Source organism: Pongo abelii, chromosome 8, assembly GCF_028885655.2.
Source record: "Pongo abelii isolate AG06213 chromosome 8, NHGRI_mPonAbe1-v2.0_pri, whole genome shotgun sequence".
NCBI classification, from domain to species: Eukaryota; Metazoa; Chordata; class Mammalia; order Primates; family Hominidae; genus Pongo; species Pongo abelii.
The window spans coordinates 59,654,661-59,912,291 of NC_071993.2; the positions used below are offsets into that span (position 1 = coordinate 59,654,661).

A 257,631-nucleotide genomic window follows, 5' to 3' on the forward strand; every position below is an offset into this window, starting at 1 on the left:
AAACAAGAGACTGTGGAAGCCTGAATCCACTCAAGAACTGGTTGCTGGGGGGGGAAAGAACCTGATTGAGAATCAAATTCAGTGGCATCACCCTACATGGCTGGGTCTAATGTTTACGATGTTTGCAAGCTGATATATGCTGAGCACTTTCCATGCACAAGCACCACCCTAAGTGCTTGCATCTTACCTTACCTGAAGGTAAGTACTATTATTATCATCCCCACAAGACAGATGAGAAAACCAAAGAACAGAGAAGTGAAGCAGCTGACTCAATGTCACACAGCTAATGCATGGTGGAACCAGCACTTAAATCTGGAGCTCAAGACACATTTGTTCTCTGATGGTAGTCAAAGCTTGGTCTCAGCTCAGATGGAGGGCTGAGAACCATGGCATCAGGGGTCACAGTCCAACAGTGTGGAACAAAGCCATAGCCCAGGAGTAGGAATAGGAGACCAGAAGGGAAAACGAGTGGAGAGAACAGAAAATCAAAGGTACTGAGCTCCAGCTCTGTGCTAAAAATTGAGGTCACCGCTTTCTTCCCATTAGTCCTAATACTTAGGCAAGATTCCTGTTGCAGAAAGGGGAAACCGAAGCCCAGAGTCAGGGCCCACAGCTAGAAAATGGTGGAGCCAGGTTTAGCATTCAAATAGGCTTGACTGTGAAGGCTAGAGAAAGTGGGCTGAAATGTGGGGCTGCACAGACTGAGAAGAGAAGACAGGTGATGGGAAGATGAAGGTATTGGGCATTGAAGGTAAGCGAGGCCAGGCTCCCTGAGAAGGGTGACTTCTTTTCCCAGAAGCAACGAGGAGAAGTCAATCACTTGACCCTGGAAGTATTTCCCAAGGAGTAGCAGGATGGTCTAGAGAGAGCCCCAGCCATCTGGAGGATGCCAGGCACTTGCAGCCGTTTAATAAACCACCTCCCAGCTGTCAGACACAGCCCACTGAGGCATTTAATTTGGCAGAGCAAACATTGGTTATCAGTTAGAATGCTTATCAAATGTCAATTAGCATTCTGTCATAATTGATGTCTAATTAACATACCATCATATGTTGTTGGGTGCCAATTAAATGCCTAAACAGTCCTTTCTGTTTTATTGCATCAACACGTCAGTAATTGTACATTTCTCAGTTCAGTAACTTTGGAGTTAATTTTATTCTAAGCCTTTTGGAATGCAGAAACCCAGAGAGAATTCTCAGGCAGATATTTAATCGATGTGCTGCTTTGATATTGCTAAAGCTTACCTTATGTTCACTACTTTCCTGAGAAATCAAATTATTCATTTCTAGAAAGGACAAACTCCACGAGGTGTCGGTGCCACGCTCAGGCAAACACGTATGACAGGAATGAGCTAGACAAGCTGGGGAGGGAAGGGACAGAAGTGTGGCCTCAGCTGTCCTCCCTCCCTGCCAGCCCAAGTGTCTCTGGGAAAGGGCTTGCTAAATGCCTGGGACTTACAGTTACTAGAATATGGACTCCAAGGTACCCAGGGTGGGGATGTGTACATGGCTGAGTCTCAGGCCCTGCATGCAGAGGACATAATAGGTATGTACATTTCTCAGTTCTGTCTGGAGAGGGACCCTGGCACTCTGCCATCTGTACCCCATGGAAGAGGAATAGTAACTATGTGGGAATTGGAAGCAGAGCTCCCCAAAAGCTTAGCAGAGAGGAAATGGTTGAGGCGCATATCCTGAAGTCTAAGAGACAAGGCTTCAACCTTGGCCACAGAAAGGTGTACTACTTATTAAGTAATTGTCTCTCAGCTCCAAACCCACCCTTCTATCTCAGCTCAGTGACGCTGGGGCTAGGATGCTGCAAACCACATTTCTGCTTTGCCAGCTGCTCCCTGTTGGACTTTACCAGTAGGGGGCACTTCAGGGAGACTGGGGAGCTGGAGGATGGAGCAGAACTTGCTCCTTCCCATTGGCTTCTGCTCCTATCAGCATCACCCTAGCAATGCCTCTTCGCCCCAGCAAAGGCAGTTCCTTCCTGTAGCAGCAGCTGGATTCATTCTGCAGTTTTTTTCGTCCCATCTACCCTCCCACCCATTGCAGAAACCCAAGCACCGGCCATCACTCCCTACTCAATCTGAGTTCCAGTTCCAGGGGCTTTGCCCAAGCCTTGAGTTTTAATAATTCCATTCTCTTCCCTTATTCCTCCAGCCCCAGGTGTGAGTGCTGCTTCCTGTAGTCACCACGTCTGTGATAGTTTAGAGTCTTTTTTATGTCCTTTCAGTTATGGAGTTCACAACTTTATGCCTAGTAAACAATTCTTTATATTAGATACTCTCTGCTCAAGTAACTGCTGTGGTCCCGTCTCCCAGGGGGACCCTGACTGATATGGAAGGAAGGACTAGAACCAGAAGGAGGCCTTGCAGAGGGCTACAAGAAACACACTTGTACCAAAAGGAGGAGAACAAACTAGGGGTGAGGGATGGAGGGAAGTGGAGGTGTGCAGGTGAGGAAGCCCACCTGCATTGGGCACCGGGGGAGAGTTAGCCTGCAGGGTCAGAACCCAGCTCTGCTCTGTGCTGTCTGTGAAACCTAGGGCAAGTTGCTCAGCCCCTCTCTGCCCACTTTCCTCATTTGTAGAATGGAGATGATACATAAATTTGCTACCTCATAAATTTGCTTTGTGTATTTGATGATGGTTTCCATAAAAGCGTCTGACCGAGTGCCTGGCAAAAAAATGCTCAGATGTTGCCTGTTGTCATGACCATCATGAGAGGCTGATGGGAAAAAGGAGGGGAGGAAAACGCACAGAAAGGGAAGTTGCTTGCTCACCTTGGACTCTCACTGGGAAGCATCATGGAGTCCCTTTATACACAGCTCCTCTGGAGAGCGGGGAGGTGATCCCACCAGCTGTAGCTGCTGAAGTCGCCAACAGGGACTTGTTTTATAAATGAGCCAAAGATGGCCTCTGTACATTAGCCCATGGATTGCTTATTTCTGCACTGCAGGCTGAGATCTGTTAGCTCAAAAGCCTGCCAGCACCCAGCTAAAATTTTTACACATCCAATTATTTTTAAAATAGCTCAAACAAGCAATTTTTTATCCATTTAGAGACTGCTAGCTTTGCAAACTCCCCCCATCTCACCCAACAGCTGTCACCTCTTGATAAGATAGGGTCTTGCAATTATAAGACGCCAAACTGCTAAGGCCCTTCAGAGCTCCGAGCTCAGAGACTCCCCGCTTTGAGGCTGGATAATCATTTTCTACCCTTTTGAAACACCATGTTTACTATAAACTAAATTATTGCATTACTTGGGTATATTTCAGCAATTTAGTATTGTCCACTGATATATCCACTTCTATACCAGTACCACATTCTTTCAATTATTGTCCCTTTATGATAGGTTTCAATATCTGAAGCAAGGTTTAATATCTGAAAATTTTTCATATCAAGATTTCAGTGGCTATTCTTCTATGTTCATTATTTTAGATAAATTTTTTAAATGATTAGATTAAATGTTTAAAAAAAGATGATTTTATCTCATAATATTTTACTTGAATGAATGCTATTTCTATATAAACTCAAAGAGAACTGCCAGCTTGATAATGTCAATTGTTCTGGTCCCTTCATCTATTTCTTAGATAAATCACTATTGAGGCTGGGCACGGTGGCTCACGCCTGTAATCCCAGAACTTTGGGAGGCCAAGGCAGGTGGATCACCTGAAGTCAGGAGTTCAAGACCAGCCTGGCCAACATGGTGAAACCTCATCTCTACTAAAAATGCAAAAATTAGCTGGGTGGGGTGGCGGGCACCTGTAGTCCCAGCTACTCAGGAGGCTGAGGCAGGAGAATCGCTTGAACTCAGGAGGCGGAGGGTGCAGTGAGCCGAGAGCATGCCATTATACTCCAGCCTGGGCAACAGAGCAAGACTCCGTCTCCAAAATAAATAAATAAATAAATCACTATTGAGGCCTCCTAAGTGCCAGGTACATTGTAGGTGCTGGGACACTGGGCAACATCAGCTATGATTCCTGTCCTCTCAAAGCTTTTTGTAAACTATATTTATTTAAAGAATCATTCACAGGCAGGTAAGAGTTGAATTCTCGCCACAGCGTGGCTGCAAGTGGTGTTTGGAAATTAAGGATGTGATGAGGCCTGGATTGGGCTCCACACTTCTCCCAGGCAGTGCTTGAAGGGGAGCTGTTAGCGTATGTTCCCTGCAGAGCACCCAGGGCTGCCTCAACCAAGTGCATGTTCAAATGGAGACAGCCTGGGAGCCTGTTTAATGACTCAGAACAGGAGCAAGATTTGGAGAAATTGGAAATTAAATGTCTAACTGAGTCCTGAGGATTGTGGCTAATGGGCTCACCTTGGGAAGGGGATTGGGATCCTGGCATTTTGTAGAAGTGACCAGATTTCTTGCTGCCTTCCAGAGATCTCAGGGTGGCCTCTTGAAGAACTGTTGGCAACAAAGTCAGCAAGGCTTAGAGACTCTTCATGGAGGATGGAGCTCAGAAAGGGTCCACTGGACTCAGCAGCCCCCTCCCCATCGGCCATCTCCCTGCCCTGCCTGGCTGTCACTGCTCTCTATCTGCTCAGACCTAGTGCCTAGTTCCCGGGCAGACCCATCTCCTAAACAGGCCTATACTCATGCAGGTCACTCCCAGGGGACAGTCAGAACAGCTTTGCAGGTTCCAGAGGGCTTGTCTTCTTCATTTCTCCCTTTTCCAGTAAAAATTTATCAACAGCTGGCCCCGTGTCTGGCACTGAGAAAGATGCAGGGATGTACTGATGGATAAGACAAGGTTGTATATAACAAACAAAGGAGTTGGCTCCAGGGCACAGAGAGACCGACAACCCATTAATTAGAAAAACAAGCAATTTGTGGAAGAGGAAACTTGAATGACCAACAAGCATATGAAAAAAGGCTTGGCCCCATCAGTCATTGGGCAAATACAAATTAACCAAAATATGACTTCATTTTCTTATAGTCAGATTGAACTTGGAGAAAACTCAAATAATGTTTATTCGTGTTTTGTTGTTGATTTTGAGACAGGGTCTCACTATGTTGCCCAGGCTGAAATGCAGTGGTGCAATCATGGCTCACCGCAGTCTCAACCTCCTGGGCTCCAGAAATCCTCCCGGCTCTAATTCTCGAGTAGCTGGGAAGGCACTTGGGAAGGCACCTGGCCTTGACAATGTTTTTTAAAGCTGAGGATGCACACACCCTACGTAAAGCCAACAATTCCACTAGTATACCTGCTGATAGATTCTTGCTTTGGCAACAGGAGATACAGGCAAGAACATTCACTGCAGAAGGTTTACAATGTTGAAAAGTCAGAAACAAATGTACTCCCCAGGAGGGAAAAGGATAAGTAACCATGGTTTATTCTTACAATCAAAAGCACTCCACTGTGGTACAAATGAACAAAACATATTTACAAATTAACACGAATAATTCTCAAGAGCGTAAAATTGAATAGAGATTTAACTCAACTTCAGAAGCCTGGGAATAAAGGGGAAGGGAATGGGAGTATTGGGGCTTTAGTTGTATTGTTTTAATATTTTATTTCTTCAAAGAGAGAGACAAAGGTAAAACAAATGTGACAAGCTGTTATCATCTATTAGATCTGGGTGGTGAACACATATTTACATTTTTTGTTTTTCTTAATGTTTGAAAAAGTTTCATAATAAAAAAAAAACTGAAAAGAATATTTTGGCTGGGCACAGTGGCTCATCCCTGTAATCCCAACACTTTGAGAGGCCAAGGTGGGAAGATTGCTTGAGGCCAGGAGTTTGAGACCGGCCTGGGAAACATAGCAAGATCCCACCTCTACAAAAATCCTTTTTTTTTTTTTTTTTTTTTGAGACAGAGTCTCGCTCTGTCGCCCAGGCTGGAGTGCAGTGGCGTGATTTTGGTTCACTGTAACCTCCGCCTTCTGGGTTCAAGCAATTATCTGCTTTAGACTCCTGAGTAGCTGGGACTACAGGTGTCTGCCACCATGCCCGGCTAATTTTTTTGTATTTTTTAGTAGAGCCAGGGTTTCGCCATGTTGGCCAGGCTGGTCTTGAACTCCTGACCTCAGATGATCCGCCCGCCTTGGCCTCCCAAAGTGCTGAGATTACAGACATGAGCCACTGCACCCAGCCAAAAATAATTTTTTTTAAAAGTAGCTGGGCGTGGTAGCACACCCCTATAGTCCTAGCTACTCAAGAGGCTGAGGCAGGAGGATCACTTGAGCCCAAGAGGTCAAGGCTGCAGTAAGCCATGATCGCACCACTGCACTCCAGCCTGGGTGACAGAGTGAGATCCTGTCTCTAAAAAAAAAAAATAAAGAATACTTTAAAACACAGTCTTCCAGGAGCTCCCAGCCTCCTAGGGTCATGAGCCAACAATGTGATAAAGAGTTTTACAGGGAGTCAGATCGTAGACAAATGCTTGGAAGAACTTGGGGAAAGCATCACAGAAGGGGTGCGGCAATTTGGGTCCTGAGGGATCCATAGGAGTCTTTTGGTTGGAGAAGGAAAGTCTGGGCCCCTTGGGCAGATGCTCATGTAAAAGCACAAGGATGGAAAAGCACGCTGTTTGGGGGACCGGGATGGGTCGGAGAGGCAGCTGGGGTGGGAGGGTAGAGGCCTAACCAGGAAGGCCCTGGGCCACATTAAAGACCTCTTCCTATGGGACAGGGAGAGGAGCAGTATGTGCAGTTTCTCTGTTCCTTGCTTCTCAGACAACAATGATTCAAGAAGGAAAAACAAATAAAAAAAAATGTGAGCCCAAAAGAAGCTGAGTATGATTCACTGGACTTCTGGCAATGGCTTACAAAAGACCATCGCCTGCAGACCACGTGACTCAGGTAGAATCCATGGCCCAGGCCTGGCCAGTCAGAGTATTGCTTCTCAACTGATGCAGTTTTAGAGATGAACACATGGCCCAATCTAAGTCACAGGTAGGGAGTGACACCTTTACTGGGTTTCCTAGAAAGGGACTCTCCCTCTCCCCCTAGAGCCTAACAGATTGTGACTGTCCTGCCAGGGATGGGAGCCTGAGACCAGACCTGACATGGAGGAGACGGGAGCGTAAAGAAGGACGGAAAGAAACAGCATCCGTACGCCTTCTGTCAAACCCAAATCAGCCACACCTGAACTCCTCCCACTTAAGCAAGTTTGGATCTGGTTCTCCATCATCTACTTCAGTTAATCTCATGACTTTATCCCTTGTCCAGCTTAGAGTCAGTTTCCCTATCTTCAACTTTGGGCCCCTTAAAGTATGGTCGGCCTCCTCCCAGGCTGATGACCTGAGCTTTGTATCTGTCTCAAAGACCCTCCTTGGATAACCCTGGGAGGCTGGCCCGTAGGCAGAGAGGGTCAAATGCCTGACAAGAGAAGGTGAGAGAGACGGCTTCAAAGATTGTGGGAGCAGGGCAAGGAGGGTTCAGAGAGGGGCACAAACACCCCCTTCTCTACAAAGCATACAAGTCACCCACCGTTTGTTCAGCCCACGTATTGAATGGGGCCTTCCACGGTGGCTGCATTGCAGCAGGCGTATTTAACATCACCCTTGTCAATCTGTGACAGCCATTTCTGCATTCTCTTCTCATCGCCATTAACATAGAAATAGCTCCGTAATGACACCAGGCCTTCCCGAGCACCGCTCTCTGCTTATCTCATTATAAATGAAACTATCTTGTTATGTGGGTAAACTGGAAACAGGAACATTCTGTATCAGATGTCACGGGGCAATTCTCCCTCGTTATTTCATCACGCCGAGAGAAATTGGAGCAGCTGCTGAAATCTGCTCCTGTTTTTGAGCTTTAGGAGCAACATTTTAGAAGAGAAGCAGCTCAGATGTCAGCTGCAGTGAGTCCTAGGGGGTCTGTGAGGGGCATATTTCCTGACAACTCCCTGGTATTATTTGTCTTTGCACAAAGCAATGCCCCAGAAAGACACAGGGCAGTAAAGGCTGGGGAGGAGTAGAGAGGGGGAGGGGTCCAGGCCTAGCCAGAAATCCCTGCCAGTCAACCACTGGGTTCAGCTTTGCAGCAAGGGAGGCAGAGGGGCCCGCAGTAGCCAAAGCCCAGCTGTAACACCCCGTGACCTGCGGAGGGCTGCTAATGGGTAAAAGTAGAGGCAGAGGCTTGCCAATCTGTCTGTTCGCTCCTTTTCCAGAGTTCTAATCGGGAATCTTCATGGAATGCGACCTGTCCATCACAACTCAGCCCACTGTTCATATAATGGCTTTTCCTGGCTGATGACTAATTGCTTTAGAATACCTGTGCTGGGCCCCCAGGTCACAGTCCACTGTGTTTTATGGCTCTTGCAAAGGAAACCACTTATCAGGTGTGTAAACTCGAGGCAAATCAGGATCCTTAGAACATGCTGTTGTACTTGAGCTACAAGGAAGGAAAGCTATGACGCTTGGAAACACCAATGTAACCGGCGGTGGCGTCTTCCATGGCTTTGAGTGAGACAAGACAGCTGCTCTAGCCCCACCCAACAGAGAAAAGGAAAGAAAATCACAATCTATGCGGTGTCAATTGTTCCATAAGTGGAGGCTACAAGATTTGGAGACAATTAACAAGAACATTGTTGTATCAAGTTGGGCCCCTCTACCAAGTCTTTGCAGAATTCCATCCCAGGGTGACGCTGGGTAGAAGCCTGGCCCCTCACCTTGTCCTGGTGGTGCAGGGCATTTGTCTGAACTCTGACTGAAGATAGTGTCCTCCCCTGTCTACACACATACACCACACACACACACACACACACACACACAAGCATATACATCATACACACCATACAAGCTCTTAGGAAGACAGACAGCTCTGTGGCTTGCACAATTTTCAAATATCATTGTCTCAGTGATACCATTTGTATCATGGAATTGGGCTATGAGTCATTCAGGCCTGACAGAGAAAAGGACATTGGTCAGTCAGCTTTGCTGGACAACCTCCACAAGCTCTCAGTGGCATATGACAATAAGCACTAATTCCCATGCTTGTTTAAGCGTGGCCCACTGAAGACCACTGGATGCTTGTCAAGGCTGGGCTCAACAGGGCGGCTCTGCTTCGGGCAGGGGGACTGCAGGGCTCGGCTTCCCACTGCAGGTTGGGCTCAGGCCTGCTCTATGTGTGCTTATTATGGGATCCAGGATGAAAGGGCAGCAGCTACCAGGAGGAAACGCTTCTCATTTAGGTTCAATCAGTGAACTGCGGGAATGCAAAGCCAATCTCTCAAGCACATTGCAAAGCCTCTGCTAACCCTATGACTGCTAATATTCCATTAGCCAAAGTCAAGGACCTGGAAGCATGCACTGCACAGCCTGAGGCCGTGGTGAGGGTGAGTGTGGGATCCTATTCCCCCTATGCCCATCCAGATGTGCAGCCTGCCTGGGGGTGCTGAGCGGTGTTTGGGGACCATGGCCTGTGGAAAGGAGGCCAAGCCCTTCTGCCTGAGCAGGGACAGCAGATTCTGCACTCTGTCGGCCAATGCCCAGCTAAAGACAGGAAATTCGAGGTGAGTGACACCCAGAGGTTCGGAGAGGAAATGACACCTGGAAAGCCTGGCCCTTAAGTCCAGCCTTTGCCCTGAGGGGTGGGAGCCCATAGTCCTTCCAGCTGGGTCCCCGCGGGAGAGGCCTGGAAAATGGAGGGGAGAGCACTTCGTAGTCATCTGGATCTGCCTGCAGCCCCGGTCACCTGGCTGAACCTGGGCCAGGCCCTCCTTGGACAGGTGCCCTGCACCACGTGGATAGGACCGAGGCTCGAGAATCCTTGCTTCCCACGGCAACTTTTTCCTCTGGAAAACGGGAGAGACAGAAACGTGTTGCACGGAAGCACCGGGAACGCGGCGCGCCCACGCTTCTGGCCCTGGCTGGGGGCGCCGTCGGGAGCCCCATCCCTCATTCCGAGGGAGCCCCCCAGGACCTCCGCGTCCTCCCTCTCCCCTGCGCTTGAGAAGGACTTGGTGCCGCCAGGTCGCGGGGATCTTCATCACCTCTGCAGCCCTGGAGGGGGGCGCCGTTTCCACCCCTCACCATAGGCTGCAGCCGCAGGCCAGGACGCTCAGCTGGCCCCGCTGGGGCGTCCTGGCAGACAAAGTCGTCAAGGGGATCTCCAAGCCCAGCGAAGTTGCCCCTCAGATGATCAGGCAGGGTCGGGGGACCCGGGCCGCGGAGCTAGCCTGACCCAGGCCCGGAGAGGCGGATCCGGAGCGGGAGCCGCGCGCACTCGTGTGGCCATGCCTGGATACGCAGGTCTGGGAAATGGGCTGCCGGGAGCTCAGGATCAGCTGCCAAGACCCCAGGGAAGGAAACATCATCCGGAGGCAGGAAGCGAAGGGAGGGAGGCCCCGGGATCCCCTCGACAGACCTCACTCACGCTCTGCATGTTGGAAGGCCCTTGACAGAACTGAATCTTTTATGATGGCCAGAGATGCATCCCCTTTGAAAGGAGGGCTGCCAGGTAGCACAGCCCTGCATCCTGTTCCCCAAGTTTCCCTTTCCCCTGGGGACTCACTGAGCACCTAGTCACCCCACGGCTTTGCTCTCCCTTGGGAGCTCTAGCCTGAGCCCGGTGCGAGGCTCCTCCAAGGCTGCCCTGAAGATTTGGAGGCAGCCTAAGAGACATAGCCCAGGGTAACAGGAAACAAGACAGTAACAGACAACTAAGTCCTGTGGAATCCATTCATTCCACATGGTGGGGCGTGCCCACCGTGAGCCAGCCACCCCGGAAGGCTCTGAAGCTGTGTCCTTTGCACGCTACAGGAGGCTTTTGAATTCGACCACCAAAATTCAGACTTACCAAACGGCAAACCCCACAGTGAGTCCTCTGCTCAGCAGGGGGCTTCTGGGTTCCTTCCCTGCTTTAAGCCCAGAAAGAGACCTCACATACTTCTGGCTCCCCAGCCCTATGCACCTCTGACGTGAGAACTCACATTTAATGGGGAGTTACTGTGTGTGAGGCACACACACCCTTCTGATCATTTGGGTGGGCACTGGTCCTACCCAGTTTCATTCAAGAATTGGAGTGTGACTGATGTGGTTTGGCCATGTCACCACCCAAATTTCATCCTGAATTCTCAGTTATTGTGGGAGAGACCGGGTGGGAGGTAATTGAATCATGGGGGCAGGTCTTTCTCATGCTGTTCTTGTGATAGTGAATAAGTCTCACGAGATCTGATGGGTTTAAAAAACAGAGTCTCCCTGCACAAGCTCTCTTCTCTTGTCTGCCACCATGTGAGACCTGCCTTTCACCTCCTGCCGTGATTGTGAGGCCTCCCCAGCCATGTGGAACTGTAAATCCATTAAATCTCTTTCTTTTGTAAATTGCCCAGTCTCAGGTATCTCTTTATCAGCAGCATGAAAACGGACTGATACAGTGACCTTAGATGTGCTAAGAGTAAACTGGAAACTTTGAAGAAGTTTATCCAGGCAGGTTGCCTTCACATTTTGGCCAGCTGCCTGGGAGCTTGATGCCATCTTTTGGATTTAGCCCAAGATTCTCAAACTTGTGATCAGTTATACTCCAAGGAATCCATAAAGGAATTTTGCTTTATTTAGTCATTATATGGAGCATGGTGCACTGGGATATGTTGACAGTCATTTGATGTGATTGAGTTTGTTATTGATATAATTAGTGCAGCCAGAGAAAAGCAGCTAAAACTTCTGGGAAATTGACTCATAATATTGTAACACATAATATAGGGGAAAAAGCAGAACCACAATAATGATTGGGGACTTGTGGTTCCCGTGTGCTTGAAGATGTGTGTGCTTGGGATTTTGATAATTTACAAAGCTTTATGCCCTCATCTCTCTGCTTTCCAGCCTTTTTAAGATCTGAAAGGAAATTTGCAAATTGGCTTCTGAAAGCTATAACTGATACGTCAGCAAATCAGAGCTGGCCTTGGCGAGTGAAGTCCAAATCCTGGGGCCCAGACCTGAACCCCAGTGATGGAAGGAGCACTGTATACCTGGATACCAAAGAATCCCTTTCAAAAGAGACACCCACTTCAGCTGCAGGGGTGGTTCATTCTACTTCTGAAAAACAAACTTGCCTTCCCCCTGCCCCTCCTTTCCCATTGTTGACAACACCCCCACCCCAATCCCTGGCTTGCTGACACAGAGAGAACGTGTCCCAAATGGCAGAGCAAAGTTGTTTGGAGCCACTGAACACTTTAGCCAAATTCTTCAACTCTAAGCTAGCCTGCATCTAGAAGACAAAGACAACTGTTCTCCCACAATAACACAAAAGGTTCTTAGAGTTTTGGGGCATGACCCATGGTGACCAGAGTGCCTAGTCCACCTCTCTGGAGCTAGGAAAAGAGAGAAATACCCTCTCTAGCGTATTTCTTCTATCTCTAGACTTGAAAGAAATACAGTGCCAGCTACATATGCAATTTTAAATTTTTTAAAAGTCACATTTTATAATGTGAAAAGAAATAAGTAAAATTAATTTTAATAACTTATTTTTTATTAATCCAGCATGAAATAATTTATTTCAAGATATAATGAGTATAACAATTATTAATGAGATGTTTTACCTTTTTTATATGAAATCTGCTGTGGATTTTATATTTCCAGGGCATCTCAGTTCAGACCAGCTGCAATTTAAGTGCTCAGGAGCCACATGTAACCTGTGACTGCCTTATTGGACAGCGCAGGTCAAGAGTACATCTCTGGAGCTCGTGGAACAACAGAGCCCCATCACTGCCACCACCCAAAGTCCAAACCAAGGGGCCAGGCCCTCAGCGCTGCCTTCGAAACATAACTGAACCAAAACTACCATAAATGTGGGTGGTGCCTGGGCCCGAAAGACCTAGTGGATAGCATTTGCTGAAGCCTTCATGGGGCATTCTCATCCCAGGAATGACTGCTTGGGGAAAGGCTGAGCCAGGGCCCCTATATAAACAGGCATACTTGTTCCATCAGGACCCTTGGTTGGCTTTTCCAGGTAAATGAATGTCTACAGGAGGGCACCTACAACATCTTTAGTGCCATTGTTGTTGAATTAAAAATGAAGTCCAAGGCTGGTCTTGTGATGGATTAATCGACTTTTTATTGTGCGATAAACAATGGAACACACGTGTCCTTCTTAGCCTTTGCTGCCAGGAAACTCGGAGCCAAGTCGGCTCTCAGTTAAAAACTCTTGCCTCAGCTATTCCTCCATTATGATATAGTTGTTTTCCTTTCACTTTTATTTTAATACTTTGAGGATTTGACAGGGTTTCCATCTTCTGAAACTTTAAGCAACTGTAAATCATTTTTAGAAATGGGCGGGGTATGTATAAGGAAGGTTTCAGATTTTACCACTAGATGGCAGCATTGTACAATAGACTACCGCCTTCAGCCTCCCGCCGGCCCTCCCCACTATCGCTCCGGCTTATTCCACTCCTTTAATAGCTCTATGACTTTCGGCCATTGACCTTTAACACTCTGAGCCTCTCCTCTGTTTTATCATGTGAAAAAGGAAATGCTATTGTGAAAATGAACTGAAATGAAATATAGCTGGAGATGTAGTAGTAGCCTTGTGATTAAGTGCATGGATTCTGATGCAGATGACCTGGTTTCAAATTCTATTTCGCCATTTAATAGCTGTAAGTGCAGGCAAGGTATCTAACTTCAAGCCTTAGCTTCTCCTCTGTAAAATAGTGAGGCTAGTGCCTGCTTCTTAGGAATGTTGCAGGAATTTGAGGGCAGGGTATAAAGCGCTTAGAACAATGCCTGGCCCTGCAGAACATCAAGGGTTAGAAGCTACTATCATTATCATCATCAACACATAAAGCACCCAGCACAGCACATGGACTCACGCTTCTAGACCCCAGTGTGACACTCATGTGCCTGTTGGTCTACGAGATGTTGGAAATGAGGCCTCCGCGTGGGCTCTTCTTTGTGCCAAGGTGGGAGAACTGACTTCTGGCCCTGCTGTTCTTTGGGGTCAGAAACTGGATGAGGAGGGAGGGATGTGGTAGGTGCACTGGGAAGAAAGATATCTCGGAGCAGTTTGTGCTGTGGGAAAGGCTTGCGGGAAGCGGGCTGCAGAGGTGAACAAATCTCTTTACGAATGTCATTGTGCAGTGTATTTGGATCCCGTCACCATTTTTGACAAAGCAAGTAAAGAGTTGACACTATTGTGAACTTTTGGCTCCCAGACTGTTTTAGTTTTTCCACTGCACCCTCTGTCAACACTAAACAAGAGTGGTCCTTCATTTATAATGGTTGCATTTATAAAGCACTCAACAAACATTAACTATTATTGTTGAGTGTGAGAGAACACTCAATAAACATCATGTATTATTATGCGACCAGGCTTCTGCATTCCACACCCCCGTGGGTGTATAACGCTGGGTTTTCTCCACCGCAGTCTCCACCTGCAGGACCATAGAAACCCCCAAACTCCCTGTTGTTTCCTTTGAGACTCGCTGTATTTTCTGTTTCCAAGAACAAAAATGATTTTGTTGAATTTAATTTTCAAGTTTATATTACAGCAAAAGAAACTCAGATTTGGAAAACAAAATTAAAATTATAGTATTGAATATTCTTTCTTTAAACTCCACCCCCTCAGATATTCTAATTAACCCTCTGAAGGCAGCTTAACCTTCCCTGAAGCTCCTTGGTTCCATGAGAAGTGATTCCCCCTCAACCTCCCTCTCTAAATCTCTTCCTGTGTTAAAAAATCAATATTAGACATGAGGCCCTGCCTCAGTTTGGGGGAGCATATATCTAAACACCACAGGCCCTACGGTCTGGGATACTCAGCTTCCCAAACCCTCTGTGCTATATTCCTAAGATTCCCACTGCTTCACTCACTGATAAGGAATAATGTAAGACTAACTTTATTAAAACAATTTGGGGTCACCATGTGGCGCCCAGACAGTCATCTCTTGCTACACAGTGTGTTTGGAGGAATAAGGTAGGAATCAGACGCAAAATCTTCAGTGGGGCTCTCAGAACTAGGGGTCCCAAATTAGACGGTCCAGAGACCTGGGGCCGTGCCCCATGGCCACATGGGCCTGTGATGAACATCTGACAGTGAGCACAGGCTTTGCCTTCCCACCCCGCAAAGTTGGAAGGCAGCTGTGGCTCATTGCTGCTATCCTCCTGGGCCACCAAAGGTCACAGCATAGGTCTATGGCCACAGGGAGTCAATCTCTCTTTGGGGTTTCCAGCTTCAGCAGCATCAGCCTTGAGAGAAAAGGGGGCTGTGCAATCAGGCAAGTACAAGGTGGGGAACAAAGGCATCCACATTGGGAAAGAAAAAGTAATACTGTCTACTGTAGATGACAAGCTCCTGTGTGCAGAAAATCCCATGGAACCCATAAAAGCACTATCAGAACTAATACAAAGATCTATTAGTCTGCTTTAATCCTGCTGATAGAGATATACCAAAGACTGGGTAATTTATAAAGGAAAAGAAGTTTAATGGACTCACAGTTTCATGTGGCTGGGATGGCCTCACAATCATGGTGGAAAATGAAAGGCATTTCTTTCTTTCTTTATTTTTTTTTGAGACGGAGTCTCGCTCTGTCGCCCAGGCTGGAGTGCAGTGGCGCAATCTCGGCTCACTGCAAGCTCCGCCTCCCGGGTTCATGCCATTCTCCTGCCTCAGCCTCCGGAGTAGCTGGGACTACAGGCGCCTGCCACCAAGCCTGGCTGATTTTTTGTATTTTTTAGTAGAGACGGGGTTTCACCATGTTAGCCAGGATGGTCTCGATCTCCTGACCTCGTGATCCACCCGCCTCAGCCTCCCAAAGTGCTGGGATTACAGGCGTGCGCCACCACCCCCAGCTGAAAGGCATTTCTTATGTGGAGGCCGGCAAGAGAGAGAATGAGCAGGGGAACTCCCCTTTTTAAAACCGTCAGATCTCGTGAGACTTAATCACTACAAAAACAACAGCACAGGAAAGACCCACCCCCATGATTCAATTACCTCCCACTGGGTCCTTCCCATAACATGTGGGAATTACCAGAGCTACAATTCAAACTGAGATTTGGGTTAGGATACAGCCTAACCATATTATTCCACCCCAGCCCCTCCCAAATCTCATGTCCTCACATTTCAAAACATACCATGCCTTCCCAACAGTCCCCCAAAGTCTTCTTTCAGCAAAGTCTCATGTGAGACAAGGCAAGTCCCTTCCATCTTATAAGCCTATAAAATCAAAAGCAAGTTAGATACTTCCTAGATACAATGGGGTTACAGGCACTGGGCAAATAAACCCACTCCAAATGGGAGAAATTGGCCAAAACAAAGGGGCCACAGGCCCCATGCAAGTCCAAAACCCAGTAGGGAAGTCATTAAATCTTAAAGTTACAAAATGATCTCCTTTGACTCCATGTCTCACATTCAGGTCATGCTGACACAAGAGGTGGGCTCCCATGGCCTTGGGCAGCTCCACCCCTGAGGCTTTGCTGGATACAGCACCTCTCCTGGCTGCTTTCACAGGCTGGCATTGAGTGTCTGAGGCTTTACCAGTTGCGTGGTGCAAGTTGTTGGTGGATCTACCATTCTGGGGTCTGGATGAGGGTGGTCCTCTTCCTACAGCTCCACTAGGTGGTGCCCCAGTAGGGACTCTGTGTGAGAGCTTGACCCCACATTTCCCTTCTGCACTGCCCTCACAGAGGTTCTCCATGAGGGCCCCACCCCTGCAGCAAACTTTTGCCTGGAGATCCAGGTGTTTCCATACATCCTCTGAAATCTACACAGAAGTTCACAAACCTCAATTCTTGACTTCTGTGCACCTGCAGGCTCAACACCACATGGAAGCTGCCAAGGCTTGGGGCTTGCACCATTTGGAGTCACAGCCTAAGCTGTACCTTGGCACCTTTTAGCCACAGCTGGAGCAACTGGGACGCAGGGCACCAAGTCCCTGAGTTGTACACAGCACAGAGACCCTGGACCCAGCCCAGGAAACATCTCTGGCCTGTGATGGGAGGGGTTGCCTTGAAGTTCTCTGACATGCCTTGGAGACATTTTCCCCATTTTCTTGGTGATTAACATTGGACTCCTTGTTACTTATCCAAATTTCTGCTGCCGGCTTGAATTTCTCCCCAGAAAATGGGTTTTTCTTTTCTATCACATCATCAGGCTGCAAATTTTCCAAGTGTTTGTGCTCTGCTTCCTCTTGAACACTTTCCTGCTTCAAAATTTCTTCCACTATGGCTGGGCGTGGTGGCTCATGCCTGTAATCCCAGCACTTTGGGAGGCTGAGGCAGGCGGATCACCTGAGGTTGGGAGTTCGAGACCAGCCTGACCAACGTGGAGACATCCCATCTCTACTAAAAATACAAAATTAGCCAGGCGTGGTGATGCACGCCTGTAATCCCAGCTACTCGGGAGGCTGAGGCAGGAGAATCGCTTGTACCCAAGAGGCGGAGGTTGTGGTGAGCCGAGATTGCCCCATTGCACTCCAGCCTGGGCAACAGGAGTGAAACTCCGTCTCAAAAAAAAAAAAAAAAAAAAGAAAAGAAAAGAAAAGAAATTTCTTCCACCAGATACCCTAAATCATCTCTCTCAAATTCAAAGTTCCACAGATCTCTAGGGCAGGGGCAAAATGCTGCCAATCTCTTTGCATAGCAAGAGTGACCCTTACTCCGGTTCCCAACAAGTTCCTCGTCTCCATCTGAGACCACCTCAGCCTGGACCTTATTGTGCATATCACTGTAAACAATTTGGTCAAAGCCATTCAACAAGTCTCTAGGAAGTTCCAAACTTCCCCCACATCTTCCTGTCTTCTGAGCCCTCCAAGTCTCTAGGAAGTTCCAAACTTTCCCACATTTTCCTGTCTTCTTCTGAGCCCTCCAAACTGTTCCAAGTTCTGCCTGTTACTCAGTTCCAAAGTCACTTCCACATTTTCAGACATCTTTACGGCAGCATCCCACTCTCAGTACCAATTTACTGTATTAATCTGTTTTCATGCTGCTGATCAAGACATACCCAAAACTCCATAATTTATATTAATGGACTCACAGTTCCACATGCCTGAGGAAGCCTCACAATCGTGGCAGAAAGTGAAAGGCACATCTTACATGGTGGCAGACAAGAGAGAGAATGATCAGGGAAACTCCCCTTTATAAAACCATAGATCACATGAGACTTATTCACTACCATGAAAACAGCACAGGAAAGACCTGCTCCCACGATTCAATTATCTCCCATTGGGTCCCTCCCAGAACACATGGGAATTATGGGAGCTAAAATTCAAGATGAGATTTGGGTGGGGACACAGCCAAACCATATCATAAGCACAGTAAGTCTCAGGATACAGGATCAATATACAAAAATCAATTGCAATTCTATGTAAAAACAATGAACAATCTGAAAAAGATATTAAGGATACAATTCCTTGCACAACAGCAACAAAAAATAAAATACTTAGGAATAAATTTAACAAAACAAGTATAAGATTTTTACACTGAAAATTATAAAACATTGCTGAGGGAAATTTAAAAAATCTATATAATTTTAGAGACATTTCATGTTCATGGATTGGAAAATTCAGTGTTGACAGGATGACTATTCTTCCCAAACTGAATAGATTCCATGCAATTCCTATCAAAATTCCAGCATGCATTTTTGCAGAACTTAACAATATGATCCTAAAATTTATATGGAATTATGAAAGACCATAAATAGCCAAATAAATTTTGAAAAAGAAGAGCAAATTTGGAGGACTTTAATTTCCTAACTTCAAAACTTACTGTAAAGCTATGATACAATTATGATGACAGTGTGGTCTGGCATGAGAACAGATGTATGGATCCACAGAACAGAGCTGACCATCCAGAAAATAAATTCTTCTATTTACAGTCAATTTACTTTCAACAAAAGTGCCAAGAGAGCACCTTGGGTAAAGGATAGCCCTATTAACCAATGGTGGTGAGACAATTTGGTATCCACATGCAAGAAGATGAGCTTTAACCCCCACCTCATTCCATACACAAAAATTAACTCAAAGTGGATCACAGACTTACATGTAAGAGCTAAAACAATATGACTTTTAGAAGATGACATAGGAGAAAACCCTCAAGGCCTTGGGCAAGGCAAAAATTTCTTAGATATAACACCAAATGCAAAAAACAAAAGAAAATATTGATAAATTTGACTTCATCAAAATCAAAAAACTCTTATGCCCTAAAAGACATAGACAAACAACAGACTGAGAAAATATCTGCACAACACATATCTGATAGTGACTTGTATCTAGAATATACAAAGAATGCTCATACTTGATAAGCAAGCCCATGAAAAACCATGGACAAAGATTTAAATGGATATTTCACCAAAGAAGGTGTATAAATGGCTAATAAGCAAAGCACATGAAAAGATGCTCATTGTATTAGTCATTAGGAAAACACAAAACAAAAGCACAATGAGACACCATTTCACATGCAACACAATGGCTATAATAAAATATACAGTAACAAATGTCAAGAATGTGGAGAAATGAGAACACTTATACATCACTACTAGGGACATAAAATGGTGAAGCCAACTTGAAAAACAGTTTGGCAGTTTCTTAACAAGTTATACATCAGTTTTTCATATGATCCAGCAAATTCCACTCTTAGGTATCTACCCAAGAGAAACGAAAATATATTGAAATGGACTCATTTTCTGGGGTGCCACCTGAAGTTCTTTGTCTCACAGCCGAGGAAATCAAGGACACATACATGCCAAGGGTGAGGTTAGAGCAGAAGTTTAATAAGGGAAAGAAAGAGAGAAAGCTCTGCACCACAGAGAGGGGTCCTAAAAAAGGGTTGCTGTTTCACAGCTGAATACAGAGGCTTTTAAAAGAAACAAATGAGAGCTGCATGTCTCATTTGCATAAGGCATGTATTTCTGGTAGCTCCACCCCATTCTCCTGAGAGACAGGACTACCTGGATTTCCTAGGCCGATTAAGAATCCCTAAGCCTAGCTGGGAAGGTGACCGCATCCGCCTTTAAACAAGGGGCTTGCAACTTAGTTCACACTCGACCAATCAGGTAGTAAAGAGAGCTCACTAAAATGCTAATTAGGCAAAAACAGAAGGTAAAGAAATAGCCAATCATCTATCACCTGAGAGCACAGTGGGAGGGACAATGATTGGGATATAAACCAGGCATTCGAGCCAGCAATGGCTACCCCCTTTGGGTCCCATCCCTTTGTATGGGAGCTCTGTTTTCACCCTATTAAATCTTGCAACTGCAAGCTGTTTTGGTCCATGTTTGTTACGGCTCGAGCTGAGCTTTCACTTGCCATCCACAACTGCCATTTGCCGCCATTGCAGACCCGCCGCTGACTTCCATCCCTCCGGATCTGGCAGGGTGTCCGCTGTGCTCCTGATCCAGTGAGGCACCCATTGCTGCTCCCGATCGGGCTAAAGACTTGCCATTGTTCCTGCATGGCTAAGTGCCCGGGTTTGTCCTAATCGAGCTGAACACTAGTCGCTGGATTCCACGGTTCTCTTCCATGACCCATGGCTTCTAATAGAGCTATAACATTCACCGCATGGCCCAAGATTCCATTCCTTGGAATCCGTGAGGCCAAGAACCCCAGGTCAGAGAATAAGAGGCTTGCTGCCATCTTGGAAGTGGCCTGCCACCATCTTGGGAGCTCTGGGAGTAAGGATCCCCCCAGTAACATTTTGACAACCATTTAAGCACCTCCAAAGCAGTGAGTAATATTGGACCACTTTCGCTTGCTATTCTGTACTATCCTTCCTTAGAACTGGAGGAAAATACCAGGCAGCCGTCAGCCGGTTAAAAACGATTAGCGTGGCCGTGGGACTTAAGACTTAGGTGTGAGGCTGTCTGGGGAAGGGCTTTCTAACAACCCCCAACCCTTCTGGGTTGGGAGTGTTGGTCTGACTAGAACCAGCTTCCACTTTCAATTTTCCTGGGGAAGCCAAGGGCCGACTAGAGGCAGAAAGCTGTCGTTCCGAACTCCCGGCATTAACCGGTTGAGATCATGGTGCAGCCAGAAGTCTCTATTCAACAGTCGCCCATGTGTGCGCCCCTACCTTTCCTTCTGACCCATACCTCCTGGGTCCCAACCACGACTTTCTTGAAGGTGTAGCCCCAAAATTCTCCTTACCTCTGAATCTACTTCCTCCAATCCCTGCCTCCTAGGCACTAATGGTTCAGACTTTCATTTCCTCTAGCAAGTTGTATTTCCAAAGGGATCTAAGGAAGCTCTACTCTGCATCCGTGCCCCTACCTTTCCTTCTGACCCATACCTCCTGGGTCCCAACCACGACTTTCTTGAAAGTGTAGCCCCAAAATTCTCCTTAGCTCTGAATCTACTTCCTCCAATCCCTGCCTCCTAGGTACTAATGGTTCAGACTTTCATTTCCTCTAGCAAGTTGTATTTCCAAAGGGATCTAAGGAAGCTCTACTCTGCATCCATAGGCCCCTAGGCTATGAACCCAGAGAGTCTTGTCCCTGGTGTCCCTCCCAATTTAGGCATACAGCTCATGACATGGGCAGTTATATGGGACCCGTTCCCCACCACCCTTGCCAGGGCCCCATGTTTGTAAAGGGCTAGGAGAAAAGAGAGAGAAAGAGAGAGAGAGACAGAGGGGACAGAAAGAGAGAGAGAGACAAAGAGGGAGTCAAAAAGAGAAAGAAAGAGAAAGATAGAAGTAGTAAAGAAAAAAGTGTGCCCTATTCCTTTAAAAGCCAGGGTAAATTTAAAACTTATAATTGATAATTGAAGGTCTTCTCCATGACCCTATAACACTCCAATACTACCTTGTTGTCAGTGAAAACAAGGGCATAGCCTGAAAACACTGAGACCACTGACAACCCGTAGGCTTCCTATCAAAAATCCTTAACCCAGTAACCCGTGGATTACCCAAATGCATTCAGTCTGTAGCAGCAACCACTTTGCTAACAGAAGAAAGTAGAAAAATAACTTTTAGAGGAAACCTCATTGTGAGCACACCTCACCAGTTCAGAATTATCCTTAGTCAAAAAAGCAAAAAGGTAGCTTACTAACTCAAGTCTTAAAGTATGGGGCTATTCTGTTAGAAAAAGGTGATTTAACATTAACCACTGAAAATTCCCTTAACCCAGCAGGTTTCCTAACAGGAGATTTAAATATTAATTACTATACAAAGGTCTGACCAGACCTAGGAGGAACTCCCTTCAGGACAAGGATAGATAGTTCCTCCCAGGTGATTGAGAAAAACAAAAACCACAATGGGTATTCAGTAATTGATAGGGAGACTCTTGTGGAAGCAGAGTTAGGAGAATTGCCTAATAATTGGTCTCCTCAAATGTTAGAGCTGTTTGCACTCAGCCAAGCCTTAAAGTACTTACAGAATCAAAAAACTCTATCTCAATCCTGACTCAAAAGGTTACCTACACCCTCTCTGAAATGAATTTGCACAAGAACTGTTGTTTATGGGAATGCATCCTGATGGGGCAACTGGGTTGTTATGAAATACTCAGGAACCCAGCCCTGCTCTAGGACTCACCCCTGAGCACAAAGGCAATGTTGGGCACGCTGGTAAAGGACCATTCGAATCCAGCAGCCCAGACCCCTTTCTTTGTGGTCAAGAAAGGCGGGAAAAAGGATGCAGGACTGCTACATCGGTGAGCGTAACTAATCCAATAAGCAGAGGTCCATGGATGATTATGCACACTGGAAAAGAATAAGCATTAGGACCATAGAGAACGCTCTAGGACTAATGCTCATCAGGAAATGACTAGGGGTGCTGGCCTCCCTATGTTTTTTTTTTTTTTTTTTCAGATGGGAAACTTTCCCCCCAAGGCAAAAATGTCCCTAAGATGTATTCTGGAGAATTCGGCCCGGTCAGAGAGTATGTACCTTTTTCCCTGTCAGACTTGAAGCAAATTAAAATAGACCTAGGTAAATTCTCAGATAACTCTGATGGCTATATTGATGTTTTATAAGGGTTAGGACAATCATCCTTTAATCTGACATGGAGAGATATAATGTTACTGCTAGATCAGACACTAACCCCAAATGAGAGAAGTGCCACCATAACTGCAGCCCGAGAGTTCCGCGATCTCTGGTATCTCAGTCAGGTCAATGATAGAATGACAACGGAGGAAAGAGAACAATTCCCCACAGGCCAGCAGGCAGTTCCCAGTGTAGACCCTCATTGGGATGCAGAATCAGAACATGGAGATTGGTGCTGCAGACATTTACTAACTTGCGTGCTAGAAGGACTAAAGAAAACTAAGAAGCAGTCTATAAATTATTCACTGATGTCCACTATAACACAGGGAAAAGAAGAAAATCCTACTGCCTTTCTGGAGAGACTAAGGGAGGCATTGAGGAAGCATACCTCTTTGTCACCTGACTCTATTGAAGGCCAACTAATCTTAAACGATAAATTTATCACTCAGTCAGCTGCAGACATTAAAAAAAAAAACTTCAAAAGTCTACCTTAGGCCTGGAGCAAAACTTAGAAACCCTATTGAACTTGGCAACCTCGGTTTTTTATAATAGAGATCAGGAGGAACAGGTGGAACTGGACAAATGAGATAAGAAAAAGGCCACCGCTTTAGTCATGGCCCTCAGGCAAGCAGACTTTGGAGGCTCTGGAACATGGAAAGTCTGGGCAAATCGAATGCCTAATAGGGCTTGCTTCCAGTGCGGTCTACAAGGACACTAAAAAAGATTGTCTGAATAGAAATAAGCCGCCCCCTCGTCCATGCCCCTTATGTCAAGGGAATCACTGGAAGGCCCACTGCCCCAGGGGACAAAGGTCCTCTGAGTCAGAAGCCACTAACCAGATGATCCAGCAGCAGGACTGAGGGTGCCGGGGGCAAGTGCCAGCCCATGCCATCACCCTCACAGAGCCCTGGGGTATGCTTGACTATTAAGGGCCAGGAGGTTAACTGTCTCCTGGACACTGGAGTGGCCTTCTCAGTCTTTCTCTCCTGTCCTGGACAACTGTCCTCCAGATCTCTCACTATCCGAGGGGTCCTAGGACAGGCAGTCACTAGATACTTCTCCCAGCCACTAAGTTGCAACTGGGGAACTTTACTCTTTTCACATGCCTTTCTAATTATGCCTGAAAGCCCCACTCCTTTGTTAGGGAGAGACATCCTAGCAAAAGCAGGGGCCATTATACACTAGAATTAGGAGAAGGAAAAAGGGTAAATATATATACAGACTTTAAGTATGCTTACCTAGTCCTCCATGCCCACGCAGCAATATGGAGAGAAAGGGAATTCCTAACTTCCAAGGGAACACCTATCAAACATCAGGAAGCCATTAGGAGATTATTATTGGCTGTACAGAAACCTATAGAGGTGGCAGTCTTACACTACCAGGGTCATCGGAAAGGAAAGGGAAATAGAAGGGAACCGCCAAGCGGATATTGAAGCCAAAGGAGCCTCAAGGCAGGACCCTCCATTAGAAATGCTTATAGAAGGACCACTAGTATGGGGTAATCCCCTCTGAGAAACCAAGCCCCAGTACTCAGCAGAAGAAATAGAATGGGGAACCTCACAAGGACATAGTTTCCTCCCCTTAGGATGGCTAGCCACCAAAGAAGGAAAAAATACTTTTGCTTGTAGTTAACCAATGGAAATTACTTAAAATCCTTCACCCAACCTTTCACTTAGGCATTGATAGCACCCATCAGAGGGCCAAATCATTATTTACTGGACCAGGCCTTTTCAAATCTATCAAGTAGACAGTCAGGGCCTGTGAAGCATGCCAAAGAAATAATCCCCTGCACTTCAGGCCATACACTTCAATCCCTGTATCTTTAACCTCCTTGTTAAGTTTGTCTCGTCCAGAATGGAAGCTGTAAAACTATAAATGGTTCGTTCTTCAAATGGAACCCCAGATGCAGTCCATAACTAAGATCTACTGCAGGCCCCTGGACTGGCCTGCTAGCCCATGCTCCAATGTTAATGACATCGAAGGCACCCCTCCTGAGGAAATCTCAACTACACAACTCCTACTATGCCCCAATTCAGCAGGAAGCAGTTAGAGTAGTCATCAGCCAACCTCCCCAACAGCACTTGGGTTTTCTTGTTGAGAGGGCGTACTGAGAGACAGGACTAGCTGGATTTCCTAGGCCAACTAAGAATCCCTAAGCCTAGCTGGGAAGGTGACTGCATCCACCTTTAAACAAGGGGCTTGCAACTTAACTCACACTTGACCAATCATGTAGTAAAGAGAGCTCACTAAAATGCTAATTAGGCAAAAACAGAAGGTAAAGAAATAGCCAATCATCTATCGCCTCAGAGCACAGTGGGAGGGACAATGATCAGGATATAAACCCAGGCATTCGAGCTGGCAATGGCTACCCCATTTGGGTCCCCTCCCTTTGTATGGGAGCTCTGTTTTCACTCTTAAATCTTGCAACTGCACACTGTTTTGGTCCATGTTTGTTACGGCTCAAGCTGAGCTTTTGCTCGCCATCCACCACTGCTGTTTGCTGCCCTCGCATACCCGCCGCTGACTTCCACCCCTCCTGATCTGGCAGGGTGTCCGCTGTGCTCCTGATCCAGTGAGGCGCCCATTGCCACTCCCGATCAGGCTAAAGGCTTGCCATTGTTCCTCCACGGCTAAGTGCCCGGGTTTGTCCTAATCGAGCTCAACCCTAGTCGCTGGGTTCCACGGTTCTCTTCCGTGACCCACGGCTTCTAATAGAGCTATAACACTCACCGCATGGCCCAAGATTCCATTCCTTGGAATCCGTGAGGACAAGAACCCCAGGTCAGAGAACAAAAGGCTTGCCGCCATCTTGGAAGCGGCCTGCCACCGTCTTGAGAGCTCTGGGAGCAAGGACCCCCTGGTAACACTCCTAATGTGCATGTGGGTCCTTAGCTTGAGTTACTCCACATTGTTTTGTTCCCCTTACTGTGCATGTGTCAGGGGACAGAATTTTCCATTGCAGGCATGTCTAGACAAATCTCCTGTATAGCCGCTCTTATCTGTGAGGCTGTGGGCATGTCTCAGGCAAGCCCCACTGTGCAAGGTCTCTTATCTGTGCCTGCAGGCTGTTCTTTTGTCTGGAAGAACTCAACCCAGGACCCCCCTTAATTGCCTGCCTGACAGGTTTCTTCCTTCCTCCTCTCTCAATATGTCCAAAGACTTACACATAAATGTCGCTAGCAGTAGTATTCATAATTGCCAAAAATTAGAAACAATGTAAATGTCTACAAACCGGTGAATGAATAGACAAAATAAAGTATGCTCATATAATGGAATATTATTCAACAATAAAAAATGACGTGATTCATGCTATGATTTTTGGTGAACTTCAAAATTGTTATGCTAAGTGGAAGAAAGCAGACACAGAGAATACATCTGATATGATTTTATTTATGTGAAAGGTCCAGAAAAAGCAAATAAATAGAGACAAAAAGTAGATGATGCTTGGCTTAATCAAGAGGGGGCAGAGATTAATAGTTGGGGTAATGGAAATATTCTAATATTCTAAATGGCAAAGGTTGCACACCTGGTAAACTTACTAAAAAATCTTTTTTTTTTTTTTTTTTGAGACAGGGTCTCACTTTGTCACCCAGGTTAGAGTGCAGTGGTGTAATCACGGCTCACTGCAGCCTTGACCTCCTGGGCTCAAGTGATCCTCCCACCTCAGGCTCTCAAGTAGCTGAGACCACAGGTGCATGTTACCCCAGGCTCAGCTAATTTTTTTATTATAAAAAAATCTCTTAATTGTATACTTGGAATAAATTATATATGTAAAATGTGCTTCAATAAAGTAATGACTCTTCAAACAAACAAACAAAAAACAGTAAAATGAGACCACACAGCTTTTGAAAACCAACCCACTTGAAAAAAAAAATGGTTTGGCAAGCACAGTGGCTCATGCTGTAATCTCAGCATTTTGGGAGGCCAAAGTGGGTGGATCACCTGAGGTCAGGAGTACAAAACCAGCCTGGCCAACATGATAAAAGCCCAGTCTCTACAAAAAAAAAAAAAAAAAATTAGCCAGGAGTGGTGGCAGGCGCCTGTAATCCCAGCTACTCAGGAGGCTGAGGCAGGAGAATCGCTTGAACCCGGGAGGTGGAGGTTGCGGTGAGCCAAGATCGCACCACTGTACTCAAGCCTGGGTGATAGAGTGAGACTCCATCTCAAAAAAAAATAAAATAAACATTTTAAAAATGGCTTATCTTCTCACCAGTGAGTGTTGAGTGGGGATGGGGATGGGGTGGCTTACAGGGCCTGATGCCTTATGCAAAGATACGTCTTCAAATGTAATTTATAATGTGTATTGCAAAGGACTGAGGGAAACTGGGCAAAATTCTTTTGACTATTGGGAATACTCAGAAGCGGGAGTGACAGAGCACAGACAACATGGATTAAGAGATGCTAAGAAGAGTGTTCCCATCTTGCCTGCCCTAAGGCAGAAGAGGATAAAGAGCAGCTTCCCCCGCAGCCCAAATCCCTGTGCACAGAGCCTGACCTGGCCAGCACAAGTCTCTGCTCTCCCCTCCAGCCTGGCAGAGAGCCAGACAGTGAATGTACACGGTGCATAAAACACTTGCCTTTGATGTTCTGAGCTTGTCACAGGGCGGGGGGTTGGGAGGGGGTGCGGGGAGGGCAGTATTCAGAAGAAAGGAAAAAAAATCCCATTTTCTCAGGCAGAGAAAAATGGTCACATAACTTTGTTTGCAGTTAAAAGTTATTAGAAAAGTGGTGAAGTGTGGTTACAGAAAATTAAATATTGATAAAAAGAGAAAAGTAGTTGTTGTGGGAAAAATTTTACTTCTTTGTACAAAAGAAGTCAATACCTGCTTGGATTTTAACACAGTTGCTTGCTTTAGGATTCCTTTTCCTGTCCTATTTCTTTCATGCAGTCTTGTGTGTTTGTTCCTTAAGGAAGGAAGCTCTGACCAGGCCTTGTGCTGCTGAGAGCTGGGCAACTGGACTCTAGTAGGCTTTCCCCACTCACCCCAAACCAGAGTAGCATTGGCTTAGCTTTAAGGAAACCATAAGTAAATGTTATAATTAAAGGTTAGGATCTCCTTCCGTGGCTCAAAACCAGTGAGCAGAATTAGATGGCCTGTTCTTTAGCTCATCTCAGCCTGCGAGGCAGGAGGCAGCAGAGCAGTGGCTGAACAAACCAGAGGAATTCTCAATCCTGTAACTAGTGTGTGGGGCAAAGCCCTGGGATCTGTCTTTTCTGGTTTCCAGCACCATCGAGCCATGCTATAAAAATGTGTCCAATGCAATTTGCATTCCGTCACACTATGCACTAAGGTCCAGTTAATATACTGAGTTGACATCCGACAGCAAACAGCCCTCATGCAGCAGGACGCTGGAAAGGACTTGTCAATCTATAAAGATTTTGTTTAGGGCACTCCTATTTGGGATGGTGTAGACGGAACTGATGACTAATAAGAAAATACTACACAAAGAACACAGAGAAGGGTTGACATAAGTAAGGATGAATCTCTCCAAGCTTCCATGCTAAGGGAACAAACTATTCAAGTTTGGGAGAAATAGATTTTGTCACTGACAGTGGATGGATCCTGATTCATAAGGTAATGTGTTCCCAACCCCAATTACCAGAACAAAAAAAGGAGTAAAACAATGATGCAGTCTTACTAGTTTTGAGGTCAGGGAGATAGGCCGTTTGCTATGTCTTTGAATAAGTGACTTAACATTTTCTGAAACATCATCCCTTGATGACAAAGACCACTCATTAAATCTGTGGCAAGGGAGATTAATTATTGGATGCCTATATGCCAGGTGCTTTACAAATGTTGCCCGGGCAACAGAAATGACCCTGTTATTAAACACACAGAGATACACATGCAATTTTGATTATAAGAGCATAGTCTCACCATTTTTAAAAAACAGAAAATGTATAAAAAGATTTAAAAAATGGCCAATAATTCAGCCACCATTAAGAAGTTATTCTTTTATATAGGTATTTATAAGCATATATGTATTAATATTGTACTACATTCATGGGTTTGTAAATTTGCTTTTGTCCCCAGTTGTAATATGAATATTTTGAATAAATATTGTTATACATATTTTGAGTAAATATTCCCCAAGAGCATTAGCTGACTGTGGCATCATCTCGCCGTATAAATAATGTAATCATTCTCCTACTGTCAGACTTTTTTTTTCCAATGCTCCACTCTTTTAAACAGTTCTTTGCATATAAAGGTATGTAAGTAGCATGCCATTCTGTTTTGCATCTCTTTGACTAATAGCAAAAATCATTAATTTGTTCTGTTATATTGGCCCTTTGTACTTCTGTGGTTTGTTCTGTGACTTCAGTAATGCTTCTTGTAATATTCACGAACAGTTCTAAGTCCATGGTCTCCTTTGCTTCCCCCTTGAATTCTTTAGGAGCTCTAAAAGGCAGGAAAGCACTGTGTGCTCTGCTTCCCTTCCCTTAGTTGAAATTCTTCTTAGAATGAGAGTAGTCAGACCAAGGACCAGGGTTCTGAGTGCCCAGGTCTGGCCCAAACCCTTTCCCAAACACCTCCTGTGAGCTCTGTCTAGTCCTGAATCTTTGAACCTGGTGGAGGCAGCCCCTGGCAGCAGAGAGTTTAGAGCATCTGTGTTTGCATCTCAGCAAAACTCTGGAACACAATTTAAGAAACCATTTGCATTAACAATCCATCACAGGTCCTATTACTTTTGTTTTTCATTGCAATTCACATTTGCATTTGACCTACTATAAATGCAAAACCTCAGCTAAAACTTGTGAAAATTTTTTAAATTCCTGATAATTCAGAAGTATTTTGAACTGATACATGCTTAAAAAGGTCTCAGGTTCATGGAATGTATCGTTACTACTACAGGTTATGTGATAGTGGCCTAATTTTTATTTAGCTGTAATTAAAAAGAAATCCTAACACACATGCACATTTGTCAAGGATTAATGGTTTTGGAAGCGAGTTCACCTGTGGTCCCAAAAGTCTCCTTCCTGCCCACTGGCTCTCTTACAGTGCTTTGTTTGGGATCCCTCTTGTCATGTTGCAATTTGATCTCTTCAATCGCAGGGTCTCCGTCTCATCCACCTCCTGCCACTAGACCAAAACGAGGGCTGTGCACAAAACAAGCATTTCAACAATGTTTCTTGTGGGGAATAGTTACCTTTCACTTTAGTAGACTGACATTTCAGGTATACTTTTGCTGCAGAAAGCATTTGTTCTGTAATCACTTAAAATATTACCAAAGAAGGATTATTCATACTCAAAATGGGTGCCTGAATGAATTCATGTGAGGATTAAGGAGTGGGTTGTTTTGAGATCTGGAAAGTAGCAATACCATGTTTCAGGTTGAGAAACCAGAGAAGTGCCTGCGAGGAACTGTTTCTTCCTCTCTGATTTTTGCACAGAAAAGATGCTAATTTGAGGGTTGTGTGCATGGGTGGGTGGGTGGGAGAATTCATCAGTGAGGAAAAGGCTTCTCTGGATGACCTAAATTCCTCCTTAGAGACTCCATGGCAAGAAATGGTAGGAAACCAGCAACAACATGAATGAAACTGAAGGTCATTATGTGAAATAAGCCACACACAGGAAGACAAATGTTGCACATTCTCACTCGTGTGGAAAATAAAAACGAAATGATCTAACAGAGGTAGAGAGTAGAATAGTGATACCAAAGGCTGGAAAGGGTGGTGGGGAGGTGGGATAAAGAGGGGATGGTTAATGGGTACAAAAATACAGTTAGAAGGAATAAGACCTAGTGTTCAGTAGCACAGTACAGTGACTATAGTTAACAATAATTTATTGTATATTTCAAAATAACCAGACGAGTAGAATTGAAATATTCCTAGCACAAAGAAATAAATGAGGCAATGGATATCCCAATTACACAGATTATAGTGTATGCTTGTAGTGAAATAACAGGTATTTCATAAATATGTATAATTATTATATATCCATAAAAATTAAAAATTAAAATAGAAACTGAAAACATCAAGTAGACCATATTATATTTGATCTATCCAAGAGAATGGGATGGAAGGAAAAGCCTGGACATGAATTTGAAAGTTAAAGGTAGACTTCAGAAAGCAACATCTTATGGGTTGAGGTTCTAAAAGGGACAGTGGCCTTAGGATAGTTGAGAAGTCTTAAAATCAAATTCTAAGAACCTAAGGTAGAAAGCAGAGTATTTAATAGTGGCTAAAGAGGAAGTTCTTTCTTGGATAAAATAATAAAAGGCCAGGTTTTCTAGGGAAATGAAGGCATGCAACCAAACAAGAATAAACATAATATAGAATCCAAGAGGAGAATAGTGCAAGCGAGTTGAAGCCCAGAATGAAATGAAACTGAAGAGGAAACATCAAAGGAGACTGGTAGGTTCAAAGGAAGATAATAAACAGGGAATGCAAGGGAAGGGCTCAGTGCTGCAATGGATTGGATGATGTTAAAAATCCCCTAGGGTTCCTAAGCTCCATGAGGCAGAACCTGTATCATCGTTACCTTTGTACACTGCAGCCAGCACAGCAAGTGACACAGGTAAGACATCCCATCAAACTTACTTAAACCAAGTTAACAGAGGAAGAAGTCAATTCTTTAACTCATGCTTGTCTTTTCTGTAGGGATAAAATATTTTCACAATGGAAAACGCGCAATCAACAGCATAAATAAAGAAACTGAAATGACTACACTTAATGACGAAATTAAAAGGGAAAATTTTAAGTATAAGAAAGTACTTGCTAATGATAGATGCAGAAGGCCGATAAGGGGGAGGGTCCCCAGAGAATCTCCAACCAACCTGTGCGCTGGAAGAACTGGGTGGAGCCATGGGAAGTTCCAGCCTTGGGCAGGAGGGAACAGCCTGAGCTCTTCAGCTCACATGTGTGGTGGCCTGGAACTAATCTGTGAGGTGGGGGCCTGTTAGCAGGATTCCCCCCTCACTTTGCTGAGAGTTTTTTTTCCTTTTTGCCCAATGAATTCCATTCCCCACACACTTCAATGTGTCCATGTGTCTACATTTTCCTGGTCCTGACACAAGAACCCCGATTTAGCTGACCTAAGGAGCAAAATTCTGCAACACTAAGAACTCAGATGGCCTTAAAGTTCATACAGGTGTCTTAAGAGGTAATAAATGCTATTATCAAACTTACTATTAATAAAATTTCCCGCCTTTCCCAGAATTCACGTAAACATTTTGGATTAATAACATATCACTGTGTCAACTTTTTTGTCTCTTATTACATGACTCTCTGACTAAACTGTAAAACTGAAAAAATATATATTCCTTATTCCTTTTGTTCCTAAAAATTATGTAAAATTTCACTAAACACCTTTCTTGCCTCAAGCTATTTTGTATACTGCTTAAAAACAATAAGACAAAATGATGAGAATTACAAGTGTTTTCTTCCTTGTACAGCATTCTAAATCCAAGGTGCTAATGTTTCTTGAAATGTCCATTAAGCATTATCCCAATATTCTAAGATAAAGCAGATATTTTATTACAATGGAAACGAAAGTACTAGATCACTTACAGAATTTGTGAAGACACAACAACAGAATACTGATCAACTCCTACTCAATCAGGGCTTGGGGTGTGAAGACGTGTTTGAAGGCAGCATGTAAAATAAAGTATCAGAGTTGGGAAAAACATAAGCCAATGAACAGTATCTTAGATCTTTGTGGGAAAAAAGATATCAAAGGAAAAGTAAACTATGGGAGTCAATGTTGAGAAAGACAAGAGAACTTTTATAATTATGAACTTTATTTTTATTTACTATGCCAACATTTTCAGGAGAGACTTTACATCTGTTTTTTAGAATTCATTTTACAGGCAAATTCTAATATACAGTTTGTACTCTAAACTGACTTTTAAAATCAATGGGAAAAACAATACTGCAGATATTATTTTTGCTCTTTGTTAGTAATGACTTAGAGACCTTACATTCTCCGGTATTATTTTGTTAAGTAAATGCTTTACCAAGGAGAAAGTGGGTAAGCTTATTCCCAACAAGATTAAAACATGTATCTTCAGTTAATGACATAGTTGTAGATTGGTGCCCACCATCAGAATCATTTAATCAAAAGTACTCTCTCAAATTGCTGCAGCAAAAACTTAAAGGGAGATGTGAAAAATCATTAGAAAATAGAATTCAAGCATCAGAATTTAAAAAGGAACAAGGCCATCATCCCCAAGGAAAAACATCGGGTAGTACAGCTATAATTAATTTTCAAATGTGTGCTTAAGCATGCAAACATAACCACCCAAACGAATTTAAAAACACAAAAACTACTGGGTAAGATGGAAAGTAAATTGAAATGGTGCTGCAGCCTTATTGATCTTAATTCCAAGCCTGTTCGGTGATTTCAAACTACATCCCCAGTGCCCTAGAGACCAGGAAACCAGTATGACAACTCTGCTCAGAAACCAAGAGTGCACCCCAGTGTCTGTAACACCATTTATGCTACAGGAACATTTGGAAGTGACAGCTGTAGGGGGATCACGCTCTCTCTGATGTACTGAGAAAAAAGTAAAATACTTATCGGGACAATGGAACATTCAAAGAAAACTTAGTGCTTTAATGGGAAAAGTGACATGCTGGGAATATATTTCTGTGAACAGCTGTACTGATAACTTCAAACAGCAACAATTACAAATTTATTTCAACAAAGCCACACCCCATAGGAGGCATTTCGATATTTCAGGCACAATTTCAAGCAATTAAGCTCATTTAAAGTGCAAATCTGATATTTTCTTTCATATTCAGATTTTTACTTGTTAAAGTACTTAGTAAATTCTAATATATATATAAATACAATGAACAGTAGCCTATATGCCTGAAAATATTGCACAAATAAAAATGAGACTCCAAAAGAAAAATGTTAGATGGTCTCAGTTATTAGAAACAGTCTAAATGACATAACTCTATAATCCTTTAATGCCTTAAAATCATCTGCACCTGTACCAATAAACTCCTTAGGCCAAGCTTTCTTTTAAAAATTTGATATGCATCCCATTAACAGCCAAATATCGAAGTCTGAATACTTTACTAATTTCCTCTTTCACAAATATGAAACTTAACAAACCCCATAAAATTTCTTCCTCAGGACTTAGAATTCATATACTGTGACTATCTATCTTCATTGATACCACTAGAACTAAGACAATAAATGGTTTGTGTTCCAGTGGAGGAGGATTTGGCACAGAGTTGATTTACATTAATAGAAGCAATAAACACAGATCAAGCCCAATCTAAGATGATCTTTGATTATTCAGTAGAGTTACATCCTCACTTCCATTTCAGACTTAACATTTACTAAGAAGCAGACAAGCATGATATTCTTGCAGTTTTTAATGAAAACTGCAGGCAAATACTTTGTCATGCAAGCATCCTAGATTTGTTTTCTTTTAATATATTATGCTTCATAAATATACGATGAGCCTATCTTCTAAAAGATTAAGACTCAACAAAGGTAGAGAAAAGTTGAGCTAATTGGTTAACATTTCTGCAAATCCATCAGGGAAGAAAAAAATAGAGAAAAATTGAGTAAATGCATGGAGGAAAAAATGGAGAAAAATAAATTACTGGAGTCAACATTTTTATGTAATGGACAATAAAGACATTTCCCTCAGACTAGGGAATAAAAAATAAATTAAAAAATTTAGAACTTTTCCCTTAACGATAAGGCCAACTCGTAAATAATGTTTCCTAAGGGCCTAAACCAACTTCTAAATAAACCAAAAACCACTAAGTCACTGGTTTTACTTTAGGGAAATATAGTATGATTCACATATTTGCAACATGTGAGAACGGTTTTCTTTCTCCTTCAAAATGATAGAATACGTATGCCCACTTACAACTGCAGCCATCACGGGTCATCTCCATAAACAAATAAGTGCTTTGCTGATTTGCCTGACTCTAACAGTATCTGGACTATATGAAGAACGTTCTGAACTTCACTGCTTCTCCATCAGAAGTGCTGGTACATAAGAGTATGGTACAAGATTTGTCTTGCTCACCTCTTACCAAATCCAAGAATGGTTTCTATCCAGTGAATGGCAAATTCATCTGATAGGTAAAGGAATAATGGGTCAAAATGGTAGCAAACACTTCTTTCAAATTTCTACTAAAAGACTTGCTGTTGTTTTTCTTATAAAGGGGCAATTTCATCAACATACATCTTTTAAAGGAACCTCTAGAAATTTGAGTGACTTTTTGGCAATAATCCTGTTTGATATATTTTTGGTCAGCTGCTCAAAACAAACATTCTCTTTGTAAGGTTATCTATCTGAAAGATACTAATTCATTTAAAGCAGCTGCAGGTGAACAACCTAAAGATGACATGATTTGGGAGAAGAGGAAGGCAGATTTACTGAACTGACAAGTGGCCCAAAGCATAATTAGGTTCGTGCACATGGTAGCATGGAGGTTCCACGCCTACCTTCTACAGCGTATTAAAATAAGAATACTGTCTTTGAAATACCTTCTAGCACCTTTTTAATAAAACAAAATTTCCCATCTTCAATTCTATTTTTTTCCCCAAATCTACCTTTAAAAAATTGTCTTTCAAAAATACACCATAGACGAGGTGGATGGATCACTTGAGGTCAGGAGTTTGAGACCAGCCTGACCAACAAGGTGAAACCTCATCTCTACTAAAAATACAAAAAAATTAGCCAGGCATGGTGGCACATGCCTGTAGTCCCAGCTACTCAGGAGGCTGAGGCAGGAGAATCGCTTCAACCCAGGAGGCAGAGGTTGCAGTGAGCCGAGATTGCGCCACTGCAATCCAGCCTGGGCAATGGGGCAAGACTCTGTCTCAAAAAACAAACAGAAAAAAACAAAAAACACAGAAAACGGAAACCTAGGAGACCGGAGGTGGGGGAAGGGGAGAATATTATGAACTCCAGCTTTCTCAAGATAGTCTTATTTAAATTTGTTATTTTTCTCAAAATATTTTAACTTGTTTTGCTATAGAAAATAGTTTACAATCCCTATATATGGTATATTTATACCCCACATCAAGGTTTTGTGCAAATGTTTCAAGTTCATTATTTCAGTCTTCAGGTATTAGCATAAAATCAATAAATATAAATATTACAATTAAAGACATAATGCTGTGGAACCTTAAAATGGCTATCATGGATCCATAAGCCTAAGGGTTCAAAACTGAATTACCAGCAAAACTCTAGCACCAACATATGTTACAAATGAATACATGTTTAGGTACAGGTTTCAAGGTGTATCTCAAGCTCTCCAAAATTTACCCAGTAACAAATACAAACATAAATGGTTATGTGTGTGTATATGTGTGTGTGCACGCACATGTGTTTGTAAAACAAGATGTAAAGGAATATATAACTGATTTATATGTAATAAGAAACATTTTCAGCCTGGGGAATTTGGGAAATAAATCAATAGTAACATTAGCTGACTGACCCTGGCAAGGAAAAATAAAACTTACATAGACTTTCCATTAAAACCCTAATCTCCTTTATTCATCACAAAGCTTTTGCATAGACCTTTTAAATATACAAAACACTGGCCAGAACTCTGCTTACAGACTACCATCTTCCATTACCACCATATCTTTAGTTAAAATAGTAGCCATATTCACAGGAGAGACAAGTGAAAACGGGTGAGGTTCTAACAACCACAATAAATACAGACCTTAACAGGACTAAACCAGCAAAGCACACTTCTTGCCTGCTCAGTAAAATATTATGAATTTTCTGACGTGGAGAGGGATGGATAACATGATTTGGGCCTTTGGCAGGCCTCTGAAATGGGTAAGCAAACTTTCGTGTTTACCTGAGATAATTACGCTAAAATGGCATGTACTTCAACCAGGATATAAAATGAAGGAGCCAAACTAGTAGAAGCTTCCACATTTTAATTTAAGATTTGCAGGCTTTCAATGGAACCTCCACCACGGTAGCAAGCTGCAAGCTACACATAAAGCTATTACAGAAGAGATTGTTTTTAAGAAACAAATTGGCAGGTGATGGCTATGTACTTAATGTATCTTTGGTTTAGGAAGACGAGAATATCGATTAGAGGCCAAACAATCCCCAGAATGCAAATTGCCATTTGGATTCTGCATGATTTCTTTTCGTTGTGTTAGTGGCCTTGGGATGCTTGTCTTGGCCTGGAAGCTTTGAGGCTCTAGTTGGGGGCTGTTTGTTTGTTTTTGTTTGAAAGAGCCTGAGGGGGGGCGGAGCTTAGATGCTTTCAGATTCTGATTATTTGCAAGATTTGTTTGACTAGATGTTGGCTGAAGTTTTGCTGAATTACATGTTGTGATTATTGGTGACTTTTTACAAGTGGGAGTCCTACTTGGAGATGATTCAGAAACTGGAGGCGGTACCAAAGAACTCAATATGGATGGCTTTAAAAGCTGCAAGGACTTGGGCTGAGACGTATAACCCACTGGCGGAGACTGATTTCTTCCAACTCTCTTAGCCTGGTCTACTGTACTTGACTCGGGAGGTGTCTGAAGAGAAGTGGGTATAAACTGCATGTCACTAATTTGATTGTTTGCCAAATGATAAGGCTCTTGAGCATTTACAGTAATGTTTAAGTTTGCTTCAGAAGGTGTACTCTTAGCCACATCCATTGTTAATTGTGGGCCTGATGAAAAAGGCTGCTCTTCCAAACCATAGTTGCTTTCTTGTTGCAAGACGTGTGTAAAGCTTTCTTCTGGATGTGCAATGCCCTGATGCATGTCTTGGATTGCGCATTCACTGCGGGCCTCGATACGTTGTGGCTTTATTAGTTTTCCCTGGGTGTGGTCTGTGGGTCTGGGAAGGCTGCTGGAAGGCTGTAGTACTTGAGGCTGTTAAAATTAAAAACAACATTAGCAACAAGTTCTTAGAAATTCCACCCAGATTTAATATAAATACCAATTAGGCTGTGTCGGTACTTATTATGGCTTTAATGTGGAAAATATGTGGAGTTTCTTTTAATTAAAAAATGAACTGCAATATTCAAGCAAATTAGACACATACAAGAGTGATAATGCAAACAAAAAATGATACAGGCAGTAAACACTGAACAAGATCCAAAATTAAATGAAAAAAAGAAAACATTGAAGTACTAATTTATTATAGAAAAAATTCCTGCCATAATAGATTCATTAGGTATTTTAAACCTTAGAGCTTGACAGAACGATTCTACAGCTTTTGGTTTAACCTCCACAAAGCATTCAAGTGTTAACTGTGACCTTCGGAATACCACTTACATTAAAGTTAAAAAAAAAAAAAGTTGTACACCACGTTAACAAGTGTTGTTCTTCTGTCAAGAATGAAAAGCACCAGCAGATAAACAAGATTTACAGTAAATTACTATATTCTCAGTTTATGTGAAATTCTATTTATTTAACAAATATAGGTTGAGACATTTAGCTAATGCTAACCATTTTTAATATTCTTATTGAAAAGTTTCCAAATAAAATGTTTCAAAGTTTATTTGTTCTGTCTCACTCCTATTATGGCTGACATGTGAAAAACAGATCTACCCTAACGAAAAGTAAACATTCATTTACTTAAATTTAGAATAATCAGCCTTTTGAATGATGGCTCAGAGTAAAACAAATGTGAAGTTGCCTCTAACTGCAACTAAAGAATAGAAGCCTACGACAAGGTTCTTAGGGTCTGTGTGCCTCACATGTACTTCCCTGAAGCTCATTGTGTAGTTATGTTTAAAAAAAAAATGAGAGGAACTATGCAATTTCCATGATTTGGGGGTATCCAGTAAAAAATACAAATCTTAAAGCTATCTTTCAATGGCCCAAATAGTTAAAATATATGGGGCAGGGCCAACTGGGCCTGTCCTGATACAGGGGTATTTGCTACAAATGCATTATCTCTCTCCTCTCTCTCTCTCTCACACACACACACACACACACACACACACACACACACACATACACATTCTTTAAATAATGTGGGCTAAAATGTCAAAGACTTTGGCAAAGGGCTTTACAATGTGAAACTCAAAGGGCCATTTCTCACTAATAAGTTTTTTTTGCTATGCTAATCCACAAATAAATCTACATAGTAGCTCTAATTTCTCCAACAGAAGGGGCGGATCTATTTATACTGCATCATTTGTGTTTTTTCAGTTCTTCCGCCTCCCTGATCAGCACTGGACAATGGCTGCCCAGGATCAGCAGCCAGGGATTAGATTATGGCTGGATTGGGAGTGACTGAGGGCAAGGCTTATCAACTCATGGAGGATGGTTGGCTATGATGGCATACGGCTGACTTGCATTAAAAAAAAAAAATCAAGACAGTGACTACTCAAAATTAATCTGTACAGAAATGTCACATCAAATCATATTGCACAATGTTTGAAATAAACAAGTCAGCTCAATTGCTGCCTCAAGCTAAATATCCCAGACTTTAAAGTCACTGGGTATTTTCACGGCACATCAACACAAAAATGAATGAACTGTCCCGCAAAACAGAAGATACTAAAATCACCACATAATTAAATCAACAGATTCTCCCTGGGGTTCCCTAGATAAAAATGACCGTGCCAAAGTGATCAAAAACCTTGAAAGATTAGTGAAAAACTAGAGCAGGACCATATTAAACAAACCAAAATCTACCAAAGGGAATAAAAAGTAATCAGGAAGGAGGCACCATCAATTGGTTGGTTGAATGGGGATGTTTTTCCTTTTCACCCTCAAACATGGTAAGATATTCTAGTTCCAAGTTAAAACTCTTAAAGCAATTTAAGACTTCTGAAAATATCAGTGACAATTTAAAAATGGACTTTATTGTAATATGTCTATTGCCAACAAGAAAAAAGGTATAAACATGTGCTATCGGTGAAAAGCATAAAAAGATGATTTTTCAATTAAGACAGGTAATAAACTGATTATTAAGACAACCAACCTCCAGAAACGCCCAGGAAAGGGCCACTGTGAACTATAAATTTGTACTGTTCTGTACTCACAACTTGTACTGTTTTGATTATTCACAGTACCCAACTGACCACTGCTTATCAGAGAAATAAACGGAAATACAGCAGCCAGAAAGACAAGCTACTTGTATTAAATGCAATAAAGCTTCATATCAAATATTAATGAATTAGAAAACATTCAGTTTTTAAAGAATAACAAAATGTTGAGTCAACTGAGAGGAATTTAACAGTTTTATAAATAAATGTCTAAACTACAAGTTAGACATCTATACTATTAGTGAATTACATTAACTAAATCAGTGGTTTCCATATGCTAAATAAAATTTTATATTTTTATTAAAAATTAATTTTGGTGGCATGATATAATTTCCCTATCCCCAACAATGTCTTGCTTTATTATTTATTTGGTAACTATATTTGGAAAATCAATTCCACTACTGTAAAAACAAAGTCTCTTTCACAAGGAATAAGAAACACCTATAATGTGAGGAACAAGGAAACAACTTGCTCCTGATACGTGGAAGACTACATGGAAGTGGTTACCCACTAAGGACTGGATTGCCGCTAACTACCCCTGCTAGCAAGCTGAACAACAAGCTACCTCTTAACCTCTAGCAAGCAAGGCAGAGATGTGTTCTGATGGCTTGTTGCTACAATTTCCCCAAATTCTAAACATTAAACTGTGTTCATATAAATGCCAGATGTTAATTCATCCTGCCCACATCCACTGCTGCTTCTATGGTCATTAAAAGGATGCCCTCAGACATTTTTAGAATGTAAATATAAAAAGATCCCATATCCTCATGGCTAAGACAAATAGGAATGAATATCAAAAACTATACACTTTTTAAATGTTTATTATGTATCATGTACTGTATTAGGAGTGAGAAAATCTGGAGCTGAACATAACTTTGTTCCTATGCTTGAGGAGCTTAGTGAGGGAGACAATAAGGTAAAGGAATGATGAGATTATGTCTTAAGCGTAACAACATATGGGAACAAAAAGAAAACATGCCTGCCTGGAGAGGTCGCAGGAGGCATTCCAGAATCGCAAACAATCTGCCCTGAGTTTTAACAGGGTGAATAGGAGTTTATCAAGTAAACAAGAAGGGAAGAATATTCTGTGTAATGAGCTAGTACATGCCAAACACAGAGGCAAAAAAAGAACATGCCATGTTCTGGTCACTTCAAATTTTAGACTGAATTTGAAAGGATAGTGCAAAAGCATAGCTAAGGGCCAGCTCCTAGGACTCACGTCAGGCTAAGTAGCTATGACTTTATGCTGTAGATGATGGGAGATGTGGATGAATTTTAAGAAGAGGAATCAGAATATCTAATGTGTGTGTTTTAGAATGATCACTCCAGTGGAACCAGTGAGGAATGTAACTAGTGGGGACAAAATTGTCAGAAAAACCATATCACAAGCTATTTGGCATAAAATCTGGAGAGGACTGAAAAAGATTTGAAGGTGGGACAGGCAAGATGAGGTATTGGCTTGTATCCAAAAAAGGCCTTTGGGAAGGCTGTCCACTAATCCATGGATTTCATAGCCTCGGAAGCCCACAAAACCTAGAGGGCAAAAGGAATGCCCCCACTACTGGGGGGACTTCAGGAAAGATCTCATATCTTAACTACTCCCTATAGTCACAAATGAGTAAAACTTTAATTCTGAAACTTGTGGAGGGGTTGGTTACTGAAGCATCAAAATGAGGACCTATCCCCAGACTTACAGAGCTAAGTGCCTCTAACTGAACTCAGCAACTTCAAGTCTTACTTTAGTTAGATATGTAAACTTCAGCACACTATCCTGATAATTCTCAGATTAAAGAGTTCCATGCGTCAAGTTCAATAATGTCAGCAATAGGCACTACAGGGGGGTTGTGCAAAGGCTTGGTAGACATCTTTAATGATAATTGTAAATGTCTATTTTAGGCTGCTTTACAAAGATAACCAAAGACTTGGAGCTCCTTTCAGGCATGTACCATGCTTTGTTCATTTTTCGTTATAGTTGGTATTTCTAGTATTTGGCACAAAGTAGGGATTAAATATACATTTGCTAGATAAATGAATAAGTGAATAAATAAATATTAGTGGTATATTCAAGAATTACTTATTTGGCCAAGAATTACCAAAGTGATTTAGGTCAATGATGAAGCATTAATGATTAAATAAAAACTAGTTTCAAAAAATAAACACTGATGAAAAATAATCTAATAGGAAAAACCCATTGTTCCCTCCAAATAAGTCTGTGATTAGCTTAATGATTCATGTTTAGAAGGATAGCAGGAAATACTGACTGCATGTTATACACAAGCATGTTATACATAAGTACCTCTCATAATGACCTTTTAAAATCTTAGCCACCAAATGTTTTTTATCTGAAGACTAGAAATAGGTTGGGAAAAGTGTCTTAACAAGCATTCAGCTACTAGAAAATTCTAATAATTAAATATGATTACATATGTAAAACATTTAGCATAGGACTTCCTAGCACATAGTATGTGCTCAATAATTTCTTCTATGATTATTAAAACATATAAGAATGATGAGTTCAAGCCATAGCTATTTTGTAACGGGGTCTTCAAAACAAAAGCAAGTTCTTTAGCAATATAATAATAAACTAGAATATGAGGTTTCTAGGCTTCAAATACATAGTTCAATAATGTCAACACTATCTATATGTTTTGAATCCACATCAAGCATATTTGATATGACACAGAAGTCAAGGATCTTTAACTGCCTTCCTGGAGATAAGAACCAGAGCAAAGACATGCAAGTTTAGAGAGAACTTTCCAATGGCTCTACAAAGGAGGTAGTACAACACAATATTGAGTCACTTAGCTTTTAGAATCAGGCTGATCTGAGTTTGAATCCTGGATCTATCACTTATAGATCTATCACTGAGGCAAGATTATTGGGTAAAAATAATCCCACTACCCTGAAATGGAATTTCATAATTTACAAAATGAGGGTAATACCAGTAAATATACTTCATGGAATTGTTGCAAATAATAACCAGTAACAGTACAATGCCTTACACACAAACACCTGAGAAATGTCATACTCTGGGCTCTTAGAGAACAGTGTTCCCTTCTTTCCAAGGGTATAGATTCAAACTCTTGAGTCTGCATGCATGATCTCTAGTTATCATGAGACCCCTAGGTGAAACATATTGTTCTTTTCTTTCTATAAATGAGTAAACTGGGGTTAAAAAATGTTAACGTGTTCAAATTCAAACATTTTGGCAAGTGGCAAAGCCAGAATTTAAACCATCAGATAATTTCTTAAAATACAGCACTAAAATTTAATATTCTGTGCAATTTGGTTAGTTCTGATGAATTCACAGGCTTTCAGAATATACAATACAACCAGATGAGTATTTTAATATATTTTAAAACACTACAGGCAGATATAATACCAATATTAAGGAACTAACTTTCCTGGATAATGTCCTATTTCCTTCTCAGATGATCTAGCCTACCCAGGATAACTTTCAGATACTAAACTCAAGCCATGGTGTGGAGCAGTATTTCTGCAAAGAGGTGATTCCACAGTGACCCATTGGGGGAAACATAATGAACATGAAAAAAGGCAAAGTAGTACCCACCAATGAGCAAAACAGTTCACCTTTACTGTTTTATGACACTTCAAAGATCTACAGCATTAGCATACGGAAAAGCACTCATGCCAGTTTTCATAAGCATTCTTGTTCTAGGGTTATTAGCAAAAGATGGCAGCTAAAACGTCAAGTCCTGATGGAGTAAAAATATGTCAAAGTGTACCAAATAGAAAGCAGGAAATGTTCTAAAGTGTAATAATGCTACTGCATAACAGACATAGAATTTAGCTAATTTTTTTCCTGGGTACATACAAGTTTATTGTTATTATTAAATACATATTAATCATAAAAAGGAAGGTGGAAATAGAGCCATCTGTAACATGCCTGTACTTTCATGCAGGCTCTGACATGCATCATGCAAACTGGGAAAAAAAAAACCAAAAAAGTGATTATGAGGAAGGTGGTAGGAAAAAATCCAAAATTGTACTGTACCACGCTTTGTCAGAGAAGTAATGGACTAACTTCTCAACTCCTTGCCAATGGCATAATGGGAGAGCAGAGACAAGAAAAAGACAGGACAATGGCATCAGAGACCACACACAACACCAAGGATTGCCATGACTGAGTGGCAGCCACAAGTATTTGCTTTGCTATTGTTGTGTTTTCCTAGGCATTATTCATTATTTCATTTAATATATTTGTACATAACAAAAACATTAAATAGATTTATACTTTCTTACTAAAGTAATTTGTGAGTTAGTACAAATACTCATAACCTCAGAAAGGCATGTGTAAAACTTCTCACACACACTTAAGAGGAATCACTTGAAGAAGACTCTTACCAAACAAAATATTGAAAATAATTCTGATAAAATTTAATATTCATACTCCAAATACCTACAAAGTTTTAGTCCCAAGTAACCTCTTATGAAGGAGGTAGAAATTAATTTTTAAGTAATTTCAGAGGCTTCTGCATATTATAAGATTAAATAAGTATGTGTTAGATTTATTTACTTATTTATTTGTTTATTTATTTATTTTTGAGATGGAGTCTTGCACTATCACCTGGGCTGGAGTGCAGTAGTGCGATCTTGGCTCACTGCAATCTCCACCTCCCAGGTTCAAGCGATTCTCCCTGCCTCAGCCTCCCAAGTAGATGGGATTACAGGCGCCTGCTGCCACGCTCGGCTAATTTTTTTGTATTTTTAGTAGAGACGGGGTTTCACTATGTTGGCCAGACTGGTCTCGAACTCCTGACCTTGTGATCCACCCACTGTGGCCTCCCAAAGTGCTGGGATCACAGGCGTGAGCCACCACGCTCGGCCAGTTTAATTATTGCCATTGAAGACCACTAAAGGTATAATCTGATCTTAACCTGAATATGATGCAAATTATAAGTGAGGCTCTGCACATCAGTATAGAAAGACTTAACTTGTATCCCTAATACTGTATTACAACTAGATTTAAAGACTTTTGCTTTAGAGATCACATGAAGCCAATCACAGCTTCCAGTGCTTTTTGGGAAAAAGGAATGCTCTTATTCCTCTGTATCTCAAAATGGTGCCTCTAGACCTCAGAAAATTTAGAGGATAACAGATTGATAATATAAACTGTTTAAAAATAATTTCTGAAATAAAGAGTTCAATAGCTTTTCTAAGTTGATGACTAGTTAACGGGTTTGTTTGTTTTTTTTTTTTATAAGTATCAAAGTGATTAAGAGGGACTTAAGTAAGCATTTACTACAGAGGCACAATCACTCTTAGATGATTAATTTCGTGGGTCTATATCTCAAAGACACAGAATCCATTAACATCTACCTCTCAGATGATGTAGAGTAGTTCAGGAAAAAAAACCTAAATGGCATCATAATAGTACAGTTCCATTGATGTGATCAATAGACACAGTATATTTATCCAGAGTACAAGAATACTGTAAGCATTATGGTACAGGAAAAGAGACTGGCTAAAAAAATAAATCCCACAAGCTGCAAAGCAGATTGTAATAAAAGGCTTTATACAGAAACCACTAACGCTGCATTTCTCATAATTTCAAGAAACTAACCCATGCCTACGTTTGTGGAAGGCCTATTGGACCATGAGTTAGATGCACATTTCTAGTCAATTAACCAATGACTATACTAGATAGTCCTTGAAATTGGCTGCAAAAAGGTACAAAATACCATATTTGATGTTAACCATATTTAAATTAAAAATGAGCATACACAAAATTGAATTAGTAAAGTTTTTTTACTGAGTTACTCTAGTTTGCATTTCATTCAAAAATATTTTATTTTTATGAAAAGTCACTCCCAGAGTTAATTTCTAAGGAAGCTGAAGCTATTCTTATGTATAAAATTGATTATAGTCACACATTAGAGTCAATCAGATTGAGCCTTGTTAATTTGTACATTATGAGCATGTTTGACAATTCAACAATTGTCAAATACACATTTGACACATCAAGTGGCCTTAGAAAGTGTATACCCTTTAATTAAATGATATCCTTCCAGGAAATCTATCTAAGAAAAGAGACACTGACACTGATTTATACACAAAGATAAACTGCTTACCAATATTCCTCTCTGTAACTAGAAATGACATTAATGCCCAATAAAAAAAAAATTAATTTAGAATATATCCACATAATGCATTATCAAGTGGCCATGAAAATGTTAATTTCAAGAAGTATTTACCATATAAAAATGTGTATATATATAAAATGATACTATGTGAAAAAAGCAGAACGACTGAAAATACATAAATTCAACTTTATAACATAATACTTAAAAGACTGAAAGGAAATATACCAAAATGTTTCTTCTAATTCCTCCATAATGAGTCACTACATTACTATTATAAATAGGACAAATGTACATTTTGAAGGAAGAGTCACTGTATTTACAAAAAATTTTTAAGGTTCAAGACTCTGGAAGTAGAACAGAATTTAATTATGGTTTGTTCACTTACCCTGAGCAAATTACTACATCATTTATTGATTTATTTATGATTTATTTGCATCTTCCTTATTATAAAATTGGAATAATAGCTCTGACTCTGAGTTGTTGTGAGAATCAAATAATTTACATGAAATGCCCAGAAAAGTACTTAAGACATTAAAAAACATAATAGGTATTCAATTAATATTAGTCTTTTCCCCTTTCTTAAAATGTATGGCTAAATTTTTAAAAATATACATAAGAGTTTCCTACAGGAATACTTGTGAAAGTGTAATTTTTAAGTAGCTCTTAGAAAGATTATCCAACTGTATGAATTTCAAGAGAACAATTCTCCAGCCAAAAGGACTAAAAGAATAAGGATAGTGAATTACTAAAGTGAGACAGTGCAGTCAAGGATAAGTAGGCAAATGGCAAAGGTGGGCATTCAGTAAGATCAACATTTTGGCTAAACTGAGGAAAAGCTGGCTCTTACAAAGGGCTCATCAGCCATTTAAGCCACTCTATTAATATTCAACAATAAACATTTTTTCCTGCCATAGACAATTCTTAGGAGGCACCACTTAAAAACAGTATTTCTGCAAAAAAAAAAAAAAAAGCTTTACTTTGATTATACTCACAAAATCTATGCACATTAAATTATCTACACTTCTTAGACTTCATATTTAAAGTCAGTATATTAAAACCTAAATGCTCTTATTTATATGGGCAAAATAGACCAATGTTTTTTTAACTGCAGGTTGCTAGCAACATTTAAAAAAACAGAATAGAGAGAAAAAATATGAGAGGATCAAATATTTTAAGAGAAAGTACTGTCCCATGAATCTTTTATCAGAATTTTAAATATACATACACAGTGAATCGGGTTGTTGTAAATACATACTTTCTCTCAGTAAATACATACTGGGCTGTCATGTAAAATAAATTTATAATCACTGCATGTCAAAAATGTTTGTGAAACACCCCCTGAAATTTGTAAGAGAAAGAAGATGTAAGACAATATAAATTTGTCATTCTTAATATAATTATGGTGGACACAACACTACATCAAGAAACTGTCAGGCTATTATGACAAATATAGATGCATTTATGTAATTTTTATTGTTTTAAAATAACTTTTTCCCTTTGCATTAAGTCACTGCACATGGAAGGTAAAAATAAATAGGATTTCTAAATTTATCAACCAAGGTACTAAAGAGCAAGTTTTAAAAGCTTAGTTAGACACAGTAAGAGATAGGTATTATTTTGAAACATACTTTTTGAAAAGTCAAGTATTCCTGTAAGTACATGCTCTGGCAAGAAATGCTATTTGGAATTACCAGGAAGGCTTTCTATTTGCCAAAAACAATTATTTTTATTAAATTTTCCTACTCTGAGGTAGGTTATTTATTATTCCCAATTTTACACAGTTGGAAATTAGAGTAGAAAGACTACACCAATGCCAGTTAAGTGAATTTGTACAAAAGCTCAAATCCCTACTAACAGCAGGAAAGACCTAAAGGTAGATATTTTCTGCTAACCTAGAGAAAATTTAATTTGAAATAAAAAAGTATCATGAAGTAGAGACTAGTAATATACTTAAGAAATGTATTTCTTTCTTCCTGAGAAAGAAAAATAATAAAGGCCAGAACCTTCCATTTATCTCTATTTTCCTATATTCTTTTTTTTGAGACAAGAGTCTCACTCTGTTGCCCAGGCCGGAGTGCAGTGGTACGATCTGGCTCACGGCAAGCTCCGCCTCCTGGGTTCACGCCATTCTCCTGCCTCAGCCTCCAGAGTAGCTGGGACTACAGGCGCCCGCCACCACGCCCCGCTAATTTTTCGTATTTTTAGTAGAGATGCGGTTTCACCGTGTTAACCAGGATGGTCTCGATCTCCTGACCTCGTGATCCGCCTGCCTTGGCCCCACAAAGTGCTGGGATTACAGGCGTGAGCCACCGCGCCTCGCCTATTTTCCTATATTCTTAAAGGCAGTTTGAACACTGCTGGCCATTACAGCTTTCTAGAGTGAGGGCTAAATACTCCCTGTAAACATTATCTCACTCTGCATGTTTAGAACGGACTATCTTCATACTATAAGGTCTACTATACTTCTGTAACTTAAAAAACAACAAATTGCTGTTACTGAAGGCTCACAGCCAAGCTTTACCTGGCCTCCCCATTTAGAAGATAAAGGCAGTTCCCTCAAGTTGATGTTCAAGAAGTCATCAAAGAGGCCGAGCGCGGTGGCTCACGCCTGTAATCCCAGCACTTTGGGAGGCCCAGCCGGGTAGATAACAAGGTCAGAAGTTTGAAACCACCCTGGCTAACACGGTGAAACCTCGTCTCTACTACAAATACAAAAAATTAGCTGGGTGTGGTGGCAGGCGCCTGTAGTCCCAGCTACTTGGGAGGCTGAGGCAGGAGAATGGCGTGAACCTGGGAGGCGGAGCTTGCCGTGAGCTGAGATCTGGCCACTGCACTCCAGCCTGGGCAACACAGCAAGACTCTTGTCTCAAAAAAAAAAAAAAAAAAGAAGTCATCAAAGAACTTTTTAATGAAACATTATACTGGAGAAATCTCTCAACTATCTTCTTAAGCACAATCAACCTCTCCAAACATGAGTACTAGGACCCACATATTGACTAAATGTGGAGACAAGTATCATCTGACTGTAAGTTTAGTATAGGAAAAGAAGAGATCTGTTTCAAAACCCTCTGGAAAACCACTAGATTTATTCTAATAATTTCATACCTTTCTTTTCTATATTTTATAACTAAAAAAAATCTCTTTATTAGTAAACTGCTTTAGCTGTTCTCAGGGTGAATTCAAAAGAGAGTAGTAGTTTAGAGCATATTTCCCCTCTAAAGGAAACTTTCAAGCTCATTAATAGTTATTAAAAGGCTGTGAACAGGCCCTCTGGTCATTACTTCGCACAAACAGGGTCCTACAAGTCTCAAAGATCAAATCCTAGGGCCAGTGCTTTTAGATGCACAGGCCATGAGAACTTACTCAGGAAAAGACTCATATATATATATATATATATATATATATATATATATATTTTTTTTTTTTTTTTTTTCCTAGATGACTAATACATCCAAACTCTGGAGAACCAAAACTTTCTTTTTGTTAATCTGAAGATGCAGAGAAAGAAGGTTTGATCTAGAAAGGTTAAAAAAAAAAAAAAAAAAGCAGGTCTTACTAGTATTATAAGAATTGTAGGATAGTGCTGCTTCACAGTTGGAAACAAAAAGGAAAGCTCTGAACCCAAGAAGGAAGAAGAAGCACTTGAAAATGGAGAGCCACTGACTCAAGGAAAAGACAAGAAAATTCTAATGCTATACAAATAAACCAATGAAATAGGTATTTCTGATAAACATGTCTTTAAAAGTAAAGCTGAAACTCTATTTGTAATACAGAATAATTAACCCCAAACTTCAATTCCATATTACAGCTAGCTGAGGGGAAGGAGAAAGGGGGAGGAACATGGTGACAAAAAAGGATACAGGCTAAAAGGGGGCTTGAGTAAGTACACAGGTTGGTGTGCTAATCTGAGGGGAAATCTCAAACCTTGCTGTTTACTGGCCACAAGCCTAAGAACATATTATAATTTGTTGTATCTGCCCTTTGAAATTTCAGATGACTTGACTAGCATTTTAGTATGATTCTTTTTGTGCTGGGATTATTTAAACAGAGGAGAAAAGAAAGCAACTTACTTGACGACAAGAGAAGTGAAAAGGAGGAGTTACCAAGGTGGTGGGAGACAGAAAAGGAGGAGGACAAAAAAACTCCTTTTCTCATTGCTTCCAGTAAACAAATGAACTTGCTACTAAAGAACATCATATAAAAGCCTACAGAAATGATTTTTCTTTAAAACAAAAAGTACAGAAGGGAAGGAGAGGTGTAGCAGCCAAAAAATAAACTTCATGCCTTCTCTGGAATTCATGTCGATACCTCATAATTTTGGCTAATTCAAGAAATAAAATTTTCTTTAAATAAATCACATTCCTAATTACTTAAAATTTCCTCCTTTGACACCTTTGATACTTCACATGGAAATGGATAATGAAAAAATTGAATGAATCACAAATCAGGATAAATCCTTGGAGAAGGCATAAAAATATCTCTGATTGACTGTATTTATATTTCATTTTCATTAATAATAGCTTTTTATGGGTGACTTTTCAAAAAAGATAAAATATAACCAACTTACCAGGCATACTTAAGTACATAAAACAAAATAACCCATACTGTTTTGGAAAAGAGATTTAACATAAACAAAAATTTTAAGGTTAAACAGTAACTAAATCATTAGAAATGTTAGTAAACCATGCATATTCAAAAGCCATTTCTTCTGTGCTGTAAAGCTGACAAATTACAAAAACATCTTAGTTGTTTTAAACCACTTTTAGAAAAAACAATTAGAAATATCTTTATTTTAGATGACAGTGAAATGCAATCCAAGCCCTTAATTAGGAAATATTATTTAAAGAAATGTGCAATGGTCTAGTAAGCCTGCTCCCTACACATTATGCATCTGTCCATCATACCATTGTAGATCGCATGTACACTTTTTAAAACAATTAGATAACACAACAATTTTTATTCACATATTTCAAGGTTTTGAAAATGCATTAAAGACAGATGCATGTCAGTAGGTCTAGGGTCACTGGCAATAGGTTTAAACAGTATTAGAATGAAATTAACCTCAGACAGCTTCCATAAGGCTCTAAGTAGAGGTCTGTTTACATGCAGTAAAAGAAGTGTTAAGAGAGGAGACCACAGAGAGTGCTGCTTTAGCAGATGCCTGCAGAGCACTCAGGATAGAAAAGGAGGTGCTGGGGAGGAACAGGTCATGCAGAAGGGAAATACCATGAAGGGGAAGCCAGAGCAGGATAGGAGTGAGAGACACAGACTCACTCTGTCTGCGGTGCGGTGGAACAGTCCGTGGGATCCCCTGGAAGGAGCCCTGCCAAGGAGAGAAGGAGGGAGCAGAATACCCACCCTGTGCAGAGAGAGATGGGGTAGGGAGGTATAATAAAAAAGGGAACCAAAAAATAGAGAAACCAAGTCATACTTTGTTTTACTTGTAAATAACACAGAGCAATAGTGTTAACGAGAAGACAGATTTCATTTTTTTAAAATACAGGCAGCTCAAATTACTAAAAATACATCATAATCCAAACCTAGTCATTTTTAATATTTTTTTAAAAAATTATTTTCCTCTAATATTTGTAGTACAATGTACAAGAAATAATATATTCTTTCTGGTATACATTACATTTATCATCATATATCTCTTGTTAAAGTAGCAGATTCCAGTCTTTTGCAGAAAAGGAAGGAATTTAAAGGGGGAGATAGACTTTAGGTGTTAAACACACTGAAAATGCACCAATTTGTGAATCAGGCAATACAAAAAAATTATCATCTAAAAATTTTTATTTTGGCTGGGTGCAGTGGGCTCACGCATGTAATCCCAGCACTTTGGGAGGACGAGGCGGGTGGATCATGAGGTCAGGAGTTGAAGACCAGCCCGGCCAAAATGGTGAAACCCCGTCTTAACTAAAAATACAAAAATTAGCCAGGTGTGGTGGCAGCCACCTGTAATCCCAGTTACTCGGGAGGCTAAGGTAGGAGAATTGCTTGAACCTGGGAGGTGGAGGTTGCAGTGAGCCGAGATCGCGCCACTGCATTCCAGCCTGGGCGACAGAGCAAGACTCCGTCTGAAAAAAAAATAAAATTTCTTCTTAAATCACAGGTTTTCAGAGGATTAGCAGGTAAAAATAAAGAACATTAGCTAAAGTTAGCAAAACCAACACAGCATTAAAAAAGATTCAGGATGTTGTAATGTGATATGTAGGCCACCGGTTACGTGGACATGCTTTTTAATTTCAATAACTTGTGGCTTTTTAGCTTTACTTATTTTAATCACAGATTATCAGAACTACGATACTCTTGAAATGTCATTTACTTCAATGTCCTCACTTTACAGAAAAAAGTTTTTTCAAGAAAGTAACTGTTCAATGTTATACAAAGGGAACCATATCAGGTCTTATGTCCCTAGCCTCCTCACTGACTGAAACATATGCACAAAAAAAACTACTGAAACACTCTTAAAATATCATCAAGGAAAATCAGCCTATAAATCATCATCATACCCAGTTAAATCTGCAAAAGAAATTATGTATATTTTTTCAGACCAATTAATCTGACTTAAAAATAGTACTGTATTAAAAATTATGATAATAGTTTATCAGTGTTTACAGATCTTATGAACGGTCTGAAATGAAAAAAATTTTTCTCATTTTCCGTATCAACATTCTTTGACTCAGGTATAATCAAATACTTCTTTAAATTTAAGGGTGATCCCACATTGTTCAATATAAAACAGAAACATAAAAGATCCATTTTCTATGTTGATGAAGGGAAAAAAACAGCCACAAAAATTAAATTAACAATCTTTAGGATATCCTAGTAAATAAAATCTTAGCTTTTGAAATTATTATACTTTTTTCTTTTGCTAATTTGGCAAAAACAGCTTAGAAAACATTGAGTAAGGTGATGACCCCAGATGCTCTCCATAGATACTACCTGCTGTTATGCTGTTTGTGAAATGTTTTGGTTCAAAGGCTGTATTTATACTAAACAAATTCTCAACCAAATCCTCCTTATGCGTTTTGCAGAACCAAGCTTCTACCCACTGTACTACTAAGTAAAGAAACTTTCAGATGGGAACTTCATAGACATGTTTAAGAAAAGAGTCATAGATTCCTTCATCAAAGAGGTATGTTTACCTTTGCAGGTCTGTGGAAATAGCACTGACCTTGGAATCAGGGAAACTTTTTTTCCTTGGATCTTTCCCAAGCCTTGTAACCTTGAGAAAATTACTGATTTTTGAGCCTCAGTTTCCTTATTTGTCAGATGCAGAGGCTGGACTGGTTCATCTTGAAGAACCCTCTTACTTTTAGTTCCTATAATTTAGTTACTCATATCTGTCCCCATCTCCACTCCAGTAATTTTATAACTCTATTTTTAATTTCATAACTCTATTTATATAGCATTTAAAACAATCGATTTTGTATTAAATTGTCTCTCCTGCTAGATCATTAATTCCTGAAATAATTTAGGTGAAAGTATCTGTCACAGTACCTATAACTTGGCAGGAGTTTTAAAAGATATTAGATGTCCCACCTTCTATAGCCTAAAACTCCCCTAGCATGTAGCAGACACTAAGTAACTATTTACTGATTTAAACAAAATTAAATTAATTTACTGTGTTTATCTAGAGATGCAGCTGTAGCATCTGTCAATCCTGGCCACACACCCACCTAAGAAATTTTAAAAACAGAAACAATGATATCTGTCTTCATTTCCCCAAGACCAACAAATCATAATCTCTGGCATAGGTCTGAGTATAAGGGAAAGACAACCTTGTGAAATAAATAAACAGCGCTGCCTGCCACTGCCAAGGGGCACCCATCTATTAGCCTATCAAACAGTTGTATGCCATCTGAACTTATGCCCAGAAAGACAAAGAATGTTACTCATTTTATTTCTGCCACCTACAATGTGTCTTCCACTTCTCTACCCATCTGTCAAAATCCTATCCAGCCCCCTTAGGCTCTTTCAAACCCATTTCCTAAAAGCTTTTCCTGATCCTGCCTAAATTAATTATGATCATTCTTGTTTATAAACACCCACAGCAATTGGTGGAATATTTCTTCCTCTTTTCATTACTTTGATTTGAGTATCTTAAAAATTCTTCTACTAAATATAACCACCCTGAGAATAACAGCTCTCTTACTTTCCTTGGTGTCAACTACTTAGCTTCTTGTCAATTTACTTATAGAGAGTAGAAATAACATACTCTGATCAGCATTTAATAGAAGAGGGAATTCCAGTTTCAGGAAAAGATGGAGTAGACATACTTCTCCCTCTTCCTGCTGTCAAATACAGCTAAAACCCCTGGGCACTATATATAAAACACAATACTCTGAAAGGTAGAGAGAAAAAGTGAGACCAGCTTGGGACCCAAGGAAAAATATGGTGATTTTCTTTTTGCCTAATGTATCCTAAAATGAGTGATAGAGAAGCCAGCCCCTGGAAATGACAAGGAACACACAAAAAAATTTAAGAAAGCCTGCACTCTCTAGCCAAAGGATCAGGAAAGAGGAAGACTAGCAATGCAGAAAACTCGTATCCAGTAATCTACCTAACACCACAGAAAAACCTGTGGCCCCAGCCCCCATTCCCATCAGAAAGGGAGGACTGGGAAGGCTGGGCGCGGTGGCTCATGCCTGTAATCCCAGCACTTTGGGAGGCCAAGGTGGGCAGATCATGAGGTCAGGAGATCCAGACCATCCTGGCTAACATGGTGAAACCCCGTCTCTACTAAAAATACAAAAAATTAGCTGGGTGTGGTGGCAGGTGCCTGTAGTCCCAGCTACTTGGGAGGCTGAGGCAGGAGAATGGTGTGAACCCAGGAGATGGAGCTTGCTATGAGCCAAGATCACCCCACTGCACTCCAGCCTGGGCGACAGAGCGAGACTCCGTCTCAAAAAAGAAAAAAGAAAGAGAGGACTGGGGAGTGTAGGCCTCCACCCTTGCATGGCTGTGACATTTTCTTATGTACTTCTTAAAATACGCATAGAAAATATTTAAGAAACTTATAAATCAGGGAGGAAAAGGGACTTAAAGGGACATAAGGTTTCTACATGTAGTAGACTATATATAGTTAAATATATGTGTGTGTGTGTGAAATATAATGCCTAGAGCAACAACTAAAACATTATTATAAAGACATAAACTCAAAACACTATATATAAATAAAAATGGAATTATTAAAAAACTAATATACAGAAAAGAAAAAACAGAAATAAAGAAAAAAGAAAAAAAATAAAATGGCAGACTTACATAGCAAAAATTACATTAAATATAAAGGGCTGAAATATACCCATTAAAAGACAGATTGGTAGATTCATGGCCTAACTATATGCAGATTACAGGAAATTCATGTTATGTATCAAAATATATATATTTTAAAATAAAAGATGAAAAAGATATACCACACCAAAAAAAAAAAAGAAATTTGATGTGCTTGTATTATTATCAAATAGACTTCAGAGCAAAAAGAATACCCACATATAGAAAGAGACCTCACAAAATGATAAAAAGGTCAATCTACCAAGAAGACACAGTGATCCTAACAGTACACCAAACTGCAGAAATGTATAGTAGCTGAAGCATAATCTCGTAAAACTGAGAGAATCGCCAAATCTACAATTACAGGTGGAGAGCTCAACACCCCATCCCAACAACTGATAAAAATAACTAGACAAGAAAATCAGCAATGATATAAAACTCAAGGACACCACTAACAACAGCACCTAGTCAATGCTTACAGAATATTCTATCCAACAATAGCAAAAAGCAATCTTTTCAAGCATCCACAGAACATTTACCAAGACAGACCATAGTTTGGGCCACAAGACAAACCACAACAAAGTTAAAATATTGAAATTATACAGAATGTGTTCTCTGACCACAATGGGATCAAATTAGAAATCAATAACAGAAAGATGACACGAATACGTCCAAACACTTGGATACTAACATTCATACCCCTACGTTATCCATGGGTCAGTCAGAGAGGAACTCTCAAGAGAAAAAACAAAAAAAACATATCAAACTGAATGCAAAAGAAAATACATAATGTATAGGAAACAGCTGAAAAAATATATAATATGTAGGAAACAGCTGAAGTAGAGACAGAAAAGAGAAAAAAAGCCCATCAATAAGCTAAACTGATGTCTTAAGAAACTAGAGAAAATAAGACCAAAATAAACCCAAAGTAAGATGAAAGAAAAAAAAAAAAAGATAGCAGACATCAGCAGTTCTGTGGTGTAACCATTCTTTTGTTTCTTTACTTCTCTAATAAACTCATTTTCACTTTACTCTGTGGACTCACCCAAGATTTCCTGTGTGAGATCCAAGAACCCTCTCTTTCCGGTAATATATTCCATAACGAACCATGAACAGATAATACTTTGGTCTCCCAAATATCACTTTTGTCAGGACTTAGAGTTATGAATGCCTTTCTCCACATAGCCGCTTTATGACTGCGCTTCACTCTACCTTGAATACAAGAGACCCTACAAGTTAGGAAGGAATATTATCACCCCTATTAAGCCAAAAGACACTACAGAAGATGGATCTTGGTCCCTCTACAACCTTTAGGATTAAGGGTCCCCTTGTAAAGGGGAGGGGGAAATAGAAGCATTTGAATCAGAGCAATTCCATCTTGAACAGGGGCTGGGTAAAATGAGGATAAGACCAGCTGGACTACATTCCCAGGAGTTCAGGCATTCTCAGTCACCAGATGAGTCACTGGATGAGGAGGTTGGCATTAAGATAACAGTTCACAAAGACCATGCCGATAAAATATGATGCAGTAAAGAAGCTGGCCAAAACCCACCACAACCAAGACGGCAATGAAAGTGACCTCTGGTCATCCTTACTGCTCATTATATGCTAATTATAATACATTAGCTTGCCAAAAGACACTCCCACCAGCACCTGACAGTTCACAAATGCCATTGGAATGTCTGGAAGTTACCCTACATCATGGGTCTCCAATCCCTGGGCCACGGACCAGTACCAATCCATGGGCTATTAGCAACCTGACAACACAGCAGGAGGTGAGCAGCAGGCGAGTGAGTTGAAGCTTCATCTGTATTTACAGCTACTGCCCATTGCTTGCATTATCACCTGAACTCTGCCTCCAGTAAGATCAGCAGCAGCATTAGATTCTCACAGAAGCAGGAACTTTATTGTGAACTGCACATGCGAGAAATCTAGGTTGCTTGCTCCTTATGATAATCTAATGCCTGATAATCTGTCACTGTTTCCCATCACCCCCAGATAGGACCATCTAGCTGCATAAAAATAAGCTCAGGGCTCCCACTGATTCCACATTATGGTGAGTTGTATAATTATATATTACAATGTAATCATAATAGAAATAAAGTGCACAATAAATGTGATGCACTTGAATCATCCTGAAACCATCCACACCGCTCCCACAACCCTCTTCCCCATCTGTGGAAAAGTTGTCTTCCATGAAACCAGTCCCTGATGTCAAAAAGGTTGGGGACTGCTGCCCTATGTAGTTTAAAAGGAAGAGAAACCCAAAGTTTTGGGAAATTCTCGTTCCTTTCTCGGAAAACTCATGAATAATCCACCCCTTGCTTAGCATATGATTGAGAAATAACCATTAAAAATAGCCAACTAGCAGCCCTCAGGGCTCTGTCTATGGAGTAACAATTCTTTTGTTTCTTTACTTCTCTAATAAACTCACTTTCACTATAAAAAGAGCAGGATCCTTGAAATTGAACATAGAAAAATAGAGAAAATCAAGAAAACAAAATGTTGGTTCTTTGAAAAGATCTGTAAAATTGACAAACCACTAGCAAGACTGACAAAGAAAAAGAGAGAAGGTTATTTACCAAAATCAGAATGAAATAAGGAATATCACTACAGACCCTCCAGCCATTAAGGTAATAAAGGAATATTATGAACAACTTTACAGTCATAAATTTGACAACTGAGAAAAAGGGCCAATTCCTCAAAACCACAAACTATCAAAATTCATCCAAGATGAAAGAAGTCATTTGAATAGGTCAATAACTATTAAAGACATTGAATTTATAACTTTAAAACTCCCAAAAAAGAAATCTCCAGGCCCAGATAATTTTACTGCTAAATTCTACTAAATGTTTAAAGAAGAATTAACCATTAATTCTACACTATCTCTTCCATAAAGCAGACGAGAAAACACCTTCCAAAGTATTTATGAGGCCAGATTTAACTTAATACAAAAGCAGACAAAGACAGTACAACAAAAGAAAAATAAAGAATAAAAAGCATTAACCCCCAGAATACAGATGTAAAAATCTTTAACAAAATACTACTAACTAGAATTCAGGAATATATAAAAAGAACTACATACCATGACTAAAGGGGGTTTATTTCAGGCCTGTGAGATTAGTTTACTATTAGAAAATCAATCAGTGCGCAATCAACAGGCTAAAGAAGAAAACTCATAGGTTCGTAGCAATTACCGAAACAAAAGTAACAAAATCTAACTCATATTCATGATAAAAACTCTTAGCAATCTAGGAATAGAGGGAAACTACTTCAACTTGATAAAAACCATCTCCCAAATATCGATAGCTAACATCTACCTAAAGGTGAAAGACTGAATGCTTTTTCCCCTTAGATTAGGAAAAAGGCAAGAATGCCCATTCTCATAATTCTTATGCAACACAGTAATGAAAATCCAAGCTGGTGACATAATGCAAAGAAGGGAAATAAAAGACATCAGATCAAAAAGTGAGAACACTGTTACTATTTACAGATGACATAATGGTCAACATAGAAAACCTCAAACTACAGAAAAACTCTCCAAACTTATAAGTGAGTTTACTAAGCTCACAAAATAAAAGGTCAATATACAGAAATCAATTTTATTTCTTTCTTTTTTATTTTTGGAGACAGAGTCTCGTTCTGCCGCCCAGGCTGCAGTGCAGTGGCGCAATCTCTGCTCACTGCAAGCTCCACCTCCCGAGATAATGCCATCCTCCTGCCTCAGCCTCCTGAGTAGCTGGGACTACAGGCGCCTGCCACCATGCCTGGATAATATTTTGTATTTTTAGTAGAGACAGAGTTTCATTGTGTTAGCCAGGATGGTCTCGATCTCCTGACCTCGTGATCCGCCCACTTCAGCCTCCCAAAGTGGTGGGATTACAGGCGTGAGCCACCGCACTCGGCCCAGAAATCAATTTTACTTCTAAGTATCAGCAATCAGCACAGGGAAAGTGAAATTTAACAAACAGTATCACTTATAACTACCCCAGAAAGAAATCTAAGAAAGCATGTAGATTACACCAAAGAAGATGGCCGAATAGGAACAGCTCCAGCCTATAGCTCCCAGCGTGAGCAACGCAGAAGACGGGTGATTTCTGCATTTCCAACTGAGGTACTGGGTTCATCTCACTGGGGCTCGTTGGACAGTGGGGACAGGACAGTGGGTGCAGCCCACAGAGTGTGAGCCGAAGCAGGGCGAGGCATCCCCTCACCTGGGAAGCAGAAAGGGTCAAGGAATTCCCTTTCTTAGCCAAGGGAAGGGATGACAGATGGCTCCTGGAAAATCGGGTCACTCCCACCCTAATACTGCGCTTTTCCAACGGTCTCAGCAAACGGCACACCAGGAGATTATATCCTGCACCTGGCTCGGAGGGTCCCACGCCCATGGAGCCTCGCTCATTGCTAGCACAGCAGTCTGAGATCGAACTGCAAGGCGGCAGTGAGGCTGGGGGAGGGGTGCCCACCATTGCTGAGGCTTGTGTTGGTAAAGAAAGTGGCCGGGAAGCTCAAACTGGGTGGAGCCCACCTCAGCTCAAGGAGGCCTGCCTGCCTCTGTAGACTCCACCTCTGAGGGCAGGGCATAGCCGAACAAAAGGCAGCAGAAACCTCTGCAGACTTAAATGTCCCTGTCTGACAGCTTTGAAGAGAGTAATGGTTCTCCCAGCATGGAGTTTGAGATCTGAGAACGGACAGACTGCCTCCTCAAGTGGGTCCCTGACTTCCAAGTAGCCTAACTGGGAGGCACCCCCCAGTAGGGGCAGACTGACACCTCACACAGCCGGGTACCCATCTGAGACAAAGCTTCCAGAGGAATGATCAGGCAGAAACACTTGCTGTTCAGCAATATTCGCTGTTCTGCAGCCTCCGCTGCTGCTACTCAGGCAAACAGGGTCTTGAGTGGACCTCCAGCAAACTCCACCAGACCTGCAGCTGAGGGTCCTGACTATTAGAAGGAAAACTAACAAACAGAAAGGACATCCACGCCAAAATCCCATCTGTCAGTCACCATCATCAAAGACTAAAGGTAGATAAAACCACAAAGATGGGGAAAAAACAGAGCAGAAAAGCTGAAAATTCTAAAAATCGAGAACCTCTCCCCCTCCAAAGGAACGCAGCTCCTCGCCAGCAACAGAACAAAGCTGGAGGGAGAATGACTTTGACAAGTTGAGAGAAGAAGGCTTGAGAAGATCAAACTTCTCCAAGCTAAAGGAGGAAGTTCGAACCCAATGCAAAGAAGTTAACAACCTTGAGAAAAGATTAGACAAATGGCTAACTAGAAGAACCAGTGTAGAGAAGTCCTTAAATGACCTGATGGAGCTGAAAACCATGGCACGAGAACTACGTGACGAATGCACAAGCTTCAGTAGCTGATTTGATCAACTGGAAGAAAGGGTATCAGTGACTGAAGATCAAATGAATGAAATGAAGTGAGAACAGAAATTTAGAGAAAAAAGAGTAAAAAGAAACGAACAAAGCCTCCAAGAAATATGGGACTATTTGAAAAGACCAAATCTACGTCTGATTGGTGTACCTGAAAGTGACGGGGAGAATGGAACCAAGTTGGAAAACGCTCTGCAGGATATTATCCAGGAGAACTTCCCCAACCTAGCAAGGCAGGCCAACATTCAAATTCAGGAAATACAGAGAACGCCACAAAGATAATCCTCGAGAAGAGCAACTCCAAGACACATAATTGTCAGATTCACCAAAGTTGAAATGAGGGAAAAAATGTTAAGGGCAGCCAGAGAGAAAGGTCGGGTTACCCACAAAGGGAAGCCCATCAGACTAACAGCAGATCTCTTGGCAGAAACTCTACAAGCCAGAAGAGAGTGGGGGCCAATATTCAACATTCTTAAAGAAAAGAATTTTCAACCCAGAATTTCATATCTAGCCAAACTAAGCTTCATAAGTGAAGGAGAAATAAAATCCTTTACAGACAAGCAAATGCTGAGAGACTTTGTCACCACCAGGCCTGCCCTACAAGAGCTCCTGAAGGAAGCACTAAACATGGAAAGGAACAACTGGTACCAGCCACTGCAAAAACATGCCAAATTGTAAAGATCAACGATGCTAGGAAGAAACTGCATCAACTAACGAGCAAAATAACCAGCTAACATCATAATGACAGGATCAAATTCACACATAACAATATTAACCTTAAATGTAAATGGGCTAAATGCTCCAATTAAAAGACACAGACTGGCAAATTGGATAAAGAGTCAAGACCCATCAGTGTGCTGTATTCAGGAGACCCATCTCATGTGCAGAGACACACATAGGCTCAAAATAAAGGGATGGAGGAAGATCTAACAAGCAAATGGAAAACAAAAAAAAGGCAGGGGTTGCAATCCTAGTCTCTGATAAAACAGACTTTAAACCAACAAAGATCAAAAGAGACAAAAGAGGCCATTACATAATGGTAAAGGGATCAATTCAACAAGAGCTAACTATCTTAAATATATATGCACCCAATACAGGAGCACCCAGATTCATAAAGCAAATCCTTAGAGACCTAGAAAGAGACTTAGACTCCCACACAATAATAATGAGAGACTTTAACACCCCACTGTCAACATTAGACAGATCAACGAGACAGAAAGTTAACAACGATATCCAGGAATTGAACTCAGCAGCTCTGCACCAAGCGGACCTAACAGACATCTACAGAACTCTCCACCTCAAATCAACAGACTATACATTCTTCTCAGCACCACATCACACTTACTCCAAAATTGGCCACATAGTTGAAGTAAAGCACTCCTCAGCAAATGTAAAAGAACAGAAACTATAACAAACTGTCTCTCAGACCACAGTGCAATCAAACTAGAACTCAGGATTAAGAAACTCACTCAAAACTGTGCAACTACATGGAAACTGAACAACCTGCTCCTGAATGACTACTGGGTACATAAGGAAATGAAGGCAGAAATAAAGATGTTCTTTGAAACCAATGAGAACAAAGACACAACATACCAGAATCTCTGGGACACATTTAAAGCAGTGTGTAGAGGGAAATTTATAGCACTAAATGCCCACAAGAGAAAGCAGGAAAGATCTAAAATTGACACCCTAACATCACAATTAAAAGAACTAGAGAAGCAAGAGCAAACACATTCAAAAGCTAGCAGAAGGCAAGAAATAACTAAGATCAGAGCAGAACTGAAGGAAATAGAGACACAAAAAACCCTTCAAAAGAATCAATGAATCTAGGAGCTGGTTTTTTGAAAGGATCAAAAAAATTGATAGACCGCTAGCAAGACTAATAAAGAAGAAAAGAGAGAAGAATAAAATAGATGCAATAAAAAATGATACAGGGGATATCACCACTAATCCCACAGAAATACAAACTACCATCAGAGAATACCATAAACACCTCTACGCAAATAAACTAGAAAATCTAAAAGAAATGGATAAATTCCTTGACACATATACCCTCCCAAGACTAAACCAGGAAGAAATTGAATCCCTGAATAGACCAAAAACAGGCTCTGAAACTGAGGCAATAATTAAGAGCCTACCAACCAAAAAAAGTCCAGGACCAGATGGATTCACAGCCGAATTCTACCAGAGGTACAAGGAGGAGCTGGTACCACTCCTTCTGAAACTATTCCAATCAACAGAAAAAGAGGGAACCCTCCCTAACTCATTTTATGAGGCCAGCATCATCCTGATACCAAAGCCTGGCAGAGACACAACAAAAAAAGAGAATTTTAGACCAATATCCGTGATGAATATCGATGCAAAAATCCTTAATAAAATACTGGCAAACCAAATCCAGCAGCACATCAAAATGCTTATCCACCATGATCAAGTGGGCTTCATCCCTGGGATGCAAGGCTGGTTCAACATACACAAATCAATAAATGTAATCCAGCATATAAACAGAACCAAAGACAAAAATCACATGATGATCTCAATACATGCAGAAAAGGCCTTTGACAAAATTCAACAGCCCTTCATGCTAAAAACTCTCAATAAATTAGGTATTGATGGGACGTATCTCAAAATAATCAGAACTATTTATGACAAACCCACAGCCCATATCATACTCAATGGACAAAAACTGGAAGCATTCCCTTTGAAAACTGGCACAAGACAGGGATGCCCTTTCTCACCATTCCTATTCAACATAGTGTTGGAAGTTCTGGCCAGGATAATTAGGCAGGAGAAAGAAATAAAGGGTATTCAATTAGGAAAAGAGGAAGTCAAATTGTCCCTGTTTGCAGATGACATAATTGTATATCTAGAAAACCCCATCGTCTCAGCCCAAAATCTTAAGCTGATAAGCAACTTCAGCAAAGTCTCAGGATACAAAATCAATGTGCAAAAATCACAAGCATTCTTACACACCAATAACAGACAAAGAGCCAAATCATGACAGAACTCCCATTCACAATTGCTTCAAAGACAATAAAATACATAGGAATCCAACTTACAACGGATGTGAAGAACCTCTTCAAGGAGAACTACAAACCACTGCTCAACGAAATAAAAGAGGACACAAACAAATGGAAGAACATTCCATGCTCATGAGTAGGAAGAATCAATATCATCAAAATGGTCATACTGCCCAAGGTAATTTATAGATTCGATGCCATCCCCATCAAGCTACCAATGACTTTCTTCACAGAATTGGAAAAAACTACTTTAAAGTTCATATGGAACCAAAAAAGAGCCCGCATTTTCAAGACAATCCTAAGCCAAAAGAACAAAGATGGAGGCATCGCACTACCTGACTTCAAACTATACTACAAGGCTACAGTAACCAAAACAGCATGGTACTGGTACCAAAACAGAGATATAGACCAATGGAACAGAACAGAGCCCTCAGAAATAATACCACACATCTACAACCATCTGATCTTTGACAAACCTGAGAAAAACAAGCAATGGGGAAAGGATTCCCTATTTAATAAATGGTGCTGGGAAAACTGGCTAGCCATATGTAGAAAGGTGAAACCAGATCCCTTCCTTACACCTTATACAAAAATTAATTCAAGATGAATGAAAGACTTAAATGTTAGACCTAAAACCATAAAAACCCTAGAAGAAAACCTAGGCAATACCATTCAGGACATAGGCATGGGCAAGGACTTCATGTCCAAAACACCAAAAGCAATGGCAAGAAAAGCCAAAATAGACAAATGGGATCTAATTAAACTAAGGAGCTTCTGCACAGCAAAATAAACTATCATCAGAGTGAACAGGCAACCTACAGAAGGGGAGAAAATTTTTGCAATCTACTCATCTGACAAAGGGCTAATATCCAGAATCTACGAAGAACTCAAACAAATTTACAAGAAAAAAACAAACAACCCCATCAAAAAGTGGGTGAAGGATATGAACAGACACTTCTCAAAAGAAGACATTTATGCAGCCAAAAAACACATGAAAAAATGCTCATCATCACTGGCCATCAGAGAAATGCAAATCAAAACCACAATGAGATACCATCTCACACCAGTTAGAATGGCGATCATTAAAAAGTCAGGAAACAACAGATGCTGGAGTAGATGTGGAGAAATAGGAACACTTTTACACTGTTGGTGGGACTGTAAACTAGTTCAACCATTGTGGAAGACAGTGTAGTGATTCCTCAAGGATCTAGAACTAGAAATACCATTTGACCCAGCCATCCCATTACTGGATATATGCCCAAAGGATTATAAATCATGCTGCTATAAAGGCACATGCACACGTATGTTTACTGCAGCACTATTCACAATAGCAAAGACTTGGAACCAACTCAAAGGTCCATCAGTGATAGACTGGATTAAGAAAATGTGGCACATATACACCATGGAATACTATGCAGCCATAAAAAAGGATGAGTTCACGTCCTTTGTAGGGACATGGATGAAGCTGGAAACCATCATTCTCAGCAACTATCGCAAGAACAAAAAAACAAACACCGCATGTTCTCACTCATAGGTGGGAATTGAACGATGAGAACATTTGGACACAGGAAGGGGAACATCACACACCGGGGCCTGTTGTGGGGTTGGGGGGAGAGAGGAGGGATAGCATTAGGAGATACACCTAATGTAAACGACGAGTTAATAGGTGCAGCACACCAACACGGCACATGTATACATATGTAACAAACCTGCACGTTGTGCACATGTACCCTAGAACTTAAAGTATAATAATAATAAAAAAAAGAAAGCATGTAGTGAACAGTGTTCTGAAAACTGAAAAATGCTGATTAAAGAAATCAAAAAGGTTTAAATTAATGGAGAGACATACCATATTCATAAATTGGGAGAATCAACATCTTTACTATTTATTTAAACAGTTTATTTAAACTGTGGTACATCCATATCATGGAACAGTACTCAGCAATAAAAAGAAACAAACTACTGATGTACACAACTACTGGAATGGATCTCCAGGGTGTTATGCTAGTTTTAAAAAGCCAAGCTCCAAAGCTCAACACTGTAAGATACTATTTATATAAAATCTGAAAATAACAAAATTATAAAGATGTAAAACAGATTTAGTGGTTGCCAGAGGCTAGGAATGGTGAGAGAAAGTGAGAATGGTTATGAATGTAAAGAGGTACCACACAAGGGAAAACGCTGTGGTGGTAAAATAGTTCTATACCTTAAATATGATGATCCTTACTACACAAGTTATAAAATGGCACAGTTACTACACAAGTTATAAAATGGCACAGAAACGTGCACACACACCATCACTAATGTCAATTTCCTGGTTTTGATATTGTACTACAATTATGTAAAATGTAACTAATGTGGAAAATTGGTTGAAAAATAAAACAGATCTCTACATTTTTTGCAACTTCTTATCACTCTTTTTAATTACACTACAGGCAAACTTTGCTTCTTCCAATGGATACTTTAAACAAAGTTTCAAAAATGCCTTCTATAGTTCTAGTATCTGGTATTGAAAAATACAGATTTAGATAACTGTAAACTTACAACCAATAAACCACTCAACTGCTATAATATCCATATTTAATTTGTTCGTATCCTTAAGAAACAATTCTGTTTTTTTGGTTATTGGTTTAACCTGTACACATGAAAGAAAGTCACAGCACTAATGTTTAAAAAAAAAAATAGAAGAAATGACAAACATAAAAGAATTCTTGTGTTGTCATAAATTCTGCATGCCGCACAATGTCTCAGCAACACAGATGGCTCCTGTCAACATTCAGGTCATCAAAACACAGGCTGTATTCTATGGCCAATGTCTAATATTGAGTAAAACACTGAATAATTTAAAAATAACTGTATGACCAGATCATAAATATTACTTATTTAAACACCAATGTATATGTGATTTTCTCTAAAAATACTTTCAGTGGCATTTAAAAATATAAGTAATAGTGAATACAAATAAAAGGACTTAGCAAAGAAGTAATTCCCTTTGGAACACACACACACACACACACACACACACACACACACACACACACACACGTGCATGCACACATGCATGCAACGACACACACACACACACACACACACGTGCATGCACACATGCATGCAACGTCTCTCCAGAGAAATAAATGGGCTCATTTAAATTTAAAATCAGGACATTTGGCTGGGCATGGTGGATGGCTCACGCCTGTGGTCCCAGCACTTTGGGAGGCTGAGGCGGACAGATTACCTGAGGTCAGGAGTTCAAGACCAGCCTGGTCAATATGGTGAAACCCCATCTCTACTAAAAATATAGAAATTAGGGCTGGGTGTGGTGGCTCACGCCTGTAATCGCAGCACTTTGGGAGGCAGAGGCAGGTGGATCACGAGGTCAGGAGATCAAGACCATCCTGGCTAACATGGTGAAACCCCGTCTCTACTAAAAAAAATACAAAAAATTAGCCAGGCGTAGTGGCGGGCACCTGTAGTCCCAGCTACTCGGGAGGCTGAGGCAGGAGAATGGTGTGAACCTGGGAGGCGGAGCTTGCAGTGAGCTGGGATCGCGACAGAGCGAGACTCTGTCTCAAAAAAAATAAAAATAAATAATAAATAAATAAATATATATATATATATATATAAAAATTAGCCAGGTGTGGTGGGATGCACCTGTGGTATCAGCTACTTGGGAGGCTGAGATGGGAGAATCTCTTCAACAGAGAGGCGGATGTTGCAGTGAGCCGAGATCATGCCACTGACTTGAGCCTGGGCAACAGAGAGATTCCATCTCAAAAAAAAAAAAATAAAAGAAAAGAAAAAAAATGGACATTTTTCCCACATAAAAATTAACCAACAATTTTGCCCATTTCCAAATCAGGAAAGAATATGGTCTAAGAAAATGGATTTGGGGGAGATTATTCATAAGATAAATCTTTTGCCTGCACTGTCTTTTGGTTAGCATTCCATCCCATTTCTCAGGCAAGAAAAAATAGAGCTGAGTTCTTTGCTGATAAATTTCCATGGTTGCTAGAAACTAGGTAAAATCTGTCTCCTTTGGAAATTATAAACATTTGATGTGATTTTTGTGATGTAACTGTGATAGTTTTCTGCTTTTACCTTTTCTATTTTATAAATATTTATGATGGGAAAATACTTGACTCAGTATATCTGAGGTAAAAACCTAATTCTTTTTTTTTTTTTTGAGACAGAGTTTCATTCTTGCTGCCCAGGCTGGAGTGCAATGGTGCAATCTCAGCTCACCGTAACCTCCACCTCCCAGGTTCAAGTGATTCTCCTGCCTCAGCCCCCCGAGTAGCTGGGATTATTGGCATGCACCACCACGCCTGACTAATTTTTGTATTTTTAGTAGAGACGGGGTTTCTCCATGTTGGTCAGGCTGGTCTCAAACTCCCAACCTCCGGTGATCCACCTGCCTCAGCCTCCCAAAGTGCTGTGACCAAAAACCTAATTCTAAGCACAAAAAGGGTGGTTGACAATGCTGACCATATTCCAATTGCTGAACTTACATAAATTACATATGCATATCTTTTATATATACCGTAACATGGATTAATCTTTAATTCAGTACTATAATTCCAACAGATCATTTTTAATGTATATAAAATCATCTTTTCTTGCCTCTTTGCTATATATAACAGAGTTAGTTCTTAAAAATATGAGAGAAAATTAGCATTAGATCAAATTGTGCCCATTCAGAATTTTAACTAGTAGGCACCTTTTCACACTGATACCGATACAACAGTCTGTGTATTCATCTACTCAATTTTCACAGTAATCCAGGACAGGTCATTACATGACAGGCCAGGTAGATCCTTTGGGTCTATCCTGTTCTCCTTGCGTAGAGATTCAAGGGGATAAGTAATAAGGCATTTGAAGGTATGAGTCCAGAAATGTTTTTTTTTCTAATATTTTGGCTTCTCTGGTTAACTTGAGGTGTTCAAACAAATGGACTACAAAAGGTACATATCATAAGATTTTACAATTTACTTAATGTGCAAAATATTCATATTTTTAAATACTGATGTTAAATGCTTTTAAAACAGTATTGGAAATACATAAATTCAGTCCAAGATAATGCTAATTTTTAAGAATATGCTTGTACATGGATCTGTACACTATGTTTAAAAATAGTTTCATAAGTTTTTATGTTTAAAATGAATCTTGATTTCTCCCATAACCAACAACCTCCAGCAGTATTCACAGTAATATCAACTATTTTCATGTGAATGATTAGGCACCTTCCATATTGTTATTCTTCCTTTCACGTTACTCATTTCACCATTGAATCTGGGTATTTTGCCCCTCAGATGAGGAAAAATAATTGCCCCACTTTCCTCTGGAAGTATCATTTTCTGCTCTTACAGCTCATTCTTATCTCTTTTCCCTCTTTTTTCTCCACCTAAATCTGAACTCCATCTTTTTTATTTTCCTTCATTTCTTCTGAAAACTGGTTTTACTGACTTGCCCTTTACTTATTGTTCTAGGCAGCTTTCCATATCCATGTAAGTAGGTATCATTAGGTCTAGGGCTGCTTTGTCCAAAATGATGTCAATTAGCTACATGTGACTATTTATATTTAAATTAGTTACAACTAAACAAAATTTAAAATTCTCTTCCTTCATTTTCAAGTGCTCAACAGTCACATGTAGCTACAGGCTACTACAATGGACAGCACAGAAAGTTGTATAGGACTGTGTCACTCTAGAGTAGGGCATTCTCAATTCTGGAATACGGTCCTATGGCTGCCCTCTTTTTATAATGCAAGGCTCAGGGGAGTTTATAACACCATATTATTGCTTTCCCAAGCAGAAGATAGACCCCTTACTCCAGTAAGAAGTGCTTCACACTCTGATCCTCAATGCTGAAAACACTATTCTTAAAAACTTATTCTTAAAAACATCCTGTACTATGCCTACAGCATGGCTTAGGCAGCTCCCTATGGTAGTAGAAACCTTTGTCTTGCCCTAAATGAAGAGCACCCACCAGGTGACTAGCCACTATTCCCTTGCTGGGTTCAGTCTCACAAGTAATAACCAAACCAAACCCAAATAGTTTTGATCTTTATCAGTACAGCTCTAACACCAAAAGCACCTGTAGCATGAAAGCCAAATTTTACTACAGGCAGAAAAAAACTCCTAAAATTCTGAGGATCAATATATATAAAATCAATACACAAAAGCTGAGGTTGAATATATGCAGAAAATAGCATGATAAAATGGTTTTTAGGCCAGGAGGAAGAAAGAATTTAAAAGGTAAGAAAACATTACATAACAGGAATGGTCATAACATAAATAGTTGGGAGTGGCTTCCCAGTACCACCTGAAATGATGGTGTGGGGCACAAGGGGTAACCCTCCTGCCCTTGTATTTCCTCTTTTGTGGAGGGAAATATCAGGGGCTTTTTTTAATAAACTAATGACATCAAACACTTGAATCACACAACCTAACATCACGGCCACCAAGCCACTGTCTGGTCATACTTAGTTGGTGGTAGTATAAGCCTGTATAAACTTTTCAGAAAAAAAACTGTAGTAATTTATTTCAAGAACCTTACAAAGACCATCCAGTAAAGGAATTAATTCCTTAACTTGATTAAAGGTAATGCATTTCTTCATTTTGGTTTAGCAAAAAAATCAAACCAAATAATAATAGCAACCACCATCACCACTACCTATGTATGTTAAAATGCCACATATACAACATAATCCCATCTAAATAGATATGACAGATGGCACATACACATATACACACATCACCAAAAAAGGCTGAAAGACCATATATGAAATGTTAACAATGACTGTCATTGGCTTGTACGATTTAAGTACTTTAAATTTTTCTTAGGTTGTTTTGCTTCTCTATTTTCTATATTTGCTATAGAATAAATATATCGTTATCTCTCAATAAAAATAGAAAAGGAAAAATCCACTTTAGAGTACTTCTCTTTTAAACGTACATTTTTTGGCCTCATGTTACTCATAAAGTATTCTTAGTATTCTATTTTTTCATTCTTTTAATGAGAGGTATTGAATTTTATTATTTCTATTGAGAAAATGACTTACATAATTTAATATGTCAAAAGATTTCTTTGTACTCACATTAGATTGAACCTAACTTGGTTGTAGAGGAGTTTTCTTATTACACTCTTACTGAAACTATGCCTTTTCAACCAAAAATACTTTTTTCTCAGTAATTTAAAATACAAGTATGTGGTCAAGCATGGTGGCTCATGTCTGTAATCCCAGCATTTGGGGGGGGCTGAGGCAAAATGATTACCTGAGCCCAGGAGTGTGAGACCCCTGTCTCTACAAAAAATAAAAAAATTAGCCAGGCATGGTGGTGCACACCTGTGGTCCCAGCTAGTTGGGAGGCTGAGGCAGGAGGATCACTTGAGCCCAGGAGGTCAAGGCTATAGTGGACCATAATTGCACCATTGTACTCTAGCCTGGGTGACAGAGCAAGACCCTGTCTCAAAATAAATTAAATAATTTTTAAAATACAAGTATGTTTCTATGGATTATCACAGTATACTGCTAAGTCTTCTACCATGCAGTGCAAACCTGGGCACCTGTTTTTTTTTTCCCTCTCAGGGAAGTAAGTCCTTATTATGATCTCTCACTAAGATTAAGCCTCTGTCCTCCCTTCCCAGAGCTATGATCCTTTTCTCTTCTTTATTCCTTCTAGCCCCCTCACCCTCCTGCAACCACTCAAAAGAAAAGCAACTAAAATAAGACTGCTGTATACAAGTTGTGTAAACACTTGCATAAGTCACTTCTTAGTCTTAGCTTCTTCACATGCAGAAAAAGAGTGAGCTTACTATCATTTAAGCACACTGGAGGTTTCTACAAGCATCTTGAGGGATGGAACTTTATATTTACACATATATTTTTATATTCTTCTTTATATTTACACATCCAAATTAATACAGTGCCTGGCATGAAGTAGGCACATAAATATCTGCTGAATGAGCAAGTGAATATCTGCTTTTCCTCCTTTCCCCTGTTCTACTATTATATTGCTTCCTCTTATTTCCTGTTGATTCTCTACTTCAGAGATCTTATTTGTAGCCATTAAGTGATACCAAAATCCCCTTGGACAAATCTCAATACAAATTTTTGCTCTGCTGCTGTTGGCAGCAAACCACTCTCCTTCAAAGGCTCTTCAATGTGCTTTTGGGGAAAAGAACCTAGAACTAGCAGTCAAGAGTCCTAAGTTATAGTACTAGCTCAGCCACTTATTAATTATGGAAACTTGGCTACGCCAGTTAATCTCCCTAGCTTTTGCTACCTTATCTACAAAACAAAGGTATTTGGCCAGATGATTCCTATAGTAACTTTTATAGTTACCTTTTTTTATAGTTACTTTTGTCTGATGAGGAGGAAGACTAACATCCAGTTTCCAGAACAGTGAGGTTGAAGGAGCCAGAGGTGGTATAAAGACTTCCATGAGGATGGCAAAATGGAACTTATCAAGCTTAATGGAATCACCAGTCTTCTTAGTAGCACAATTATAAGGCATAACATCCCTATAGGGTAAATAGAGACACCTGGAAAGCCCAAACTTCCATCTAGAAGCAAGGGGCATGGTCTTCTATTAAACAACTGTCTGCAAACAGATGAGCTTCCACCACCTTTGACATTAAATAATATTACATCATCTTTTTCTGTCGGTATATTTTGCTTTCTACGATTCAAACACAACCTTCATTTTCTTCACCAAGCTCCTTGATTCTTTCAACTAGACTTTCCCACATCCTTTGAACCTTATAGACTTACTCAGCACTTTAACTACATCAATGCATTCCCAATTTCTTAAGAAGTACTTATAAACAGAGGAATCCTTATTTGTCTGTATTTCCTTCCCTAATTCCCCACTTCTAGTTTGAAAGCCAAATACCTGGGATGAAAGAGGATCATCAAACTTTTGTTGAATAAATTAATTCCTACCATTGTATCTTATACAGAGCACAAAAAAAATACTTGTTAGATGAAAAGAAACAAAACTCTTGTATAAACTTTAAAGGCTTATGGCTAAGCTTTATAAACTGAATTGCTGATTATATTAGCCATTATATTTCTCTGTTCCTTTGTGTTACTAGGATTCCACTCCTAAATATAAGGCAAAAGAGTCAAGGCTGACTTATTAGGCAATCTCTAAACAAGAAATGTCTACTACCTGGCCCCAAACAATAGGAGAATGACTAATATCCATATGATAATTCTCTGGCTCACACACATCCTGAACTAAGTTCTGAAGAACTCAGATTAAATGATAGAGTATTTTTAGCACTAAACATGTTTTGAGATACAACATTTTTAAAAAACAAATAAGCATGGAATACATAGTTACTTCCTATTTAAAATAAACCATTCCCTAGTTCTGCCTAAAACATAACTTTTATTGTCTGTATCTTCATGCGTTGATATTTCCTAACACCCTCAACATTTGAGTAAGTATAATAAACATATTTGAAAAGTTTTAACAAAAAAGGAATATGCTACATCATACATTTTCAAAGTGTCATATGCTGCTGAAGTGGGATGACTGCATACAGGACTGCTATTTCCTTTAAGGCATGTGGAACTACTCTCATAAATACATGCAATAAGAGGAGAGTAGACACGCAAATAAAATGAACTATAGCGTGCAGAATGAAAAAGCTATTAAATGCACATTCACTTACATAAGACACACAACAGAAGCTTTAGGAAAACACATAAACACCTAAGAGAAAAGCAAAAATAAATTACCTACAAAAAAAAATTAACAGCCATGACAGATTCAAAATTATTAGAGATTGCTGTAAAAAGAATGAAATAAAACATCAAAATAGCAAATGATGGAGAGGAGGCTAAGAGCAAATGTTACTTACAGGAATTCGTCTCCAGGGTGTTTGGGTATATTTATCAGCATAAGTGCATTTTTCCTCTTTACATTTTTGGTGGCAGATATGCTGAGTTGCCTAAACAAAAACACAAATTTTTACATTGGTTTAATTCTGCATATACACACCAAGACACACCAGAGAAGCTTTAGGAAAACACATAAACACCTAAGAGACAAGCAAAACTAAATTACCTACAAAAAAATTAACAGCCATGACAGGAGGTAATCAGGGCTCTTTTAGGGGGTATGTAACCAAATCAACAAAAAAGTCACACTGGCAAAATAGTTCTGGCTACTTTTTTGGAGAAAAAATGTTATCACAGCCAACATTAACGTCTATTCAGTGGTGTCTCATCTTATTCAGGGAGTGGGTTTCAGAGTCAGCCTGTAAGGTTAGAATTTTGAATAATCTAAATTACCCTTGGCAATCTCTTATATTGTCCATAAAACATACAATATATGATTTTATGTATATCAATATAAAGAGTTAAGTACATGGATGTAGAATATATAGGGATATTCAGTATATAAAGAATACAACTGCAGAATTTACAGTATTTCCCTAAACTGTCATGGTACTACAGTCACTAAAGCTCAGTTTCTTAAATGCATTTTTTATGGGACTCTGCTGGACATTGAATACCACCAGTCCACTTGTCAGGATGTCTGTTCTCATGTGCAGTGTGATGAAGCCTCTTTCATGATGTATTGACTTTAATGGACTGAAATATGTTGAAGAGTGTCAGCCCTTTGACAAGATCCATCTGACCATTTCTGTTCACAAATGATTTCTCCACATGATTCCACTCAAAGCACACTTATTTATATAACACAAAGTAACTTTCCCAAATAATCATCACTTTCAAAAAAGATCATGAAAATATTGATAAAGAGAATTCTCCTGGCCAGGCGCGGTGGCTCACGCCTGTAATCCCAGAACTTTGGGAGACCGAGGCGGGCGGATCACGAGGTCAGGAGATTCAGACCATCCTGGCTAACACAGTGAAACCTCGTCTCTACTAAAAATACAAACAATTTGCCGGATGTGGTGGCGGGCGCCTGTAGTCCCAGCTACTCGGGAGGCTGAGGCAGGAGAATGGCATGAACCCGGAAGCGGAGCTTGCAGTGAGCACAGATTGCACCACTGCACTCCAGCCTGGGTGACAGAGGGAGACACCGTTTAAAAAAAAAAAAAAGAGAGAGAGAGAGAGAGAATTCACCCTTAGTGAAAAGCTAGAAAATAACCACATTATTTGTTAAACAACCTCACTGGAGGTAGACATACTTTCTCACAGGAAACTAAAAAATTCTTGATTATTCCATCAGGTTAAAATGATACATTTCTACTTTAATAATATTTACCCATATTCAAATTTTTCTTAACTGCAATCAGATCATTCCAATTTCCTTATACAAAATAAAATCTAAAAACAAAAATGTCTATCATAGAGACATATTTCCCATTCATAAGAAATGAGACAGTCACTGAAACAAAATTCAATATAGGCTGGGTGCAGTAGCTCACACCTGTACTCCCAGTACTTTGGGAGGCTGTGGCTGGCGGACTGCTTGGGCCCAGGGGTTCCAGACCAGCCTGGGCAATAAGGCAAAACCCTGTATCTACAAAAAACACACAACAAAAACAGCCAGGCATGGTAAGCATGTGCCTGTAGTCCCAGCTACCTGGGAGGTTGAGTGAGAGGATCACCTGAGCTCGGGAGGTTGAGGCCACAGTGTGCTGAGATTGCACCACCGCACTCCATCCTGGGTGACAGAGTGAGACTCTAACTCCAAAATAACCCCCCAAATTCAATATATAATCAAGTATTTAGAGTCTCTTGGAATTCACTGTAATAGGATCAACTTTTAACATATATGATGGGTATATGAGGAACAGAAAAGATAATTTAAAAACACTATCATAATGAAAACACTTTACTTATTCCATCCTATTGCAATTCCAGAAATTCAGGTGCTCTTTGATTTATAATGGGGTCACACCTGGATAAACTCATAATATTGCTAAAAACACACTTTTGATTTGGGATTATTTTCAACCTATGATGGGTTTATCAGGACATAATTCCGTCATAAGTTGAGGAGCTTACTGAATGAGTATCACTTTTGTACCATCATATAATCAAAAAATCCTAAGTAGCGGACTATGATTTATTTTCTGTGGTCTATACGCTAACACATGAAAAATAATATTTGGCAAATATATGAGTTTTCCAAAATTTGGAAAATCTAGTTTCTAGGGACATGTCAACATATATAAAATGACTAACCAAATCATTTTCTCACCATCTGCCTTCTTTATTGCTGACAGACTGTACAGATGCTCACCTTCTATTTGGTCCCACATTTGGGGAAATGTGTCCTAATCTTTTACCCCAAGGAGATAGAACTTAATTAGTCTGAACCAATGTGATTAATCCCATTCCTCTATGCTTAGGAAGGGACAAGTAACTAAAATCTAGCCAATCAAACAGGAAAGTCTAGGGTATCTGAGAAAGGGTTTGTTGATTTTAAAAACAGACACTGGAGATAATAGGCCCTTAACCTATCCTTGGGTATTACTGTGTGAGAATGTGACACACAGAGCAACAGACACCTTGTGACCATGAATGGACAGCCAACAGGATTCCAAAAAAGCCGATCTGGAACCTAATCAATCAGCCAAATGACCAACAAGAAACCACTGAAATGGATGGGACCTATATAATTTCTTGTTGAGTTTACAACTGTTTTTATTTTTAAAATCACTTTTAGTTAGGGACTTTTACTTGGAACTTAAAACATCATAAGATATGCACTGATTTACACTGGGTGATTTAGGGCTTATATAAGAGTTGCTATTCATCATGTATCCATGGACCAGGCATTAAGTAGTTTACATATGTAGTTCTATCACAACATAACTATCATAACCCTATATGGTCAGTACTACTTTTTTTTTTTTTTTTTTTGAGATGGAGTCTTGCTCTGTTGCCCAGGCTGGAGTGCAGTGGCATGCGATCTTGGCTCACTGCAACCTCGGCCTCACGGGTTCAAGTGATTCTCCTGTCTCAGCCTCCCGAGTAGCTGGGACTACAGGCATGTGCCACCATGCCCAGCTAATTTTTGTATTTTTAGCAGAGACAGGGTTTCACCATGTTGGCCAGGCTGGTCTGGAACTCCTGACCTCAGGTGATCTGCCTGCCTCAGCCTCCCAAAGTGCTGGGATTATAGGTATGAGCCACCGTGCCCGGCCCAGTACTTTTATTATCCTCTAACAGAAGGGGCTTAGGAGAGATTATAGAACTCCCTTCAGAGAACATGGCTATTAAGTTTCAAAGTCAGGATCTGAACTCAGGTCTGTCTTGGTTTTTCAAATATACTATACTGCTAGCCCACTTAACCTGAGTTCCACTGTCTATGTGTCTCCATAAAGGAAATTCTAAACTAGCAATTTCCCAAGATTATTCTGAAGAGTCAATGAGAAATGTATCTGAACTATTACTTAACTATGGTATTGTAGTAAAGATAAACAGGCATTCTTAGCATTTTTTAATAAGGTTTGAATAAACTTCTATGCCTTTCAGTTAATTCTCAGAGCGCTGCAATCTGATTTTGAATCAGCATATTTTGAATTCAACACTTTATACTGTCAACGTGTTTTTATGAAGGTTTGCATGCAAACATAGGTTGGAATTGAATGTATATTTTTTAAAAAGATAAAAAGGCATAGAAGGCTGTAACTCAAAGGGAAATTGGAAATCACCTAGAAAAACCTGCACATTTTGGATAAAGAAAGCACTAGAGAGAGATGATAGAAACTGTCAGTGCCATTTAGCTAATTAAATTAGAAACAAGTCCTTTAATTCCTAGTCTATGATTCTTCTGATTTTTTTCCTATATTAAGAAGAATAGAGATGTAAAAAAAATTTAAATAGGTGATTTTAATTTGATAATGTGAAAAATACTGTTACTTATCTTTGTTTTCAAATGGTTTGTATCTGTTAAAACTCTCTTGGTTTGAACAAGTGACTTTCTCGAGTTCTATAACTAAACTTTATACTGTTAAAATCTTCGAGTGATTTCTAATTTTCTACTATAAAAGGGATACTTGGCCACCTAAAACTAAGGCATTCACTTTACAGAGATCATTGCTTGCAATGAGAAGCAGTGAATCTTTTCTAACCCTCTAAATTTATGTTGAGAAAACCACACTAACATTAGTCTTTACATGAACCGTAAAGAAAATATCACGAAGTTCTCCTGGTACGGGGCCACAGCTCCTCTGCAATTTGTAAACACGCTAATGAGATTCTAATGTGTTTACAGAGGGAATTTATAGCTGAATACACCACAGCTTCCCAAGCAATCCATAGGAAAACTAGGCACACCACCTAGAAAAACAGGTGGCAGGCTCTTTTATGACAAATATGATTACTAGGTTTAATATATCGAGTACAGAGAATTTCAAGGTACCTACTGATAAAGATTAATGCTTTCACTTTTCTTTCTTTAGGATGCTCTTCAATATTTCTTAAATCTTTCTAAAAATTATTTTCAAGGTGAGATATTATTCAGGACAACTGGTGCAGTCTCTTCAACAAATCAATACAAAAAGAAAAAAAAAGAATAGTTCTAAATTAAAAGAGACGTAAGGGATATAACCAGTTGCGCGTAGCCCTAGACTGACTTTTAGTTTAGGGACATCAAGGTACAGGATGTTTTTGGAACAACTGAGAAAATCTTAGTATGGACTAGATATTAGAAGATGTTAAGGAATTACTATTAATTTCTTAGAGATAATAATATAATTTGAGCTATGAAGAGATCTGTTCTTATTTTTTTAAAGATACAGTCTGAGGTTAAAAGAAACAATATCAAAACTTCACAGCATAAAAAGATTCATCTTTCATTATTTATCATATGTCCATATAAAGTGACCTTTTTCATAAATCTTTGTCTTAAATTTACTTTTCTAATTTTACTATTGCAATCCTAATATTTTTGATGGGAATAATTTTATTCTGTCTCCCCCAATCTTCTATTTTATTTTTTAAGACAGAGTCTCACTCTCTCACCCAGGCTGAAGTGCAGTGGCATGATCTTGGCTCACTGCAACCTCTGCCTCCTGGGTTCAAGAGATTGTTCTGCCTCAGCATCTCGAGTAGCTGGGGACTACAGGTGTGAACCACCACAACCACCTAATTTTTTTGTATTTTTAGTAGAGACAGGGTTTCACCATGTTGGCCAGGCTGCTCTCGAACTCCTGACCTCAAGCAATCCACCCACCTAGGCCTCCCAAAGTGCTGGGATTACAGGAGTGAGCTACCATGCCCAGCCTCCCCCAATCTTTTATGTTCAGCCTTATTGTGCCATTTTCCTTTAGCTAATTTTTTTTTATACAAAGCAAGTTACTGGATTTTGCTTTAGATCCTCAAGGAAAGTCTCTCCAAGACATAAGACTATTTGCAACTACTATTATATTTGTTATATTTGGTCTAATTTCTATTACTTTAGTTTTGTGCTGTTTTTAAGTTTTCCTTATTTTTCTACTTTGTCTTTATTTTTAACTTTTAACTTTTGCAAGTTACTTTATTCCAACCTACTAATTACTTTAAAGCATTTCATAAACATTACTATAATTTATCTAAGTATATTTTTAAAAATTAAGAATTAGAATATTCATTTGTAGAGGATAAAAAATTCAGTACTTCCAACTTCCTTCAGCATATTCCTTATGTTCTTCCTCAAACTTATTTAATCTGAATATTTTCCAAAATTAATAGCAACTTAAAATTTTAAAATTAAAAATAATTTTTAATTTCAGAAAAATTAAGGTTTTATAAATGCAAACAAATCCCAACATTAGAATGATATGTAATTTACATTAGGCAAAATGGGCAGTAAGTTTTCTCCAACTAGTGGCTCAGAAGTTTATACCACTTAGTTTCCATTTCACCGCTCATTCATTTTAATCTTTATCTCCTTATTCTTGAGTTATTTTTCAATTTACCTCTCAAATATCTGAAATGTATGGGTCTGTCAAGACATTAAAGGTCAGAATTTACCTTTGTATATAAATAAAAACTTGCTTGGATATAAAATATGAGGTTCATAACCTCTTTTCTGAATTGCACAAGACACAATATCTTGTGCTCTGTAATATATTTTTGTAAAAATCGAAGCTTACATAATTTCCTTTGTTGTCTTTTTTCTTCTCCCTGAAAGTTGATTGGGTTCTTGTCTTTGGCTTTGAACACAAACACTAGGCCTTATTATTTTCCTTTTTAATTTTGTATGTGACAGGACCTCAATTTGCAATATTATGCTACTTTTTATTCAGATTCATGAATTTTCTTTGTTCCTTTAATCATAATATTTGATTTATCTGCTCTATTTATTCATGAAATGGATCTCCGTGAGCTGACCCCAGTCGCTCAGAGCTCAGTATATGATATCCTTTATATTTTCAGTGAGATTAATATTTCACCAAATTGCTTTGTTAGACCAAAATGTGCTCTTGACTCACAACAAAGATTTCCTTTTGACTGCTGTGATTTTTAGGCCATTATTTTCTTTTTATCATGGTCTTTTATATACAAACTAAGTAATAATTAAATTCAAGACACCATACATATTGTTTTCATATGAGACTAATATTTGAAATTGCATAATTATTAGATTATGAAGATTCAAACATGACTCTGATGGATCATTCAATAGCATCCATAGGAAATAAACATTTTCTTGGAGTACCCTTCAATCTGATAGTGATGCAGCTACCTAAATCTGAACACCCAGGCTAATTCTGCTCACAGAGAGAGAAAATACCCTGTTCTCAACTCACAAGTACTTGTTTCTTTAAATATATCTGAAGAAAAGCCATTTACCCTTGTATCAACAAAATGAATGTAAATTGGTGAATCTTAAATACCCAAAACTGAGGTCGCTGAATCAATGAAGAATTTTCCAAACCAAATACTTAATATTTAGATTAAAAGTTAAGTCACATACTTTTATTACAGTGTATATAATCTAAAAATAATATAAAAGTGCAACTTTGAGAGCCAAAAATAAAGCTAAACTCTACTTCTGGCTCAGAGTTTTATGAAAAACACATTTCACCCAGTTTGAAAAGTCTCTACACATTATACTACAATACTTACAAGCTGAAGTTCTAATAGTTGGATCTTTTCATCTTTTTTCTTTATTTCCTCTTTAAGTTGTTTTATTTCATTTAATAAATCTTCATTCTGAAATATTAAAAAATTTTTAGACGAGGTATTTAAAATACCATAATGAGACGGATGAAATCAATGATGAAGACACAGTAATGAACAAACTATCTGGTCATTTAGGGGGGAAATCCTCTATTAAAAAAAAATCTAAGATTTCATCCAGTAATGAAGTCTGACATGTTGACAATGAGCAATAGTAGCAGCAACAGTTAGCATTCATTGAGAACTTATTAGATGTTAAAAACTAAGCACTTGCACTTATTTAAGCATCTGATTCTACCCACACTCCTGAGGTAGGTACTGTAATCCTTTTTTACATATAAGAAAACTGGGACATAGGCCACAGAGTAAAAAAAAAAAAAAAAAAAAAAATCACATACAAAAAAGCAACTTCAGCTAGACTTCAAGGGATACATAAGAGTAGCTTGTGAAAGAAAACAAAGGGCATGAGAAGCAGAGGCAATAGAATAATTAAAGGCACAGAGGCATTTCATGGCTGGTTTACAAATCAGCAGAAAAGATAAATGTGCCTGAAGGGTAACAAGGAAGATTCTTTGACCATGAGCCACTTTTTGAGGAGTACCTCCTGAATCAAAGAGAGAACACCTTCTCAATTGGATCTATAAGAAATGCCTAATACTATTAAATGGAAACCTACTGTCAAGTTAAGCAGGAATCCAGTTACATTTCCAAAGTGTTAATCATTACCCTATAGTTAGCCCATGTTGTTTGTGTTTCATTATTCAGTTATCCAAAAGAGAAAGTAATATAAGCAAGGAAATTCAAATATAGATGTGAATAATATCTTTCCAGAGAGAAAAACAAGTAAGCAAATAATTAGGATGTGTTGTAACTAAGCAAAGAATGTCATCCCCTTTAGATACATCGGGAACAAAAACATATATTCTCTTTAACAAAGAGATCAGAAATAGACATTTTACAAAGCCTTGAACATATCACATAGGCATCCCAAACAATGTGGAAGATTTTTAAAATGCTATTTTGTATACTATAATTGAAAAAGACTTTATTACATACAAAAGATAATCTCCACTTGAATTTTAAGTTTAGGAATTATAAAAATTCATAAAGACAAAAAAGATGGATTGCAGATCATGAAAGATACATTTCTAAGAATACATTTAGAAGGACACATTTCTAAGTTATGTAGCAAATATAGCTATTCAAATATAGCTATTCAAAAGAAATGATTTATATTTAATTATATAACATTTTAAGGCACCTTAACAATTAACATTAGTTAAAAGCTATTGATAATCTATGCAAATATGACAGAGGATTTATATCTCAAGTATATTAACAGCCTGTCTAAACATTTAAGATCATTTTTAAAGCCTCAACAGACAAGTAGCCAGTTCTCACAAATATACATATAACTGGTAAAATGTTGTATTTAACTTGTTGAATAAAGTATTGTTTTATAAATATTAAGTTAGTGGTGAAATACCCAATGTAGTTAACCAGACTGCAGGAAAAAATGGCACACCATCAGACATAGCAGTTAATCTTTTTGGACAAATATACATCTGTATGTTTAAGAGCCATCAAAATACCTGTGCTCTGATTGAGTTATCCTACTCCTAGGAATCTATGTGAAAGAAATGATCCTAAGAAAGAGAAAACCTATAACAAGGTGTTATCTGAAAGTTAACAAGTTTACAATTGTCCTGTAAGAGGACAACCGGAATAAAATGTAGCAACTTGATGGAACACTATGTAGCCATCATTCATGCAGTCACCAGTAGGTTCGGACAGTGTTACACAGGAAATGGACCCAAAAATGAAATCAACAAATAATGTGCTAAGAACATTAATAGCCAGCATGTATATAGCACTTGCTGTATGGCAGGCACTGCTCTAAGGATTTTTTTTCCCCACCAAAACCATTTCACTGTTTTAATTTTACTTTTAATTAACAGATAACATTGTACATATTCATGGTTTACACAGTAATGTTTTGATACATATAATGTATAGTGATTAGATCAGGGCAATTAGCATTTCCATCATCTCCAACATTTATCATCTCTTTGCATTGGGAACACTGATTTTATATATATAAAGATAGGCAAAGAAGTGATATCACACATCAGGAATGAGGGACTACAGTGGAGTTCCAAAGGATAAGCACAAGATTCAGAAGATAGACGAGTGTGGTAGGCTTGTAATTTTAGTTAAAGGATTCTAAGTGTCATACAATATAATACAAAAGTGAGGGAAAGCATAGCATGTCTGGAGAAGTATAAGCAGTGTCGCTGTTGCACATAGGTTCTGATGAATGTTGAGGAGCAATTGGCTAGTAAACTATGTAAGGGCCAGATCACAGAGAGCCATGACTATCACGCATGGCCTTAGCTAGGGAGTGACAGATTTGCATTTGAGATGGCTTTGACAGGTGTTTAGAGGACGAATTTTAACAACAGCAAGAAAACTGAGCTAAGCACTTATGAAAATATTATAATAATCTAGATAAGAGTAGGAGCCTGACCCAAGAGAGTGATAATATAGATGAAAAAGGAGAGAAGAAATCAAAATTTTGAGATTTTTGGCAATTCACTGCATGTGAGAAAAGAACAGAGGAGCATTCAAGGGTGACACTGTATTTCTAGCTTGAGTGACATGGTGAATAGCTGCGCCAACAAAAGAAATGGTAAATACGGAAGAACAACAAGTATGTCCAAAGAGGAATATATGTGAGTTTGAAATACATTGTTACACAGGCAGGTGGGAGGTAGCGGGGAGGTGGGGACATGGTGGAGCCAGAAGAGATCTTGAGGTTTCTTCAGTTCAGTATGTCAAAGCACTGTATGTTGGGGTATTGGTTTCTGAGTTCAACAGTTATCAGTTTTTTCATTAAATAAATAAAATGTTTAAGACATTTCACATACAAATACACACACACACACACACACACACACACACACACGTGGGGGGTGAGAGAGAGAGAGAGAGAGTCTGTGTTAGAGATACTTATGGGTGGGACATACAATAGAAGTGTGTCCAGTGGGCAACTGGATTACCAAGCATGAAATAAAGGAGTTTTACATGTTAGCCATATATGTCATATTTGAAATTATGAGAGTAAGATGTTCAAAGAGGACTGGACTAAAGATATAAATCTAACATTTAAAGAAGAGGAGAAACCTACAGGAAAAAATGTTGAAAGGTATGAGGGATTCCAGAGAGAAGTGACACAAAAGCCAAAGGAGAAAGCTTTTAAAACAAAGGTCATGTCAAACGTCTACAGCATTGAAAATGGTAGCTATTTTCATTGTTCCAAGTTTTCACACTAACTGGAAAGGAGTTTAAAGGGAGTCAAGGAAAAGTGTATTTGATTTACTGAAATTACGTGAGATATACACATTTACAAATGAATAATGACAAGAAAGTAGAGGAGGCACACTCAAGACAGATGAGAGAGGAGGAAGAGATGCAGTTAGGTCCTTAAGCAGCAGCAGAAGACAAGAGTTAAGAACACAGAAGAGCTGATCTTCCATAGCACAGTGGACACTTTTTCCCTGTAACTGGAACAAAGGAGTAAGAATGAGACAAATATAGATAAGTTAGAAGGCAAGAAGGAGGCCGGGCGCGGTGGCTCACACCTGTAATCCCAGCACTTTGGGAAGCCGAGGCGGACGGATCACGAGGTCAGGAGATCGAGACCATCCTGGCTAACACGGTGAAACCCCGTCCCTACTAAAAATACAAAAAAAAAAAAAAAAAATTAGCCGGGCGTGGCGGCGGGTGCCTGTAGTCCCAGCCACTCAGGAGGCTGAGGCAGGAGAATGGCATGAACCCAGGAAGTGGAGCTTGCAGTGAGCCAAGATCGTGCCATTGCACTCCAACCTGGGCAACAGAGTGAGACTCCGTCTCAAAAAAAAAAACAAAAACAAAAAAAACAAACAAACCAAAAAAAAACCAAAAAAAGAAAGCAAGAAGGCAGGAAGCATAAGATATTTACTGGATGAACAAACATAAGGCTACCTGCAGAGGTTGAGAAGTATAGCTGAGCATGGAGCTTGGAGAGAGCTATTTGGAAGAGATCATTAAGGGAATGGGAGAGGGATCTGTCCTGAGATTAAATAAAAGGATAGATTAGAGGCATGGTAGGTCCAATGGAGATTTTAGATCCTAAAATTTTAATGGCACAAGATGCAGTGTTTGTGTCATTTGAAACTGCACTGCTAAACCATTTTGGATGAAAGGTGACACAGTTGGGGATTTGCTGATTAAAATGCAAAACAGACCAGAATACTGAAGAAAAGAGACAGTATGACCTATTGCATCTCAGCTTAAGTAATAAGAAAGACTAGGAATAATCTGCCTGGAAGGAAATGGAGCAGGGACAAGAAATAAATACTGTGTAACAAAATGTCTATCATATGGCCGGGCACAGTGGCTCACGCCTGTAATCCCAGCACTGGGAGGAAGAGGCGGGCAGATCGCGAGGTCAGGAGATCGAGACCACGGTGAAACCCCATCTCTACTAAAAGTACAAAAAATTAGCTGGGCGCGGTGGCGGGCACCTGTTAGTCCCAGCTACTCGGGAGGCTGAGGCAGAAGAATGGCGTGAAGCCGGGAGGCAGAGCTTGCAGTGAGCCGAGATCGTGCCACTGCACTCTAGCCTAGGCAACAGAACGAGACTCCAACTCAAAAAAGAAAAAAAAAGCAAAAAATGTCTATCATATAGCATTAAATATTTAGATGAACTAGAAAGGAACACTGAAAAAGAGTAAAGATGCCAATTGCATAAAAATGTTGGAATTAATTTTTTTTCTTTAAAATATAATTTCTTGTCCGGGTGCGATGGCTCATGCCTGCAATCCCAACACTTTGGGAGGCCGAGGTGGGTGGATTACCTGAGGTCAGGAGTTTGAGACCAGCCTAGACAACATGATGAAACCCCATCTCTACTAAAAATACAAAAAATTAGCCGAGCATGATGGCAGATGCCTGTAATCCCAGCTACTTGGGAAATCAAGGCAGCAGAATCGCTTGAACCCGGGAGGCCGAGGCTGCAGTGAGCCGAGATTGCGCCACTGCATTCCAGCCTGGGTGACAGAGCAAGACTCCGTCTTTAAAAAAAAAAAAAATTTATATGTAAAAAACTTTTTCACACGCACACACAAAAAAAAATCAGGAAAGAGGTCAACTTTGCTTTTAAAATGTCAGTCACAAATTCACAATTTTTTTTTTCTAAACTGGGAGGTCATCAGAGATTACCTAAGTCAATGGTTCTCAACTGAGTGTTAAGAGATGGCCTGCTATGAACCTGCTGACTTAATGTATTATACTGAGAGCAGGATGAAAGCTCAGGGTTGGGAAGCAATTTGGGCAAGGAAAGGTAGTCAACAAGTTGAAAAGCCAAGATGAGAGAATGAGACTGACTACTGTACTATACTCTTGTGATTTTGATTGCTTTATATGCAATCTTCTTCCCAATAAATCACTCTGCAACCTATGAGAAAATAATGCTTTTCTGACCCACTAATTCCAGGCCTGGCCCCTTGAATTGTTTTGAAAGTGATATGTGCCACATCCAAACAGAATTCACGTGTGATCCTATCAAAGTTCTCTTCCCACTGGCACAATAACATGTCCCACAATAGGGGCTGATCCTTCTCAGTATGGATCCCAGAATGAAGAAGACACATGAAGCAGAGTCCCAGCTGATCTACAGCCAATATGTAAGGGAAATATAAATTTCATTATTATAAGCCACCACTCCTTTCAGGTTGTTACTGTAGATGACTAGCAAACACTAATAAGTGTACCCTGAAAATGGGATGTAAAAGCTAACTATAACTTGACTTGGAAGCATTAAATTAACCAAGAATCTCTGTGTGTGCTTAAGAAATAAATATGTGCTTAAATAGTTGCAAAATAAAAGAGTTTTCTTCAACTAAAAATAGACATAAATAAGAATTATAAAAAAACACTTTCACTCACAAAAATACATCTGTATTCTGTATTTTAAACATGAAAAAAGATAAATTAATCTCATTTTCAGTATACTTCTTCAATTTTGGGATTTATATATGAGAAGCACCTATAACCATTTTAATTTCTATTCCTACTCATATTTTAAAAACTCAATTATTTATCATTATGAGCAATATATTTTCTTTTTAAATCTTGCAACAGTAGTAATACAAGGAGAGGTCATTATCCAACTGATAAATTCAAATTAAAGCACCACAGAGATATCATTTCAACTTAACAAAGTAGCAAAAGTTAAGAACAAACCTGATGCTTTAGGTATTAATACATTTATTATTGTTTTCATTGTCATTGTATCATTATTTTAGTATTTAAAAAGAATTTTGAAAAATCCAGCATGACTACATAGTCATACCTTATATACTTTATCACCATCTTCTGGTTCCGGACTGGATGGCAACGACAGTTGAATATCATGCAATGAACCACTTCCATCATGCTGTCAGAAAGAAGGGAAGAAAAACACTAGATTAATATAGTAATTGTGGACATTCAGTTCAACCTGAATTTACCCAGACCAAATGCTAGCATGGTGAAGAACAAATGGGAGATAAAATTTTAGAAATCTTCATTTCCCCTATATATACTGTTAGAAGGAAATGTGGAAGAAGAAAAAAGGGAGCTACGGCAAGAATAATCTGTGGAAGTAAATAACGGATACTATATAAGCGGTTGAAATACAGAACCATTAAGCATTATGAGAAATTTCCTAAAGAATTTTAAGACTGTTTCACCTAAGAAAAGTGTAAAACAAAGGTCAACTGAATCTGCTTTGGTTTAGACATGTTTTGAGTACAAAGGAGCCATAAACAATAATATTAAATAACTCAATAAGGTTTAGCAGCAAAAATAACTGAACTAAAAATACTAGCTACATGAGGATATATATTGCATAACTCCATTTATATGAAGTCTGAGAAAAGGCAAAACTAATGTAAGGCGTTAGAAATCAGAAGAATGATGGTAGACTAAAGGGAAGGGGGTTACTGACTAAGAAGGAACATTAGGGAACCTAGTAGGAAGCCGGAAATGTTCTATGTCCTGAGTGTATGGTAGTTAAACATACGTATGAAAAGCTTGAGCTGTACACTTAAGACTGGTACACCTTAACCACTTTACTGGATGTATATCATGCCTCAAAAAAGGGTGAAATAAAGATTTTTGTTCCAAAACATTATAAAGAAAATAAGATGACAATATTAAGTTCCACCCTTTGCTGAATTGGTTTAGTAATAAGAAACCACATACTCAATGGTTCAGAAAGACAGCCTCAAGAAAAATGAACCAGTGAAGAATATAACTGGATGACGTGCTACCTTGATCAGGACTGAGCCCCTGACCAAGGCAGCACAACTGAGGTTCAACACCTTATTTGTTCATGATTCCTGGCTGCCTCAGTAAACCCAGTGACTGAACCAGCAACTTCAAGGAATGTAACATCGCAGTCTTCCTCAGATATATCTTTTCTGGTTCTCCCATACCATGGATAATGTCTACAATAGGGGAGGTGAGCATGTAGGTTATTTTCTTCTTAATTTATTGTACTGTATACCCACTGACACAGAATCTCTAGGGATGGGGCCCAGAATTTCTAAATGTGTATTTAGGGAAGTTCAAAAGGTAATGCTGATTGACAGTCAAGAGAGTAAGTGTTTGCCAAATTTCCAGCATAGATAAATTACTTTTCTATGGTGGTGCCAAATGGACATTAAGACTTTGATCTAAGAACATAGGCAACATTCTAATGAATAGCAATATTCTCAGAACACATTTTTAAAAATTAAGAAATAAAGAAAGTAAAGCGAGTTTTATAGGACTCATCTCAGTAAAAAGTTCATCTCCATTATTACTGCCTAGACATATAAAAGCATCGCCAGTCCTACCTACAAGTATATTTGAGAAGAGAGACAGACTGTAAAATCTGAATTATTTCCAAATATCTAAATGTCTTCTTCCCAACTGTAATGCAGGAACCCCAAGGAATATGAGACAACACAAGCACATACTGCTTTGCATTAGATACAGGTGCACTTGTGGGAAGTGTACAGCAGAATAGAAAAAATAAAACAACAGCATTTAGGATAGAGGAAAAAAGAGAAGTCCAGCAAAACAGAAAATACCAGAGAGGTCACAAAATACCAGGAACTGAGTAAAGTAGCTCCGTAAAGCTGTTGTAAATTCATCGGTTCATCCCTAAGCAGCACTTGCTTGGATCTGATCCTAAACAGCATAGCAAAGACTTTGAAAAATAACCTAAGATTACTTCCCAGGTCCCAGACTAGCCTCTGGAAGATGTATACTCAGAACAGATCTGGAAAGCATGGCAAAAGCTTTGAAAACAGAGCTGGCATTAAAACCACAATCAAGACAGCTAGCTGTACCTTGTAGCCTAAACTCAACCACATTGTTTGCCTGTTTAAAAACAAAATAAAATAAAGATTTAAAGAAGATCAGGAATCTCATTATACAACGTTCAAATATCTAATATATAATCCAAAATTACTCAACATCTAAACAAAGGAGAAAATGTCAACTCACAAAGGAAAAGACAATAAAAAAACGCCAACACCAAAATGACACAGAAGGTAGAATTGGAAGAGATTTTAACAGAGCTGTTATTAAAATTCTCCAAAAGAATAAACTCTTGAAGGGACTACAAAGAGAAAATCTCAGGAAAAAAAAAAAACAGAATATAAAAAGTAGAAACAAATGGAGAGTTTAGACCTGAAAAGAGTCAAAAACCAAAATTTTAAAATGTACTATTGATGGGCTATAAATACTAGCATTTCAGATTACACAATAAACTTAAAGAGTGATCAACAAAAATTATCCAATCTGAATGATGAAGAGCAACAAGACTGGTCAAAAAAAATTGACAGAGCCTGCTCAGGAACATATGTGGACAGTAATAAAAGAGCTAACACTCCTGTCATTGAAGTCACAGAAGGATACGGGTGGGCAGAAAAAATATTTCAAGAAATAATGGATAAACACACCCCAAATTTGGTGAAAGACACAAACCTACAGATTTGAGAAGCCAAATTTAAAAGAACTAAAAATACACCAAACATACACTCTCTGAACATAAGAGAATTTAACTAGAAACTAATAACAGAAAGATAATCTCCATACACTTGAAAAGTAGACAACCTTCTAAATCATCCTTGGGTCAAAGAAGAAGTCTCAAGAAAAACAAGAAAATATTGTGTACTGAAGGAAAATAACAGACACCACATACCAAAATTTGTGGAATGCAACTAAAGCAGAGTGATAAGGGAAAATTATAGAATGAAATACTTTTATTAAAACAAATTTGACAAATGTCAAATCAATAACTGGAGCAAAATAAATATACAACAAGCAGAAAGAAGAAAATGATCAAGAGCAGAAATTAATTAAACTGAAAATTAAAAAACACAAATAAATCAATGAAACTAAAAACATATTCTTTGAAAATTTCTAGACATCTAGCAAAACTGCCAAAACGCAACAAAGAAAGCACAAATCAAAACATTATCAGGAATGAAAGCAGAAATGTTATTACAGACATCTCAAATGCTAGGAGTAAATAAAGCAATAATAGTATAAATGACTCTATACACACAAATTTGACAACTTATGTGAAGTGGCAAAATTCTTCAAAAGCAACAAACTCTTGAAACTCACCTAAGATGAAACAGATAACCTGTGTAAACATATGACTATTAATAAAAATGAATTCATGGTTTAAAGCCTCTCACTAAAAAAAAAAAAAATCTGAGGCCAGATGTTTTACTGGCAAATTGTTCCAAAATTTAAGAGAATAACATCAATTCTATACAACCACTTAGAGAAAAATCAAATTAAATTAATAAAATCAATTAATGAGGCCATTAATTGCACTTCCCTGATACTAAAACAAAGACAGTATAAGAAGACTACAGATCAATATTCTTCATGTATAAGGATGCAGAAGTCTTTTTAAAAATCTCACACGTGTAATCCCAGCACTTTGGGAGGCCAAGACAGGGGGATCACCTGAGGTCAGGAGTTTGAGATGAGCCTGGCCAACATGGTGAAACCCCATTTCTACTAAAAATACGAAAAAAAAAAATTAGCCGGGCATGGTGGTGTACAGCCATAGTTCCAGCTACTCAGGAGGCCGAGGCAGGAGAATTGCTTGAACCTGGGAGGCGGAAGTTGCAGTGAGCCAAGACTGCACCCCCGCACTCCAGCCTGGGCAACAGAGTGAGACTCCATCTCAAAAAAAAAAAAAAAAAATCGAAGAATCAAAACCAACAATATGTAAAAAGGGAAATACATCATGAGCAACTGAGGTTGATCCCATGAATGCAAAGCTGGTTCAATAGTCAGAAAGCAATGTAATTCACCAAATTGAGAAATAAAAGGTCTGCACAATTATCTCAATGGACACAGATAAATTTCCTGGCAAAATTCAATATCCAATCAGGATTTTAAAAAACTCAGAAAGCTAGGAATAAAAGAACTTGCTCAACCTGATAAAGTTCATCCAAAAAACCCACCAGGCATGGTGGCTCATGCCTGTAACCCCAGTACTTTGGGTGGCCAAGAGGGGCAGATCACTTGAGCCCAAGAGTTCCAGACCAGTCTGGGCAGCATGGTAAAACTCTGTCTCTACCAAAAATACAAAAAATTAGCCAGGTGTGGTGGGATGCACCTGTAGTCCCAGCAAATTGACAGAATGAGGTGGGAGAATCACCTGAGCCTGGGAAGTCAAGGCTGCGATCAGTCATGACTATGCCACTGCACTCCAGCCTGGGTAACCGAAGGAGACCCTGTCTCTGATTCCCCCCCAAAACCAAAACAAAACAAAACACCCTACCAGTAACATCATATTTAATGGTGAAAGATGGAATATTCTACCCCAAGACCAGGAACAAGGCACTCCTATTCAATATCATAGTGGAGTTTCTATCCAGTGCAATAAGGCAAGAAAAAGAAATAAAAGGTGAACAAATAGGAAAGAAAAAAAAACCCTCATTTAGACACAGAATGTATGGTGTAGAAAGTCCCTTAAGTATCCATAATAAAAGTATTAGAAATTTGGGAGGCTGAGGCAGGCAGACCACATGAGGTCAGGAATTCAAGAACACCCTGGCCAACATGGCAAAACTCCATCTCTACTAAAAATACAAAAATTAACCAGGTGTGGTGGCACACGCCTGTAATTCCAGCTACTCAGGAGGCTGAGGCAGGAGAATCGCTTGAATCCAGGAAGCGGGGGTTGCAGTGAGCTGAGATCGTGCCACTGCATTCCAGTCTGGGCAACAGAGCGAGAACGTCTCAAAGACAAAAACAAAAACTACTAGAACTAGTACATGAATTTAGCAAAATCACAGGATACAAGGTCAATATATGAAAATCAACTGTGTATGGCAAACAACTGAAAATTGAATTTAAAAAAAAATACCATTTATGATAAAGCAAAATCCAAAAGACAAGGGAAAAAATCCAAAATAACAAAAGAGAAATACTTAGGTACAAATCCAACAAAACACAGACTAACTCTGTATACTAAATATATAGGTTGATTTCTTTCACATATATGTATATACATATATGTGTATATGTGAAGGAATATATATGTGTGTGTATATGTGAAAGAAATCAGAGAGAACTAAATAAATGGAGACATCCTCTGTTCATGAATGGAAAGATTAAATATTGTTGAGATATCAATTCTCTTCCAAATTCAACTGGAGATTCAGTATTCTCCCTATCAAAATCCCAGCAGAATTTATTTTTTGTAGAAATAGAAACGCTGCTTCTAAAATTTACATGAAAAGGCAAAAGAACTAAAATAGTCAAACAATTCTGAAAAGAGAAAGTTGGAAGAGTCACACTACTTCAAGACTTACTATAAAGCTCCAGTAACCAAGAGAATGTGATAATAGCAAAAAGATAAACATACATCAAAGGAAAGAAAAGAGTCCAGAAACAGACACACACATTTATGGTCAAAGGCATTTCTGACAAAAATACAAAGGCAAAACACTACAGAAACAATATTCTTTCCAACCAATGGCACTAGAACAACTGAACATACACATGTGATAAAAATAATCTTGGCCCATAACTCATACCACATACGAAAACTCTTAAAACAGATTATACACCTAAATTTCAAACTTAAAACTATAAAACTTACCCACATAAACATAGAAAATCTTTGCAATCTTGTGTTGAGCAAAGATTTCTTAGACCAAAAACATGATCTATGGAAACAATGATGGCAAAAAAATGATAAATTTTACTTCAAGAGCAGAACTTCTGCTCTCACGCCTGTAATCCCAGCCTTTTGGGAAGCCGAAGCAGGTGGATCACTTGAGGTCAGGAGTTCCGAGACCAGCCTGGCCAACATGGTAAAACCCCGTCACTACGGAACAAAATACAAAAAATTAGCTGGGCGTGGTGGCATTCACCTGTAATCCCAGCTACTCCAGAGGCTGAGACAGGAGAATCACTTGAACCAGGGAGGTGGAAGTTGCAGTGAGCCTAGATCATGCCACTGCACTCTAGCCTGGGCAACAGAGCAAAACTCTGTCTCCAAAAACAAAAACAAAAACAAACAAACAAAATTATATAAATTATATATATATATATAATTTATATAATTATAACTAAAATTAAAAATAATACAATTATATATAATATATAATATATAGCATATTATACATATAAATATATGATTGCAGATATTTTCTTCCAGTCCATGTCTTTTTATATATATATTATATGATATTTTATAATATATATTTATATATAATATATATTTATATATAAATATAATTTTAAATATATATTTATTTTAAATATATATGTAAAATAAATATATATTATATATAATATATATTTATATATAATATAATTATATATTATATAATATATATTATATATAATTATATATTATATAATATATATTGCAGATATATACGTATATACGTATATATAGACACATATATGTATATATATACGTATATACGTATATACATATACATATATACGTATATATACATATATGTGTCTATATATACATATATGTCTATATATACATACACATATATATGTGTGTATATATATATATGATTGCAGATATTCTCTTCCAGTCCATGTCTTCTTTTATATATATTATATTATATTTTATAATATATATTTATTTTAAATATATATTTAAAATATATATTATATATTTATATATAATACATATAATATATACATATATTTTTATATATAATTATTATATATTATTTATATATAATTACATATAATTATTTATGTATAATATATAATTATATATATTTATATATATTTAGCATATATATATAAAAGAAGACATGGACTGGAAGAAAATATCTGCAATCATTCAAGTAAATACTGAGCATAATGGGTAACTCATAGAAAGCCTTTTTAAAGTGTTAGCTCATTTTAAAACAATAGTAACAAAATAATGAGAATGTGAAGGTGCAGGGTTATTAACTCACAATTGTACATAGTTGCCCAAAAAGCTAGTCCCATTTTTAAAAATATCCATTTGTTTCATCACTTACATACCTAATAAAGGAGCTATATCTAAAATATATAAAGAACTCTCAAAAATCAGTAAGAAAAGACATTTGTGTTAATAGGCAAAAAAGACACTTCACCAAAAAAGATATACAAATGGCAGTCACATGAAAATATGCTCAATATCATTAATCTTTACACAAATGCGAATTAAATCAACAATGAGATACCACTAAACACCTATTCAGTGGCTTTTATAATACACTGATAATACCAAGTGCCAGCAAGAATGCAGAACAATAGTTACATTCTTACATTGCTGGCGGCAATACAAAATGATATAGTTACCAAGGAAAACACTTTGGTAGTTTCTTAAAAAGTTAAGTTTACACTTACCATACAACCCAGCAATCCTACTCCCAAGTATTTACCCGAGAGAAATAAAAACACATGCTCACATGAAAATCTGTAAACAAATATTTACAGCAGCTTTATTTGTAACTGCAAAAAAATTAGCAAGCAACATAAATACCCTTCAGCTGGTAAATGAATAAGCAAACTGGTAGCATTAAAATAGAACACTAACTCTGCAATATATAGAAAGAAATTCCTAATACACGGTACAGCATAAATGAATATTTCAAGTTGCATTACGTTAAGTAAAAAAAGCCAGACTCAAAGGCTATATATTATACTCAAAAGGCTATATCATATCCATTTATGTGATAATCTTTTCATATCAGTGGTTGCCAGGAGCTAGCAGTGGATGTAGAAATTGACTTTAAAAGAAAATAAGGAATTCTGGGAGGTGATTGTAATAGCTGCAAAACTGTCAATTAAAGCTCATAAAACTGTACACTGAATTCATGCAGGTGGGGGTCTGTGTTTGATTTGAGGGCTCAGCATGGCGTTTCCTGTTCTCTCCCCTGTGTGGCTGCAGCTCGGGCCTTTGGCCTGACCCAGCCCGATATAGGCTTTGGAAGAGCTACAGAAACATCTAGAAGAAGCAAAGGTGTTGCTGGTGAAGGCTACTAGGAAAGGAGTACGCGATGCCCTTACAGGTGAAAAAAATCCAAAATTGAGATGGAAATCCAGAACAAGATGCAACAGCAATCATAGAAGAAAGCAGAACTTCTTGATAATGAAAAGCCAGATGCTGTGATTGCTCCCGTTACAATGGGATATACAGTGAAAACCAGTAATTATGGATGGGATCAGTCAGATAAGTCTGTGAAAATCTACATTACCTTAACTGGAGTTCATCAAGTTCCCACTGAGAATGTGCAGGTGCATTTCACAGAGAGGTCATTTGATCTTCTGGTAAAGAATCTAAGTGGGAGGAGTTACTCCATGACTGTGAACAATCTCCTGAAACCCATTTCTGTGGAAGGCAGTTCAGAAAAGGTCAAGACTGATACAGTTCTTATTTTATGCAGAAAGAAAGTGGAAAAGGCTGGGCGCGGTGGCTCACGCCTGTAATCCCAGCACTTTGGGAGGCCGAGGCAGGCAGATCACCTGAGGTCAGGAGTTTGAGACAAGCCTGGCCAACATGGCAAAACCTCGTCTCTACTAAAAGTACAAAAATTAGCCACGTGTGGTGGCAGGCACCTATAATCCCAGCTACTCAGGAAGCTGAGGCAGGAGAATCACTTGAACCCTGGAGGTGGAGGTTGCAGTGAGCCGAGATTGCGCCACTGTACCCCAACCTGGGCGACAGAGTAAGATTCTTTCTCAAAAAAAAAAAAAAAAGAAAAAAAGAAAAAAGAAAAAGAAAAAAAGAAAGAGAAAGAAAGTGGAAACCACAAGGTGGGAGGGATTACCTGGCTCAGGTTGAAAAAGATTGCTGTTCTTACACTGCTAATAAAGACACCTGAGACTGGGTAATTTATAAAGAAAAAGAGGTTTAATGGACTCACATTTGCCATGTGGCTGGGAAGCCTCATAATCATGGCGGAAGGAGAAGCACAGGCATGTCTTACATGGTGGCAGGCAAGACAGCATGTGCAGGGGAACTGCCCCTCATAAAACCATCAGATCTCATGAGACTTATTCACTACCATGAGAACAGCATGGGAAAAACCCTTTCCCCCATGATTCAATTACCTCTCACCAGGTCCATCCCACAACACGTGGGGATTATGGGAGCTACAATTCAAGAAGAGATTTGGGTTGGGACACAGCCAAACCAAATCAAGTGCAAAGAAAAAGAGAAACCCTCCTATGATACTGAAACAGATGCTAGTGAGGGATTGATGAATATTCTAAAGAAAATATATGAAGAAGGAGATAATGATATGAAGCAAACCATTAATAAAGCCTGGGTGTAATCAAGAGAGAAGCACATCAAAGGAGACAGAATTTTGAGACTTAGAAGTCCTTTTGGGAACTGTATTGTGGAAATACGGATGTTGCCAATAAGGAAATATTGGTGAGCTGCATATATAAATTTGACATCTATTTAACAGCCTTCTTCTAAGTAAAAGCAATGAATTCTTCATTTCCTACGAGGATTTATTTAAATAAAATATGCTTATTAAACACTCAAAAAAAACTGTACACCAAAAGGCTGAATTTTACTGTGTATATTGCATCTCAATAGAACTGCACTAGCTTGAATGATGTCCCCCCTAGAAATTCATGTCCATCCAGAACCTGTGAACGTGACATTACTTGAAAATAGGCCTTTACAATATAATCAAGTTGAGTTCACACTGGATTAGGGTGGGTCATAAATCCAATTAGCTGATATCCTTATAAGAAGGGAGAAATTTGGACCCACAGACACACAAGGGAGAAGGTCATGTGAAGATGGAAGTAGAGACTGGAGAGATGCATCTACAAACCAAGGAACCCAAGGATTGCTGGTAACCACTAGAAGGTAGAAGAAACGCAAGTTTCTCTTACAGAGCCTTCAGACAGATCAAAGCCCTGATGACAACGCCTTGGTTTTGGATTTCTAGCCTCCAGAACTATGACAGAATAAACTTCTATTGATGTAAGCCTCCAAGGTGTGGTAATCTGTTATGGCAGCTCCAAAAAACTAATATAAGATTTGATCAAAAAACAGCTAAAAGCAAGCAAAAAGGAGAGAGAAACACCAAATAAATCTCAACAATCACACCTACAAAAAGCTGAAATAGCAATATTATTGTAACATGAGAAGCAGGGTAGCATTAAAGAAGGAAAGTATTAATAAACAAAGAATTCTAATTAGTAATCAGAGGACCAATCTGCCAAGAAGATGTACCAATCATAAACATGTATACACCTGATAGAATAGCCTGAAAATACTACAACAAAAATGGAAAGCATTAAAAGGAGAAACTGAGACATCTGTAATTATAGCAGGAGATTAACACTACTCTCAGAAATTCACACATCAAAGGCAAAAATTTAGTAAGGATAAGCAAGATATAAATAGTACAATTAACAAGCCTGATATAATAGACATACTGCTACCTAAGATACAGAAAATATATATTCTATTCAAACGAACAGAGCCATCATAAAAACTGACCATGCTGTTGGCTAGAGATCAACAAACTATGGTTCACAGGACAAATCTGGCCAGCTGCCTCTTTTTACTACAGTTAAGAATGCTTTCACATTTTTAAATGGTCGCATTTGAAATGTTTTATCTACATAATAGCCTCAATTTTGTGTCTTGCCCAAAATGGCTAAAATATTTACTATGTGATCTTCTAAAGAAAAGTTTTCCAAACTCTTTTCTAGCCCACAAAGAAAATATTAACACCTTCCAAAGAACTTATATTATAGAAATATATTGTTCTGATCAATTTAAAAATTAGAAATTAGAAATAAATTAAGTGAAAGCCCCATATACCAAGTCATTATTTTTGAAAACTGAAAAAAAAAAAGAAATAAAATAAATGCATAGGACAGCCCAAGAAAACTAGGAGTTACTAGTGTTTAAGTTATTAATATGCTACAAAAAATTCTGCTCCTTTTTATTAAACAGTCTAGCAGTCCAGATTTTAGGAGATCAAAAAGACAAAAAAGCTATTATTTCCATTAAAGCACAAGAGCCTTAAAGATTAGGAATATAACAACAACTGAATCAAATAATAACCACCCCCCTAATAACTCTGACACTAACCAATGGTTAGTACTCTCTATCAATCCTTGACTAAAAGGAAAGTGCCCAGGCCAAAATTAGGAAACATTTGGTTGCGGGGGGGTGGGGGGTGGGAGGGGATCATAAAATAGAACACACACTCTTTCTAAAAAATACTGAAGAAATAACTTCATGCATTCAATTTTCATGTTTCACATTATACATACTAAAGAGCTAACATTTATTGACCAGTGCTGGGTACTGTTCCAAGTGTTTTGCATAAACATATTTAATAAATGCATAGGAGCAAAAATAGTACAAAAAATCCATAGCAACTGAACAAAAAATAAGTAATTCATAGTTAACCGACTGTCTAGGAATTCTGGGCTGCTTTACTAGGTGAAATGTTTTAGCAGTTACTACAGGTTCTAGTTAGAATTTCTGAACTCTGAATGCAATTAGGATGCTAATACATTATCAGCATTTTATTAAAGATGGATAAACCTTCCTCTATTCTAAAAGCATTAGAGGACTATTGTCAGCAAACCATCTTCCACTCTTCTTTTTTGACACATCACAATGGTAAACTTTTGTTCTAATACTATAATTCTTCCACATGTTAACTTGCTGAAAACCCTGTAACAAACTCCATCTTACCCAGGTGATTCTTCCATGAGTTTGCAAAAACTGAGATCTTCCTATGAGTTCCCGAGCAGCTGCAATGGACATAGATACTTGAAATGACTAACAAAAATGTTTAGCAGCACTGACAAGTCCCTACTAACAAGCATCATCAGTGATGTCAACAAAGCTGCCTTGTGTTTCAGATATGCTACAACACAATCACAAGAGGCATCCTAGGAAAGGGAGCAGAGGAAGAGGACAGAGACATTTTCTTTCTTTTCTTTTTGTAAGTTTTTTTTTTCTTTTTTAAATATTAAGGTATATAGATAAACAATCACATCACATCACACAGTCCAGAATGTGCACTACAAATAATTTTTGAGTAATACTGTAAAATTCAACAGTGGGATTTAAAATCTACTAATTCAAGCGACATTTGAGAGGATTTTAAAAACACTGACTTATAAAATCTGATTTTAATAAGCGCTTTAGAGGTGAAGTGATCCTCACAGATGGTCAGGGCAAAGACACTTTGAAATAAAAAACATATCTATCTGGCATCCAAGTTAACTGGAATGTTGTTATATATAAATAGAACCTTTATAATATTCTAAGCAAATAGTATTTACAAATTTTTTCTGTTTAAATTTTTTATTGAATCTACACATTTACGTATCTGTTACGTCTGTACATATCTGAACCCAGATATCCCTTCCTGTAGGTTTGTTTTGGCACTTAAAGATATTCCTAATTTCTACTAATTTTTCTAGATTTTGATTTTTAAAAAATATCCAACTCCTCAAGCCATCTGTGTTCTGCTACAGTATAAGAAACTAAGTTTTCCTAAACTAATAAATTTTCCTCAGTAACTTTTGCATAAAATGTTTTTATATGCAGGTGGACGCAATGGCACATGCTTGTAGTCCCAGCTACTTGGGAGGCCAAAGCAGGAGGATCATTCGAAGCCAGAAGTTTGAGGTTGCAGTACTTTATGATCACACCCGTGAATAGTCACTGCACTCCAGCATAGGCAACACAGCAAGACCCTGTTCTTTAAAAAAAAAAACAAAAAAAACAAAAACAAACCAAAAAAAACCTTTCTATATCCAATTATTTTTTACTAAATACTTCAGCACATATTTCTACGTTTCCTATTCTCTTTCATTGCTCTATGTGTTGTGTCTATTTGTGTCAGTATTATATCCTGCTCTAAAGGGTTTTTTCCCCTTTCTCCTTTTCAATGTACACAAATCTTATCCTTTGGTGTTTCCAATTTTGGAGTCATTTTGATAAATTCCGAAAACAAAGCTGTTATGATTTTGGCTGAAATTGTATTAAATCTGTAAATCGTACTGAGACAAACTGTAGATACACACCATACACTCAAATTATATTTTGTACAATCTTTACACAACACACAATTTATTATACACTCAGAATGTATCTTACACAATCTTTTTATAATACCTAATTTGTTACCCTTTGCAACACATCATTCTTGTAATTATTTAATTTAATACATGTATATTCCCCTAGACTATAAGCTAGCTATCTTGATTACTACTTTAATATCTGTAGCATTTATAATATTTAGTCTTCCCATAGAACATAAATGGTTCCTACAAAGTTTCTCAGGTTTTTAAAAACAAAACATCACAAATGTCTCTCAGTAAATTTACTGATAATTTAATGTTTTATTGATGCAGTGATAGCTGCCTTATTTACTACTGAAGTCCCAGCTCTATGATTTATTGGCCTTGGAGTCTTGAGCATAGTATTGTTTATCTACTAGAACAGAGTTTTCTATTTTGGGGGGTGGGGACACTGATCCACAATAAAAATACATTTTATAACACAACCAAGTACATATATACATGAATAGGTATGTATTTACATGTGTATGCACATATCCATGTGTGTAATATAGGGAGATATACATATATTTCTCTCACTAAAAACAAATTTCATGAAAAAGTATTTGTCCTTATTACATGTGATGTCCTCTTGATAGTTTTATACTGTTTTACTTCATTACCAAAAATTCTAGTCATGATGAAAATTCATTTTAAGACCCACTAACCGGTTTTAACCTATAGTTTTCGAACAATGTACTGGGTACAGGTTAAAAACTGTGTCCTCTTTATTTTTATCTTCATTACTACCATGATCCTTGGTACTGACAGAATACTAATAAACAAACGCAGGTATTGAAGTAAATAAAATTAGCTTTCTGGGCAGCTACATAAAATTGTGAGCAATTAAAAACCCTTGACTTTCATGTTACTATGAAACATGTTGCTATTATTAACTGCTAACATGCATTAACTGCATTACATTTATCAGGTTATGCTGAAACATCAGCATATTATGCTTAGCATTTTAGAATACTATCAGCATAGTATGCTTAGCATTTTAAGATACTATGGATGATACTATGTTAGCATTTTAATGTGTTTTTTGTTTGTTTGTTTTGTTTTTGAGACAGAGTTTTGCTCTTGTTGCCCAGGCTGGAGTGCAATGGCGCGATCTCAGCTCACCGCAACCTCTGCCTCCTGGGTTCAAGCAATTCTCCTGTCTCAGCCTCCCGATCATTACAGGCATGCGCCACCACACTCGGCTAATTTTGTATTTTAAGTAGAGACGGGGTTTCTCCATGTTGATCAGGCTGGTCTCGAACTCCCAACCACAGGTGATCTGCCCACCTGGGCCTCCCAAAGTGCTGGGATTATACAGGCATAAGCCACCGCCCCCGGCCCCACGTTAGCATTTTATGGGAATTACCTCATGCATTCTTCACAACAGTCCTGAAGTAAGAGCTATTATAATCTCTATTATCTTTTCTAGGAAACTGCAGCACAGAGAGTTTAAGCAACTTTTCCAAGATCGTACAAGTAGGAAAATTTGCCTGAACCCAAAACTCCACCTTGGAATTGTCTACTCTGATTTTTTTCTTGAGACAGACTCTTACTCTGTTGCCCAGGCTGGAGTGCACTGGTATGATCTCGGCTCACTGCAACCTCTGCCTCCTGTGTTCAAGTGATCCTCCCACCTCAGCCTCCCAGGTAGCTGGGACTACAGGCACACGACACCATGCCTGGCTAATTTTTGTATTTTTAGTAGAAATGGGGTTTCGCCATTTTGGCCAGGCTGGTCTTGAACTCCTGACCCCAGGTGATCCACCTGCCTCGGTCTCCCAAAGTGCTGGGATTACAGGCATGGGCCATCGCGCCTGGCCTGATTTTGCTTAATTACATTTATTCCTATTAACTTTCATCACTGAAATGTAGAGATTCAGCATTATCCCAATTATCCCACAACTAAGAACAACCTGAATGTCTACCAACAGATAAATTGATAAAAGTCAAATTGTGGTACATATATGTAGAATGGAGTCTACTCAGCAATAAAAAGAAATGAACTACTGATACTAGCAAAACACAGATGAGTATCAAAATCATTAAGGTGAGTAAAAAAATTCAGAAACAAAAAGAATACATATTAAATGGTTCCATTTTGATGAAATTCTAAGAAAGATAAAACTTTAGAACCAAAAGCAGAATAGTGGTTGCCTGGGGCGGGTTTGAGAAAGAACTGACTGCAAAGGGAAATGAAGGAACTTTATCAGTACAGAAATGGTCTATATCTTGAATGTGGTGGTAATTACACAATTGCATACATTCATCAAAACAAACTGTACACTTAAAATGGGTGCAGTTTATTTGAATGTACATTCTGTCTCAATAAAGTTGATACTTTTTTTTAATTCTCCTCTTCACCTTCCGATTCCTTTCTTAACAAGCCATTAGGTAAGTCAGAGCAAAATAGGTTTCCACCCCAAAAGCCAAGCAGGAAGTTTCAGAGCCTAAGTAGGTTGAAAGAGCATGTCTCCGTAGGGAGGCAGTTTACCAATATATGCCATATCCCAAAAGGAATGAAAACAGTATCCATGAGGGGTGGGGAAATAGCTTGATATTAGAGTCAAACTTAAGTGGAAAGAATAGAGTGTATGTGCATAATCAGCAGCCTGGCATGGGCTATCAGAGTCAAAGCAGAGTGAGGTGGATATCCACACACAGGATGGCCTGGCAAAGACTGCCAGAGCTCAGGCATGATAATGAGTAAAGGGCTCAATGCCAGGTTTCAGACCCAAAATGGGTAAGAAGGGCATCCATGTGTAGACTCAACTGACGTGCAGTGTCAGAGGCCAAGCAGAGTGAGAAGGCGTCCATCTGGAGATGGGGATTGGTGTGGAGTATCAGAGCCCAATGGGCTGACAAGGAGTCAGAGCTGGAGTAGTATGAGAAAAGGGTACACGAAGAGTGGGAGCAGCCATGCATGAGGATTCAGAATCTTAGCAGGATAACAAAAATAGCCGGGTGTGGTGGGGCATACCTATAGTCCCAGCTACTTGGGAGGATCGGTTGAGCCCAGGAGGTCGAGGCTGCAGTAAGCCAAGACTGCACCACTGCCCAGCCTGGGTGACAAAGCAACACTCTGTCGCAAAAAACAAAACAAAACAAAAGAAACGAACGCTTCACACTTTAAGCCCTGAATCCACTGATCACCCACAGATAAAAACAAATAAAAGTGGACCTCTACCTCATACCTTAAATGCACCAAAATCAATTCCAAGTTATTTGAGATTTAATTGTGAAGGTCAAAATTCTTAATTTTTTAGAAAAGAATAGAATATTTTTATGACCTCAGAGCAAGAAAGGATTTTCAAACAAGGATTTCTAAAAGTGTAAACCACAAAGAAAAAAGTCTGATAAATTCACTATATTAAAACTAAGAACTTTTTTTCATCAAAGGATATCAGAGAGTGAAAAAGCACTCTACACAATGGAAGATAATATTTGCAACACATATAACCAACAAAGTACTTGCATCTAGAATATACAAAAATCTCTCTCATACACACAAAAGACATGATCGGGCAACAAACATTCCTTAAACATACAAAAAGGTTCAACTTTATTAGCAGTCAGGGAAATGTAAATTAAAACCACAATTAAATGTCACTATATTCTATCCATATGATAAAAATTCCTAAGTTGGATAATATCAAGTTTGCATACATGTGAAACAATGAAAAACAACATCTACTACTTGAGGGGAGTAAAAAAGACTGAACTACTTTGGAAAACAGTTTGGTTTTTCTAGGGTAAAATATTTCCATGCTTCAGGACTCAGAAATTCCAATTCTGATTAGATACTTCAGAGGAACTTTCTCACGGTTGTACCAGGAAAATGTTCATAGGAATATTATTTGTCAGAGTCAAAAAAAAAAAAACTGGAAACAAACAAAATGGACATCAAGAGTAAAACAGACAAAGACAGTATGTTTTGTTCATAGACTGGAGCACCAACAGAGAAATGAAAATTAATGAAGTAGAGCCAAACATGAATGAACCTTAAAAAAATGTTGAATGAAAGAAGCCATAGGGGAATACTCACATTATAATTTCACTTATATAAAGTTCAAAAAGAGGCAAACCTTATATTCACGGAAATACAAACACAGATGGTAAAAATGAGAGGAAAAACAAGGGAAAACTCTAGGTTCTGGAAAGGAAAGGTACTGCAATCAGGAACGAGCATACAGGGAGCTTATTAATGTCTTATTTCTTAATCTGGGTGGTTAAGAGTACAAGCTCCTTCACATTCTAAGTTAAACTGAACCCTTATGTTGTATATATTCTTATTATGAATATTTCATAAACTCCTTTTTTTCCTGGAGTGATGAGAAATATGGGGATAGGGAAACAGGCATGCTCTGGCTCTTCTTTGGTTCTTTGCGACCAAGTGGCAATCATTCAGTAGCCTCTTAGCTCTTGGTGAACCCCACTTAGGATGATGCCACTAATATTCCATCACCTACCACTGCCACTACATCCACTGCCCCCACACACAGTGAATCGGAGAATTATGTGAGGGAAAAATTATGGGGTTTATTCTCAACGTTGGAGGGGAGGGAATAATGAAACTAAACATTTGTATATCACATTTGACAGTTCATAAAATACTATTATATACTCCTTTATTTTTATCCCCAAAACAAGCATCCTGAAGTAGACATAACATAAATCACAGGAATCAAATATTTTGCAATGCAAATAACATGTTAGGAAGAGGTATCATCGTGCCTTTCCATTACTCCATCTTAAATTCTTCATTTCTTATTGCAAGGTCAAAACAGATGATGACTGTGATAATATGATAAGAGCAAACAAAAAATAATGAAAAGAAATGAGAAGGGGAAAGAGTGGGTGGGTATAACTACTTTAGAAAACCTTTGTAGTATCTACTAAAGCTGAATATTTACCCAACTTATAATTAACCCAGCAATCCCACTTATAGGTATAAATACAATAAAAATGCATATATATGTTCACCAAAAGACACATACTAGAATACAGCAGCAAAACTGTTCATAATAAACAACAAAAAAGGAAACCTGTCCAAATATCTATTATAGAACAAATGAAATAAACTGCGCTATATTAACACAATGGAATACTCTACAGCAATGAGAATGATGCAGAAAATGGATGACTCATGAATATAATATTAAGCAAAAGAAACCAGATATAAAACAAGTATATCCTATATTATTTCATTTCATTTCAAAGTTCAAATACAGACAAACTCATCTATATTTTCAGAAATCCATTGGCCACCATAAGAATGGGCAAGCAGAGGATTCTATTCTGGTAATGTTTCATTTCTTGCTAGATGCTGGCTACACAGGTATTTTCAGTTTCTGACAATTCATTAAGATAAATACTTATTAATTATACCCTTTTCTGTATGTATATTATGCTTTGATAAGAAGTTTTTGAAACAGGGTATAGAGACTTAAAGAGACAAGATACCGGCCAGGTGAGGTGGCTCACGCCTGTAATCCCAGCACTTTGGGAGGCCAAGGCAGGCGGATCACGAGGTCAGGAGATCGAGTTCATCCTGGCTAACATGGTGAAACCCTGTCTCTTCTAAAAATACAAAAAATTAGCTGGGCGTGGTGGCAGGCGCCTGTAGTCCCAGCTACTCAGGAGGCGGAGCTTGCAGTGAGCCGAGATTGCACCACTGCACTCCAGCCTGGGCGACAGAGCAAGACTCCATCTCAAAAAAAAAAAAAAAAAAAGAGACAAGATACCACAAAAAACTATCTTTTTCATCATGTCCCCATGTTCTTCATGTCAGGGTCAAAATTCTTATTCAAAATTTCTAAATCAGGCAATAAACTATACAGAGGTATTAAGCTAAAATAATTAAAAAGCCCTGAGTTTAAAATGCATTCTATATTAATATGCACAACTGGGTGATCTTGCAAAACACAATTAAATTTCAGTCTTAGTTTTCTGACCATTAAAATGGAATTACTACTCTTGTCATTCTTATCCCATAATGATGTTGTGATGAGTAGAATGAGGTACACAAAAGAGATGTTTAAGCTATAAAGTAATCTTAATTTGAGTAAAACCACAAATAAAAAATAGATCAAAGGCCAAATATAATGGTTTACAATTTTTTAAAATTTTGTGTGCAGTGAGGACTTTTTTCAAGTGAACTCTTAAACAGTACTATTTAATAAAACAAAGATTCCTTTGCTTGGGTTTGGCTAAGGAGACACAGAATGATGGTAGAATTAGTGCTGTATGTTTCCTTCACACTCTCTTCTCCCTTCTGTCCCTCAAGGTATCTTCTAGAACACCACTGTGTGCAACAGGCCTTGGAGTCATATAGATTAGGGTAAAAAAAAAATCCTGGTTATATCACTAATTAGTTTTCTGAGCCTCACCCTTTCCAACTATGAGGGTGAAGCCAATATCACCTACTTTCCAGACTAGAGATAATGTATATCGGAGAACCCAGAAGAATGTCCAAATAAATTTAACGACTTTAGCCTAAAATTTGAATGGATGCAAACAGCCTCCTAAATATTATGACTTAAGTCACTCCCTCTGCTATTCATTTTCTACCTATCCCTTACAGTAATTTTTTTTAAAAAATAACAATTTGGCCAAGTCACTTGTCTGGCTTACTACTACCAACAGAACAATGCCCCAGCTACCTTTATGGCACACAAGGTCCTTGACAACCTGCCCTAAATCTATCTCTTCTGCCTCTTCTCTAGCATCCTACCTTTTTTTTATTATTATTATACTTTAACTTCTGGGATACATGTGCAGAGCGTGCAGGTTTGTTACACTGGTATACATGTGCCATAGCAGTTTGCTACACCCATTGACCTGTCGTCTATGTTAGGTATTTCTCCCAACGCTATCCTCCACCAGCCCCCTACCCCCGACAGGCCCTGGTGTGTGATGTTCCCCTCCCTGTGTCCACGTGTTCTCATTGATCAACACCCACTTATGAGTAAGAACATGCAGTGTTTGGTTTTCTGTTCCAGTATTAGCTTGCTAAGAATGATGGTTTCCAGCTTCATCCATGTCCCTGCAAAGGACATGAACTCATCCTTTTTTGTGGCTGCACAGTATTTCATGGTGTATATATGCCACATTTTCTTTATCTAGTCTATCATTGATGGGCATGTGGGTTGGTTCCAAGTCTTTGCTATTGTGAACAGTGCTGCAATAAACATATGTGTGCATGTGTCTTTACAGTAAAATGATTTATAATCCTTTGGGTATATAACCAGTAATGGGATTGCTGGGTCAAATGGTATTTCTGGTTCTAGATCCTTGAGGAATTGCCACACTGTCTTCCACAATGGTTGAACTAATTTACACTCCCACCAACAGTGTAAAAGCGTTCCTATTTCTCCACATCCTCTCCAGCACCTGTTGTCTCCTGACTTTCAATGATCGGCATTTTAACTGGCGTGAGATGGTATCTCACTGTGGTTTTAATTTGCATTTCTTTAATGACCAGTGATGATGAGCTTTTTTTCATATGTTTGTTGGCTGCATAATTGTCTTGTTTCGAGAAGTGTCTGTTCATATCCTTTGCCCACTTTTTGATGGGGTTGGTTTTTTTCTTGTAAATCTGTTTAAGTTCCTGGTAGATTCTGGATATTAGACCTTTGTCAGATGGATAGACTGCAAAAATTTTCTCCCATTCTGTAGGTTGCCTCTTCACTCTGATGGTAGTTTCTTTTGCTGTGCAGAAGTTCTTTATTAGATCCCATTTGTCAATTTTGGCTTTTGCTGCCATCGTTTTTGGTGTTTTAGTCATGAAGTCTTTGCCCATGTCTATGTCCTGAATGGTATTTCCTAGGTTTTCTTCTAGATTTTTTAAGGTTTTAGGTCTCATAATTAAGTCTTTAATCCATCTTGAGTTAATTTTTGTATAAGGTGTAAGGAAGGAGTCCAGTTTCAGTTTTCTGCATATGGCTAGCCAGTTTTCCCAACACCATTTATTAAATAGGGAATCCTTTCCCCATTGCTTGTTTTCGTCAGGTTTGTCAAAGGTCAGATGGTTGTAAATGTGTGTAAATGTAAATGTGTGGCATTATTTCTGTTCTGTTCCATTGGTCTATGTATCTGTTTTGGTACCAGCACTATGCTGTTTTGGTTACTGTAGCCTTGTAATATAGTTTGGAGTCAGGCAGCGTGAGCATCCTACATTTTTAACATAGCCAGTTAATTAACTGATCACTGGATAAGACACATACCTTTTAAAAAACCTTTCTTCCCCCCAGAAACAATAATGCGTGGAGAATTAGAAATGAGAAAACAGATTTTTTAAAAAACACACAAAAAAGAAATTACATTCTCACCATCCAGGAATCATCACTAGTAACATCTTAGAGCATATCCCTCTGGAGAAATATACAGATGTAGATATACATAGATAAATGATCATAATGTACACACAGCCTTATAACCTACTTTTTGCAGTCAACAATCTCCCCTTTCCATTTTAGTAAATTTCCATCTCATCTAATATACAGGCTATATTCAAATTTCCCCAACTAATTCAAGATGTCCTTTATAGCTGATCTGTCCAAATCAATATACAATTCAAACTTTCACACTGTATATACTTGTCCTTTACATTTCTTTTAATGTAGTACCATCACCTTCCCCCACCATCTTTTTAGGACACTAAGAAGCCAAAGAGATCTCACTACTTCTCCTACTGAACGTCCAACCTTCTGAATTTGTCTTCTTCTCATTCCTTTATCACCCATTTTGCCAGAAAGAGAAAAACATACATTTATGACCCCTTAAGGTTAAAAATGTGGGAATGAATTGAAAGTCTGTGTAAGAAACGAACATTTGGCTAGGCGTGGTAGTTCACGCCTGTAATCCCAGCACTTTGGGAGGCTGAGGTGGGCAGATCACAAGGTCAGGAGATCGAGACCATCGTGGCTAACACGGTGAAACTCTGTCTCTACTAAAAATACAAAAAATTAGCCAGGCGTGGTGGTGGGCACCTGTAGTCCCAGCTACTAGGGAGGCTGAGGCAGGAGAATGATGTGAACCCAGGAGGCGGAGTTTGCAGTGAGCCGAGATCGTGCCACTGCACTCCAGCCTGGGAGACAGCGAGACTTCATCTCAAAAAAAAAAAGAAACAAACATTTTCCCAGTCTTCTACTTTATTCCCAGCATAAAATCAGGTTTCTTCTTTGGATAAATTACAACCACCTCAGAAGGAAAAACCCTTCACTCAGTAGATGCTGAGGGTCCACTGATATCCATACAACGCCATAAAGTAAAACCAGCCAGTTGACAAGCCTGGCCCATGTACAAAGTCCTGAATAAACAACAAAGAATCATTATAAATTTGAAGAAATATTCCAGAAGAAAGAGAAATCAAAATAAGCATAAAGAACAAAATGACCATTTAAAAAGAGAATACAGAGAACCAAAGAATTCTCAATAAAATGAAACAAAACAAACAGAAATTCTCTACTTACCATAGTTCCTGAAAAAACAGCTGAATGATATGAATAAGGAATAGTATACACAAAAGTTCTTGGAAATTGAAAATATGATTGCCAAGATAAACAGTTAAATAAAAATAGACAGCTGGAATATCAAGTCGAGAAAATATACCAGGAAACATAACCAAACCCAAAGAAAAAGAAAAACGTATAACAAAAAATAAAAAGGTGAGGAGATTCAATTCAGAAATTCTAGTTTCTGATTACTAAAGATTCCAGAAAGATAACAGATAAAATAAAGGAAAGAGAATAATCATAGAAATAACAAGAACATTTCACACTACATTAATCTCCAAAGAGCCTACTAACTGCCAAAACATCAAGTGGAAAACAACCAACTACAACAAAACTCAAGTCCAAGGACATTATTGTGAAACTGCAGAATGCTAGAAATAAAAGATTAAAAATATTCCAGAGATAAAAACAGGCAAAACACAATGTACAATGGATCAGAATGTAGTAGACCGTTCAATGGCTAAATAAGATCCTAGAAAAGCAATGCCCTCAAATTTCTAAGGGAAAACTCTCTTCTATTACAACGAAACTATTTCATACCAACCAAACTTATTAATATCAATCAAATGTGAGACCAGGATAAAGAGATTTTCAGTAATGAAGTAACTAAAACAGTGTGCCATTCAATAATCCTCTCTTAGGAAGTAAATTAAAAATATATTCCAGCAAAGTGAGAGAATAAACTAGGAAGAAAGAAGACATGCTATCCAAAGAATGGATCCAGTCCCAGATTATGGCAAAAGTAAGTCCCTGCATGATGGCTCTAGAGAAGCTTTGGACAGTAACCTGTTCAGATGAGAACAGGTTGACTGAGGTGGGGAGGGGGCCAGACATACTGTTTTTTCATTAAGCCTTTGAATAGTGTATGAATTTTTTTGAAAACTATGTATACGTATCACATTGATTTTTTTTAATTCAGTCACATTAGAAACAAATTTAAAGAGGCAATGACATGAAATTTTGAACTCAGTCATCTTTTAACTTCTATTAGCATTTGGGAAACTTTAAAGATGACCTAAAAAGATTTTGCAATTTTCTTCTCATAATTTTGCTGTCATCACATAAACAAAAAATAAAGTCAATTTTACCCGTGTATAGTACCTAAGATTTCAGAGGCCATAATGACAGAAAAGAACCATTAAGAGATTTACAACTTTACACAAAGAACCTTAAAAAACACTTTTTTATTTTTATGGTACCAATCATTGGTTACCAATTCACCTACTACTACCTGAATTATGCTACTTCTTTCATTATTAGAGGTGGCCTGGTCTTATTAGCTGCTATTTAGTCATGCTTCATGATTCAGGGCAAAACACCCAAACACAAAAGATGGTACGTAGTATAGCTAGTACAATGACTGGCTCACAGTCGATATTTGACATATTTTACCTATTTCCCACCATTCCCTACCACCTCTTCCTTTTGACACTAAAACTCTTAATCAAAAAATCATCTCCCCAGACCAGCCAACAGAAAAACACTATATATCAATGCCTATTTTCTAGTTACAGCTGAACTAGGCTGTAAGCTCAATGTCTGGATAATTCAATCATATAATTTATTTCTGCCTCAAGAGAAGTTGAACAATCCCATATCCAAAAACGATTCTCCACTCTTTTGTTCCCTAGCTCAGAAAAGTTTCTTTTCAAAACAGTAGTCAAATATCCACAAGAATGGAGAGGAGTAGTACCGAAGATCCCTAACTGAGTAACAGAAAACAATTTACCTGACTTTAACAGAATATTTACATTAACCATCATTTCTAACACAGCAGCCAAATTTCACTTCAACTAGCCTTTCGTGTGCATATACCGCATGTTTTGTTTTGATGGCCATCAGGAATTCTAAGACAGAAAGCAAACCGAGCAGCAGAGAGAAGTCAGGCTGTTCTTTCTTAACTGTAGTTTTAAACTAAAGTTGGCTACTCTACAAAGTAGAAATACAGAGTTAAAACCAAACGAAAGGTATCTATGACTTGAAATTAGTATTTTATTCCTTATTTTCTGCTATACATCTGACCTTGTCTGTAAGTGCTAAAACAAAGTAAATACTACTGAATCAGATGCCAGGATCCAACATCAGGTTATCCTGTGACTTTGGACAAGTGACATCACTGCTATGAGTCTAGATTTTCTCAAAAAAAAAAAAAAAAAAGAAAAAAAGAAAAGAAAAAAAAAAAAAACAGGAGAAGATTAAACTTGAAGATCCCAAACAAAAACTGAATTATACGACTATCATTATGTAAAGCAAAAATTGTTTCTTATTTGTCACTTAGCTCAAATCATAGTAGCAGCCACTGAATACTGAATGCCTATGTTTCAGGCATTGGATTAGCCAATTTACAACTATTATTTCTAATTCTCTCAACAACCTTATAATGTAGGTATTACGAAAATGAAGAAACAGAAGCAGAGATTGGCTTACCAAATATCACACAACTCATAAATACCAGAGACTGTGTAATGAGACCCTCATGCAATATCCCACAGGTTTTTTCCACAAAACTTTCTACTATATACTATTTACAAGCATTATTCTACAGAAATCTAAAAAGACATGAGAAACCCCAGTAACAATTTTTTTTAAAAAACTAAAGTCAATCCATTTTGCAATTCAAAATATCAGAGCTGGAAATGTTCATTATGTACTCACCTGATGCAGGAGACGTTTCAGTTTGAGTAACTGAGTTTTTACAGCAGTGCAATCCTGAACCATGTGCCGAAGGGTCATCTCATCCAGTATCACTGTATTTTCTGGTACATCAACAAACATCTTCTGAGCCTGGAAAAAGGGCATCCCTCCATAGCTTTCAAAATGACCCAAAGGAGATTCTCTATAGGGAGAGCCTCTGGAAGGGCAGGGAAGAAGGTGGAGGGAAAAGATATACAATACAATTTCAGAAAGAAATAAAGATAATGAAATTATTGCAGTGATTATTACAAATCACTTATCATAATCACCATGGCTCTGACTTGCACTCACCTCAGTCACTGATGTGTTTCCACAAAAGGCGCAATCAGCTCTAGTTTATTAAAACAATTATCTTCTGTATCCCCCATCTTTTGTGTATTTTACATACTGGAAGAATAAACCTTCTTTGGGCACCGGAATAGAAACAATACTCTGGAAAGACTTTATCTGAAAAAGTTAAACTCATTCTTCCTTTTCTGCACTGACTGTTGTTCATTAGTTTTTAACTTTGTTTAACTTCTTAAATTGCACGCCTTTTTTAGCCCCATAACGATGCTACCAATATTAACTCTCAGTTTCTATACATCCCTGGACTCCCATTTCTTGAAAGTCCCAACAGGCAGTTAAGACGAATTTTTTGTTTTTATATTACTAATAAAGCATGTTTTCCAATAAAGGTTACTTAAGCTTTTGTAAAAGTTTTATATATACCGCATATTTCCTAATCTTACAGTGCATTAACAAAATCTACTCTCGGTGAAACCTCGTCCCTACTAAAAATACAAAAAATTACCCAGGCGTGGTGGCACGCACCTGTAATCCTAGTTACTTGGGAGGCTAATGCAGGAGAATCCCTTGAACCCGGTAGGCGGAGGTTGCAGTGAGCCAAGATCATGCCACTACACTCCAAGCTGGGCAACAGAGCGAGACTCCGTCTCAAAAAAAAAAAAAAAAAAAAAAATCTACTCTAAAATTTTTTACATTTCCCTTCAGTTTCATACAATAACATACATGCTGAATAAGGAAAAATATAAAAGTAATGTGTTTCATGGGAGTAAAAAGCAAAATATTTTAACCAGAAGTCATAGTTATAGCAATTTAAAAATTGCTAGCTTAATTCCAGTTGGTTCTTAAATTGTGACGAGAACGTTTTTTTTTGAGACAGAGTCTCGCTCAGTCACCCAGGCTGGAGTGCAATGGTACGATCTTGGCTCACTGTAACCTCTGCCTCCGGAGTTCAAGCGATTCTCCTGCCTCAACCTCCCGAGTAGCTGGGATTACAGGCACCCACCACCATGCCTAATTTTTGTATTTTTGTAGAGAGGGGGTTTCACCATGTTGGCCAGGCTGGTCTTGAACTTCTGACCTCAGGTGATCCACCTGCCTTAGACTGCCAAAGTTCTGGGATTACAGGTGTGAGCCACCATGCCCGGCCGAGAACTTCTAATATATGTGAAATCGCACTTGCTGACTCTCTCTCTCTCTCTCTCTCTGTGTGTGTGTGTGTGTGTGTGTGTGTGTGTGTGTATTTGGTTGGCTAGTTAGTGAGTAGAGACAGGGGTTGCTCAGGCTGGTCTTAAACTTCTAGCAAAATTTCAATAAATAAGACATTGAAAAAATATTATCTCCAATATAATGGCTATTTTAAAATCAGGATTAAAGTTAAATTCATAATGCATTAAATGTGCAAAAATTCCAACGCATTAAATTTCAACCATATTGAAAATGTGGAAATATGGTTTCTACCAAATTTTCTAGCTTTTAACAAATATTCCCAAATCTCTGAATTCTCAAATATTCAGTATGAGGTCGATTTTTACAAGATTATTTTTCTCTGAAACGACTTCTCATTAAGTACTTCAGGCCCAACTTGCTTTTAACTCAAGAAAAAAGATTTTTAGAAATTTTCAAACTGTTGATCTTATGATGCCACAGACAGCCTGAATCCTATTTATTCTTCAACTTCTTCCCTCACCACACCTGCCTCCCGCAGAGTGACGACTTCTTTTTTTTTTTTTTTTTGAGACGGAGTCTCGCTCTGTCCCCCAGGCTAGAGTGCAGTGGCGCGATCTCGGCTCACTGCAAGCTCCGCCTCGGGGATTCACGCCATTCCTCTGCCTCAGCCTCCCAAGTAGCTGGGACTACAGGCACCCGCCAGCACGCCTGGCTAATTTTTTGTATTTTTAGTAGAGACGGGGTTTCACCGTGTTAGCCAGGATGGTCTTTATCTCCTGACCTCGTGATCCGCCCGCCTCGGCCTCCCAAAGTGCTGGGATGACAGGCTTGAGCCACCGCGCCCGGCTTTTTTTTTTTTTTTTTGAGACGGAGTCTCGCTCTGTCGCCCGGGCTGGAGTGCAGTGGCGCCATCTCGGCTCACTGCAAGCTCCGCCTCCTGGGTTCACGCCATTCTCCTGCCTCAGCCTCCCGAGTAGCTGAGACTACAGGTAAGGCCATCACACTCGGCTAATTTTTTGTATTTTTAGTAGAGACGGGGGTTTCACCATTCACAGGATGGTCTCGATCTCCTGACCTCGTGATTCGCCCGCCTCGGCCTCCCAAAGTGCTGGGATTACAGGCGTCATCCACTGCGCTGGGCCCAGAGTGACTTCTTAATTAATACCTAATTACCTGAGATTCCCAAAGCATCCTACAATCTCATCTCCAAACCCACAACCTCTGAGTAGTCTTTTCCAGTCTCTCCATTCTGCCCTCCACCGTGCACACTTGATCTAGATAATTCCTCTTCATCTTAAATCAGCTGACACTACTTCAGAGAACACTTCCTTAAATCCCCTAAGGCAGGACTTGGCACTTCCACAGGTGTTTTCATAGAGACCTGTACTGTGTCCCATTATAGTATTTATTACAGTATACTTTGTTTGCAATTCAGGCCAAATTATAAACTCCATGAAGGAATGAACTGTGTACTCTTTTCCTTTGCATCTGAGTTTTTGGTTTTTTAGTTTATTTTTTTCTTTGTTTTTTTGTGTTTTTTTTTTTTTTTTGCACTGAATGGGTAAGGAACATGTATTTTAACCACTAGAATTTTTTTTAAAAGCTTATATCTCCAAGATTCTAAAATTCTGTAGCTGTCACATGACAAAAGCACTGCTTTAGAACTATAATCTGAATAGCCAATAATCAAATTAAAAGGTACTTCTTATTTTGCCAAGTGAGAGAGCATTAGAAAGGGAATATACTGAAGGAGACTGGTCTGCAGGCTACACCATGAGACAAGTCAACAAGTCTTGTTCACTAACTGAAACAAAGAACTGACATCTAGAAAAGCCACAATAGCCACCTCTCACCTCAGATTTAGGTTTAAATCCTATCTGACAGTAACTAGCTGTTGAAAATATTTATTATCTTTCGGCCATAGTTTCGTTAACTCTCAATGTTCTCTACTGCTCATTGAACAAAGTTTATATGCCTTAGGTTGCATTTCAAATACCTCCACCATGAGATTCAAAATTAACCCTGTATATTCTCTTAGTGCTGAAATGCTAGTTTCTTCAGAAGCCCTTCCTAATCCCCTCAACTAGATAAAACTATCATTTTATGATCCTTAATTTGTTTCACAGCATAAACTAAAGAAACCTATATACTTTTCAACTCTAATTGGATTGTAAGCCCTTTGAAAACAGAGCCATATCTTATTCATTTTAATATTATCTGCATAGATCATTTGAGTCCAAATTCAGCTGCCACTTAATAGCTACACAACACACAGGGCAAGTTACCAAATCCCTCTATGCTTCATTTCCTAATCTATAAACTGGGCAAAATAACAATACTTGTCTCCTTAGGTTAGTATAAGACTTAAATGAGGTAATATATGTTAAAGTGCTTGGACTAATACATAATATATAGTAAATATTAAATAAAAATGACTATCATATTATTATTAAGTTTCCAACCTCTTTATCTTGAAACATTTCTTCAAATGGAAGTATCAAAAGAATACTACAATGAACAACAATATACCCTTCACCTATATTTACCAACTGTCAAAATATTGACACATTTGCTTTGCATCTATGTATTTGTTGCTAAACCATCTGACAATAAATTAAAAGTGACATAAAATCCCACTGGGAGAAACACATGAAGTTTTCTGGGGAAAAAAATCAATATAACAGAGAAATCTAAGAGACAGAAAGAGGGAAAGATGGAACAGAAAGCAAATATATAACAGGGATTATTTTCAGAAAATAAAAGGAGACTATGAAGATAGGAGGGAGTGGGAACACAGGACAGAAAGATAATGAAGATTTTAATCTCAGAGTTTGAGATTTCAGATTCTGAGAAGATGATGCAGTTTCCACATTAAAAAATAAATCTCAGAATGGGAGGTAAAATCACTTTCTAAGACTAAAGACACAAATCCAGGGGCAAATGTCTAAGAAGGGTAATAAAAAATAAGAGATGAAGAGGGAATTACTGGCCATAATCCCCCACATTAAGTTGATAAATTTGTACTTCCATATAAATTTTAACATTCATGAATTTCCAACAGAAACTCCGGTAGTGAAAGCAACACGAAGACTGCAAAGCTGCTGTGGCATGAACACACTAGAATGCTAGTAGCCGTGTGTTAGTGAAGTGAGATCTTACGTGGCTGATCATAGCCCAGGCAGGCAGGTAAATATGAAGAAATGAACCATTAGAGATATGGGTGAAGGCAAAAATGAGTTCAGTGGTTTCAAAGGCATGAGAAATGAAAGCCCACTGTCTCCAATATTATCTAACCTTGCTCTTTAAGTCCTGCCAATAAAATCAACAAGATAAAAAAAGATGCAAACTAGAGAAAAGAATCTTGAAGAGATAACCTTCTTTACCCACTTAAACTGAATTCACATACAGTAGCAGAACCTGATATTAAACCCACAAGCATACAAATCATTGTTGCATAATTATTTAATGCAGTTTTAAAGAAATTTCTCCAAATTCTATGGCTATATCCATATACTTACAAATAACTTTATTCTTCCCACTCCCAACAGAACTTCTTGATTACTAAGATGTGTCATTTCGTGCTAATCTCAAAGTTTGTGATTCATAGGTTAGACTGGCAAGTGCAGATGTTTGTATATCTGTGTGTGTGTACGTGTGTGTGTGTGTGTGTGTATGTGTGTGGGGTGGGGAGATTTTTCTTCTTCATTTCTTATGTAACCTGAGTCACAGTTTTGATTTCATAAAACCATTAGTGTTTCATCACCATTAATAAAAACTTTATACTAAAAGTTAAATGTATGTATTTTTATGTTTGTGGTAACATTTTAACACAATCCCAATCAAAATTTCAGCAAGTTATTTTGAGGATATTGGCAAGGTGATTCTAAATTTTTTATTAGAACAGGCAAAAGACCCAAAACATCCGAAACAATATTGAAGAAGAAGAAAGTCGAAGGCCTAACACTACTCAACTTCAAGATTTACTATACAAAGCTACAGTCATCAAAATGGCATGTGTGGTATTGGCAAAAGAACCGACATATCAACTGAATACAATAGAGAGCTCAGAAATAGACCCACATATACATAGTCAATTGATCTTTGACAAAGGAGCAAAGGCAATTCAAAACAGAGTATAAAAGATAGTCTTTTCAACAAAGGAGACTAGAACTGGACATCTACAAACAAAAAGAATGACTTCAAATCTTTCACAAAAATTAAGTCGAAATGGATCAAAGGCCTAAATGCAAAACGCGAAACTATAAAATTCCTATAATATGAAAAGGGAGAAAATCTAGGTGACCTCGGATTTGGCAATGAGTTTTTTGGATATAATATGAAAAGTGCAACCCAAGAAAGAAAAAATGGATGTTGGAAATGTTAAAAATTTTTGAAAATTTGTCCTGCAAAAAGTACTATCAAGAGAATAAGCCACAGACTGGAAGAAATTATTTGCAAAACATATATCTGATAAAGGACTGGTATCTAAAATATACAAAGAACTCTTAAAACTCAACAGAGAATAAATAACCCAATTTTAAAATGGGCAAATAGCTAGAGGCCATTATTCTAAGCGAATTAACGCTGGAAGAGAAGACCAAATACCACATGTTCTCACTTATAAGTGGGAGCTAAACATTGTACTCACAGACATAACAATGGTAACACAGACACTGGGGACTACTAGACAGGGGAGGAAAAGAGGAGCAAGGGCTGAAAAATTGTTGGGTACTATGCTCACTACCTGGGTGATGGGATCATCTGTATCCCAAACCTCAGTATCACACAATATATCCATGTATATGTGACACAAACCTGCATATGTACCCACTGAATCTAAAGTAAAAGTTGAAATTATAAAAAATAAAATAAAAATGAGCAAAGATCTGAACAGACACATCACCAAAGAAGATATACAGATGGCAAATAAGCATGTGAGAAAATGTTCAACATCATTTATCATTAGGGAACTACAAATTAAAACAACACTGAAATACCACTACATACCTAATAGTTAATGTCCAAAGCATAGTACCAAATGCTGATAAGGATATGGAGCAGCAACAGAAGCTCTCATTCATTGCTGGTGGAAACGCAAAAGGGTAAAGCAACTTTGGAAGACAATTTGGCAGTTTCCTACCAAATTAAACATATGCTTCCCATATGACCCAGCAATAGTGCTCCTTGATATTTACCAAAATGAGGTGAAAAATGTACGCCCATGCAAAAATCTGTATATAAATGTTTATAGCAGTTTTATTAATAATTGTTAAAACTTGGAAGCAACCAAGATGTTTTTCAGTAAGTAAATGAATAAACAAACTGTAGTACAGCCATACAACGAAATATTATTCAGTAATTTTTTTGAGACAGGGTCTCTCTCTGTTGTCCAGGCTGGAGAGTGGGGTGATCTTGGCTCACTGCAGCCTCAACCTCCTGGGCTCAAGTGATCCCCCCACCGCAGCCTCCCGAGTAGATGGGACTATAGACACGTGCCACCACACCCAGCTAATTTTTTTGATTTTTTTGTCGAGACGAGGACTGAATATGTGCCCAGGCTGTTCCTGAACTCCTGAACTCAAGCTATCCTCCTGTCTTGGCCTCTCAGACTGCAGGCATGAGCCACTGCACCTGGTTAATTTTTTTTTTTAATGAGATATCAAGCCACAAAAATATGTAGAGGAACCTTACATGTATTTTGGTAAGTGAAAGAAGCCAATCTGAAAAGACTATCTACTATCTGATTATAGCTCTCTGGCATTCTGGAAAAGGCAAAACTGTAGAAACAGCAAAAAGATCAGTATTTACCAGGAGTTCAGGAAAAGAAGGGAGGGATGAATAAGTGGAACACACAGAATTTGAAGGGTAGTGAAACTATTCTGTATGATACTGTAATGGTATGGCATTATACATTTGTCAAGGCCCATAGGATATACAAAACAGAGTGAACCCTAATATAAACTATGAATTTTAGTTAATAATAAAATATCAATATTGACTCATCAATTATAATACAGTCATGCAAGATGTTAATCATAGGAGAAACTGTATCTAACGGAAGGTGAGAAAGCATATGAGAACTCTATTTTTGCTCAATTTTTCTGTAAGCCCAAAGCTGCTCTAAAAAATAAAATCTATTAGTTAAAAAAAAAGAAAGAAAAATAAAGCATGACAAATGAAGAGAAACACTGCCAGAATAACAGAGATTTCTAAAACTCCATTCCTCCATTAAAGCACTAAGAACACTGGCAAATTTGTCAAAATCAACTTTTTCAGAACTCTAGAAATCAGCCAAATGCTTACAACAACTAAGGAGCATTTAATCAATAAAAACTGCTGAATCTCAGAGAAACAGCAAGCTCTGTGGCATTTTAATTTATCCAATAGCCACGCCCATCTCCCTACCTTTGTGGTAGCTTGAGAACCAAAAGCATTACAACAAGCATGGCAGCCGTGAAATCCAGCAGTCACTAGAGATTGGGGGACAATATGGGTTTAGAACTCTCCAAAAAGCACCACTCCCAAAGAACTGCTATGATTTGATCTCTCTGGCTGCTCCCTAGAAAAAGCCCATTCTCAGGAGTTGGTTTGAGCTGATTCAAAGCTTGTTCGGTAATTCCCTTATCCCTAGTGCACTGCTTAAAATCTCAGCTGCCTGAAATGGCAATATCAATTGGGACAAACAAGAAGCTGACCAAAAATCATAAAAGGAAAACCCGAGGAAAGAAATGTCCACAAGAGGCTTTGAAATGCTCCAATATAGTCTTGGGAATAGAGAAGAACATATACATGTATAGGCTGTGTATGTACATGCCAAGGAAATACCAGAGAATTCCCTAATCTTCCACCTTTGGCTGACTTTGAAACTCTGAACAAGCAGGAAGTGAAGGCCAAGGCAGAGCTGCAAACTACTTACGGGACCACAGGTGTACCTAAACTGCAAACTACTTACAGGGGCTGCAGGTGTGCCTAAGCAAACACACAGAGCCCCCTGGTGGAGGCTGGGAGACTTACTAGTTGAAGGCATTCAATGAAATCTCCATCCAACCTTTAGCTGACCACTAATCAAACCAAGCAAAGACGTCAAATATTTTTTTTAAATACAGACTTTTTACAGAATCTGTCTAGAAAAGTCAGTAAACAACCACAAAAAAATACAACAACAAATCCTGGCCAGGGAGAAATCTGATTTAAGTAGTTTTCACATTATTTGTATTTTTTTTTCAAATTTTTTGTGACAAGCAAGGAATGATGCTCATACATTCCCTTAGTTAAGTGGCCAGAGCGAAGTGGGGAGGGGCAGAAAGAACGTAACTAATAACCAAACATGTCCCAAATTTGATGAAAAACATTAATCTGCATATCTAGGAGGCTCAACAAACTACAGATATGATAAACTGAAAGAGAGGTGCATTATAATTGAAAGCCAAAGAAAAAATGAAAATCCTTAATGCAGAAAAAAAGCTGGGGGGAGGGAGGGGGCGGGGCAGGGGGGACTCATCATGTGGAAGACACGCTCAGTAACATTAACAGCTGATTCCTCATCAGAAAGCATGGGGGTTGAAATATTACAAGGAACACTGCCAACCAAGAAGTCTGCATCTGGCAAAACTATCCTTCAAAATAAAAGAGAAATTAAGACATTCCCAGATAAACAAAAACAGATAATTTATTGCTAACATACCTTCCCTACAAGATATAGTGAAGTTGGAGACTTGAACACCTCACTTTCAATAATGGACAGAACAATTAGAGATATATGAGAAAGCAGAATATTTAAGCAACATTATAAACCAACAAGACCAAAAAGACACCTACAGAATGAATATCCATCAAAATTAAATTAGCAATCAAAAAAACTGCCACAAAGAAAAGCCCAGGCCCAAATAACTTCACTGGTCAATACTACAAAACATTCAAAGAAGAATTCACAAAAAATCCTTCACAAACTCTTCCCAAAAGTAGAAGTGAAAGGAATACTTCCCAATTCAATCTGTGTGGTCCTGATATCAAAACAAGACAAGGATATCTCAAGAAGAAAAACAAAACAAAACTACAGACCAATATTTCTTAAATATATATATATATATATATACACATATATACACAAAAAAAATCTTCAACAAAATACTAACAAACTGAATCACACAACATACCAACACAACACACAACATACCAAAGAATTATATAGCATGACCAAGTGGACGTTTGCCAAGAAATGCAAGGTTGGTTTAACATCTGAAAAACAGTCAATGTATTACTCCACATTAGTAGAATGAAAGCGGAAAAAAAAGATTATCTCCATAGACACAGAAAGAGTAACTGACAAAATCCAACACCCTTTCATGATAAAAACACTCAACTATCCATGAATGGAAGGGAACTTCAAACTGATAGAAAGTCTCTTTTAAAATCCACAGCTAACATCACATTAACAGTAAAATATTTAAAATATTTATTTTCCCCCTAATATCAGAAACAAGACACACCTATTGGCTTTCACCACTTCTACTCAACAGAGGTTGTAGCCATAGCAATTATGCAAAAGATAAAAAGAAATTTTTATCCAAAATGGAAAGGAAAAGGTAAAAACTATTTGCAGATAACATATCTTGTATATAGAAAATCCCACAGCTGGGGTCCCCAAGCCCCTAGCCAGGGACCAGTACCAGTCTGTGGTCTGTTAGGCATCAGGCCGCACAGCAGGAGGTAAGCAGAGGGCATGCATGTAAGCATTACTGCTTATCTGACAGGAGCTCCACCTCCTGTCGTACCAGCGGCAGCATTAGATTCTCATAGGAGCACGAACCCTATTGTGAGCTGCGCATGCAAGGGATCTAGGTTGAACACCCCTTATGAGAATCTAACTAATGCCTGATGATTTGAGGTGGAAGAGTTTCATCCCAATCCCAAAACCATCCCCCAACCTCCCATCCACGGCCTGTGGAAAATTTGTCTTCCAGGAGACTGGTCCTTGGTGCCAAAAAGGTTGGAGACCAATGTCCTACAGGACTAAGCAAACAGAGGGTTAAATGACTCATGTACATGAACACTGCAGCCACTCAGGATTGCAGCAAAGCTTATAATAAAGAGGGAAAGTGGGCCAAGGGCCAAGCTTTTTGTAAGCTCCAGGTAGGAACCAGTAAAGAAGAGATGATACAGCCAAATGCCCTAAGTCTCAAAAAATGGGACTTAAAGTCACTTCCTTTAGAAGTGACAATGAGAAATGAGGACAAAAACCCCATCTCTAAACAGTGAAGTATTAGGGTGACTGGAAAATAAGAATCTTTGGTGTAAAAATGTTACTGGGGAAGTAGTACATTTGGGAAAGAGCTAGGTTTCAGTTATGATTAGGAGAATGTAGGTGAAGAGATTAAGAATGTGAGTTTTCTAGGATATGAGAGAATTCCAGATAGCATATCAAAAGGTGTAGAAAAAAAGGAGGTCTGGGCAGAAAAGAAGAGAGAAGATTAGGCCAGGTAAAAAGACAGAGCAGTATTACGATGAGAACATGAGTGGATGTATTAGTTCTCAACCACCAGTCTTCCCAACACCCCTGAGTTATGGATAAGGCATGATCCTATAAATAATGACAATAATAATAGGAGTTAAGGGACTGAAGAAAGCGAAGCAACACTCAGAAGTTTTAGAATGGACACAGGACTTTTGCACATGCAATACTGAAAAGGCCCTGGGGCTACTATACCCAAACCTTTCTAATATTAAGGCACAGAGAGAAATTAATAGTTTTTAAGGTATGCTGGGGTAAGGCTCGTCTTGGAAGAGGTTTCTTTTTGTACCACCCATCCCATAACTTGCTGAGGTGGATGTAGGTGTCTCAAAACCAGCACCAACACCCCAAAGATTGAGAGTTTCAATAAACGGATCAATCTATAACCATTCACAACAAACCAGTGTACCTCAGCCCAATTGTTGGGAAGTTCTGTGCTAAGTCAGTCAAATTAGCAACCCCTAAGAATGCTATGCATTTTTCCCTCCTCAGTAAGAATCACTCACGTGGATGATCCACACCATAGTCCCTTAAAATACACTAAGTAGAAGGGATTTGTGATCATATGTTTTGGAAAATGGCTACATATTATATCTTTTACCACCTTTTGCAAAATCACAGTACTATATTTATACATAAAAGCACAATGGAGTCCACCATTTAAAAAATGTTTATCATCTATTCATTCTCATACTAATTTGACCAGGGACCCTCTCTTTTCTTACAACTGCTGACATCCAAGGAACACAGTTGTTTGAAAACGTTGCTTAACTTTTCTGACAAATTAATTCAGGAAAAAAACACATCCTTTATCTTATGCATACTGTATATGTTGTAATAAATTGAATTTTATTCTTTGCTTTTGCTGCAAAGAATCTTAAAATCAATTTTTTCCCTCACTTTAAGAACTACACAACACCATGTTTTTCTTCCATTATTTCTTTAAACCAATTGTACTATTTGTATTGTAAATGCGCTCCAAAATGACCTGAAATCCCTGTGGAATGAGATAAGTGAAAAGGAAAAACTAATAACTTCCACAGAGTGCCTACTGTAAACTAGACACTACTCTAGGCACTTTTATCCCTGATTCTCAAACACTGAGAAAAAGATATTATTAACTATGTTTTAAAGATAGTAAAGTGAAGTAGAGATGGTTTAAATAAATTATCTAAGCTTGCAAAGCTAATCTGCGCCAGGTCAGGTTTTGATTCCAGGTTTGAATGACTACGGAGCCTCATTACAAAATAAGATCTGATCAATTTAAAGACTATCCTCTACTTTGAAAAAGAAAAGACTAAATAGTACCTTCAGCACTAAACAGTACCTTCTTCTGTTTTTAATGGTACTTGTGGAATTTTTAAATTTTAACTTATTACATGAGCAAAAGACCAATCACTTGGCACTAATTTTAAATATTATTTGGAAAAACTATGAAATTTAACAAAGTTAACATTTAATCATTTTCAAATGACAGCTAGAAAATCATACCATAACTTGAAGTCCAAAAAGCAGATATAAATAGAGTATTTATATTTAAGATAAAACTAATGAAAAAACATTTGGGCCAAAAAGAACAAATTAGACATATTATTCCAATTAGTACCACATAAAACTTGAAGTGCTTTTTGGTGCCTCTAAAAACAAAACAGACAAAAACAGGTTTTTTGAGGGTTGTGAGAAAGGGAGAATTATAATTCAAAATCAGAGGACAGCAAATGAAATCTAAGTCACAACAGTACTTACCTGCTCAAGTCACTTTTTCCATGGTGATGATAGTGATCAGGGTGGCTGAGGTGGTAATGCTCCTGTCCACTCCACCTCTGGGGTGGCCTTTTCCAAAAACCTTCCTGAGGCTGCCGAACATTTCTGTCTGGTCGGTCAAAGCGGTTCATATTGTCACACTCCACTAGACAGATTCAAAAGCAAAAGACTATAAACATGTACATACTCCATAAAAGTTGACTCTTATAGCTTGATAATTAAATGCTGTAAATAAAATAAAAATAATAGTTTAAAAATATCAGCCATTTATGTTAATCACAATATCAAGATTTCTAAAAGCATAACCAGTTCTTCTGGTGAAAACTGAACTTAATATTATTCAAAATGAAGTAAATTATAATACTTTTACATTACAGTCATGTAAACAATTAACTGCCACACTGTTTTAAAACAGGCAAATTAACCTTGAAATCAACATTATACATTTTAAACTCATAATCAGTTTTAGGTGGTTTTCATCACTGTCACAAGTTGGCTCTGATTTCAGAATGAAAATGACAGGAAACAGCAGATTTTTAAGAGAACTCATTCCTACAAAGGACTGCTACAGTTAATTTTCACTGATCTCAAGAAGCACAAATTAACTTTTCATCACAAACAAATCACACTTTTAAAATTAAGCTCACATTTTCAGAAAGTAAGACGCTTCAATCTGCCTGCAGTAAGAGCTTGTTCAAAAAGTCTAAAATGCCACTGAAAACAAAGCCAGTACTTTGCAGCAACAAATAGTACACTCCCTTAAATCCAAATACCACAAAAACACGAAAAGAATCTCTTTTAAACACCCCAAGCTTCTTCACTTACCCAAATACTTTTTCCTCACATATCTGAGCACTCACTAAGAGAGTTACTTTGCACAAGGGAGACATTGTGTTACCGGCTGCCTACTCAAGACATAGTTGTACCCAAGGCACTGCTGAACAGGCCTTCCTTCCTGCTCAAAACCCAGCCCTCCCTGTGGGAAGCAAGCCCAGTTTGCCCTGTGACTCCATCTTCACTCAGTGCTTACATAGCTACTGACTTAGGACGGTTACTAAAAATACTGCTAAACACTAACCCAAGCCACAAAACAGGAAAGGTTTCTCTAGTCTGAGAACTACTACATGAGAAAGTTCAAGTCCTGCATGTTCAGAATTCCTTGTAATAAAAAGCTATAAAAATCAACATAATCCCCATTAAAAAAAAAAAAAAAAACCTCGCTTATTTAAATTACTGTTTCACTGAACCAAAAACCTGAATTTGAAACATGACGAGTGTTTCATTACAGTATACCAGATAAAAACAAACTTTGGCATTCCAAAAAAGGATACTGTAGTTTAAAAAGTATAGATGTTCAGTTCTCATATATACTGAATTCATTTTAATGTATTTCCTCTAAATGTATAACACTTTAAAACATTTTTAAAAGGACACTGAAATTTTGTTTATATTCATCATAGTCACCTTGAGGAAGAAGAAATACATTTAATAATGTGAAAAAAGAATTTTTGTTCATGTTTTAAAAGAAGCCTTACACTTGAACTTATTTCAATTTGTTGTCATCTTACAGGAATAAACCAAGTTTTTTTGTTTTTTTTTTTTTAAGTTCACTTACAGAAAACTTCACAAATAAAGGCATGGTGACCATTATGTCCAAAAATGTCAGAAGTAGAAAATAAGATAGCAAAAGAAAATTTAAAGTATTCATCTCGAGAAGGTTTTTCTTTTTGTTTGAGACAGGGTCTCAATCTGTCACCCAGGATAGAGTATAGTGGTGCAATCATAGCTCACGGTAACCCCAAACTCCTTAGCTGAAGTGATCTTTCCACCTCAACCTCCAGAGCAGCTAGGACTACAGGCACGAGCTGCCACGGAGAGTTTTTTTTTTTTTTTTTTTAGAGATGGGGTCTTGCTATGCTGCCCAGGCTGGTCTCAAAATCCTGGCCTCAAGGGATTCTTCCACCTCAGCTTCCCAAAGTGCTGGGCTTACAGGCATGAATCACCATGCCCAGGCTTCAAGATTTAAAATTGCTTTTAGCTTAGTGCCTTTAGCAACATCATATATAAATTCATATTGGTATTATATTCATAGATTCAGTTAAGACACAGTTAAGTATTTCTACATGGTATTAAAATGTTCCTTTAAGTAACTCTATATAACGAAGGGATAATCTACATTTAACTGTTCTGAATTCATATTTTTCCTCAATTCAGGAAAGAGAAATTCCACTCACTCCCAAAGCAAGAAACATTGTCAAAAAAACCACTTGATAGGTTATTTGAATGATATCAACACAGTCCACACAGAGGAAGAAGCAAGTAAATAGGGCGAACAGGCCAGGAGATGGGTTAAATATTGTGAGCAATTACAATGTAGAAACTGATGTGGTGCTTTTTTATTTGCTAAAAGTTATAGGTTCCACATATAGACTCCAAATTGAGGAATCTTTATTGAAACTTGAACTCAAACATGGACATAATGGTAAGTAAGCATTGGAAGCAAACATTTGCCATAACCACAAAAGACTAATGTTCAAACTGAGACAAAGTGGGCTTAAACTCCAGAGAAATGACTGCTCCAAGATTCTGCAGGAAGTTTCATGTTTAACTTCTCAAGGCATCCATCAATCACGCGTTTATATATTTTAAAATGCTGCTAAGAAGATAATGTGGAATAACACTGCTGATGGTTTCTTAGAAAAGATTAAAGGTTCCCTGACAAAATAACCGAAACAATAGAGAAGAAAAGAGAAAGCAAACAAAATTACAAGACAGAGACAAATTCAGTTTCCAGAGACAATTTTTTTTTTTTTTTTTTTTGAGATGAAGTCTAGCTCTGTTGCCCAGGCTGGAGGGCAGTGGCATAATCTTGCCTCACTGCAGCCTCTGCCTCCCAGGTTCAAGCTATTCTCCTGCCTCAGCCTCCCGAGTAACTGAGATTACAGGCGCACATCACCACGCCTGGCTAATTTTTTCTATTTTTAGTAGAGAAGGGGTTTCACCATGTCGGCCAGGCTGGTCTTGAACCCCTGACCTCAAGTGATCCACATGCCTTGGCCTCCCATGTGCTGGAATTACATGCGTGAGCCACCGCCCCTGACCCAGAGACTGATAAATTTAAATTTAAAACAGGACAGATAATATTAAGAAAGAAAATAAGTCCCTCTGAATGTGTGTAATACCGTAAGAAATGATGGTGGCTTGTGGCAAACTAAAGAAAAAAACTGGTGAACTTGAAGGTATCCCAGTTCAAAAACCCAATGTGCTGATCACAACCAGATGCAGATGCAGATGAGACTGGGCCCTAACTATGAGTTGAGAACCCCTGCTAGAGAAAAATATAGGCCTTCTGAAGGAAGTCTTTAGCATGAGATAAGAAATAAAGAAGAAAAAAGTGTGATTAGCAAAGTATTCTGAGGGGGAAGTCAAGCACCAAATTTTCTGTTTTACTCTTAAGCTCAAACATAAATTTCTCTAAATATTAAAGGACAACCTTACAAATGTTTTATTGATACAGGCACTGAAATATCAACCTTAGACCCCGCAACTGTTAGCTTACACTCAGGGTCACCAAAACACTCAGGTGTGGATTTCTCTGTTGGGGATCAGAACATGATACTACAAAGTGTGGCACTTTGGCAAGATGAGTACTTTGAACTGAGGGAAACTGGAAATGCCTCAGAGGCAAGGTCTTTCTGATCTTCCTATTCTCTTGTTTCCTGCCCTTCTTCGTTCTCCAAAGTGAGTTACAGAAACCAGAATTCCTCTCCCCAAAGCAGGTCATAGAAACTAAAAATCCTCTCCCTCAAAGGAAGCCCTAAAACCTAGAAAGGTCACTCACTCTCTTTTCCTTTCTTCCTTGAAGACCCTCATTCCAGAGGGGTTCTGCACCATACCTGGGAGGCAGGAATACTACAGAGAATCTGAACAGACAGGCCTTGCTAGGTCACCCTCCCTGCCCTCAGTCTATCACCATTAGATCATAACCTTTTGTCCAATCACATTTCTATACAGCTGTCCATTCTTTATCAAGCCTAAGCATAAAATCAGAGTTTTCCCTGGGTCTTTGGGTCTTCATTTCTGAAGAATCCCATGTCATGTACAATTTTGACTAAATAAATGTGTTCCACTTTTTTTGTTAACCTGTCTTTTGTTATAGGTGTGTCAGTCATGACCCTTAAGATGGTTGAGAAAAAGTATCATACTTTTCTGCCCCTACATTCTCTGATATGGTTTGGCTCTGTGTCCCCACCCAAATCTCACCTTGAATTGCAATAATCCCCATGTGTAAAGGGCAGGACCAGGTGGAGATAACTGAATCATGGGGGCAGTTTCCTCCATGATGTTCTTGTGATAGTGAGTTCTCATGAGATCTGATCATTTTATAAGGGGCTTTTCCCCCTTTGCTCTGCACTTCTCTCTCCTGCTGCCATGTGAAGAAGGACATGTTTGCTCCCACTTCCAGCATGACTGCAAGTTTCCTGAGGCCTCCCCAGCCATGCAGAACTGTAAGTCAACTAAACCTCTTTCCTGTATAAATTACCCAGTCTCAGGCAGTTCTTTATAGCAGCGTGAGAATGGATTAATACAATCTCCAAAAACTTTCCTCCAATAACAGTCTCCAAATCCTAGCCCACAAAAGTCCAGAAAACATTTGACTAACATTCTCTCCTTATTTGTGCTACTACATATGCCACATTTAATAGGGAAAGATTAACTGCACAAATGCATTCACCAGAAAAATACTCTCCTCATGGCTTCTTCCATGAAATGACAATTTGACAATTGTCATTCATAATGAGGTCACAGCAAACTTGTATCCAAATTAAAGATTTCAGTGAGGTGCCACTCTTCTGTGGGCCAAAACTCCACTGATACTGGGAGAATTAGTGGCAATTCGTTATAGTTCATAGTGACCAATCTAAACTTTTTTTTTTTTTTTTTTTTTTTTTTTTTGAGATGGAGTCTCTCTCTGTCGCTCAGGCTGGAGTGCAGTGCAGTAGTGCGATCTCGGCTCATTGCAATTTCTGCCTCCCGGGTTTAAGCGATTCTCCTGCCTCAGTCTCCCAAGTAGCTGGGACTACAGGCATGTGCCTCCACGCCCGGCTAATTTTTTGTATTTTTAGTAGAGACAGGGTTTCACCATGTTAGCCAGGATGGTCTCAATCTCCTGACCTCGTGTTCTGCCCACCTTGGCCTCCCAAAGCGCTGGGATTACAGGCATGAGCCACCACGCCTGGCCCCAATCTAAATCTTTATCAAACCTGCATAATATCATCAACAACCAGAAGCTATAAAGGACTAAAACCTGTAGTGGAAAGCACATTATAAGACTCCCTAAACTTCCATCAGTCCCTGTAACATTCTCATCCTCCCAGCCAAAAAACTGTAATGGGTGTGTATAATCATTCGGGACTTAGGAGCCATAAAAAGAAAAATTTCCCACTTTCCTATAGTACCAAACCTAGATACTATTTTATCTTTGGTGCCTCAGGAGGCTACATATTTTAGATCCATGTTCTTACATGCTTTCTTTAATGTTCCTTTACTCAAAATAGCCAATAGTTGTTAGCCTTCTTCTAGAAAAATCTAAAGTACTGTTTATGTGGGATGTTCCCAAGAGTTCCCTCCTACTTTTCACAAGTCCCCAATCAAGACCTCAAAGACTAAATTTCCCTGTGATTCTACTTTTATCTAATATTTGGGTAACTTTCTGTTGTCTGCTAAAGATAAGGCAGGCTCTAAGATCCTTTCTTTCTACTTCCACTCAGTAAGGGCATAAAGTTTCCAAGAGAAGTTGTTATAATTCTGTCAAAGTAAAATGCATTACCTAGCATGTGATTTATTCCGAGGAAGTAAATCCCTCACTCCTCACTACCAGCCCTAAAAATTACCATTAAATTTCCCGGATCATCAAGTCTCACTATTCTTCCCCTATAACTTTCCCTTGGTTTCTGTTTTTCCTCTGTGTTCTACAACATTTTTCTACTTGATCTTTCAAGTCACTAATTCAGATTCAATAGCAGTGATGCTTTCTGTCATTTACTGAATAAACTGTTCTGTTGGGAAGTCTTGTCTTTTAACTCCAGAAAGAACTGTGCTGCAATTCAATCTAAGTGATTATCTCCTTTGACTACTCTAATCCTCAGGGTTCTGTCATTTTCCTTGTTCTTCCTCAGTGTTGCCTGTGATTTTTTTCTTTTTCAGCACTAGAACTCAGCGGTTTGCCAGAGCATACTAAGCGACAGCAGAACCACAAAAAGGTGTAACATTCTCTGTCTCTGTGAGACAGTGGTGGACATTGTCCTCAACTTTTCATTCTCTCCTTACAGAATTATACATGCAATGTCCTCTATTATGTGCAGAGCCTTCATTATGAAGAGTACACTTCCCAGTCTCAAAGGTGTTACGTTTGGCCATGTTACCTGCTTTGGCCAAAAGAATGTGCTTAGAAATAAGTGTCCTCTGTGAATGAAGATAGTTGTCAGGTTAGCTCCAGGGGTGTGGGTGTTTTTATTTTATTTTATTTTTGTTTATTTATTTTTTTTTTGAGGAGGGAGCTGGTTTTATTTTAATTTTATGGGCTCCTTTCTTCCTTTTTTTGGTGATCTAACTGCATTGGTTAAAAGCAGCTAAGCAGTTCTTTAGAATACGCTCTCTAACCAAATCTAACTTTATTTAGACAATGTAGATGGACAAGCTTGATTGTTTGAACTAAAATGGGAACATTAAACAAATATCACAGCCCTCACTAACAACATTGTGACTTTGCTGTCAAGTGTAGATTCCCCTCTTCAAAAAATCTTGTGACCATTTGGTATGGCTTATCTGGAAACTTCTGTAAATCTTATGTTTTAGTAAAATATTTTTTGTTATTCTAAAAAAAAATGTGCTAGTTCTTAGCTAAGACTTTAAGAGACATAATATGCATGTTTCTGCTCATCCTGTTGCATTTCTGCTGTCATGAGAACAACCTGCCCCACAGTGGTCCTGGTCTCAAAATGAAGAAACATGGAATAGACCTCAAGCCAGTCCCATAGCCTGAGCTTCCCAGCTAATCCTTAGATCCATGAATGAAAAAAATAAATGTTTATTTTGAAAGCAACTGAGATTTTGAGAATGCCATACAGCATTCTGGCAGGAAAAATAAAAGCCTCACCAGTATGACAAATATAAGCTGGTAGTAAAGCAGCAAAGCAGGCTACTAACACCCCAGTGAAGCACTGGAACAGACACCTCCCCTCTCTGAAATATTCCTTGCATTTTTCTAGCACCAGGGATAAAAGGATCTCACTCACCATTTTCACTTAATTTCTAGCCCATGGAGGCCTGTGAGACCAGGCAAATGTTGATTGACAGGAAATTCTCAGATTTCTAAGGGCAGCCCTCTCCCCAGGAGTATCCCCATTTCAACCTTTGCCTCCAGCGCTTTTTTATGCTGGTTTCTGGTTCTCCAACAGTCTTTAAGATAAAAAAAATCCTACAAGTGCTATGTCATTGGAGCCAAAAGAACCTAAGTCCCCTCTCCCATATGGATTATCTAAAGCCTCACCCCAGCAGTTACTGGGATCTAGAGAGAAAGATAGACTAGAATTGGGAGTAAAATGTACAGAATGATCCATTCAGAAGGTCATCACTTTCCCAGAATTAATCTTTATAAAATATTTATCAAATTAAGATATTATAGTGTTTCACAAGTAAGATGGTATGTTTCTGTAAATACATTTCTTCCTAAAATCAAAACGAGATAAAGGGAAGAAAAACTGGGTACATACACAGAAAAAAAGACAACTCTTATCTGCAACTTACTTTATGGTATACAATGTTATTGGATCATAGAGAATTATATCTAAGACTTACAAAATCAGGTTTTAAATATTTAAGTTAGTTTGCAAATGAACCTATTTTACCTCACTTAAGACTGATTCTCAGTCTGAAAGGCTCCATTAAGATTAAGAAGTCTGCAAGTAACAAATATCAAATTGGCTACAGTCAAGTAGCTCAAGTATACACCTCTGAAGGTTCAATATTGTCTCAACTTACCATTTTCAAGAGGTGCATCCTCAGGCAGATCCACATCAAGCATAAGATCATCATCCTCAAGGTCACATGATTCAAGATTATTCAAAATATCCTGTGAACAAAAGCGGTGAAAAATATACTATAATCTAGCTCTAAGGATATGTCAACCATTATTTTTTAAAATCGAACTATATGATATCCTGAATTCACTCATTATCTGCACTGAAAGAATAAAATAGGTTTTCAAATTTTTAAAAAATAAAAATAGATTCAACTAGTTTAATTAAGCTATTTCTAACATCCTTCTCCTAGTCTTCCTCCTAGTCTTTCCTCCCCAACAGATTTTTATTTCCATATTAAAAAACTTTAAGTCCATGTTTTTAACATCTTCCCTGGTAAAATACTGAAGAATCAAAAATAGTTAAGTATCGCCCAAAATTTATTCATAATTGGTATAAGAGGTGAGAGGCTGTGTTTTATTTCCAGGGATTGGACCACTTCCATAAATAATAAAATAAGTCTTTAACAATGTGGTTATTCCATTTCCTTTCTTGTGCCAAACCTATCTCCTGCTACCATTAAGCACTCTGTCACCTCCTTGGCTTGACTCAATTTGTTCTTTTTCTATGATAGCACTAGACTATTCAAACTAGCATACGCAGTCCCTGCTGGCTTTTATTTGCAACCTTACTAGCTATTATCTCTTCTTAAAAAAGTAGTGTTTTATTTTCAAAGACTGTTGTTCTGAAGCCTAAAGATCTGAATAAACAAAAACTAAGGTTAAGGTAATAAACTCAGTTTGACCTATAGCTCACTGGTGAGTCCTTACAATCCAAGAATGAATCCAAATATCATAAGACCTTTCCTTAGTATATACAAGTAAAAAGATCAAAAGTCCAACAAACTTTTAAAAGACTGAGACATCATGGTCATAAAAAACTCTTTTTTTTTTGAGACGGAGTCTCGCTGTCACCCAGGCTGGAGTGCAATGGTGCGATCTCTCGGCTCACTGCAAGCTCCGCCTCCTGGGTTCACACCGTTCTCCTGCCTCAGCCTCCGGAGTAGCTGGGACTACAGGCACCTGTCACCATCTCCGGCTAATTTTTTGTATTTTTAGTAGAGACGGGGTTTCACTGTGTTGGCCAGGATGGTCTCGATCTCCTGACCTCGTGATCCGCCTGCCTCGTCCTCCCAAAGTGCTGGGATTACAGACTTCAGCCACCACGCCCAGCCCAAAAAACTCTTATAGAAGGGAAATATCTACTTTATTACAAACAATATGAATAAAATTAAAACTGTTTCCTATGTTGGGTGTTCCATGCAAATACATTCAATTTTGTGTTGGGCCCTCCAAAGACTAAAAGTAACTAGAAAAATTATTTGAAAAACAAAATCTCTGGAAATTATTTTTTCATTTTTAAAAACTCTATTGCAGAATGTTTGACATGCAATTAAACTGTACACATTTAAAGCAAACAGGAGAGAGTGCCAAGATGGCCAATTAGAAGCAGTTACGGTCTGTGGCACTCACGGAGAGGAATGAAAGCAGTGAGTGAACTCAGCACCTTCAACTGAAATATCCAGGTTCTCGCATTGGGACTGACTAGACAAATAGCCTGACCCACAGAGAATGAAGAAAAGCAGGGTGGGGCAACAGTCCACCCGGGAGCAATGTGGAGCCAAAGGAAAACCCAACCTCAGCCAAGAGAAGTGGTGAGTGATTGTGCAATCCCACCTGGGGAAATCACACTTCTCCCACAGGTCTTTGCAACCAGGAGATCAGGAGATCCTCTCATAGGCCCATGTCACCAATACACAGAGCTGTGTGGCATCCAGGTAGAGCAGCAGCTTGGGTACACACAGATACATGAGTTTTGCATATTCCACCCCTGGGATTCCCAGCAAGGCAGATCTGTCCCTACATACCACTAGGAGTGGGGCTGAATCCAAGGATCCAAGCAGCGTCGTTCTGCAGGCCCACTTGCACGGCACCTTACATGTTAAGACCCACTGACTTGGAATTCCAGCCAGCCAGTAGTGACAAGGAGTCTGCCTGAGAAGGACTGAGTTTCCAGGAGGAGGGGCAGCCACCATCTGTGCCGTCTGGTCAACTCAGCTGATCCAGTCTGCTGGCTCAGGAGAGTCCAGACAGTGCGAACAAGAAAGTGTCCCCCACAACACAGCACAGCAGTGCTAACAAAAAGCAGCCAGACTACTTCTTTAAGTAGGTCCCTGATCCTGTTTCTCCTGAATGGATGAGATCACCCAACAGGGTCTCCAGCCACCTCCCACAGGTGCCTCCTTCAGGCTGCCAACAGGTCAGTAACCTCTGGAATGGAGTTTCCAGAGGGAGGATCAGGTTGCCATCTTCGCTGTTTCACAGCCTTCACTGGTGGTACCTCCAGGTAAGAAAAAAACTGAGGCAACTAGGGTCTGAAGAGGAATGCCAGCAAACCCCAGCAGCCCTTTGGAGGAGTAGCGTGACTGTTAAAAGAAAAACAAACAGAAAACAACAGCAATAAAAACATCAACAAAAAAGACCCCACAAAAACCCAATTCAAAGGTCAGCAACCTCAAAGATCAAAGGTAGATAAGCCCACAAGTATGAGAAAGAATCAATGCAAAAACGCTGAAAACTCAAAAGGCCAGAGTGCCTCATCTCCTGCAAATGACCGCAACACTTCTCCAGCAAGGGCACAGAACTGGGCTGAGGATGAAATGGCTGAACTGACACAGTAGGCTTCAGAAGGTGAGTAACAACAAACTTCGCTGAGCTAAAGGAGCATGTTATCACCCAATGCAAAGAAGCTCAAAATGATAAAACAACACAGGAGCTGATAGTCAAAATAGCCAGTTGAGAGAGGAACATAACTGACCTGATGGAGCTGAAAATCACAACATGAGAACTTCCCAATGTAATCACCAGTATCAATAGCAGAATAGACCAAGCAGAGGAAAGAATCTCAGAGCTTAAAGACTATCTTGCTGAAATAAAACAAGCAGACAAGATTAGAGAAAAAACAATGAAAATAAATGAACAAAACCTCTGAAAAATAAGCAATTACGTAAAGAGACCAAACCTATAACTGCTTTGGTTACCTGAAAGAGATGGGGAGAATGGAACCAACTTGGGAAACATACTTCAGGATATCATCCAGAACTTCCCCCATGTAGCAAGACAGGCCAACATTCAAATTAAGGAACTGCAGAGAACCCCAATAAGATATTCCAAGAGAAGATCAACCCCAAGACACATAAACATCAGATTCTCAAGGTCAAAATGAAAAAAAAAAAAATGTTAAGGGCAGCCAGAGAGAAAGACTAGGTCACCTACAAAGGAAAGCCAATCAGACTAATAGCAGACCTCTCAGTGGAAACCCTACAAGCCAGAAGAGGCTGGGGGCCAATATTCAACGTTCTTAAAGAAAAGAATTTCCAACCCAGAATTTCATATCCAGCCAAACTAAGCTTCATAAGCAAAGGAGAAATAAGATCCTTTTCAGACAAACAAATGCCGATGGAATACATCATCACCAAGTCTGCTTTGCAAGAGCTCCTGAAGGAAGCACTAAATATAGAAAGGAAAAACCATTACCAGCTACTACAAAAGCACACTGAAGTACACAAGACCAGTGACACTATGAAGCAACCACATAAACAAGTCTGCAAAATAACCAGCTAGCATCATGATGACAGGATCAAATTTACATACAATAATACTAACCTTAAATGTAAATGGGCTAAATGCCCCAATTAAAAGACACAGAATGGCAAGCTAAATAATTAGCCAAGATCCATCAGTATGCTGTCTTCAAAAGACCCATCTCACATACAAAGACACATATAGGCTCAAAATAAAGGGAAGGAGGAATATTTACCAAGCAAATGGAAAACATAAAAAAGCAGAGGTTGCAATCCTGGTTTCTGACAAAACAGACTTTAAACCAATAAAGATCAAAAAAGACAAAGAAGGGCATTACATAACGGTAAAAGGTTCAATTCAACAAGAAGAGCTAACTATCTTATTAAATATATATGCAGCCAATACAGAAGTACCAAGATTCAGAAAGCAAGTTTTTAGAGACCTACAAAGAGACGCAGACTCCCACACAATAATAGTGGGAGACATTAATACCCCAATGACAATATTAGAAAGATCATCAAGACAGAAATTTAACAAAGATATTCAGGATCTGAACTCAGCTCTGCATCAAGTAGACCTGATAGATATATACAGGACTCTCCACCCAAAAACAACAGAATATGCATTCTTCTCATGGCCACAGGGCACTTACTCTAAAATTGATCACATAATCAAAAGTAAAACACTCCTCAGCAAATGCAAAAGAACTGAAATCGTAACAGTCTCTTGGACCATAGTGCAACCAAATTAGAACTCGAGATTGGGAAATTCACTCAAAAGCACACAACTACATGGAAATTGAACAACCGTCTCCTGAATGACTCTTGAGAAAATCATGAAAGTAAGGCAGAAATCAAGAAGTTCTTTGAAAGTAATGAGAACAAAGAGAAAACATACCACAATCTCTGGGATGCAGCTAAAGCAGTGTTAAGAGGGAAATTTATAGCACTAAATGCCCACATCAAAGAGCTAGAAAGATCTCAAGTTGACAACCTAACATCACAACTAAAAGGACTAGAGAACCAAGAGCAGACCAACCCCAAAGTGAGCAGAAGACAAGAAATAACCAAGGTCAGAGCTGAACTGAAGAAGATGAAGACACAGAAATCCTTCAAAAAAAAAAAAAAAATTAATGAATCCGGGAACAGTTTTTTGAAAAAATAAATAAAATAGACAACTAGCTAGACTAATAAAGAAGAAAAGAGAGAATCAAATAAACATAATCAGAAATGATAAGGGGAATATCACCACTGACCCCACAGAAATAGAAACAATCATCAGAGAATACTATAAACACCTCTATGCACATAAACTAGAAAATCTAGAAGAAACAGATAAATTCCTGGACACATACACCCTTTTTGGGAGAAAAGCTGAGTAGTTGGAAGAGAAGCTGAGGCAGGGCTTGCATGTCTGCTAGACTTGCTGGCTCCTTGCTTCTAGCACTCCCATTATCTCAAGTAGCCATATGTTTCTCGTTCACTTGATACACCATTTCCTTTCAACCCCCACATCCTCACCACCTGTTTCTTTGAGCACCAATAAATAGCATGGGCTCCCAGAACTCGGGGCCTTCACAGCCTCCACACTCACAATGGCCCCCAGTCCCACTTTCTCTCTCAAGCTGTCTTTTTCTCATTCCTTTGATTCCACCAGACTTTGTCCCCCCACGACCTGTTGTTGGGTCTGATCACCCCAACAACCCTCCCAAGACAGAACCAGGAAGAAACTGATTCCCTGAACAGACCAATAACGAGTTCTAAAATTGAGCCAGTAATAAACAGTCCACCAACCAAAAAAAAAGCCCATGACTAGACAGATTCACATCTGAATTCTATCAGAGGTACACAAAGAAGAGCTGGTAGCAGTTCTACTTAAACTATTCAAAAAAATTAAAAAGGAGGGACTCCTCCCTAACTCGTTCTATGAGGTCACCATCATCCTGATACCAAAACCTGGCAGAGATACAATAAAAAAAGGAAACTTTAGGCCAATATCCTTGATGAACATAAATGCAAAGATCTTCAACAAAATACTGGCAAACAGAATGCAGCAGCACATCAAAAAGCTTATCCACCTGGGATGCAAGGCCTGTTTCAACATACGCAAATCAATAAATGTGACTTATCACATAAACAAAACTAAAGACAAAAACTACATGACTATCTCAATAGATGCAGAAAAGACCCTTGATAAAATTCAACATCTCTTCATGTTAAAAACACTCAATAAACCAGGCAGTGAAGGAACATACCTCAAAACAATAAGAGCCATATATGACAAACCCACAACCAATATCATACTGAAAGGGCAAAAGCTGGAGGCATTCCCCTTGAAAACCAGCACAAGACAAGGATGCCCTCTCTCACCACTCCTATTCAACATAGCACTGGGAGTTCTGGCCAGGGCAATCAGTCAAGAGAAAGAAATGAAAGGTATTCAAATAGGAAGAGAAGAAGTCAAATTATCTTTGTTTGCAGATGAGATAATTCTATATCTAGAAAACCCCATCATCTCAGTCCCAAAGCTTCTTAAGCTGATAAGCAACTTCAGCAAAGTCTCAGGATACAAAATCACTGTGCAAAAATGGATAGCATCCCTAAACACCAACAACAGGCAAGCTGAGAACCAAATCATGAATGAATTCCCATTCATAACTGCCACAAAAAGAAGAGAAAAAGTATGTATTAATACAGCTAACAATGGAAGTAAAGAACCTCTTCAAGGAGAACTACAAACCACTGCTCAAAGAAATCAGAGAGGAAACAAACAAATGGAAAACCATTCCATGCTCATGGATGGTTGGTAAAATCAATATCGTGAAAATGGCCATACAAATTTATAGATTTAATGCTATTCCCATTAAACTACCATTGACATTCTTCACAGAATTAGAAAAAAACTATTTTAAAATTCATATGGAACCAAAAAAGAGCCCAAACAGCCAAGACAATCCTAAGCAAAAAGAACTAAATATATAGGCACCCGATACAGGAGCACCCAGATTCTGGTGGCATCATGCTACCTCACTTTACAGACAAGGCTACAGTAACCAAAAGAGCACGGTACTGGTATAAGAATAGATATATAGACCAATAGAGCAGAATAGAGAACTCAGAAATAAGACTGCACACCTATAACCATATGATTTTCAACAAACCTGACAGAAACAAGCAATAGAGAAAGGACACCCTATTTAATAAATGGTGCTGGAAGAACTGGCTGGTCATATGCAGAAAATTGAAACTGGACTTCTTCCTTATACTACACACAAAAATTAACTCAAGATGGATTAAAGACTTAAATGTAAAACCCAAAACTCTAAAAACCCTAGAAGAAAATCTAGGCAATACCATTCAGGTAAAGATTTAGGCACAGGCAAATATTTCATGATGAGAATGCCAAAAGCATTACAACAAAAGCAAGAATTGACAAATGGGATCTAATTAAGAGCTTCTGCACAGCAAAAGAAATTATCATAAGGGTGAACAGACAACCTATGGAATGGGAGAAAAATTTTTGCAATCTATCCATCTGACAAAGGTCTAGTCACTAGACTCTACAAGAAACTTAAGCAAATTTATTAGAAAAAAAGCAAACAATCCCAATAAAACATGGGCAAAGGACATGAATAGACACTTCTCAAAAGAAGACATACATGCAGCCAACAAAGATGAAGAAAAGCGCAACATCAATGATCATTAGAGAAATGCAAATAAAAACCAAAATGAGATACCATCTCACGCCAGTCAGAACGGCTATTATTGAAAAGTCAAAAAGCAACAGATGCTGGCATGGCTGTGGAGAAAAAGGAACACTTTTACACTGTTGGTGGAAGTATAAATTAGTTCAACCATTGTGATAGATGGTGTGGTAATTTCCCAAAGACCTAGGGGCAGACATGCCATTTGACCCAGCAATCCCATTACTGGATACATAATTGAAGAAATTTAAATAATTCTATTATATAAAGATACATGCATGCATATGTTCATTGCAGCACTATTCACAGTAGCAGAGACATGGAATCAACCTAAATTCCCATCAATAACAGACCAGACAAAGACACTGTGGTACATATACACCGTGGAATACTATGCAACTATAAAATGGAACGAGATCATGTCCTTTGCAAGGACATCATTAGAGTTGGAAGACATTATCCTCATCAAACTAACGCAGGAACAGAAAACCAAAGACCGCACGTTCTCACTTACATGTGGGAGCTGAATGATGGGAACACATGGACACATTGCAGGGAACAACATGCACTGGGACCTAGCAGAGGGCAGGGAGTGGGAGGAGGGATTGGATCAGGAAGAATAACTAATGGATGCTGGGCTTAATACCTGGATGATAGAATGATCTGTGCAGCAAACCACCATGGCACACGTTTACATGTGTAAGAAACCTGCATGTCCTGTACATGTACCCCTAAACTTAAATAAAAGTCGAAGAAAAATAAACTGATAAATGTTGACATTACAGTCATGGTATGGAAACATCATCAAAATCAAGACAACAAACATATACATTAACTCCAAAATGTTCCTCATGCTTCTTCACAAATGTTTTCCCCCATTTGAACATAGTTGTTTGTTAAAGAACTAGAAGTTAACTAGTTTAAAAAAAAAAAAAAGAGAGCAAGCAAGCAGTTATCTAAAACAGCATGTACAGAATTATCCATTTTATGAAAATAAAAACACTATAATATACATAGAAAATACTTGGAAAGAAACCAAAACACAGATTAACTTTTAAAAATATGAGATTTCTGGATGGGCAAAGTGCCTGTATTCTCAGCACTTTGGGAGGCTGAGGCAGGAGGATCGCTTGAGCCCAGGAGTTTGAGACCAGCCTGGGCAACATAAGGAGATCCCATCTCTACAAAAAAAATTTTTTTAAATAAATAAATAGGCCGGGCGTGGTGGCTCATGCCTGTAATCCCAGCACTTTGAGAAGCCACGGTGGGCAGATCACCTGAGGTCAGGAATTCAAGACCACCCTGGCCAACATGGTGAAACTCCATCTCTATTAAAAATACAAAAATTAGCCAGGCGTTGTGGCGGGCACCTGTAATTCCAGCTACTCAGGAGGCTGAGGCAGGAGAATTGCTTGAACCCGGGAGGTGGAGGTTGCAGTGAGCCAAGATTGCACTACTGCACTCCAGCCCAGGTGACAGAGAGAGACTCTGTCTCAAAAAATATAAATAAATAAACATAATAAAATAAAATAAATAGAAGAAATGAGATTTTTATTCTTTTTTGGTTTACAGTACCTATGTTTTCTCATTTATCACAATAAGCATTATAAGTAATTTTATTCCCCCAAAAATCATATCCTCTCAAGAAACATTTGGCTGTTTGTGTATGTATGTCTGAGTATGTGTGAAACAAGACAGTGTTGGGTACCCTGGGCCAGATCTGACAGTTAAGGCCATGGCAAAGAATCCAAAGCAATATAGCATTGTGCTCTAAGTCCAGAGCAGGGGCTGCTGAGCAGCACTGAATCAGTGAAAGGAGAACTGTCACCACTGTTAAAAAGATGCCAAACTTTTAATAACCAACTAAATGCTACGTTTTACGTGATTTTCTGTACCTTTCACTTTATAATGAATGGTTAAAAAATACAGCCTCAAAGAATGGGAGTGAGCCTACTCTAATGAATGTAAAGGTGACAGAATAATTATATCACTCTATGAAGTTACTAAAAAAGCCCAGTTGAAAAGGAAAGGGGAAGAGGAACACGGAAGGAAAGAAGGAAGGAAGAGAGGCAAAAAATGGAGGGAGAGAGAGGAAAAAAAGAAAATCAAACATATATAAATAAATCCTTATTTATGATGTTTCAAACATTCATCTCATTAGATAAAGATCCGCTCTGTAAAATGGGGGAGAAGAAAAGAAACAGATTACATATGCACAATATGACTACAATTTTAATGCTGAGAAATACATTCGAATATCTGGCAGGTGATAAACTGAAAGACAATTATAATCTTCCAATATGTGAGAACATAAACACATACTTATGTTTTTAATTTTTTTTTACTTTTCTGTAATAATAAATTTTTCCATTATGTAAAAAGGACATAGGGCTTTTATAATAAGTAAAACTTCATGTTGGATTAAGTCCTGGCACCCCTGGGAAGTTCAAATCACACAAAACCAGCTTGCATGTGGGAACCTTCAACCCAGCCCATTCACTAACCATGACAAATATCAGTGCCACCCACCCCTCCCCTCCATGCAAACCATTATGAACCAGTGTGGGTGACTGCCCTGTTCTCCCCAGAAAGTCTCATTTTGTGAGTTAAGTCTTTTCAAATACTTTTGGTACATGTGTGGTACCATCAGTCTTGGCAGCCAGCCAATTTGGGGGGCTAGGCATTGATCCAGAATAACATTCTCAATAATTTACAAATAACACTACTAATATATGCAAAGCACTAATCCGGGTACAGGATATGCCCAGGTAAACAAAACTAAAGAGTTTTAAAAAGTGACAAATTGAGATTTGCACTAGAGAAGTATTATTCTGGCTGCAGTGTAGAGAATGGATTTAAGTGAGACAGAAAAACCAGTTTTGTTGCTATTGCAGAATCCATGTGGCATATGTCAGTGACCTGATATTAATCAGTGTCAGTGAGAACAAAGAATAAGCAGTTATGAAACACACTGAGGAGTTAGACTCTACAGGACGAAAGTTAACTGAGAAGTAAGCAAGAAGCCATGGATGACTCCTTAGTTCCTGGCTTGAGAAACAAATATATGATGCTTATTAACTGAAATAAAGCATAAAAAAGGAAGGCCAACCTAAATAAAGCTGGAAAAGATTAAACAAATAAATAAAACAAATGATGGAAGCAAAACAAAAAAAGGAAAGTCAACCTCAATAAAGCTGGAAAAGATTAAATAAATAAAACAATAATGGAAGCAAAACCAAAAAGGAAGGCCAGATCTGGTAGAATGTAAAAGAATACATAGTTTTGAAGCCCAATTATTTTGATGTGCATGCTGCATCTTTGAGAAGACAAATTCAAAGGACAACTGAATATAGGGGTCTAGAGTTAAGCAGAGATTTAAATTGTGGGAGTCATTACCAAATAGATGACAACCAGAAGATGTTGAACAGTAAGTCTGACAAAACACCATAGAGTAAGATTACTGAATTCTAACATGTGCTTTAGGCAATTCTTCCCTTGTCCACCTTTTGGGGAGGTCTATGTTTAACATCAGATTTTGAGAAGAGTGACATCACAGATATCATTACAATTCGAGTAAGGGTTCAGGTAATAGGAGAAAGAAAAATGAACTTACTCTAACTTTTCTTCACCAGCTTAGAAATCATCTGCACAGGGTAGAAACTGCATTTTTACAGGAAAAGAGGAAACCATGTAGTGCAGAAATTGGTTAATGTGGGAAAGAGTTTCTATTCCCTGTTTGTTGTGGCAGCCTCTTTCTCTAACTGGCAGTTCTGCACTTATTGGAAGCCAACATCCATATAGACTTGTTTTCCTTAGTAGACCATTAAAATGCAATCATTACTTGGGAGTATGACAATGAAAACCCAAATGTGTATATTCTCTGGCTTCCAGAGGCTTCCCATAAGACTGACTGGAATTAAAACTCTGAGCACATATGAGCAGGTTTACCATAGAACTTCCTTGGACTTTGAGAACACATTTCTATTCAAATGGAGTGAACTGTGAGATGGTGGGTCAGTGCTTCCTTCACACATTTCTCCTCCACTATAAATGTTTCTGACAAATGAATGGCATCATTAATTATACTGTAAAATTAATTTTGGGGGGTATACAGTTCATAAATTTTAAAGCACAAATAGATGTGTAAACACCTACGCAATTAGGATGCAGAACAGTTTCTTCACCCTCGAAGAAGTCTCTCACACTATCCAGTTATAGTTACACCCTCCTCCCATCCATACCTTCTGTCAAACACTGATCTGTTCTCCATCACCATAGTTTTGTCTTCCAAGAATATCATATAAATGGAATCATACAGCATGCAACATTTTGAGAATGACTTCATTCACTCAGCATAATGCCTTTAAGGTTCATTGGTTTATTTTTACTGCTGAGTACTATTCCACTGTGAATGTAGTTTGTGTACCAATTTACTAATGAAGGATATTTCGATTCTTTCTAGTTTTTAACTACTATACATGAAGTTATTATAAGCATGCATGTACAATTTTTTGTGTGAATATAAGCTCTCATTTTTCTATGGTAAATACCCAGGAGTAGGACCGCTAGATGATACAGTGAGTGTATGTTTACTTCTTAAGAAACTGCTAGGTCATTTCCCAGAGTTGCTGTAATATTTCACATATCAATCAGCAATGAATGAGACTTCTAGTTGCTCCGCATCCTCAACAGCCCTTAGTTACTGTCAGTAATCTTTATTTTAGCTCTTCTAATAGGTGTGCAGTGGTGTCTCAGCATGGCCTGAATTTGCTAATGATGTTGAACATACTTTTACATGTTTATGTGCCACTCTTATATCCTTTTTGATAAAGTGTCTATTCAGGTCTCTTATACATTTTTTGATTTGGGTTGTCTACTTACTTACTGTTGACTTTTAAGAGTTCTTTATACATTCTGGATAAAAGTCTTTTGACAGATATGTGAGTCACAAATATTTTCTCCTAGTCTGTAATTTAACTTTTTATTGTTTCTTGACAGTATCTTTGGTAGAACAAAGGTTTTTAATTTAATGTAATCCAGTTAATTTTTTATGGATCATGCTTTTGGCATAATTTCTAATAACTTTTCACCTAATCTCCAGGTCATAGTATTTTAAAATGTTTTCTTACAGTTTTACACTTCACAATTACATCAAAGGTCCATTTTGGAATAATTTTTGTATAAGATGTAAAATTTTAGTCAAAGTTCAATTTTTGTTTTTTAATATATGAATGATCAAATGGTTCCAACAACATTTGTTGAAAGATTTCCTCACTGAGTTTCTTTTACATCTTTGTCAAAGATCCACAGGCCATCTTTATGTGGTTCCATTTCTCTTCTGGAGTCTCTATTATGTTCCATTGATTTACCTGACTGTCCCTTTGCCAATGTTACAGTGTCCTGATTGCTGTAGCTTTAAAATGGGTTAGTACAATTCCTCCAGCTTTGTTCTGCTTTTTCCAACAAAACATATTGGTACTCCTGCTGGGATTTTGATTGGTATTGCATCACTTTGGGATGGAGTGATGTCTTCACTACACTGAGTCTTCCAATTCATGAACACCACATTACTTTATGTATTTATGTAGGTCATATTTTTATTTAGATCTTCTGTAATTTCTTTCATAAGCTTCCTATACTCTTCAGTATAGATTTTGTTAGATTTATACCTAAGTGTTTTGGTAGATCTTATAAACAACATTGTTATATTTACTCAAGTTTATAACTAGTCATTGATGATACAGAGAAATAAGAATTGTGTGCACTGACGTTGTATCTTGCAACATTGCTAAACTCACTTATTAGTTATAGGAATCTTGTTTTTTTTTAAGTCAAACTTTTTAAAATTGCCTTTTGAGGACAATGATCCAATTGGAACGGAACACACATTTAGTAGTTCACTAGCTAATTGGACATACATGCTCAACTGTGGTGGCCCACCAGGTTTGTCCTAAACAAGCACTAATATCATTTAGCGTGAAACAAAATCAAGCAGCTTGAGCTCCATATCCAGTTTGTCCCAGTGGCATGCACTTGCTTCCTGTCCACTCAGTTTTAAGTATTTGCATGACTAATCCTGTCCAATATTAAACCACACTTAAAATCAAGAAAATGGGGGCAATAGGTCAAAGGACTAAGAAGACTCCTTAAACAACTTTGTTAGTAAGCTGAGAATACTCCAACCTGCTTCCCCATCAACAAAAGGAACTGGAGGGGTAAGTTTGTTTCAAAGGGGTTGGCATGGTGAAATTACAGTCATTTGATACTGAGGATCAAGGCATGGAGCTCCCTGTGTATCCTGTGGATTTCAGGGGAGTTTAATGAAATCAGAACAGAGGTGGCTTCTTGTGTGCCACAGGATGTGACCCTTTGGCATCTGGCTACAAAGCAACCTGCGTAATGAATGTTAAATTTAAAGCTAGTCTTACTCCCTTGTGATCTGGACCAGAAAATCAAGATGGCAACTCTATTTTCAAAGACTGTTGGTTTAGAAATGAATTCAAGGTGTATTGCCTCTCTAAATCTGTAACTTTTGAATTATTTTCCATACTCTGAACAAAGACAAACTCTGTCTCTCATTTGTTATCTTCTAGAGCACAAAGAGGCTTTTTCCAGCCCAATTTATTTGGCTTGGAGCATTTGTATATATTTTTTCCAGCTGAACCATTTTAATTTCCACCAGAAATATATGAAATGTTGTTTCTCGGCATTTTCACTAGCATTTGGTTTTATCACAATTTTTTATACTGGTCATTCTATAGGTGTATAGAATGTGATTTTAATTTGCAATTTCCTAAGGGTTAATTATGATGAATGTCTTTCCATGTCCTTATTTCCCATCCATATCTCCTCTTTGGTGAAATGTCAAAGTCTCTTACTCCTTTTCTAGTTAAACTGCTGATATTTTGTATTGTTCAACTTGAGAGTTTGTTAGATATTTTGGATACGAGAACTTTGTCAGATACATGGTTTGCAAAGTTTTTCTTCCAGCTGTAGCTTGTTTTCATCCTCTTAATAGAGTTTTTTGCAATGCAAACATTTTTTATTTTAATGAGGTTCAATTTGTCAATTTCTTTCTTATGGATTATGTTTTTAATATCAAAGAACTCTTTGCTTAGTCCTAGTTCCTAACGATTTTCTTCTATATTTCTTTTAAAGTTTCATAGTTCACATTTTATATGATCAATGATCCATTTTGAATTAATTTTAATAGGTGGTGAGAGGTTTAGGTTGAGATTTATTTTGTTTTACTTTGTTTTACCTATGGATATCCAATTGTTTCAGTACTATTTGTTAAAACTGCCTCTAAACATTTTTCAAAAATCACTTGGGCATATCTGTGTAGGTCTACTTCAGGGTTCTCTATTCCGTTCCACTGATCTATGTGTCTATGCTTCTGCCAATACCACACTCTCTTGATGACTGTAACTATTAAGTCTTTACATCAGGTAGAGTAATTCTTGCCACTTTATTCTTATTTTTCAAAATTGTGTAAGCTACTCTAGTTCCCTTGCTTCTTTATATAAATTTTAAAATAAGCCTGTCTATATCTACAAAAAAGTATTTCCAGGGTTTTGATGAAAAAATTGCATTGTCTTTATAAATTTAGGAAGAATTGACATCTTAAATATGTTGAGTCTTCCACATAGAGAATGTCATCTGAAAATAAAAATCCCTTTTCTTTCTTTCTCTTGGCTTATAACACTGGCTGAACTTCATTAACTACATTGAATAAGAGTGGTGAGAATGGACATATTTGTCTTGTTCTCGAATTTAGGAGAAAAGCATTTAATCTTTCTTCATTAAGTATTAACATAATGTTAGCTGTAGGTTTTTTGAAGATGTCAAGTTATTTTCTATTAGTTTGCAAAGGTCATTAATTGATGTTATATTTTGCTACATGAAATGTCTTTTCTCCAACAATTGTTAGGATTTGTTTTCCCATAAAACTGTTAACATGATAGATTATACTGATCGATTTTCAACCTTGCATTCCTAGGATAAGCCCATTTGGCAAATAGTGTTTGGTTTTTGTTGTTTCATTGTTTTACATGTTGGTTTCAATTTGCTGACATTATATTTTTGTTTTGTTTTGTTTTCACATGTTAGTTTCAATATGCTGACATTATATTAAGACTTTTAAGACTATCTTTATTTTGAATAAAACTCTTCAAGTTTCTCTGTCAACACAGGCTGGGAGCTACTGTCACCAGCAGCCACCAGAGGCCCTGACAAAAGAGTGCTCCCACGGTATTCACTTGCATGGATTACTTCAGAGCAGGCATTGCAGTTATGGGTCAGATTGTGGACATGGCTTCAATGAAACACACACAATGTGAAAATTTAAGAGTTTTTAAGTACTTACAGACCTTGAAGCATACAGGGAATGCCTTAAGGCCACACACAGAGCACAGGCAGGTAGAGAGAAAAAGAGAGTTTGGCAACTAGTATTATTGGGAAATAGGGTGTGGTCACTTTAAGTTCATCAGCAAATAAGTGAATGGTCCATTTAATGCAAGCTGTGGGAAAGAGAACGCTGTCTGCTAGGCAGAAGTCAGGCCTCTCAATTCTTACCTCTGGCCACCAGCTTGTCATTTGGGTGTAGTATAGAACTGGAAACTGTGTCAAGGGTGACTATGGCCTGCCTCTGCCTCTGGCATTAGAAAGTTTAACCTGCATTTGAAATGGCTGCTGAAGCCACATAAAATTACAAGCATGCACTACGATGTTAATGAGGGATAATGGACTGCAGTTTCCTTTTCACATAATTTATTTGTCTGGTTTTAGCGTGAGGTTATTGCTGGATTTGTAAAATAAATTGGGGATATCTTTCCATTTTCTTCTACTTTCGGGAAGAGTCTATGTAGAATTACTGTTATTTCCTCATTAATTGTTTGGTAAAATTGGCCAGTGAAACCATGTGGACAAGATCTTTTTTGGAATTTTTTTTTCCACAGAGTAAATTCTTTAATGGTTATAGGGCTATTCAAATTATCTATTTCAACTTGGGTGAAGTTTAGTAGTTTGTGCCTTTAAGGAATTGGTCCACTCAAGTAGTAAAAATTTATGTGCTTAATTTCTCATAGTTTTCTCTCATCTTTTTAATGTCTGTGGAGCCTGTAGCAGTATCTTTTTCCTTCAACCCTGTAATCTTTGTTTCACTATGCTTTTGTCAGTCTTGCTAAATGTTTATCAATTTTATTGATCTTTTCAAAGACCACCTTTCAATTTCATTGCTTTTTCTCAATTACTTTTGGGATTTTAATTCCATTAATCTCTATTTTCCTTATTATTTCCTTCCTTCTACTTGATTTGGAATTAATTTGATTTTTTACTAGTTTCTTAAGGTACAAGCTTTGATTACTGATTGGAGGCCCTTCTTTTTTTCTAATGCAAGTATTCATCACTATAAATTTCCTTCTAAGCACTGCTTTAGTTACATTCTACAAATTTTGATAAAATATATTTTCATTCTCATTCAGTTCAAGCGATCTGCCTGCCTCAGCCTCCCAAAGTACTAAGATTACAGGTGTGAGACATGGCACCTGGCTAGATGGCATTTATTTATTTATTTAGAGATGGAATTTTGCTTTTGTTGCCCAAGATGGAGTGCAGTGGCGCGATCTCCACTCATTGCAACTGCCACCTCCCTGGTTCAAGCAATTCTCCTGCTTCAGCCTCCCAAGTAGCTTGAATTACAGGTGCCCGCCACCATGCCAGGCTAATTTTTGTATTTTTAGTAGAGATGAGGATTCGCCATGTTGGCCAGGCTGGTTTCAAACTCCTGACCTCAGGTGATCCACCTGCCTCAGCCTCCCAAAGTGCTGGGATTACAGGCATGTGCCACTGTGCCTGGTCTCAGATGGCACTTTTAAAATGGTGAAAGAAAAAAACTGTCAACCGATGGCAAAAGAACGAAGTCAGATCATTACCTCACACCATATACAAAAACACAAAATGGATCAATGGCCTCAATATAAGAACTAAAACCATAAAACTCTCAGAAAAAAACAAAAGAGGCTGGGTGCGGTGGCTCACATCTGTAATTCTAGCACTTCAGGAGGCCAAGGCAGGCGGATTGCTTGAGTCCAGAAGTTCAAGACCAGCCTAGGCAACATAGCAAAACCCCGACTTTTTTAAAAAACAAAACAAAACAAAAACATAAGGATAAATCTTTGTGACTTTTACTTTGGACTGGCAATGAATTCTTTGATACGATATTAAGAGCATAAGCAATGACAACAAAAATAGATAAACTGGACTTCATAAAAATTAAAAACTTGTATATCAAAGGACATTATCAAGAAGCCTACAGAATGGGAGAAAATATTTGCAATTCACACATTTGGTAAGAATCTAGTATCAAGAAAATATAAACAACCCTTACAACTCAACAACAAAAATACAAACAGCCCAGTTAAATGGGCAAAGGACTTGAAAAAACATTTCTCTAAAGATATACAAATAGACAATAAACACACAAAAAAGTTCAACTTCATTTGAGAATAAACGAATCAAAACCACAATAAAATACCACTTAATGCCCAGTAAGATGGTTACTTAAAGAAGGAAAAAAAAAAAAAAAGGACAGAAAATAACAAGTGAATATATTTGAAATTTCCATAAAGGGTTAAGTGATTGCCTGGTTTAAAAATAAACTCTATGAAATCTCTCAAAAAAAAAAAAAAAGGCCAAAAAAGGTAAAAGAACAAAGGTTTAAAAAATAAATGAAAACAAAGAGAAAATGAAAAAGAGGCTCAACAGAGATATAACAGCCAATTATTAGAAGTTCTAGAAAAGGGGCACAGAAACAATGGAGGGGATATAATAATTAAATATGATGAACATTTTCCAGATTTAAAAGAATAATGGAACAAATTCTCCAGGAAGTGTTAAAAAATGCCATTATCTTATTTAAAATTACTAGCTGGTAGGTACCCAAAACATATTTAGTGAAAATAAATAAATCCAGACTAACACCTCATCCCCAGTGACTTCTAATCCAGTGTTCCTATCTCCCACTCTCATTGTGACACCCAAAAATTCCTACTCCAAGAGATTCAGGTAAACTGTTTCTGGAAGTGTGGGAAATACATACACACCATGGAATACTACTCAGCCATAAAAAAAGAATGAGATCATGTCTTTTGCAGCAACATGGAACTAGAGGGTATCATTATAAGTGAAATAACTCAGAAACAGGAAGTCACATATCACTTGCTCTCACTTATAAGTGGGAGCTAAACAATGGGTACAGCTAGACATACAGAGTGGAATAACAGACACTGGAAACCACAAAAGGTAGGAGGATGGGAAGGAGGTGAGGGCTGAGAACTTACCAATAGGCAAAATGATCACTATTCAGGTGATGGGTATGCTAAAAGCCTAGATTTCACCACTACACAATATACGCATGTGAAAAATCTGCATCTGTATTCCCAAAATATATAAAAATTAAATTTAAAAAATCTTTCTGGAAAATAGGCTCAGGCCATGACTCTAACTCTCTGTAAAACTCAAATGGCCAGATGTGGTAAGAGTGACCAACTTTAAACAAGTTTACAAAACATCACCAGAATACAGGCACTGTACAGAAGAAACTTCCTTAAAATATATTGGTTCCCAGACCAAGAAAACAGAACAAGGCTCTGTGAATATGTCTACATAAATTCTTCACAAAGAATACCCTATGAAACAAAATTATTACTTAAAAAAAAAAGTCTGTTCATCACTGTATTCCCTGTGAATTATTAACCACAGAGGGTAGACTTCAGCTAGAGCTCAATTCTTTACAAATTTCTCTTCTGCTCTCCAGAAATGATCTTAGATTTTTCTCTATCCTTCCCCGGAACAAACCTACCTTAACACCCAGGAACTTTAAAAATAAACAGGTATAAATTCAAAATCTGAGAAATAAAGAGGAAGAAATGAGTAGGAAAGTACGTAGCTCCTTTGAAAAGGCACAAACAAATTCTGTTTCATTTTGGGGTCTCCATGCTGAAATTATGGCTTCTCAAAATATTTTAAGGATTCTACTACAATAAAAACAGGAGTTCCAGAGAAATGAAATAATTTTCCTGATAAGCAGAATCATCCCTGTAAATATGATAGCTTACATGGCAACGAGGGAATTATGGTTGCCAGTCAGCTGACCTTAAAATAGAGGTATTATCCTGGATTATCTGAGGGGGCCCAATGTATAATAATCACTCAGAATGGAAGAGGGAGGCAGAAGACAGACAGAAGGAGAATGTTCAAAGAGGTGCAGTGTTGCTGGGTTTGAAGACAGAGGAAGGAAGTCATGAACCAAAGGCAGTTTTTAGAAGTTGGAAAAGACAGGGAAATGGATTCTTCCCTCCAGTCTCCAGGAAGGCACCTAGCCTTGCTGACATCTTGATTTTAGCCTGCAGAGACATGTGTCTGACTTGTAAGCTAGTATCCTCTCTAGGATAGTAAGATAACAAACAGTGTGTTGTTTTAAGCCACTGTATTTGTGGTACTTTGTCACAGCAGCCAGAGAAAACGAATACACCCTGTTTCTCAAATGCTATAATTAGGCTTATTTGTTTCTACTGTTTTAGAGTCAATCCTATTCTTACTGCATTCACTTTCTATAATTTAAATATTTGTTCCTTCCTTTCTGTGATGCCTTACAGAAGGCTGAAACAGAAATAGTCCACTACAGAAGCACATTAGCACCTGAAAAAGAAGAGTCAGGTGTGACTGGTGGGACTTCTAATGGTTGCAGTAATGTAATATGTTGTAGACCTCAGCAGTAAGCTCAAATCAAGTTTTGTTTGACTGGACTTTACTTAAGCCTTTTAAAATTTACTTTTTTACTTCAGCCTTCACAGGTTTCAGATGAGTAATTTTAGCTATACTGATTATAACAGTGGATGGCAGACTTCAGTTAACATATATATTTAATAAATCAAAATGCCAAGTGCATTAGTGGTATGTGTAGTCTTTTTGTTAGATGAGAGAAAATGAATGTATTGAGTGACCTCAATTCCTTCAGCAGTCAGAATTTCCTTATTTTAGGCTCAATTTTCTGTCCTCAAACCAGTCAAGTTACAGTGCATCCATCAGTGCCCATTTAACCTGAGGACAGCCCCATCACATTTTTGTATATTACATCAAATGAAGTTTCAGTAACATTTTTTAAAAGCTTTTCTTTTTGTTCTGTTTTACTGAAGAATTTCATATCTTAAGGACATTATACTTTGGGGGAGGTGGTAATAAAAATATCATAGGATGATTTTATCAGTAGATTATGGTAATACCAGAGATGTATTAATCAATGCACTTAAGATTTACCAGTAAGCTTTAGGTAAGAGTAGAAAGTGACTGGAATGTTCTAGGAAAATAGAATACCATGCATAACAACTATCATATAGTAATACTGACTAGCACTTTTATATGCAGAAGTTTCTAAACAACCGAATAGGAGCTGGTATGGACACAAGTAAGGTGGTGGATATGTTTTTTATCTAAATTACAAAAATAATAATGCTCTACACTAGCATAGTCATTACGGCAGTTTATAACTGTAAAATATTGGAAACAATCTTGATGCCCATTGTTGGGAGAGTAATTGAATAAACAATGCACAATCTACAAAATAAATAGTAATACAGCAGTACAAAAAGAATAAGGATGATCTCGGCCAGATGTGGTGGCTCACGCCTGTAATCCCGACACTTTGGAAGGCCAAGACGGGTGGATCACTTAAGCCCAGGAGTTCAAGACCAGCCTTGGCAACATGGTGAAACCCCATCTCTACCAAAAATACAAAAATTAGCCAGTCTCATAACCCAGTCTCAAAATAAACAAACAAATACATACATAGGTTAAAATTTAAAAATAAAATATTTTTTAAAAGAGAAGAAAAGGGAAGATCTCTATGAAGTAACATGAAATAAATAAGTACTTTAAATAAACCATGATATGGGCAGAACCCAAAACGAAATACAAATAGCAACAAATGAACCTAAAAGTATTACAAATGAATAATACAATCACACTGAAAGGATTGAGAACTAAAAGAACTAACATAAGTAAACTTGGAAAACAGTACTTATTGTATTCTGTAAGGTTAAGGTTTAAAAAAAATGCTAAACAAATATTGTAAGTTAGTAAATCTTTTTCATAGGGTGTAAGTTAGCAATTCTGAAACTCTGTGTGTATATAATATAGTATAAATATAGTATAGTTATGGTATATAATATACCATAAATATATACTATATCTATAACTATGTATAAATATATACTATAATCCTTACACACACAAACACACACACACACACACACAGTGTTGAATAACTAAGTAAATATATTGTGGTTGAGAAACCAAGTTTCTCACTTTCTGAGAAAAGGCTTAAAAATAAGAAGAAAGGCTAGAACAAATTCTGTGGCATTTGATTGGAGTCAAAGGTATCCATGTGAACTCTTGGTCTTTATATATGTAGAAATGGATACAGAAATAAATATAGAAGAGAAGTGTGTGTGTATACATATAATTGTCAGTTCTGTCTGCCACAATAACTAAAAGCAATTACACCTCAGTAGCAACAAACACACCTAGGCCCCAGATCTTGGTTTCTAAATCTCATTCTTCAATAAAAATCTTCCTTGGAGACATGACGACTCAAGGGCTAGGGCAGGGAAAATACAAGATAAGCCTGGAATATTTTGTGGTCATATGAGACACTACTTACTCAGCTACAGCTGAAATCTGGTTTCCCAATGGTTGGTCTAATGTTCTCATGCTATTTTCTCCTTCACCATGTACTAAAAGGTAGAAAGAGGTTCCACAGACCAACTTTCCTATCTGTGTCTCCATGCAACCCAACTTAAGCTACCAAGCTGGCAGCTTCTGCTAATACAGGTTGCCTGACTTCCAAGACCAGGAAAGGGATAAAAGATTGCGGAAGTACCACACAAATGCCACTAGAAGTTGAAGAGCCTGAAAGCAATACTTATAATCACCATAGGACAATAAAACCGAATAACCTAAATTGAAAAATATTTAATTACTTATTCAGGCTAGAATAGCAACTTCAACAACTCCTAAAATTCATTCAATTAGTGAAAGACTCTTAGCTTCAGTGTCCTCATTAACTATAACAATTTTGTAATAGCTACTTGATCCAAATCGCAGAATTCAATATTTTCTCCAAAAATATTACCCATTATACAACTACTCTATGCCAGGTACTATGCTAGGTAAAAGGAACATATTACACTCTGTTCTTTTTTTTTTTTTTTTTTTTTTTTTTTAAGACAGGGTCTCACTCTGTCACCCAGGCTGGAGTGCAGTGGCACAATCATGGCTCATTGCAGCCTCAACCTCCTGGACTCAAGTGACCGTCCCACCTCAGCTTCCCAAGTAGCTGGAACCACAGGCATATGCCACCATGCCTGGCTAATTTTTTAGTGTTTTGTACAGATGGGGTCTTGTTACATTGCTCAGTCTGGTCTCAAATTCCTGGGCTCAAGCAATCCTACCACCTCAGCCTCACAAAGTGCTGGAACTACAGGCATGATCCACTGCACCCCACCTACTCTGTTTATTAACAAATTACTTTTAAGTTCACTGACTTTTTCTCTGCAACACAGGCTTTGATCAAGAAGGAGTTTAGGTAACCCAGTAACTTCATTTTTATGAGAAAAAATGTTCAGAAAAAAAGTACTCTGTTTATGGTCACATGTATAGGCGGGGTGTATGAGGATCTGATAAAGAAATATTTATAATATTTAATGTTATATCTTTCTTATTTTAAAAATCTGATTTATAAATATCATTTGTCCTTTCAGTTTGAGATACTGAATTTTCCTTCCTTTCCACCATCTTACTTCCCTGGGGTCATTTCCAACTACCCTCTACGCCACACCCTATACTCAGCAATGCTGATATTCCTCTCACACATCATGATTTTGTGATATACTCATGCTGTACATGCTGTTCCATACACTAAAATGCTCACCATCTAATTTCCTTGGCCAACTGGTAAAACTTGCACTCATTCTTCAACACTCAACTCACAAGTTAACTTCCTCTTCAAAAGCTTCTGAATGACCCCCCTAACACACACACACACACACACACACACACACACACACACACACACACACACTTTCCTTTTGTTATTTCAAGAGCACATGCATACTAATCATTTATAAATTCATACTATGATCATGTGTTTATAATTTATCTGCCTATCAAATAAGATTTTGAACTAATTAAGGACAAGGACAGCCTTATCCACCTCAGTGTCCTCAGAAATTAAGAGTATGCCTGGAGCATAGTAGAAGCTCAAGAATTATTGAACTGAACTTCATATTGTAACATACTTAATCTATAAGAAACATTAATACTGAATGAAGAAAAATATAATTATGTTTAAAGAATCACAACAACTACATTTCATACATTTAAACTTTTCTTCACACAAAAAAGTTATATTAATAGGACAAAAAGATCTATACTGATAATTAAATGTACATGGAAGATTCACTACTGAGTTGGAGTAGCTCCCTTCTATTCGTTCAAATTTTGTAACTCAATGTCAAAGCATACCTGAAAGTATCAATATCAGTTTGAGATTTCTATTTACCTACATTAGGACCATCTCAACTTTCTATAAGCTGTCCCTCCACTACCACATCTATGCTAGCATCACATTTTTAGTTACTTGCATCTTGCTATTATGACACGTGATACCTTAGAAACTTACTTTGTAAATAGGTTATGTCATAATGTATATAGAAAACTAAGTGAAAAGTATTAAACAGTACCTTTAATTTTTTAAGGGTTAACAAGGATTTATTCACAGGAATACATGTAAGTAGAGAAAAATAACAGAAAAGCTAAACAAATGAAATGAAGAGGATCCAAACCAACTTTCACTCTGTAGCTTTTAACTTGCAACCTATGTGCATATATCTACGGCACAGAGGGCCACCAACATGCACCAAAATACAGCGTAGGAACCCAGCATTACACCCATTAACTTAAACATATCTTTAAGATCATGCTTTGAACAAAAAAAAGGAAGCTTAGAAGGCAGTGTGTTGAGTGGGGATAAACACTGATATACAGCAATCATTTTTCAACTTCTACAATTGTCTTTATGTGCCAACTGACATTTATGCAGCCTTTTACACATCTTTTACCACGTAATTTAAATTTTAGAAATTTTGATAGAATCATGAGTAGTATATAACCATGCAGAAAGCACATCACACTGACAGCACAGAGGCAAAGATTTTGTACAGGTATATCAGCTTTCCACATTGTGCAGGTTACACACAATGCAATATCAATCTTATTCCTAACAGATCCTAAAAAAGATATTTCAGGGACTAGCTGTAAGCTACAGTACTTTATATATCTATATTCTTAATGAAAATAAAACCCACAAATCTTAAGAAGGAACAATTTAGTGTAGCAGGGCTACACTAAATTGGTGAACTGCAACACAAATTGCTGCAACATAGGTAAATGAATACCAATCTCACTCTATGTGATGCAAGCATGCTACTTCCCCACTAATTTAAATTACTTTCAACCACTATGAGCCAGAAAGCATGCCTAACCCTTAAACTACACTTTAAAAAATAACATATTGGCCTAGAAATTAAATCTAATGAAGTACAACCATCAAATTATATCCGCTACATTAATATTCAATGCAAAATTAAGATGTCATCTTTAGTTTGATATACCAAACCCCATTTATTCCACCCAGCCTGCCCAGCCCAAAAAAGGTAAAAGGAGTGACTCATTTGGCATTTTACAGGGTGCTTCATTGTTCATGTTTGTTTTATTTCCAACTTTTTTGGGGTACCTTAAATTGTAACTTCCAAGAACCTGCTTCTACTATGGGAAGGCAAGCTGATTTTAACTATATTAGTTCTGTTTGTGCAGTTCTTCATCAACATGCAAAACAAAGCCCCATCATGTGGGAAAACTTGGATTAAAAAAAAAAAAAAACTTTAAAAAAAAAAAAAAAAAAAAAGCTTTCTTTACTATTTGTAACTCCCATTCTTAGGTTTCCTTTATTATGCGCTATAGAATTGTTCCTCTTTCTTGTCCCTATGCATCCTTTATATGGTTCCTGTTTTGTTACAATTCTCCATAATATTCCACAATGTGCTGTTTTGTGAGTAGACTGAGCAGATTTTTTTTTTTTTCTTCTTCAAATCCAGTGCAGAGTTGTAATTGGAGACATATTTCCACCCACAAAGGCTCCAGGTGTTAAAATGTTTCCCAACATCGACTTAACACAGTGACAGCAACACCTCCCTCCTGCCCCTTCCAGTAGGGTTGAGATTGTAGTGTATTCCCTACTGGTTTACCCTTCCCCCCATAAAGGGTAGCATTTTCCCTGGGTGCAGAGGCTCCCTCATAGTCTCCAAGACTGAAGGACCCCTAATTTTGGGACTGCAGCTTACGTGTATTAAACACCATAAACAGCTGCAAGACGCTCTTTTTAAGGGAAGAGGAAACTGGTCAGAGAAATGCCTCCAATTTTTATCACCTACTTGATTTTTAAACCCATGAAGGATCTTACACCAAACGTGTCTCTGAGATCATCTTTTGGGTTAATCCATGATGCAACAACATCACAAAAAAAATATAAAATCTTGGATTACACCACTGGAATTCACAATGATCATGGTATAAATTCCACGGAATGCTGAATCCTTTTCCTTATTGTCTCTTATGTTTCTCAGAAAGGTGCACCAGGGTCTTCATACTGCTGTAGCATGGAGGCCACCTCTTGAAGACACACGTAACCAAGACGACCAATCGTTATTGCTGTATTCTCTAACAATGTCTTTGGTGTGTTGGGTCTGTTAATGATTTCTACAAGCTGGTGCAACACCATAGGAATATAAGGCTGCATCTCTATACCCATTTGAATGGAGATTTCTCCAACTGCCCATGTGGCATTGTTGCAGACTGAAATGAATTCTGGATTTGGGTTGATTCCCAGTATTGGCATGAAATCAGCTATACAAGGCTTAACATGCTGAAAGCAAGCTTTTGTGAGGTCACCTAACCGGGCAAAAGAACTCTGTCGAACTTCTAGCATTTTATCCTGCATCCACTGATGCATTAGTGTTAGGATGTTACTTTGGGCTACCAGCTGTTCAATGCTGCCTCCAAGTCCTTCAGCCAGGCCACTCAGTAAATCAAGAGCCAGTATCATAAAATCTTTATCTGGAGCTTCATATTGATCTGGTTGAGCATTGTTTAGCATGGCTTGCGCAAGTTTTCCTCATTGTCTCTTACACAGGTTCACAGTATGGAAGAAAGCCAGACTGCAGTGCTGTGGCAACTGAAGATAGGCACTCAGGTAAAGGGAAGAGATCCTTATCTTCACCATTTAATATGTTCCATTTCTGGGTCAGTGGAGGCATTAGCATCTGAATATATTCTGGTTTGTTTGAATGATGTCCTACTGAATCTGCTAATGTTCCTAAGGCATTGTAAAGCACGAGCAGGTTCTTATGCTGGTATTTACTAAATGCAAAGACCAGGGTATCAAGTATCTAAGCAAAGTGAGTAACAGGTTCTGTACAAGCCTCCTTTTCTGAGGCAGCAAAGGCACTGCAGGCAGCTTCTTGTACTCTCTTGTTGCTCTCCAGGATGTGCTTTAGCAATTCACTCATTAATGGCTTCAGGTACGTGTCTGGTGGCTGGCTGACTACCCAGTGTGCATAGCGGCTAAGAGTCCAGCATGCTATGGAATGTATAAGAGCCTTTTTATCAGTGAGGCACTGAATAAGGTGAGGAATAAGCTCAGGCAAGTATGGAATAATGCCCTGCATGCAAACTTCAGCAACTGCTCCTAAAACCAAGATGCCTGATTCTTTAACAATTCATTCATGATGAAAAAGTAATTCTTTCAAAAGGGGTAAAACATGTGGCAGCAGTTCATCACGATACACATTTCCAAGAACATCTAGGGCAGCAGAACATTTTCTTAGATTCCAGTCAGAAATTGTATCATCAATTTCATCATCATCATCATCTTCCTCTTCAATTCCATCTTCATCATATTGCTGAGCCACTGTCCTTGATCAGTGAAAACATGGCCATGTATCTTGAGTCTTACGTAGAATGTACTCAACTATATTATGCATGTGAGGGAGTAGGCGATCCATTCAAACTTCAAACCATCACAAGTGCTCGGCACACATTTTTCCGTGCCTCTGGTTCTTCATCACCAGCCAATGCAAAGAGATTCTCAATAAAAGAATCAATGTGCAACATTAGAGCTTGAGTCCTATTGATGATAAACTGACTGACACATGCAACAGCATGAGACCTTATTTCTGGACTACTGTGCTTTAAGAACTGTAAAAATTTGGGAATCATGATGTTGAGAGGATGATCTAAAACATCACTACCTAAAATCTCAGCAGAATCTTTACAAATCTTTTGAAGGGTGCCAAATGCTCCCTCTGTACAGGTGTTGTAATCTTCAGCATCCAACAGGCTACAGAGTTTTGGTAAGAGGTCAGGCCAATTCTGCAATTCTCCCTTGGAGGCTATGGTTGTGATCAAAATACCAATGGTGGCTCTAATCAGAGGAGAGGAGTCATCAATATTATTTAAACATTCACTTTTAATAAAAGTCTGTTATACCATTTGGGAAGTTCTGAAAGTGTGCTTTCACATTATTCTTCAAGATGAGATCTTGTGGGTTCATCTTCAGATTTTAATTTTGTAAAAACAAAAATCAGTTGTTAAAGTCTGGATATTTATTAAGTTGTTCCAGTTTCTGTTGCACAGTTCTCTGGATGGTGGTGTCTGGGGACTGGGACTCCTTCAACAGCTGCAGGATTTGCTGAAGCTCGTGCTTGTCAGGTTTTCACTCATACTCCATCTTAGTTTGCTGGGGTGCCCTGAATGGCAAAACCCAGCGGAACTGCTCCTGGCAGCCCAGCCGCCAACGTCGTCGTCTGCTGCTGCTGCTGCTGCTGCCGCCGCCGCCGCCACAGCCACCCAGCGCCAGTACTTTTAATTTAAATGTTTCTATTTATTTTGAATTAAAAGGCAGTATTTATCAAACGTCATCATGACATCCATTTCAGCAATTATTTATTGAGTCCTTACTTGGTGCCAGAAACTTATAGGAGAGACAAGAGAGATAACAAAGTATCAACGATACATTCAGGAACATGTAGTAGTAACTAGAGATTAAAAGTGACTAGACAGACTGAAATAAAAGTGAGAGCAGATTATGAAAAGAAAAAAGCCAAAGCGCAGATGTGACATAGAAGGAATGGGAAAGCCACAAGAAAAGTAACAAGTCAAACTGGTGATAAAATAATTTGGCAAAATGAATGAAAGCAGAAACACTAGTTATAACTTCTAAAGGTAGGGAGGTGATGTTTTTCACCACTACAGTCAATCAATAATGGAATTTGGTCAACTGTACCCTCTAAACCCATTTTCAAAACTACTCACCCCGCCAGATCTCCACTTTGCCACCACAATATCATAAGCTACTACCACCTCTCACTTGAATATTAGCTTCCATGATCCTGTCTAGCTCCCCTCTAATTCAATCTTCATACAAAGCATTTTAAAAATGTAAACTGAATGAAATTTTTTGCAATTTAAAATTCTCCAACTGCTTGCCTTCAGTTTTTAAGGCAAAGATCCAAATCCTTCAAGCTCTATAAAAGCTCTGTACTGACAGCCTCCTCTCCTGCCACTTCTTTCCTCTGAGTCAGTGCTCAGGATATCCTGGCCTTCTCATAGTTCCTCATACACTCCACAATCCCTCCTGCCCTTTCTTAAAGCATTCAACATTCTTCCAGCCATAGCAAACAGAAAGCAATTTTTAAAAGCAAGCTGAACATAAATGAATGAACCAAAAAGAAACATATATAGAAAACCCTCCATATACTGCCTTTTCTCCTTTTGTTCTCAGACTCTACTATAGTTTGGTACAAAGATAAAAACAAGTGCAGAAGCAGATCATCTGAATGTTTGGTTTTCAAAAAAGGTTTCTCCAATAAGAGTCCAAGTGAACCATTCTCCAAAAGGGAGTCTTTTGGTAACAGACAGAAAATAGAGAACAGCGCTAAACAGGTTCTTCTTTACCTTAAAGGAGAAACCTAGTATAAATCTATGGTGGCAGTAAAAACAATGACTTGGGAGCCAGTTGTTCCAAGTTTTACTCTGCATTGCTAGAGTGACTATATGACTTTACCTTTCTAGGCCTCACTATCTTTATTTATGAAATAAATGCATAAGACTAAATAATCTCTATGACCTTGATCCTATAGCATCTAATTTTTCTGCATATAAAATACACTACAGCTTTGCCAAATAGTAAAAGGCCAAGTGAATGGAAGAACGGAGGTCTAGGTGCTTTCCTAGAGCATCCAGGGGAACACAGCCTTGCCCCAGTGGGACACATTTTGGACTTGAGATAAATACTGTTTTAAACTACTAACTGTGGTAATATGTCACAGCAATGAGAGAAAACTAATACATTAATAGATTTACAAATGTGTTTTTTATTCAGTCTGACCCTAATTACAAAAAAAAAAAAAAAAAGTTCTGGATACTTAGCACCCTTAATAAGATGCTTTTAAAGGGCAGTAAATTCTTTATCTCTACAAACATAGTATCATATGTGCTATCTTTTTCTAAATAAGCAATGTTTTTCCCTTTTCAAATAATTTTGAAATAGATGCTTCTCCAATCTTCAGGGTTGAGCTTATCTCAGGATTCTTACAAATCCTTCCAACATTAGTTGCCATGCACTTTCATGACTGATTATAATTAAACACTATCACATAAACTGACCATTAAGATAATCTAATTTGGATTCCCTAAAAATCAGAGTTTACACCAAATTTTGAAATATTGTTTGAAAAAATGAAGCTTTTAGCTCTCTGCAGACTTCTAGATCCAAGCTTCCATATTAATCACACTAAATGATCCAGATCCTATAAAGCGTATTACACACAGAAGCATTTTTCATGATTTTTTAATGTCATTCATTATGATAATAAAGCAGATATATGCCTGGCCAGGCACGGTGGCTCACACCTATAATCCCAGCACTTTGGGAAGCCAAGCCAGGTGGATTACTTAAGATCAAAGCTCGAGACCAGTCTGGCCAACATGGTGAAACCCTATCTCTACTAAAAATACAAAAATTAGCCAGGCATGGTGCTGTGTGCCTGTAATCCCAGCTACTCAAGAGGCTGAGGAAGGAGAATCACTTGAACCCAGGAGGCAGAAGTTGCAGTGAGTTGAGATCGAGATCATGCCACTGCATTCCAGCGTGGGTGACAGAGCAAGACTCCATAAAAAAGAAAAAAAAAACAACAAAAAACAGATACATGTTAAGGTCTTAGAATATTTATACTGCATCTGTATGATTAAGATTAAGATGTCCAAGATCATCTCCATAAATCCTCCTTCAAATAATCCATGTATTAATAGTGTAGAGGTTTCAGAGCCCAAGTAGGATGAGAAAGACATCGATGTGGAAAAGGATATGGTGGCAGAAGTGAAGTGGGTTATAAAGAAGGAAATTAATCAAATAAGAACAGTCGTGCACCATATAACAACATTTTGGTCAATGACTGCATATAAAACTGGTCCCTTAAGATTATAACAGAGCTGAAAAATTCCTATTGCTTAGTAACATAATGATGTTGTAACTGTCATAACATCATAGTGCAGTGCATTACCTTTTCTATATTTAGATATGCTTAGATACACAAATATCATTATTGTTACAATTGCCTACAGTATTCAGTAAGGTAACATGCTATACAGGTTTGTATCCTAACAGCAATAGGCTAATATCACATAGCCTAGGTGTATAGTAGGCTACAATATCTAAGTTTGTGTAAGTACATTCTATGATGCTTTCACAACAATGCAATTACCTAACACATTTCTCAGAATGTATTTCCATTGTTAAATAATGCATAACTGTAAATATTTTAAGGATAATAATGGGAGTCAGGCTTATCACTGTCAGAGATGGGGACTGCAAATATAGAAAGGGAAAAAACTAGAATTGAATCCTGTGGTGTTAGGATGGAATTGGTGGTATTAGTGTGAATTCATGGTTTTCAAAATATATAAATAATGTGGACATAAATATTGATACATGTGTGTGGAAGTATATATGTATATATATAAATATATTCCCTAGCTCTCACCACTGAAGATGCCTGTGAGCAGCAACTTTTCAATAGCAGTGAGCATATCCAGCCCCCAAAACTTGGCTCTGAAACAGCATTTCCTAATAAAAAGAACAAGGGCCCTAGGAGAAATCACTCATTCCAGGCCTAGGGCAGAAAAAAAATGAAAGATGAGACTAAAACATCTTGTACAAAAGAGCAAGGGAGTGCTCAAAGAATTATGAGAGAAGAGAAAAGCACAGGAGTCTGCTTGAAGGAGCACTCACTGGCCAGGAGACTGAAGACACTAAAGTCCCTGATTAACAAAACCAGCGTGTGATTCTAACACGGATCTTTTTACTATAGAAGATATTATTGCCTTCAGTTTTTGGCTCAGAAGAGGCCAAGGTGCAACTCTCTTTGGTTGTACCAAATCCAGGTTCATCCGACACCAGCGGCCTCCACCATGCTGCTGAAGTTCCACCCCAGCTTTGAGATCAAAGTTGTATATCTGAGGTGTACCGAGGTAAAGTCAATGCCACATCTGCACTGGCCCCCAAGATCGGCCCACAAGGCAACCAGTACCTCGAAGGATCTGAGAATTACAGTGAAACTGACTATTCAGAATAGATAGGCCCAGATTGACGTGGTACCTTCTCCCTCTGCACCGATCATCAAAGCCCTCAAGGAACTGCCAGGAGACAGAAAGAAACAGGAAAATATTAAACAAGGTGAAAATATGACTTTTGATGAGATTGTCAACATTGCTCGACAGATGTGGCACTGATCTTTAGCCAGAGAACTCTCTGGAACGATTAAAGAGATCCTGAGGACTGCCTAGTCTGTGGGCTGCAATGCTGATGGCCGCCACCCTCATGACATCATAGATGACATAAACAGTGGTGCGGTAGAATGGCCAGCTAGTTAAGAAGCACAAAGGAAAATATTTCAATAAAGGATCATTTGACAACTAAAAAAAAAAAAAGTTATTGGTCAGATGGAGAAACTTGAATGGGGTCCGAGGATTTGGTGGTAGTAATGCATTCATGTTAATTTCATGATGCGAATGGTTATTCTGTGATTATACAGGAAAATGTTCTTATTTCCAAGACATATACATTAAAGCAGAAGTCTCTAACCCCTGGGCCATGGACCAGTACCAGTCTATGGCTGGTTAAGAACTAGGCTGCACAGCAAGAGGTGAGCAGCAGGCAAATGAGCATTACTGCCTGAGCTCTGCCTCCTGTCAGATCACCAGCAGCAATAGATTCTCATAGGAGAGTGAACCCTATTGTGAACTGCGCACATGAGGGATCTAGGTTGCACACACCTTATGAGAATCTAATGCCTGATGATCTGAGGTGGAAGGGTTTCATCCTAAAACCATCTCCATCTGCACTCCAGTCCATGGAAAAACTGTCTTCCCCAAAACCAGTCCCTGGTGCCAGAAAGTTTGGGAATTACTGTATTAAAGTATCTGAAGGCCATAGGGCTTCAGGTAGGAAGCTTATGTGTAAATGGCTCAAGGGGGTAGGGGGGGAGTCATCTGTACTTTTTGCTGTCACTTTATAATACGTACAAGTACACTGGTTTCTGCCTCACTTTGTAGAGATCATCAACACCATCTATCCAACCCTTCCCACCACTTCATGAGTACGAATGAATGTGGAAAATAACACTCTACAGTGGCCTCAGTAGAAAAGATCAAAAAGGCTATGTATTCACAGTGAAAGGACAAATGTAAACAAGGCAAAGTCCAGCCATGAAATAACCTTATGGATCACAAACCAAACTTTGAGACTTTATTCTAACCCAAAGCAATAGAATCTAAACATACATACTAAGAAGAAACTTAATACTGATGCAGGATGTACGATAAAACCTGAGTTAAAGGGGCATAAACATCAGAAAATGAGAATTTTACTGAAGAAAAGCCCAGGCCAGGCGCGCTGTAATCCCAGCACTTTGGGAGGCCGAGGAGGGCAGATCACGAGGTCAGGAGTTCGAGACCAGCCTGGCCAGCATGGTGAAACCATGTCTCTACTAAAACTACAAAAAATTAGCCAGGCATGGTGTTGTGCGCCTGTAATCCCAGCTACTCAGGAGGCTGAGGCAGGAGAATTGCTTGAACCCAGGAGGTGGAGGTTGCTGTGAGCCGAGATCGTGCCATTGCACTCCAGGCTGGGCGAAGAGCAAGACTCTGTCTCAAAAAAACAAAAGAAAAGAAAAGTCCAGTCCTTGTCTTCAAAATTACTTTAGTGTGGCCGGGCATGGTGGCTCACGCCTGTAATCCCAGCACTTTGGGAGGCCGAGGCGGGCAGATCACGAGGTCAGGAGATCGAGACCATCCTGGCTAACATGGTGAAACCCCGTCTCTACTAAAAATACAAAAAAATAGCCGGGCGTAGTGGTGGACGCCCGTAGTCCCAGCTACTCGGGAGGCTGAGGCAGGAGAATGGTGTGAACCTGAGAGGCGGAGCTTACAGTGAGCTGAGACTGCGCCACTGCACTCCAGCCTGGGCCACAGAGCCAGACTCTGTGTCAAAAAAAATAAATAAATAAAATTACTTCAGTGCAGGTATGAAGATCAATACAGAGTAGTATACTATAAACTGAAATAAAGTGCCAAATGTAGGAGGAAGCAACATGATTAGAAGTAGGAAGAAAGGAGTAATTAATTCTAACTGGAAAGAGCCATTTATCGAGCACCTTTCCTACACACACTAAGTCAGTATCACAGCACAAAAAGATGAAAAGAGGCTGTCCTCACGATGTAACAGGAAGGAGAAAGGCAGAAAACCAGGGTGTGATTTAAAGTGTCATGGGGTCTCATCACTGAACAGTTAACCCTTAGGGGGAGGGGAGAAAATAAAAGTCTGAATACAGCCTTAAAGGAGGAATAGATGGGAGCATTAAGAAAAATATAAATAATCTCAAATGGTCTTAGCCCGGGAATGTAGGCAAGGTAGCAGTAGTATGAAAAAGGCCCTGAACATGGATACAGACTTTTTTTAGATTTTAGATTCATGACGTGTAAGTTTTCTCCATGAACATGTTGCATAATGGTGAGGTTTGGGCTTCCAGAAACCCATCACCCAAACAGTGAACACTGTACCCAATAGGTAATTTTTCAACTCTTATCCCCCACCCATCCTCCCCACTTCTGAAGTCCCCAATATCTATTATTTCCATGTTTATGTCCATGTGTACCCACTGTTTAGCTCTCACTTACAAGTGAGAACATGCAGTATATGATTTCCTGTTTCTGACTTATTATACTTAGAATAATGGCCTCCAGCTCTGTCCATGTTGCTACAAAGAATACAGCTTCATTCTTCTTTTGTTGTTGTTGTTTTTTGTTTTCTGGAGAAAGAGTCTTGCTCTGTTGCCCAGGCTGGAGTGCAGTGACATAATCTCAGCTCACTGCAGCCTCCTCCATTGCAGCCTCTGCCCGGGTTCGAGTGATTCTTGTGCCTCAGCCTCCCGAGTAGCTGGGATCGCAGGTGTGTGCCACCATGCCTGGCTAAGTTTTGTAGACAGGGTTTAGCCATGTTGGCCAAGCTGGTCTTGAACTCCTGGCCTCAAGTGATCGCCTGCCTCAGCCTCCCAAACTGCTGGGATTACAGGCATGAGCCACTAGGCCCGGTCTCAGTTTCATTCTTTTTTATGGTTGCATAGTATTCCAATGGTGTATATACACCACATTTTCTTTATCCAATCAACTACTAATGGACACTTAAGTTGATTCCATGACTTTGCTATTTTGATAATTTATGTTTATTGTGATAAACATACAAGTGCAGATATCATTTTGATATAATAACTTCTTTTCCTCTGGGTAGATGTCCAGTAGTAGGACTGCTGGATCAAATGGTAATTCTATTTTTAGTTATTTGCTAAATCTCTGTACTGTTTTCCACAGAGGTTGTACTAATTTTCAGTTTTCATTCCCACCAAGTGTTATAAGTATTCCCTTTTCTCCACATCCTCACCAACATATTTATTTTTTAACTTTTTAATAACAGCCATTCTGACTGGTGTGAGGTAGAATCTCACTGTGGTTTTGATTTGCATCTCTCTAATGATTACTGATGTTTTTTTTTTATGTTTGTTGGCTGCTTGTATGTCTTCTTTTGAGAGATGTCTGTTCATATCCTTTGCCTATTTTTTTAATGGAGTTATGCATTTTTTTCTTGTTGAGTTCCTTGTAAATTCTGAATACTGGTCATTTTTCAGATGCATAGTTTGGAAATATTTTCTCACATTCTGTAGGCTGTCTGTTTACTCTGTTGTTTCTTCTGCTGTGCAAAAGCTTAATTAAGTCCCATTTATCTATTTTTGATTTGTTGCATTTACTTTTGAGGTCTTACTTATAAATCTTTCGCCTAAGCCAATGTCCAGAAGAGTTTTTCCTAGGTTTTCTTCACAGATTTTTATAGTTTTTGATCTTACATTTAAGTCTTTAATCCATCTTAATTTTTGTGTATAGTGAGAGACAGGGGTGCAGTTTCATTCTTCTTCACATGGCTAGCCAATCTGCCAAGAACCATTTATTGAATAGGGTGTCCTTTCCCCGTAGTTTATTTTTGTTGGTTCTGTCGAAGTTCAGTCAGATGTATGTATGTGGCTTTACTTCTTGGTTCTCTATTCTGTTCCATTAATCAATGTGTCTATTTTTATAGCAGTACCATGAAGTTTTGGTTACTACAGCTTTGTAGTATAGTTTGAAGTCAGGTAATGTGATGCCTCTGGCTTTGTTTTGTTTGCTTAGGATTGTTTTGGCTGTTTGGGGTGTTTTTTTGGTTCCACATGAATTTTAGGATTGTTTTTTCTAATTCTGTGAAAAGTGATGTTGGTAATTTGATGGGAATTGCCTTGAATCTGTAGATTACTTTGAGCAGTATGGTCATTTTAATGATATTCTTCTAATCCATAAGAATGAAATGTTTCAATTTGTTTGTATCATTTATGATTTCTTTCATCAGTGTTTTGTTACTTCTCCTTGTAAAGGTCTTTCACCTCCTTGGTTAAATGTATTCCCAGGGGTGGGTGGGTGTGTGTGTGGGGGTGTGTGTGTGGGTGTGGGTGTGTGTGTGTGTGTGTGTGTGTGTGTGTGTTTATTGTAAATTGATTTCAGCTCTCAATTTGGTTCTGTTTGAGCACTGATGGTGTATGGAAATACCACTAATTTTTGTATATTAATTTTGTATCCTGAAACTTTACTGAAGTTATCAATTCTAAAAGTCTTTGGAGAAATCTTTAGGGTTTTCTAAGTATAAGATCATATCATCAACAAACAGATAATTTTACTTCCTCTTTTATAATTTGGATGGCTTTTACTTCTTTCTCTTGCCTGTTTGCTCTGGCTAGGACTATGCTGATAGGAGTGATGGGAGTGGATATCCTCGTCTTGTTCCAGCTCTTATGGGAAACGCTTTCAACTTTTGCCTATTCAGTATAATGTTGGCTACAGGTTTATCATATAGGGTTCTTATTGTTTTCAGGTATGTTCCTTTGATGCCTAGTTTGCTGAGGGTTTTTATCATGAAGGGATACTGGATTTTATCAAATGCTTTTTCTTCATCTATTGAGATGATCATATGGATTTTGTTTTTAATCTGTTTATGTGGTAGATCACATTTATTGATGTGTGTATGCTGAACCATCTTTGCATTCCTAAAATAAAACCCACTTGATCATGATTAGTTATCTTTTTGAGCTGCTGTTTGATTTGGTTTGCCAGTATTCTGTTGAAGACTTTTGCATGTGTGTTCATCAAGGATACTGGCCAGTAGTTTTTTTCTTTTGTTGTGTCCATGCCAGATTTGGGTACCAGGATGATATTGGTTTCATACAATGAGTTAAGAAGGAATTCCTCCGCCTCCTCAATTTTTTGGAATAGTTTCAGTAAGATTGATGCCAGCTCTCTTGTATGCCTAGTAAAATTCGACTGTGAATCTGTCTGGTCCTGGGCTTTTTTTAGTTGGTAGTTTTTTTATGACTAATTCAATTTCATTATTCATTATTTTTATTTCTTACTGGATCAATCTTGGGATGTTATGTTTGCAGGAATTTATCCATTTCCTCTAGGTTTTCTAGTTTGTGCACATAGAGATGTTCATAGCAGTCTCTGATGATCCTTTGTATTTCCATGGTATCAGCTGTAAAATCACCTTTACCACTTCTGATCATGCTTATTTGAATCTTTCCTCTTTTTTTCTTGGCTAATCTAGCTGACAGCCTGTCAATTTTGTTTATCCTTACAAAGAACCAAGTTTTCATTTCACTGATCATTTTTATGATTTTTTAATTTCAATTTCATTTAGTTCTGCTATGATCTTTGTTATTCAGATACAGATTTAAAGCAACAACAATATGATCTCACCAGAGTTTAATGAAAACAGTTTGACAGTAGTATAATACTGTTAAATAAAGTGAAAAACTAGCAAAATGTAGAGAAGGTGCAACCACCTGAGATAGTATATGTGAATACATGTTAGAAAGAATAAAGCATCTCAGCTGGGTACGGTGGCTCACGCTTGTAATCCCAGCACTTTGGGAGGCTGAGGTGGGTAGATCACGAGGTCAGGAGATCGAGACCATCCTGGTTAACATGGTGAAACACCATCTCTACTAAAAATACAAAAAATCAGCCAGGTATGGTGGCAGGCACCTGTAGTCCCAGCTACTCGGGAGGCTGCGGCAGGAGACTGGCGTGAACTCGGGAGGGGGAGTTTGCAGTGAGCCGAGATCACGCCAGTGCACTCCAGCCTGGGCGACAGAGGGAGATGCCGTCTCAAAATATTAATAAATAAATAAATAAATAAATAAAAAGATTAACGCATCTCTGGTCTCTTCCTTAGAGTAAAATAACCCAAGCTAAGTAAAATATCACAGATACAAAATTAGAGAGCAATTAAAAACTTCCTAAATTCATTCTAAAACTCAAAACCAAATAAGGCAAATATAAGCCAGGTTTGATATTTTTATATTCTTCTTCTATATTTTTGGACTAGAGAAATTCCAAATTTCAGTGCGAATAATCTAGGGAACTCATATACCCACACAAACACTGCTAAGAATATTATGACATTCAGCAGACATTTAAATCTCAATAAAGTCTAGCTATATCAATCACGAGGTAGAAACCCAAATCTAGCCAGCTCTCCTCTTAGTAAAACACAGATAAAGAAATGTAAATAAAATGTGTTAGCCTCATGAAAATGAAGGCATACCTACTTGTTGGTGTGTCAAAAGCATACAAGTAAGTTTTTGGATCTACCTTTTAAAGTGAACAAGAATCTCATTTAAGTAAGGAGTTAAAATTCCCCACTATGTGAAGATAAGGCAAGGCTGATAACACAAAAATAAAGCCAGATACTTTCAGTGATGATCTGATTCAAACACTTCTTTGGGTCCCCTATAAAAATCATTCCAAAAATAAAGGCACTCCATGTGATGATTTAAAATTATCACCTCCTAAATATTTTAGTGTTAGAAAATCAATCATCATGACATTGTAGTTCAACTATTCTTCAATGAGAGCTCTTGTATTGTCATAGCATTGCTGCAAAGAAGATTCTGAGTATGGCTCACTGTGTTTACAAGAGAAAAAAATGTTTTTGCCTAAGATTGTGCACATACAATGATTATAATAATATTTATCAGAAAAAATGCTATATTTAATCTTCAAGAAAGTTAAATATCAGTTAAAAGTTTATTGAGTTCAAAAATTCTGAGACTGAGAGTGTAACAAGTAGTAAACTACTTCCCAACCTATCAGTGCCAATTTACTCAACTCCTCTAGAATTCATCCTAGTCTGAAACCAAAGGTAGCAGGTAGTCCATAGCTATTTCAAAGGACTAATATAAAAGATGATGAACAAAAAAAGATGCTATCATGAAGTAAACAAAGATAACTTCATATCAGTACCTGTGTCAGGAGTCCCTAAGCCCACTCCCAAAATAGAAAATTCACTAAAAGGAGTCAAAGGATTCAGCATACAGTAATACCAACAACTAAGATTTATTCCAGCAGGATACAAAGCAAAATAAGAAAGGAAAAGTCACATGGGGCAAAATCAGGTGTAAGCTTCCAGGAGTCCTCTCCCAATGGAGTTACACAGGATGTGCTTAATTCCTCCAGCAACCAGTTGTGACAATACATGCAAAGAGTGCAAAGTCTTGTCCACGATACGGATGTTATTTTTTTTTTTTTTGAGAAAGTCTTGCTCTGTCACCCAGGCTGGAGTGCACTGGCATGATCTGGGCTCACTGCAACCTCTGCTGCCCGGGTTCAAGCAATTCTCCTAGCCTCCCGAGTAGCTGGGACTACAGGCACGTGCCACCACGCTCGGCTAATTTTTGTATTTTTAGTAGAGATGGGATTTCACCATATTGGTCAGGCTGGTCTTGAACTCCTGACCTCAGGTGATCCACCTGCCTCAGCCTCCCAAAGTGCTGGGATTACAGGCATGAGCCACCGCGCCCGGATCACCATGGATGTTCTTAAGAAACTCAGCTCCCAAGGTTTCACTGGGGGATGGTCTTGTGGGTACCCTCTGCCTCGCATATACCAAAATTCTAGACTCCCAGAAAGAAAGCAGGTATTCAGCATAAATCACATTATCTGTGCAACAGTTTAGGCACAGCAAACCTACTGTGCTCTTATCATTTATGAAAAATTTTATAGCACTCTAAAGAACTGTTTACCAGCCCAGTGCCAACCTTTCAAGCGGGTTATCTAAGAAGAAGCAATCTTAGACCTGAGACATTAACTCTTTTCTGCATAGCACCCCAAGTATATTGTGGAAGAATATTAATGAGTGTAAATTATTGTGCCTAATACCAACTTCGGATGAAGTCTTAAATGTAAAACAAAACAATCAGAAAGCAAAATAACAAACATCTGTTGAGCTCTTGTTATATCCCTGGCATTAATAAGTACTTTATATATATGACCTCATTTAATGTTCATAGTAATCCCATGAGTTAGTGAGAGATGATACTCAAAATACTCAACAACCAGTATCACCAGGGAATCACATGACTGTCATACCATTCAGGCATGTACTTCCTAACATCAGCCCTGGAGGTGGGTACAATTACCATCTATATTTTTAAAAAAGGAACACAGACAGGCTGGGCATGGTGGCTCACGCCTGTAATCCCAGCACTTTGGGAGGCCGAGGTGGGCAGATCACGAGGTCAGGAGATCGAGACCATCCTGGCTAACACGGTGAAACCCCATCTCTACTAAAAATACAAAAACATTAGCCTGGCGTGGTGGCGGGCACCTGTAGTCTCAGCTACTTGGGAGGCTGAGACAGGAGAATGGCGTGAACCCAGGAAGGCAGAGCTTACAGTAAGTCGAGATTGTGCCACTGAACTGCAGCCTGGGCGACAGAGCTACACTCTGTCTCAAAAAAAAAAAAAAGAAAGGAACACAGAGAATCCCAGGAGAGACACAGCTAGTACATGACAGAGGTGGAGTTTTAACTTAGCTTGTTCTGGAGCCCTGGCTCTTAATCATTACGCAATAACACCTCTCTGTAAACAAAATACCTCTATGGCCTTAGGATGGGAAAGGGTGTCTTATACACACACGCCATACATGAGCATGTGAAGCAAAAACCATGAAGAAAAACATTACTAAATTTAATTGTCAAAAGTAAAAACTATGAATGGTAAAAAGATACAAAAAACAAAACAGAAGCAACAGGCTCAGAGAAGATTATCTGCAACACATTTAATAAGAATTAAATTCCAACCACATAAAAAACTCTTCTGTATCAATAAGAAAAATGGCAAAACCCAATTGAAAAATCAGTGAAGTAAAAATTTACATAAAAGGAAACAAAACAGCCAGTAAAATGTGTGAAAAAAATGACAAAATCAATAACGGTGTAAATGTAAATTAAAATTATGTATCATCTCACAATCACCAGACTGATTAAAATGTTGAAGTCAGATGACGACATATGGGGTTCAGATGAGGAGTGACAGAAATTCTCATCCTCTACTGGAAGGTATACACTGGTAGGACCATTTTAGGGAGAAGTTTGATAATATCATTAAAGCTGAAAATACACTATTTCTAGTTTTATATCCTAGGAACGCTATAGCTAGGTTTATATCCTAAAGAAACTGACTTATATGATCAAAGAGAATTGAATCCGAATGTTCACTGCTACACCATGTAGACATTATTATTAGCAATAAAGAATAACTGAAACGTGGATTAGCAGGGGAACAGAGAAAAATACTGGTATAATCAAATGACAGAATATTATAAAGTAATAAATATGAATTAGAACTACAATATAAATACACATATACACAAAAAAACATAAAATTGAGTTAAAAAAGAAACCTGTAGAATATTATGTATCACTTACCTAAGTTGTAAAATACATACAAAATCATACTATATATTGTTCATAGATATATAAATGCATTAAGGAAAATGGCCTATACAACATGCCTTAGAATTCATAATTTTAAAACAACGCACATAAAAAGAAACTAACTGCTATATTTACTAGTAGGGTGTTTACTGAATGCATTCTTTCCCAAATAATAAAGGCTTCTCTTTATGAGAATTCATTCATATGCCAGAGAAGGGAGAAAGGCTAAAAATCAATTATCTAGTTTCCATGTCAAAAATTTTGGAAAAGAAAAAACAAATTAAACTAAAGAAAAGTAGAAGAAAGGAAATAAAGATATAAACCAAAATCAATAAAAACAGAAAATAAGCACAATATAGAAAAATCAGCAAAGCCCAAATTTGGTTCTTGGAAACGAAGAAAAAGAGAGGAAACACCAATAACCAGTATTAGGAATGAAAAGCAGACGTCCCTATAAGACCCTAAAGATGTTAAAAAGAGGATAATCCTAAACAACTTTCACCAACAAATGACAAGTTTAGATGAAATGGACAAATTTTCAAAAACCAACACAAATATACATACAAATTTTAATATGCCAATATCTAAAAATTAAAACTGTTATTAAAAACCTTCTCATAAAGAAAACTCCAGGTCCAGAAGGCTGAATTCTGGCAAATTCTTTTACATACCTAAGGAATAAGCACGTTAGTTGTACACAAATTCTTTCAAAGGACAGAAAAATAAGAAACACTTCTCGACTCATTATAAAGCCAGCATGATCTTGATACCAAAACATGGCAAGAACATCAGTAGAAAAACAAGAAAATTACAGAATAGAACAATCTTACTCATGAACATACATGCAAAAACATAGACTATTAGCAGAGCTGGGTATAGTGGCATGCACCTGTAGTCCCAGCTACTTGGGAGATTGTGGGAGGAGGATTACTTCAGCCCAGGAGTTCAAGGCCAGCCTGGACAATATAGCAAGACCCTATCTCTTTTCTAAAAATTAATTTTTAGGCCAGGTGCGGTGGCTTATGCCTGTAATCCCACTATTTTGGGAGGCCAAGGCAGGCGGATCGCCTGAGGTCAGGAGTTCAAGACCAGCCTGGCCAACATGGTGAAACCCCGTCTCTACTAAAAATACAAAATTTAGCCAGGTGTGGTGGCAGGCGCCTGTAATCCCAGCTACTCGGGAGGCTGAGGCAGAAGAAATGCTTGAACCTGGGAGGCAGAGGTTGCAGTGAGCCAAGATTGCACCACTGCACTCCAGCCTGGGTGAGAAGAGCGAGACTTCGTCTCAAAAAAAAAAAATTTAATTAAAAAAAATAATTTTAAAATTTAAAAATTAGAAAATCTAGTTTAACAACATTTGAAAAGATAATACATCACGACCAAGTGAATGTATTCTAAGAATGAAAACGTAGTTTACTGTTTGAAAATCAAGCCATGCAATCTACCACACTAACACAAAAAAATTTCATTATCTCAACAGATGTAGAGAAAGCATTTGGTAAAACTTAATATTCATTTGCAACAAAAATTCAGCAAACAAAATAAAAGAGAATTTCCATACTCTGATTAAACTCCCTCTCAACTCCCAAAAACTTTAATGGTGAACTATTAAGGCTTTCTCTCTGAAATTCTATCACCATTTCAATTCAACGTTACGTTGGTGGTCCTAACTTGTGTAATAGGGCAAGCGCTGGGGTTGTGAGGCAACTTTTTTGCAAATGGTATGATTATAGAGTGTATATACAAGTTCCAAAATCATCCAAAGGCAAATTATTATAACTAGTAGATGAATTTACAAGGTTATTAGAAAAGTCAAATATACATGACAAAAATCAGGTATATTTGTATATACAACAAAAACTCATAAAACTATAAAAATGGTACCACTTACAGTGTCAAAATCAAACGTGTAACATTTTATAGAAAAGTACAAAACATTAGCAAGAAGTATTTCTAAAGTCTGAAATTAATGGAGGACTATATCTCCATCATAAATATGTCAATTCTCTCCAAAATCATCTATAAATTCAATGCAATCCCATTCAAAATCCCTGCAGGTCCTTCCTGGAAATTGACAAGCTCATTCTAATATTTAATTGGAAATACAAAAGGCTAAGAAGTGCTACGGAAATCTTGGAAAAGGCAAAGCTGGAAGACTTACCCTACCAGGCAGCAAAATTTATTTTAAAGCTACGATAATGAAAATAACATATAACTGACAAAATAAACAGAAATATTTGTCTATGCAATGAAATATTTATATATGCAGTCATTGATTTATGACAAGGATGACCCTGAAGTACAGTGGGGGAAAGATGACTAAAATAAATTAATATTGACATCTATCTCACACCATACACAAAAATAATTTCCAGATGGGGACTAGAGACCTACAGGTAAAAGGTTAAAAATAAATAATGCTTTTATGGCAAAACATTGAAACATATATTCATGATATTAAGGTGGGAAAAGACTTCACAAACAGTTTTAAAAAAAGTGGTAACGGTAAAGGGAAAACTTGTAAAACTGGACAATATCAAAATCGGTAAGTTCTGTATCAATAGACACTACTAAGAGATTTCAAAAGCAACTCACAGTAAAGAATACACTCTACATATATAAAATATAAATATACACATGAATACAAACATCTACATATTGATACAAAATAAATATTTATATCAAAAAATATGAAGAATTTTTACAAATCATTAAGAAAACAAACCCAACAGAAGACACTTGACAGAAGAGGATATATCCTAATGGCCCAATAAACATATGTGAAGGTGCTCTGTGAGTAGTTATCAAAAAATACAAGACAAAATCTCAATGCAATACTACTATACCCACAAAATAGCAAAAATGCAAAAAGGCACAAAGCACCAAGAATAGACAAGATGGTGAGTTTTCTGGAATGTTCATTTACTGCCAGTGGGGAGTGTAAACAGGCACAATCACTTTGAAACACTGACAGCATCTTTATCCATCAGCATAGCCTATAACCCAGGAATCTCTCTCCTACACATTTTTCCAACAAAAATGAATAAATGTTCACCAAAAAAAATATATCAAAATCTTCACAATCATGCAATACTCTAATAGCCAGAAACTGGAACCAACCTAAATGCTCATGAACAATAAGATAAGTTGTAGTATATTCACACAAAGGAATATGATGCAAGAGTAAAGAAACTACAACTGACAAATACATAATATTAATGAAAAGAAGCTGGATATAAACCAGCACATCTTTATGATTTCATTTATATAAAGTTCAAGAACAGTCAAAACTAATTTATAGTGAGAGAAACCAACAGTGATTGCAGAGTAAGAGAATGACTGACTGAAAGGAACAGAAAGGGAACACTCTGGAGCAATGGGAGTATTCTATATCTTAATATGGATGATTGTCAAACAAGCATTCACATTTATCAAAATTCTCCGGTCTGTCTGCAGAAGATTTGTGCATTTTACTGTACGTAAATTAGACTTCTGCATAATACTGGTAGCATGTAAACAAATAAATAGCCAGGATTCTAGACTGGTGTTATGAAAAGTAGTCAGTCTACAAACTATTTGTTGGGATCCTTGACATGATTAGGAGATTGTACCAGAATGTATATCAACACACTGTTTCTTTCAAAAAGGAAGACTTACTACAAAAACAATGTCAGCAGAAATGAACAGTGGGTGGAACTAAACTGTGTTAGAAGTGACACAGTTGATGTACATTCTAGTGAAAGCTCCTTATCTTTACCTGGACTGGTAGAAGCAGTGTTGCAGAGACAAGAAAAGTGAGAATATCCTAAGGGTCTTTAGGGGTTAAGTAAGAGATACTACTTTGAACCACTGTAGGAAAAAAAAAAAAAGAAAAAAGAAACAGAAAAAAAAGCAAGACAATTTAAATAAAAATAATAAGATGGCAGAGTAAATACAGTCCAAGTATAACAATAAATGCAAACATAAAAGGATTAAACTCACTAGTCAAAAGAAAAAGACAAACTGAAAATTTTAAAATAATAAACTATTTGCTATACATAAAAAAGACTGATAGTAAAAGAAGGGAAAATATATAAATAAAACTGATAAAGTATATTAATATTTGGAAAAAAAGGAGTCTGAAAACAAAAAGCATAATTAGAGATAGAGAAGATCACTAAGTAATGATGGAAAGTCCAATTCACCAAAAAAAAACAAACAAAAAAAAACAAAAACCCAACAATTCTGAACAGGTACACGCCTAAAATTTATACAAAACAAAAAATTCACGTAACTTCAGAGCAAAAAGGGTAAATTCAACATCACTGTACAAGAACTCAACACATGGTTCTCAACTTTTGCCATCAATTCTCTATTCTTTCTCAGACTTTGTCTTCTTCTCCTTAGATCAGAAGAGAAAGTAACACCATCTTGTTCCAAAGCACAGAATGAATGTTTTTTGCTTCCCATACCATAGACATAAACCTACTGAACAAGGAGGAAACTCATGGATCTTAAGGACTAACAGTCAATCCAGATGCATTCTGAAATCTTTTAGCGAAAGCTATTTTGTGATTAGTTACAGCAACAATGAACTGAATGAAGGCAGCCTCCAAAAACTGTCAGGTACTAAGTGGTTTATTGCTGCCATCTGCTGGACACCATGTTCATTTGCACTTCAATCATTTGCCTTATAACTCCTAGTAAGACAGCATGTAAGGTCTTAAACTGTTATCTTTTCTGAGCCTCCTTTATCTAATGAGATGAAGACACTGTCTCTAAATTAAATGTTTGTATGCAAGGTGTTGACAGGGGTTAAAGAAATGTTTGTGCAATTTAAGCCTCTGGTAACAATGGCTTAAGTAAAAGGTTTACAGGAGTATAGAAAATTACACTGCCTGAAATCCACTTGGAATTTAATATAGCCACAAAGACTACCAATTTCCCCATACAACTACTGGAAAATCATATTTTATATACTGAATAACTGCAATGAGTCACTTTAAACATACCAATTACACTTTACCCATATGGCATATTATCCATATTATTTGCCATGTTTCTTAAAATATGCACATATAAATTCATGGCAGGTCTTCTAACACTTGCCCATACCTGATTCCCTTGCCTTCCAGGCACACACAAAGATTACACTTCCTGTCCCTTTAGTACTCAGATGGGACCACATGATTAGTTCTGGTCAACAGATCATGAACAGAAGTGCCAAGTGTTGCCTGCAGGCCAATGCAAGTAATTATACGTGTGAGACCCTCTGGCACTCTCTTCCTCTGCCATAGTGAAAAGAAGGGACCTCAAAAGATGGTCAAGCCCCAAAATCAAAGCAGCTTAGATCACTAAAGACAGCTGCCCTAGAGAGCTGTCCAGATCCACAATAGACTTTCTAAGAGTAAAATAATACACTTGTATTGTATTATCCCACTGAGAGTTGGCACTTCAATGTTACCTCAGTATAGCACAGGCCAAGGTTTCTCAACAGCAGCACTACTGCCATCTTAGGCTAGATAATTCATTGTGGTCTCTGTCTTGTGGACTGTGGGATGTTAAACAACATCCTTGGCATCTACCCACTAGATGCCAAGAAGCACTCATCAATATGACAACCAAAACCACCTCCAGTCATTGGCCTCCTCCCCCAGTCTTTGAGAACCACTGGCATAGATTAACCTACTAATACAGTATTCACATATGTATGAGGAATATATATGTAAACATGTTGAGTATATTTAAGTCAAATGTAATATATTCTCCATGCTTTATTTCATATTAGAGTCAGATATTTTATAGGCTCTTAACAAATACGAATTTCCATTTCTCAAAGTAGTAAAGTTAATTCATAAATTTTTTACAAAATTAATCATATCACAAGTCTCTCTATAGTAGGGTAACCAAAATATTCCAAGAGTACATAAATCCATACATACTATGCTGTTCATTTCAGAGGACTCATAGCTCCCAACTGGATGGACATTTCCAATGGGTTCCAAGCCTTCTTCATCCCACATGTATGTACCATCAGAGCTATCAGATGGAGAGAGTTCAAACGAAGAACCAGCTCTGTAGTCTGTATCTGGTGAAACCAAATTATTCCCAGAAGTATGTTTTGTACATTCACTCCTGTCTTCAAGAGAAAAAAGGTTATTGATTCACAAAAATATAATTGTTTCTCATGTCCTAAAAATATAAGTGCTAATAATTTGATATATCATAGCAAAAAAGCTGGCTCAAAAAAAGCACTCATAACTGTAGCATTTTCTATATCCTAAGCAATAAAAACATCAAGAGCCAAAATCTTTAAAATAACCTACTGAAACATTTTCTAATAGAGGAAAAGAAAATTCATCCAGTCATCTTTCACTTCTGTAATATTTCCGAAAATGTAAATAAACCCTCATATTCCTATATTTCCCAAGATATTTATTTTTAAACACTGGCCAGGAAACTCCTTTTCCTCTGTGTACACTATTTAACTTCATAGATTAAATAATGTAGGGTACTCATAATTGCCTCCCTATAAAAAAATAAACTTGTTCCGGCAGTCTCTTTTAGAAGACCTATAGACAATCAAGGGTTTGTACATGCATTTCTATGCACGATCTAGTCCCCTGATTATACCACATGTCTATATCTAATCCCTTTAGTTGTTCTTTATTCAGGTATATGGGCATACAAATACCAAATACATTTTATCCAGCATTTAGTAACAGGATAACCAAACATAAGAGGAAATGTTTAACAGGTATTATTTCACTTTCTTCAGTTTAATAAATAAATAAAGCTCTCTCAGGAAGTGTATCTACAAAAATTGCTAAACAAGAAAAATTTTCCAGGATAAAAAAATCCATGAGATTACACATAACCTATATTATCTCATTGTACCCTTTGGTACAGCTTTACTCTTAACAAATAGAAATGAAATGCTATCCTAAGAGAAGAGATGATTTGTTTAATGGCATACCACACTGGTTAAGGTAGGCAGGAGAAGTCATTTAGAAGCACTGCATATACTAAGCAGGAATAGGCTGTGTATAACAGCTAAAGAACAACAAAGGTTAAGAGTGGTTTTATTAATATTGTCTTGGATAGGGTGAAAAATGGGGTATGGAGCAAAAGTCACAGGAAAATAAACGTTGCCCCACCTCAATTTTGTCTAGATCTATCCCTCCGTGAAACTGATAATATCTTGAAATCTATCTGAAGATAATCCTAAATGTAAGTTCAGTTATATTATTTAAAAGAAAGAAAAAAAACTTAAGGTAAGTAATATTTACCAGAGACACTTATATCTATCCATTCATCAGTTTTACTGAAGGCTTTTTCATTTTCCTTGGGGGAATCAAACATATCCTGTGGTGGCCGATTTTCATGTTTCTCTTCTTTGAGAGACATTTCCTCTGGAGTTATTCTAGTTCTGTTGGAGTCTTCTATATCTATAAAATCATCACTAAAGTCTTCACTTAAATCATTCTTATCAGAAGATGACAAAGACGACAAGGAAATGTCATCCACATCATCACTCAGGTATCTAATTTTAGCATCATGTTTCATGGTCTGGTTGTTTTTTGTTCTATAACTTTCATTTTCAATCAGTTCTTGGTCCTTATTAGCAGCTCTGTCCTTAGCCAAAACTGTAGCATCTTCCTCTACACATGTGTCAGCAGGTGAATTTTTATTTCCATCAACTGTCATAGTCCCAGAAAATGGAGATCGGCTAGATTTCAGCAGAGAGGGATGAACCATTCTATAACCTAAAGTAGAAGTTACACCTGGGCCATTTGGTAAAGCCAACTTCTTTCCACCAGCAGCATAAGGCCTATTAAATCCATACCCCAAATGTTCATTCCCATTGAGCACTTCTGGCTGCCGGCAATTTCTTGTTAGCATACTTGACCGTAGAGGCACTCTAATGGATAGCTGTTGGTTCTGATAAGGCTTTGTAAGATCCACAGCTCTATTAAAGGAATGTGATCTGGTTATAGATGAAGGTGGAAGGAATGAATTCTGAATGGAATGTGAAAAACTTTGTGACCTTACCATTTTTTCACAATTAATAGATTTACTACTGTCTGGGGATTGAGCTAAGCTTTCTCCAGAACTGCTTCTGGTGGCACAGGAGTTCGCTCTAGGCCTTTGCATGCTACCAGCCGACCGGTTTCCATAAAATCCATTCAACTGTGATTTTGGAGTACTGACCGAAGAATATGAAGTCCTTCCTAATAATGTGCCTTTGGTGAATTTACCCAAATTAGATGGTCCAGAAAAAGACTTTTGGTTTAACTCCTCTGTAGATGACACAAACATAGTGGATGGCTTTGCTAACTTTGATGTGAATAAAGAAACACTTTTCAAACCTCCCTTTATCCCATTTTTATCAAACATTCCTTGAGTAGGAACACGTTTTTCAGGATCAATTATTTTATCATGTGAATTTTGAGTATTGTTAGGCTCTTCGGCACCCTGTGCACAAAGTTGATATTTATTTGTTTTCCTCCAATTAAATGAATGAGATGATGGACAATCAGAGCCATTATTTTTGATGTAACTTTTGACATTACTATTCTTGGAAGTTCCTAATAAATTAACAGGTGTCCCATTTGGCATTGGCTGCAATGTACTTCTTACAGATTTTGTTCCATACTTTGGCAACTTGGAACCCAAAAATGTCTTGATTTGTGTTTTTTCTTCCATGAGCTATAAGGTGCATTTGTTCTTAAAAGTTGACAGAATCTGTGAAGAGAAAAAAGATGTACATTAAACATTCCTAAATAAGGATAATTACATGAATTATTACATAATATGATACTTACACTTTTATATGCAGAAAAACCCAAAAGCTACTCATGATTCCTACAGAACTCCTGGCAAATACCGAATGCACTAATTAAATTAATAACTTTATGTTGGAAGAAAATAAAGAACATTTTTATAAACTTTTATAAATGTATGCTATGAATGACAGCAAAATCCAGAAATAATAAAATTAAACCACCAAATTTGACTATGTAAAAAATAATACTTACAGAGTACTTCTTCCAATTTCCAGTCCAAACAATTTTTTCATTTTGGGTAAAAGTCTCTCCTTTAAAAATAAGAACATATGGAAAGCCACAGCCAGTGCACTCAGGCAAGAGAATGAAATAAAAGGCATTCAGATTGGAAAAGAAGAAGTCAAACTGTCTCTGTTTGCCAATGATATGATTATATATCTAGAAAATCCTACGGACTCCTCCAAAAGATTCCAAGATTTAATAAATCCAGTAAGGTCACAGGTTGCAAAATCAAAGTACACAAATCAGTAGCACACCAACAATGACTAAGCTGAGAATCAAGAACTCAATCCCTTTGACCATAGCTGCAAAAAAATAAAATAAAATACCTAGGAATACTTAACCAAAGAAGTAAAAGATCTCTACAAGAAGTGCAAAACACTTCCGAAAGAAATCAGACAATGCAAACGAATGGAAATACATCCCACACTCATGCATTAGAGGAAGCCATATCATGAAAATGACCATGCTGCCCAAAGGAGTCTACAGATTCAATGCAATTTGTGAAATAACAACATCATTTTTCCTAGAATTAGACAAAACAATCCTAAAATGCATATGGAACCAAAAAGCAATCTTAAACAAAAAACCAAATCTGGGGGCATCACATTACTCGACTTCAAATTATACTACAAGGCTACTATACTAACAAAAACAGCATGGTACTGGTATAAAAGTACATACACAGAGCAAAGGAACAGAGTAGAGAACCCAGAAATAAAGCCAAATACAATCAACTGACCTTTGACAAAGCATACATAAACGAAAATTGGGAAAAGAACGCCATATTCAATAAATGTTGCCAGGAAAACTGGATAGCCACATGTAGACGAATGAAATTGGATCCCTATCTCTTACCATATACAAAAATCAACCAAGATGGATTTAAGACTTAAATCCAAGGCATGAAACCATAAAAATGCTAGAAGAAAACCTAGGAAAAACTCTTCTGGATATTGGTCTAGGCAAAGAATTTATGACTAAGACACCAAAAGCAAATGCAACAAAAAAATAAATGCGACCTAATTAAACTAAAAAGCTTCTGGTCAGCAAAAAATAATCAGAGTAAACAGACAACCCACAGAATGGGAGAAAATATTTGCAAACTATGCATCTAACAAAAGATTAATATCCAGAATCTATAAGGAACTCCAACTAATCTGCAAGGAAAAAAATAATCCCATCAAAAAGTGGGCAAATAACATTAATAAACATTTTTCAAAAGAAGGTATACAATGACCAAGAAACATGAAAAAAAATGCTCAACATCACTAATCATCAGGGACATACAAATTAAAACCACAATGAGATATCACCTTATCCCAGCCAGAATGGCTATTATTAAAAAATCAAAAAACAATAGATATTGGCATAGATGTGATGAAAAGGGAACATTTAGGTACTGCTGGTGTCAATGTAAATTAGTCCCACCTCTATGGGAAACAGTATGTAGATTTCTCAAAGAACTAAATCTACCATTTGATCCAGCAATCTCACTATTGGGTATCTAACCAAAGGAAAACTGTATCAAAAAAAAAAAAAAAACAAACCTGCATATGTATGTTTATCACAGCAACATTCACAATTGCCAGATGTGGAACCAACCTAAGTACCCATCAACCGATGAGTGAATTAAGAAAATACACCATGGGATACTACTCAGCCATAAAAAAGAATGAAATAATATCTTTTGAAGCAACGTGGATGGAGATGGAGGCCATTATTCTGAAGTAATTCAGGAATGAAAAACCAAATACCATATGTTCTTACTTGTAATTGGGAGCTAAGTTATGGGTATGCAAAGGCATACAGAGAGGTATAATGGACACTGGAGACTCAGAAAGGGGGATGATGGGAAAGGGATGAGAGATTTTTTAAAAACTACACAATGTAGTAGGGTACAATGTACACTACTCAGGTGGCACGTGCACTAAAATCTCAGACTTGAGCACTATACAATTCATTCATGCAGCCAAAAATCACCTGTTCCCTTAAAGCCAGTGAAATAAAAGGTAATTAAAGAACATATTATTTTTTAAAAAAAATACATGGTTTTATAAAAGCTAGAAGACATTTGAAAAACCTTAATTACTAAAGCCATGAGAATTTTTTTTTATTTTTAAAACAACTGATTCCAAGTCAACCCTGGCCTAAGAAGTAGAGTTCCTATAATACATGTTATTAGGTCAAAAGTAAATATTTAGAAAATCGTACAAATGTTCACGTATAGAGTGAAAAAAGACTAAAGAACGTCCTGTTACCAACAACTAAGAGATATATATATATGTGTGTATGTGATTTTTTTTTTAGCAGAAAACCTACCAGTTACATACTGTAACACAAAAAACTATTTAAACTAAGAACCTATAAAGTTTAAAAAGTAGCGGACAGAAATTCTGTATGGTACAGTATGACTGGCAGCCTGATTACTGCCTGGAAGCAGAAGTGAGAAAGAAATGTGAACTAAAAAACTTGAAAATTTTAAGAAATATCTCTAGTTTGGATAGAAAAATTTGATTTTCCATGCCCTAGAAAAGTTGAGGAAAAATATCCCGAGCACAGAGGCTTCAAAACCTAGGCAGAGGCATCACCAGGATCTGCCAACTTCTAAGGCCCTATACTGAGTTGAGGGAAGGATCTGAATCCCACAGACATGTACTGTACCCTCAGCAGTATGAAATGAGACTGGTATAGGACATTTAACGCAATCTAAGGAGATGGGAAAGCACAGGGCCACAGAAGGGCAAAAGCAAAGTCTTGACCTAGGTATCCAAATTAAGCCTGAGCAAGACAAAAAGAAATGCCCACACAATCATATAAACAGTTCCTTGTAACACAGAACAACCGAATAAGAACATGCATCTAATGAAACAAAAGCCCAAAGATGAAAAGACAAAACAGGTAAATTGAAAAGAAAGGCTTCAGCGTTACGGAAACCAATTAAGAACAATGAATTTAAAGAAAAAAAAAAGGCAAGGAAAAGAAGCAAAGACTTAAACAAATGGCAAGGAGAAAAATCTTAAGGTAACAAGAGTATATTGAGGAGGCTAAGGTGGGTGGATCACTTGAGACCAGGAGTGTGAGACCAGCCGTGTGAGACCAGCCTGGACAACATGGCAAAACCTCATCTCTACAAAAAAAATACAAGAATTAGCCAGGCATGGTGGCACACACCTGTTGTCCCAGCTACTCAGGAGGCTAAAGCGTGAAGATCAACTGAGCCCACAAGGTCGAGGCTGCAGTGAGCCGTGATCAAGCCACTGCGCTCCAGCCTGGCTGAAAGAGTGAGACCCTGTATCAAAAAAAAAAAGTATTGAGGAGAAAAAAAAGACAAAGATATCGAATTAGAAAGAAAATGTAGGACAAAGGCTGAACAGAAAGATAATTAGTATCCCTGAAGTAGAATAACTAATTAAACAGAAGAGAAAAGGCAGGAGGACATAATAGAAAATATCCCTAAAATAAAGGTGAAAAAAAATCTATGGAAGGAAAGAAAAAACATACCAAATCACAGATGCAAATACGTATCCTATTTAAGTTAATGAAATACCAAGGATAAAGAAATAATTCTCCAGAAATACAAGTAGAGAAAAAAAATCACCTTTAAAAAATTTTTTAAACTTGGAATATACAAAAGAAATAACTGGATATCCTTCCAAAGAAATGCTGGAGCCTCTGGGGATAACTTAATCCTATAGGAATCACATTAATTTTACCTTTAAAAATTTATTCTAAATTCACCACTTCCATTCCACAATTCTAGTTCTTATGCTCATCATTTCTTCCTGTACTACTACCAAGGATTCCTACATTTATGTCAAGATTCCAACCTTACTTCTATTCAAACTGTCAGCAGTTATCTTCTTAAAGCACAGATCTAGATAACGTCATTCTACTGATTAAAAACCATCTGTGAGACTAGGAACAACAAAATAAAACCCAAAACTCATTGTACAGGGAGCAAGCTACTCTATTTGGTTCTACCTTATCCTTGTTATATATACTTAAGCCAAGATACGTTATTTGTCATTCCCCAAAATCCATCCTATATTTTCTAACTTCTATGCCTTTGCTAAAGACCACTTGGAAGATTCTATCCTCAAAGTCCAAAATCACCACATCCACCAATGTTTCCAGTTAAAATTAATCTTACATCATTCTCTATTCTCTTCACAGCAATAATATAGCTGAGTTTGTCTTCTAATTGTGTGCATGTCTATTTGACCCACAGGAAAGTAAATCTGCTGAGAACATAAACTAAGTCTTATATACTGTACTCTGAGGCCAGCTACAGGACTACAAATTGAATAGATCCTCAACTTTTAAGTAAATTCATAATCTCTTAATGTAAATTAATTCAACAGTAGGGAAAGACTAAAAAAGAACTTTGTTTTGTGGACCTGTGATTGACTGGTAATAGCTCCCTTGGGCAATATGTTGAAAAGGATTCTGAGGCCGGGCACAGTGGCTCACACCTGTAATCTCAACAGTTTGGGAAGCTGAGGCGAAAGGATCGCTTGAGCTCAGGAGTTGAAGACCAAACTGAGCAACATAGTGAGACCTCATCTCTACTAAACATTTAACATTAAAATTTTTAAAAAACAAAAAGGATGCTGAGGTCAAACCTAGCTTCTGAAGTAGTGACATGATCAAGCAGCAACGTTTGCCAAGAGCAGAGCAAGGGACAGTGGCAATATCCATGCCAGACAACTGTCTTCCTCATTTTTGATAATGGTCTTTTCCACAAAACATACTACCATACCCACAATCACTTTTGGTATAAACATAAGAAAACTGGTATTGATATGACATATTAGGGTCATTTTGCAAATCAATAAATACTACATGTTAAAGATTAAAGAGCCTGTGAGTCAGAAAGGCTTTAACATTTCCCCACCTGTCACAAGTAGACCATGGAAAGAAAATTATATTCTTTCCTTTCTCTATGCCTCTATTTTCCTGCCTAAGATGAGGGTAATACATGTTATCTCCCAAGAGCATCTTCAGTATTAATAACTTAGAGGCACAAGATGAGCCCAAAAGAGAGACACACTGTTACTAGTGTTTGTGGTTCCACCAGTTTGTGGGGGAAAAGAATAATGTTAGAACCTGAATGTGCTATTCTCTATGAAGAATAATGATTTCTAAATATACAAATAATTGCAACACAAATGACATCAATCATCTTGAACTCTGGTCTTAAGATAAACTAGTCTGACAGCTCCACTATGAAGTTTATGTTACGAATATTATCACTTCATTTGTTGATGAGCTACCATCTGTCTTTAAATGTTCATGAAATTTTCCCTTATATTTGCTTATAATTTTGAAATAAAATAAAATAGACATTGTGAGTCTGCTTCATTTTGGTAGCCATACTGTCTTGGATGCACTTTACCTAATCTGTAATCTGTTAGGTGTCTAAAAAATCCATTCATTAACAATTTGAAAAAATATATGTTGCCTACATCATCTAATGATATAATCTCTGAGACACTTTTATACCATCTGTGAGCTTTAATTTAGTGGTGAACTAAGACTAATATCTGGACCAGTGCTTGAAAATGTCTGAGTTTTTTTTAGTTTCTGTAAGAATAATTTTTTGAAGTATAGCAAATTTACAGTATTGGTATTTAATATTCAAAAATTTTTTTTCAGGCCGGGCATGGTGGCTCATGCCTGTAATCCCAGCACTCTGGGCAGCTGAAGCAGGCAGATCACCTGAGGTCAGGAGTTCAAGACCAGCCTGGCCAATATGGTGAAACCCTGTCTCTGCCAAAAATACAAAAATTAGCCTGGCGTGGTGGTGCACACCTGTAATCTGAACTACTCGGGAGGCTGAGGCACAAGAATCACTTGAACCCAGGAGGCAGAGGTTGCAGTGAGCCGAGATCGCACCACTGCACTCCAGTCTGGACAAAAGAGCGAGACTCTGTCTCAAAAAAAAAACAAAAACAAAAACAAATTCAAAAATACTTATAAATGCCTTTTTTTAAAACTGTAAATCAAGTTTCTCGCTTTTAAAAGAAATCTACAATTGGATAAGGGAAAAGCAGCAGCAAATATTATTAAGCACTTACATGATAGGTACCATGCTTACCACTTCATCCTTTTTGTTTAATCTTCATAACATTATAAGGTAGTAGATTTCTTCCCGTCTTAAATAGCTAAAACCAAGATTCAGAGAGGCTAATATACTTGTCCAAAGTCACAAATTCATAAACCGTCAAAGAGGATTCAGGTTCAAGTTTACCTGATTCCAGGGCCAATGAAAACTGCCTTCATGACAAAGGAATGAAATACAATCAGTGAGCCATGCAATGATGTTACAGTCAATGATGGACTATATTTACAACGATGGTCCCATGAGATTACAGTGGAGCTGAAAAATTCCTATAGCCTAGTGACATGGTAGCCATTGTAACATTGTAATGCAATTACTTTATTTTTTACATATTTATTGTATCCTGTTTGTACAGTGTTTATAAAGTCTATACTAGTGTGCAATGATGTCTTAGGCCTTCACATTCACTCACCACTCACTCACTAACTCATCCAGAGCAACTTTCAGTCCTGTAAGCTCCATTCAAGTGCCCCATACTGGTATACCATTTTTTCTCTTTTATATAGTATTTTTATTGTACCTTTTCTATGTTTACATAACTTCAGATAAACAATTCCTTACCATTGTGTTACCGTATTCAATACAACTGTATTGAATACAGTAATATGCCATACAGGTTTGTAGCCTATAAGCAAGATAGTATACCATACAGCCTTGGTGTGTAGTAGGCTATACCATCTGCATCTGTGTAAGTATACTCTATGATGTTCACAGAACAACAATGGCCTAAGGAGGCGTTTCTCAGAACAGATCCCCTTCGTTAAGCGATGCTGCCTGTATTCTGAGAAGCCTACTGACAGCAAGGGACAAGAATGAAGGAAGGGACTGAATGGCTAATGTCAGAGGAAAAGCATAAAGACTGCAAAGGACCTAGATATTAATTACAGAAATTTAGCAGAAGAACAGTAAGAGCTGTCACTTTTTCAAACTCCTTTCATATCCATTACCTCATCATCTGAGGAACCACCCACTCACTGTCTTTTTTTAGTTTTTCAAATAGTTTTTTAGAAGGTATAAATTGTCTGCATTTTAGGGGTTTAAACAGACATAAAATCACTACTAAGTATAAGAGCAATTAACTGAACAACAATACTGATGACTACACACGTATAAGCAGTTACTTCGGAAATCTACTTTGAAGTTCAGACAACTAGATCAGAATTTAAAGTAATGTTTTTTAACCTTGTGTTACTCAACTACTTCTTTCATATCCCCTTTTCCCATTTTTTCCTGGCTGTCATCTGTGGCATAAGCTGATTCAAAGGCTTGATTACAGCAATTAAATAAGCGGCTGGTCATGGTGGCTCACGCCTGTAATCCCAGCACTTTGGGAGGCCCAGGCAGGTGGATCACCTGAGGTCAGGAGTTTGAGACCAGCCTGGCCAACATGGTAAAACCCCATCTCTACTAAAAATACAAAAAAAAAAAAAGAAAGAAAATTAGCTGGGCGTGGTGGCTCACACCTGTAATCCCAGCATTTCGGGAGGCTGAGGCGGGTGGATCACCTGAGGTCAGGAGTTTGAGACCAGCCTGGCCAACATGGTAAAACCCCATCTCTACTAAAAATACAAAAAAAAAAAAAAAAAATTAGCTGGGCGTAGTGGCAGGTGCCTGTAATCCTAGCTACTTGGAAGGCTGAGGCTAGAGCATCGCTTGAACCCATGAGGCAGAGGTTGCAGTGACTGGAGATTGCCACCACTGCACTCCAGCCTGGGTGACAAGAGTGAAACTCCATCTCAAAAATAAAATAAAATACCAATTAAATAAGCAAAAATGACAACTTTAGCCAAAGTAAAGGTTTAAAATGGTGCACTTACTTCCAGATTCTTTAAAGTTTTAAAGAGGACATGCCATGCTCAACACAAAGCCTCTTTATTGTATCAATATGACCTTTCTGTGCTCCAGCTACAACTTCATTTTCACTCACATAAATGGAGTTCAAAGTAACTTGTAAAAGTTAGGCTCAAAAGGAATTTGTGGTTTAAGAACATTAAATAAGGTTATTATGCAGATCCAATGTATATTACTTCCTGAAATTTAAACTTAAAAGAACAAAAATACTAACAACTAAAGAGGAACCAGAAGTTCCCCTGGCCAAACCATAAAAATTTCTCCCTCCAGATTTTACCAGTTGGTACAAGAACACAAAACTCAAATACCTGTGGGGATGCAAATGTCATTAATGTGCAGAGGGCTAGGAAAAGATGACACATGCCAAACTACGTCAATATTGACCCATATACTGCATTTTAAAATAGTAGACAAGTATAACAATTAAGTACAGACATTTTACAAACACCAGGTCAAATCACAACAAGCAATATTGTTAAATGTTAAATTTAACATTTAGCCTATACAGGATCTGCTTGAGCAAAGTTCCCTAAATTAAATTAAATGGGCAGTAGGGACAGGGCCATAGGAGATCCAGCATCAGGAAGAAGAGTAACAGGAGTAACATTAACATGGATGGAAGACTACTAGGCCATAAATTCACTAATGGCACATACTGGGTTTGATTCACCAGAATACACTACTCAAGCCCCAGCTTGCTCAGTATATGACAAACAGTAAATACCTAAACATGAAACATTTTGTAAAGATCTACATACATTAGAATTATAGTTTCATAGAAAAACATTAGTGAGGCCAGGCACGGTGGCTCATGCCTGTAATCCCAGCACTTTGGGAGGCCAAGGTGGGTGGATCACCTGAGGTTGGGAGTTTGAGACCAGCCTGACCAATGTGGAGAAACCCTGTCTCTACTCAAAATACAAAATTAGCCAGGCATGGTGGCGCATGCCTGTAATCCCAGCTACTCGGGAGGCTGAGGCAGGAGAATCCAAAAATCCAAAAGGCAGAGGTTGCAGTGAGGTGAGATTGCGCCACTGCACTCTAGCCTGGGCAACAAGAGCAAAACTCCATCTCAAAAAAAAAAAGAAAAATGTTAGTGGTAGTTTCTACATAATAGAATACAACATGGTAATGAAGACCTAATTATTGCTATATGCAACAATACAGATAAAACTAACAGGATCCTTTAAACAAGAGAATCCAGAGACTTGAGGATAAATATAGTGTGATTCCATTTATATGAAGGTCAGATTTCCATTTTCGATGTAAAAAGCTGCAATTAATATCACTCCTACCTAAAAACCTGGAAGAACCAGATAATCTTCAAAATCATAAACTTTCATAAGCCCATCAGAAAGCTGTTATTGTAAGGCAAGCAAGTCAACCAAATTCCAAAGGGAGACAAGCCCCTCCCAGGAGAGATGGGACATTTAACAGTTTCACTTTTGGCTGAGCATAAAAGACAGAAATGACCACCATAAAAAGGAGTAATAAGCTAACATTTTAATGTCTGCTTAAAAGCCAAATGTGGACTAGCACAACAGCAAGCTCTTCCTCATGGGCCTCAACCTAGCATTCAAGAGAAACATATAAGAAAGCCCCCTCTTAATGGCACAGGCATGCAGGAGGTGATCAAAGGCTGCACTGGAACAAACACAAACCCTCTCACTTCCCTGCCTCCTTCTGTCCTCTGAAGCAAAAGCCTTAAACTGCTGGGGAAGCAGCAGCAAGACTTCTCACCCAGGGGCACAGGAAAAAATCCAGTGCATGTGGGGGAAACAGAATGGAATGGGAGAAATGTTCAGTTGATCCATTTATGTGAGAGTAAGGTCAAGAACTGATTAAAGTAATTATGATAATATGTGTTAGAATACAGCAGTGGTTCCACAGTGCTTGTGTGTATCAGAATCACCTGGAAGACTTCATTAAAACAAGATCTCTGGACTCCACTCCCAGAGTTTCTGAACCAACATATCTAAGGTAAGGCCTTAGGAAAAAGTATTTTTAACAAGTTTCCAGGTGATGTTGATTCTGCCAATCTGGAATTCATATGTTGGAAATCCCTGGGACAGAGACTAACTCTGCAAGAGGTGGCTAACTGAAAAGGGGTTGACTGAGATGTTGGCAACTTGATCTGGATGGTGTAAAATTCACCAAGAGTACATCATTTAAGATTTATGTATTTTATTGTATGTAAGTTATACTTTATTTTTTAAAGCTTCTCTTAAAAAATTAAAAGCCTCAAACTGCTTCTACTCCTATAAATAGTAAAAATAAGCCTTATTGCGAAGACAACTTATTCTACAAATTGATAAAAGAAATAAGCATGTATCCTGCTCTTCTTGTATTTCAAAGTAATCAAAAAATTGACAGAAAATCTTCTTTATAGAAGAACCACAACTAATAAATACAGAAAAAAAGAATCACAAAGTAAGAAAATCTGAAACACTCCATTAAATATCAAAACACCCCTCAAAAAAGGGAGTGTGACAGTTAAAACTGAAACTATTAAAAGGTGAGTGGTAAATAACACCAGGGATTAATTATGCTGTTTTCTCTACACACGATGTTTGAAAACATCCATACATAACTTCCATTTAAAAAAGTAAACCCCAGCCGGGCACAGTGGCTCACACCTGTCATCCCAGCACTTTAGGTGGGTGAGACAGGTGATCACCTGAGGTCAGGAGTTCCAGACCAGCCTGGCCAAGATGGTGAAACCCCATCTCTACTAAAAATACAAAAATCAGCTGAGTGTGGTGGCGGGTGCCTATAATCCCAGCTACTTGAGAGGCTGAGGTAGGAGAATCACTTGAACTCGGGAGGCAGAAGTTGCAGTGAGCTGAGATCGCACCACTGCACTCCAGCCTGGACAACAGAGTGAGACTCCGTCTCAGAAAAAAAAATAAAAATAAAAAAGTAAACCCCAAATAAGGATGCTTTCATCAGGGAAAGAGATAGGAAATAAATTTCAGCACATTCCACATTATCCTCCTTCTCTTAGCATTCATTTTCATTCTCTCTAAGGAGCACCTGCATACTCCTATTCAGAGAACTCTCAAACCCTGGATCTCTACATTTAACTCCTTCTACAAAAGACAAAGGACTCTTGAATTAGCAAAATCATAAACTTCTAACTACCCTGACCAAGGCTGATCAGCAGAAGCATCAATAACACCTAGAAACTTGTTAAAAACAGATTTTCTAAGGCCTTACCTTAGATATAGTGTTCAGCAATTCTGTAGAGCCCAGAGATCTTGTTTTAATGAAGTCTTCCAGGTGATTCTGATACACACAAACACTGTGGAACCACTGCTCTATTCTAACCCCTATTATCATAATTAGTTTAACCTGTTCTTGACCCGACCCGCACATAAATCAACTAAACATTTTTTACATTCCATTCTGTTTCCCCCAGATACAATGGACCCTTCAGAGTTGCAGGTGCACCAGAGGGAGATAAATCAAGTCCCCTCCCAATTCCACAACTGTATAAAATACTATTGATATAGTAATGCCTGAATTAACTCATCCTTGGAGAATTAAGTAATCCTTTGGACATAAAGCACTTTTTAAAAAGAAAAAAAAGTTGGGAAAAAAAAAGTGTATGTCCTGAAAATTAGATGTTCCTGGTCTTGAGTCATTTCCAGTGGCAGAAGGTTACAGGAATCTTTCTGAAGAGCAAACTTCACTACGCAAAGCAGGGTCCTAGGACCAGGAGACAGTACATGCCTAGGTTCACAGGTCCCACATACAGAAACTCCTCTACTTTCAACTCATAAGCTTCTGTACATATGAACAAAGCAACCAACCGAAATGAAAGTTTCTCAGCAATGCCTGACACCAAAGGAAGATGTTAGCGATTGTTTACAAAAAGAATTTTTGAACAGCCTTTCAGAACTTAAACTGTTTGTAAATAAATGAATTTCTGTACCTGAAAAGAGTGGAGATGGTGGAGGAGAGAATAGTTGAGGCAATCACATCACATGTCTGTGTCTGTGTATAATTAATAAATATATATATATACATATCTGTATGTGTGTGTGTGTGTGCATATATATATATATACACAAATATATATATATATTTAGATAGGGTCTCACTGTCACCCAAGCCGGCGTGCAGTGGTGCTATCACAGCTCACTGCAGCCTCAACTCCTGGGCTCGGTGATCTTCCCACCTCAGCCTTCCAACACATATATATTTGAATTTAGACAAAGTAAAATTACTTTCCAGAGCTAGAGGAACATTAATGGTGTAGGTGATTCCACCCATCATTCCACTCTATAAAAATATACTTACAAAGTGAACATATAGGAAAAGACATGAATCTCTCCCTCAGTAAGCCTCAGTTTATACATGCTTGGCACAGTATGAGCAAATTACCAAGAGTGAGATACTACTATCTGAAAATGGGTATTTTTTGCAGAAGCCAACTCTCCGAACTGACCAACTCTTTGGTACTCAACCAAAGCTGCAAGAAAAGATAACCAGGTTAAACTTAAGTCACCATCTGGTTTCTCAACGGCAATTTTGACTATACAAGATTTTTAAACTCCATGCTAACTTCAGACCCTAACCTCACCCAAAATGTCCTATTTCATAGTTATCTATGTCTTCCAAACCACTGCAGTCAGGGGAAAACAGAGGTGAGCAACTCAAGAGGCATGTGTGTTCTTTACTGTCTAGATGGCTAAATTCCACCTAATGGGAAAGGAAAATCATACTTAAAATCATGCATTAAACCACATTCTCTTCTTCAACAGAACTACTATATGCTTTCCATAACACCATTATGTTACCCATAAAAGCATTATTTGTCTACTAAGTATTTACTGAACATCCATTATGTGCCAGCAACTGCACAAGTTATTGCAGATACAGTTGTCACAGACAGATATAAACCTTGCACTCCTAGAGCTAATGGCCCAGCAAAGACTAGACATTTAAAAACACAAAAATATGGCCGAGGGCAGTGGCTCATGCCTGTAATATCAGCACTTTGGGAGTCTGAGGCGGGCGAATCACGAGGTCAGGAGATCAAGACCATCCTGGCTAAGACGGTGAAACCCCGTCTCTACTAAAAACACAAAAAAATTAGCCGGGCGAGGTGGCAGGTGCCTGTAGTCCTAGCTACTCGGAGGGCTGAGGCAGGAGAATGGCGTGAGCCCGGGAGGCGGAGCTTGCAGTGAGCCAAGATCACACCACTTCATTCCAGCCAGGGCGACAGAGCGAGACTCCGTCTCAAAAAAAAAACACAAAAATATAATAAATGTCATAAAAAAGAAATATGAGGCCATACACTGGGAAGCAAGTCCAATGGAGGGAAAAGGGAGCTAGGGAATTTTAAAGGTTTCTATGGATGGTGTAGTTAGTCATCAGCCCCGATTATTCGACTAATTGTAAAAGTTTATGCCTGACTTGTTGGGAGTTCTGGGGCTCACAGACATGTGTTTACACATATAGTCTTGTGTCTGAAATGCACTACCCCTCACCCTTCACACATTCTTCATGGTATCAAACCATCTTTGCAGATGCCAAACCCACCAGCCTCAGATGTGGGCTCTCGTTTCTTGTCAACACACCAAGTAATGCCCCTCAGACACTCAAAGTTTATTTTCCCTCCACTGGAGGCCAAGTTCTTTGAGAACACAGACTGACTTTCAATCATCTGCTGCCTCAGTCAAGCCCTAAGACATAGGCTGGCACCTAACTGGTTTTTTACAAATGTAGGTTAAAAGCAAGAATAAACAGCATATTCCTTAACAGTGTCTTGCTAGGTATTTTACTAATTTTTACCTCAAATTTACATTATCAGCACATCTATATGTATATACACACACACACAAAGTATAACAGCTTATCACACAATTGGCGGTATATTTCAATTAATATCTGAGGTCCTACAGAACTGGTATTATAAGCTCCTATTCATAGGTTCCTGTTTACGTAAGTAAAACAGGTACTAATGCATGATATTGATTTTTTTTCCACCTCTCCACAAACTATGTTGGGTTACTAACCCTAATGAAGAAACCAATCTCTTCCCTGATAGCTTCCTTCTCAATAATGTATTCTAATTTAGAATCTCAATCTCTACGCATATCCACGACACCTACTTGTTTCATTTTTTTGAAGAAGGAACTTAAAACTTTTGGCATAAAACTTTTTTTAAAAAAAATACTAAATTACAAAAGAAATAGAGTATGGCACAGTTTTAGTCTCAGTATGACTGTGCTCTTCAAATACTGGCTCCCTGTATGATTTAGTTACAAAATGTTTTAGATAATTGCTCACACAACTCTTAATAGCAACTAGGACACCCATACCTTAACATTTTTTAAAAGTAAAAATTCTTAAAATAGTTAACAGCATTTAACCAATCCCCAGAGTACTGACACTGAGAATCTGCCTGATTTGCCAAATACCAAAGTGATTAAAGTTAGGTGCAATGTTTGCCTCTATAAATTAATTATAACGACCCTCAAATATCTTATTGTGCTTAGGACTAACAGAACTCAACTTCTTCCTTTGTAGAGAGGCCACACTTAATCCACTGCAAACCTCTACCTCAGATTAATACAACATCTTTTTTTTTTTTTTTTTTTGAGACAGTTTCGCTCTTGTCACCCAGGTTGAAGTGCAATGGCATGATCTTGGCTCACTGCAACCTCTACCTCCCAGGTTCAAGTGATTCTCCTGCCTCAGCCTCCCAAGTAACTGTGATTACAGGCACCCGCCACCACATCCAGCTAATTTTTGTATTTTTAGTAGAGACAGGGTTTCATCATGTTGGCCAGGCTGGTCTCAAGCTCCTGACCTCAGGTGATCCACCCACCTCAGCCTCCCAAAGTGCTGGGATTACAGGCGTGAGCCACGGCGCCCAGCCACAACACTTTTTTATAAAGTAACTATAAGACAAGATCCTGAAAAGTAAAGAAGGTACATACAGTACTTGCCATAAGCAGCTTATGATCTGGTAAAGGAAGAAATGCTGTCATTACAGCAATGACTTAAAATACATTCATTTAGTTATTAAACATTTATTGAAAGCCTATTATGAATCAGGCTCTAAGATAGAGGTTGTGGATAAAATAAGACCTTCCAATATAAGGGAAAAGACATGTAGACAAGAGAAGGGGAATGAAGTACTATAACTGCTAGAGCAGAGTATATGGGGTAGCACATGGGGGAACAAAAAAGAAAGCGCTTAACTGGGAGAGAGGGATAACATAAATGGCTTCGTAGAGGAGGCAATGCTTGAGCTGAGTTTCAAAAGATAAATAGTAAATAGAAATAAAGACACTGAATGTGAAAAAACAATACAGCTTAAGAGCATAAACGAAAACACAGAACCAGCATGACACATTCAGAAAACTGTTGTTGGCTGAACAATGGTAGTGAACAGGGTTTCAGAAATGAGTAAGAAAAAAGGAAGAATAGTGGAAAAATATAGTCTACAGAGTGGCTTATGTGCCATACTAAGAAGTTTGGACTTTACTATGGGCAATTAGGAAACTAAAGGGTTTTAAACCATTAAAAAAAAAGATCTGACCTGAATTTTGAAAAGTCACTTTGATTTAAGTATGCAGGAGATGGGTTAAGAAGGGGAGATGGGTTAAGAGGTTAGTTACAACATGAGAAAGACAACAAAGATTGTAGCAAAAAGGTACAAAAGATATCAGCAATATTAAATCTAAAGAATTTTGTCACAATAATGGGCACAAAATGAGAGCATTAATATTTAGCAAATAAATGGATGAGTGATTGATTAGATGTGGGAGATAAGAGGAAAGAGCTCAAAATTCTGGGCTTGTCTGACTGGACATGATGTTTTTCCCCAGACATGATGTTTGCCTTTCATTGAGGGCAAACATTATGTCTGGGGAAGAAGATCATAAACTTAGCAGGTCAAGCTAACTTTGAGGTGCGTATCTAGAGAGCATACGCGAGGGTGTTTACTGGTCAAAGGAGTCTGAAATGCAAGGGCAAGATCTGAAAGGAAGATGATGATTTGGGAATTATCAGTACGGGAATGATGGTCAAATTTCCCACCAAAAACAAGCGAGGTCACCTGGAGAAGATGTACAACAAGGAGAGAAAGGCACAGTCCTGGTATCACCAACACTTAAAAAATGGATGAGGGGAAGCGGGGCGGGGGGCGAGGGCTGGCGCAGAGAACGTATGATCCAAGAGTAAAGAAGAGAACTAAAAAAGTAATTTGAAAGAAACTTTGAAGATAACAAGCAGTAGTGTCAAATTCCACATATAAGTAAACTAAAAACCAAAAATAATTGGGCTTGGTAGTTTACAAATTTGGTCACCTTTGCCAAAGCAGTTTCAGGAGACAAGATGAGGACAGAAACCTGACTACAGCAGGTTCAAGAATAAAGAGATAAACAGTCAGGAAACATACCCTATTCTTTCCAACAAACCCTATTTAAAACTAAAAAAAAAAAAAAAAAGACAGTAACTTGAGATAACATAGAAGCAATCTTCTTTGTTTGAGATAGAGTCTCCCTCTGTCACCCACCCAGGCAGGAGTGAAGTAGTGCAAACACAGCTCACCGCAGCCTCGACCTCCTGGGCTCAAGCAACCCTCCCGCCTCAGCCTCCCCATTAGCTGGGACTACAAGTGTGTGCAACCACACCTGGCTAATTTTTGTATTTTTTGTAAAGAATGGGTTTCCGCCACACTGTCCAGGCTGGTCTCGAACTCCAGAGCTCAAGTAATCCACCCGCCTCAGCCTCCCAAAGTGCTGGGATTACAGGCATGAGCCACCATGCCTGGCCTGGGTTTTTTTGTTTTTTTATTTTTTTATTTTGTACCCTCTTTTCTCCAGGAAAAGAGCTCAAAGAGGAGGTTAAAAATAAAGAAAATAGTGGGGACAATATTTGGAACAAGATCCCACCATAAGATCAAGGTGGGCTTCCAGTCACATTAGGAAACTGAAAATGCTAAAGGCGAAAACAAGGCAGAAGTTCTGATTTACAGCTAAGTCCAGAAGAAAGTGGCAGCTTGATGGGAATGGTAAACATTGTCCCTATGGTAGCCATGCTAATTGCAGGCCCCATTCACCCACCTAAGTCAGGACTGGCTAAACCTGAAGGGTGTGGAAATCACACCTGCAGCTGAATGGGGCTGCAGGAAGTAGGGACTAGGTCTTACTAAACATTATGAGCAAACTCAACCAACAAAAGCATACAGAACTTCAGCAATACAAGTAATTTCAAAAACATAAGCATAATGAAAATATCTACAACATATACTCAATAGCCCAATTAAAGACTCATTTTTTTTAATACTGAGCATCTAGCACAGAGCCTGGCATATAACGGATGTTAGTACATACAAATGAATAATGTCCTGGGGCTGGCTCAGGCTGCTATCTCAAGAGACAGGAACACCTGTGGAAGACAGGCTATACAGGATCTCCATGACCGAGGCAAGAAACTGTCCTTCCTATGCAACCAGAGGGTGGAAAGGCTTAACCGTCCCTGCCGAAAACAAAAGAGGAGAACATGACTGTCAGGGCCCTTAATGATAACTAATTTTTACCAAGTAGGTATATGTGTAGCACTGTGCAATTCACTTATAAGAATTGTATCTTAGGCTGGGCGCGGTGGCTCACGCCTGTAATCCCAGCACTTTGGGAGGCCAAGGCAGGTGGATCACCTGAGGTCAGGAGTTCGAGACCAGCCTGGCCAACATGGTAAAACCCTGTCTGTACTAAATATACAAAAATTAGCCAGGTGTGGGAGCACATGCCTGTAATCCCAGCTACTTGGGAGGCTGAGGCATGAGAGTCAATTGAACCTAAAAGGCGGAGGTTGCAGTGAGCCGAGATTGTACCACTGCAATCCAGCCTGGGTGACACAGACTGTCTCCAAAAAAAAAAGAATTATCGCATCTTAACCTTAGCCTCCTACCTTAACAACTACCAGATAGGTATATTTATTCCCATTTCACAAATGAAGAAATAGCTTTAGAAAATTAAGTAATTTGTCCAAGTTCACATAGAGAGTCAGGAATCAGGACCACTGAACCTGTCAGTGGCACTTAATATGGTAAGAGGAAGTGGTGGCGGCGGCAGTGGTGGTGGTGGTGATAGGTACTCTTTGAAATATAAAGACACTACCAACAAACTTTTATATATACAGAAACCTTGCCCACTCACCAAGAAGACTGCTCTCCCCATCATTCTTCCTACTCCCCAAGTGCTTCACAATAACTAGCAGGCCTGAGGAGACGCTGCCACCTAATGGCCAGTGCCATGAACTATGTCTTGTGGCCCTGTTCCCACACCTCACCTTGGCTCCTCTACCTTCAAGATTGAGCCTCAAAAGGATTGTACGGACACAAATCACCCTTTTTTTTTTTTTTTTTTTTGAGACAGAGTCTTCCTCTGTCGCCAGGCTGGAGTGCAGTGACGCAATCTTGGCTCACTGCAACCTCCGCCTCCTGAGTTCAAGCAATTCTCCTGCCTCAGCCTCCCGAGTAGCTGGGACTATAGGTGTGTGCCACCACACCCAGCTAATTTTTTTTTACATTTTTAGTACAGACAGGGTTTCACCACGTTGGCCAGGATGGTCTTGATCTCCTGACCTCGTGATCCACCTGCCTCGGCCTCAAAAAGTGCTGGGATTACAGGCGTGACCCACCGCAGCCAGCCTACAAGTCACCATTTTGCCTATCTTGCTCTCAGGAGTGATCCATCCCACACAATCTCTTATTCTGGCACTATCCATAGAACACTGTACCAGAAGAAATGTTCTCCACCTGCCCTTACCCAATACATATATCTGCCCTGTCAATACAGTAGCCACTAGCCAAATGTGGCTATTATTACAATGTGATAAGGCCACAAAATAAGCATTCTTAAACTACATTAAAAGAAATAGTCTTAATGCAGACTACTGAAATCTCACTTAATTCTAGTTGGAATGACATTTCCAAGCATTATATTTTCTCCTTTCTTATTAAACTAATTATAAAATACTCTATATTTTAAAACTTCTGGGCCAGGCATGGTGGCTCATGCCTATAGTCCAAGCTATTCGGGAGACTGCAGTGGGAGGATCACTTAAGCCCAGGAGTTCGAGTCCAGCCTGGGTAACACAGTGAGACCCAGTCTCTTAAATAAATAAATAAAGCCAGGCACGGTGGCTCACACCCATAATCCCAGCATTTTGGGATTTTGGGAGGCCAAGGTGAGTGGCTCACTTGAGGCAAGGAGTTCTAGACCAGCCTGGCTAACAGGATGAAACCTTGTCTCTACTGAAAATACAAAAATCAGCCAGACATGGTGGCAGATGCCTGTAATCCCAGCTACTCTGGACACTGAGGCACGAGAACTGCTTGAACCTGGGAGGTAGTGATCTGAGATCATACCACTGCACTCCAGTCAGGGTGACAGAGGAAGACTCTGTCTCAAAGGAAAAAAAAAACAACAAAAAAAAAACCAAAAAAACTTCTCCCTATAATTCCACCACCCTAACACAACTATACAACTATTCTCACTACTTCATGTACCCTTCTAAATTTCATCTACACACACAGAGTCAGCTATATGAACTATCTAGATACAATTTAATGTTCTACTTTTAAAATGTCATTGTTTTATAAATATATCCCACAGTTCTACAGTTATATTTGTTATTTTAAGGGCTACAATATATTACATTGAATTAATGTGCTATAAATCATTTAATCACAGATGACTGGACCAAAGATTATAAATATCTTTATCCTTCATTATACCACTTTTAGAGCTACCCTGGCAAAAGGGATACAAAGGAGGTAAGGGTAAAGAAACATGTCACATAATGAAAAGCTGAAGCACTTATAAATGGTTTAGCCTAACAAAGCCAAGACCATACATGACAGTTGCTGTCAAATAGTTTAAGATACTATATGTAGGGTCAAAATAGTTTAAGTTGTGACAAAGGGGCAGAACTAGGATCAATGAATAGAAATAAGAAAAGGGCAGTTTTCAGCCCAAAAACTAAAACTTTTCAAACTATCAAAATTATTCAACAAAGTAAACTACATAAAACAGCTAAGCTGTCCATCTGTGAAAGCATTAAAAAATAAGCTAGATAAGCACTTGACAGAGATAGTGCAGACTCTTAAATTGGTGGGAGGTAAGACTAGATAACCTCTCAGGTTTCCTTTCACTCAAATATTCAAATATTTATTAATCACCTGCTATAATCCTAGCAATGTACTAGGTATACAAAAGTGCACAGAACAGACCTGGTCCCTATGCATTTTGCACTTACAACCTAGTGTAGGAAATAGAGAAAAAGAAAAAAAATTAAATAATTACAAATCATAAGTGCTATAAAGGAAAACAACGAAATGCTTTAGGAAAAATAACAAACTGTGCATCAAGTAAGGCCTCTCAGAGGGAGAATATTTTAAAGTTGTGGACTAAAGAAGAGTTAAGCTATGCAGAGAGTGCTCTGGTGCAGTGGAAAGCCACTTAATGTATAAACTGGAGCGTGATGTGATCTGATGTACTTTTTTTTTATTGTTATTACTTTTTGGAGATGGAATCTTGCTCTGTCACCCAGGCTGGAGTGCAGTGGCACGATATCGGCTCACTGCAACCTCCACTTCCCAGGTTCAAGCAATTTTCCTGCCTCAGCCTCCCAAGTAGCTGGGATTACAGGTGCCGCCACCATGCCTGGCTAATTTTTGTATTTTTAATAGAGATGTGGTTTCACCATGTTAGCCAGGCTGGTCTTGAACTCCTGACCTCAGGTGATCCGCCTGCCTGGGCCTCACAAAGTGCTGGGATTACAGGCGTGAGCCACTGCACCTGGCCGCTCTGATTTACATTTCTCAAAGATCGTTCTGGCTGTTATGTGGAGAATGAATAAGAAAGAAGAAAATGTAGAAGCAGGAAAAAATCAGGTAGTAGGTAGGAGTCCAGATGAGAAACAATGATAGACTAGGCTGGTTGAAGTAGATGGATAGAAAGGTATAGATAAGTTTCTTTCTTTCTTTTTGAAACAAGGTCTCTCTCTGTCGTCCAGACTGGAGTACAGTGGGGTGATCATAGTTCGCTGCAGCCTCGACTTCCTGGGCTCAAGCAGTCCTCTCATCTCAGCCTCCCTAGTAGCTGGGACCACAGGCACATGCCACCACACCCAGCTAATTTTTTAATTTTTGTAGATGGGGGTGGGGGGGGGGTGTGGTCTCACTATGTTGCCCAGGCTGGTCTTGAACTCCTGAGCTCAAGTGACCCTCCTGCCTCCCCAAGTGCTGGGATTATAGGCGTGAACCACTGCACCCAGCCAATAGATGGGTTTCAAGATATATAGGGGAGACACAAACTACAGGACTCAGTGATGGGTTAAACTCAAAGGATAAAGTTAAAACAGAAACCAAATAAGCTTCAGGTTTCTGGCTTGAACAATTAATGGGATTGTGCTGTCATTTTCTGAGACAGGAAAGTTTGTGGGAGGTATGGATGTGGATCAAAACAGGAATCCAACTTTAAGTCACCATGATTGTCTTTAGACCCTTAACAGAAAGTTTCTACTAAAAATTACTCATGACTCATTCTTTGCTCTTTAAAAAGCAGTCTGTGGAAGGGGAAATACTATAAAGGTGACTGGGCCAATTGAAAAAAAAATTGGAATACAAATGGTAGATAAAACTATTGCGTCAATGTTAAATTTAGTGAAGTCCATACTGTACAATTTTTTAAAAAATCCCTATGACTGGGAAATACATGTTGAAGTATTTAGGAGATAAAGGGCCATAATATGCATATAAACATATATATACCTATTCATATATACATATATATGAAAGAGAGCAAACGGTAAGAAAATGGCACAAAATATTAACAGGAAAATCTGGATAAAGAGTATTTAGATATTCTTTGTACTATTCTTGGTCTTGCAACATTTCTCTGAGTATAAAATTATTACCAAAAAAAACCCAAAACTTTTTTTAAGACAGTCCCAGATTTCTCTTATTCACACCAAATAATTCAAATTCCTTTAAACTCACCTCATATGTATCTCCCTCCTCAACCCACTCCATCATGTCTCATCCATTACACAGAGTAGTGGCCCCATCAGGGAGACAAGGAACATACACAACATACTCTATATAAAGAAATGGCATAAGAAGTGAGGATTGCCAAGAGGCTTCTTGCAATCTTCCATCTCCCATGAAGTAGCATGTGCTCTCTGAAATGTACTATGTCCTGATCTGTAACAGATGGCTGGATGATAGACTCCTTTCAGTTCTGGATCTACTCTTCTCATGTAATATATAGCAATAAATCTACCAAATTAGCATGATCATGTGATATCTGCAGATTAGATGTTCCTCCTACATATGCCCATCGTTTAGCTGGGTATCCCTAGGTATAGCAATTATTACACTATTTTATTTTTAAAATCATGTTTTCCTGTGTTCTACTTTCTCCACTAGACTGAGAGCTCCTTGAAGACTAGCAGCACAAAATATTTAGTTTTTTTTTTTTTTTTAATTCCTAAAGATTATTCTAATACATGGCTGGGTGCGGTGGCTCACGCCTGTAATCCCAGCACTTTGGGAGGCCGAGGTGGGCGGATCACCTGAGGTCGGGAGTTCAAGACCAGCCTGACCAACATAGAGAAACCCCATCTCTACTAAAAGTACAAAATTAGTCAGGCGAGGTGGTGCATGCCTGTAATCCCAGCTACTCGGGAGGCTAAGGCAGAAGAATCGCTTGAACCCAGGAGGCGGAGGTTGCGGTGAGCCCAGATTGCGCCACTGCAAAACTCCGTCTCAAAAAAGATTATTCTAATACATAAAAAGACACTTAATAAAAGCTATTGGGTAAAGAAATAAATATCACTGAAAAATCTTTCTTATGATTGCAGCTCTACTAAACATTACTTTTTTTGCCCTTGGATACAGCAGTATGTAGAAAGTCTTACTCTAATTCAATAGCGAAGGAGACATAACTTCTAGGGGTTGCTGACAAACAAGTGAAAATGCCTATGACCTTATACACAATCCCAAAATCTTGTTTACTTCAATAATTATCATTATAATTTTATAAAATATGATTAATAAAAAGTAAAATATCTTGGGCCTGAGTCTCAACCACACCTTAAAATTAAAGTACATTATATTTAACCCACAGTTCAATTGGTCAATACAACATAAGGAACACTTCAGTGACAAGAAAACACGTCATAGTCTAGACCTTTGTTCTCTATTATAAAATAATCTAAGTAAAATTATGTAAGGTAAGAACATTCAACTGAGTAAACAAATTAAAATCTAATCATTTTACTGGGAAAAGGCAGTTTTTCAAATGCCACAACGAAACTTGCCAAATAGAAGAGTATTCAACAAGAATGTACATTAAGTACTCCAAAAACAAAACTGTGTAAATAGACATGTATCTTTATCCAAAATGATTATATGGTAACACTCAAAATGTCCCAGTACCAAATGTCAAAATACCAAATGCTTTTAAAGTATGTTTCTGAGTTGTATTAAGAGGAGGAAAATACAATGTTTCTTACTCAGCTAGGTATTCTGTCCATATTCTTGCTGTCAATTCTCCTAGTTCCCTTAAGATCTCCCCAACTCATGGAATACAATGCACGTGATAATTTGCAATAGTTCTCAAACCCGTCCTGTTCTCTCCTCATTTCTTAATCTAGAATCTTACTAGCCAGTATTCTAGCACAGGCCTACTTAATTTTCCGCCTTCAGTTTCTTTCCCTTCAATCCATTTTTTACACTTTTCCTGAGATTAGTATTCAAAATTCCAATTCTGATCATGTCACTCTTCAATTTTAAAATCCTTCAATAGCTCTCTGAAGTACAAATACCTAAAAACAGCAAGTGATATTTATTAAGTACTTGTGTGCCAGGTACAAATGTTACCTAATTTAAACCTCACAATCCTACAGTGGAGATATTTTTATTATTCTCATTTTGCACATTTAAGGAAATTGAAACTTAGGAAAATCACATATAGACACACAGCTAGTGAGTGCGTGCAGCTAAAATTACCCAAGCCTTCAAATTGCGGCTTTGGTATTCCTTTACAGCTGCTCCCTCTCACCACTAACCAACAAACCCTGCCTTCCAACCACACCAAACCACCTCAGGATCTGTAATCATAAGATGCTCTTTCAGGACTCCTTACCAAAGTGCACACTACTCCCTTGACTCAAAATGCTACTTGTCCACCATGGGAATTCTCTCCAGAGCATTCTTCCTTTCTTTCCAACCTTCCCTAGGGAAAATCCTCTGGACAGAATAACATAAGCCAAAATGATACACACATCCCACTATCAACTTCAAAATGCTACAACACAGAGTACTCAAATAGATTTTCCAAGGTAATGTCCATGTGACAATCTAGTGCCAGCCTCATAAACCCCTAAATTCACCAGAGGTAAATAAAGATCAACAATAAAGAAACATATATTCAAAAGATAACATTAAAAAAGAAAAAAATAAAGCAACAGCAAAAACTAACAAAAAAAAGCCCTTAATACTTTTGTAAAATATTCACAAAATATAAATTCAGATATTTTGAAATATGTGCAAAATACATTTAGAATAAGAGAATCTTAAGTTTTAAAGTAGAAAATACTGCAAATTTGGACTTCTGACGGCATAAATAAGACAAATCCTATCTAAGATCTACTATTAGCAAACCAAAAAAAATTTCAAGAGACTAAAGGGCTCTTCTACGACTATGTCTGGGGTCAAAAAATAATTCTTCAATACTAAACAGCTTGTGCTTATGAAACATATTAAATGATGCAGAGGTACAGTGATTACGTTACCACATCTCAAGCATCAGCAAATTATGCCAGTATCTTCCAGGAACATGACACAGTGACATCAGGAGTTTCTCCTGGGTATTAACTGACAATTAAACAGCATCTTCACAGTACTAGTCAAATACATTAGGTTACAATTCCACACACTAATACTCAAATTTTGTCTATTCCAGTCTCAAGATCTTCCTGTAGTTAATTGCTCTTATACTGTCATGTGGATAAATAAGCACCAAACGTTACCTGCAAACTTTTAATCTCTTTTCTAGCCCATTAATAAAATGTCTACATTTCTGGCACATATCCCAGCCAGAGCCGTTTCCATACAACTTTTCTTGCCTTTTCCCTGTAATACTAACACATCATCTTCTTAAGCCTTAAGTAAATTTTTTGTAAAAAAAAAATTACTTCATAACAACGTCATCTAATTGAGATATTTAGGAAATCGACCTTTAATGGATACAGAATAATCAGTCCACGGTTTAAGCACTATTCTAGGGTGGTCAACTCAAAACTATATTTTGTGTTTGGCATTCCTACTGGCTATAACCAAAATGCATTTCCTGAATACTTGTTTTGTATAATACCCAGGACCAGGTAGAGTACTTACACTGATGGGGCTTTTTATACTGGTCTACTCTAGATATTAGACCTAGCCCAAGGAAACAGTAAAGAGAATGAAGAGAGAAGAGATACCTCACAAAGACTTGACAACAAATGGAAAATGAGAGATAAGAGAAGTCTGGATTACTCCCAGGTTTATACTTTGGGCACCTGAATGACTGGCAGTTTCATTAACTAAGATGGGAAAATTAGCTGAATACATGAACAAGAGACAGTAAAGACAGCTGGAAAAGAATAGGTATGAAAGAGAAACAGGGCCAGGCATAAAGGCTTACACCTGTAATCCCACCACTTTGGGAGGCCAAGGTGGCCCTTTGAGGTTAGGAGTTTGAGACAAGCCTGGCCAACATGGTAAATCCCGGACTCTACTAAAAATACAAAAATAAGCTGGGTGTAGTGGCAGGTGCCTGTAATCCCAGCTACTTGGGAGGCTGAAGCAGAGAACTGCTTGAACCCGGGAGGCAGAGGTTGCAGTGAGCAGAGATCGCACCACCGCACTGGGCGACAGAGCGAGACTCCATCTCAAAAGAAAAGAAAGAAAAAAGAAAGAGAAAGAGAAACAGGAGAATGATGCTTTGGAAGGCAAAGAAAGTTCAAGAACATGGGCATGATGGTCTAACGTTCACAGTGGATTTAACAATTAAGAACTATGTCAACAGATAGATACAGTTTCTGTAAATAGAGGAAGCAAAAGTAAAATGTTGCAGGGGAATGAGTAGTACACAATCAAGGCAAAAAAAAAAAGAATGTGTGAAGTGTGTTTGGAATGGAATGTAGAAGAGTTTTGCTGGATGAAAGGTTCATGTAGCAGAAGACAAGAAAAGAAGTCTGAGTCAAGGGCTTTGAATTCTAGATTTTATTTTTGGAGTTTATTCTGTGAACAGGAGAAGGAAAGGCATGTAACATTTTTCCCCCCTTTTTAAGACAATTTTCTCAACCCTTTCTGATGACAGGGTACTTGAGGAACTGGAATGACAAGAGTTAAGGCAGGAGTAGCTACTAAGAGGTCTTACAATTATCTAAACAGTAATGAGGACCCGAAAAAGATTGGCAGTAGCCAAAGTAAAAAATAAGGGATATGTGAAAGAGATATTCTTTATTCCCAGGCTGCCTGTGATACTGCGATATGATATCATATCCCATACACATTTGGTCTCTGCCCCTGGTTCCTGACACATAGCTCCTAAAACCCATGGAATCTCCAGAGTGATGAGTGTCTTTTGTATGCTAATGAGGACTGCTAGCTGGGGACCCTTAGTTAACCTCAGGATGGAAGCTGGTTACCAGAAAGACCAGAGCATGAGTACAGGTCGGTACTTTTCAGCCCCATCCCCCAACCTCCAGGGAGGGGAAGGGGACTGAAGGTTGAGTTGATCACCAATGGCCAATGATGTAATCAATCATACCTATGTAATAAAACCTCCATAAAAGGCCAAAACGATAGGGTTCAGAGAGGTGAATACGTGGAGATACCTGGAGAGTGGTACACCCAGAGAGGACAGAGAAGCTCCACGCCCCTTTCCATGACCTACCCTATTCATCTCTTCCATCTGGCTGTTCATCTATATTTCTTATAATATGCTGTTTAATAAATGGGCAAACATAAGTAAAGTGTTTCCCTAAGTTCTATGAGCTGCTCTAGCAAATTAACTGAACCCAAGAAGGGGGTCATGGGAACCCCAATTTATGGCTGGTCATAGACAAAGGTCACAACCTGGAGCATGCATCTGAAGTGGCGGGGGGGATGGCACCGTCTTGTGGGACTGAGCCCTTATCCTACAGCATTTAACACTATCTACAGGTAGACAGTGTCAGATTGGAACTAAATCACAGGGCATCCAGCTGTTCTTCACTGGAGACTATGGTGTCAGAATTGCTTGGTGTCCAGCAAAACAATCTCCATACATTTAGTGTAAGAGGTGCTGTGTGGCCAACTGCTATGTGGCTCACTCTTGTAATCCCAGCACTTTGAGAGGTCAAAGCAGAAGGATCACTTGAGGCTAGGAGTTTGAGACCAGCCCAGGCAAGATAGCAAAACTCCGCCTCTAAAAAAAAAAAAAAAAAAAAAAGTTACAAAGGCCAGGTGTGGTGGCTTGTGCCTGTAATTCTAACACTTTGGGAGGCCAAGGTGGGAGGATCCTAGAGGCCAGGAGTTTGAGACAAGCCTCGGCAACTTGGCAAAACCCCACCTCTACATAAAAATGTTAAAAAATTAGCTGGGCATCGTGGCACACGCTTGTAGTCCCAGCTACTCGGGAGGGCACATCACTTAGTCCAGGAGGTTAAGGCTGCAGTGACCTATAATCAAGCCACTGCACCCCAGCCTGGGTGACAGAACAAGACACTGTCTCAAAAAAAAAAAAAAAAGTGTTATATTGAGTGGTATGTGAGAGTAGGAAAAACACTGTTTTTCTTTCCTATCTTCTAATAGTGCCCTAAATATTCCACTATTACTGTATTACCATACTCATCACATTGTATCATAATCATTTGCAGACTCGGACCTTCTCTTGTTCAGCCTCTTATTACTAACACTAACAAGTCAGGAACACAGGAAGTGGCCAAAAAATGTTTGTTAAACTCAGTAACTCATCAGATGTAGAAGTAAGACCTACAGATACTACAGAGAAACCTAAATGACTTGTAAGATGGTGACAGAGAAAACACTAATGGAGAAGCCAAGAGGGGGATCAAGTTTAGGGGATGAGTGTCAGGGTAAAAGGATGGTTAAGGTCAACATCCAAATAGAGACGTCAAAGAGGAAAAAAAAAAAACCAGAGAAGGAAAAAAATTCAGACAAAAATAGAGATATGGGATAGAAAATAAATCATCGACAAGTCTCATTATTTGCTCATGAAAAGAAATATTTAATAAATATGGATTTCCTAAGACTTTAGGATACGACTGTCTTTAAGAACACTATTCGAATTGCTCATTTGTATATTCTGTACAAATTGAATGGCGTAAATTCCCAACCAAATGGGTCAATCAAAACTAGGTCAACATTGGATAATTATTTGCTTTACTCATTCATTCAACAAAAAATTTATTGAGTGTCTATAAGTGGGGGCAAGAGAGCAACCTGTCACGAAAACAAACAGTAAAATACAGCAAATACTATAACAAAAAAACTGCATGTTAATAGGAACACAAGTAACAGAATATAATGAAGGATAGATGGAAGAGGCATAATGAACATATGTCTAGCAGCTTTCCTGGAAGAAGAGGCATCTATGTTGGACTCTTAAAAAGATAAAGTGATGGCCAGGCGCAATGGCTCACGCCTGTAATCCCAGCACTTTGGGAGGCTGAGGCAGGTGGATCACCTGAGGTCAGGAATTAAAGACCAGCCTGGCCAACATAGTGAAACCCCACCTCTGCTAAAAATATAAAAAATTAGCCGGGCGTGGTGGCATGCACCTGTAATCCTAGCTACTCAGGAAGCTGAGTCAGGAGAATTGCTTGAACCTGGGAGGCGGAGGCTGCTGTGAGCAGAGATTGCGCCTTTGCACTCCAGCCTGGGCGACAAGAGTGAAACTCCGTTTCAAAAAAATAAAATAAAAAAGATAAAGTGATTTAATGAGAAGGCTGAGAAGATTAATGGTATTCTACAAAAAAAAGAAATAGTGGCCAGGCACGGTAGCTCATGCCTGTAATCCCAGCACTTTGGGAGGCCAAGGCGGGCATATCACCTGAGGTTGGGAGTTCGACACCAGCCTGACCAACATGGAGAAACCTCGTCTCTACTAAAAATACAAAACCAGCCAGGCGTGGTGGCACATGCCTGTAATCCCAGCTACTTGGGAGGCTGAGGCAGGATAATCACTTGAACCCAGGAGACAGAGGTTGCGGTGAGCCAAGATCACGCCATTGCACTCCAGCCTGGGCAACAAGAGCGAAACTCTGTCTCAAAAAATAAAAAATAAACTAAAAAAAAAAGTAATAGTATGTGCAAAAGCAGAGAGATGTCAAAGCATTTCTCATTTTCATGGAACCTCCTCTTGGAGGACTATCTGTATGCTAATAAAAAAATCTGATCTTTACTCTGTAGTCCTATGGTAAGAAACATCACATGTGCATTAGAATCCCCTAGGGAGGCTGGGCACAGTGGCTCAAGCCTATAATTCCAGCACTTTGGGAGGCCAAGGTGGGAAAATTGCTTGACATCAGGAGTTCAAGACCAGCCTGGCCAACACAGCAAGACACCCTAGGGAGCACTCCAGATCCCCTAAAGCACGTGCAGGCAAAAGATGGGTAAACAGGCAAAAAAAAAAACAAAAAAAAGAAAAGAAAGTTAACTTCTGTAGAGAATAGGGAGCCACAGAAGATTTTTTTAGCAAAAACAGAACCTGGTCAGATCTGTGTTTCGGAAATCCAAAAGTCAGGGCATGGATCAGTGGCTAAGGGAAGAAAATCTGGAGAAAGACCAATGAAGAGGGTTAAGAAGCAACTGCAATGATGCTCCAACACTAAATATTCACTACTTACTTAAACATAAATGAACCACGAAAAGAGGCATATAAAGTGCTATAACTGTAATATGTGCTTTCAACATAGTTTCTGAATTCATCTCAAACATCAACTCAATAATCATAAGCAGTTATGGTAAAATGAGATCAGGTACATTAGAAAAAAAAAGGGGGTGGTGGAGAAGAGTAGCTGTCAAAATTTCCCTGGAAAAGTTGCTCTTTTCTTCTTCAATTTAACTTTTATTTTTAAAAAGGTAAAACTACCATAACAAATAGGTTGCTAAATCAAAATTTTGAAGCTACTACAAGGCAAGCACTGCACAAAACTGCAGTACACTCCATCATGATGATGACGATGGACCTTGAGTGCACAGATTAGGATAAAATTAATTTCATTTACGTTTCAACGATGTAGATCCCGCATTTTTTTCTCTGTTGAAACATTTTGTTAACTACATATATTTGTATTGTGAAAGTAAAAACTTGGGACCCTAATTTCACTATGCCAAAAGAAAAAAAAGTAAGCTGGAAGCTGAGTCACAAAAGAAGCTGCTTTTCCTTTTGTTTTTTGTTGGGGGTTTTTTTGTTTGTTTGTTGTTTTTGTTTGTTTTTTTTTTTTTTTTTTTGAAGTTTTTTTTTGGATTTTCTGTCTTGTTGCCCAGGCTGGACTGCAATGACGCAATCTCGGCTCACTGCAACCTCTGCCTCCCAGGTTCAAGCAATTCTCCTGCCTCAACTCAGCTTCCCAAGTAGCTGGGATTACAGGCATGAACCACCACGCCCGGCTAATTCTGTATTTTAGTAGAGATGGGGTTTCACCATGTTGGTCATGCTGGTCTCGAACTCCTGAACTCAGGTGATCCACCTGCCTCAGCCTCCCAAAGTACTGAGATTACAGGCTGAGCCACCGTGCCCAGCCCCCTCTCCTTTTGTTTCTAAGCTGATAGCTACAGATAAGAAGTTAAATGTGTCCACGGGTAACTACTCAGTGTTCACCTTAACAAATACATAACTGACTATTCCCCTACCTGCTCCTTTTCTTTCGCAACATGTGGATTCAGTAATGTGATAATACCCTCTCTCTTGCCCCTCCAGCCTGCTTTTTCCATTTAAATACTGAAGCCCTCAAAATCATCTTTGGAGAAAGACAGACTTGTCTCCCTGGCATGCATCCTTAACCTTGGCAAAATAAACTTCTAAATTGATTGAGACCTGTCTCAGATACTTTTTGGTTTACAGTATATAAATAAGAATACAAAAAAAGAAAAGCATCCATCTTTTAAAAAAGAATTCCTTGACTGGACATCCCCTCCAGCTACCACCCTGTTATTTAGCTTTACTTTACAGCAAAACTCCTTGAAGGAACTGTCTATCCCAGCAGTCTACAATTCCTTTCCTCCAATTCTCTCTTAAGCCCACTCCAATCAAGTCTTCACTTCCACCACTAAACCAGAAACAACTTGTTAAGGTCACCAATGATTTTCATATTGCTTTATCTTAGTCCTCAATCTAATAGCATCTGACACAGCTGATTACTCACTCACTCCTTCTTAAAACATTTCACTTGGCTTCACTGATACAACTCAGTCTTAATTCTCTTCCTTCTTTACAGGCGTGCGGCTTCTTGGTCTCCTCTGCTAGTTTCTCTCCCTCTGAAAACATTACAGGATCCCAAGGCTAACTTGTGGGACTTCTCCAGCCACACTCACTCCCTAAATTATTTTAATCCATTCTCGAGGCATTACATACTATCTCTCTGCTAATAACTGCAAATTTATATATCTCTAACCCAGACCTCTGCTGTGAACTGCAGACTTGTGCATACCCAGCTCTCTTCACGATATCTCCACTTAGATTACTAACTTAAAATGTTCAAAACTGAACTCATTACTTCCCCCGCTAAAACCCTGCTTCTTCTGCGCTCTTACCCATCTCAGGAAATGTTAACTCCATTTGTCCAGTTGTTCAGGCCAAACTCATAGCCCACATTCAATCCATCGTTAAATTGTTGGCTCTGGCTTCAAAATGTATACAAAATGTGAGCACTTCTCCCAATCCCTGCCTAAAATCATCATCTCCCACTTAGGATTACTGCTGTGCCTGCTAAATAATCTCATTATGCGCCACCCCTGACATTCTCTACATAGCAGCTGAGAGTTCTACTTATAACAAGTCAACTCTGGTGGCTCCCCACCTTTTAAAAGTCATTCTCACTGGCCTACAACACCATATATGATCAGGCATCCCCCCAACCCAACCCACCTCTCTGACTTCATCTACCAAACATTTCCCCTCAATGCCTGCACTGGCCTACTTGCCACTCCTAGAACAGGTCAAGCAAGCTTTAGCCACAGGATCTTTGTATTCCAGTTCTATCTTCATCAAGTACTCTCTCTCCTAATATCTGCATAGATCACATTCTCACTTCTTCAAGATTTCTGTTCAAATACTAGTTTTTATTACAGCCTTCCCCAACCACCTTAGATAAAACAGCAGCATCACTCTCACATGTTCTTTTCACCTCTTCCTGCTTTTTCTCCACAGCAATGTTAATAGATGACATATTACACATATACTTATTTTCTGTATCTTGTCATTAGAATGTAAGCTCCACAAAGGCAGAAAATTTGTTTTGTTGACTGAACTATTCCTAGCAAGTGCTCGGAATACATTTCTTGAATGAATGAATGAGAAAAATCCAGACTCAGGATCTATTCTCTAAGCCAGGATTGAAAGAATTTAGAATGTAAAACATCTCAAGTCCTGGAAAAACATGACTGCAAGAAAGGCCACAACAATGGCCAAGTCTACAACTCTAGCTAGTACCAATAATAAATAAAGGTTGACAAGCCATACCATACTATTCCTAAAATGAGGAAAATATACCTGAGAAAAAATTTTAAATAAGGAAAAGAAACAAAACAAAACAAAAAGATGGCCATCTCTGCCTCCCCACCCCGAAAAGAAATATCACCTGGATGTTTCCTATAAAGTGGCCTACCAACTCTGACCAAAATATTATCAAGTCCATTCTACAGACTTAAATAGCTATTATGAATAGTCCCTGTTTTTCTAAGCTAAGGTCTTCAGAGAAAATTATTATATAACTCCCAACCCTAACACTGGCTGCCAAGAGATAATGGTCAGAGAGAGCTCTCAAATTGCCCTAAAGCACTCAGGCTGCAACGAAATATCATTAATATGATGACAACAATTCAAAGTACCTTCTGGTATCTGTCTTGCTTCTTTGTCCCTAGCGTATTCACTAGGGGCTTCGTCATCAAAGGTTTTGCAGTCTTGACATGGGGGCAGTGTTGGGGAGGAGGGTAGGCAATTCAAAAAACAGGACTGGAATGTAATTTTGCATTTTAAAGAAAAGCAGGGCCAGTTGTGGTGGCTCACAACTGTAATCCCAGCACTTTGGGAGGTAAAAGCAGGAGGGTCATTTGAGCCCAGGAGTTTGAGCCCAGCCTGGGCAACATGGGGAGACCCTGTCTCTATGAAAAATTTTTAAAATTAGCCAGGCAGCGTGGTACATGCCTGTAGTCCCAGCTACAGGTTGAGTACAGGTTGGGAAGCCAAGGCAGGAGGATAGCTAGAGCCCAGGAGGTCAAGGCTGCAGTGAGCCATGATGACACCACTGCACTCCAGCCTGGGTCCAGAGACCCTGTCTCAAAACAAAAAAAAAAAGGAGAGAGAGAGAGAGAGGGAGAAGTAGAATGCTGGGGAACAGAAAACACTTGCTCAGATACAAGATGTCACTGGACTTTTCAATACAGGGCACCAAAAGAGAGATCACAGAAGGACCAAAACCCTGGGATGCCCATCGTTCCTCAGCTAAAGAGCCATGCCTTGCATTTCTATTCCCACACACAGAACTGAAGATACAGGGTAGGAGACCATGCCAAAGTGAACAGCTGGGAGCAGCGATGGCAGGGAGGAGAGCAGTAACAACTATCATAACAAAGGGAAGGAAGGAGTAATCCCTCATGCTTTTTCTCTTTTCCCCTTCCCACTGTCCTTACCAAGGACAGAAACAGGGTAGATGAAAACAGGAGAAGGCAGAGAACAGAGGGAAAGGATGGCCTTAAGCAAACAGTTGTAGAAAAAATCAATAGCAAATTCCTTTACCAAGTAACTCTTTGGAAAACAGACATATGAAGTAAGTTAGGAGCTGACCAAGAAAATTTAAAACAAGCCCCGGTCTTACATAGCTATAAAGTACAAAGAAAACAGAGATTCTTAATTATTTGGAATAATCTGTGGTATTTTTAAGACCAACAATCTTCAAAGATGATCCAACTATATTGAAACTAAGCTACTGATCAACTTGAAAAAGTAAACAGGTAAAAAACTTCAGTGCTCATGGATCCAACCTTTAAGAATCCCCTGGCTTCCCAATGGCTCCAAACCTTAATATAATCAACCAGAAGTCTTTAAAGGTAGAGAAGTAACTCTAGGACATTCCAAACCAATCAACTCATCAGAGAAGAGCTAAAAACTCAGAGATTACACCTCACATACTGTGATTGGTCAATTCACTTAAAAAGAAAGGACTGTTCTCATTGGTTGATCTCAATAGGCTGAATCACACCCCAGCATCAGCACCTGTAGCAAGCAGAAGTCAGAAGCCAGAGGCAGAAAGCCATCTGATACTCAAAGAAAACTTAAGTAGTCAATAACAAAGGAAAGACAAGTTCGCCCTATACAACCACAATCAGCTTATGACAGCAGGGCACACCAACCACAACTGTTTGTAGCCTGAGGTGGCAGCATTCTACATGCTCATGTCTGTGCTAATACTTCCCTCCCCCTCTGCCTCTCCCTGATGGCTCTTCCCCCGTCCTCCCTGACAGCTGTCACATTCTAGAGCTACTCTTCCTCCACCCACTCTTTCATTTTGGTAATTTGGTGTTTCCCAGTTCAGTCTCTTGACCTTTCTGTGTTACTTCATCCTATATTCACTCATTCCTCTACTCAGTCCCTGTCTTTGACAAGCACACAATCCAGTGGGGGAGACAGATATGTCACTAGAATAGGTACAATACATCACAGTCAACGCTGTGAAAGAAATATAACAAAGTGCTGTGAGCACATATTCATCTGTCATTACCCCACTCGATGTCTTCCAAATCAATACACTGCCTTCCCACTCTGTTGTACATCAGTTACTAAATCCTATGTCTTTCCAAAATATCCCGATCTCCACTTCCACCTCAAGGTTTAGCCTTCATTTCTCACATGAATATTTCAACCACTTCCTATTATAAACATAATTCAATATATAGCCACATTGTCACTGAGCAATCTCCCTAAAAGAGATAACATACCATATCATCCCTTTGCTTTGCAACACCTAATCTTTCCAATGTCTAAGAAATGAAGTCCAAATCCTTGGCATGGATAATAAGATAATACTTTTGAAATAGCATCTTTTAAAAGCAGGCTGACTGAGTTCCAGTTCCAATGCTTACTACCTATGTTATCTTTGGCAGGTCACAGTCTCTAAATTTTCATATCCACAAAATGAGGATACTAAAAGAACCTACCTCCTAGGGTTGCTGTGAGGATTAGGTAAGAAACTCCATGCCAAGAACCAGCACAAAACCCAGCACTCAATGTTAACTATTATCCTGGGCTGTCTCATCTATCTAGAATGGGAGTAACCTATTCCCCAATGGGAGCAGATTACTAAGGTTTCCTTTCATATATTTTAGAATGATTAACAATAAGGGTTAAAGACAACCCTCTGGTTAATCTTGAACAGACAAAAATTTCAATTAACCAATATATTGCTGTCATAAAAATTTTAGTTTAACTAAAACTTACCATAATTTATTAAAAAACAAGTACACATTTGTATTAAAGTTAGGTTATATTGTTTTGTTTTCCTATTTAAGTTCAGAAAAAAGAATGGAAACATAATAACGTAGTTTTCTATAAAATACATATAAATGAAATTTGATCTCAGTTGTATATTAACTTTCTAAATATATATACACAACAAAATGAACTCTAGAAGCTTAAGAAAATAAAAGTATGCATCAAACAGGTGCATGGCATTCATTCTCAAAAGACACAATCAAAGGACAAAAATCACTAACTTTTTTCTTTTACCTTTTTTCTTTAAAATAGAGATGGGGGTCTCACTATGTTAACAGCCCAGGCTGGTCTTGAACTCCTAGGCTCAAACGATTCTCCCGCCTCACCCTCCCGAAGTGCTGAGATTACAGGTTTGATCCACCACACCCAGCCACACTGATTTTTAAAAAATATACATAATATAGGGATTACCCCGTCTCTATTAAAAATACAAAAATTAGCCGGGCGTGGTGGCACGTGCCTGTAGTCCCAGCTACTGGGGAGGCTGAGGCAAGAGAATCGCTTGAACCCAGGAGGCGGAGGTTGCAGTGAGCCGAGATGGCACCACTGCACTCCAGCTTAGCGACAGAGTGAGACTCTGTCTCAAAATATATATATATATATAAAATATATAAATTTAATAATATAAAACCTATAAAGCCTACAATAAGAAAAAATAGATTAGAAATATTTTTCTTTTTTTTTTTTTATTTTAACTGATCATTTATTATAATGATTTATACTCCAAAGTATTAAAAAGCAGTAAAATAAACCAGATTAGTTTTTAACTTCTTTCATTGCATTTTTCTCAGCTCACCAAGTGAAAGTCCTAATGATTTTTAAAATATCACTCCACTAGAAGAAAAATTAGCTGAGTAACCCTGAAAATCGAGATGCAGAACTATCAAGGGACCATGTACTCACTCTACTTTATGATGTCATAACATCGTATGTACAGTGATATGTACCCCAAGGCATTTAATGCTTTCAAAAGAATTTTTTTTTTTTTTTTGCTTTGAGACAGAGTGTCACTATGTTGCCCAGACTGGTCTTAAACTCCTGACCTCAAGTGATTCTTCCGCCTCAACCTCCCAAATATTAATAGCTGGGATTACAAGCATGAGCCACCATGCTTAGCCAAAAAAAAAAAAAATTTTTATTTTTTTGAGACAGAATCTCACTCTGTAGCCCAGGCTGGAGTGCAGTGGCATGATCTCAGCTCACTGCAACCTCCACCTCTCAGGCTCAAGCAATTTTTCAAGAGATTAATATATTTATGATGTTAGTGCTAATGAAAATTGGTGAGAAGATTCCAATAAATTTATGGACAATGGACAAATAAAGGAGAAAATAAAACTAGAAGAATACTGCATTTGCTTGTCTATTATGGACTATGATGTTAAACTGCAAGGAACCTTATCCTCATTTTTAAAAAACAAATTTTAAAAGCAAAAACTTATAAAGTATGACAGAAATGGTCAACCAAACTCTATTGCAGTCAGTGTAAATCAATATCTTTTAGAAGTAAATCTAGTAATATTTTTTGGAATTAACAAAACCTTCATACCCTCTGACTTTGTAATACTGCTCCTGGGCCTTCAGCCCAAAGGGAAGAAGCAAAATGATAAACAGCTATATACTAACTGCATTATCTGCAAAATAGTAAACAATCTAGATGTCCAATTATTAAGAAATGACATTGTAACACTGTATAATCATCTAAAGGTATAAAAACTATAGCAAAAATAAAACATCAAATATGAAAGCAAATATTAAGCATTATATGTATGCTTTATCATATAAAATCACTTAGCTATGACAAGAAATAAGAAGAAAAATTAAAAGTTTGTTTTGATTTTTAAAATTTCTTTGACCATTAAGTTGTTTGTAAGATAAAAAGCCTTTTGGAAATGGTCAGGCCCACACCACTAAGTACACATTTCAACTTTTTAGAGATAGCCACAATCATCAATTTTTTCCCCCAAAATCCTATCACATAGGAGGTAAGATAGGCTCCTCTCACAGACAAGCCACACAAGTAATTTTAGCCATGCTATTAGCCAGCTGCAACCTTCTTATACTAAAATCTCATTGTACCATCAAAACTTAACTGTATGTGAGATGTCCATATGGTGATCAGAAGCCACTTGTTATGAGGCATCTGGAGAGAGGGCCCCAAGCACTGAGGTTAAAAACTATCTGGCTGAGAGAAATAGTGAAGGTTAGGTTTCTCCCATATCCCCAAATGAATTATCATGTTTCTCAGCCACAAGGGTTCTAAGTCCCTAGGAGTGGCAGCTATGGATTCAATGAGGGAGAAAGTGCAAGCAGATTTGCACTCCCTCTGAAAAACTGGCAGCTCCTTCATTTCACCCCAAAGCACCATGGAGTAGTGAAAAACACACAATGATGAGGTCAGGAGATATGAGATGTAGGTGAGCCTAAGCAATCTCAAACAAGTTATTTGTCTTTTTAGGCTGAGTTGTTTAACCGTAAAATTTTTAAAGTTGAACCAAATAATCTGTGAATTCTTTCAAGTTCAATATTCTATTAATAGACCCTTTTTTCAGAACACATCCAAGTCACTCACAACTCCCATTCAAACTGTAAAACAATTAAGATTTAGAATTAGGAGACTGGGGGCAAAAGTGAAATACACAGATGGTCAAAAGACCTGGATTGTAATCCCTGCCATCCCTTTCTACCTGAGTGACTTTGCGCCTCAAAATAAAGTTGTAGGACCAATGAAGCAGCAATCTTTATTGGTCATGCCCTTTTTATTCCTGTATCATAAAATGGATTTTTTTTTAACATAACTGGGGTTTCATTCCTAACCAGCCTACAATCCCAGCACTTTGGGAGGCCGAGGTGGGCGGATCACGAGGTGAGGAGTTCCAGACCAGTCTGGCCAACATACTGAAACCCGTCTCTACTAAAAAAAATTAGCCAGGTGTGGTGGTGTGTGCCTATAATTCCAGCCTCTCAGGAGGCTGAGGCAGTAGAATCGCGTGAACCCGGGAGGCAGAGGTTGCAGTGAGCCAAGATGAGGCCATTGCACTCCAGCCCAGGCGACAGTGCAAGACTCTGTCTCAAAAAACACAAAAGAAACCCCAAAACCTGGTGGAGACAGACACATAAACAAATCATTAACTACCAGTTGACAAATACTAACTGCAGAGTGTACGAATCAGTTAAGACAAGAGGGATGAGATGTCTAGACAAGCCTCAGAAGTGATACTTTCGTAAGGTCTTCAAGGGCAAGTTGTTTACTACGTAGAGAATTCTCAACAAAGAACACTGAAAAACCACAGAGGAAGATGTCATCTTCAGAGAACTGCAACAGTCTTATACAGAGAGGGCAGGCATAATGGTAGAAGATGACACTAGAATGGAGACAAATACCACTAAGCATGAAGGACTTTGAATTTTATCGATATAGACTATGGAGAGTCACTGAAGGACTTGTAAATATGGATTCAAAGTCCCTTCCTCCAAAATAGTCCAAGGAGTTCAGTCAAAGCAACAAAAAATGCAGGTCTGAATGTTGAAAGGTAGAATTTTTACAGAATTCTTAATAGAGACTTTCTGCTTGCTTTCAGGATGGCTTCTAGTGCTTTCTTAACTATGGCTTATGCTGAAGTACGACAGTATGAATTATGGCTAAAGCGTTCAACAAAATGTGCATTTTTAACCTGAAGATAATTTGAAGCCAATGTTGTTTAGAACACAAACGGAAACAAAAAATAACAGTAACAAGCTTTCATAACTTAAGAGAAACAGTAATAAAATCCAAGAGGAAGAAGACTAATTTCAGACAAACACTCAGGAATATTTACATCTTTATCACATATGGATGACGGATAAGACACGTTTTGAACCCATCTTTTGCAGGAGGGCATCTTAAGTTCCTTTTGGTTAAAGGGCAGCTGCCATCTCTAAAGTCTCTAGTCTAAAAGATGATGCTTTAAAAAAAAACAACTGGCCAAATTAATAGGTTCCGTTATATTTTAATGCTCAGGAGAAAAGGAATGCCTTTCATACGGCTATTTTAAAAAGCTTAAAGCTCAATATCTCTCACTTACAGGAGTGAGCTACCAACACTCTAATCTGAGACCACAGAGTCCCTGCATCAGTCATTTCCACTCCGCTAAGGCCTTGTCTGGGAGCAGCCAGCCTCATTGGTCGGGGAGCCCACACAGATGAATATGCAATTATTGACAAGGAAACTTAAGCTTCGCCACCAAGGACCACCACAAACGAGTCCTTTCATTCCTCCTTTTACTTTATCAAGAAAGTAGGTGCATTATTTAAAAATGTATGAAAATACATGTCTAAAGAGAAGAGAGAAGATCTGAACCTACGGCAACGGTGTGCCCCACCAAAGTTTCACCTCAGGATGTGTTTTAGGGTGTGTCTTTCATTTAGCCCTGTAATTGAAAGAAAAAAAAAATCGAACTCATTCGGGGAGCCCCGGTACTTTCCCCATCCACCCTCACACGCAACCAGGCTCCGAAATCAGAGTGCCTCAGCCTCGCCCTGATTTCTCCTGAAAGGCGGCGGCGCCCGCGGCCCGAGGCCCCGCGCTGTCACCGCCGCAGGGAGGGCGCCCTCCGGCCTCCCGGGTCCGCGCCCGCCCCGCGTCCGGCGGCTCACGAGGGGCTAGAAAGGCTCACCCTGGAGGACGGGGGACAGGAGGGCGCCACCGCCTCAGCCCGGGAGTCCGGGCCTCCGCCCCGCCCCGGACTGCGTGCCCGGTCTTGGGCTGCCCCCGGCGCCCGCCGCGACCCCGGCCCCGGCTCTGGCCCTGAGCCCGGATCTCACCGTGCGGAGGTCGCGCTGCCTCCTCGGCCGCGGCCCAGCTGCAGGCCGCCCTGCGACCTGCGGGCCCGAGAACGGAAGGTGAGACGAAGGGCCGCCCGTCACATCCCTGCCAGCCCCGCCGCCCGAGCCGCAGCAACCAGCACCGCGTCCGCGGCCTGATGGAGCGCCGGACTCCAAAGCCGCCGCGCCCCCTCCCTCGGCCGGCGCCCGCCCGGACTCCGCCCTCCAGGGCCCGCGCATCGCGCGCGCGCAGCCCCGCCCCGCCGTGGGCCCGTGCGCAGGCGCGAGCCTCACGGGGCTACGGAGCCCGCCCCCACCGCCTTATCCGGCCTCAGCCCACCTCTGGCCCCGCCCCGCCCTCACGCCAGGCTTTCCCAAGCTCCGCCTCCGCTTCGGGCCCCGCCCCCTCCACTGACCTTGCCTGGCCGCCTCCTGACTCAGGTTTTTGCTCGGCCCACGCAGTGACGCCAGTCTTGCGGCTGACCTCACCTCTAGCCGTCCCCTGGACTACATTTGCTGCTTGACTGCGGTCAAACCTGACAGCTCCTCCTCCTGGATGTGAAAAGTGAGGAGTGGTCTGAGCATTGGGCGTGACTGAACCACGCACCTGCCTACCGCATCAAAACACAGGATCTTGCTAAAGCTGAGGGGAAGGGGCACCCCAAGTGCTGATCTGGTTTTCCTTTTTTTTTTTTGAAACAGGGTCTCGCCGTGTCACCCAGGTTGGAGTTCGGTGGCGCTATCACAGCTCACTTGCAGCCTCCTGGGCTCAAGCGATCCTCTCGCCTCAGGCGTGCATCACCAAGCCTCCGAAATAATTACAACTAAGACCACACTAGTCAAAGTAAACTATCACATGTTGACCCAAATACCCGGCTAATTTTTATTTTTTCTTTTTAGAGATGGGGGAAGTGGTCTTACAGGCTAGTCTCAAACTCCTGGGCTCAAGCAATCCTCCCACTTTGGCCTCCCAAAGTGTTGGGATTACAGGCGTGAGCCACAGCTCCTGGCCAATGTGGTTTCTTTGCCAGAAACCAGGTCTTTCTTCCCTTTGGGCCTTCCATTCCCCAGAGGCCATCTCTTCCCCTCTTGTTTTTCCTCAACCACGGCCAGTCCTGCCCCTAAGAGTCCTCAGCCTGGAAGGCTTCCGGGCCTGGCCGGCTGTTTAAAGCTCTGGAGCTGCCCTTATCTGGTTGTAGACTTGCAGTTCTCTGAAATCCTTGTCGGCCCCAACAGCTCGGTTGCAATAAATAACATTTCAGGAGAACTGCTTGAAAAATATCCAGTTCTTTCATGTCTCCAGATCAATGATACTCAAATGGAAAAGGCAGACGGAATGCCTGATTTGTATAACCACATGTCATTTAATAATACACTTGTATATTTAGAAAATAATGTCTTTTAAATATCAATCCCTAAAATATTTAATGTATTGGACAATAATGTGTGCTTAAAATATTGACAAAGACTAGGTCTAAATGCTGTGCAATCTCTCTTTGGATTAAGTGAGATTAGAAAAGCAAACACCAGGCCAGAGGTGATGGCTCACGCCTGTAACCCCAGCACTTTGGGAGGCCAAAGTGGGAGGATCACAAGGTCAGGAGTTCAAGACCAGGCTGGCCAATATGGTGAAACCCCGTCTCTACTAAAAATACCAACAAATTAGCGGGGCGTGGTGGCGCATTCCTGTAATCCCAGCTACTCAAGAGGCTGAGGCAGGAGAATTGCTTGAACCTGGGAGGTGGAGGTTGCAGTGAGATGAGATCATGCCACTGCACTCCAGCCTGGGCGGCAGAGTGAGACTCCGTCTCAAAAATAAAATAAAATAAAATGCACAGGCCAGTTGTGGTGGCTCACGACTGTAACCTCAACACTTTGAGAGGCTGAGGCGGGAGGATCACTTGAGCCTAGGAGTTCAAGATCAGCCTGGGCAACATAGAGACCTAGTCTATCAAAAAAAAAGAAATTAACCAGGCTTAGTGGCATATGCCTGTAGTTCCAGCTATTCAGAAGGCTGAGGCAGTAAGATTACTTGAGCCCAGGAGGTTGAGACTACAGTGAGCTGTGATCATGTCACTACACTCCAGCCTGAATGACAGAGCAAGACCCTGTTTCAAAAAAAAAAAAAAGAAAAGCTAGGAAAAAACTTTCCCATAATGCTAATACATGTACATATTTAGTAGAATCACAATAGCATTTTAGTGTATTTTCCTAATTTTATAAGCATTCTTGATACGTTTTATTTGCTTTCCGTTAATTTTCCTGGGTCTTTTCTTTTTTTTTTTGAGACGGAATCTTGCTCTGTCACCCACACTGGAGTGCAGTGGTGAGATCTGGGCTCACTGCTGCCTCCACCTTCCAGGTTCATGCAATTCTCTTGCCTCAGCCTTCCAAATAGCTGGGATTACAGGCATGTGCCACCACGCCCAGCTAATTTTTGTATTTTTAGTAGAGACAGGATTTCACCATGTTGGCCAGGCTGGCCTCAAACTCTTGACCTCAAGTGATCCGCCCGCTTCGGCCTCTGCTGGGATTACAGGTGTAATCCCATCTTCAAAACCGAGGGCCCGGTCTGCCCTTCCTCCATCTTCAAAACCAGCAAGAGTAGTTTGAGTCCTTCCCACATTGCATCACTCTGACCTCCTCTTCTGTCTCAGTCTTCCACTTTTAAGGACACGTGATTATGTTGGGTCCAACTGGATGCTCTAGAATAAGAACCTTATCTTAAGGTCAGTTGATTAACAGCCTTAATTCCATCTGCAACCTAAATTCTCCTTTTTTGGCATCCTCTTGATGTAAGAGAGAGACATTCTTTCAGGAGAAGTTTTAGGGTTCCATGACAAACAGCACAATGAAACAGTTGATCAGAGCCCCAGTAGGAGATGATTCTGGAGACCATCCAAAAACAGACAAGTTGGGTGTAGTCCCACACACCTGTAATTCCAGCTACTTGTGAGGTTGAGGCTGGAGGATTGCCTGAGGCCAGGAGTTCAACCCCTACCTGGGCAACATAGCAAGACCCTGTCTCTAAGAAAAAAAAAAAATACAACAGACAAGAATCTCTGATGAAATCTCCTGGCTAGGCATGGTGGCTCAAGCAAGAGCTTTGGCTGGCCAAGGCAGGAGGATAACTTGAGGCCAGGAGTTGTGAACAGCCCGGGAAACATGGTGAGAACCCCCCATCTCTACAAAAATAAAATATAATAAAAGTTAGCTGGATGTGATGGTGCACACTTGTAGTTCTAGCTACTCAGGAGGCTGAGGTGGGAGAATTGCTTGAACTCAGGAGTCTGAGGCTGCAGTGAGCTATGATTGCACCACTGCACTCCAGCCTGGGCAACAGTGAGATCCCATCTGTAAATAAATAAGAATAAAAGAGAAATCTCCTCCTTTCATCTCACAAATATTTACTGAGCATCCACAGGCACTGTTCTGGATTAAGTCATGAACAAGGACAAGAGTCAATAGGATTGATTTTCTAGAAGAAATCACCAGTTCTTCACAAAAGGCAGTCTGATGATGGGAACTCTCGGCTCCCACAGTCACAGAAAGTTTTCCTTGTTGGCCCTAATTTCGAAGACTTTGCATGCCTTGATGCCTTCTGGATCTAGAATCCGGCAACAATGAGCATCTTTACCAGTAAAAGACAGAGTATCCATGACCTGGCCTCCTGGTTGAAGATGTAGAAAGCCTGCTTCTCAGCTGTGAAGATGACAAATGGGAGCAAAGTAGAATGAATTCCTTCTTTTCATTCCCTAAATTGCTTGGCAAGGCCAAGAAAGATGAAAAATAATGTGTTAGTCAGGGTTCTCTAGAGGGACCGAACTAATAAGATAGATGTATATATGAAAGGGAGTTTATTATGGAGTATTGACTCACACGATTGCAAGGTGAAGTCTCACAATAGGCCATCTGCAAGATGAGAAGCAAGGAAGCCATTCTGAGTCCCAAAGCCTCAAAAGTAGGGAAGGCGACAGTGCAGCCTTCAGTCTGTGGCCAAAGGTCCAAGAGCCCCTGGCAAATCACTGGTGTGAGTCCAAGAGTCCAAAAGCTGAAGAACTTGGAGTCTGATGTTTGAGGGCAGGAAGCATGTAGCACGGGAGAAAGATGAAGACCAGAAGACTCAGCAAGTCTATTCCTTCCATCTTCTCCTGCCTGCCTTATTCTAGCCGTGCTGGCAGCTGATTAGATGGTGCCCACCCGAATTGAAGGTGGGTTTGCCTCTCTCAGCCCACTGACTCAAATGTTAATCTCCTTTGACAACACCCTCCCAGGACACACCCAGGAACAGTACTTTGCATCCTTCAGTTCAATCAAGTTGACAATATTAACCATCACAAGTTCACCCCTTGTCAACCTTGAACCCATACACATCTCTGAAATCATACATAACCTTCAAATAAAGATAATAATAAGGTCATAATTATGCCTAATAGAATACAGCCATCCTTCATACAACCAGAAGTGTACTAATCCTTAACCTAAATGCTATTTCATAAAGTTAACACTTAAATGCTGATATGAAGTCAATAAATCTTATGTCACATGACAAAGGAAAAATAAAGAAAATGAAATGAAGATATTTTCTTAGTACAAGTGTACACACGCACAAACATGTTCTTAACAAAAGGAGGAGGAAAGACTAATGACAATTACAGTCCTCGTTGCTGCAACTGGTCATGTGGTCGTAGCTGGTCTTGACGACTACCTTCTGTATTCATTCTGTATTCCCCTTGCCCTCAGCAAGCACCTCAACAGGTCATGGTTTTTTACCTGGTAGAGTGACCCAAACCTTCATTCCTGAAGGGTCTGGGCTATTTGTAGTCCTGCCTGAATTGGGTTGTTGTAGTTTCCCATTGACCTTAATCACAGGGCATGGTAATACTAAGAGACACCCTAATGGATCTCCTGTATTCCATTCATATTCTTCCTTACCTTCATTGTTGAGTAGTAGACTGATGTCATCTTGGTAGTATGGCTCAATCAATCCAGCCAACACTGTAACTCCCTTCTTAACCTGTTGACTTAGAGGTAGGTGGAGCCCAAAGTGGCCAGGTGGCAATCTTAACTTCCAGCTTAATGCAATCATGGTTGTGTCTCCTGGTGGCAGCATTCCTCCTTCTGGAACTAAGACCTCCAGGGCAGCAGGACATAACGTTGCAGGAACAGGAAGCAAAAATTTTGCTAGTAGGTCACTAGAGATGATGATGAGTGGAGGTGATGGTGAGTGGTGCCACTTCCACTTCCACCCCTTGATTCCTGGATCCATGAATCCTCAAGGAGAAATCCACAGGAGAAATAGTGTCATACATTGGACGCGGATTCAGGGTATACACATCCTGCTGGAGAACTTTTCCCCAGCCCTTCAAAGTATTGTCACCTAGTTGGCATTGTAATTGTGACTTTAAAAGGCCATTCCACCGTTTTATTAATCCAGCTGCTTCGGGATGATGGGGAACATGGTAAGGCCAGTGAATTCCATGAGCATGAGCCCACTGCTGCACTTCTTTAGCTGTAAAGTGAGTGCCTTGGTCAGAGGCAATGCTGTGTGGAGTAACATGATGCTGGATAAGGCATTCTGTGAGTCCACGGCTGGTAGTCTTAGCAGAAGCATTGCATGCAGGATAGGCAAACCCATATCTGGAGCAAGTGTCTATTCCAGTGAAGACAAACTGCTGTCCTTTCCATGATGGAAGAGGTCCAATATAATGAACCTGCCAACAAGTAGCTTGCTGATCACCCCAAGGAATGGTGCCACATCAAGTGCTCAGTGTTGGTCTCTGCTGCTGGGAAATTGGGCAGTTAATGGTAGCCGTAGCCAGGTCAGCTTTGGTGAGTGGAAGTCCATGTTGCTGAGCCCATTCATAACCTCCATCCCTGTCACCATAGCCTCTTTGCCTGGCCACAGCAGGCAAGATGCCTGTACATTGGCATCCTTCCCTTCATCTCTTGTGCAGAGTGCACAAAATAATAGCTTTAGATAAAATTCAGCCCACAGGTACATTTTGTTTGGCCACACCATGATTTTTAAAATTTGAATTCATTACCAAAAATTTAAAAATTGATGAATTTCACATATTTTAAAAATCCACATTTTCAGTTCTCTCCAATTGGCCAGAGTCATACAAGGCCCTTTTGTCTACACTAACTCCACGCACTCATTTGCTTGCCTGGTTCCTGTAAGCATTGCAGTCTGCCAACCTGCTATAGAGGTTCCAGAGAGAGTATGGATTCTACATGATTTAGCTTACAAATTCATGGAGAGTTCACATTGCTTCCATGTTTTCCTCTCCTGTGAAGGAAAAATTAAACTAACATGATTGTGAACCTGATATGCACTAGATTTTTTTTTTTCGAAATTGTGGTAAAATACACATGACGTTTACTCTCTTAACCATTTTTAATTGTACAGCTCGGTACTATTAAGTACACTCAGGTGCTGTGCAACCATCACCACCATCCATCCCAGAACTGTTCTCATCTTGCAAAACTGAAACTCTATACCCATGAAATAACAATTCCCCATTCCCCTCTCCCCCAGCCCCTGGGAACCACTGTTCTACTCTCTGTCTCTATGAATTTCATTACTCTGTGTGTCTCATATATGTGGAATCGTACAGTGTTTGTCTTTTCATGACTGGCTTAGTTCACTTAGCATAATGTCTTCAAGGTTCATTCATGTTGTAGGATGTGTCAGTATTTTTCTTTTTAAGGCAGAATAACATTCCATTGGATGCATAAACCACATTTTGCTTATCTGTGCATGCATTGGTGGACACTTAGGTTCCTTCCTTCTTTTGGCTATCATGAATAATGCTGCTATGAATATGAGTGTGCAGATATCTCCTCAAGACTGTGCTTTCCATTCTTTTGGTTATTTACTCAGAGGTGAAATTATCGGATCATTTGGTAATTCTTTTTTAATTTTTTGAGGAAATGTCATACTGATTTCTATAGCAGTGTGTGAGTCCATTCTCGCATTGCTATAAAGAAATACCTGAGGCCAGGCACGGTGGCCCACGCCAGCAATCCTAACACTTTGGGAGGCTAAGGCAGGTGGATCACCTGAGGTGAGGAGTTCAAGACCAGCCTGGCCGACATGGTGAAACCGTGTCCCTACTAAAAATACAAAAAATCAGCCACGCGTGGTGGTGTGTGCCTGTAATCCCAGCTACTCGGGACGCTGAGGCAGGAGAACCACTTGAACCCAGGAGGCGAAGGTTGCGGTGAGCTGAGATTGTGCCACTGCACCCCAGCCGAGGCAACAGAATGAGACTCCATCTCAAAAAAAAAAAAAGACATACATGAGACTGGGTAATTTACAAAGTGGTTTAAGTGGCTCACAGTTCTGCAGGCTTTATAGGAAGCATGATGCTGGCATCAGCTTGCCTTCTAAGGAGGCCTCAGGAGGCTTACAATCATGGCAGAAGATGAAGGAGAAGCAGGTACATCACATGGAAAAAGCAGGAGCAAGAGAGAGTGGAGGGGAGGGATGCCATACACTTTTAAATGACCAGATATCTTATGAACTCAGAGTAAGAGCTCACTTATCACCAAGGGGATGGCCAAACCATTCATGAGGGATCCACTCCCATGATCCAAACACCTCCCACCAGGCCCCACCTCCAGCACTGGGGATTATAGTTCAACATGAGATTTGGCGGGGACATATATCAAACTATGTCAGTGACATAGGCAGACCTGCAAAAGCTAAGAAACATATTTTTATGAGAATTAAATGAATTAAATATCATATAAGAAAGAACTGAAGTTAATCATGAGTATTAACATGCAGGTTAACAATAGACCCTTAAAAGACTTAATTATTTAAAAATTCTGAGTATGACTAGTTTTATAGTTATAAATTTGATAATCTCAATGAAAGAAAAATTTTCCCTCAAAATTATCAAATTTAATTCAAAGTGAAAGAGATCTGGAATGCCTTTTTAAACTCTAAAAGAAACTGTTGCCCAGGTGCGGTGGCTCACGCTTGTAATCCCAGAACTTTGGGAGGCCAAGGTGGGTGGATCACCTGAGGTCAGGAGTTCAAGACCAGCCTGGCCAATGTAGTGAAACTCCATCTCTACTAAAAATACAAAAATTAGTGGGGCATGGTGGCACATGCCTGTAATCCCAGCTACTTGGGAGACTGAGGCACGAGAATTGCTTGAACCCAGGAGGCAAAGGTTGCTGTGAGCCGAGATCATGCCACTGCACTTCAGCCTGGGTGACAGAGCAAGACTCCATATCAAAAAAGAAATTGTTAAAGTTACTCAAAAAATTGATACAATAAAAGATGCTTAGATACTTGAATATTTTAAGTACATTATTTCATGTTTTCAAGGAAAAACTAATTACCACAAGAAAACTGTGAATCTGAAAAATAACTTGTACTAAGAATAGTTAAAGAACTCACCAAATTAATAATGAAAAGACAAACAACCCAAATTTTGAAATGGGCAACAGTAGTAAATAGACACTTCACAAAAGAAGACACATAAATGAGCACATAAAAAGGTGCTTAACATCGTTAGTCACCAAGGAAATGCACATTAAAGTCCAATGACATCTCACTTCACATTAACGTATAATTTGGCTAAGAATTTCAAAGGACTTACAACACCAAACGTTGGGAAGAATATGAAACCCCTGGAACTCTCTCATATACTGCTGGTGAGAATTTAAAACGATAAAACTATTTTGAAGCTCACTCTGTTAGTTTTTCATAAAGTTAAACATGTCCTTGCTGTGTGATCCAGCAACTTCAATTTTAGGTATTTACTCAAGAGAAATAAAAACTTATGTCCACAAAATGACTTAAGTGAGTATGTTCATAAAGGACCAGACCGGCAATAATTACTTGTTTATGAACAGGTAAATGGATAAACAAATTGTGGTATACTCATACAAGAGAATAGTAGGTCAGCATTTAAAAGGAATGAACTGCTGATACATGCAACAGAAGCCAGACACTAAAGAGTACATACTGTATTATTTCATTTATATAAAATTCTACCACAGAAAAAATTAGCCTATGATGATAGAAATCAAAATAGTGGTTGCCTTGGGGGCAAATGGGAAGATGATGAAGGAAAAGTTGCATGATAATATTTTCTGGGGTCCTGGAAATGCTCTGTGTTTTGATTGACATGGTGGTTTCATTGGTGTGTAAATTGGTCAAAATTCATTGAACTATTCAAATAAAAGCTGTTCATTTTAATACAATAATTATACCTCAATTAAAGAGTATTTTTTTGTTTTTTTTTGGCTAGGCATGGTGGTTCATGCCTGTAATCCCAGCCCTTTGGGGGGCCTAGATGGGTGGATTGCTTGAGCCCAGGAGTTGGAGACCAGACTGGGCAATGTGGTGAAACCTTATCTCTACAAAAATTAGCCAGGTGTGGTGGCATGCACCTGTAGTCCCAGCTACTGGGGAGGTTGAGGTGGGAGGATCACTTGAGCCTGGGAGGTTGAGGCTGCAATGAGCCATGATTGCACCACTGCACTCCAGCCTGGGCGACAGCAAGACCCTATCTCAAAAAAAAAAAAAAAAAAAAAAGAGTATTTTTTAAAGTCTATTATTTCCTCACTGGTTTAAGATGCTGCTTTGTCATGTATTACCTTTTCAAATTCAATTTAGTCTATTTTTATATTTTAAAATGTTCTATATATTGAGCCATTATCAAAATGTTTTCTTTTTTTTCTTTTTTTGAGACGAAGTCTTGTTCTCTCACCCAGGCTGGTGTGCAATGGTGCAATCTCGGCTCACTGCAAACTCCCCCTTCCTGGGTTCAAGCAATTCTCCTGCCTCAGCCTCCTGAATAGCTGGGATTACAGGCGCATGCCACCATGCCTGGCTAATTTTTGTATTTTTAGTAGAGACGGGGTTTCATCATGTTGGTCAGGCTGGTCTCGAACTCCTGACCTCATGATCCGCCCCCCTAAGCCTCCCAAAGTGCTGGGATTACACGTGTAAGCCACCTCACCTGGCCTCAAAATGTTTTGAATACAGAAACTGAATAATATATTTTAATACCTGGTAAAGCTAGCCCGCAGCCTCAGCATTGGTTTTTTATTTTTTTCCATGAGTTTTCTGGTTATTTTTGTTTCTCTGTTCTTCCAAATAAATTTTATAATCAACCTATCTAGTTCCAGGTGAAAAGGTAGATGGCATTTTTATTGGAATTGCTTTATATTTATTTATTTTTTATGTTTTTTGTAGAGACAAGAGTCTCACTATGTTAATTAAGCTGGTCTTGAACTCCTGTCCTCAAGCAATCCTCCTGCCTCAGCCTCCCAAAGGGATAGGATTGTAGGCATGAGCCACCTTACCAAGCCTGCTTTGCATTTATAAATTAGTTTTATAATAATATCTTATTTAAAACCTCATCTTTACAAGATTGAATCTTCTTATCCAGCAACTTGGCATGTCTTTCTATTTTTTCAAATTCATTTTTGTGAGTTCAGAATCATTTTGTAGTTTTCATCTTTTGGACATTATCTCCTATTTTTATACCTGGTATTTTGTGTGCTGTAATAAATGGAGTCTTGTTTTCCATTATGTCTTCTGTTTCTAGTTTGTATGTATGCATGTCTTTGGTGTTTATATGTTAATTTGATTGTAAACATTTGGTACTTTACTACATTATCTTGTTTGTATGAGTTTTCTCACCAATTATTCAAGGTTTTCCAGACATAATCATGACCTCCGTAAATAGCATTTATTGGCTAATGCTGCCAACATTATGTTTTATAGTAGAGGACATAATGAAATCTTTGTTTTTTTCATTGCTTTAGCAGAAAAGCTACTAAGATGCTGACTTTTGGGCTATGATATATTTTTTATCATGTTAAGGATATATCTATCAATTCCTAGTTTACTGAATGTTTTGTCCTAAAAAAAAAGTACACCAATATAGAATTTGCTAAATGTCCTTTCTACATCTGTAGATGTATATGATGATGATCATTAATATACGATCATCATCATATATTAATGAAACACTTTGCATTCTCAAATTTCAATTTGACATTGAAACACTGCATTCTTAAAATCAACCCCACTTGATCACAATGCATCATTTAATCTGCTGCCAGGGTCTATTTTAAGTTTTCTGCATTGAAATTCTTAAGGGAGAGTTGTCTGTGGTTTTCTTTTATTGGAATAAAAATCTTTGAAATTTATTCCAAACAAATCTGAAATGTATTGGAATAAAAACAATGCAATCTTTGTCAGGTTGGGGGATTAATAGTATAATTAATAGAGACTCTTGTCTCTACAAAAAATATGCTTCCTAAAATGAAATGTCCTGAAATAGTTTAAGTAACAATGGAATTAGCAGATCCTTAAAGATTACGTAGTCCTTTGTGATAGCATTTGGCTTAGTGTTTCTTTGTTTTTGTGAAAGAACTATTCAGCCTTTTCATTTCCTCCTCAGAAATTAGTTTTAGACTTTCTGTTTCTATTGGTTTCAATTTTAGTAAGTCGTATTTGTCTAAAAAATACCCATTCCTTCTAGATTTTCATACTTATTTGCACAGTTGAACAAAGTAATTTCTTCTTAAATTGCTTTCTCTTTTATATGCTATTATTTCTATATTTATGTATTTGTGTTTTCTCTTCTTTAAAGCTTAAATTAGATAAGAGTTTGTGTATTTTTTGTGTTTTTCAAATATCTAGCTTTTAAATTTATTATTTTTACTCTTCTGTTTTCCAAATCATTATTTATAATTTTGTCTTTATTAATTCGTTTTTTGCTTCTCTTGGTTTACTCTGCCATTTTGTTTGCTATTTCATACATTAAATTTATTTATGTTTATGCTTTCATTTTTATTGCGCCAGATACTTAAAGGCATAAATTTTCCTGTAATAACTGCTCTTTGGGAAAAATTCTCAAACCATATTTTTCCTCTGCTTTCACACCACCACAGCAATAGACACAGAAGATGTCTGTGACCAAATGTGTGAAGTTTTTTCCCCACCAACAAGCAGTGGACACCAGCTGCATATCCTCCAATTCCATTCTGATACTATCTACTTGGAGATAGCATCAGATCCCACAGGTTGAGGGCTCTCAGTCCCTTAAACTAGTCTCCCTCCCTTTAGACACCCAGTGGCAAGTCTGAGACTCTGGAACTTCTGACTGATCGGCTTCAAGTTGGGGCTCCCAGCTGGGGATGGTGGCTCATGTCTGTAATCCCAACACTTTGGGAGCAGGAGGATCACCTGACGACAGGAGTTTGCCATCAGCCTGGGTAACACATTGAGATCCCATCTCTATTAAATAAAAAAGTTGGGGTTACCATGACCCTCTTTGGATTTGATTAATTTGCTGCAGTGGCTCTTAGAACTCAAGGAAACACTTATATTTAATGGTTTATTTTATTTTATTTATTTTTTTCCGAGATGGAGTCTTGCTCTGTTGCCCAGGCTGGAGTGCAATGGCGTGATCTCAACTCACTGCAAACTCCACCTCACAGGTTTAAGCAATTCTCCTGCCACAGCCTCCGGAGTAGCTGGGATTACAGGCCCGGCCACCATGCTGACATAATTTTTGTATTTTTAGTAGAGACGGGATTTCACCATGTTGGCCAGGCCGGTCTCGAACTCCTGACCTCATGATCCACCCACCTCGGCCTCCCAAAGTGCTGAGATTACAAGTGTGAGCCACCACGCCCGGCCTAATGGTTTATTTTAAAGGATGTAACAAAGGATACCGATGAAAAGATGCATAGGCAGAGGTAGGGGGGAGGGGGTGTGCCACTCCTCAGAAACTTCCTTGTATTCAGCTACCTGGAACCTCTCTGAACTCAGGCCTCTTGGGTTTTCATGGAAGCTTCAGGACCTCAGCATTCTTCCCCCAGGGAATGGAGTGGAACCCTCTCTGGAATAAGGGTTTTAGGACCCACAGTCAGAAATGAGGAAAGATTAGAATCCTGCCTTGGGGCAGGTGAAAGAAGGGCAGGAGAAGGTCAGAGAGATTCTGTTTCCTGAGACCTAACACACCCAACATTGTAACAGAAGACTAACAAAAGTTATGGGAGTTATGCGCCAGGAACTGTGGACAAAGAACAATATACATATCATAACAACAAACACAGCTACTTTAGCATTATCACAGAGATTATATGTCTTGTTTTTATTATTATTTTCAAGAAATTCAATAATTTTATTTTTTCATTTTCCAAGGAGCTGCTTAAAAGAGTATTTTTAAATTACCAGGAAAAAGGAATTTTCAGATTTAAAAAATCTGTCATTAATTTCTAGTTTTATTGCATTATGATCAGATAACGCAATTTTTAATTCTTTTCTTTTCTTTTCTTTTTTTTTTTTTTTGAGACGGAGTCTCACTGTGTCGCCCAGGCTGGAGTGCAGTGGCGCGATCTCGGCTCACTGGAAGCTCCGCGTCCCGGGTTCACGCCATTCTCCTGCCTCAGCCTCCTGAGTAGCTGGGACTTACAGGTGCCCGCCACCACGCCCGGCTAATTTTTTTGTATTTTGAGTAGAGACAGGGTTTCACTATGCTAGCCGGGATGGTCTCGATCTCCTGACCTTGTGATCCGCCCGCCTCAGCCTCCCAAAGTGCTGGGATTACAGGCGTGAGCCACCGTGTCCGGCCGCAATTTTTAATTTCTATTCTTTGGAATTTCTTGAGATTTTCTTGATGGCCTAATATTTGGTCAATTTTCATGAATGTTTTATGTTCATTTGAAAAAGAAGGTAATTTCTCTTTTATACATATACAGAATTCAATATGGTTTGGTAGGATCTGTTATTTTGCCCTCCCCATTTAACAACAAATAAGAAACCAAAATTGCAAGACACTAGAGGACAACCTCTAACATGGAAAATAGAGACCCAGGCAAATAAACCTGAAAGGACCTGGAAATTCCAAGAGGAAGAAAACTACCCCCCTTACGCTTCCTTCCTAAAAACTATAAATGATACATCCAGAGAAATAAGAAAAAAATATTGCATCCATGAAACAAGAATAAATGTCATAAAAAACACAAAAGAGTCCTTCAAAATGAAAAAGATATAGCAATGATGAAAACTCAATAGAAGGGCTAGAAAATAAAGTTGAGGATATCTGCAGATGGGAGCAAACAGAAAAAGAGATTGAGAATAGGAGAAAAAGATGATCTTGAAAGCTTGCCAAATTCCTGGGGCACTAAGGGGAAGCCCCTCACTGGCAGCTGAGCTGTGAGGAGATTTCGTGGTGGGACATGGGCTTAAGGGATTCCCCACAATGGGCAGGGCAGGCCAGGCCAGGCAGGGGACATGACCACCGCTGTAGACTCCTTTCCCACCACTGGGCCTGCCCTGCTGAGTTGCCTCTGGGTGCAGGACGCCCCTTCTCTGGTCTGGTATCCCTCCTGGGCACTTGTCCAGAACCCCCTAAAGCCCCTTCCTCCATTCAGATCTATTCCAGGCCACACACCACCGATGGCCAGGTTCCCAGCCTCAGGACCCAGAGACCTTGGCCCTGTTCCCTATTCCCAGTCATGTCTTAGGGTGCCAGCTCCAAATCTCTCTAGTAGCACTCCTGCAAACACTCATTTTGCCTCCTTTCTTTCATAATAAAGCTGAACGTCCTCTCAGGTAAAGCTTCTCAAAAAGGAGCTCTAACTGTTAACGAAGAGAAAAGTGTCTTCCCTCTAAGTTAAGGAGCACCCACCAGTCTTCAGAAACACAAAGACCAATATCTACTTCTATTGATGACAGAGGAAATGCCTCCATTCCTTCCAGATGAGTCACTATTCTCAAAGGTGGGCAGAAGGCTACTTGTTAAAGCAGCAATATGCGGGCTTCATTTTTATACCCTAGAATAAAACGTGGAATTCCAAGGGGCTCTTAAAACAAGTGCAGTAAGTATATGCGTAATGAGGTGGGAAACTACCAGGAAGTATCTTTGTTTTTTTTGAGACAGAGTCTCACTCTGTCACCCAGGCTTGAGTGCAGTGGCTCAGTGTCAGCTCACTGCAACCTCCGCCTCCCAGGTTCAAGCAATTCTCCTTCCTCAGCCTCCCGAGTAGCCGGGATTACATGTGCCCACCACCACGCCTGGCTGATTTTTGTATTTTTAATAGAGACGGGGTTTCACCATGTTGGCCAGGCTGATCTTGAACTCCTGACCTCAATTGATCCGCCCCCTCGGGCTCCCAAAGTGCTGGGATTACAGGCATGAGCCACTGCCCCTGGAAACTACCAGAAAATATCTTTAAGTGAAAAAACAAGTTTCTCTGTGCCTGGGAATTGCACAGCCTCACCACCTTGCTGTAAATCCTGGCTCTGCCACTTGTCACTTCCGTGTCGTGAGGCTTTGGGCAAGCTACTTTATTTTTCTGTCCCCTAGCTTTCATGTTTGTAAATGGGGAAAAAATTAGGTTGCTATGAGAATTAAGTGAGTTAATTAATTAAATATGTAAGCCTGGCATGTAGGAAGTGCTAAATAACTAGATATTACAACATGCTCCCATTTATGTGAAAAATTTAAGATGTTACCAAGAAATAGGCTCACTGATGCACATAGAAGACAATACCAGGGCACCAGCTTTTGAAAAAATAAAAGGCTTTATTGCAAGGTCAACCAGCAAGGAGATAAAAGGCTTTACTCAGATCTGTTCCCCAGTCTGGGGCTTAGGTCAAACTACTTTTTTGTTGTTGTTGAGACAGGGTCTCACTAGGTTGCCCTGGCTGGAGTACAGTGGTGCAATCACAGCTCACTGCAGCCTTAACCTCCGAGGCTCAAGCCATCCTCCCACTCCAGCCTCCCTAGTAGCTGGGACTGCAGGCACACGCCACAACACCTGGCTAATTGTTAAATTTTTTGTAGAGACAAGATCTCACTATGTTGCTCAGACTGCTCTTGAACTCTGGGCCTCAAGCAATCCTCCTGTCTTGGCCTCCCAAAGTGCTGGGGTTACAGGTGTGAACAACTGTGACCAGTCTAATATATATATTTTTTATTTTTTTATTTTTATTTTTATTTTTTTTGAGATGGATTTTCACTCTTGTTGCCCAGGCTGGAGTGCAATGGCGCGATCTTGGCTCACTGAAACCTCTGCCTCCCAGGTTCAAGTGATTCGCCGGCCTCAGCCTTCCAAGTAGCTGGGATTACAGGCATGTGCCACCACGCCCAGCTAATTTTGTATTTTTAGTAGAGATGGGGTTTCTCCATGTGGGTCAGGCTGGTCTTGAACTCCCAACCTCAGGGGATCCACCCCCCTCGGCCTCCAAAAATGCTGGGATTACAGTTGCGAACCACTGTGCCCGGCGAGTAAATTTTTTTATACTAATAACATATTTTCATGTTATTATTCTTTTTATCCTTTTTTATTCTTTTTTTTTTTAAAGAAACTCAGTCTATCAACATGAATTTTAAGAGGACACAATTCAGCCCATAATGGCAGGAAAAGGGAAATTCCTTTATTTGACTATAACTAACCTGGATTTTTTCCTGAGTCTCTCTCTATCCACTGTTTTTTGGGAAAAAATAATTACAAAATATTAATCTATTTAAAACTTGGATATAGGTGATCTTTCGAATAATATTGTTTAAGAAGTCTTCAATCAATGTTGGATAAAAAGGCCCCAGATCTCAATGGCTGCCTCCAGTTTTGCTTTTCTTTCTAAGATGGTGTCTAAACATATGGAAAGAGGTTGTAGCTTTCAATACCTTATGGCAGCATTTGGGAGAAGTTGTGCTCCTGCACTAGGAAAAAGTAGAGAGCTGACCTGCTGTTTTGGGGCAAATGGGGGTGCCAAAAGCCCATGGTAAGAGGTGAAGCCAGCTGGACGTCCTGGGTCGAGTGGGGACTTGGAGATCTTTTCTGTCTTACAAGAGGATTGTAAAACGCACCAATCAGCACTCTGTGGCTAGCTAGAGGTTTGTAAAATGTGCCAATCAGTGCTCTGTAAAAATGCACCAATCAGTGCTTTGGGGCTAGCTAGAGGTTTGTAAAATGGACCAATCAGCACTCTGTAAAATGGACCAATCAGCAGGATGTGGGCAGGGACAAACAAAGGAATAAAAGCTGGCCACCACAGCCAGGAGTGGCAACCCGCTGGGGTCCCCTTCCACCGTGTGGAAGTTTTGTTCTTTTGTTCTTCACAATAAATCTTGCTGCTGCTCACTCTTTGGGTCTGTGCCATCTTTAAGAGCTATAACACTCACCAGGAAGGTCCACAGCTCCATTCTTGAAGTCAGCGAGACCACAAACCCACCGGAAGGAACAATGGGACCAGGTAATACTAAAAAAAAAAAAAAAAAGAAAAAGCACATTTATGGCAGCAGGGAAATATTGGGGTCATCAAGTGGGATGTCTCCTGCTTCCTTTGGTTGTTGAAGCAGTATCTCCTGCCTATCTTTCCAGGCAGAAGACTCCAGCCACAGTGACAAGAAACATTTCTCTTGGCTTGTTCAAAGCTCAGTAGCTCTCCCTGATGCTCAACCTCATTCTCAGACAGTGGACCCTTCTGAGGTCTGCCTGCCAGCCAACTCCATCCCATCTGGGAAGTTGGCCCAGTAATGGGCCAGGTAGGAAAGGGATGATGGATGATCCCCAGTCTAGGAGAACTGAGGACATTGTGAAGAGGACTCAGGATTCCCAGTTGCCATGCAGAGGATATAACAAATATAACTTATGTGAGCTGGCATCTGCCTCAGCCTGACATAGTGGATAGGGCTCAGAAGCAGCTTCTCCAAGCAGTATGGCTACCCTAAGTCAGTTGGCAGCCCTTGAGCACTTCCTGACCCATCGGGCTTAGAGCTGGGCCGGGGACCAGGAACGAGCAACCCAGAAAGGCTTCTCTCAAAAACTACGAAAATTGCCCTGGATCTTTAAGCTGGGTAACCATGCACATGCCCCGCCGCCCAATGGTGGTGCCAGTGATGGGGAACCATCAGTATAGTGACCCAGTGCCACCTCCCTCACTTCTTCTCAACTGGCTCCTATGCCAATTCTGCCTCCAATTTCCTTGGTACCTGGGGTCAGCTGTGGAGAGGATCCTCATCCCAGGCCTCTGGCCAGTAGCCAGTTCTTCCAACAGAGATCAGAAAAGGATGAGTGCCTCTGAGGAGTGAGTGGCCTGCTAATGTGGGGAGAGGCTGGAAGTCTGTTCCTGCCACTGTGAGTCAGCAGGTGTTAGGCTGAGGCTCTATGCGCATGTAGGTTCCCATGGAGTCAGCTGGGTAACCTGGGCATATTAGAATCCAAGCTCCTGAAAGAACAGTTCCAAAATCCTCTGTACCCCTCTGCTCCATTCTACCTGCACACTCCACACACCTCTCTGGCTCATGCACCGAGCAGGGTGGCAGTTTCAAGCTGAAGTATTTCCTACAGGTTGGAAAGGCAGGAAATAAGAATAGCAGACACCTTTAATACCAACATCTATAAATTAACTATTACCATTGCTGGCAGCAGAGGTTCGAAAAATAAACATTAAAATATATTTATTTTCTTTCTTTCTTTTTCCTTGTTTTTAAAGAGATGAGGGCTTGCTCTGTCACCCAGGCTAGAGGGCACTGGCATGAACATAGCTCACTGCAGTCTTGAACTCCTGAGCTCAAGTGATTCTCTCACCTCAGCTTCTGGAGTGGTTGGGATTGCAGGCATGCACCACCATGCCTGGCTAATTTTTAAAATTTTTTTGTGGAGACAGGGTCTCACTGTGTTTACCAGGCTGATCTCAAACTCCTGATCTCAAATTATCCTCCCACGTCAGCCTCCCTAAGTGCTGGGATTACAGGCGTGAGCCATGGTGTCTGGCCTTAAAAATCTATTTCTGATGGGATAGTAGTTCATTACTTAGGATAGATAGAGATTTAAATTAAAAAAAAAAAAAAACAGCAAAATTCAACATGACAGAGCCGTGACTAGATCAGAATTTACTTCTCCCCCATGGAAAAGTCATGATGGATGTGGTCCAAGGTTGGTATGGGGGCTGGATTCCTTCAAGTTTTTTTGCAGTCCCTCATTCCTAGACTCTGGCCCTTGACAAAGATTCTTTTCTTAGCCAAATTTTACTCAAACTCCTCTGAATTCTTTCTTGAGACAGAGTCTCGCTCTGTCACCCAGGCTGGAGTGCAGTGGTACAATCATGGGCGAGCTCACTACAGCCGTGACCTCCTGGGCTAAAGCAATCCTCTTCCCTCAGCTTCCCAAGTAGCTAGGACTACAGGCATGCGCCACCATGCCTAGCTAATTGAAAAAATATATATTTTTGTAGAGACAGGGTCTTGCTGTGTTGCCTAGGCTGGTCTCAAACTGGTGACTCAAGCAATCCTCCTACCTTGACCTCCCAAAGTGCTGGGATTGCAGGGGTGAGCCACCAGGCTCAGCCCCTAAATTCTTTTTCAACCAAGTCTAACTTTTGGACTTTTGTTTTTGTCTCTGCATTGAATTAGGGCGGAAGAGGCTAAATTTTTAGGCAGTGGTAATTACACAACCCGCTAAGAGGTCCCATGCTTGAAACTTACATGTATGATGAAGGTGTAACAAAATTGAGACGCCATGCAGCCCTGGGCCCTGAGAAGGATGCTGACTGTTTCTTGTGCAAAGTGACCCCTTGTTTATCTTAAAAAAGAAGCATGCATATTAAGCAGGAAGGATTGCTGATTTGATATCGCTGATCTTGGTCCTAGTGGTATAAATGCCATTTATCTGATATGGCTGGGAAGGTTTTGTGAATCTGGGCTCCTTGCCAGGCACCAGCATGTCATTGTTGAAAGTCCTCAGAATCCCTTACAGGAAGAGCCATTTCCCTTTTCAGCTCAGCGGTTCTTCGGAGAAATGAAAAGTTCTGTGGCTAGAATGGCTCATTCCTCTCCATCACTGGCAGGAAGGCCAGGGAGAGGGGTGGGTGCAAGTCTCTGAGGAGGGTGGGCAGAGGGTACCTCTTGTTAGAAACTGCAGTACAGGGAGCAGAGGGCAGGTTTGGAGGCACTGCCAGAATGGCCCAAGACATTTTTTTCCAAGAGTCAAAGCCAAAGAAAAGTGATAGCAATAACAAAAATGAGCAGCTCTCTGTGCACTGCAATGGAGCATTCTCCAAGCAATGATGTCAATGGGGAAATGCCAGATACCAAGCAATCTGTATAGTATGCTCAATCTGTATAGAAGAAAAGAAATATGTGTATATACATAAATATTTATAAATTCACAGGTCATCTCTGGGAAGATACTCAAGAAATTAGTAACAACAGTTACTTTCACAGAGGAAGATTCCATTACTATGAGATGTGGGTGAAAGGGGACCTAATTTCTACTGTACATATACCCTGTGTAGCTTTTTGATGCTCTACCATGTACATAAAATACCTATTCATAATAGGAAATCAATACAAGTTAGAAAATAATAATAAGAAAACACAACTGAAAAGTACCAGAGTCAGTGGTTGAAGCAAGCAGGCTTAGGGGAGGAAAGAGCAGGCAGCACTGGGAACCAAGAATGTGAGACGCAGAAAAGCCAGGAGTTGGGGCCACAGTGTGATGTGAATAAGCCATGAGAGCAGGTGGGTGAGTGAGCGTCAGAGAGAGGGAGCTGTTCTCTGGGGCTGAGCATTCATGGGATAGGGGGATGGGAGCAGACAGTTAAACTCCACCATAACTCACTTAAAATGGTCCAGAAAAATTCAATCTTGTAAAATGTATGGGATCATGTTATTGAGAGGCTAATGAGATGAAAAGATGCAGGACAGGTCTTGTAATTGTCTTTTTTTTTTTTTTTTTTTTTTACATTACCTGGAATCATTAAGAAATGAGATGGCTTTAGAGAGCCAAATTTTATCCTTTTTTCCAAAAAAATTATTTTTATTTTTTTAGAGACAGGGTTTCGCTCTGCCATCCAGGCTGGAGTACAGTGGCATAATCATAGCTCACTGTAAACTCAGCTTACTGGGCTCAAGTGATCCTCCTACCTCAGGCTTCTGAGTAATGGGGACTACAGGTGCATGCTACCATGTCTGGTTAATGTTTTAAAAAAATTTTCGTAGGCTAAGCGCAATGACTCACACTTGTAATCTCAGCAATTTGGGAGGCAGTGGTGGGAGGATTGCTTGAGCTCAGGAGTTCAAGACCAGCCTGGGCAACACAGTAAGACCCCATCTCTACAAAAATTAGAAAAATTAGCCAGGCATGGTGGCACACCCTTCGTCAAGAAGACTACCAGTTACCAGGAGGCTGAGGTGGAAAGCAGTGAGTCATGATTTTTTTTTTTTTTTGTAGAGATAAGGTCTCACTCTGTTTCCCAGGCCGATCTCAAATTCATGGTCTCAAGTGGTGATCCTCCCTCTTCAGCTTCCCAAAGTGCTGAGATTAGAGCCATGAGCCACTGCACCTGGCCAGGACAAGTGTTTATAGCTGGGAGTTCCCCAAATCCATCCAGGTCCTGGCTGCATTTGGTGCTATCTGTAACAAAGATTCTGTCCTCAACCAAACCTGAGTCAGGCTCCTCTGACCCTTCTTCTTGACTAGGTCCCCACCTTGGCCTCTGTCTTTGGGCCACTTAGTCCAGCCAGATCCTGCTGAGTCAGTTTAGTGGAACTGCCCCACCTTGGTAGTTGATTACTCTCAATATCTGATCAAATTCCTCACTCCCCACCCCCAATTCACGTTATTTATCATGCTGGCCTGCCTTCAGCAAACAAGAATCCTGTTGAGTCAAAAACAAAAGATAAAAAGGGCTGGTGAAGATATGAAGAAAAGAAAATTCTTGTGCACTGCTTGTAGAAATGTAAATTGGTGCCACCATTATGGTAAATACTATGGTAGTTTCTCAGAAAATTAAAAATAGAACTACCATATGACTCAGCAACCCCACTTCTGGGTATTTATCTAAAGAAATTGAAATCAGGATCTCAAAGAGATACCTGCACTCCCATGTTCATTGCAGCGTTATTCACAATAGCCAAGGTATGGAAACAACCTACACATTTCTGAATGAACGAATAAGGAAAATACGGTATAGATGCATTATGGAATATTATTCAGCCTTAAAAAAAAGAAGAGAATACTGCCATTGGGACAGCATGGATGTATCTGGAGGATATTACGCTAGATGGAATACGCCAGATGCAGAAAGATAAATACTATCTGATCTACAACTTACATGTGGAATCTAAAAACTCATAAAAACAGAAAGTAGAATGGTGATTTCCAGGTGCTGGACGAAGTGGGAAATGGGGAGGTGATGGTCAAAGGGTACAAAATTTCAGTTAAGAAATATAAGTTCTGGAGATCCACTATACAGCAGATGCTTATAGTTAACAATACTGCATTGTATACTTAAAGTTTTCTAAGACGGTGGCTCTTACATTAAGTGTTCTTACTACACACATACATGCGTGCATACACACACACACACACACACACACACACAAATAATAATAATAATAATAATAATAATAATAATAATGATAATAAAGACAGAGGAAACTTTGGGAGGTGATGGGTGTGTTCATGACCTTGATGATGGTGACAGCCCCACGGCTGTATATTCATCCCAAAACTCATTGAGTTATATACATTATATATGTACAGCTTTTTTCATGTCAATCATGCCTCAATAAAGTGGTTTTTCAAAAAAAAAGAGTTGGTCTAGCAAGAGTCCCTCTAGCTTTGATGTTTCCTCTGAGGAATTTTCCATCCACTAACTCCCATTTCACTCAGCTAAGCATCACATTTGTCCTTCTTGTATTTAGAGTGGAGCTTGATCTCTATCCTCCATACTGCAAAACCCTCACTGTAGTAACTCCTCTTGAGAAAAGCCTTCCCACCATCCTTAACAAGCGTCTTAAGTAATGTTTCTTTAATACCTGCTAGTAGATGACTGCCTCAACTTAAATATGAGGGCAATGCTAGGTTCTATGGCTGACTTAGACATCCAGGACAGAAACAATCATCTCAGGTGTATTAGTCCATTTTCATGCTGCCATAAAAAACTGCCCAAGACTGGGTAATTTATAAAGGAAAGAGGGTTCAGCATTTCTGGGGAGGACTCAGGAAACTTACAATCATGGTGGAAGGCAAAGGGGAAGCAAGGCACCTTCTTCACAAGGTGGCAGGAAGGAGAAGTGCCAAGAGAAGAGGAAAGAGCCCCTTATAAAACCATCAGATGTTGTGAGAACTCACTATCACGAGTACAGCATGGAAGAAACTGGCCCCATGATTCAATTACCTCCACCTGGTCTCTCCTTTGACACATGGGGATTATGGGGATTATAATTCAAGATGAGATTTGGGTGGGGACACAAAGCCTAACCATATCATCAGGAATCTCGAGGCTCGTTGGTATTGAGTTGATGGGGGAGAATGGGTCAGGAGAATCCCGGGAAGTTGGTAGTCATGTTCTCTTCATTTCACTGCCTAATCTCTCCTCCTCTTAACATCCTCCTTCCTCTGTGAGAGATAAGAATTTTAGCTTGCCCCATTTGAAAAGGAAGAGAGAGTTCAGAAGAGGGAGGAAATAAAGCACCAATCTCAATAGATCGAAATATGCATTGTCTTCAAATTCACATTATTTATGGCACAAACTACAGCAGGATTTTCATGTCTTTAGAAATTAAAAGACAGTGATAATACTACATGTTGAAGTAATGGACATAGTCAAATCATATAAAAAGATAAGCTTCTAGGCTGGGTGTGGTGGCTCATGCCTGTAATCCTAGCACTTTGGGAGGCCGAGGCGGTTGGATCACCTGAGGTCAGGAGTTTGAGACCAGCCTGGCCAACATGGTCAAACTCTGTCTCTACCAAAAATACAAAAATTAGCTGGGCGTGGTGGTGGGCGCCTGTAATCCCAGCTACTCTGGAGGCTGAGGCAGAGAATTGCTTGAATCCGGGAGGCGGAGTTTGCAGTGAGCTAAGATCACGCTATTGCACGCCAGCCTGGGCAACAGAGCAAAAACTCCATCTCAAAAAAAAAAAAAAGTAAAAAATAAAAAGTATAAGCTTCTAGCTTCAGATGTTTTATTATATAAGAAGAAAGATGCGAGGTGTGGTGCTCCTGTGAAGGAATGGTGGAGGTGGGAGTGGCAGAGAAGGCCTCTACAGTAAAAACGGCACCTATGGCATGATCCCATGTGTGTACAATTACATACTTCTATGCGAGTGTGAAATATATCTTTAAAGTTCAAAATGATGAAAACAAAAGAAACCTTCCATTCAGGATGTTAGGAAAAACAAGGAAAAAAAATCTAAAAATGAAGAACATAACTGTAGGAGACCAGAATATGCTACCCCAAAATATGACTGTAGGAAACCAGAATATACTGCACCAAATATGCTTCTTTGGCATAAGGATTATCTTGAGCTGATTATTTTCAGCAACAGTGGCCACAGGAGAAGCTCTGAAACAGAGTATAAGTTACGCTTTGGTAAAGGAAATTTAAATTTATAGAGGAAATCTCCATTTGTAAGAGTGTCTTCTTCTCTGTACCAGGAAGAGAAGGATGGCTGTGAATCACAAGATACGCAGCCATAAAAAAGAACGAAATCATGTCCTTTGCAGCAACATGAATGCAGCTGGAGGCTATTACCTTAAGCAAATTAATGCAGGAACAGAAAACCAAATACTGCATGTTTTCATTTATAAGTGGGACCTAAACATTGGGTACTCGTGGACATAAAGATGGCAGCAACAGACACTGAGGACTACTAGAGGAGGGGGAGCACAAGCGTTGAAATAATATTAGGCACTATGCTTAGTACCTGGGTGATGGGATCAATTGTACCCCAAACCTCAGCATCATGCCACATACCCATCTAACAAAACTGCATGTATGCCCTGAATCTAAAATAGAAGTTGAAAAACTGAAAACAAAACAAAACAAAACTCTACTAAAAAATATACTTTAAAAAATCACAAAAATACAAAAATTAGATGGGCATGGTGATGCGCACCTGTAGTCCCAGTTACTCAGGAGGCTGAGGCAGGAGAATCACTTGAACTGAGATTGCAGTGAGCCAAGATCGCACCACTACACTCCAGCCCGGGCGACAGAGCAAGACTGTCTGTGTCAAGGAAAAAAAAATCACAACTCTAATACTGTAATCCATGGAGAAGGCTTCAACTTCAGTCTGCATAACCTCTCCTGGTCACCTGGTTTTCTGGCTACCTTCCCATAGCTTGCCTCCCTCACACCTTTCTTCCTTTGTTTTAGCTTAAAGCCATGTCTTTGGCATCTCTCATCTATTTATTAGATATATATGTTAATAAACTTCTGTTTGTTAATCTTCCTTTTGGTACAGGATCCCAGAGAAAACCTAGAAGGGTGGAAGAAAAAAATATAATAAATATAATAGGGTATTACATATAATTACCCTCTATAATAAAGGTAACATAATTATTGAGTCTGAAAATAGGAAAAAAGTAAAATTAATAAGTAAAATCAAATAAAACAGCATAAACAAATAGACAAATTCTGGCAAATGTAATGACGAAAAATAAAACACAATTACTATGTGTACCAGAGACATTTTGAAAACATTAAACTATATATTTTTAATATTCTATAAATTATATTCCCCAGAAGCCACTCTGCCATTATGGCCCCAGGAAAGGTGACCAAATGTCTATCCCGCCCCCACCACACACACACACACACACAACAAAACAAGGCATTAACAATGAAGGAGTGACTTCCAGACAAGAGGGAAACAAAAGTAAGGCTCTCTGGTTCTGGGAGGAAAGTGAAGAGTAAGAAAGAGATGCGTAGGATGTCAGATAACAGTGTCCCTGCGTCTCTCTCTCTACACATTCAGGTTTAATGTTAAAATGGAGGAAGATGGCAGATAAAAATTACCTTGGAACAAAAGCCTGAAGTAAGGAGGGTGGGTGGGGGAGCTTGTGTTTCTCTTCCCAGTTGGTGCTTTGGAAAGGCGCCTCTGAAAAGGAGCCCTCATATCAACCTGGGGGAGAGGAGGCAGCATGGGATGTCCTCAGAGGGAGGGCTGTAGGAAGCACTCCCCCTTCCCCACTCCGGTTTCCCTTGTGGAAAGCCAGGAATCTAGGATATCTCTTAAGCTCTTGGTAATGTGTGGGGAGGCAACTCGGCTGAGAGCCAGAGACCAGCCAAGGTACTACCTTGGTGAGAGCAAAGTGACTGCACAGCAAGGCTGTGGGGGAGATGTAGACGAGCGTACTCATCTCCAAAGTGTGGCTTTGGGACCTGCCTCGCCCGGGAGCTTGTTAGAAGTGCAAACTCTCTATCCCACCCCAGGCCTACTGATCAGAATCTCTGGGTGTGGTGCCTAGGAGTCTGTTTACACAAACTTTCCAGGTGATTTGCATGCATGCTGAAATCTGAAAGCACCAGTCTAGACAGACTGGCCAGGAGGCTGATGACAAAATGGTCTAGGCATGGAGGGCTTGCAGGAGTTTGCACAGGGAGGTTCCCATGAGGCCAAGGTGCCTGCTCCACTCCATGGCCAGATATGACAGGGCACACAGCTGGGGAGGCCTGCTGAGGATATGCTGTACTCCCCATCAGCCCAGACGCTGATTTCAGAAGTAGGAGACTGAATATTGACAGAATAATCAGAGACATAAACCAGAGGAGATTACTAAACTTTTAAATGGCACATCAAAGTTTTCCTCATTATTACACACAATGGAAACTATCTTATGATCATTGCAGAGAAAATTAAAAGCTATACTCTTTGGACCTGAGTAGACTGTGTGAGCTTTTTATCTCAGCACACACACAAAACTTGGAATAATAAAATGCTGTTTGTGATGGACAATGGGTACTAACAAAGAGTAATACAAACATGAAAAGGAATACTAGGCAGCCATTAAAAATTATTGTTGACTTTTTTCTTAAATGGAAAAAGAAAACTATAAATGATCTATTCTTTTTTTTTTGAGATGAAGTCTCGCTCTGTCACCCAGGCTGGAGTGCAGTGGCACGATCTAGGCTCACTGCAAGCTCTGCCTCCCAGTTTCACGCCATTCTTCTGCCTTAGCCTCCCAAGTAGCTGGGACTACAGGCACCCGCCACCACGCCTGGCTAATTGGAATATTACCCTTTTCCCCCAAAGATAACCACAATATATTTGGTGTATATATTTCAAATCTCTTTCCTTTGTGTGTGTGTGTGTATGTATATGTATACATATATATACACATATGTGTATATATGTATACGTATATACACATGTGTATATATGTGTGTGTATATATGTATATGTATATATGTATATGTATCTCTTTCCTTTGCGTGTGTGTATACATACATGTATACATATATACACACACACATATATACATGTATACACACAATATACACTATATACACACATAACTCCAATGATCTATTCTTAACTGGTAAAAAGAAAACTATAAAACAGTATCACAAAACAAATTTCTGTAAGGAGTTATGTGTGTATATAGTGTAAAAATATATTGTGTGTATATGTGTAAATATGTGTGTATGTATATATATACAAATATGTATACACACATATGCAAAGGAAAGAGATTTGAAATATATACACCAAATATATTGTGGTTATCTTTGGGGGAAAAGGGTAATATTCCAAGTAGCTTTTGTTTTCTTTTTTTGCTCATATGCATTGTCTATTTTTTTCTTTAATGAATATGAATTTTTGTGTGTGATTAAGTCGTATAAGGAGGTTTATTAAAGTGTGCTTTAGGAAAAAGAAATCCTGTATTTAAAATGAGGATGGCAGCCAGGCGCGGTGGCTCATGCCTGTAAGCCCAGGACTTTGGGAGGCAGAGGCAGGTGGGTCACCTCAGGTCAGGAGTTCGAAACAAGCCTGGGCAACATGGTGAAACCCTGTCTCTACTAAAAATACCAAAATTAGCCAGGCGTAGTTGTGTGTGCCTGTAGTCCCAGCTAGCTACTCGGGAGGCTCAGGCAGGAGAATTGCTCAAATCCGGGAGGCAGAAGTTGAAGTGAACCAAGATCACGCACTGCACTGCAGCCTGGGCACAGAGCGAGACTCTGTCTCAAAATAAATAAATACATAAATAAAATAAAATGAGGATGGAGTCTTCTTCTACTTCTTATTTTTATTAGAGACAGGGTCTTACTCTGTCACCCAAGCTGGAGTGCAGGGGCACAGTCATAGCTCACTGCAGCCTCGAACGGTTGAGCTCAAGGGATCCTCCTGCCTCAACCTCTGAGTAGCTGGGATTTCAGGCACCAGCCACCTAATCTGGCTAGGATTGCTAAAAAATAGTAATAGCTACAATGTATCATGTGCTTATTAAGCAGTGGGTCTTGCTCTGAGCACTTTGCATGTATTTATTTATTTATTTAAATCTCACAAGTGCCCTGTGAATTAGGTACTTATTACCTTATTTTACAGAGATAGAAGCTGAAGCTGTGTGTCCCCCCATGTCACACAGTTGGAAAGTGACAGAGTCAGGGTTCTAGTTGAGAAAATAGGATTGATGCACCTGCACTCTTAGCCAGCACAGTGTTGTGTTTTAGATATGCCATTAACAGTGTTGTGTTTTAGATATGCTGTTAGATATGTGTTTTAGATATGCGGTTAACATGGTATAGCCACACAATGAGACCAGATAGCATTTGCACCAAATTCCAAAAGATACATATTGCATAAAAATGCCCACAAGATAATGATAAATGGAAAAAGCCATATACAGAGCTGTGTGAAACTGGAGAGTTGACCTTGTCTTCCCCAGTGAGGGCCAGCTGCCTCTCATGTGTGGAAGTAGAGAGTAGGTTCTGACCCATGGTTCAGGAGGGATCCTCTCTGGGGGTCCTCAGCATCAGGAGCTCTTCCCTGCTGGATGGCTGGAAGAGCATGACCTGCTGGATGGCTGGTCTCCGCCAGGTCACCTGGGCCCTGGCTGCTGCTGGTCCTCCAAGGTAGCACAGGGATGGTAGGGCAGTGCATGAGGCCCCTCTCCTCCAACCCCCTTGCAAGCCCCAGGGTACCTGCTTCCTACAGCAGCCATCCCAGAAGGCACATTTTCATTTTACAGATGGTTGGGGCAGTTTTTCTTTATAGATGTATAAATTTTTAGTAAAAGTTATACACAAACATGGCTAAGAGTACTAAGAGGATACATGATGAAGATAATGATAAAGCACTGCTTTGTGCCACCTCTGACCATACCCTATCTCTCCCCAAGCGTACACTCATAGTTGTAGTTTACTAAATTCGGACATTGCTGCTTTACCTCCCATAGATCATGATTTAGCTCTCTTACATCACCCTCCCCTCTCTTCATTCCCCCAATGTAGCTCTATTTCTATTTTTGGTCAAATCAATAAACAGAGGCTACCTTATTAGGTCCACATTGACAATGTTCTTTGTAGAGCTAAGGAGTGCGTTTTGACCACATTGTCCTTCTTGTATAGTTCTGTGTCTTTCTTTTCTAATGTCCTAAGATTCTTTCTTTTCTTCCATTATACAATAAACACAAAAACAAGGTCTCTGTGGTATCAGATACAGAATTATCCTCTTTTTTTTTCTCCCCCCAGGAGAAAAAGCTCCCTTGCAATGACCTCTGTCTTCCTACTACAATCTGGGCTGTCCTGACATCATTTGGGGGCTTTGATTTGGGCAGTTGAGGAAGAAGATTTGCTTCATTGAAGGTAGTGATTAGCACTTCTCCCCAAAATCCAAAGGGATAGGGGGCAGGTGTGGTGGCTCACGCCTGTAATCCCAGCACTTTGGGAGGCCAAGGAGGGCAGATGACGAGGTAAGGAGTTCGAGACCAGCCTGGCCAACATCGTGAAACTCCATCTCTACTAAAAATACAAAAATTAGCTGGGTGTGGTGGCACACGCCTGTAATCCCAGCTACTTGGGAGGCTGAGGCACAAAAATCGCTTGATCCCAGGAGGCGGAGGTTGCAGTGAGCAGAGACTGCGCCATTGCACTCCAGCCTGGCGACAGAGCGAGACTCCATCTCAAGAAAAACAAACAAACAAACAAACAAACAAGACAAAGGGATGGAAATGGATTGATGGACCCCTCACAGAGGATGTAACTGAGGACACGTCCCAGGTCCAGCCTTGCTGTGGTGATGCATCGTTCTTTAAACCTCCATTCCGTTTTGGGCAGCAGAGGCCCCGTCTGAGCAACAGGATCTCCTGCCCCACTCCCATCCCTTTCTATGATTCCAGTGTCTTCCCTTAGTCTGATTCTTTCATCCTGAGCAGCCCCTGGGCTTCAGCAGATGGTCAGGAAGCCCCCCATTGAAGATGTTCCCTGTGCATCCTGGGATGGGAGGGACTTCGGTGCTCAGATACCAGGGGTCCAGGTTGACACTACCATTGGGTCAGCTTTTCTTGTCAACATCCCTCCCAGTGTGACCCTTGGGCTCTTCTGCCTCCTTAAATTATGCACCTGTTACATCAAGCATTGCCGCCCACATCTCCCAAGGACAAACACTAGTACCAATTGTCAGGGACCATGCCCAAACCCACAATGAGGAAGGAGCCCTTTCCTTAACATTCACATAATTAGGAGCGCGCCTCCCTTTTTCCTGGGAGTCAGTACACCACATTGTTATGCTGCGCCTGTGTCCTGTTTGGTTTGCTTCCTGCCTTTTGGGGCCAGCCTGAAAAATAAAAAAGCCACATTATGCTTCAAAGGAGGCTCCCTTAGTTACCCTGAGAGGGGCTGTGAAATGGCCTTTCCAAAAAGACCTTCATTTCGTTTTTAGCCAAGAGTCTTTGTTCTCCCAAGTCCTTCTGAAGGAAAGGGAGATAATAGCCAAGGATGTGTTACAAGTTTCCTATTTTACATATATTGGTGGAAAACAGGCTGGAAGAAAATATACCGGTATTTTAGTGGTTGTTATCTCTGGATATGAATGTAGAAGTGATACTTTTTCTTTTTCATACTTTTCTGCATTTTTCTTTCTTTTTTTATTCTTTTTGATTATTTTCTTTTTTCCCTTTCTCTCTTTCCTTCCTTCCCTTCTTTCCTTTCCTTCCCTCCTTTCCCTTCCCTTTCCTGCCTGCCTTTCTTTCCTTCCTTCCTTTCTTCCTCCCTCCCTCCCTCCCTTCTTCCTTCCTTCCTTCCTTCCTTCCTTCTTTCCTTCCTTCTTTTCTTTCTTTCTTTCTCCTTCCTTCCTTCCTTCCTTCCTTCCTTCCTTCCTTCCTTCCTTCCTTCCTTCCTTCCTTCCTTCCTTTCTTTCTTTCTTTCTTTCTTTCTTTCCTTTTTAGACAGAGTCTTGTTCTGTCACCCAGGCTGGAGTGTGGTGGCACGATCTTGGCTAATTGCAATCTCTGCCACCTTGGCTAATTGCAAGCTTGAACCTTGAATTGGGTTCAAGCAATTCTCCTGCCTCAGCCGCCCAAGTAGCTGAAATTATAGGCGTGCACCACTAAGTCCAGCTAGTTTTTGTATTTTTAGTAGAGATGGGGTTTTGCCATTTTAGCGATGCTGGTCTTGAACTCCTGGCCTAAAGTGATTTGACCGCCTTGGCCTCCCAAAGTGCTGGGAGTACAGGCATGAGCCACTGCGTTTGGCCCACTTTCGGCATTTTTCTAATTGCAGAAACTATATTTAATTTTTGAAACTATGTCTACCATCTGGCCGGGCACCATGGCTCACACCTGTAATTTCAGCACTTTAGGAGGCAAAGGCGGGCAGATCACTTGAGGTCAGGAGTTCAAGACCAGACTGGCCAACGTGGTGAAAACTCATCTCTACTAAAAATACAAAAAAATTAGCCAGGCATGGTGGTGCATGCCTGTAGTCCCAGCTACTCGGCAGGCTGAGGCAGGAGAATCATTTGAACACAGGAGGTGGAGGAGACTGAGTCACTGCATTTCAGCCTGGGTGACAGAGGGAGACTGAAAAAAAAAATGAAAAGAAAAGAAAGAGAATGAGAAACTATATCGCCATGAAATGCTATTAACAAATGTTTAAAAATATTTAAATATATATAACATAGCAGGAGTAAAAGACGTCATTTTGAGTTTGAAATGCTATTAACAAATGTTTAAAAATATTTAAATATATATAACATAGCAGGAGTAAAAGAGGTCATTTTGAGTTTGAACTGGAGTCGGATCTATGTGGACACATCTGCCACTGGTGTGCTGGGAGCAGAGGTCTCCTTTGTGAGGATGGGTACCCCAGAATGTCAGAGATGGTTAGTCACAGCTGTTTCCCTAGCACCAGCAGTAGGCACTCAAAATATGTTTTTAAAACACACTAGTGAGTGAATGACGGGGGAGGAATTCCTGTAGGTTGAGCCTGATCCAGTCAGGAACTTGGTTGGCACCAGGGAGGCAGCCAGACTAGGCGTCCCTCAGCTTTGTCTCTCAGCCCAGCCTTTAATGTCCTGGGAGAACAGGACGTTGTAAGTAAAGACGGAAAGGCCGTCATTATAACAACAAACAATCTTGCTTTAGAGCTGCACAAAGAAAATGCATCACAGAAGGTAGGGAAAGTATATTCACTGCCCGGCTTCCCTGTAGACCACCCACATTCTTTGGCAAAGGGGACTTCTCTGTGAAACAGAGGTGAAGCCCATTCCCTGGAGCTAAGGTGCTTGGTGAAGCAACAGTAGCAGCCAGCAGCTTAAACCTGGTTTTAAGCACGCTGGAGGCGGCTTTGGCTTTGTTTTCACCACATAGGCTACTGTTACAAAACTTCATTAGAGAACAAGACACTCTTAAATTTTTCTACTCGTGGGGAGGATAGTGGCAGTTTCTGTTTGTGTTTCCTCCCACCCCCACTTAGTCAAGCCTAAAACTTATTCTTGAGCATCAGGAAGCAGAAGCACAATGGGAAGTGGGACTTTCCACTACAATCGTCCT

The 257,631-nt window shown here is 39.0% G+C and overlaps 1 protein-coding gene and 2 pseudogenes across 12 annotated transcripts; 1 reads left to right on the plus strand and 2 right to left on the minus strand.

Annotated features, from left to right (window-relative positions):
• Window positions 1-36,708: 36,708 nt before the first annotated feature.
• CCSER2 (coiled-coil serine rich protein 2) lies at window positions 36,709-225,118 on the minus strand. 12 transcript variants are annotated; one of them, XM_054521706.2, is made up of 12 exons: window positions 224,853-225,094; window positions 182,508-183,963; window positions 181,161-181,357; window positions 133,333-133,423; window positions 125,272-125,434; window positions 112,521-112,716; window positions 87,071-87,154; window positions 80,623-80,709; window positions 73,446-73,535; window positions 51,175-51,259; window positions 43,812-43,851; window positions 36,709-37,667 (listed from the first exon to the last, which is right to left on the minus strand). In XM_054521706.2, the coding sequence occupies exons 2-12, from the start codon at window positions 183,922-183,924 to the stop codon at window positions 37,604-37,606; spliced, it is 2,514 nt and encodes an 837-aa protein (XP_054377681.1). In that variant the 5' UTR covers window positions 183,925-183,963; window positions 224,853-225,094; the 3' UTR covers window positions 36,709-37,603.
• Window positions 94,529-96,913, plus strand: LOC103891644 (calcyclin-binding protein-like; annotated as a pseudogene).
• LOC103891642 (transportin-1-like) lies at window positions 158,813-161,565 on the minus strand (annotated as a pseudogene).
• Window positions 225,119-257,631: the final 32,513 nt, after the last annotated feature.

Excerpts from the sequence above, each read along its gene's own strand:
- CCSER2 (XM_024253157.3), bottom strand. The coding sequence starts at position 183,924 with ATGGAAGAAAAAACACAAATCAAGACATTTTTGGGTTCCAAGTTGCCA. Across the intron at positions 125,435-133,332 it reads GGATGCACCTCTTGAAAATG|TGGAGTGTGACAATATGAAC; the intron begins GTAAGTTGAGAC and ends GAATCTGTCTAG. Across the intron at positions 73,536-80,622 it reads AACTATTAGAACTTCAGCTT|GCAACTCAGCATATCTGCCA; the intron begins GTAAGTATTGTA and ends GTTTTTGTTTAG.